Source organism: Corvus cornix, chromosome 11 (genome assembly GCF_000738735.6).
Source record: "Corvus cornix cornix isolate S_Up_H32 chromosome 11, ASM73873v5, whole genome shotgun sequence".
NCBI lineage: Eukaryota > Metazoa > Chordata > Aves > Passeriformes > Corvidae > Corvus > Corvus cornix.
In genome coordinates, this window is record NC_046341.1 from 6,325,100 (window position 1) to 6,593,217 (window position 268,118).

General features: G+C 53.3%; 21 protein-coding genes across 51 annotated transcripts; 11 read left to right on the forward strand and 10 right to left on the reverse strand.

The window, feature by feature from the left end:
- Positions 1 to 1,534: 1,534 nt before the first annotated feature.
- Positions 1,535 to 26,286, forward strand: CSNK2A2 (casein kinase 2 alpha 2). The gene is made up of 11 exons (XM_039558203.1): positions 1,535 to 1,705; positions 1,912 to 2,023; positions 12,819 to 12,920; positions 13,651 to 13,701; positions 19,894 to 19,953; positions 21,983 to 22,066; positions 22,954 to 23,064; positions 23,276 to 23,377; positions 23,694 to 23,794; positions 24,427 to 24,575; positions 24,770 to 26,286. The coding sequence occupies exons 1-11, from the start codon at positions 1,602 to 1,604 to the stop codon at positions 24,844 to 24,846; spliced, it is 1,053 nt and encodes a 350-aa protein (XP_039414137.1). The 5' UTR covers positions 1,535 to 1,601; the 3' UTR covers positions 24,847 to 26,286.
- A 6,121-nt stretch (positions 26,287 to 32,407) lies between these two features.
- Positions 32,408 to 38,893, forward strand: CFAP20 (cilia and flagella associated protein 20). Of its 2 annotated transcripts, XM_010403482.3 has the most exons (6): positions 32,409 to 32,571; positions 34,717 to 34,796; positions 35,851 to 35,962; positions 36,303 to 36,491; positions 37,594 to 37,704; positions 38,587 to 38,893. In XM_010403482.3, exons 1-6 carry the CDS (start codon positions 32,488 to 32,490, stop codon positions 38,590 to 38,592), a joined length of 582 nt encoding a protein of 193 aa, XP_010401784.1. In that variant the 5' UTR covers positions 32,409 to 32,487; the 3' UTR covers positions 38,593 to 38,893. The 2 variants fall into 2 exon arrangements, with proteins under 2 accessions (XP_010401783.1, XP_010401784.1); XM_010403481.2 differs by lacking the exon at positions 38,587 to 38,893 and having other exon boundaries at positions 32,408 to 32,571; positions 37,594 to 37,713.
- A 6,422-nt stretch (positions 38,894 to 45,315) lies between these two features.
- On the reverse strand, positions 45,316 to 50,651 carry MMP15 (matrix metallopeptidase 15). Its single transcript, XM_039558434.1, has 10 exons — positions 50,305 to 50,651; positions 49,077 to 49,225; positions 48,701 to 48,823; positions 48,284 to 48,591; positions 47,893 to 48,054; positions 47,548 to 47,771; positions 47,279 to 47,417; positions 46,885 to 47,035; positions 46,657 to 46,772; positions 45,316 to 46,406 (listed from the first exon to the last, which is right to left on the reverse strand). Exons 1-10 carry the CDS (start codon positions 50,410 to 50,412, stop codon positions 45,970 to 45,972), a joined length of 1,917 nt encoding a protein of 638 aa, XP_039414368.1. The 5' UTR covers positions 50,413 to 50,651; the 3' UTR covers positions 45,316 to 45,969.
- Positions 50,652 to 51,439: 788 nt separating this feature from the next.
- Positions 51,440 to 55,879, reverse strand: USB1 (U6 snRNA biogenesis phosphodiesterase 1). Its single transcript, XM_039558436.1, has 7 exons — positions 55,749 to 55,879; positions 55,502 to 55,653; positions 55,174 to 55,357; positions 54,608 to 54,661; positions 53,486 to 53,591; positions 52,758 to 52,841; positions 51,440 to 52,464 (listed from the first exon to the last, which is right to left on the reverse strand). Exons 1-7 carry the CDS (start codon positions 55,847 to 55,849, stop codon positions 52,360 to 52,362), a joined length of 786 nt encoding a protein of 261 aa, XP_039414370.1. The 5' UTR covers positions 55,850 to 55,879; the 3' UTR covers positions 51,440 to 52,359.
- A 112-nt stretch (positions 55,880 to 55,991) lies between these two features.
- Positions 55,992 to 65,680, forward strand: ZNF319 (zinc finger protein 319). 3 transcript variants are annotated; one of them, XM_039558435.1, is made up of 3 exons: positions 55,992 to 56,131; positions 56,636 to 56,777; positions 58,050 to 65,680. In XM_039558435.1, exon 3 carries the CDS (start codon positions 58,423 to 58,425, stop codon positions 60,082 to 60,084), a length of 1,662 nt encoding a protein of 553 aa, XP_039414369.1. In that variant the 5' UTR covers positions 55,992 to 56,131; positions 56,636 to 56,777; positions 58,050 to 58,422; the 3' UTR covers positions 60,085 to 65,680. The 3 variants fall into 3 exon arrangements, with proteins under 3 accessions (XP_039414369.1, XP_019143803.1, XP_019143804.1); XM_019288258.3 differs by lacking the exons at positions 55,992 to 56,131; positions 56,636 to 56,777 and adding an exon at positions 56,379 to 56,585; XM_019288259.3 differs by lacking the exons at positions 55,992 to 56,131; positions 56,636 to 56,777 and adding an exon at positions 56,379 to 56,575.
- Positions 65,681 to 66,849: 1,169 nt separating this feature from the next.
- CNGB1 (cyclic nucleotide gated channel subunit beta 1) lies at positions 66,850 to 96,214 on the forward strand. Its single transcript, XM_039558437.1, has 33 exons — positions 66,850 to 66,938; positions 68,966 to 69,208; positions 69,479 to 69,536; positions 69,668 to 69,725; positions 69,841 to 69,961; positions 70,194 to 70,233; positions 70,388 to 70,454; positions 70,537 to 70,618; positions 71,018 to 71,051; positions 71,376 to 71,517; positions 71,623 to 71,698; positions 72,243 to 72,279; positions 75,640 to 75,805; positions 76,513 to 77,148; positions 78,604 to 78,733; positions 79,085 to 79,127; positions 81,698 to 81,830; positions 84,416 to 84,511; positions 84,913 to 85,070; positions 85,228 to 85,401; positions 86,088 to 86,296; positions 87,144 to 87,194; positions 87,308 to 87,394; positions 87,751 to 87,815; positions 88,246 to 88,368; positions 89,432 to 89,573; positions 89,800 to 89,959; positions 90,571 to 90,668; positions 90,758 to 90,841; positions 91,208 to 91,326; positions 91,925 to 92,071; positions 92,488 to 92,683; positions 93,965 to 96,214. The coding sequence occupies exons 2-33, from the start codon at positions 69,119 to 69,121 to the stop codon at positions 94,175 to 94,177; spliced, it is 4,035 nt and encodes a 1,344-aa protein (XP_039414371.1). The 5' UTR covers positions 66,850 to 66,938; positions 68,966 to 69,118; the 3' UTR covers positions 94,178 to 96,214.
- Positions 96,215 to 99,832: 3,618 nt separating this feature from the next.
- KIFC3 (kinesin family member C3) lies at positions 99,833 to 123,094 on the forward strand. 8 transcript variants are annotated; one of them, XM_039558370.1, is made up of 22 exons: positions 99,833 to 100,597; positions 108,051 to 108,165; positions 109,781 to 109,926; positions 111,082 to 111,235; positions 113,309 to 113,505; positions 115,663 to 115,728; positions 116,203 to 116,346; positions 116,432 to 116,671; positions 116,881 to 117,054; positions 117,184 to 117,331; positions 117,418 to 117,548; positions 117,642 to 117,753; positions 117,888 to 118,069; positions 118,149 to 118,253; positions 118,468 to 118,598; positions 119,181 to 119,304; positions 119,749 to 119,878; positions 119,990 to 120,219; positions 120,889 to 121,023; positions 121,367 to 121,475; positions 121,722 to 121,750; positions 121,946 to 123,094. In XM_039558370.1, exons 1-21 carry the CDS (start codon positions 100,361 to 100,363, stop codon positions 121,724 to 121,726), a joined length of 3,015 nt encoding a protein of 1,004 aa, XP_039414304.1. In that variant the 5' UTR covers positions 99,833 to 100,360; the 3' UTR covers positions 121,727 to 121,750; positions 121,946 to 123,094. The 8 variants fall into 8 exon arrangements, with proteins under 8 accessions (XP_039414304.1, XP_039414303.1, XP_039414309.1 ...); XM_039558369.1 differs by lacking the exon at positions 121,722 to 121,750; XM_039558375.1 differs by lacking the exons at positions 99,833 to 100,597; positions 121,722 to 121,750 and adding an exon at positions 103,349 to 103,475.
- A 1,126-nt stretch (positions 123,095 to 124,220) lies between these two features.
- Positions 124,221 to 142,071, reverse strand: KATNB1 (katanin regulatory subunit B1). Of its 4 annotated transcripts, XM_039558479.1 has the most exons (20): positions 141,939 to 142,070; positions 141,718 to 141,868; positions 138,364 to 138,494; positions 136,182 to 136,299; positions 134,396 to 134,496; positions 133,833 to 133,874; positions 133,094 to 133,177; positions 132,024 to 132,139; positions 131,450 to 131,521; positions 131,046 to 131,196; positions 130,468 to 130,655; positions 130,211 to 130,344; positions 129,381 to 129,428; positions 129,133 to 129,209; positions 128,376 to 128,495; positions 127,445 to 127,594; positions 127,054 to 127,130; positions 126,592 to 126,666; positions 125,801 to 125,917; positions 124,221 to 125,221 (listed from the first exon to the last, which is right to left on the reverse strand). In XM_039558479.1, exons 2-20 carry the CDS (start codon positions 141,755 to 141,757, stop codon positions 125,089 to 125,091), a joined length of 1,974 nt encoding a protein of 657 aa, XP_039414413.1. In that variant the 5' UTR covers positions 141,758 to 141,868; positions 141,939 to 142,070; the 3' UTR covers positions 124,221 to 125,088. The 4 variants fall into 4 exon arrangements, with proteins under 4 accessions (XP_039414413.1, XP_039414414.1, XP_039414412.1 ...); XM_039558480.1 differs by having other exon boundaries at positions 130,211 to 130,341; positions 141,718 to 142,071; XM_039558478.1 differs by having other exon boundaries at positions 141,718 to 142,070.
- A 1,353-nt stretch (positions 142,072 to 143,424) lies between these two features.
- On the reverse strand, positions 143,425 to 156,609 carry DRC7 (dynein regulatory complex subunit 7). 4 transcript variants are annotated; one of them, XM_019288202.2, is made up of 16 exons: positions 156,535 to 156,609; positions 155,397 to 155,541; positions 154,749 to 154,923; positions 153,754 to 153,879; positions 152,418 to 152,612; positions 151,962 to 152,105; positions 151,421 to 151,639; positions 150,598 to 150,708; positions 149,726 to 149,801; positions 149,096 to 149,224; positions 148,699 to 148,827; positions 147,989 to 148,215; positions 146,888 to 147,103; positions 145,708 to 145,818; positions 144,504 to 144,605; positions 143,425 to 143,820 (listed from the first exon to the last, which is right to left on the reverse strand). In XM_019288202.2, exons 2-16 carry the CDS (start codon positions 155,528 to 155,530, stop codon positions 143,707 to 143,709), a joined length of 2,208 nt encoding a protein of 735 aa, XP_019143747.2. In that variant the 5' UTR covers positions 155,531 to 155,541; positions 156,535 to 156,609; the 3' UTR covers positions 143,425 to 143,706. The 4 variants fall into 4 exon arrangements, with proteins under 4 accessions (XP_019143747.2, XP_039414528.1, XP_010401777.2 ...); XM_039558594.1 differs by lacking the exon at positions 156,535 to 156,609 and adding an exon at positions 156,110 to 156,164; XM_010403475.3 differs by lacking the exon at positions 156,535 to 156,609 and having other exon boundaries at positions 149,726 to 149,798; positions 155,397 to 156,089.
- Positions 156,610 to 157,148: 539 nt separating this feature from the next.
- LOC104691888 (uromodulin-like) lies at positions 157,149 to 162,491 on the forward strand. The gene is made up of 9 exons (XM_019288200.2): positions 157,149 to 157,736; positions 158,604 to 158,670; positions 159,184 to 159,351; positions 159,931 to 160,136; positions 160,656 to 160,816; positions 161,017 to 161,262; positions 161,431 to 161,590; positions 161,884 to 162,028; positions 162,366 to 162,491. The coding sequence occupies exons 1-9, from the start codon at positions 157,734 to 157,736 to the stop codon at positions 162,464 to 162,466; spliced, it is 1,257 nt and encodes a 418-aa protein (XP_019143745.2). The 5' UTR covers positions 157,149 to 157,733; the 3' UTR covers positions 162,467 to 162,491.
- Positions 162,492 to 163,007: 516 nt separating this feature from the next.
- Positions 163,008 to 169,277, reverse strand: ADGRG3 (adhesion G protein-coupled receptor G3). 5 transcript variants are annotated; one of them, XM_019288340.2, is made up of 13 exons: positions 168,473 to 169,277; positions 167,994 to 168,023; positions 167,746 to 167,905; positions 167,555 to 167,666; positions 166,869 to 167,009; positions 166,658 to 166,780; positions 166,535 to 166,574; positions 166,356 to 166,456; positions 165,767 to 165,879; positions 165,333 to 165,616; positions 164,947 to 165,040; positions 164,225 to 164,511; positions 163,008 to 163,792 (listed from the first exon to the last, which is right to left on the reverse strand). In XM_019288340.2, exons 1-13 carry the CDS (start codon positions 168,648 to 168,650, stop codon positions 163,677 to 163,679), a joined length of 1,779 nt encoding a protein of 592 aa, XP_019143885.2. In that variant the 5' UTR covers positions 168,651 to 169,277; the 3' UTR covers positions 163,008 to 163,676. The 5 variants fall into 5 exon arrangements, with proteins under 5 accessions (XP_019143885.2, XP_019143883.2, XP_019143884.2 ...); XM_019288338.2 differs by having other exon boundaries at positions 164,225 to 165,040; XM_019288339.2 differs by having other exon boundaries at positions 166,356 to 166,574.
- Positions 169,278 to 169,377: 100 nt separating this feature from the next.
- On the reverse strand, positions 169,378 to 182,252 carry ADGRG1 (adhesion G protein-coupled receptor G1). The gene is made up of 14 exons (XM_039558421.1): positions 181,583 to 182,252; positions 176,208 to 176,295; positions 175,268 to 175,693; positions 174,676 to 174,799; positions 174,447 to 174,594; positions 174,243 to 174,371; positions 173,906 to 174,022; positions 173,298 to 173,343; positions 172,850 to 172,950; positions 172,658 to 172,773; positions 171,395 to 171,669; positions 170,661 to 170,772; positions 170,190 to 170,458; positions 169,378 to 170,023 (listed from the first exon to the last, which is right to left on the reverse strand). The coding sequence occupies exons 2-14, from the start codon at positions 176,245 to 176,247 to the stop codon at positions 169,920 to 169,922; spliced, it is 2,007 nt and encodes a 668-aa protein (XP_039414355.1). The 5' UTR covers positions 176,248 to 176,295; positions 181,583 to 182,252; the 3' UTR covers positions 169,378 to 169,919.
- A 6,697-nt stretch (positions 182,253 to 188,949) lies between these two features.
- CCDC102A (coiled-coil domain containing 102A) lies at positions 188,950 to 195,737 on the forward strand. Of its 3 annotated transcripts, none has more exons than XM_039558555.1 (9): positions 188,950 to 188,995; positions 190,743 to 191,309; positions 192,458 to 192,660; positions 192,776 to 192,884; positions 193,123 to 193,239; positions 193,323 to 193,532; positions 193,789 to 193,959; positions 194,081 to 194,184; positions 195,215 to 195,737. In XM_039558555.1, the coding sequence occupies exons 2-9, from the start codon at positions 190,791 to 190,793 to the stop codon at positions 195,339 to 195,341; spliced, it is 1,560 nt and encodes a 519-aa protein (XP_039414489.1). In that variant the 5' UTR covers positions 188,950 to 188,995; positions 190,743 to 190,790; the 3' UTR covers positions 195,342 to 195,737. The 3 variants fall into 3 exon arrangements, with proteins under 3 accessions (XP_039414489.1, XP_039414492.1, XP_039414490.1); XM_039558558.1 differs by lacking the exon at positions 188,950 to 188,995 and adding an exon at positions 189,182 to 189,273; XM_039558556.1 differs by lacking the exon at positions 188,950 to 188,995 and having other exon boundaries at positions 189,334 to 191,309.
- Positions 195,738 to 196,484: 747 nt separating this feature from the next.
- On the forward strand, positions 196,485 to 201,923 carry DOK4 (docking protein 4). Of its 2 annotated transcripts, XM_039558226.1 has the most exons (9): positions 196,485 to 196,566; positions 197,638 to 197,845; positions 198,723 to 198,830; positions 199,067 to 199,181; positions 199,278 to 199,397; positions 199,487 to 199,676; positions 199,986 to 200,124; positions 200,216 to 200,339; positions 200,433 to 201,923. In XM_039558226.1, exons 2-9 carry the CDS (start codon positions 197,780 to 197,782, stop codon positions 200,555 to 200,557), a joined length of 987 nt encoding a protein of 328 aa, XP_039414160.1. In that variant the 5' UTR covers positions 196,485 to 196,566; positions 197,638 to 197,779; the 3' UTR covers positions 200,558 to 201,923. The 2 variants fall into 2 exon arrangements, with proteins under 2 accessions (XP_039414160.1, XP_039414161.1); XM_039558227.1 differs by lacking the exon at positions 198,723 to 198,830.
- Positions 201,924 to 203,187: 1,264 nt separating this feature from the next.
- Positions 203,188 to 209,113, reverse strand: POLR2C (RNA polymerase II subunit C). The gene is made up of 9 exons (XM_010403469.2): positions 208,908 to 209,113; positions 208,634 to 208,683; positions 208,314 to 208,382; positions 208,096 to 208,148; positions 207,858 to 207,986; positions 207,108 to 207,159; positions 206,474 to 206,642; positions 204,356 to 204,430; positions 203,188 to 203,698 (listed from the first exon to the last, which is right to left on the reverse strand). The coding sequence occupies exons 1-9, from the start codon at positions 208,991 to 208,993 to the stop codon at positions 203,554 to 203,556; spliced, it is 828 nt and encodes a 275-aa protein (XP_010401771.1). The 5' UTR covers positions 208,994 to 209,113; the 3' UTR covers positions 203,188 to 203,553.
- A 30-nt stretch (positions 209,114 to 209,143) lies between these two features.
- Positions 209,144 to 216,153, reverse strand: COQ9 (coenzyme Q9). Of its 2 annotated transcripts, none has more exons than XM_039558228.1 (9): positions 215,658 to 215,736; positions 215,169 to 215,340; positions 214,453 to 214,588; positions 213,954 to 214,096; positions 213,608 to 213,692; positions 212,350 to 212,454; positions 211,032 to 211,187; positions 210,602 to 210,655; positions 209,144 to 209,267 (listed from the first exon to the last, which is right to left on the reverse strand). In XM_039558228.1, exons 1-9 carry the CDS (start codon positions 215,719 to 215,721, stop codon positions 209,232 to 209,234), a joined length of 951 nt encoding a protein of 316 aa, XP_039414162.1. In that variant the 5' UTR covers positions 215,722 to 215,736; the 3' UTR covers positions 209,144 to 209,231. The 2 variants fall into 2 exon arrangements, with proteins under 2 accessions (XP_039414162.1, XP_039414163.1); XM_039558229.1 differs by lacking the exon at positions 215,658 to 215,736 and adding an exon at positions 216,081 to 216,153 and having other exon boundaries at positions 209,145 to 209,267.
- A 2,057-nt stretch (positions 216,154 to 218,210) lies between these two features.
- On the forward strand, positions 218,211 to 223,255 carry CIAPIN1 (cytokine induced apoptosis inhibitor 1). The gene is made up of 8 exons (XM_010403468.3): positions 218,211 to 218,382; positions 218,677 to 218,829; positions 219,702 to 219,778; positions 220,024 to 220,192; positions 220,402 to 220,475; positions 220,804 to 220,919; positions 221,424 to 221,493; positions 222,020 to 223,255. The coding sequence occupies exons 1-8, from the start codon at positions 218,226 to 218,228 to the stop codon at positions 222,128 to 222,130; spliced, it is 927 nt and encodes a 308-aa protein (XP_010401770.1). The 5' UTR covers positions 218,211 to 218,225; the 3' UTR covers positions 222,131 to 223,255.
- Positions 223,256 to 225,927: 2,672 nt separating this feature from the next.
- LOC104691800 lies at positions 225,928 to 232,216 on the reverse strand. 3 transcript variants are annotated; one of them, XM_039558542.1, is made up of 7 exons: positions 232,120 to 232,216; positions 231,172 to 231,537; positions 228,506 to 228,769; positions 228,108 to 228,158; positions 227,612 to 227,716; positions 227,092 to 227,138; positions 225,928 to 226,794 (listed from the first exon to the last, which is right to left on the reverse strand). In XM_039558542.1, exons 2-7 carry the CDS (start codon positions 231,236 to 231,238, stop codon positions 226,606 to 226,608), a joined length of 723 nt encoding a protein of 240 aa, XP_039414476.1. In that variant the 5' UTR covers positions 231,239 to 231,537; positions 232,120 to 232,216; the 3' UTR covers positions 225,928 to 226,605. The 3 variants fall into 3 exon arrangements, with proteins under 3 accessions (XP_039414476.1, XP_010401768.3, XP_019143732.3); XM_010403466.4 differs by lacking the exon at positions 232,120 to 232,216 and having other exon boundaries at positions 227,101 to 227,138; positions 231,172 to 232,112; XM_019288187.3 differs by lacking the exon at positions 232,120 to 232,216 and having other exon boundaries at positions 230,000 to 232,112.
- Positions 232,217 to 232,340: 124 nt separating this feature from the next.
- Positions 232,341 to 244,763, forward strand: GFOD2 (glucose-fructose oxidoreductase domain containing 2). 2 transcript variants are annotated; one of them, XM_039558481.1, is made up of 3 exons: positions 232,341 to 232,435; positions 237,478 to 237,821; positions 242,495 to 244,763. In XM_039558481.1, exons 2-3 carry the CDS (start codon positions 237,563 to 237,565, stop codon positions 243,391 to 243,393), a joined length of 1,158 nt encoding a protein of 385 aa, XP_039414415.1. In that variant the 5' UTR covers positions 232,341 to 232,435; positions 237,478 to 237,562; the 3' UTR covers positions 243,394 to 244,763. The 2 variants fall into 2 exon arrangements, with proteins under 2 accessions (XP_039414415.1, XP_019143895.1); XM_019288350.3 differs by lacking the exon at positions 232,341 to 232,435 and adding an exon at positions 232,656 to 237,284.
- Positions 244,764 to 245,930: 1,167 nt separating this feature from the next.
- ENKD1 (enkurin domain containing 1) lies at positions 245,931 to 258,011 on the forward strand. Of its 4 annotated transcripts, none has more exons than XM_039558426.1 (9): positions 245,931 to 246,013; positions 248,661 to 248,772; positions 250,304 to 250,432; positions 250,707 to 250,937; positions 252,057 to 252,229; positions 254,320 to 254,481; positions 255,576 to 255,745; positions 256,636 to 256,772; positions 257,262 to 258,011. In XM_039558426.1, the coding sequence occupies exons 3-9, from the start codon at positions 250,348 to 250,350 to the stop codon at positions 257,420 to 257,422; spliced, it is 1,119 nt and encodes a 372-aa protein (XP_039414360.1). In that variant the 5' UTR covers positions 245,931 to 246,013; positions 248,661 to 248,772; positions 250,304 to 250,347; the 3' UTR covers positions 257,423 to 258,011. The 4 variants fall into 4 exon arrangements, with proteins under 4 accessions (XP_039414360.1, XP_039414362.1, XP_039414358.1 ...); XM_039558428.1 differs by having other exon boundaries at positions 250,326 to 250,432; XM_039558424.1 differs by lacking the exon at positions 248,661 to 248,772 and having other exon boundaries at positions 245,937 to 246,013.
- Positions 258,012 to 259,783: 1,772 nt separating this feature from the next.
- Positions 259,784 to 265,022, reverse strand: PARD6A (par-6 family cell polarity regulator alpha). The gene is given in 4 exon segments (XM_039558429.1): positions 259,784 to 259,952; positions 259,954 to 260,672; positions 263,410 to 263,632; positions 264,925 to 265,022. Coding segments are annotated over 4 exon segments (1,074 nt in total). The 5' UTR covers positions 264,988 to 265,022; the 3' UTR covers positions 259,784 to 259,883.
- Positions 265,023 to 268,118: the final 3,096 nt, after the last annotated feature.

Sequence of the window (268,118 nt, forward strand, 5' to 3'; positions counted from 1 at the left end):
TGGAGTCAAGGCTGATGTCCACCTGAGCCTAAGCTGATGTTTTGAGGCCAACCATGAGCAGCCCCAGAGTACAACTAAGCAACCCATGTCCTGAGCTGTGCTCTGTCACCTCAGGCTGGTGGCTGGTGCTGAGTTCTGGCTGCACCCAGCCCACAAGGGCTTGAGGAAAAGCTGGGGTTGGCAGCTCCCCTGGGACTCAGGGAGGTGATGTGGATTGAAAACTGGCCTAGAATGTGGTGATTAGCAGCACAAACTCTAGCTGGAGGCCAGTGACTAGCAGGGTATCCCCGAGGTCAAAACCACATCCATTTCTATTGGGAAGCAGCTTTTCTGAAAAGGATCTGGGGGTCTTGGTGTGCGCCAAACTGAACATAAGCCACAGAGAAGACTAATGGTGTCCTGGGTTGCTTTAGTCAAGACATTGCCAGGAGGAGGAGAGAGGAGATACTTCCCCCGTGCTTAGCCATGGTGGGTCACCCCTAGAGCCTTGTGTCCAGTGCTGGGCTTCTCAGTGCCAGGGAAATAGGGACATGATGGGGAGAGGCCAGTGAAGGGACACGAAGGTGAATGAGGCACTGGAGAGAGGGTGCAAAGCAGAGGGAGCCGAGCTCTTCCCAGTAGTGCCCAGTGTCAGCACCTGAGGCCACAGGCACACACTGGAACACAGGAGGGCCCCTCTGAACTTCAGGGAACACTTTTTCATTGTGAGTATGACCAAGCACTGGCACAGCTGGCCAGGGAGGTTGTGGAGGCTCCGTTCTCAGAGGTGTCCAGCAGCTATCTGAACATGGTCCTGGACAGCTGGCCCTGGGTGACCCTGCTGGAGCAGGGCTTGGACTAGGTGACCTCCGGAGGTGCCTCACCTCAGCCAGCCATGGCTCTGAGTCCCTCCAGAGGAACATGGAGCCTTTTGTTCACCCCAGCTCCCACCTTGCGGCTGGCAAGAGGTGGTGGGGTGACAGGAATAACGAAGGAGTGTGACTGGAGGTGACAATGGGGTGACAGTGTAACTAGGGTGTGACCAGGCTAAGGTGGGGTCGTGAGGGTGGCAGAGGTGACAGTGTCTGCAGCAGCGTGAGGGGGTGGCGAGGGTGTCAGGGTGTGGCGGCAGTGTGACAGGCCACGATGGTGCAGGCAGGAGGAAGCTGGGCGGGTGGCACGGCTGAAGAGGGGTGTCAGGGTGTGGCGGGGCGGTGACACGGGACAGGTAACAGGGCACGGGGAGGTCGGCGTGGCGGGACCCGGCGCCTGAAGGGAGGGCGCGATGGCGGGAGCAGCCGAGGGGCCGGACCTCCGCGCCGCCTGGGGGCGCTGCTCGGCGCCGGGCGGGCGCGGCGGCGGCGGCGCCGTTTCCGGGTTGGCTGCGCGGTGCTCGGGGCGGCCCCGCCTGCAGCCGCCGGCACCGGGCCCGGGCCTCGGCAGCTCCGCGGGCCCCGCGCCCGCCGCCCCCGGGCCGGCCCCGCCCCGCCCCGGTCCCGCTCCGGCCTGGCCCTGCCGCCCGCCGCCGCCGCCCTCCTGCGCGCCGCGCCCCGCCTCGCCGGCCTCCGCGCCGGCCCCGCGCCCTCCTCCTCCTCCTCCTGCAGCCGCCGCCCGGCGCCGCCATGCCCGGCCCGGCCGCCGGCAGCCGGGCGCGGGTGTACGCGGAGGTGAACAGCCTGAGGAGCCGCGAGTACTGGGACTACGAGTCGCACGTCCCGAGCTGGGGGTAAAGCGCCGTGCGGGGACCCGCCCTCCGTCCCGCGGGAGGGCCGCAGCCCTGGGGAGGGGTTCCTGATCCCCCGCTCTCGTGCTGGGGTGTCCCCGGGGGCTGCGGAGAGGGAGAGGCTGGGAGAGGACCCCCCTCCCCGGCCTGCTGCCCTATTCGTTATCCACTCTTCCCCACCACCGCCTCTCTCCTCTTGGTGCCCGCAGCAATCAGGACGACTACCAGCTGGTTCGAAAGCTCGGCCGAGGGAAGTACAGCGAGGTCTTTGAGGCCATCAACATCACCAACAACGAGAGGGTCGTCGTGAAGATCCTCAAGGTGAGTATCCCGTTGATGATGTAGAGGCTTGTGATGTCTGGAAGCGAGAGGGAGAGGAGATGGATTGGCGGGGCCAAAGACTATTGGATCTCCTTCATCCCAAAACTCCTGTTTTCTCGTTAAGGACATTGGGATGGTGTGTTTGGAAATGGATTTGGTGTCTTGCATGCTCTAGTGATGTTTTGATGTCTCCACCCCTCCTTGTCCAGCATAGCTCAGGGCTGAGTTCCTCTGGAGGGGGAGAGCTGTGAGTCCTGACATTTGAACAGCGTTGCGTGTTCTGCGTGTGTTTGGCAAATCGTATCTGGCAATGCCTGTGTAAAACAGTCCAGGGACTGCCATGTCAACAGGAATGTGAAGCCTGGAGGGGGGAATCTTTCTGTTAACCTCTAGACAGCCGGCACGTGGCCTTTTCAGAGCCAGGCTGCAAGGATGCTCAGCGGTCAAAAAAGCACCAACATTTTATATTCAGTCCTTTAGAGGATCAGATGTAGAAAAGAATTTCATCACAGTCAGACTATAAACACTATGGAAACTTGAGGGGACTCAAGGAGGCCTTCCAAAGTTTGGCAGTGTTGGTGACCTGTGTGCTGGTGTGTTGACCCTGGTGGGGTCGGGCTGTGGGGACCTTTGAGCAGCACTGGGAGGTTGTAGTTCGGGATGGTTGTGCAGGGCATGTCTTACCATATTTAACACCAAAGCAACAGCTCACAGCGAGCTGTGGTAACTGTCGTAGCAGCATTCTGTGTTGGTGATCTGGGGGTAGGCAGGGGAGTTAAGACTGAAATGAAAGATTAGAGTTGCAGTATGTTTGGTTCTGGCTTGGCTGACACTTGTGGCTGTCACTTGTTGGACCAGCAACACTTGTCACTTGTACCCCAAGAGCACGTGGGAGCCAGTGTCTGACCATGGGTGTCCTAAGAATTTGGGCACACATTCATCTGCAGTGTGCAGGGGGGTCTGGGCTTAACGTTCCCTTGCAGCCACTGAGAAGAGCAGCTTTCCAGGACATGCATCTCTGCAGGGCTGTAGCCTTAAGGTATTCGCTAGATCCACTCGCATAGCGGGTCTGGCTGTCTTTGCTGACGTTCCCATTCACCCACCGTGCCTGCTTCCTTGGGAGCTGCCTTAGCTTCCCAAAGAACTTGTCACGGTTTGTCCAGCCAGCACTCCTGGGAAAGGTATGATCTTCCATCTGCCTCTAGGAGGATGCACACAAACCCCAGCTTTGGCTGTGGGCAAGGAGGTGGCCAGGTGAGCTGTTTGGGAGAGCCTCTGTGGCTGAGCCTGACGTCAGGGCAGAGTGCTGAGGCTCACGTGTCCTTGCCAAGCCAGGTTCCTCTGGCATGGTGTTTGAACCTCCCGCTCCTTTGGACACTTTTTATGGTTTGGGGTTTTGTCTTTTTTAAAGTAGGTGCAGGCAGGGGTTTTTGCTGTGAGACAGTAGTCACAAGTGGCAAGTGCAGAGCTGGATTTTACGACAAGATGCCTTGTGGCTGGCCTGGGGAAACTGCACTTGTGCATGCTTCTCTGGAGCCCTTAATGGCCTCTTCAGGACTGCTGTGGTTTATTGAGATTCTAGGTCTTGTCCCACATAGAAAGGCACCACAAGGCTGAGAGGAGGCTGCAGGGAAAGTTGTCAGAAATCTTGCTCCTTGCCTCTTCCCAGCCCAAAGAGCCTCCCCTGGAGTGATGCTCTTCTCCCTGTGGCAGCTGAACTCTGTCACATCTAGGGAGCCTGTCAGCATTGGACAGTGAGTCAGCTGGCAAGAGTCATCTGAGGGCAGCTGGGTGCTCTTTCTCCTTGGGGCCTGAATGTGTTGCCTTAATGCCCTGCAAGCAGGAGACTGGATTGTCCCAGATTTGAAGCGGATGGTGTTGCCACTGGTTCCCCTGGCTCTACCCACTTGCATTAACATGCAGACAGCATTCCTATGAGTGAGCAAGGAAAAGCAGAAGGTCCAGATAAATAAAGATGAACTTTCTCCTCAGTGGAAAGTGGGTCAGTGAAAAGGGAGTTTCAGAGCACCACGTTGTGTACACTATGAAAACCTGTGAAGTGTGGCAATAACATCACTCTGATCTGTGGAAAGTGCCTCTGGTTTCCTGTAACTAGACTCAAAACTTAATTGCAAGTGTAATTGCATGTATCTACAGTGGAGCCTTAGCAAAAGGTCTGGGTGTCTCTGTTCCTCATAACTGGGGAGGAATTTGGATCCTGTGAGGTGAGAAATGGAACCAAAAGTCTTCAGGTTTTTGTGTGGTGCAGGGATGGGACAAAAGGAAATACTGCGGCTGGGCAATGGATGCAGCTGTTGAGCACAGTTGCTCCTTTCTCATTAACGTTTTCTGAGGGGACAGTTTATGTTAGGTGTTAGAGTGAGTTTTAGCAGGAATCACTTTTTTAATATCTCAGCTTCATGGGAAGTCACTGGTGTGTCTTCTTAGCCTTTGCTCTTTGAAGCAGCTTGTCCTTACTGAGCTCAAGCTAGCACAAAGCAAGTACTTCCCCTGCTTTGGTGTGGTGCTACCTGAACATCTTGTACCCTCCTCCACAGAGGTCAGGAAATTTTATCACCCTTTGTCTGATGCAGAACTGAGCCACAGAGATTTCCTGTGTGCCTTTGGGCAAGTCCCTTAGCCTCAACAAAGCTGAGACTAGAGCATAGGTCCTGGTTTAGTGCTGCATGAGGGAGATAACTGCTGTTCCTCTATGGGCAGCCACTCGCCTGGCTTGTTTGTAAGTGCCCCATGAAGACTTTAGCATTGGACAATGCCAGGGAGCACATGGCTCCAGTTGGTACCACAGTGCCCCAGGCCTTTTGCACTTCCATAAAACAAGGTGTCCTGTTTCCCTGGCCAGTACTCAGCATTTCCTTTCAGTTCTGCTACCCCAAGTGCAGGACCAGGCATAATCCTGCAGGAAAATGGAATGCTGCTAGTTGTGGTCATAATGTGTATTAGCAAAGAGAATTAAGATCATGCAAATGACTATGACATTACCATTTCCTGTATCAAGTGCCTTACAAATATGATGCTCTTAATGTCACTTTTCCTGGGAAAATTCTGCAGCTCTTTTTTAAAAAGGCAAATGAAGCGAATAGGCTGCACTCACTCCACTGCAGCAGGACATCAGGATGCACTGCATAGGATGGTGTATGCAAAGCAGTGGGGCAGGAGCCTGGTTTGCCACACTGGCATCCCATGCCAGACATCCTCCAGAAGCTTTTATCTTGAGCAATGAGGCAGAGGAAAACTCCCCACCTTTTCAATCTATTCAGGGAGCAAAGGGTGAGAAGGATCTGAAGCGTGGAGACACTGCGCTGTACCGACCTTCCCACCCCTCATGTTAGTAGGGCATGGAGTTAGCCAGCAGCTGTGCTCCCACAGTCCCTTGCTGGTGTTGGAGGCTCTTGTGGGCTTTTTGATCTGGCTGGCCTGGGTACAGCTGTGGCCCTGCTTCCTGCCTGCCTTGGGGCAGCCCACTCCAGGAGGGGGGTGTGTGAACATGTTCTGTATGTGCTTTCGTGTCTTGCTTAAATCTGATGCTAAGGTTTGACTCCCAGGATGAGGTCTGACATTCCTCAGCATGTACAAAGGAAGTTTAAGACATCCTTGTTTCCAGTGAGTCGTGTGTTGTCTACATCCAATGCAGGTATCTGAAGCACAGCTCTGCTCTTCCGTATCTTACCACATAGAGGTTTTTGATGGAGCACTGAGGTCAGTCTGTGCTGTCTTTTGATGAACTTCTCCTCTTGTTTTTCTGCTAATGCAGCTCCAAAATGTCTCCCAGCATGCCTTTAAAGTGAATCCTCTGTTCTGGAGTAACAGTGTTCCTGGAGGATGTGAACAGTGTTGCAAGTTGTCACTCTAAAAGCTGAAGGCTAACTTTCCACATTGCTTGTAACTGCTACAGGTGATGCTTCACCTCCCAGTCTCCTGTACTGCCTCCATCCCAGTGTGCACTCTGGGTGGAGATTAACAGCATCCATGTTGGCAGGTCTCTACAGAAATCAGGAGTTGTCCTGCTTTCCTGATGCACCTGTGTGTTCATGTGTGCTCTACTTGCCTGTGAAGCATTAAACCCATCAAAAAGAGGCTCTTTTGTCTCCTTGTGTGGTTACTCTGCATAGGCACAACATGGGTGGAGGTAGGGGAAGAATGCAGATAGAAGGAGAGGGACCAGTGAAATGGAGGTCCTGCAGCAGTGATGAAATAGCCCTTTTCTCATTTGGTGGCTTTTGTCCCTCTGTGCTGAGTCCATGCACTGGAAATTTCAACCATGTACGTGGTTTCACAAGTGCATTCTTGTTTGTTTGTCTTTGATTTTCCCCTGTTCCCCCATTTGGGCTGTGTGAACCCTCCAGAGCTGCTGTTCATACCAGGCACTCCTGGAAGGTCCTGCCAGTGTTGAACTCAAGTTATCACTGTAGTAACTAGAGAATGGAGTTGGGATGGTGGCTCTGGTAAGTTTTCTTCTGTCTCTAAAAGCTTTAGAGCCCACATACATCAGCGTGTTCTAGATGGGGGCTGAAATGACTCCCATGCTGGCAGCAGAAGGATTGCACAGGGAAATAGGATTGGATGCTATTGGTCCCTCAGGCTGGAGCTTTTGACTGCATCAGTGACCTTCCACCAAAGCCATTCAATGCCTGCTCCTGGTAGCTCTCTGTCTCTTGCTCCTCCTGTGTTTGCATGCACTGAATCAGCTCCCCTTGGTCCACTTCCTCCTCTGGCAGTCTTGAAATGAGCCCTTTTGCAAGAGAGCCGGGTACACAGCTCTTCTCTTTTGAACACCACTTGCCCACAATGAGCTTGGCAGAGCTGGCTGCTGGAGTCCAGCCTTGTGTGAGCTGAGACCAACCGGGACAGTACTGGGTGTCTCACAGGGGCCTGGAGATGCAGCTGGTGACTCTCGTGGTGGTGGTGGTGTAGCACCAAGGAGCTGATGAGCTGCAAAGCTGCAGTTTGTGCATGGAGAAGGGTGAGATACAGCACTGTGTCTGTTCGCAGGGGCCTGAAGGAATGATTCCCATCTCATGGAATGGTGGTGGAGGAGATCAGGACTTGGTCCTCATGCATCTCCCTTTTAGTTGGCTGCAGAATTCTTGATGTATCATGGGCAGTTCTGAAGCCCTTGGAGGGCTGTTGCAGGGTGTGCCATGTTGGAAGGAAAAGGATTCTGAAGGAAAGAATGAAACTGCCTTCAGAACACATGCTGGGATATTCTACCAAACTTAAGCATATTTTATTTAACTAAAAAAGCAATAGTACTTTAGTATTTTCAAGGTATGTTTTTCCCCCCTCTCTTCTAAAGTTCAAGAGCTTCTCACAAAAGTTTGAATTCACACAATGGAAGTGGTAAAATGCAAACAACCAGCAGAATGTTAACACAAGTGGGCTCCTTGATTTTGTAGCTCTTTGGAATACGATTATTTGGTTTCCCAGCTGATGTCTGGCAAAATAAGCAGAGCTGCTCTGAAGCCAATTTTCCTATTGAGCAATTGGCGTCGGGCTTTATAGGCCGATTATTGTGATCCTTTCGATAATACTTGAGAGAGACAAATGAGCTTCTAGTGCCAGCTTTTAAATGTTTAAAGCCTGTGATAGGGATGCTGCTCGAGCCTTTTGCTAGTCCTGCACGCTGTGTGTTCAGATCTCCCTGCTTGTTCACTGGAAGCATCGTTGTATTTCCAGGCTATTCAGGCTTGGTGAGCAAAGAATTGATTGTTTTTATGGGATGGTGGAATACATTACTTTAGTTTCTCATGGATTTGTATCTTTTGACTGCTAAACCTTCTTCCCTGCTGTGCTAGCCCCGGTTTTGTTTCAGAGCACCTGCTGGGCAAAACCCAGGACCTTCTGGGATTCCTTCAGAGCAGCACGTGTGCTCCTCAGCTGGCAGTGTGTGTGTGCTGCTGGGCTGCCTGCTCTGGGCTAATGTAAAATGATTTTTATGCTTTGGACTTAACTCGTATTTCACATGCCTTCCTGGTCACTGCTTTTCTTTCACAGTGTGAAAATGCATAGAGAACTCTGGATAACAAATCTAATTTCTCTCTTTGCTTGAACTCAAGCAATGGGCCTCCAGGTTGTTGGGGAAGGCTGCAACTGGAGCATCTGACAGACAAGTATACTCCCTTTGCTTTAGAAACCAAGCAAAAAATATGTTTAAACAGGCAGCCATTTATTCGTTCAAGACAGGAAGTGATGGTTGCAGTCTTTTATTTAAAGGTTTATTTTAGCAAACAATGTTAATTCTCCCAGCTGGTGTTTGCTGCAGCTGGACTCCTTCCTTGCTTACAAGTTCACATGATCTTGTGGAAAATGACCCAGGATCTGTTCTCTTGGTCACAAAGAGGTGTTTCCTTCTGGATCTACCTGACTGCAAAGCTTATCCTGTGCCATTTGTCACCTCTGCAGAGGGATAGCATTGCATGATGCTCCCCAGTCTTTGGGCAAAGAGAGCTGGGATAGCACTAGCCACTTTCACTGCCTCTTCTGCCTGACTTTCAAGTGGATTGAAACACTCTTATCCATTTGGCTGGTAGGGTGGGAAACCTGCAGCAAAGGATAGGTGGCTGGGGACAGTCAAGTGAGAGCTGCTGGGTCCAGCAGAGACCATCCTCCTGTGGCTGGAGGTCACCTTGTCCCTCTGCTCTGGGCCCTCAGCATAGTGGACAGCTGTGAGCTGCATGTTTTGTCTCCACAATCTGCAGCCACCTCACTTCCAGTTTGCCTGAGGAAGGAAGCAATTTTCTGGGAAACTGGAAAACTGGCTTGTGCTAGCCAGTAATGTTGTTCTAAGGGTACTGCTGCAGTTGAAGTAATTAAACCCCTCCCAGTGTAGACACGGTTAAACTGAGACATGTCTTTTAGCCTGGTTTCCTATGGAAACGAGTCTTATGCAATCCTGCTGTCTGTCAGCCTTTCTCCCCCTCCTCCCCCCCAGTAGATTTTGCACTGGTTGGCCAATTTCAACCAAATGCGACAGAAGTCTCCAAGCTGTCAAGTTTGTACAGATTTCATGGGAGGAGGTGTTTGCATAGAGCAGAGGGAGTGTGTTGGAGCCCCTTTCAGAGGAAAAGGCTTTGACCCATACTGGTCACTGGAGAATCCCAACATGGAGGAAAGCTTTGAAATGCCTCTGGCATTGGGAACAGATGGAGTTGGAGGCTGTACCTGTGTAAAATGTTGCCTTGCAAACACAGGCAGATCAAACTCAGGAGCAGTTAATTTTGTCGAGGTGCCTGCTCCTTTCCTCTGCTGGAAACCTCCCTCCCAGCGCATGAGGACTGGCCTGTATAGGAAGCACAACCTGAAATGCTGCTGTTCATAGCCTGGTTTAATAAAATAGCTTTAAATGAGTATTGTTAAAAATACTCTGGCTGCAAGGGCTGGTGCTTTAGAAGCTATCCCTGCTGGGAGAAGCAGATGGTTGGAGGCCATAATAGCTTCAGTTCACATTTAATCCATGTGTGTTTGGAGTCAACATCCTTGGAGAGACAGATCGGGTGACTCTGAGAGACAGTTGTATCAACCCAGACTTAATCCCGGTGTGTGGCTGATGTGCTGCTGCTGGCCTGTGGTTTCAGCAGTACTGGGCTCTGGGACATGAGGGAAGTTGGCAGAGTTTCTCTGGTTTGAACAGTTACCCCCAATGCAGTGCTGGTCGTGTGCTGGAGTGGTTTGCACCAAGGTGTTCGACTTGCCAGATGCAAGAGCTTGGGCTTGGAACCGGTTACTGGGCAAAAACTGAGCCCCAGTGATGTGCTCTTGGATAGTGCATGGTGTTTGCAGCTGTGGCTGGAGCAGTGCTGTGGGACACGTGAGTAGGAGGTGGTGTGAGGCTGGGTAGGTGAAAGCTGTGCGGGATGGGGTGCAGGCCAGCAGTCACCCCTGTTTTCTTCTGCAAATCTGAAATGGGGAAACTGTTTCCCCACATTGCTCTCTCTGAGGACACTCCTCGGCAATAGCTTTTCCTCTACAATGACTTCAGCCCGTGGCATTTCTTTTGCCTCATCCTTGTTTACCTAGTGGTGGAAAACCCCACTCTGAGCGCTGGCTGCATGCAGGGAGAGCGTCTGAGGATCCACTGCTTACAGCCCTGCACTGAGCAGGGCTTCCGATCCCTAGCCCTGCCTGGACTGGAGGCCTGGGGGCCCTCGTCCCAGCTCACAGCTGATGTGGACATGGTGTGGACAGCCTGGCCAGAGCTCTGCAGTCCTGCAGGTTAGCAGGAAAAAGTGCAAACAGCAAGTGACTTTTAACTCTCCTTCTTGCTGGAACAGTATTCACCAGAGTGTCTTCATTGGTGATGTCAGGCATGCTGCTGGTGGTGATTACCTGCAGGCATTTCAGTGAAAAAAGACCAACTTTCTTCTCTCCTTTTTTCTAAAAGCCACTGAATTTGTCTGCTCTAGTGTTTTAGTAAGTGTGTGGTGGGTAAGGATAGATTTCTGATGGAGATAACATAGAGCATCATTTTCCCATCCTGATGAAGGTGAAAGAAACATGTGGAAGTGACTGGAAGACAACAACTTCTGCTCCAGTGAGAGCAGTGGTTGCTATGACAGGAGAAAAGGAACTCTCAGAGGGATATCCTCCCCTACCTAGCTGATGCAAAAGGCCCCTGAAATAACTACATTACGAAGGAAAAGGTGTTTCAAAGTGGGCTTTGGGTCCTCTTGGCTGTGTTCAGGCGCTTTCAGCTCCCAATCAGGTGCAAGTGTTGCAGCAGAGAGGCTGTAAGGCATGTCTGTTGTAGCCAGGCAGTTCAGGGAGCACCTTCAGGATGTCAGTTCCTCAATTCCTCTTTGAAGTTCCTTGGAAAACAACTTGTGTGTGCATCTGCCTCATTGGACAAGCAGAGTAACCAAATTACATCCTCTAATTCCATCTTGGCCTTCTGGTAAGATCTGTGCATGTGGGTGACACAAGGGCGGTGTCCGTCTCCATGCTGACATAAATTAAATTAGTCCCTAATGAAGCATCCTACTCTCAGGTTCAAAAACGTAGCCCTCACTTCTCCAGGTTTACATGCCCCAGCTCTGGCTGGTTCTCCCTTTCTGTCCAAGCTCCCAGGAGCTCCAGCGTTGTCTGGGTACTGCCCTGGGGCTGTTGGTCACCCACTCCCCAGCAAGCCCTGCCCCACATCGCTCCAGTTCTGACAGCTGCGGTGGCCTTGCTGCCGTTTTCCACTGTGGCTTTATGAGGGGCTGACGCTCCCTGTGCTGGCATTGGTGTTATTTTTGGCACTTTGCTTCAGGCTGAGATTCTCATCTTTTGGCTTTAAAGTCTAGCTCATGCCTTTTAACTTGCAAGAGGAGAAGAGCAGGATTTGAATCTGAAGGTTTCAGCCACCTGAAGAGCCTTGAAAGACAGCATATTTTATCACTTACATAAATGCCATATTTTCCCATTATATAAAACCTTCTGTTCCTTCTCCTGTCTGCTCGTACATTTCTGCCAGGGGTCTGAAAACAGGGATTGCCTTGGATTTGCCTGTAAGGGGAGTATGAGTTGTCCCATCAGCACTCTGTGGCCATCATAGAAGTGGGAGGCTGTGGCAGAGTTGAGGTGGTGAGCATGAGCTGTTGAGCTCCTGTGGCTCCTTGTCCTTCACACAGACATCTGCTAATGTGTCTTACTTTGGGAAGGTGCCTCATACCTTTGCCATTCCTCATCACACCCCTCCACACACACCAGACTCAGTGACAGATGATGAATGCTTTAGAAAGCTAAAAGTCTAGAGAGGAGTGTTTTCACCAGCAGCCTCAGAGATGGGGCAAGGGCTTTACCAGTTCCTGCAAGATGTCTCTGCAGTTCTTTTTAGTGGTACTGATGGGTCAAGAGGGGATATTCCAGCTATGGAATGAAAGACTGCTAGACTTGGTGACTTGCAGCTGGTGCTGCCCACACTCGTCACTAGCCAAGGCTCATTAAAACAGTCTCACCTCTTATCTGCTCTGAACTGCCTTTCCTTTCCAGCAGGCACAGAGGTAGGGTTATCCTGGGAGTGGATGAGTTACAGAAACGATCATTTACATTGAAGTGAACCACTGGATCAGCAGAGTGTAAAAGCCAATCCAGGCTCTGAGCCTCTGCCTTGGAAGCAGCTGTTCTTTGTCACTCTCTGCAGGGTGATGTCCAGAGAAAAGCTTACTTTGCAAAGAGGGCTTCTGAGACTGAGCAGATTAGAGGAGGAGTCAAAACTGTTTAAAATGTCTGTAGGCTTTAAAAATAATCATGGTTATGGATGCAGTGACATTCAGTGCAATTGGCTCTGTGCATTTGAGGTGGTTGCAGACAAGGCACAGCAGTGTCTGAGCTTAAAAGCGATCTAGGTGTTGGAGACTCTCAGGTTATCATTTCATGGGATTAAAGTACTCGTTGGGAAACAGGTTGAAAAGTGAAAAACTGGTTAGTGCTGGTAAACAAAAGCAGAGATAGGTCCACCATGCTTGTCCTGTCCATTCATGCACAACATGAATCAGTGTGCTGAGGTTACCACAGAGCAGTCCAAGGCACTTTTAACCACAGGTACTGGAGTCACAGTTATGTTTGTCTGGAGTGGTTTGATTGTTCCCCTGATGCATGGAAAGGTTTCATGGATGAGAGGGAAATCCTAGTTCATGCAAGGTGTCTGTCTCCTCTTTGGTACTAAAAATGTTCCCATATGAGGGTGGGAGCAGAGAGAGGAGGGGAGGTGATGTGTTCCTGTCAAAATCAGTGGCAGAAATCAGTGTTAATTTCTGAAAGGACTCTCACTTCTGATTTCTTTTGTCTATTTAAGCCAGTGAAGAAAAAGAAGATAAAACGCGAGGTTAAGATTCTGGAGAATCTACGTGGTGGCACCAACATCATTAATCTGATTGACACTGTCAAGGATCCGGTGGTAGGTGCCTGTGTCGGGGGGGTGTGCTGGGATTGCCTTCCCGCTGGCTGCAGGCACAGGCTGGTTGGTTTGGAAGGGCTCCTCTTCCTTTCCATGTTCCCCAGACTCTTCAGCATCCCTTCTATGTTTTCCGTGTGTTGCCACGGCTGATGGGGGAAAAGTTTTGAAGTCCTACAAATTTTTCATAAGAAAGTAGAGCCTGTAGCCTTCTAGTTTGTCTGGCATCTGGAACCTAAGTACCAGCCAGGGCAACTGGATATTAAGCACTTTAATCCTTCTGGTTGCTGTCCTTCCTACCCAGTGACCAGCAGTCATGTCATGGTCAGCACTGCCACGATTACCCCGTTCTCAGGCAGTTTTCTCTGACGGGCAGCCTGAGGGCTGTGACTCCCAGCCTGCTGGCAGCCCTGGAGACAAAATGCTGCTGCAGTGGTGGCAGTCCTGGCTGACCTTCCTCCTTTAAGGGAGGCTGGGAGGCCTTAGCTCCTAGTGACACATATTGCCTATCCCAGTGCTCTCTCTGTTCCATGGCATGGGGGAGCAGTGCTGGCCAAAATGCCGAATTGGTGCTCAGTGTGTAGGGTGTGAGCAGGGCTGCACTTCCCATGTCCTGCTCCCATCCTGCTCTCTCTTGTGAAGGCTGGGCAGGAAGCAAAGGCTTTCTCAGGTCTCTTGGAGCCAAAGAAAGGTCAAGTGGGTGTTTTAAACCATTACTTTCTCTCTCTTGCAGTCAAAGACCCCTGCTCTGGTGTTTGAGTACATCAATAACACAGATTTTAAGGTGAGTTTGCCTGAGTGTGGAGGAGGGAGGCTTCCCATTTCTGTAAAGTGCTGTGATTTTCAGATAATCATCAAGAGCTATGGGGGGAATTTAGAGTTTTCACAATTGTCAGCTTCACTTGGCTTTTTCCATGTAAATCAGAAACCTGTTAATGGGCTTTAGATAAAAAGGAATAAAAGGTTTGTGTGTTGAATGTCCCAACTCTAAGGAGCAAGGTCAACAAGTTAGATATTCTTACTCTCCTCTCAATTTAGTAATCACTGCTGTGCTATATATTCAGCCCAAGTTAATCCCTGAGTGGTGGTGCTCTGTTTACAGCAGTGCAGTTGATGGAGCTGGTGACACTGATTTACTCTGGAATCCTTCAGACCTGGGGTGGCAGGTGGGGGGTGTCAGAGGGGTGGAGAGCTCATCTCCCACTGCCAGTGGGCCTGGTAGAGGGGGATTGAACATTCTTGAGTACATCTTAAGAGCTCTTTTTTTTCTTGTCTGAGGCTGCAGCATATTTCCTGGCTCTTCTGATGTCTGGGGAGCTCCAAGGGGTATTACCTGTTCCCAAAATGAGGGTACTTCTGTCTGAATGCAGCTACAACTGCCTTTGCTTCCAAAATGCTGCTAGACAAAAGGGATCTACAATTAGCAGCCACCCCTATTTTAATGGTATCTTTGCTTCCCCCATGTGAGTCTTTACCCTAAGTCACTCAGTCAGTGGTGGAGAATTAATTGAGCAGTTGCCATTAGAAAGCCAGCAGTCATCCCTCCTGCACCATTCAGGGATCTCTTTCATTCCATGTTATGGAAGGGTGTTTTCTTCTTCCTCTCTATGCTGGATCATTATGTAGGTACAGGTTTTGTAGGAAGCAGATGTACCAAACAGCCAGAGAAGAATCCTGGGGGGTGTTTGTTATAAAGGAGGCAGCTGGCTCACAGACCAGCTCTTGCAGCCCTGCATGCTGAGGGGCAGCACCCGTAGTTTCTGTCCCTCTGGGGTGGGCCTGACGAGCTGGATGCTGCCAGGTGGCATGTGTGTGTGTAGCCAGAGCTGCAGCCATGCTGCAGTGGAGGCCTGAGTGCTATTTAATCTCATGTAGAGATACACTGCAGGAGCCACAGTAACAGCAACTTGAAGCAGCATCTGCCCTGACAGCTCTGGGCAGGGAGAGGAATGTTGCCTCCATCAAGTAAACAGCCATGAGAGGAGTGCTCTGTGGTGACCTTTCAGGGCTAATTAAAGCAGGTTTGGTTTGCCTGGGCTTCATTGACATCAGCTGGGCTGTTCCAGTGCCTTGTGTGTTGGGAATGTGCCTCTGTGCTTCTCCTGTTGACCCACAACCTCCTTGTAAGGCTGGTCCTAGAAGTTTTTAACTTTCTATTTAGAGACTTCTTAATTATTTCATTGATTTTTATTTTAATACATGGCTTGAGATAAGGTACATTGCTCAGGCAGTGGTACACCTTGCTGAGGATTGCTTTGTGTGTCTCCAAGTCAAAATATGATTACACCACTCTGTTGTGTCCCTAGAGGAAAAATTATCATCAATGTGATTATACTGAAACTGAAATGTGTCCATGAAGTGGAGTGTTCAGCAGTACCTTGAGGCTGGTGGCCAGTAGGGACTCTCAACTGAAAGATGCTGGGCTTGGAGTCCATGGTCCACTGGCCATCCTGGCCACATGGAGAGCCAGGGCAGGCACTGCTGCAGCCAGTGACAAGCATTGGACTGGCCACTGCAGAAGTGACAATGCTTAGCTGTGGCTGTTGCATTAGAAACAACTACATGAGCTTGCAGCAGACTTTTCTAGGCTTCTGGGAGAAAGCCTGGCTCCTTGGGGAAGTCCAAATTCACAGCTGCACAAGTCCAAGACAGAAGGTATCGATGCTGATTGGTACAAGGCAGGAATAACTTGTCTTGGGAATGCAAGTGTGTCCCCAGGGCATGCAGTGTGGCTTCTTGTGTTCAGAGCTTATTTGTAACCTGAATTTCCCTAGCTGTGTATGGGGTGTGTGGGTTGTTTGATGCTCCACTCCCAAGAGCTGTCTGCCTGTTTGAGTAGGTTCTTGGGGCTGCAACTAATTGCAGATTATAGAGCTGCTTCTACTGAGGGTGCCTGTGGGCATCTTCTTCTATATAGAAACTCCCAAGATGTCTCTTCCCTTGCTCTGAAGTGCCAAGCAGAGAGTACAGAGTATGTGAGACCACTTGTGTTGGAGGTCTCAGCTTGCTCTGTATCTCGACACATGAAGCAGCTGGAGAGCACCCAGTCATTGTCCCCTCTGCTCTATAGTCCTTATCTCCCTGGGCAGCCAAGTTCTGCTGGAGGTCAGTGCCACATGAGCTCATCCAGGTGACAGGGACCTGTTCTCTTTGTTTGGACATGGCTGCTGCTGGTGTGCCTATCTCTGTGTTGACATCTGGCTTCAGCAGTACTGCTGAGAACCAGCATCTCGCTGGCAAATCACCTTCAGGATGTGTGAGGGGTTCCCAGGGCAGTTTGTGTGGCTGAGGGCTGTGACTCCCAAGCTGCTGGCAGCCCTGGAGAGAAAATGCTGCTGCAGTGTTGGCAGTCCTGGCTGACCTTCCTCCAGTGAGGAAGGCTGGGAGGCCTTTGCTCCTGATGACACATTTTGCGGGCAGCAGGTGGTTGCTGACCACAGGATTTCATTTTTCTGTGTCCTTTTGGCACTAGTTGCTCACAAGCTTGGATGTCTGCTCAGTTGTCTCCTTTCTGGAAGTTCCTTTTCTTCAACATGGTTATTTTTTGCTTGATGTTAATACTTTGACCCCTTTGCCTGTTCAAATGGCAGAGCACTGTTCATGTCAGTGCACCCATGGAAGTGGCTGCTGGGTTTCCTCAGCTCTCTGTGCCTGGGCAGAAGCTGCAGTTCTGTGGGGTCTAAGCCTTGGCTGTGAACGATCCCAGTTCAGAAGCACAAGCTTTTATTTCACTGTTCTTAAATGATGGTATAAACAGGAGACTTAGGTGATACCTCCCCGGAGCTGATTACATTCTCTTAAATTACCTGTCTGGGTCCCTTCTGGAAGTGACAGCACTGTACTTGCCGGGAGGATGAGCTGGAGCCAGACTGGATGTGTATTCTGCTGTGAGGACAGCAGCTTGTGTACAGTAGGGTTACTGTTTCTCTCCAGAACTGCTGCATTACTTGTCATCTGAGCGTATTCAAGCTCCCCACAGTAATTTGCCTTAAATGAAAGCTGCACTGCAGAGCCACATGCAACTGAGTAACCATCAGTGAAATTAAATGTCTTTTGCTAATTGGTTTCAAACTAGAAATGAGACGCCTGTACTTCAGCCACTGTCAGCTGTCACGTATTTTGTAAGCATACCTGGTACTGTGCCTTTCATTGCCCCAAAGAGGCAAATCCCTTAGGAAAGAAGGGGGCAGAGACAGGTCTCAAGGAGCAGTTCTGGGTTGGGTTTGCTATTTCATTCTTAAAACACAGTAGCAGGTTTGGTGCTGAAGATGAGATGGGCAAGAAAGGTGAGCAATGGAAGGTTGCTTCAGGATGTTCAGCCTGGGTACAGTGGGCTTTTGAGTCAAGTCTTCCACTTCACCTGCACTTTGGTGAATTTTCAGGCCAAACTGCTGTGAGGGAAATGTGTGCATGGGTTTTATCCTTGTACATCCAAGGTTTGTTTAAAAAATGGTTGTTGCCCTGCATAAGCAATGCAGAAGTATAAAAGATTCGTCTCCCTTGTGTGGCTGCCAAGACTGGGATGCTTTGGGAACTGTTTTCCTTTTTTTTTTGCTGCTGCTGCTGCTGCCCTGCACCCCAAAGCAGTGTCTCTCCTCACAGCCACCCTGTTGCTCTGCAGATGCTGCTTCCTGCACGTAGCCAGCTGTGTTGCTCACTCAAGGGAGAGGAATAAGCGTTTAACTCCTGTCAGCCCCATGGTGAGGGCAGCATGTCTCTGTCTCCTCAGGCACTAACAGGATTCATTTATGATTGGTTATGTGATGTGTGCCAAAATATCACCGAAAGCTGGAGAGGGGTAGTGGCTGCCTGTGGGTGGGTTTGGCCTTTCCAGTGCTCTGTATGGAGAAAGGAGACCAGCCCAGGTCTCGGAGGCCTTGTGGGATCCTGAGTGCTGAGCAGATGTTTGAGCTGGATCTGAGTGATCCCCACAGTGATGTTTCTGATAATCCTACTCCACAGAGACAGCTGTAAGAACAGAGCATGGGGTATGTTTGCAAAGCAGGTGCCCCTGCTAGGCTGGGCAAAGGGGATTTGGAGCCCACTGTCAAAGCCTGCTTGAGGCAGCTGCTGTGCAGGACCCACTTGCAGTGGAAACATTGGCTCTGTCCTTCAATGCTGTCTGCCTTCACTGGCTGCCTGCAGGGCTGAGCAGGCTCCTGCAGGGACTGTTCCCTGTGTGAGCAGAACTGGGCACTGCTGGCCACACTGCTGGCCTTGGCACTGACAGAGGTCACAGGGGCTGGGTTTCACAGGCAGCTCTTGGTAGGGAAATCTGTCGAATGCTGTTTGCCCAACAGTGTTTGACCATACCATGGCCCAGTGCTGAAGGCCATGAGCCAGAGAAGCAACAGCATTGTGGGTCTGAGAAGGACGTCTTTGGTGACGTCCCTTTCATCCCCTTCCCACTTACAGGCAGCAAGAGGCAGAGAGCCAGGGAATAGGGAAAATGAGGTCTAGTCTTGTACTGCCTCTTCCTTTCCTGCCCTCCTTCCCCAGGTGCATTGATGTTGCCAGGTGAAGTTGAACAGGGCAGTGAATGCCAGAAAGACATGTTTTACACATTTCTTACAGTGTTTGTTTCCTAGCAAGCCATTTAAACAGACTTCTGGAAGGACTCAGCTGTTCTCTGCTGGCCCTGCGTCCTGCATCAGTTGTGCACAAGTCAGGAAATCCATCCCTGCTATGGCTCTGTAGCTTGTGGCTATGTCTTTTTTGCTCCCTGCTCACTTGTCTGCTTCAGTGGGTTGCTCCAAAGCGTTAGGATCATCCCAGCTCACGAGAATACAATGCAGTTGTGTCCTGGAGGCTGCTAAAGCTCTGTGTGTGTAAGTGACACTTGTATGTTGTCAAATTATTTCTGAGAGTGGTATTGGGGCTGGGGGGGCTGTTTGGGGATAGCCCTAAGTAAGGCAGGAACCTGAGGATCTCAGCATGGGCCTGGAGGGGATCCAGGGCCAGAGCTGCTTTTTTGGAGTGTGAATTTCAATCCTTTGCTCTGGGATTTTTCCTGAAGCTGCCAAGTGGTGTCTATGATGGACAGCGGGCTCCAGTGCTGATGCAATTGGTGATTTGTCTGAGCTATGAGATGATCCGTGTTTGTAAGAAAGGGCAGAGAGGTCTGGTCTCACTGCTGCCCTGTGAATGTCCTTCCTTCCCCTGCCCTGGCATCTTGCCTTGCTTTCCCTGGAAGAGAACAGTTCAACAAGGTTGGGCTGACACCACAGCCAGTGACAGATACAGAGCAGAAGGCAAATTTGGGGGCAGCTGTGACCTGGTGTGGGAGCAGCAGGATGAGGAGTTTTCCTGTGATGGTGCTGGTGGCACAGGGTAGGTTCAAGTGCCCCCTGGAGCTTTGTCACTTCCACATGAGCAGCCACAGAAGGACACAGGAGAAGAGATGGTGGCAATGAGCACTTCCCCACGATGCTTGAGTGTTCTTGAGCTGCATTAGCCTTTTTCCTGGGATAGAGGGGAGCCTCTGTGGCTCTAAGGCTGGGCCTTCTCTTTGTGCTTCCCAGCCCCAGGCTCCTTTAGATTGATATTTTCCTCTCCCTGCAACACCCTGAACACCTGGACACCTTCCCATGTGTTCCCAGCCCACCTGCTCTGAATGCTCTTGTCAGTGCTGGCATGCAAAGTCATCACAGGGACTTGACAACAGAAAGTCACAATTGTCTGTGCCTCCTCCAGAGCTTTTGCTTTTTTGGACAGACAGCCTGCCCACCTCCTGGTGGAAAGTTGTGACAAGTCTGAATGATCCCAGTAGCATTTAGCAGGAGCTCTTGCATCCTTTCTAGATTTCCTGGCAGGTCTGAGACCAGGAAAGCCCTTGGGAATGGTAGCATTCATATGGAATCTGGAACGGGGTCAATGATTGGAGGCAGGTGGGGTGCAGGAAATGAAACTGATCCAAATCTGGAGTATTTATTTTTTGTCTCTTTCTTTTTTCCCTCCCTACCCAAATCTGTTTCAGCAACTGTACCAGATCCTGACAGACTTTGATATTCGGTTTTATATGTATGAGCTGCTTAAGGTGAGTGGCATTGCACATGACAGTCTGGATGGGGAGACCAGGAATGAGAGTGGCAGTAGTGGGGCTCATGGGCACTGTTGCTAAGAGGTTACTTACTTCTTTCGTGTTCAGTGCAGAATCCAAGTCTCTTATCCTGGGAAGGTTTGGGAAGAGATCAGGTTACCTGGTTTGTTGCTGTGAGATATTGCAGCCAAACTGGGGGCCTTTGGTCACCTCCAAAGAGTCTGTGATTCTCTGGGGTCTGAAGTGTTTGTGATTGTTACTCACCAGGTAGAGCCATGCTTGGTCTCCCTATGTCTCTTGCACCATAGGGCTGCTGTGAGGAAAATCAACTCCCAGAAAAACAGCCAGACCCAGGACAAGGTCCTTGAGGCAGGGCTGGGGAACTATGATGCTAGGGAGAATGGAAGAGAGGGATTGCCAGCTCCAGGCTTTTCTCTGCTGCAGTATTCAAATGCAGCCCCAGAAGGTGAATTCTGCCCACTAGTTATGCCAGCTGTTACATGTAACATCAGTATTTTCCTTTGACATCTCCCAGCCAAAGCTTTCCTTGCCCCTCTGATGAAAGGTGAGGAGTGCCCTAAATACCTCCTCTTAACTAGCCTAGCTTGCCCTTCCCCATGGAAATTCCCTCAAGGAGCCATAGCAGGTCTGTGGGATGTGCTGCACTGGCTCTTGGGGGTCTCCAGCTGCAGGACAGGGGAGGCAGCAGGGCACGAGGGAGAGCTGACAGGTTTGGCCGATCCCAGGGCTGTTCTGTGCTGACCTGCTGGAGCAGCAGCTTGGCTGTGTCAGGTTCTAGCAGGGCCTTGGCACTTCTGGGCTGGCACTTTGCAGTTCCCATGCTTCTGGAAATGAGCGGGACAGGCTAGGAGAGCCCTTTGTGCTCCGGGACATGATGACTGCAACAGATCTAGTGAGCTTAAGGGAGGCTTTCTTCTCTGCACTCCCAAGCTTGCCCACCTGTCTGCAAGGGAAGGACCTTCCTACTGGATGTTGGAGTGAGCCTGAGGCAGCCTGGGATTAGGATAGGAGGGGTGATGAAGTGTAGGTGATCCTTGAGCCTGGGCAACACAAGACACTAGAAGAGCTTCATCCCTGGAAGCAGTTTTATGTAACCTGTTACAGATCTCCTGGACCAGAGATCCAGGACCAGCGTTTGCTGTGAGTCCTGTGGGCTGTGAGGCCACATGTCACTGCAGGGGTGTTCTCTGAGGCCTTGTTGTGATGGAAGCTGTTGCCTCCTTTCTTCCCACTGTGGCACGGGCCCAAGGACAGCGTTGCTTCCCTGGCACTGATGTCTTGGATATTGAATGACTACAGGCTGTACCCTCTTCCCATGCTGCTGGAGATCTCATAGCATTTGATAGATGTTGATGGATGGATCTCCCTCCCCTTGGAGATGAGAACACAACATTCTCACCCCCTTGCTCAAGGGAACAGCTGCGTTGGGGGGGCAAGTGGTGCAAGGTCATGGAGTTGGGGAGCTTATGTGTGCTCCTGCCTACAAGCTTGAAGCAGCTTCGCTCTCCCTTGTGTGCTATCACCTGCCTTCTTTAAGTGCAATTTGGCTTAAATCAGCAGGGCAGAGATGACTTTCTAGCTTGAGTGTGTTTTCGGACACAAGTGGAAAGTCACATTGGAAGGCCATAAAACTGCATGCATGTAGGAATCATTCCCTTTCTAGGGGAGAGAGTGTGACCAAGGAAGCACAGGGCTACCCAGGTTGGAGCACTGGGCTTGTCACCAGGTGGGACACCTCTCTGCATTGTGTTCTTCAACAATAGTGCAGGGAACACAGTTCCAGGACCTGTGAGTGGAGTAGGGCACAAGGTCCATACAGTCTTGTTGCCAGCTTGTCACTTCATTGCATGCAGCGTAAAAGCTGAAACTGCCAGTTTCACGTGCCAGGGTTATGGCACTTCTTGTGAACTCTTGCCTCTGGCTGAGAACTGTCTGTTATATTGGTAATGCTGTGCCTGTGGTTACAGTCATGTCTAATGTGTGTGTGTGTGTGTGTGTCTGCCAGGCCCTGGATTACTGTCACAGCATGGGAATCATGCACAGGGATGTCAAACCCCACAACGTCATGATAGACCACCAACAGAAAAAGGTACTGTGACACCAGGGCTTACAAGCAGGGTTTTTCCAGGGAAACTTGAAATTCTGCTGCCTCTGTACCCATAGCCCTGGCAGCTGCATATACCCCTCTAACCTTTCTTTACTGGCTCCCCTCCACCTGTGCCAGAACCAGGAGATGGTCAAAGTCCCACAGGGGAGCACAGCAGTGGGAGTCCATGGCTTCCTCACTGCTGGGGTATGCTGGTTAGACCACAGGAAATGTTTGTTCCCAGCTCACTGCCATGGAAATGGGCAGCTCAGGGACCTACCCCACCCCATCATGGTACTTGTATCCTATCAGGTGCTGTGTGTGCCTGTCCCAGGGACCTGGAATTTGTGTCAAGGAAGTAGTTGCTGGTCCACAGGTTCCTCTCTGTCAATCAGCAGTGTCTGTACAGGCAAGGCAAGGTGTATAAGGAAGGAAATCTCTTACTGGTGTCCTTCCCTAGTAAGCAGGTTGTCCATCCCTGTACCTGTGGAGATGGTCTGCCTTGCAGGATGTGCTGAGCTCCTCCTACCCCATTTTCTGCTCTCAGTCCCCAGGTAAAATCAACACTGCCTTCAGCCCAGCCCTTCTAAACAGTGGGATAAGATTTTTGCCTGTTCCCTAGTACTCAAGGAGCTGGTGGTGCTGGTAAGGAGCCAGCAGTAACTGTGCTTGGACTCAGAAGGCAGAGGAGCTCTCTAAGCTGGGCTTTGCCCCACCAGCTGGTGTTAGGGGAAAGGAAAGAACCTGATCAGAGAACTGCTGAGAGCATGTCCTGTCCACAGAGGGCCTCCCTCTACCCTGGGCTCCACACTTGCATCAAGGGATTGAGGTTTGGCCAATGTGATTTCACCTACCTGGCTGATGACTCTGTGTCTCTATTGCATGTTCAGCTGCGGCTCATAGACTGGGGTCTGGCCGAATTCTACCATCCAGCTCAGGAATACAATGTCCGTGTGGCCTCTAGGTACTTCAAAGGACCAGAGCTCCTTGTGGACTACCAAGTAAGAGTCTGTCTCCTCCTTGCTGTCCAGTGATAACACTTTGTGGCTGCACTTTAGCCACCTTTGGGTTGTCTGGTTTTGCCTGTCAGGGCATTGCCTGGGTTGGAGAGAGGCTGGCTGTGAAGTGCAAAGGCTGAGGCTGCCTGTGCTGGTGGGGAACCAGGCTGTGGTGAGTGTGTCTTTTCTGACAGCTTCTCCTTTTCTCCCTCAGATGTATGACTACAGCTTAGACATGTGGAGTTTAGGCTGTATGCTGGCAAGCATGATCTTCCGAAAGGAGCCCTTCTTCCACGGCCAGGACAATTATGACCAAGTAAAGACATTGCTACCTGGCTTATTTTGTGAAAAGTTTGTCCCCAGTTCATCTCTGTGTGTGTAGTGGGGAGACTCTGGGGATGGGACTGCCAGGCTGGGAGGATGCTGCTACATGGTTGGTTAAGCCATCAGTGATTTTGCTGCCTTGTGTAGGAAACTTGTTTTCTGCACATGTTGCAAAGGCGAGTTTCAAGGGAGATACTCCTTCTGTCTGGGATGTTTCCAGAAGAATTGCTCTTAGATTTGGGCAGCTCTGTCTCTGCAAAAGAGTGGTAGGCTGCCCTTCCGCTCTCTGAACATGCCTTTTGTTCCAGCTGGTTCGCATTGCAAAGGTCCTGGGCACAGATGAGCTGTATGGGTATCTCAAGAAGTACCACATAGAACTGGACCCGCACTTCAACGACATCCTGGGCCAGTAAGTGGAGAAGTGAAATGCTGCCTTTTTTTCACTTGTAAGCACAGAGAGGGAGATAAACTGATATCTACAGCCTTGAGGCACTCTCAGCAAAGGCCTGCTTGATCTTCTGGATAACAATGCTGCTTGCAGGCTTCATATCTAGCTGCTCATGTCATCTCAGGAAGTCACTGAAATGCAGGCTCTTTCCTTTTGTCTCTCCCATGATCCATGAGCCATCCCCTATTTCTTCTTTCTCCTGCTTGTTCACGTCCTTAAAGTGGAGGTGTAGACACTGCAGTTAAGTGTGGGCTGAGTGCTCAGAGTTTTCCAGTTGAGATTTTTGAAAAGGACAAGAGGAATGGATGGAATAGTGAGGACAGCTTCTGTGAGGTTGGCTGGCAAGCCAGAGCAGTTCTGGCCCCAAGGGTGTCACCGTGCCTGCCACATGCTGTTGTCTAGTCCCTGTAGACAGCAGGGAATGTGCAATATTGTACCTTTCCTGGCACAGGAGATCCATACCATTGTGTACATAAAGAAGAGGATTTTCCAACTTTGGCAGGTGTTTGCTGAGCAGTAGAAGTGGCGGGCAGCAGGTGATTCCCATGGGACATCGTGGTACTGCTGTGCAGTGACAGCTGGTCCCTTTGCAGGCATTCCCGGAAGCGCTGGGAGAACTTCATCCACAGTGAGAACAGACACCTGGTCAGTCCTGAAGTCCTTGACCTCCTGGACAAGCTGCTGCGATATGACCATCAACAGAGGCTGACTGCCAAGGAGGCGATGGATCACCCCTATTTCTGTGAGTCTGTGGAGTAGCTGGGGCCAGCAGGGATAGAGCTGTGGGTTGTGGGGGCAAATTTTGGCTCCCCACTCTGCAGAAGCCTTAGCAGCTCTGTGCGTTTTGAGGGCAGTTTCTCTGGAAGGATTTGCCTGGGTGGAGCTTCCGCTTTATTAAATACTGTTTCCTCTTCCTGCCTGGTCTGTCTCCTGCAGATCCAGTGGTGAAGGAGCAGTCCCAGCCCAGCTCAGAAAACGCTGTGCTCTCCAGTGGCATGACAACAGCACGATGAGGACTGGAAAACGACGGGTAATTCAAGATGTTTACAAATAAAAGCAAAACCTTCGGTCACACAGTGAAGGGAAAAGAACCAAGGACCCCCCCTCTTTCCCCTCCCCTTTATACTCGGCAGAAATCTAACCTTGGGGGGGGGTCTTAAACCTCAGTTCCTCTCTGGTGGTTGTGGTTAATGTAACTCTAACCCTGTGGTACCAAAGCCCTGGGCAAATGGTCTTGCAAGAGCTAAATATGTAGTGATATCCCCAGGGCTCCACACAACTGATTCTGGTTCACATCTTTATGGATCCTTCTCTTCCTTCTCAGTCCAGCCTTCCCCACCACACTGGTGGGGACAAATTGGTCGTTCCACCATCAGTCCTTAGCATGCCTCTTTCTGAACTTGCCTTTCTGACTTGTAGACTCTGAATGAACCAAATTCAGGCTGGGGGTCAGCAGGTGCAACTCTGTTTTGAGGTTCAAGTCTTTACTGCTCACTCTGGGCTTGAATTTGGCCCTTGAATTCCAGTTTCAATTGTGAATGCCGGGGTGATTGGGAGGGAGGGAGGGGGAGTTCGACAAAAAACAACCCACAAACCCAGCAGCATCTCGGGATTGGTTTGGAGCATTAAAACGAAGGCACTGATCCGAGTTGCTGGGGAGAGGAGATCCCCCCCTCCAGTGTGTTTGACAAAGGCTCGTTCTGAGAAGAAACTCAATAGACCTGCTTTGGAAACTTGTGAATGTGAGGGCTGCTCTTGTGGCAGGAGAGGGGAGGGACTATCCAGACTTTCCCACTGAGCTCAGGAAAGTCAGTGTTGCAAGATTTCTTGTGATAGGTGTGCAACCACGTACCTCATGACGTGGCTCCTATGAGAATTCGTGCCAGACGCAGACTTGTGCCAGAGCACAGCTCTGGAGCGGTTCAATCCAGCACCGCAGGATGGAGGAGTGAAGAGGAGGCCAGGGAGGAGAGCACAGGGAGGGGGGAGGATCAACGAACAGCGGCGTCGGGGCGGGGGCTGTGCAGCTACTGATCCAGGCCTTGGGATCCCACGCAGTGTTTTAACAAAGTCAGCCATTTGTTGAATTCTGGGGTGCCGATCCTGTTGGGGGGTGGGGGGTTCGTCTTGTGGGTTCTTTCATCAGATCCCTCGATGGCTTTATAGCCCCACAATTCACAGTTGCCTCCTCTACTTGTTCTGTGTGTAACTTCATCAAGTGGTTCTGGTGACACTCAAACCTAGACGCTGGAGATAGTGTTTTCCCACCAGCACCTAAACACAGAATTTCCTTCTGCGGCATTGTTGAAATAGTTAATTTTTTATAAGGTTGCAATGTTTCTATTTGAAACATCTGTTTACATTCCATATTCCAATAAAGTTCTATTGGCATCGACAGCAGGTCAATCCATTTGTATAATTCACTGAAACCAATAAATATCTATACGTCTGAATGTCTGCCGTCTCAAATCTATGGGATAGCCAGAAGGCCTGAGAGCTGGAGGCCTTGTCTCCTCCAGAAGGGCAGGTTGGCTCTTCCAGCCCTTCTTGTCTGTGTTTTTTTGGGACCTCTCACTCAGTCTTTGGTTGCAGTTCTTCCTGCTGCCAGCCCTGAGAGTTTCGCTGTGGCAGATTGTCTCTGCTGCCACAGGGCCGCAGAGGAGGTGCAAGGGTTTGGGCACAGTGTGGGAGTCAGCTCTTGTGCTCCACTGGCCTCAAACAGGCACTGCCTGAGGGACAGACCTCGCTCTGCTGTTACCTGGTGGGTCAGACCAGGTCACCAATGCACAGCTGGAAATGGGGATTCTCCATGTGTGTACACCCATGCTTGTCAGCTCTCAGCTTGGGTGGATGGCTTTGTCTAAAGATATGCTGAGCAGGGGGTAGCTCTTTCCTCGCACCCAGGGACATGGGGGCAGTTCTGGGTGTCCAGGGTGAGGAGCAGCCTGTGGTTGCTGCCATCTTGCACGGCCTCGCTAACATTTGCTCTCCTGCAGAGGCTGCTGAAGGCACTGGTGAGTGTTCCCAGCCCTCTCTTCTTCCATCTGCCCGCCCTCCTGGCTGCCTGGCCTGAGGGGCAGGGGAGTCTCACGTGCTCTTAAGCTGTGCCAATACCAGCAGGGTTGGTTTGGGGTTTTATCAAGTTTTGAACTGGTTTTAAATATCTATTGAATTGCTCCATTGAGAAGTGGATGTTTCTCATGGTGTGTCCAAGTTGCTATGGGAGAAACTTGTCTGTTTTCCAGCTCTTGTGTGTTGGCATTCCCAGCTTCTGGAGGGGCAAGGCAGGAGAGGTGGGGAGAAGAAAAATGGGTTGAATGGGGGAACTTTGATAGGTGAACACTGTTGATCACCATATATGAGTGTGCTGCATGAGTGCTTGGCAGTGTCCGATGGTGGAATTTCAAGGTGGTGTGTGGTATCTGTTCTGTAAGCCTGAGTCAGGAATTCTTCCCTGGTACCCTCAAGCAGAGGAAGAGAGTTGCTCTTCCAGTGACTGAAGTGGCTTTCCATGGTTGCAGTAAGCAGAGAAGCTGGAACAACCTGCCTCTTATTTCCCCACATCCCTACCCCAGCTGTAGGGTAGGATGAGCAGTGACAGATTCATCCTGGAGGGAAACAGCAGCTGAGCAAGGGTAGTTTGGGACAGAGGAGGGTGTGGAGTCTCCTGATCCCAGGGCAGTGGGGATGTTTGACTGCAGCTTGCGCCAGTTTATCTCTGCTGGCTCTTCCAGAACTCCGATCAGGAAACCCTTCTTTCCTCTGGACCTTAGCAAAGCATTCTCCTGCCTGCAGAGACAGCCAGGAGCTGGAGAAGAGTCCCTAGGAAGTTAAGAGGACTGGGGAACATGCATCTTCATCTGCTTTCTCCTGGAGAAATTTAGGAGAGTCCTAGTGCATGTTCCTGGCCTTTCAGCTGCCCTGGCTCCAGATTTCTAGCAGAGCATGGGTTTAGCTGAATGCCTTCTAAGAGGAAAGGCTCAAAACTTTCCAGCCCCATCAGCCACTGAGGGATGCAGTAGGAAATGGATGCAGTAAGCAGCTTTGCCAGTTTGTCTGTGGCTGTTGCAAGTGTTCTGGGCATGATGGGAGCTTTTAGTGGAATTATGGGAGGTGTTTGTGGTAGTGGAGGGAAACTCAAAACAGTCGGTCATGGAAAAAAATGTCCAAACTTGTGTTTGGCTGTCCGTGAAAGTTCTGCTTTGCTGGACTGCATCTCTCCCTTGCCTTGCTCGGCCCTGCCTTCCTTTCTTGCGCCTTCCAAAGCAGGCTGAGGTTCCCCTGCTGTCCCTACATCCAGAGGGCCATGGAGGGTGCGCCTGGGCCTGGCTGGGGGTGGGGTGGCAGACGGGTGCCAGCCCATCGCCTCATCATGGCGCTGGAGGAGCTCTGTGTTAAGATGGCAGTGCCCCGCGACGCTCACTTCCCTCCTCCCGTCTCTCCTCAGGTCCGATGCTGTTGCTCCCAATTTTCCATAAGCAGAATGAGAACCAAATCAAACGTCCTATCGGCACGGTAGAGCGACGGCGGGCGGACTGCGCAGCGCGGGCAGGGCTCAGAGCGGGGCACGCGCCTGGCTGGACAGCACTCGCCTCGCTATGACCGCAGCCCTTCCCTCCGAGTGTTAAAGGTTCTCCTGCCTCCGTTTCCTTGTTGAGCTCTTCCTGACCCAGAAAGCGTGGAAATGTGAAGGGTGTGCAAAGCAGTTGTTGGTTAGTCGTTCCTTCCTCTGTTCCGGCTGTTCCCCCCCAACCTCTGATGGACCATGGTTAGCCAGCTTGTGCCTGTCTCTTCCAGGACATGAGGGTTGCAGGGGATGTGGTATCATGATGGACAGTTCTATACTATAATTAAAAGAATTCTATATTGTTGAATAAAAGTTTTAAAAGAAGCATGCAAGGAGGAGTATTCAGTGGGGAGAGAGCTGTAGAGTGCTGGCAGAGTGAGCTGTTCCCTGTGCCCTGCTAGGACAGGCTGGGTGAGGAGAGCAGGAGGAAATCGTACAAAATCAGTGTGGGCAGAGGCAAAGGAGCCACTTGCCACCTTTGAGGGTGTTTCTCCTTTCCCTCCTTAGGCCCCCACACTCTTCTGAAGGTGCCTGCATGGGTGGTGGCCTGAGTGCTAATGCTGGTACCTGCTTTTCCCAGCCTGGGGGGGGCTTGGGCTTGGCTCTGTTTCTGTACACTGGAGCTCCCATATCTTCCTCTTTTTGGGTTCAGGCTCCTCCTCCCCAGCACCATGACTGCAAAGCTCTGAGCTTGGAACTCCTGCCCAAGGGCCGCTGCACAGCAGGAGTTCCTCTCAGACATGGTCCTGCACTGGCAGTGCTCAGGAGAGTCTGGCTGCTGTGATGGTTGTTGGCCAAGCTGGGCTCTGGTCTTAGGTGTTAATGAACCACTTGAAATTCTGTCTAAAAGCCCCCATCTGGACTCTGTATGACTGTACATGGTCATGTCTCTTGTGTTGTCCCATTCCTTCATTGCCCATATGTTTTTCCCTATACAGTTTTCCCTTACACTGAAGCTGCCCAGGGGAAAGGGTACCTCTGAGACAAGGCTCTTGCCTGGGAAAGAGAGACCTGTTGCTGGTTCCCAGGGAGGGGAGCTCAGCCATAGGCTCCTGCCAGCACAGAACCACTCAGCGCTGCTCTCACCCAGCCCTGGGCACTGGCCAAAGTGGAATTGCAGGAGTGAGTCCTCACACAAAGCCTGTAATGGGTACAGGTGGAAGCCAACACTATCCTGCACATGGAGATTTGCTGATGTGGGCCCAGATGTGGACGTGGGCATCAGGTAAGTTTAACCTACTGGTGCTGTAAGGCAGGGCTTGGTGCATTGCCAAGGAACAGTTTAATGACAGCTCTGTTTTATCCAGGGCTGTGCTGATCTCTGGCATCTACATTCATCAAGACTTTTTTTGGCAGGTGTAGCTCTGGCCAGCGGTGAGAGCAGGGAAGAGCCCATGGCAGAGCCCACCCGAGGCCCACGCTGGGCAGAAGCAGTGCTGTGAGCATGTGCTGAGCTGAGGTCCCTGCAGCACGGTGGCACATCCAAGCACTGTTGTTGTTTGGATCCATCCATCTCCTGATGTGGTTGGATCATGTTCCCCATTGCCACCTGCTGCCTGCTGCAGCCCATGTCCTCTCCAAGTCCACAGCTTGTCTCCAGAGAATGCTCTCAGTGGCTCTTTAAACTGTTGTTTATCAGAAATAAACTCTTCTTTGCCTACCCTTTTTTGTCTCCAGTTTGTCTGGAGTCAAAAAGGTTTTGCTCATTCTGGCCCCTTGCTTCATCCATTGCACAGGTGTCCCACCAAGGCAGTGTGTCCTCCTTCCGTGATTTTCTCTGCCAACTTGCTCCAGGACATGCTGGCACTGCCTCCTTCTGCACCCACTGATGTTTACACCTTTGTTCTCTTCTGATCCCTTCCTCAGCAGCAGCCCAGCTTCCTCCTCTTCTTCTTCCTCCTTCTGCACTGCTCAGAGTTCAGCCAGCGTGAGGTCCAAAGCCTTTGGGTTGCCTCAGCACCCAAAGCCACTTTTGAGCCTTGCCTCCCCCTGCATGTGGTGGATATGGATCTCCTGCCCAATTTTCTTTTTGGTTTTCCCATTACAGCTATCCTTCATCCAGTACTGCTCCTGTAGGAAAATCCAGGCTGGAAGAGTTGGCTGGAGTCATCAGGACAAATCCCAGGATCTCACACTCCTTGTGGGAGTCATTACTTTGTTCTTGGTTTTGCCATGTAGTGAAGGCTTTTGGCTCACAGAAGAACTGACTGAATCTGGTGCTGGCTTTATTGGTCCAAGTGCTGTCCTTGGAGCTGGTCCAGCCCTGGGCATCTGCTCTCCAGCCTCAGTCAAGAGGGCAATGGCCTGGGTTAGGATTTCCCAGGCCATGAACCTGGACCATGTGCTCCAAGGCAAGCACAGACTTGGTGATACTGGAGCAACCTGCTACATTTTGGTCTCATAATTGCACCCAGCAATGTGACACTACAGAGGAGTAACGTTTCAGAAGCTTCCTGAAAATCTCATTCCTCTGAAGGCATTGGATTGCTGAGAATTCTGAAGGGAAGGAAATGCTTTAGTGGACAGTTATTTCTGGAGCAAGCAACCTTTGCTCACTTCTTGGGCCAGGTTATTTTCTTAGCATGGGCCTTTTCCTCCATCTGCTCCCCCAAATTCAATCCCTCTACACCCTGGGAATTGGAAGCAGGGGTGAGGTAACATGCCAACATCTTCCTAGCAATCTTCCAGGTGGATAACATCAGTCTGTGAGTCTCTAAAATACATCTGAGACCTCTTCCCAAATGCCTGCCTCGATTATTAATATGGGTTAATGATTTACAGGGCTCTCTGTGTCTGCCCTCTCCTCTAGCCCACACATGCCGGGGGAAGGAGGAGGGGCAACTACATTTTGTTAAAATTAATTGAGAAATAGGGACAATTTGAAACCACAGCCTATTTCAGTGTGCAGCAAAACATGGTATTAAAGTGGTAAGTGGAGAGTGTGTGAATGAGCCGGCTGTTCAGGAATGGCAGCTGGATATTTGTCCCAGTTGTCTCCTACCATCTGATTAAGGGAACAAGTTATTTCATCGTGCCATATAAAGTGTACTCTAACCCACTGACTAAATATAGCTGATCATTTCTAACTAATGCCTTGCTTTTTGTGTGCTCTACTTGTTTGTGCAAGGAATTGTGAAGGAAAGAGAAAGTGCTGCTAACCCAGGTGCTGTGAGGGAGCGTTTGTAGCCCGTGGGAGAGACAAGCACACCTAGCAGGCAACATTGTTGGGATTTGGATGGGGCATTAGTTAGCAACAGATGCCTGGAGTTAACCTGAAGAACCATAAAGCTGGTGCAGAATGGTAATTTTTATGCTGTTTAGTGTCTGTACATTGAAAATAGATGATGTAAACAGGTGTTATTACAGCCAGAAGGAATGTAATATATGTCAGTTTAGAAATGTAATTTCTAGCCCAAGCTGTTCCTGTTAAGCCTCTTCAGCTGTGCCAAGGCCTTGTCTGTACTCAAAGACATTCTCACACCCGTAAAGCCGTACTTCAATCCCCCCAATATTACCAGGGTTCTGTATCTTATCCCTGCCTGGCTTAGAGCAGCAAGAAGACACAGGAGGTTCCTGGGGCACCCAGGAATGACTGGGGCTAAAGGAAGCAATGAAGTGGAACAAACAACACTCAAATGCTCCAGTCTTGTAAAACCAGCACAGGGAGCCCCTCGGAGGGAAGAGCAGACCCCAAAAGCATCCTCGGACAAAAAGCATCCTCGGGAAAAGTGAACCACGGCGTCCCCGTTGGACCGAGGCTCGTGAATTGCCGGGGGAGAACGGAGATGTTTTTAGAGGTGTCCCCACCTACAGCCCAGGCGTTCGGGGAATGGGATACCAACCACAGGGGACCGGGCACGGTTTGGAGTGGGCTCGGCTCCAGCAGCTCGGCTAAGCGAGGGCAGGAAGAGGCCGGAGCCGGCGCCGCGGTTGCCACGGCAGCGCTCCCACAGCGCCGTCGCCCGGGAAGTGGATCCGGGGCCGCCCAAAGTAGTTCCTCGGTGACGGCGGCGGCGCGGCGCGGAGGGATCCGCCGTGTCCTGGCAGAGCGGCGGCCGCGGCCCGGCCCGGCCCGCCCGGCCCCGGCATGTTCAAGAACACCTTCCAGAGCGGCTTCCTCTCGGTGCTCTACAGCATCGGCAGCAAACCGCTCCAGATCTGGGACAAGAAGGTGAGGCGGCGGGCCTGGGCGGCGGCGCGGTCCGGGAAGCGGCGTGGCCGCTCGGCTCGGCCTCCCGGGGCAGGCCCGAGGCCGCCGGGAACCCCGGGGCACTGCGGACACCTGTGGGGCAGCTCTGGGCCGCCCGCCGGGGCCGGAGCTGCAGCGGTCGGGATACCGGGACCCCCGGCAACGGGATAGCCGGATCTCTCGGGAACTGGTTACCGGCACCCCCCGGGGTGTTTCTGAGGGGAATGTGTTATTATGAGATTTTCTGCCTTTGCTGGGCAGAAGAGCCCGCCCGGCATCAGGAGCTGCAGCACTGTGGGAAAGCTGCAAAAGTGTCCAGCACTGGCCGTAGGCAACGGGATGCCCAAGGCCCCGTGGCCATTGCTGGGGCTGAGGTGGGGGTCTCCTCTGGTGCGTGACCCACCTTTCAAACAGCCTTGCCAAAGGCATGCAAAGGAGGGCTGTGTGGCGGCTTGTAAGGTGTAGGAGAATCGTGAATATGTCATCACTTTGTTTCTCCGTCCTGTCAGTTTTCAGAGTGGTTCTGCTCAGGGCCCCGTGCCTTCTCCCGGGTATCTTGCATCAAGGAGCCCTCCTCAGGATGTTTAGAGATGTTGAGCTGTGCTGCTTCCCCGCGTCACAGACTACCCGTGGTTTAGTGATTCTGCAAAGTGCTTGTTATAACCTCTGAGACCAAGGCTACGACCTGTGTTTGGTTGCTTGTGCATGAGTCTTAGCTGAATTTCTTGTGGTTTCAGCAGGAACAAAAGCCTTCAGGGCAGTTCAGACAGCAGAGATGTTTGACATGAGTGGGCATTTACAAGTTGTGAGATGGGGGACAGGAAGCAGAGACCCATTCTGTTTCCCATCAGTGGGGTACCCATGTAGCTCTGTGAAGAACTGGGATGTCTCACGCTGCCCGCGTGTGTGTCTGCGTTTTGCACAAATATTCATGACTTTAAAAAAGGATCAACAGCTTATTTGGAGGACAGGACGCATTAAAGACTCTTAGACAAAGGGATGTAGCGTGCTGCCAGACTGCATAAGCCATGAGCAGGCTGGATGGACCGTGCTTGGAGGTGAAGGTTGGACTGGAGACCTCTTGAGGCACCTTCCCACATGAATTGTCCTGTTCAGGGTGATGCTGTTATGATTGTGTGGCCCATGAATGGCCAGCAGGAGCTCTGCTTGCAGGGTGGATGTCAGCAGTGGTCCTTTCAACTGCAATAGTCTTGCAATAGTTGCTCTTCCTGTCCTGAAGAAGCACGGCCAGCCTGGGTGTGCTTGTTGTGAGGATTGCCCTGCTGTCTTCAGCGGAGCATGAAATGTCCCTGTCATTTTGGTGAGAATTGGAAATAGTATTTAACATTCTCCCATGTCCTAGGTGCATGCCCTAGATTACTGGGTTCATAACTGTCCTAATGTAGACTTTCATGTCTTTGCAAAAAGAACCAGCAGGCTGTGATTTCTGCTTTTTTGTAGGTCTTAAGGAATATCTCAAGCTTTTGTGACATGGTGAAAACCATATATTTTTCAGCCTTTGTAGGATGTGTACTGCTTGTGCTGGTGGAGAGAGTGTGTGTGAGTGTGTAAGGATGTGCAAGAGTGTGTGTGTGTAGGGGTGTGCAAGTTTGTGTGTGAGAGAGTGTGTCAGAGTGTGTGCAAGGGTGTTCATGAGTGTGTCTGTGTCTGAGTGTGTGTGTGAGAGTCCAGCCCTTCCCTAGAGGCAGTCAGCCATGCCCAGCAGTATAGATCAAGTTCCCTTGGTGACCAGTGGCTGGCTGGTGGCTCCTTTGTATTGCTTGTCCTTGTTTTTACCCCTTAGTCCACTCAAGTTTGATCCTTGCTCTTTTATGTTTGTTTATTTGGGCCTTGGACATGAAGCTTGAGTCCCTTGTGTTCACTGTAGCGTATTTTGATAGATGGAAGTCTTGCACTCAGTGTATGTGCAGCATGCTGGGCCATAAACTCTTGCTGGCACTCTAGGGCAGTGATCAAAGCCTTGGAAACAGCGAGGTCCAGGAGAGTAGGAGCCAAGTGAATGTAGATGGGTCCTCCTGGGGTCTTTTTCCTTCTCCTAACGGAGCGCATGTGCCTCTTTTTTCTCTCTCAGTAAAGTCTGTGCTGTCTGCCCCACTTTTGTTCCAGGTGCGCAATGGCCACATCAAGCGAATCACAGACAATGACATTCAGTCACTGGTGCTGGAGATTGAAGGAACAAATGTCAGGTAGGAGAAGGGCTCTTCTGCTGCTCTGGGGGGACAGGACTCTGCCCTGGAGCAGAGTGAAATATCAGTGCCCAGGAGACATCATCTTCAAACTCTACTGCAGTGTGATGGCAATGTCTTTGTCAATAAATTGAAGAATCTGGGGTCAGATCACTGATACTGCTCTGTGGCAGTGTACTGGGCCTTTCCCTGGATGTGTTTGTAGAGCGCTCTCTCTCTTCCTCAATGAGGCTAAGGGATAAAAATAAATTCCCATTATTTTTGCATCACTTGAAGGGAAGAAAAGCAATATTTAATACCCAGCACTGCCAGTCACTGAAAAAGCAACACTGTCTGCTGCTTATTCTATTGTCTTGGGCCTGTTCTCCTCACGTGACAGCTGCTCTCCCTACAGCAGGAAGATCAAAGGGAGATTTATGAGGGGAGTTGCTTATGGAGCTTCTCTTAGCAACCTTGTCTCCATCGCCCCAGGAGACAGACGCCAGCTCCGTGAGCGGGCTCAGAGTCTCCAAGGCTTCTCCAGGGGTGATTCAGAGCAGGGCGCTCCTTATAAGGGCAGCGGAGAGTCCTCTCCTGCAGACAGAGCCAATGCTTCTCTTCCTCCAAGAAGTGTTGATACAGAACTTGCCAGGCGTGACGTGTACTTCTAGGGCTCATGACCTCTGTTTTCCCAGCCATATAGAGCACACAGGGTCTCTGCTGTGCTCTGGAGGGCTCTACCTGTTCAGTCAAGGGTAGGAGGAGGTTGTGTTGAGAAACAGCACTGACATGGCCTTGAAATTGGGGAGGTGAAACTGTCAGGAAGGTGTTTCATGCCATGGGTGAGAAAAGTGGGATTTGAGAAGCATTCTTTGTGCCTTTTATCTTTTTCTGCCTGCAGCTACCTCTGAAACTCTCCCTGCTGTTACAGGAAGCCCTGGTTGTTGCTGATCACACTTATCCATTTCTGCCTGTCCTCCAAGCCTGTACTGGGCCAAGGGAGAGACTTGGGTTGCCTCGGGCTGTGCACTTTCTGCTGTGTGAGATCCTAAAATGTTTTTCTCTCACCTCTCAGTACCACGTACATCACGTGCCCTGCTGACCCAAAGAAGACCCTGGGCATCAAACTACCTTTCCTAGTGATGATCATCAAGAACCTGAAAAAATACTTCACTTTTGAAGTGCAGGTGAGGAGTGTGCAGTGGGGAGGCCCCTCCAGGGACCACTGAGGAAGGCGCCAGAGAGCCTGCAGTCTTGTGTTGGAACTTGTCCCAGGCAGTGAGTGATCCCCAAAACAGTTTTGCTTTCTTGGCCATGTGGTGTGTCAGGTCTTCTGGTATGGGGGCATCAGTCAGCTCACAAATACATCATTGCTATTACTGAAAATGGGTCTGTTGCCTGTGTTAAAATTACTTCTGCTGTGGAACGGAGGGCTGGGAGTAGAGAGCCCTCTTGGAGATGGGTAGCACTGTCCTGGGGAGTTGGGGGCCCTGGCGCCTCGGTGAGTAGCCTGCCTTCCTTGCCCAGGTGCTGGATGATAAGAACGTCCGTCGGCGTTTCCGGGCCAGCAACTACCAGAGCACGACTCGGGTGAAGCCCTTCATCTGCACCATGCCCATGCGGCTGGACGACGGCTGGAACCAGATCCAGTTCAACCTGTCCGACTTCACGCGCCGCGCGTACGGCACCAACTACATCGAGACCCTGAGAGTGCAGGTGAGAGGCAGGCATGACCTGCCCTGGGAAACCAGCAGCTGGTGATGTTCTTGCTCATTGGGACAGCAGCATGGGAATCTGGGTTTATCCCTGCGTGGATTCTTTGCCAGCCCTGCTCTTTGCAGAGCACTGTGGAAGGAGAGCAAAGGCCCGACTGAGGCCTCACTTTACTTGACTAGACTGGGATGAAGGAGCCCATTTCCATCTTGTTTCTCTGGCTGGCTGTTGGTTAGGGTGAGAGTTGCAGTTCCCTGTGGCATGCCGTGAAGGTGGAGCTCTGCTGGGAATTAGGTGTGTGCTGCCTTACTGTCCAGATAGGCCGGACAGTGGTTGGCTGAATGGGAGCCTGGATGGGAAAGACTCAAGGTGTACAGACCATTCGTATCCCTGGTCAAGCTTGTTTCCTAGTGGTAGTGGAGTGACCCTGCCCTCACTGAGTCCCTTGTAAGAGAGCTGATGCAGTGTTTGTTCTTGCTGAGGACATGGAATTTGTTTCATATGCTAGGGAGTCATGTTCACAGTGTCCAGTGGTGTGTGTTATTTTGAGGAATGCCTGTGCATGGAGCGTGCCTGTTCTTAGTGTGAGGGGAGTGCTGCAGTTCCTTGCAGGACTGCCCTGAGTCAGTCAGCTGAGAGTTGTGTCTCACATACCCTTGAGGGGGACCAGAGCAACTCCTTTTCTGCCAGCTGATAGTGGAGGCAGCACAGACTGGACAGGCTCATTCCTGACCTCAGGGAGGCCCTGAAGTGGGCGTGTTAAAAATGCAGCAGGCTGAGGCTGTGGGTGTTCTGGCAAATGCTGATACCAGCAAAGCGGAGGTGGGTTCACAGTAGAGAATCCCCTTAGCAACTGAGACAGATCTCAGTTGGCAGAGGTGCCAGAGCTTGGCAAATCTTTTGAGTGAGTATTCATCACTGAGAGAGCATCTTACACAAAGCAGAGGGCACAGACCAACATTTCTCTGCTGGCCTGTCAGAAAAGCAAGACAGTGAGGTAGATCTCCAGCTGCTGAGCCAAAGAATCCATGTTGCAGCATGACACCAAAGCTGCATGTGGAAAGAGCATATGGAAAACGGACTGACTCTTTGTTTTGACTCTCAGATCCATGCCAATTGTCGCATCCGACGGGTGTATTTCTCTGACCGGCTGTACTCAGAGGATGAGCTCCCAGCCGAGTTCAAGCTGTACCTGCCTGTCCAGAACAAGGCCAAGGTGAGCTAGATGTGGGAAGGAGGGTGGGAGAACAGTGAGCCAGGCTAGCATTCCTCTTCCTCCTCCTGCTGCCTTCACGACCTGGAGTTTCTTCTGGTAGCAGAGCTCTTGCCAGCTTTGGCTGCCAGCCAGGGAGCACCCTCTCTGTTGCCAGGGTGAGCAGTCTGTCTGGGGTGCTTTGTTGAGTAGCTTTCCTGCCAAAACACATGGAAATTGTCATTCCCATCTAGGAGCAGGGTGAGCTGTTCAGCTGCTCCCCGTGTCCTCCCTGTTTGTGTTGAAGGACTCTGGGCAGTTGCAGCCTCCCGGCATCTCTCCAGAGCTTTCATCCATGACTCAGCTCAGCAACTTTGCTCTTCAGAGCAGCTGCAGCTCCACATTAGTCTTCCAGGAGAGATGCTGTTTGTGTCTCTCTAGCCCAAATGAGTCCCCTGTGATCTTTTCCCCACCCGTGGTGGTGCCATGAGGGGGCAAGGAGACACCATGGCTGCCCAAAGGAGGAGATGCCAAGCTCTGCTCCTGCAGTGATGGGAGAGGAGTGAACATGCTGGCACATTGAGAAATCTTGAGCAACATGCAGCAATTTTGAGGCTTGTGAGGAAGCACCTTCTTTGTCAGGGCCAGCCTGTCCCAATGCAGACACTTCTTTCAGCAGAGACGATTTCTGGGCAAAATTTCAAGCTGCAGAGGGAGGATGTTGGGGACTGATCATAGTGGGTGGTAGAAGGCAGTGTTAACTGTAGGTAACACCTCTGGGGAACCTGTCACTGCCTTCTGGGCTGTAGCAGAGGTATCTGGGGAGTGCTTGGAGCCCTCCCAGTACCGTTGTCTTGTGCTGCCAAGTCTTGTAAGTGTCTCCTTTCTTCTCCCTGCTCTGTCCAGCAATAACACCACGTTGGGAAGAGATGTTGTTGGCGTGCAAATTGTACAGAGTCGGAATTTTCCTGGCTGCTCCTAATGTGTTGAGCCTAAACACTGCAGGTGGCCTGGTACCCAGTCTTGTCTTGCTCAAAGTGGCCATTGTGCCTCCAAAGAAGGGATTCAGCCGGAATTGTGGAGTTAAGTGTATCCTCTTGAAATTAACAATTTTATTTTTTATTTCCTTGTTTTCCATCTCTTATATATGCTCTAAATATGGATGTAATACTTGTTCTTGAAAAGTTATTAAACATTTGGCTCTGTAAATCTGCTTCTGTCTTCTTCCTCCTTTGATGGATACTTAACTTGCACATTTTAGTGCTTCAGAAAGTGCCAGAGAATTTCTTTGAGAACCCAGATGTTAGAATTTGCCTCTGAACTTGACTTTGATCAGCACCCACACTGTTTAAAGGAGAGCACAGATGTGAACAGCAGCAATCTCGTGAGAGGAAAATTAGTGAGGTTTCCACAGAGAAGACAGAATCTGTCTCCAATCCGTGAAGCTTGTGGTACTATGACAAAAACTCATGCTGTTCATGGAAATGGGTTTTTCATTCTCTTTTTCCTTGAAGCCATTTTCCCCAGCGGTGACAAATTAGGTTTCCCTGCCTGTTAGGGCACAGTTTTGTTGGCTGTGTAGTTACCAACTCTCTCCAGCTCCCAGCCAAGCCTTTAGCAGCTGCTTACAGCACAAGGCACACAATAGCCTTCCAGCTGCCAAATTGTCCCTTTCCCCAAGGATCAAAGGGGAGGTTTAGCAAAGCAACGTAACAGGAGCGGAAGTCTTTTCCTGTGCTGAAGCTGCCCTTCCCTGCCTCAAGCCAATCTGCCTTTGTTGTAGAAAGGCTTGCAAAGGGGAGGCCAGAGACTCCATCAGTAACGGGGTGAGTCTGGGAGTAGCTGTTGCCTTTCCTCCCCGGGGCCAAGCCCCCCACGGATACTCTGGAGGGCAGGTACCAAAGGCTGGGACTGATCCTTCCCTGGGCTGTGCAGTGAGTGGGGAAGACTTCACTTCTGTTACTGCTCTGTAGAATAAAGCTGGTCCCTCCCAGGAGGAGGAGAGCCTGCTGAGAGACATCTGCCTTAAATTCTGGGTTTAATCCTGTCCACGGAGTCCCCACCTGGTTTAAAGATTTGGCATGCCTGTGCACCCTCTCTCTGCACCTCTGTGGCAAAGCTCTCAGGACACCTGTAATGGAGCTGCCTCACCTGCACCTTTAGAGCTGCTGGGCTTTGAACTGGAGGTGCTGCTACGTGGGGCTGGATTGCACCTGCAGAAGGCTTTCTGGAGAAGACCTTTGCAATTCTTCTAGCAGCTGAACAGTGTGGTAGCTCTAAGGAGACCAGCCAAGGAAGCACACATGAGAAAGCACCGTTCATCTTGCATTGACATATGTCAAGGCTTGGCTGGACTTGATTTGTTAAGTGGAATCGCACTGGATCGTGTGCCAAGGGTTGGCCTTAATGAAGTCCACGGTGAGGCTTTCTCCATCTTTGCAAAGCTTGCCAGAGCTGGAGGAGCTGCTGAGCGGATCCATCAGACCCCAGCAGGGTAAAATGTGCATCCTTTCCCGCAAGCCCTTGCTCAACACCATGTGTTTTGGGCAGTCTTTGGCAGCTGAACACTCAGCAGGAGCTGCTGCTGCCTTTCCCTGCCCTGCTGAAGCCTGTGCTGGAGTTGCCCCTGGTCCTTGAGGAGTTGAGCTCACTCTGAGTGACTGGTCTTAATGCATTAAGAGGGGCTGGGCTCCCCTGGGCCCCAAGCTGGCTACCTCTGCAGAGATCAGATGGGCCCTGCTGCCAATTCCTGCTCGACCTCTAGGAGCTGTGCCAGCGGATTTGCTGGAATAAACTCCCAGCCACAAACCCTTACATCCATATGGACCTTCTGTGTACTTTTTAATACGAAACAAAATACTGAATCTTCCTGTTTACTTGCTGCACAAAGTGGAGCATCATCAGATACTGGCTCTTTCCTTTATGGCCAGATGCTTGGTGATCTACGCAGTGTTCTTCCAAAACCTTTCTCTTTAATCCCTCTCTCCCATCAGAACTTTAACCATGTCACTAAAGGTGGGTGAAGTTGGATGCTCTCCCTGTGGGAGAAGAGGATGCTGCTGGCAAATGGGCGAGAATGTCAGAGGCATCCTGACAGCAGCCATTTCCTAAATGTCTACAACCAAAACTCCTGTGGTGGAGCACCCAGCTTCTTACTGCTTTGGTTATGGCTTTTAATCTGGCTGGGATGCAACATCATCCTACGTGGAAAGAGTGGAGGAATGCAGGAAGGAGGTGGGGGCAGAGATGGGAGTCAAGGATGGCTACTGCCTACCTGCTGCCAGGGCAGCCCCAGCTGGGTCTGAGGGGTGGGCACAGGGGAGTCCCAGTTCAGTGCAGGCAGCCTGTGGAGAAAAGATCTTAAGTATCTCCTCGTTCCCCTTTGTGTGGGTGGCCTGCACCTTCCTTCCTGCATAATTCCTTGTTGCAGTTCATGTCTAGTGGGAGAGAAAAGAATCTTTGTGGGGAGCCCTGGTTTCAAACCGAGGCAGTTTTCCTTCCCTGCACCAGCTTTTCACCTTTGTGTTCCATTGGCTGGGGCAAGGTCCTGCACTTGGGCACTTTGATCAGGACCTCAGTGCTGGGAGCTGCTTTCTACATGAAAGGCAAAGCTTCCCTTTGAAAGCGTGGGTGCTGAAGTACGGTGAGTGCACAGGCTGCAGCTCCTCGGAGCAAGGGACACTCCCTGGGCTGGGCCAGGCGGCAGCAGGCTGGGGCTGGAGCAGCTGGCAGTCACTGTGGTGCGAGCCAAGGCTGGGACATCCCGTGGCTCCGGTGGCTCTGCCTGGGCAGGTGGCAGCTGCTGGCAAGGCAAGCAGGCAATAGGACTTTCCAGAAAGCTTTCTCCGTTTGCTCTGCTGCCGGGGCAGAAGAATCCTGTGTGAGTGTCCAGCCCAGCAGAGTGGCAGGACACTGGTACAGGCTTCTGTCCCAGCCTGTGCTTGTCCCCTTGCACTTTGTCACCCTCCTGTCAAGTGGGTCCTGACACAGAAGCACAGAGCTGTGATCACGGAGGTGATAAGCAGGAATAAAAAAAAACTGGGCCAAACTCTGCTTCTTGTCCATTCTGCATCTCCCTGGATGTCTTGGGCCAAATGTTGTCATCTTTATAGAGGGATTACACCTCCAGGGCGACGTTAATCCTCTGCAGCTGTTGTCTCATGTGGGGCAGGCAGTGCTGGAGGCAAGGGAAATATTTATTTTGAGTTTTACCACTGGCCACCGCCCAGGAAAACCGAGTGACGGTACTGGGGACTTTGGCCACTTTGCATGCAGAGAGAGCTGATGTTCCTGCCCTGCTGGTGCCTGCAGGAGAGGGGTGAGAGCTTCCCCTGGCAGGCTGCAAAATGGGACCACCCAAGCACAATTTTATTTGGATATGGGAGTAATTGTGCACCCTGAGAGCTTCCCTGGGATGCAGTGGGAAAAGCCTCAGAGGCGCTAGAGGTGAGAAGATGATGGATGCCAAGTAGTGCTGAAGCATGACCTGCAGCCCATCTGCTTCACCATCACTTCATGTGTTGCCCTTGCAGCCCCAGAAATGACTTTCTGTGAGATGAGGCGTCCCAGCACCCCACAGAGCAGGCTGGGGGCTGCCCGGTGGCTGTGAGGGGAGGCGAGGGGCATGAGCCCCACACACATGTGCCGAGCTCAGTGTGGTTGGTGGGTGCATCCCACCCTCAGTGGGGCTGTGCTGGTACCGACCCCTCCCCATGCAGCACCCAGAGCCTCTGCCCTGCCTGCAGCATATCCAGCAGCAGGTTCAACCCCTCCCGGGGCCCCGCAGCCCTTCCCTCCATCCCCAGCATTGCTTCCTCCGACCTTGAGCTGGCCGGTGGCCACTTGCTGTATCCCAGCCCGTTCTTCCTCTGCACTGAGCCCGGCTTCCTCTGTGTTTTCCGGGTCCTTTCCTCAGCGCTGCGCAGGGGATCGTGCCCAGGCTTGCAGAGGAAGAGGAGGATTCTCCTGAGATGGTGCCAATCAGGCAGAGAGCCCCTGCCAGCCCTGGTCACTCCCTCACTCACACCCCAGCACAGCAGGGCCTGGAGGACACTGAGCTCCCAGGGTCTTTTCCAGGTCAGGCTTCTCCAACCTATTTTTGGGAAGCAGGGAGCTGCCTGGTGGGAGTGGATCCTGCCAGGGCTGTTCGGTGCCTGCCAGGGCCAGGTTCAGCTGGACTCACATTCCCCCGTGCTCCCAACAGCCCTGGCCCTTATAGCAGGTGCCTGCCTGCCCTCCCTGTGGCCAGAGGTGAGCTGACCCCACTGTGGGTGTGCAGGGCAGCACGGGAGCCTCTGACAGAGCCTGGGTGCTGTTGAAATGCTGAGCTTTGTCTCCAGCGGGGTGCCTTACTGCTGTCCATGAGCGTTTCCAGATGGCCCGGGGCTCCTGGCACCAGCCCTGCTGCAGCATCCGGGGAAAAGCAGGAGGGGGTGGGAAGTGCTGTCCCAGCTCACTAAGCGTGGCGGCCTGGGCCTCTGCTCCCAGCATCCCTAATTCCCGCTGGAGAATTGCTCCCAGCCCCTGTCCCACCCTGAATCAGCAAGGAGGGCCCTCCCCTGCCATGGCGGGGATACCATGAGCTGCTGGCCCTGGGCATCTTTGTCCAGCTCTAGCTTTCCCTGCAAGCCAGGCGGCCTTCCAGGTACCAGGCTCTGGGGTCCCAGCCCTGCACCCCATCGAGCCCTCTGTACCCCCAAGAGAGAAGGGAAACACTGCTGCCGTGGGAAATACATCTGTTGTCGGAAGTGCATCTGCCCCGGGAAGTGCATCCAGTGTGGGAAATGCATCTGCCGTGGGAAATGCATCTGCGCTGGCCTCTGGAGCAGTCTCTGCGGGGGTGGAAAGAGTGAATCCCAGCCGTGCTTTCCTCCTGCCTCGCCTTTTGGCCAGGTTCATGGCTTTTGGCAGCTCCTCGTGCCAGTCTGGCCCCAGTTCAGGGCAGGCTGGAGTGTCGAGCTGCCCCATGGCCGGGCTCCTAGCTCAACAGAATTGTGGGTCCTCCCTCAGCTCTGGGGAAGACCCACAAAAGCACAAATCTGGGCAAAATGGTCAAAACCGAACTGAAAATTAAAAGCCAAGGAATGTGACCCAGTAAGGCCTGGCTGATGGAATACAACAGCCCTGAGCCACTTGGAGACCTTTTTCCACCCACTCCCCCCAATTCCTCAGGGGTTTTCTGTTCCTGATTTTGACTTCTCGCTTGGCTGCAGCGATGTGCTGAGTCTGAGCCAAGCGTGTTTTCCAGGGAATCGGCTCATGGCTGGAAATCGCTGCCCAGTGTGGGCAGGGATGGAGGCTGGGGCAGGGGATGGGTGACTCAGGCCACAGGGTTCCCCCCCAGCACCAGGAAAGCGGGTGAGAGCCACCATTAGTCCTTCCCTTTTACAGTAATTAGTGCCTGATGAGTGGCTGGGCAGCTCAGGGTAATTCAGTGCTGGGAAGTGGTTGTAGCAGTTGGGAACTGAGCCAGCAGCTCTGGGCCCTGGGGAGGGGGAAGGATGGGGGAAGCACAAAGGCTTCATATCCTCATCCATGAAGTAGAGAAACCCTCCCACCACGGCTGGCAGGAGGGGATGAGGGCAAAGGAGCAGCTGGAGCACCAGGGCAAGGGGAGCAGGTCAGGGGTGCACCAAGACAGAGGTGCCTGGGGGAATGAGGCAGGGCACAGGTGCTGGCACAGTGCTGGCCCTGGTCCTGCTGCAGGAGAGGCTGGAGGAAGCAAGGATGATGGCTGGAGTCAATTCCCACATGGGGACACTCCCCAGTTCCATAGGATTGTCCGCACAGGGATGGGTCAGGCTCACACAACCCCCTTGCCCAGCACAGCACAACCAGCCTCCCCACCAGGGCAGCAACTGTGCCAGCCTCTGCTGCCCACCCCAAGGCTGCACCTGCAGCTGCAGAGCAAACCTGGCTCTGGCTGCCACCCCTGTGATCATCACATCACCAGCAGAGGCAGGGACACCAGGTTACCTCCATCGCTGCCTCTGTGGTTTGGTTTTTCTTCCCATTAACAGCTGAGCAACATTTTTCCCCAGATAAAGCCAGTTTCCTACCCCTGAAGTCTAATCTTTCCCACTCCCATGATTATTTCCCTGATCTCTGCAGCAGTTGTGACTCCTCCCGCCTTCCTCTACCGAGACAGCAGTGCTGAGACAGGATATGGCCACCCCTTCCCCCCAGGAAGCTCACCAGGGCCGTGTGGGGACAGGGAGCTGAAGCACCCTATGAAGAGGCTCCAGGAGGGTCCCCCAGCTGCTGGCAGTCCCTGCCCGGGGAAGGGAGGTGGCCGCCCAGGGCTGAAGCGCGGTGCTGGCTGGGGGAGAACAAGGCACCCTGTGTTCCCAGCGAGGCCCTTGTCACTGCCATGGGAGCTGCTGAAAGGCTGCTCTGTCCACTGGTGGGGGTGGGGGGGTTGCTTTAGCTGACCCCCCCAAAGTGGCAGCCCCAGGGCAGGGACTGCTGCAGGGACATCACTGGCCATGCTGGCCCCTTCCCTACATCCCCTAACATGGCACCCGGTCCCCTGGGGGTGCCAAGCAGGGCGACCCCCCAGACAAGCCCCGGTACCAGGAAATCTGCCCAGTCTCTCCCAGGACACCCCCGCGGCAGGAAGGATGACGGCACCACAGCTCTCCACACACCCGACCCGTTTAATGGACATACAAGGCGGCAGTGCCCACTGCCCTGCCCACAGGGCCACGTGCCCCAGGGCTCCGTCCCACCGTGGCAACAGCAGGGCCCGGACTGAGCTGAGCACCAGCAGGGTGGAAAGGTGGCACCTCACAACTCACGCTTTAGGCACCACATTCCTGTATCCCCGTGGTTCAACAGGAAACACAGCCACGAGCTCAGCCCTCCCTTCCCCACCACTGCAGGTGCCAGCGGCTGAGACCCGCCAGCCCGCAGCACTTGTGAGCAGCCCCCAGCCCGCTCACTGCCCCAGCTGCAGCAGGCTTGCACAGGAGGAAGGGACCCTGCAGGGACCCCATGGCAGAGGCAGGCACATGATGGGTGGCAGCCTGAGGGTCACAGCTGGGGGGACGCACAGGCACTGGGGACAAGGCAGGGCCTGGATGCCCTCCAGCCCCCCCATGACCATCCCCGGTCCCAGCCCGGCTGCTCTGGAGGGGCTGGGGGGGTTGGGCATCCCCCCTTTTCTGAGGCTGGAGCCATCAAGCAACAATGGGGTAGAGGGACCAAGGCCGCGGTGAGGGACAAGGGGAGGGGGTGTCAGGTCCATCTTAGCACCATGGTGGTGGGGGCAGTTGGGGGAGGGAGCCAGGGTCAGACCCACTCCTGCAAGGAGCGCTTGCAGTACAAGAGCATTCGGGGTGCGCCCTTCCTCTGCATCTGGACGATGACGTAGATGAGACCCAGGATGCAGAGCAGCAGCACCAGCAGCACCAGCACCATGACCACGCTCATGGTGCGCGTGTACTCATCGATCTGCACCACCACGTCCACGTCCCTGCCTGGCTGGCCATCTCCCTCGCTGTAATCCTCATCTTCCTCCTCCTCCTCCTCACCTTCAGTCCCCCCATCCCCATCAGGGTTGAAGGGGGGTCGGTCCACATCAGGCCAGCGGGGATTGGGGTCTGGGACCAGCTCTGTGTGACAGCCCATGAAGTCCCGTAGGATGGATTTGGGATAGCCTGGCTCTGTCTTGAGACGCTCATTGTCAAATTTCCAGTACTTTGTGCCTCTGTAGAAGTAGGTGGAGGCTGGGGGAGAGAAGATGGAAACAAGGGGTAAGTAGGTGGGCACAGGACACTGCAGAACCTGGGCACCCCTGCAGATGCCCAAGACAGCAGGTTTTGCTCAAGGACTGGTGAAACCCTTCAGAAAGGGATTCACCGCTGACTCCCAGACACTCTCCCCAAGTGCATCCCATGTGTCCAGGCCATCAGAGAGGGATAATCCCATCCCCGAGACCCCCACCACCACCACCACCTACCCCTCTCCTCTACTTACAGGCATCCGGGCTGAGGAAGGCTCCCTTGGGTGAGGGAGGGATGCCCACCCAGACAGAGATGGGCTTTGGGTACCCGGGGTCCACCGAGCGCGTGTCCTCGTTGAAGCGCCAGTATCTGGGGAGCAAGGTGGGGAATAGGTGAGGAGCACAGGGGTCCCCACTGCCCAAAATTCTCCCCCTGACAGAGGCCAGGAGGCAGTAGAGCAGGGAGAACTACAGACACTCACCTGTCGCCACGGAAGAAGAAGGTGTGTCCTGTAGGTTCCCACCAGACGGCCGTGTCTATGCTGTCGTAGGGGATGCCCTGCCCATAGGTGACCAGGGGCTGTGGGTACCCAGGCTCCAGGTTGGCTTCTCGGAAGAGCCAGTACCGGTCACCTAGAGGGGAAAGAGTTGGAGAATGAGGATGAGAAGGTCCTGCCCAGCTACTGTGGCAGGTGCACCGATGGATAGGGATAGTGGCAGATGCCTGTGGCCACCCCAACCCCTTGGGATCACGCAGCAGCTCTGGCTGGGGAGGTGTGTCAGGATGGGATGAAGCCAAACAGCTCTCAGCAGCTTTGTGGGGGGCACTGGGGTCTTGCTTCCACCTCAGCCCTCCCATCCAGCTTCCCTGCTCACCTTTAAAGAAGACGAACCTCCCATCATGCCTCTCGTAGGCAGCATCAATGTCCCCAGGGAGGCCCCGCCAGAAGTGTCCGATGGGCATGGGGTAGTTGTCCAGCACCCGGTTGTGCCGGACCCTCCAGAACCACCGGCCCTGGAGAGAAACAGGGTGTTGGCAGAGGATGGGGAGGACACAGGGATACAGTCACCTTGCTGAGGGGTCCTCCCACCCATGGACCCACTACATCCCCAAGGAAGGGGCAGGAGGGAGTCCTGGCAGGTACCTTGAACACAAACATCTCCCCACGCAGCACCGCCACCGTGTCAAAGTCCCCATCGCAGATGTCAGGGCCATACTGGTCAGGTCGGTCTGGGCTGCCAGGTTTGGGTGGTTGCTCTGGTTTTCCCGGAGAGGGAGGTTTAGGGGGTCTCTGGTCTGGCCTGCCAGGTCTCCGGGGTGTCACAGTGGGCAAAGGCTTGGTGGGCTGAGGGTGCCCATCTGCGGTACCTGGATTGGGCAGGTGAGAGAAGGGATGTGGTGATGCAGAACAGCAGCACCTGTACTTCAGTTTCCCCACACACATGTCCAGAATCCCACCTCTGAGCTGATTCCCCAACCAGCTCCTCACCGTAGAGCTGCTGGATGCCCTTGAGGTCATCCTCGGGCAGCTGGAAGTTCTCCGTGTCCATCCACTGGTAGAAGGGGGCCATGATAGCGCTGGGGTTGCTGGAGTGCTCCAAGCCCAGCGAGTGCCCCAGCTCGTGCACGGCCACCAGGAAAAGGTTGTTCCCTGCATGGAAAGGCACCATCAGCAAGAAGGGGTGGAGGACATAACACATAAGGTGGACCCCCGGACCCAGCACCCTGCAACACGGGTGCTCCAGTGGGATCTGCCTGCATCACCCATGGTGGACCTGCTTTCCCTGCCACACCAGCACAGGCCCTCCCTGCCCCTTCCAGCCCAGAAGGCCACCAGGCTCCTCTGGTCACCTTTACCACCTCCTTGGTCCTCAACTCACCAGACACATCTGCATTCTCCAGCGTCCAGGGCTCATCCAAGTCGAAATGCGTGTCCCCCCCCATGCCAGGGCCGGGAAAATAGGCGTGAGCCAAAAATCCCCCAAGGCCATCAAAGGGAGAGCTGTCTCCATGGAATCCAGAGGCAAAGAGCACCATGATGTCAGCCTCCTTCTTCCTCTTCTGCCGGATGTCCTCATAGGCCACCTCCCGGAAAACCAGCGGCGTGGCTTGCTCCCACACCCGGAAAGCTCGTCGGACAGCCTCGTACGAGTGGTACCGACCCAGCTTCTCCGTGTAGTTTTGGATGCTGGGGATACAGAACTCACTAGGGAAGGCCTGGAGCAGCACTCACTCCCTGAGGGGATTCATGGCTCTCCATAGGCTGGGGGAAGGGAATCCATGGCAGTGTTGGGTACCTGAAGGTGAGGTGGCTCTGGCTCCAGCGCCGCCCTGTCAGCGCGTACCGCTTCCGACGCATGTTGGACTTCATCCGTGCTCCAAACTGATCTGGGACCCCACAGCGGGGACGTTTCATCCACCTGCCAGGAGGACACCGAGCCAGGGCTCAGCCCCCCACAGCCAAGGTCCCTGAGGTGTTACAGCACCCACAGACAGCAGGGACAGTGTTCTGGCTGCAGAGGTGCAGCCCCCAAAAGGGGAGAAGCAGCTCCCAGGGGGGACAGCACCCACTTTTCCAGGTGCAGGCAGAGCCCTGGGGCTGTCAGAGAAAACCACAGAGCCCAGGAGTGGAGCTGCCATCTGCTCGAGCAAGGGAACAATGGAGAAACTCACGCCTTGGTCTCCTCGTCCAGGACACCGGTGACGGTGATGCCATAGAACTTCTGCATCTCGGCAAGCGCCGCGGAGAAGGTCTCGGCCGAGCGCATGGTGGACATCCGGCGGCTGGGCTGCGGCAGGTATCCGTAGAGCCGCAGCCATGCCTGTGCCGGAGAGCCGAGCGTCACCCCGGCACGGAACAGCCCCACGGCGGCACCTGGCGCTCCCCAGCACCCAAGGGGGAAGGATCCGTCCCCCTGCCCGACTGTACCCCAGCCCTGTGTCCCGTCACAGGGGTCACTGCCAGCTGCCAGTGGCAAATGCCACCCCCGAGCAGGCAGCGGCAGGGCAGCAGGGCACAGGGTCCCTGCCCTGCCCTGAACGGGGAGGGGGGGATCCGGTGATCTTGGGGGGCTGCTGCCGGATGCCCTGACTCCAGGGACAAGGCAGCTGGCAGGCGGCCAGGCTGCCTGCAGGCTGCCCGTCCCTGTCCTCCTCCGGAGGCGTCCCCTGGGAGCTGCTGACGGATGTGAAGCCTGGGACCCCCACCCCGGCCTGCACCCACAAAGGGGCTTCTGTCCTGCAGGGCTGCAGCCCCAGGGTGGGGGGCAGGAGGGTGTTGGGGCGCGCCAGGGCTCTTCCTTCCTGCCCCAGCCTCCGCCTCCTCTTGTCTGCTTTAATTGCATTTTATTTTTATCTTTATTATTACTCTTTTGTAACTTTCTTTTTTCCTTTTATTCTTTATTTTTATCTTCCAAATTAGGGGGGTTTTCCTTTTAATCTTTAAAACTTTTTTCTGAATTCCTTCCAATTCTTTTTCCTTTTCCAAGTCTTATTCCTCTTCCAAGTCTTTTTCCTTTTCCAATTTTTCTTCTCCAGCTTCTCCAATCATTTTCCTATCCCAATTCTTTTCCTACCCCTTTTTATCTCAAAAACGGCTTAACAATTTAATTTCTAAAAACATTAAATCTATTAATTTCTTTTACCCCCACTCCCTTTCCCCCAGCAGGGTGGTGGAGCAGACCCTTTATCAAAAGCCCTTTCACCCCCTCCCCCGCCGGGCACAAAGCGCTTCCTCCTCCAGCCCCGCGTCCGCTGCCCGCCACCCCCGGGGGCGACCCGGAGCGCGCCCCCCCCCCCCCCGTTCCCCGCCCCGCCTGCACCTGCCCCGGCCGGCGGTGCGGCGAGCCCGCAGGTGCCGGTGCGGCGGTCGGGAGTGCCGGGCCCCCGGGCCATCGCTCACCTCGGCGTTGATGTCCTCGCCCGCCGCCCCCGCCAGCAGCGCCAGCAGCACCACGAGCGGCGGGAGCCGCCCGCCCGCCCGCCAGGGGGCGCCGCGCCCTGCTGCCATTCCGCGCCGCCGCCGGTTCGCGGCTGCCCCCGGCCGCGCCGGGCCGGGCCGGGCCGGGCCGAGCGCGGCGGTGTCGGAGCTACGCCGCCCTCATGGCCCGGGGCCGAGCCGCCGCGGGGGGCTGCGCACGGTGCATGGGCGGCGCTGCCAGGCGCGGCCCGTCGCCTCTCGGCCCGCCTTTTGTGCGTGAGGTCAGGACGGCGGCGCACGGCACATGGGCGGCCGGCGCGGCGCGGCGGGGCCCGGCTCCGCTCGGCTGCGCTACCGCGCTCTGCCCGCCGCCGGGAGCACCGGAGCGGGCGGCGAAAGGCGGGCGCGGCGGCCGAGACGGGGCGCGGCGCGGTGGGAGCGGGCGGGGCGGGGCCGGGCAGGGGCGGGGCCGGGACCGGGGCGGGGCCGGGCAGGGGCGGGGCCGCCCCCCGCACGTGGGGAGCCGCGGCCGAGCCCCCGCGGGCCCCGCACCGGCCCTGCCGCCACCCCCGCCCCGGCGGGCCCCGCCGGCAGCCGCCACAGCCCCCCGCTTTGCCCCCACAGCCCTTGTCCCCTGTCCCGGGGGTCTCTGACACTCGGTGTTACACAACCGGGTGCTGTGCCAGGCCCGGCTGGGGCCGGTGGTTGAGCATTAACCTGAGAGAAACCGGTTTCACCGAAGTCCCCAGGGGCTAAATATATCTCTACCTTTGTTTGTTTTTCCTTCCCCCAAAAGAAACTTATCTTGCAGATCCCCAACCCGGAAACTAACTGGCTAAAGACTCAACAGATTTTTGTTAAGGACTTCAACAAAAGGCTGCTGGCAGCAGCAACTGGCTGCGATGCTCCCACGGACAACAAATCCCGACTGTATGGAGATGCTCCCACAGACAAAAATTGCGACCATGAGGAGATGCTCCCACCGACAAAGCCACTCTCGTGTGCCAGGACAGGCAGCACAGAGCTCACAGGAGCAGTTACAGACATGGCCTCATGTGAAGCCTGCAGGAGTTGTGTGTGTAAAAAGGAAACGGCTGAAATACACCACAGACACAAGTTTATGACACGAGGAGACAAATTTTTACTGCTCAGAAGTCCCAGACAGACATGGAATAAAAGATTCAGGGCACTACATCGGCATCCTGCTCCAAATACCTGAGAGGTTGCAGCTGACCAACCCGCAGGAACAAAAGGATTAAAAAGGAGCTTCTCCCACAGGACAGTGTCCAGCCTGTGATCCCCTGGGTCATCATCCATCTGGGGTGCTGATCACACAGGGAAAAAGTGTAGAGCCTGAGCAGGAGCTGCCACCCCTTGATTCACCAGTGGGCACTGCCCTCCCAGCTCAGGCAAACACTGACACTGTCCGTTCCAGGGCTCACCCACACCTGGCAGCAAGCTCTTATTGTTTGGCAAAAGGATCAGACGCTGAAATGTCTCTACAGAGGCAGCAGCGGTGTGAGAGGGACACAACATGACTCAGGAGCTTGTCCGAGCTGGCTTATAGTAGGAAAACGCTTTGGCAAGAGGATCCAGCTCCATGTCCTTGCCTCTTGCTACTCAAAACATGCCCAGAGCCTCCCAACAACAATCTGGCAGTGCTACTTCCCACTGTGTGAGACAGTCTCCCTTTAGTAGCAGCTTCCCACGCTACCTTCTTCCTCCTTCCCATAAGGCATCTATGGCTTTTGTAGATTTGTTTTTGTTTGTAAAAAATCAGCAGAATTAGCGACCGTGGGATGTCTGGAACCACCGGTGCTGACGGCAGCACATCCAGCAGTGAGGATGAAATCTGCTACAAACACACTTTTCTTCAGCCAGCAGCTCAAACTGGAAGTGGCCCGACTTGAGGCCACAAACACCACAGAGACACTGAGCAGGCAAGAAGTGCGTGACAGCCCACAGCACACAGAGCTGCATTGCACAATGGTCCTTAGTCAAGCATCAGCCTCTTTGGGTCTCCAAAAAGCACAGCCCCTACCTCAAGGGGAAGGAGAAGTACTTGTTCCCTGACTTGCAGCGGATTTGCTCCCATTGGATACGCAGCAGGAATGCTGAGTCCTCAAACCCATCCACAATGTCCTGGAAAATAGAGGCAGGAGTCAGTACCAGGAGGGCAGATCTGGCAGAGGATGGAGTCGGCAGCTCCTTCCTTGAAGCAAGTCACAGATGAGGCCACTTGCAGCTGGGAGCCTCTGACTTCCCTCGGGAAGTTGATTTAATTCATGCTCCCCCCAAAAGCTTCTCATCTTTCAAACCAGTGAAGTTTGTCTTGCTTGGTGAAGAAAATTTCCCACTCTCCACTCTTGGCAAGGAGATGTGGCTGGACTCCAGCTCTGCCCTCCCCCTGCTCTCCACACCACGTGGGGACACACCTGGAGCTCCCGCAGACACTGCCCTTCCAGCCTGCCAGACAGGTCCCCGACGCACCAGGCCAAGCTGATGTGGAACGACGGGTCCTGAAGTCAAAATAGGGATAAAGAATGTGAGGGCTAAAGGAGGCTTTGCTCGATGCACAGAGCCACAGTGGGAGATCTGGCACGATGCTACCCTGTCTGGGATCACAGAGGCTGGAGGATCCCAAAGCTAGGAGTTCCCTCTGCCAACTCAACAGCTGCAGAGCTGATATGGACAGTGCTCGAGGCAAGAGGAGTCCTGGGCTTCCCACCCCAGCCCTTTTGACACCAGTGGGCAAGGCTGCCTGGTTCCCAGTCTCCCTGTGCTCAACTCTGCAGCTGTGGGAGAACCTCTCCGAGCTGGTCCTGGGGCAGGTACATGGGTCACTTCTGAATAACCCACATGAGCTCCCTGCTCAGCTCTGGAGACAGACAAACTAGGGTGTGGCCCTTCACAATCCCAAACCTGTTCCCAAAGCTAGTACTAAGCAAAAGGCTGGACTAATGCCCAAGAAAGCTGCCCAAGGCAAAGACACAAGGATTGTCCTCAGTCCCACAGTGCCCATTCTATCCTAGGACAACCCTGCTTCCATGCACAGCGGGGCAGTGACTGCAACTGGCTCCTGTTTATTTAAGTGAACATCTCGCAGAGAACCAGCCAGCCAGCATGTCCAGACTGGCAGGGGACTAAGGAGGAAACGCCTCACCTTGTAGAATGTGGGAAGGTCAAATTCCTCTAGAATGCCGTCCACCTCCGAGACCAGCTCCAGCAGCTGGAAATGCCCAGCAGAGACTTCCAAGCCAATAAATGTCCTAAAGAAAGGCAACAACAGACAGCAAGCACCCTTTCATGCTGCAGAAAGCACAGCCATAAGAATATTTAGCCCTGCATTCCTACTGGGCAAGTTCCCTATTCCCTAACAAAAGAAAATCTTTGGAATGCCAGGTTTAAGCATCCAGGGATGCTGATCGTATTCTGAAGAAAAACAGAAGTAAAGATGTGGTAGCAGGGAGAAGCAGGACTGAATGATAAACCATGTAGATTTACTAGATTAACCCAGTACCTTTTGGGACACAAACATTAATTTTCCAGGCAAAGGATGCACTGGATGGGAACTTCAGCAGAGTGCCGTGCCAATGCAGGAGCCACATTAAAAAAGTGGAAGTTGCTGAAGAGGTTTTACAGTGTGAGAGGAAGCAGGGAATAGGAAGTACCAAGCTGGAGAGATGTGACAAAGAGGTCAGTGCCTCCTCAAGGACTGTTGGGATGACACTTTCTAGAGTCATTTAGAGTCATCATTTCTTCCCCTCCAGGAGGGAAGCAGAAGACTCAAGTGTCACCCAGGTTCCACATCCACTTTTTCCTACCCACGACTATCTTGGGCTGCCTTTCCCGCCAGATTCAGCAACTTTTCACAATTTTAATCACCTTTGCTTTGACATTCAAAAAAGCTTAATGGCATTCTGTTGGAATCAGGCTTCTGAGTTGATGCCCAGGAGAATTAGCACCATCTCAGCTATTTCTCTCCAGCTCTTGTAAGACCTGCACTACAATTTCACGACTGGCACTGCTGCCAAAAGAGGTGGTCCCACTCTGCTCACCCCAGACTGTGCATGCCGGCTAATGAGACCAAAGGCTTGCAAAGAATCAGTGCCAAAGCTAAAAATTTGTACAGATGGCTGGGGAAAGGTGTGAAATGTCTGGACGCGATCACATACTGTGTTGTCACATGGCCCAACCGTGGGACAGGCAGGGTGACACCTCCCATCCACCACCACCTTGCTCAGACTTCTCCCAGGGCAGGCAGGCTGCTCCACTGTGCCCTCACCTGGTTTTGTTCTGGTTGGTGTAAACCTTCACTTGGTCAGCCACACAGAAGAACCTGAAAAAAGATAGATCCTATTTCAGCTGTGGGGGAAAAAAAAAAAAAGGAAAAGAAAAAGAAAAAAAGGAGAAGATGAGGAGGGGCCAGGATTGCTACGAAGCTCTGGAAAGATACAGGCAAATGTATGCTGCAATTGGACGGAATTGGTGCAACCAGAACCTTTCTGGGCTCAAATTAATTCATTCCCCTCCTGTTTCTAACCCTCTGAAGCCTGGACAGTGACAGAAGCCCTGAAGCAGCTGATGCTCAGCGGGCGCCTAAGCCAGATGTAAGCAAAGAAACCATCCACGGTTTAGGGGATGGCACAGCTCTAGCCCGATCCTGGAAAGCCAAAACCTGATGTGTATGGTGCCAGATCCTGAGGCAGTGAGGAAGAATCCCCAGGGCTTTAATGTTCTGCCAGCACCAGCTGCCAGGGACATCTTAGGGCGTGGATGCTGGCGAAACACGGATCCCGAGGGCAGAGGAAGGATGTGAGGAGCGCTCTCCCGGGGCTCTGCCAAACCCACCTGTGGAAGGCGGCCAGCCGCTCCCTGAGGGAGCGGACAAAGGGCTCTATCCAGTGGTAGCGCAGCACCACGCACTGCGAGAGGCTCAGGTGGAACTCCTCCATGGCAGCCAGCGACGGGACGTAGGTGCGAGCGCGGGACACCAGCAGCTCCAGCAGCTCCAGGAATTCCTCCTGGGCAATGTCTGCGGGGCAGCGCCGTCAGAGGAGCGCCGGCCGCGGATCCCCGCCGGGACCGGGCGGGACCCCGAGGCGCAGGGGCTGAGTCGCGTCCCGCCACGGCCCCGGTCCCATCCCGGTCCCATCCCGATCGCGCTGCCGGTACCTACAGGGCAGGTAGACGTGCGTGGCCCAGTTGCCCCGCTCGTGGGGGAAGCCGCGCACGCGGCCGCCGTGCCGGGAGCTGTCATCGCTCACGGCCTCCTCCGGCTCCGGGTCTCCCAGCAGGCCGGCGGGCGCGGGCAGGCGGGGACGGCCGGCGCTGCGGGACCGGAGAGGGGTGAGAACGAGGAAGAGGAGGAAGAGCAGGAGGAAGGCCGCGCGCTCCTGCCACCACCACCCCCACACCGCACCTACCTGGCCCCAGGGGGTCCCTGCGCGCCGCCGCCCCGGCTCCCCCCTTCCTCCTCCTCCTCCTCCTCCTCGGAGCTGCTGTACCCCACCAGCGCGGCGCTCATGGCGCGGCACCCGCCGGGACCCCCCGCTCCCCGGTGGCGGCGGCGGCGGCGCAGTTGCCGGCGCGGCCCGGCAGGGGGCAGCACGCGCCGCGCCCGCCCCGCCTCCTCCGCCGCCGCCGCGGCCGCCCCGGCCCGGCCCGCTCCGCTCCCTCCGCTCCCGCCCGCCGCTCCCTTCCCTCTCTCCCTTCCTCCCACCCGGCTCCCGCCTCCACGCCAGCGCGGGGCTCAGGCGCAGCGCGCAGGCCGCGGCCCTGCCGCCGGCGAGGCCTCCTCCCGCCGCAGGTGAGCGGCGCGGCCGCCGCCGCCGCCCTTTGTGTGCGCCTCGCCGGGGCGGGGGCGGCCCCGGGCGGGCAGCGATCCCCCTACACCCGACCCCACCGCGGGGCCTCCCGGCGCGGCGAAGGCCTCGGGGCGCCGTCCCCGCGCTGCCAGCGGGGCCGCCCGATGGGGAGCGGCGAGCGGCGGGCCGGGCCTGGCCGCGGGCTGCGGCGGCGGCGGCTGCTGGTGGCCTGCGAGCTCCCCGGCCGCCCCCGCGCCCCGCGCCCCTGAGGCGGCCCGGGCCCGGCGGGAGCGGGCCGGGCCATGCCGAGCAGGCCGCCTCGCCAGTTTGAAAGTACCTCTGCGCTCCCAACCGCGCTCCCTAAATGGTTGTCGCTTCCCACCTCCCACGGAGGGATGAGTTAGGCTGGAAGTGGCGCCGACGCGGGTCCCCGCGCAGAGCCCTCGGTAAGCCAAGGTTGGTATCGCCCTTCCCTGCGACGGGGCACAATCTTCCCTCCCCTTTAGGCCGAGATGCGTCGCCGGTGGGTTCATCCTGCCACGGTTCGCGGTGTGTGCAGGGGAAGGTGGCGCCTGGGCTGGGCTGAAGTTTGGTGTCCCGCCGAGCTCGGGTGCAGGTACCGTCACTGTGAGCCCTCGCTTCGTCAAGGTGAGCTCTGTAGGAGGAGGACGGCATCCTGCGTGCCGGCGGGGCTGCGGTGGGGCCTTTGGGGGCTTTACTGTCCGAAACTGTGCTGGAGCACCGAATAATGAAGTGTCCCCCACAGGCAGAGGTGGGTCCAGCACTACCTGAGCTGTGGGGCACAATCCAGTCTCAGCTGAGTGCCGGTGGAGGTGGGGATGTTGGGAAGTGGGATCCTCTGGTGCTCTTTATTGCTTATTTTTAGACATAAAAAATATTCTCGTGGTAGATCAAGGATTCCTTACCCTGGGGGCAGGTGGTTTGACACAGACATGGGATTGCTCTTGTGGGGCTGGGGGCTCGAGGCCTGGGAGTGTTGGTGGCTGCTGCTCACCAGGGCTTGCACCTTTCTTCTCCCTTGAGGTGTGTTGACACTGCTGCTCACTGGTGGGTCTTATTCTTCTCTAAATTAGCACCAGGTTTTACTGGACATCTCTAGAAAGACTGGAACTTTTCAGTGAGCACAAGCCTGGTGATGCTCTGTAGCAAGGCCAGGCAGCAGCTGTGGCATAGGTTGTTTCAATTCCATGTACTTTTATTCCAAGGTTTGGTAGGACGTTCAGCTGAGCCACTGCTTTAACTCTTCTTTTATCTTCACAGAGTGATCCCTGTGGGTTCTGTGTTCTGTCTGAGGATAGGAAAACATTGAGGGCAAATCTTCTCCTGAGCTCTCTGGCTCTTCCAGTCTGCAAGCACTGTCCAGAGAGGGGGAAATGCATTGTATACATCGCTTGGGTAACAGGCTAGATATCGAGGCTGAGAGAGGAGCAGAACTGTTTCACAGAGCTGTTTCAGCTGGGGTGGGATCATGTTAGGATCTGCTCTGACACCTGTAAAATCTAACCCAGTAGCTTCTTGATTGCACGGTGTTTGGTGCATGGCCTGTGCAGAGACCGATGTTCTCAGACAGTGCCCCAGTGGTGCTGGAGATCCAGTGACCCACTCAAGGCTGAGCTGAATGGGCCCTGGGCAGTTGTGCTGCCTCTCATGAGAGAAGAACACCCAAACATGTGCCTGGCTGTGTCCAGGCAGAGCCCATCCCTTTCCAGGCTGAGAACTCCTTGTCCCAGGCCCTTTGCACAGCAGCAAGTGGGGCTTCAGTTCTGGTTAGCTCCCCCACACTGGCTTCCTGGTAGGAGGGATGCAGGAGAGTTTTCAAAGAGAGCCATGGGTCATGGCTGATAGAGAATTGCCTGTGTTTCTTCTAAGACCTGACATGAGCTGTTTTCTTTCTTGCAGAGAGAGCTGCTCCCTGGGTTGCTTCCTGCACCCTTCCCAAGTGTGAGCACCTCGCAGCCAGCACGGAGAAGGGCCTCCTCTTGTCTTCAAGGCACTTGCCTCTGCCTCCTGTTCTTTTGTCCAAAAGAAGGAAAAGCCAGACCAAATCAGTCCATAAAGAACTTGTGCTGATCTAAGGAGGAGGCTCTGGAGTCTCTGTCACCTCTTTTCTTCCCAGGATCCTGGCTGTGGGCTGGATTTTCTGTCCTCAGCTTCAGGGGATCAGTTACAGGGAATCAGGATCTCAGAATCTTTTGGTTTTGCTTTTACTTGAACCCTTTCAACCGGGAAGCTGAAGCTATCACTGCTAAAATCCCATTTTTTTTTCCCAAGCATGTCAGAAAGCTGGCAGCAGCAACAGCAGCAACCACAGCAGCCGCCGCCACCGCAGCAGCACCACGCTGGGGCAGCCGCCCTCCCAGAGCACTCCATCCCTCCCAGCACTGCTGACAACCCCTTGGGCTGTGCCGTCTACGGCATCCTGCTCCAGCCGGACCCCGGACTGCAGCACCACCAGCACACCCCCATCCAGGCTGGAGAGCCATCCCACAAATGTGGGGTGTGTGGCCATGACCTCGCTCACCTCTCCAACCCCCATGAGCACCAGTGCTTGCCAGGCCATGACCGCTCTTTCCAGTGTACCCAGTGCCTGAAGATCTTCCACCAGGCCACTGACCTTCTTGAACATCAGTGTATCCAGGTGGAGCAGAAGCCCTTTGTGTGTGGGGTTTGCAAGATGGGCTTCTCCCTCCTGACCTCACTGGCACAGCATCACAATGTCCACAACGGCAATGCCATGAAGTGCTCTATCTGTGAGAAGACCTACAAGCCTCCCGAGGTAGAGCATTCACAGGCTCTCGACCCCTCAGAGAAGCCCTACAGCTGCTCCATCTGTCAGAAAACCTTCAAGCACCTCTCGGAGCTGTCCCGGCATGAGCGCATCCACACAGGTGAGAAGCCGTACAAGTGCACGCTGTGTGACAAGAGCTTCAGCCAGTCCTCCCACCTGGTGCACCACAAACGGACGCACAGCTCGGAGCGGCCCTACAAGTGCACGGTGTGCGAGAAGACCTTCAAGCACCGCTCCCACCTGGTGCGCCACATGTACGCGCACTCCGGGGAGCACCTCTTCAAGTGCAACGTCTGCGAGCTGCACTTCAAGGAGTCCTCGGAGCTGCTGCAGCACCCCTGCACGCCCAGCGGGGAGCGGCCCTTCCGCTGTGGGGAGTGCCAGAAGGCCTTCAAGCGTCCCTCGGACCTGCGGCAGCACGAGCGCACGCACAGCGAGGAGCGGCCCTTCAAGTGCGACCTCTGCCAGATGAGCTTCAAGCAGCAGTACGCGCTCATGCGCCACCGCCGCACGCACAAGGCCGAGGAGCGCTTCAAGTGCAACCTGTGTGAGAAGGGCTTTGTGCAGCCCTCGCACTTGGTGTACCACCAGCACGTGCACGGCATAGAGAACCTCTTCAAGTGCAACGTGTGCCAGAAAGGCTTCAGCCAGTCCTCAGAACTGCTGCGGCACAAGTGCGTGCAGAACGCGGAGCGGCCCTTCAAGTGCGCGGTGTGCAACAAGTCCTACAAGCGGGCCTCGGCTCTGCAGAAGCACCAGCTGGCCCACTGCGCTGAGAAGCCACTCAAGTGCACGCTCTGCGAGAGACGTTTCTTCTCCTCCTCGGAGTTCGTGCAGCACCGCTGCGACCCGGCCCGCGAGAAGCCCCTCAAGTGCCCCGACTGTGAAAAGCGGTTCAAGTACGCCTCGGACCTGCAGCGCCACCGGCGCGTGCACACGGGCGAGAAGCCCTACAAGTGCTCCTCCTGCGAGAAGGCCTTCAAGCAGCGTGAGCACCTCAACAAGCACCACAGCGTGCATGCCCGGGAGCAGCAGTATAAGTGCATGTGGTGCGGGGAACGGTTCCTGGACTTGGGCCTGCTGCAGGAGCACAGCGTCCAGCACACGGCCGAGGGTGCCTACCAGGTGGCTGCCTGCTTGCCATGAGCCTCCCGCCCCATGGTGGTTTTCAGCTTGCATGGGACGCTCCTGAGCCTTGGCCTCCCCTTCCCTCTCCTCGGTTGTAGGCAACCTCCAGGGAGTGTGGGGGAAAGGGGAGGTACGGTGTATGGGCAGGTAAACTTTCCTCTGGCCTCAGTGGTTGATATGCCACCTGTATCAAAGTAGCAACAGACGACATGAACATCTCAAAGGGGTGGAAAGGAAAGGAGGGAGGTGGAGAGAGGAAACTATGGCTGTAGATGCCTGGTGTTCCCTGGACTGTAGTTCATGCTGTACCTGCAGTTCCAGTCCTGGGAGCTCAGCTGCCCGTTGCAGGCACCAGCTCTTTGTGTCCAGCCGTTTTCCCCTGCCCTGCCTGGCAGGGTTGGTGGGGAGGGCTGGGTGACTCTCCTCCTGGAGAGGGCTTAGGAGCAAGGCAGAGCCAGCCCTCCCTTCTCCCAGGGTGTGCTGCTTGGCATGGAGGTTTCTGCTGCTGGGGTCTACCAACTTGGTCCAAGCTCAGTTGAGGGCACCATTTCAGATCATTAGTGTTGATTAACTGCCCCAACCTCCCCTGCTCTCCCTTCTTCTAGAGTGTTGAAAGGGAAAAGCCATGGGGCTGCACAGCTCCAAAAAGCACTTTGGCATTGCTGCTTTTGCAGTCGCTGGCTGTCACACTCTGCAAGGATTTTGAGTGAGCCTGCCCGCCCACTGTCCCTGCCAGCTGCATAGGGAACTGTAGGAAGCACTGTGCTGCTACCAGAAAGCATGGCAAGAAGCACTGGGACAGTCTGCCCAGGAGGAGGTCGTGGATTCTCCCTCTCTGGAGACATTCAAGACCCACCTGGACATACTTCTGTGTAGCCTGCTTTAGGTGAATCTGACTTAGCAGGGAGGTTGGACTAGATGATCTCCAAAGGTCCTTCCAACCCTAACAATTCCATAATTCTGTGACAGCATTCATACCCTGCTCCTGGCCAAGAGCTTGGCATTCAAGAGCTGCTTCCCAAGGGACCTAGCCCTCCTGCTGAGCCTTGCCTCCAGTCCCCAACCCCTCGAGTACCCCTTGGGCTGTTAGTAGTACCTCCAGCAGGGTCAGGCAAAGGGCTGCCACAGCTCCAACACTAACAGGTGAGATGAACACTACAATAACCTACAACAGCAGAGGTGTTGCCATGGCCAGCAGTAATCCATGGCACATGCCAGGGGCTTGGTGTCTGATTTGCTGGACGAACCAGAGCAAGCCAGGAGAATCCTTTCTGGACTGCAGGCTCGGCTCCATGGGGAGGGCAAGGTTAGCAGTGGCTAAAGGAGAAGTCTATTTTTCCCCCTCTTGCAGGAGTCCTGTTTTACCCCTTTGCCCTTTCTTTACCTCGTCTGTATTTTTCAGGTTTTGCACACTTCTTGTAAACATCACTTAAAAATAAATCTCCCCTAGCAAGGTTGATGCAGCCTCAGGTGTTTTCCTCTGCAGGAATTTGCTGGCTTCTCATGTCCAAGAGATCCATTACATGTCAGTTAGATGCCTTGAAGGTTGAAGATGTGCTTACTAGGTTTCTCCCCAGCCTTCCCCTCTCCATCTTTGGAGATAATAAGATGTTAAGTATCCATCTGTGGAGATGTTCAATCCCTGATTGGATGTGGTCGTGGACAACCTGGTGTAGCTGACCCTGTGCAAGCAAGAAGTTGGACCTGATGGTCTTCAGAGGTCCCTGCCAGCCTCAGCTCTTCTGTGGTGTTGGCTGGTGGTCTTGTGAGGTTGTAGTGAGCCTCAAGTAGTGAACAGCAGCCAGTAAGTTGCCCATGTGCTGCACAAGTGATTAGGGACAAGGTTAATAACTGTTGTCCATGGCAAGTGTAGACAGATTAACCTTGCAGACGGTTGGACTGGGCCTGCATCTCTGGTGGGGAGCACCTGTTGGAAAGGTGGAGAAAGGCTTTAGTTTTCCATTTCCAGCATGGTGAGGGGGAACAGAGCGTATTTTCAGGGGCTGGGACGGTGCAGTGGCAGGTTAGACCCTGGGGCTGAGTCTTCTTCATGTGCAACTTTAAGGAGATTAAAATAGACTGTGCTCTCTGCTGCCCAAGGAAGAGGGACCCATGATGGTTATCTTACTTTGTGCTGCCTCAAAGATGTAGAACTTCCTACCAAGTTTTCCATCTGTGTTTCTTTTTCCTCTTTTTTTGTTTTACCTTTTTTTTAAAAGCAGTTTGTTAAAATTCATTAAAAATGCTGTATAGTTTAACTTGATGTCATACTGGATCTTTAAAAAAAAAAAAAGATGTGGTAACTTGGATTTTTAAAGAGCTCTTTAGTTCTAGGTAGCTGGTTTTTGCTGTTTAGTATGTAGTAAGTTCAGTGTATGCTTTACTGTAGGAGTAAAAGAGAGTCCAAACCAAGGAAGGCTAATCCTGTCTTTACAGAAGGGCTTGGTGATGATGGAGGCTGAGAGTGTGAGACCAGATGAGGACTGTGGCACCCACCTGAATCCTTGCTTTGCTCCTGCCTTGGGCCATGGTTCACTCTGCTCTTGCCCAGCACAGCTGCCAGAGGTTCAGTGGTTGCCCTGAGCACTTGAGCACAGTGCTGGAAGCCAGGATCAGTGCCCAGGGCTTGGAGCTTGCAGAGAGGCTCATCTTCAGTAGGAGGAAGGTGTGAGATGGAGGTGGCTGCAGCCTCCATGGGTTTTTGTGGCTCTGCTGTTTCTTTCTGGGGCAGCTGCTGGCTAGAGGAGGGTTTGGAGAAATCATTAACTGGCTGTGCCCTGCTCTCTTCCCTCCCCAGGAGCCCGGTGGGCTGCTCGGGTGACCGCCTGGTGCTTGGGGCAGAGAGCCAGTATGCGGTGGCCACGGAGCTGCCAGATTCTGTCCCCTTGGTATAGCTGGACATAAGGACTGTTGGGGGGTGTTTCTCTTGTGCTGAGCAGCTGGGCAAGCCCTGGATATCCCAGTGAGGAGCTGTGGCTCTGCCTAGGGTGTGGCAACAGCCAAACAGTGCCCGGGGCAGAGAGTCTCGTCAGGGCTGTGTGCATGGGGCCCCATGCCAGGGAGAGAGGGGATGCTGTGTAGAGCTGGGGGTGGATGAGCCCAGGTCCAGGTCAGCTGGTGCCTGTGAATAGGTGCCTCCAGGTTCAAAAGCATCATGCTGCAGGATTAGAGCATCATTATTAGGATTGGCCATGAGTCCATGATGACTCAGTCTCTTGTTTCATTTGCTGCCCTGCAACCGCCCAAATCCTGTAGAAGCCCAATGGAGAACATGCAGCTGGAGCTTGGGGATGGAGGACCTGTGCAGGGTGGGCCACTGAGAGCGTTTGGTATATTTTTATAGGAGCATTTTCTAGTTGGAAGCAGCAGTGTTGCCTACAGGGGGTAGGGGAAGCAGGTCCATCTCTGTTGCTGTGCCTTTGGGTCGTGTTTTTTCCAGTGAGGTGGGAGGTGGTGGAAGTAGCAGTAAGCATGTGTCAGGAGTGCTGTGCTCTGTGGGGAGACAGGGGCTGGCCTGGGACTGATGTCCCTGGAGCATCACACTGCAGGGCTCTCTGCTGACTGCTGGTGTTTCCTTTTCAAACCAAAGAGCAGTTGGGGCCAAAGGCCTTTGGGGAGTAAACCATGTTTCTACTCTGTACCTGTTGCACTTCGCTTCTGGTGTTTATTTCAAGCGACTTTCATGCTCCTGCCTCTGCTTGGCCTCTTGCATCCCTCACTGCCCTGCAGCACCTAAGAGAGTTGCTGTGCTGGAGCTGGTGTGCCATCAGCCCCGTAGCAAGTGCTCGTGCCAGTTCAAGACCTAGTTGCCAGACCACCTGGGGATGCTGTGTGGGGCTGGGTAGTGGGTGGTCCCTCCCGAGGGGTGGTTCTCTTTGACAGGCAGTCTGAGCATAGGGTGCTACTGGGGAGGCAGCAGGGAGAGTTGGGTTGGGCAGAGGTTGTGTGGGTGTTGTCCAGGACGTAAATCCTGCTCTCTAGGGCTCTTCCTCTGGCTTCCTGGGTCCAGGAAAGGGTAGTCTGTAACCTGGGCTTTTACTGACCTTCACTTCCCCTTAGCCTACCTACAGGATGCCTTTAGCTGTCTCAGCCCCTTCCCTTCCACAGCTTATACTTTTAAAAGACATTCTCAGCTTCTTTTCTCTTTGTTCAGTTCTTTATTTGTAAGCAGTGCTTTGTTTTTCATTACATTTTCATCCCCTTTTCCATACTGACTGTGAAGTCTCTTCCTTCGTTCCCGCCTCCCTACGCTCCCCCAGCCCCAAATTCCTTTCCCAGGCTGAGGTAGGATCCAGGTGATACCAAACCACTGATGGTGAGATCAGGTGTTTAGGACCTGAATCTTGCTGGAATCCAGTGGGTGCTTCTGGTCCTTCCCCACAAGAGGCCATCCACTTCACTGGGCATGGGTGATGCCTGTGGCCTGGCAGCTTGGCTCGGCCAGATCCTGCCCATGCTCTGGCAAGCGAGTCCAAGCCAGGACCAAGGGCCAGAACAGAGCTGTAGGAAATGGGGACTGGGGTGGGAGCAGCCATTTGCATGGTGGGTCCCTTTGTCACGTCTCCAAGGCTGGGGATTAAGTCAATGAAGGACTGTCAGACATTCCTGGGGAGATGTCGTGGCTCTGGGGTGGGCTCAGACGGCGCAGTTAGTTCCCCTGGGAGTGCCTGTCGAGCAGCTGTGTACATCAAGCAGGTGACTGAGCTGAGTTAGCTGTGGCAGGGACACCCCTGGGACCATGGGTATGCCCAGGTGGCCCAGCCAGCTCTCCAGTGAGCAGATGCCATCTCTGCAATCTGGGTGGGAAGATGTGCATGCTCTGGTCTTGGGGCTCATGTGCTGGACTGGGTGACAAAGGGGAAAGCATCCTCTGACAGAGTTTTGGGACCATCTCTGGGTGCTCAAGCCTGCCCTTGCAGGGAGGAGAGGAGGGAGTAGAACACTTTCTGCACTTCCTTGGGTATTTACCATCAAGTCCAGGCTGCAGCTGAAGCCTGGCCATTAAAAAATAGACAAAACCCTCTTGTTGCACTTCAGAGTTTGACTCTTTCTCCATTGGGTGGCAAGTTCACCTGTGGGAAGGTTCCTGTGCATGCAGGTGAAATGCTGAGGTTCAATAAGGGCAGGCCAGTGAGGGTTGGGGCTGGCAGCTCCTCCTGGGCCCAGTGAGCACCCATCTTCTCCCCAGCTGCCCGGCTTCCTCCGCAGCATCTCCTGGCAGCTGCCTCTGACACGTCCTGGGTGTGAAGATGCTGCTCTCACAGAGTGCCTGGGATGCTCAGTGGGGAGAGCAGGACCCCAGGTGGGAGCTGGACCATGGGCTTGTCTCTGAGTGCCTCCAAGCCGTGGATCTGAGGGACTTCATGGTCAGTGAGGTTCTTGGGCTCCTCCCCAACCCGTGGTCATGACTCCGGTAGAGTTCCCAGGGCTGTTGGAAGTTGCAGCCAAGGTTGCTGAGGTTTGTGTGGCTTGCAGTGCCTTTAACACTGCTCTCCGTGTGTTTCTAAGATGATACTCCATGTATGTGTGTATATATATTGTAATAACACATCCCGCTCTTCTGTGTGAGTGTCAAATGGTTTTGCTTTACTAATAAATTTATAGTTATTTATACCTTCCTGTGGGTGTGTAAGATTTCTGGAGCGGAGGCCATGTGCCAAGCGCTGCCTCCTCATATGTCTTTGTGCTCTGTCTGGCTCTGCTTGGGGGTTTTTTTCATGTTTTCTTTCTTTCTTTCCCCTGAACTTTCTTGAAGTAGAATTAATGGTTCACCTTCCTCGTAACCAGAAGATGCAGGGTATCAGCAGGCTCCCAGGGGCCAAAAGCAAACACAAGCAGAGTCTGCAGCATGGTTTTTGCCCCTTGCTACGGTTGGAATGATCCCTCCCCAGGGCAAAGCTCTTCCCTGGGAGCTTCAGGACAGGAGCAGGCAGGAGTCTCTTCCTGCCAGAAAGGAGCAGCTGTTCAGGGGGGCAGAAGCTGATGTATGTTGTGCTCTGGGGATCCCAGCCCCACATACAACTGTTCAGGCTTTTCCAGAGGGTTTGTGTTCCATCCCCCCACCTGTGATGGCAAGAGAGGAGTGTGTTAGAGAGGTGCTGGGACCGGGCAGGATGGGTACTTGTTGCCCACCAGGATGGAGACACTCATGGAGCCAGGGAAGGAGGAACTGGGTCAGGGAGCTCCAGCACTGCTCCAGGGAGCTCTGGACTTACGGAAACAGGCTGGACACGGAGCAGAGAAGCCATGCTGGTACCAGGGTTCCAGGATGTCACTGCAGCCAAGATTAGGGGCAGTGGGAAAGGCTGGCAGTCGTGCAGGGCTGGAGGTAAACGGATTGCAAAGCAGCAATTGGCAGGCTCAGCAAGGGGAGGCTTAGCTCAACCCAGCACAGATTTGCTCTCGTTGCTCTGAAGCTGGGGCAGAGCTGTGGGTGGAGCACCCTTGGCACATCACCCTCAGCACGTCACCTTGTGTCACCCCACGGGGTTTGAGCAGCTCCACTGCTGCTGCTCTGCACATCCCTGCACCCACCGGCATATGGGTGAGACGACTGCCTTCCCCACAGCACTGCCGGTGAGTGCCTGGGGTAGCTTTGGTGGCTCCACGGATTTTGAGGGTGCTCAAGCTTGCTTGATTGCGGGATTTTCTTTGCAGCACCCTGCACCGAAACCAGGCTGGCTGCTGGGAGCCTGGGTACTCGGGACAGCTGAGTGCCAGTAATCCCATTTGCAGGCAGCGCAGGGCTAATCCTCGCAGAGCCCTGAGCGGATTGAGGTGGGTTTGGGGGAGTCAGTGACGAGCTGCAGTGGCCAAGGGAGCCCACGCATCCAAGGGGTGGCTTCCCAGGGAGGCAGTGGTGAGCCTAGGGGGTAAGTGGCAGCACTGGAGGTGAGGGACGTGGCTGGGATTTAGCAGGGCCACCTCTGCACATCACAGGGGGGTTTGGTGCTCGGAAACAGAGCCGGAGGATGAGCTGTACCGGTCCGTGGGGAGCAGTGCTGTGAGGGCTGGGTAACGTGGAGGGTTTGATCAGCTGCTGAGGGGGAAAGAAAGACCATGGTGCTCCCTGCTCCAAATGAGGCTGTGGGTCTGTGCCCTTCTTGCTCTTAGAAATGAGACTAAGGCCCTTTGCTGGCTGGCAAAAGGAACTGCCACAACAGGTGGTGGCACTGCTGGATGCCTGCAATGCAGCAGGATGCATGAGACTGCCAACTCTTTCATGCCTTAGCAGGCAAATCCTGGCTACTTACTCCTATTTCTTTCAGCAGCTAATTTTGTGGGGACCCACAAATGTTTCTGCCCAGTTCTTGTTCAGATTTGGCAGGGGAATGGCTTCTGCCCTCCACTTTCCTTCCCAGATCGAGGACAGGCGTATGCTCCAGCCTTTTACAGCTGCACAAGCTCATGTCGAGGGAGGAGGAGCCCTTGACTGACAAGGGGGGCTCGCTGCAGCCCCACGGGGCTTTCTCTGGGGTTGTTTGGGCTCAGTTGTCTGTGAACCCTCGGCTTCTTCGGGACCTGTGAAGTGCCAAAGCATGGGTGGAAATGCCTCTGCTGCACAGTACTGCCAGCTTTTCCTTGCTGTTCCCAGGGCGTTCACAGCTCCTTAATCCCTTACATCCAGTGAGACACAAAAGGTAATTTAATCGGTTTCTGGTTTTCAGGCTTCTTGGGAGGTGTTTTACAGCCACACCATCCAGCTTTGGGGTGTGAGGGTCTCTGGGAGAGCTGACCCTGCCCGTGGGTGTGCTGGGGGCTGAAAGTGCTGCATGGAGCAATGCTTTGGCTGCATCCAAACCTGGCTCCTGGCCTTGCCAAGGTGCAGGCAAGCAAAGGGCTGAGGACACTCATCACCTTTCCTGCAAACCCCAGCCTGTTTAGATTTAAGGAGCCAGGCTTTGGAGAGCCCCCAGTGAGCCATCTCAAGGGAACTGAAAATGTCCTGCATCCCTGAAAGCTGCATGAGGGGTTAGTTCAAAGAGTCCAGTGCTGAGCAGCTTCCAGCCTCTACCTGCTGCATGTGGGACTGGGATCATGTGTGTAACTGGGACTAAACTCCTGTGCAGTCTCCTGGCCGGGCTGGAAGGAGCTCAGGGATTTGCTTTCTTTTGCCCTTCGCAGGTGTCACCTGGGGGCTGTCTGAGGTGCTCCTGAGCCCTTCATTGAGCAGAGTGGGGTATCTTTAGAGGGGCGTTTTGGGCAGAGCGCAGCTCTTTGGAGGGGCAACAGCAGGAGACACCCCCAGTTTGAGCTGGATGAGAGCCCCCAGACTTTTGTCTGGTACCTAAGAATGGGAATGTGCAGCATCATTTGGCTCACTGCTGGTGTGTCCCAGCCTGGAGATGCTTCACGAAGGGAAGGAAAGGACCCAAAAAGACCAAGCAGCCAGAGCTTTGGACAGCTGAATCCCTGCCCTGCAACATCTTACTTTCACCTACCCTATCAACATCACAGCAGCTGGTGCTGGCTGCCTTTGCTGCCCTTGCTAGAGCCCCCAGCAGGTACCTGCCCCAGCAGCCACCACCTGGGGTGTGGCTGAAAAGCAGTGGAACAGAGTTGTTTCATAGGGGTAGAAAGAGGGGATATGTGTGTTGGGACATGAACTTCCTCATAAAAAAATCTGTTCAAATTACTGTTCAATTTCCCTCAAATGAAAAATGATGGGGAGAGTAGAGGACTCTGAGCAGACCATCACGACTTCTGTGATCTGTCTGCAATGGCTTCCTAGTCTGGACAGGTTGTGAAAATAAAACACCTAAATGAGGAGCTACCCTTAGGAAAAGCAAGTTTAACTGTACGCTTCAAATAGAGAGTGCTTGCTCACAATAGCAGTGAGGGATGAGGAGTTGAGCTGGGTTTGGTCTGGCTGTGCTGCAGTGCCATGTTTCCCAAGCAGGACGTGGAAACGGAGGGACACCAAGGACCTTTTTGGGCTGCTCTGGAGACAGCGTGAGCAGCTGGTGCAGCCAGTGTTCCCTGGGCAGTGTGCACCCCTGCTGCTGGCCTCTTGCCAGCTGGAGACCCCTCGGCACTGCCCGCAGCCAGCGGGATGATGGGCTGGATCGACCGGGTGGTTCCCCAGCCCCCGGCGCCCCATGTGACAGAGGAGACCCCTGTGCAGGAGCCAGAGCCAGTTAAGGTGAGCAGGGATCCACTTTGGGGGGTAATGGGGACACCATGAGCATGATGAGAGATGCCTGGTGCCTCTGCATCCATCCCCAGCACTGCAGCACCCAGGGGTGCTCCACAGCATCCCCAGGAGGGATGGGGGCCAGGATGTATTCCTACTCGGAGCTGCTGGCAAGCAGCAGGAAAGGATGGGGAGTCCCTGGAGTTTGCAACTAGCTTCTAACAGGGACAGTGTCCTCTGTGCCTCGCTCTCTGACACCTTTTGCCTTTTGCCCTGAAGGCACCAACAGGAAAGGCCAGCGGCCCCACGGATGCTGCTGACCAGGCACGCACTGAGGGTAAGCCCCACACTGGCTCAGGCTGCACATCAGTGCTCCTTTACCCGCCTGTCCCACTCCTGCCTGGCGTCCTGGGGGCTGCCAGAGTGGTGATAGGAGCTTGCCTTTTTTCTTCCCTGCTGCCATTGAAGAAACGGAAAAGAAGGTGGCGTTTGTGGTCTCTGAGGACTCAAGTTCTGTGTTTGAGAGGTATGGCTCCTGCACCCTTCAGCGTGCAACATGATTTGCTTGGGATTTTGCTTTTTGTTGGGGGCTGGATGCCTTGGATGGCATTCCCAGCCTGACTCACACCCTTCCCTGGCAGTGTGGGGAGTAGTGTGCTCTCCTGGCTCTCCTATGGGCTGGAGAAGGTGATTCCCCAGCCAGCTCCAGGGCTGCAGGCACTTGGGAAGAGCTTCGAGACAAGCATCGACATTGCTGATGAGGTAGGAGACAGATCTGGGCGATGGTTTGGTATTTGAGCTTCTATCTCTTTTTACCTTTTCTTCTTTTTTCCTTCTTATCACTCTCCCAGTGCTAACTGGGAGCACTAAACCTTCCCTGCATGGGTTTCTGTCTTCATCCATCCCTGGGGAAAGAGCAGGTTTCCCTCCCCACTCAGTGGGATGATCCCCCTCTTGGCTGTCGGATTTTCAGACAGTTTGTTTGGCTTTACAGACAGAGGTCCAGGTCCTTGGGGATGAGGACAACAGTCTGGGTAAGGAGAGCTGGGAGTTTGTAGTTCGCAGCATCCTGGGACTCCCACATCCCACCTCCCTGATGGGTGATGCCGGCACTCTTGTCCCCTTGTGCTGGCCTGAAGCTCCCAGCAGTGCAGATTCCCCGTGGCCACAGCAGTGCTCTCCTTGCAGAGATAACCCCCTTCGATCCCGAGGAGGACGTGTCTGAGGACGAAGCGGAGGCCGACGCGGAGGAGTGGTGGGTGCCCAGAGAGGCTGGGGGATGCGGGAGGGCAGGAAAGCGCAGGATGAGCTTCCCGAGCGCGGCGCTCTCCCCGCAGGACAGGAAAGCGGGTGCTCAACTGGCTGTCACAGGGCTTCGAGAGGATTGTGCCGCAGCCTGAGGGGATGAAAAAGCCGGAGGTGAGCACTGCCCAGCTCGGGAAGACTGGGGGGCTACCGGGTAGAGAGGAGAGTGGAGCCATCTCCTTGCCTTCATCCTCCCGCACACCCGAGCTGGGACCGTGGGGAGGAAAAGGGAATTCAGCAGAGCAAACAGAGGTCTCTGGGTGCCGTCCCGGTGTTCCTCAACCGGGCTGCATGCAGGGAGGACCCTTCATTTGGGACAAACCCACTGGTGTCAGCAACGCTGGGGTCTGGGTTTAGTGGTTGTTGTCAGGGAAATGGGGCTGAGACCACAGCGGGGGATGTGTGGGGCTGAGCATGTGGGTCCTCTTGCGCTGGGGGACACGTCCACCCGGGGTGTCCTGAGGCCGCAGGCAGTGCTTTGCCACGTCCACCCGTCCCTCTGTCCCTCTGCAGACCGAGCCGAAGAAGAGCGAAGGCGCGGTGGAAGGTGAGCGATCCGATCCCCCTCCCTGGGTGCCTCCGAGAGCCCGGCTGCGGGCAGGCACCGCTGCTGGCACTGCCCCTCGTCTCCATGCCCGGGGCTCCCACTGTGCTGGCAGGGGTGGGAACACGGGTCCCGCCATCACGGCACCGCCCCTACACCACTTCTGTCCCCAAACTGCCCACGTCCTCGTCCCCGCCTGGGTCCCCAGGGAAGAGGCTGCCAGGGAAGCCCCCAAGGCCTGTCCCCTTCCTGGCTTACTCCTCTTCCCAACAACTTATGTCTGCTGCATTGCCTATCCTCCTTCTTCTTTCGAATAAACCTGAGCAGGCACAAAAGAGACTAAAACCCAGGCAAAGTCAAAATCCAGCACTTCAGCCGGACAGAGCACCCCAGCGGCAGCAGCAGCCAAGGGGCAGCCGGGGCCAGTGACCGCCCTCAGCCCTCAGTCCGTGGCTGTGGACAGCGGCAGGTAACCACAGTGGCACCTTCTGCCGGGCTCCGGTGGCCAGAGGGACGGCTGATGTGGGAGCAAACGCTCTGGCTGCCAGGTCTAACAGCGGTGTCTTGCCTCCAGGATGTTCACCTGGTTTGTTCAGGGGCTGGAGAAGGTGATGCCACAGCCGGTGACCAGGGAGGCGCGGGACACACAGGTATGCTGTCTGATCGATAGGGAAAGAGCACGGAAACACCACATCCCTGGTAAGCAGGGCGTCCCCTGCCGTGCAGCTGACCCTAGACCAGTGCTGGGACCTGCTGTGGTTTGGGCTGTCACCAAGTTCCATAGAGAGAACAATTCCCCATGACCTGCTTAGCTGATGAAAGCCAGTATTTGGCTTCTAAGCAGCAAGAGATCCCATAGCATGTGCTTTTTTTACTGTTTCCTTTCCTCTCTGTGCAGCACTGGGTGCTGTCCATGCCCTGGCATCTCACCCAGAGGTGGTCCCAGCTCTAAGGAGAAGCTTTACAAAGCTCTCCTTTCCTTCCCTGGCCCCCAGGCAAACTCACTTATGTGCTCCTGCCCTGTACCATTGAGTGTGGGGATGCTTGTGCCCATGGCCAAGCCATCCACCTTGCCACAAGAATGGGGTTTTTAGGGTAAAAGGGCCACCTTTACTGAAAATGGGGCATTGAGGGTAAAAATTAAGGTTTACTGAAAATAGGTGATGTCTCATGGTTCCCTTCTCCTCTTGACAGGGAGTGGCCACAGCAACCTCAAGTCCTGTGGAACAAAGTAAGTGATGGCTCCATCTTGTCATGATGGTTTGACTGCCAAGCCTGTCAGGAAGGTTATTGGGAAGAGGGGTCACTGGCAACTTTTATCCCCTGGTCTGCCCTGGGTGCCAGCTAGGGAGCCCCTGGAATCCCCCAGGGAAGCTATGGGAAGTTGTTGACACTTGAGAAGAGGCAGCTGTCGTGGAGTTGTGGTGTGGGCTTGGTAGAACTCAGGCTGAGGGAGTCTGCAAGTGCAGCATCTCACATCCTCAGGCCCCAGGTTTTGAAGTTAATGCTGATATCAAGGTCTGTCCAGAGCTGTGCTGGAACTGGAGGGATTTGGTCAAAGAATTACAAGGGAATTCAAACCTGCTGCTTTCTTTCCCTCCTTGGCTGTTAGCCAAGCCTAGCATGAGATGTCTAGGAAGGTACTCCAGGAAAACAAAATGCTGGGATTAGATGTCTTAGAATGGAGTCTGCATGGCTGTGGGGAAACCTGCAGGGTTCACACTGCTGCTTGCCTGTGGAGGGGATCAAGCACCAGCTCTGCAGGCAGAGGGGCTTGGCTCCCCACACCAACCACTTTGAGGGATGCTGGACAGAGCTGCCTCTGTAGATGGTCTGGGCAAGGTTACACTGTGCAAGTGCTGTCCCTTGAAAGGAGTGGCTCGTTGGGCTGTGGGAGCTACTGACGGGAGCAGGGACCTGCTGAGGCACACGGAAAATGCACACCCCCAGGGATATGCTGGGAAGTTGCTCCCGCCAGGCCAGCAGCCCCTTGGCAGAACCTCAGAGAGGGAAATCCTGAGGGAAGGCTTTTCTCCACGTGTTTGTACAAACTGGAGGTGTGTGTGCTGCCGTGGACCTCAGAAAGAGGCAAAGCCAGGGATGCCACTGCGTGTGCTGGGTGGGCACAGCCTTGGTGCCCAGATGGCTTTGGTGCCTCGAGGCATCTCCAGGTCACTTAACCTGCCCAAAGAAGTCGAGCAAGAGATCTGCCCTGGCACCAAACTGCCAGCACGCTCATTAATGTTTTCCTTCTCCTTTTGTTTCAGGGGGCAAAGGGGCTTAGCGCCTCTGAAACAAATGGAAAACGAAGACCGTGGCAAACCAGCCCTTCCCACACCCAAATGAGACCAACCTGAGGAGAAAGCGCAGCTGGGGAGGAAAAGCAAAGGGGAACCTGCAAATGGTCTCTAGCTCCTTCCCAGCTGGGGCAGTGGGGACCCAAGGCTGGCACAGGGACCCAGTCCCAGGGCTGTCCCACTTGGCTCCCTCTTTGCTCTGGGAATTGGAGCTACTGGTTTTGCAGGATGATATCTATGAGATGGGAGCTATAATTTATAGCATGGTGGAAAAGCATCACTCAGGACACCTCAGTGGCAGAAAGCCTCTTGCTACAGTCTCCCAGCACTCCTGGCCCCCCACAACATCTAAATATTCATCCCAAGACCCCCAGCTGAAATCTCCAGGCTTCTTTGAATCAACTTCTGCCTCTGAGGTTTAATGTTATAAACCTCTTGTCAGCTCCTTGTTGCTTTTCTTCCATAACTGAGTGTTTCCTCCCAGCACGTGGAAAGGGCTCTGATTTGCAGCAGCAAATCAGGTGGGTGAGGTTAATCTCTAGGTGAATAGGTAGGACTTACTGGTTAAAAATATTTGCCCGGGCTCTTCTCAGAGAACTTACCCAAACTTTCCTTACCCCCAACTACAGCTGCTCCCTTCTAAAGCTCATATCTCCATGGTTGCAGCACTAACTGCAGCAGCAGGAATGTCCCAGCAGGGAAGGGATTCCAGGGGCTGTCTCCAGCCCAGAGGTGTGCAGGCAGCTGTGGCCAGTGCAGACACACTGGACTCAGGGGGGTGAGAGCCCCTACACCCCAGGTTTTGGGTACAGACCTTGGAATAGTAGACTGGTTTGGGTTGTGAGGGACCTTTGAAGATGATCTGGTCCAACCTCTCTGCCATGGGCAGGGACACCTTCCATCAGACGAGGTTTCTCCAGGCCCCATCCAGCCTGGCCTTGAACACTTCCAGGGATGGGGCAGCCACAGTACACTATTTCTTCCTTGTGTCCAAAATGAATGTCCCCTCTTTCAGTTTACAACTGTTGCCTCTTGTCCTTACAGACTTTGGTAAAAAGTCTTTTTCCATATTTTCTATAAGCCCTTTATGTATTGCCAGGCCAGGTTAAGATCTCCCACTGTCACATCTCTTTAGGACCATCCAGGCATCTGTAACAATGAGTTGTGAGCCAAAAGACCTCCCTGAGATCCATCCCCTGTGTTTATAATGAATCTTGCTTGTACCAGGACATGGTTTTAGTATTCACCTCATTTTCATATCATGTATCAAAAAGTCATGGTGTGTTTTAAAAGCCGTCTCCCTGATTGCTGTCCCATGTTTTAATTAATGGAGATCCAGAGGGAATGGGCTAAAGGCATTGTGGACACCATGGGGTGGGTAAATAAGCCACAGATATGACACTGCATGGGTTTCCTGCCTTTCTGTAGTTCAGTTTGCACGTTTCCTATTAGCTTTGCTGTGGACATGTAAGTTTTGCTGTCAGGCAGACCTCAAAATAAACTGGTTTTACAGTAAGCGGATGTGCTTCCTCCTCCTATTTCTCTGGCATGAGCCTGACGTGGTAGAATGGGTACCCCTGGGACATGGAGAGGGCTCATCATGGGTCAGACTCCTCACTCTGCAGCTGGCCTACAGCCCCCCAGTGATGCTGGGAAGTGACAAGGGTGTGGGATGTTCCTTGCCTGGGAGAGTGCTCGGAGTGGACAGGACAATAGTGCTTGAGCGTTGTGATGTGGGCTCTGGGCTGGGCCTTGCAGACCCAAGGCCCTTGGGCTGTGCTAGGACAGCAATTCACTGCGGGTTCACAAGGGGAAAGGCTTTGGGCTCTTCCAAATTGCAAGGAGAGACAAAACGTGGCCTGGAGGTGGGCCAGGTCACTGCTGGTGGAGGTGGCTACACGTGCAGGGAAGCCAGCAGTCCATCTGTGTGCAGAGGGTTACAGGTTTCATAGAATCCCAGAATGGTTTGGGTTGGAAGGGACCTTAAAGCTCAACCAGTTCCAACCCCCCTGCTATGGGCAGGGACACTTCCCACCACACCAGCTTGCTCAAGGGTTTCACGGGGTTTTGGCTGCACTTGGGACAAAATGATGAATTTTCTTTTTCCTTCTGGCAAAGGGGCCCAAGGTATCTGTCCAGCACAACTCAGGGGCAGCAGGGCTGGCCAGCTCTGCACAGGCTGAGAGCTGCTTCAGCACTGCCCCATCGAGCAGAGGAAACCTGGGATCTGCCCTGGCCTCTTGAGAATGTGCTACTGTCACTTCACCACCTCCCTTTCCCCCTTCCTGTTTCAGTTCATGCAGCCCCTGGGGAGCAGGAGCAGACCCATCTCGTTCTGCAAGAGATCGATGATGACCAGATTAACGAAGGGGTGACGGCCTGGGCTCACAAGGCTGAGCTGGAGGCAGCTGCTCCTTCCCTTCCCACCATACAGGAGGAACCTCAGGAGGAAGAAGACAGGTAGGGGAAATGAGATGCTGTTGATAGGCAGGTCTCTGTGTTCTCCAGTCACAGTGTGGTGGCCATGGGAGGGGATGAGCCTGTCCCTGGGCATCCATCCTTGAAAGTGCTGGCAGTGGAGCTGGTGCCCAAAAGGGGGGCATTGCCCACTAGGACCCAAAAGGCGTTTGAGCAAATGTCTTCTGATTTTGGTTAGGGCAGGTGGTAGCAGAGCCATGATCACAGTGCCCTGCAAAGGACAGGTGAGGGAGGCTCTCCTTAGGCTCCTGTAAGTAGATTTTGGGCCCAAGGCAGGAGGCCTTGGACCTTGCTCCCATTACAGTCCCAGCTCTAATGGCATTCAGAAATGGAAGTTGTCTCTGTATAATCCATCCTTGCTTCTCCCAAAAGAAAGCCCTGCTGAGCTCTCCTGAGGGCTGGGCAGTGTGTTCAGAGCCAGGAGCGAGCTGTGTTGCAGCAGGGGGGTGAGAGGTGTCCATGCACCCTCACAAGGGGTTTCTGAGCCCCCCAAAATGCCCCCTGAGCCCGGCACACCTGGGTGAGCACAGAGGTTCCCACCTCCCACAAGGGCAGTACTCAGCTTCACTAAGCACAAGTGATGCCCTGAGCCACGCTGGCTCAGCCAGAAAACACTGAACACGCAGGGCTCCTCGTGTGAGGCTTACACACACTCTGTGCATTTTACCTCATGAGTTTCTCCTTTCCAGACTGTCTTTGTGCTCCCCAAACACTACAAAGGGGGAAGAGGAAAAGGAGGAAGAGGATAAGAAGGAGGAGGAAGAGAGGAAGAAAGAGGAGGAAGAGGAGAGGAAGAAAGAGGAGGAAGAGGAGAGGAAAAAAGAGGACGATGAGATGAAGCAAGAGGAGGAAGAGGAGAGGAAAAAAGAGGAAGATGAGACGAAGCAAGAGGAGGAGGACAAGAAAAAGGAGGAAGAGGAGAGGAAGAAAGAGGAGGAGGAGGAGGAGGACAGGAAAAAAGAGGAAGAGGAGAGGAAGCAAGAGGAGGAGGAGGACAGGAAAAAAGAGGAAGAGGAGAGGAAGCAAGAGGAGGAAGAGGAGAGGAGGAAAGAGGAGGAAGAGGACAGTGAAAATGAGGAAGAGCAGAGGAAGGAAGAGGAGGAAGAGGAGAGGAAGAAAGAGGAGGAGGACAGGAAGGAGGAGGAGGACAGGAAGAAAGAGGAAGAGGAGAGGGAGGAGGAGGAGGACAGGAAGAAAGAGGAAGAGGAGAAGAAGGAGGAGGTGAGGAAGAAAGAGCAGGCGAAGAAAAGAGATAAAGAGAAGAAGAAAGAGGAAAAGAGGAAAGAGGAAGATAAGAAAGAGGAGGAGCAGAACGAGAGTGCAGAGTGAGTGGCTCCCGTTGCCTTTATGGCTTTGTTGGAAATTAGCGTGATTGCAGCTTTTGTTTCAACCGTGTTCACCAGCTGGAGAGGCTGAAACACCCATGGCAGAGCAGAGCTCCCAGCCTGGCAGGCGGCTGGCGTGTGCTGGGGAGGAATGGGTGTTGCTGGGGAGGCATGGGATGCGGGAGCGATGCTTTGGCAAACCGGCTGGCCCCAGGGCTCGCTGCTGACGCGGCACCGGGTGACAGGCGAGTGTCTCCTGGTGACGGGCGAGTTGTCTCCTGGTGACACGGGCTCCTTCTCCATCGCGGCCGCCCGTAGCAACCGCAGCCCCTCTCCCGCCTCTTGCGGGAGCACCCAGCTTCGGGAGATGGTCCCTGCTATTTAAACCATATCCATTAATTCAGGGCACTCGGGATTATTTCGGGTGTTACAGAGCTGAATGTAAAGACAGGATTATGTGTTGTGTCTGCAAGTGCTGCTTCATACAAGTAGGTACAATTTTACATTTTTTCCTGTTATAGAAAATAGCCTAGTTCTTGTCAGCTGTGGTGACTTTGGTCTAGGTGGTATTGAGAGGCATCTTTCTGCTTCGGTTTAGTAGTTTGCTCTGATTTCACATGAGATAAACATTTAGGGATTTATTACCTAGTACTATAATATTATTTTCTGTTAATTCCCCTAAAGTAGGTAGATTTTGAGGAAGAAGCTGAAAACACATGATTACTCAGTGTCAAACCCATATGTTTGTGTTTCATCAAAATCTATTCCTGGAGCCTCACTATAGAAACTTGAGCTTCAGTTGTGGGGTGAATGAGATGCTGCTCCATCCTTCAATATGTTTGTTTATTGGGAAACGAGAGAGAGACCAACAGGTTTTCTAGTTCAGGATGGAAAGATTTATGATTGCATTTGAAGGAAGCATAATTTTTTTAAAAATTAAGGGGGAAAATTATTAAAAATAATAAACCAAATACCTTCATGCATTTAGCTGTCTTAAAATTATTCTCATTATCCCAAATCCCTGCTTTGCATTTCTTACCAGGAAAGAGCAAATCAAGGTAAGTGCACAGAGCAACATGTGAGGTACTTTTATTTCAGTTATGAAGTTATATTAGAACAATAAAATCAATCTTGAGAGCCCCTTTGTCAGAATGGTGGAGCTGAAGTCTGTGCCTGCTGCTGAAGGAAAATGAGAATTATGTGTCCTGGTGGTGTCTTGCACAGGCAAACGTGGGATTTGAATAGTGCTTGTGGGAAAGCCTTGCCTGGAAATTAGGCTTTGGCTTTTTATTTGGCCCATTTTAATTATATGAGAAATGATTATGCACAGGAGGAGAAACATTCTGCCTGGATCTTTCTGCCTCTGCAATTTTTGCTTATGCACATGCAGTGCCCTCTTTTATTTATACACATCTCACCTGGTCTCCCAGGCAGCATTTTTTCTCTCCCCTCCAGACCCCTGCTGCAGCCACCTTGTCTCCCTGATGATGAGGGTGTGGATGAAGCCTGCCTTGCCGAGGAGACCCTCAGGATTGAGCAGCTGGAAGAAGCTGAGATAAGTAATCTCGAAGGCGCTCTTGTCCAGGTATGGCACTGCTCCCTGCTTGGGCTTGGGTCTGCAATGGGCTCTTGCTGCTCAGCAGGTGCTGGGGGCTCAGAGCTTCTCTGAGGGGATGCAGTGCCCTGGGAGGAGCAGGGACTGCACTCAGCACTGGACATGTTTCCCACCAAGATGTCCCCACGCTGGAAGCTGGGGCAGCAGCAGTAGCCGTGGATGGAGGGAGGGCTCCTTTCACCCTAAAAGTGGGCACTGAGCAACGAGCTGAGAGTCTGGTGGGTCGGGAGGATATGGGGCAGCCAGTCAAGCTGCAAAGTCTGCTCTTTCACTGGCAGAGTGGGGCTTTTTCTCCTTAAAATGGCTTTTTTCATTTTGAAGGTGGAAGAGGAGACAGCTGAAGCTGCTGAAACCGATGCTGAAGGTATAACCTGTAGCAGTATGATGCCAAACGGGGATGAAGTGAAGCAGGGTGTGCAGTGCCTGGTAGGGGGAGAATCCAGCTTCTCCTTTCCTGCTGTCAGGGAGCACGCAGCTGAGTTCTCTGCAGTGTGGGCCTGCATGGGCAGTCAGGGCTTTTCACTGGGGTAAAGCGTTCTGTGGGCACAGCACGATGGCAATATTGGCGTTGTCTGGAGCTGGCTCTGAATGTGTAATGCTGAGTCCTGTTGATTAAGCAATCCCTGATGTGAAATAAGAGTTGCTCCTTTGGCTGGAGAATGTACAGGGATAAAAAGTATTTTCTCTCCCACTTTTCTCTATTTGGGAAATAACCAGTGACATAAAGCACGTTTTAATATAACATTTTAGGAAGCAATGGTTGGTAATGAAAATTAGGTGATGAGTTCCCATTGCAGCCTGACTGAGCAAAGGCACATCCTGGCATAACTCCATTGACATGGGAGAGTTGCACAGGGAATGGCTTGCCCTGACCCCTGGGATTCTCTCATGCAGCCCTTGCAGAAGGCAATGATGCTAGAAAATGCTAATTTGTCAGTAACTGTAGTGATAGGACAAGGATTAATGGGTACAAATTGAAAGAGGGGGAATTTAGGTTAGAATATTAGGAAGAAATTCTTCACAGTGAGGGGTGGTGAGATACTGGAACAGATTGCCCAGGGAGGCTGTGGATGCCCCAACCCTGGCAGTGCTCAAGGCCAGGCTGGATAAGGCCTTGAGCAACCTGGTCTATTGGGAGATGTCCCTGCCCATGGGACATGATCTTTAAGGTCCCTTCCAACCCTTAACCTTCCATGATTCCGTGAAAAACACATGGTAGGGTGCCCACCACTGCAGCCGTGTGCTACCAACACCTGTGAGCAGCAGGCAGCCCCAAAACCCCATCAGCCCCACATTTCCACCGTGACACAACCATCCCCTCTCAAACCACTCTGTGTTTTGTTGCAGCTTCAGATGCCTTGTCCTTTGCTTGAAGCACCTAGCAGGCTCCTAGCAGCATGGCCAGGCGGGCCCGGGACGTCGAGCTAGACCGGCTGGTGCATGACAAGCCGCTGGCTGGCGGGGACCCCTCCCCTCCCGGCCACGGGGCTCTAGAGCAGCTCCCCAATGTCCCCAGCTACCGAGCCACCGCTGCCGCCTGCACCCCCATCCTTGTCGCCAGCAAGCCAAAGGCTGGACTTGTCAACCCCAATTTTTGCACTGAGGAGCAATCCCCACTAGGTATTAGAAGTGTTGGCTTGGACGATGGCCTTGCGTAATTAGAGGGGTGCAGGGGAGGATTCCTGGAGTTGCTTTTTTTGTTGCTTTCTGGGGGGAAAGAATTTAAAAAATAAAAGCACGCTTCATGTTGCAGCACAGAGGCTGGGGAACAAAATTCACGTGTTTTTCTGCTTCTGCCTCATCACTATGTGCCTTTTTAGCTAAGCCTAGAGGGTGTTTGCAAATGCTGTGTGTTTAGAGCTGCTCAGAAAAGCTCTCCTGAAGGACCTGCAGGCAGGGGGTGCAATATCACTGCACACAGTTTTCTCTCCAGCATTTGTGCAACCTGCTCATACTAAGAGGAGAGAAAGGTGGAGGTTTGCTGTTCACGGCTTTCTGCCTTTTCTGCAGCTTTGCTTCGCTTTGTTTTTAACCAGCAAGCCAAATTCTGCTGCTTTTCCTTACATGCAACAGGATTTTAACTTTGCAACCCAAACAGGCCTTTTCCGAGGGATTTAATCAAGTCACACTCTGATCCACTAGTTCCACATCAGTGTGAAGCAGGAGGGTGTGCATGGGGACTTTCAGATGTGTGAAGACCTCCCACGGAAGAAATCCTGCAGGAATTAATTGTATTTTGTTAAATAACTAGGAAAAGAGATCACACTTCACAGCTGAGCAACTGTGGGGTCTGGCCAAGGTAACCCCCAGTGCTATTTCTGCTTTGGACAACTGGCATCTTTCTTTGCCCACTATAAACATCCAACCTTCCTGCTTCTAACCTCGCTTGTGGCAGGAAGCAGTTATTACCTCTGCAAAAGAAAGAAGCCATAAATGCTTATTTAAATAGTGCCTTATTCTGCATGAAAAGCAAACACTGTGTGATTCAGAGCTGTCACGATCCATATGTTTACAGTCAGAAGAACCAGGAGAATTTCTACACCCTAGGACCAGGTTTGCTCCTGGAAATCCTGGATTCCTGCATAGCACCTGCAGCTGGGAATCCTAATCTCCACTGTTTTCCAAACCACGGGAACCCAACACTCAGATGGAGTAGCTGCAATCACTGCAAGCTGGGCAAGCAGAAGGGGAGCAGATGGCAGTTCTTAGAGTGTTAAAAACTGGGCAAAAAAAAAGATAAAGAAGTGCTCCAAATGCTTAGGAGAAAGGAGTGCTAGGCAAGAAGGGAACAGAGGGAGAAGGAGAGGCCACCCAACATGCTGCAGGGCCTGGGGGCAGCTCTGTGGCAGTGATGGGGTCTGGGGAGCCATCCTGGCTGCAGGCAGGGCCCTGCACCCCCCTCACCTGCCATTATTGTCCTTCCCCACGGAGCAGGTAATTACCCCACCCTGGAGATCAAGGATGTGGACAGCCCAGGCCATGCTGTGGAGATCCATGCTACCTCTTTACCAGTGCCCACCGCCAGTGCTCCCAACCTGCTGGCGGTGCCCGGCGCAGCATCCCCCAGGTATGGCTCTGCCCAGGTGCGGTCCCTGGCTCCCCCAAGGGTGCCAGGACAGGAAAACTGATACAACCATGTGGAGATACCCATTTCCAGCAGATTTGGACAGTGATGTGTGTGCAGCGGGTGTCACCCTGGTGCACAGCAGAGGAGATGGTGAAAGCTTTGCCTCTTGTTTGCATTTTTTATTTAAATGGTTACATTTTGTTTAAAGCTTTTGTGGGCTGTCCCTAGCCCTGTCTGCGTGTCCTCCTGGAGAGGGCTCAATCCCCAGGCCATGGTCAAAACCCATTTGTCTCTTGTCCACGTGTCTGTGTTCCCAAATCCACAGCACAGGGGGTCCATGTGCTGGATATGAGCCTTCGTCATCATAATAAACAATTTTCTTCTTGTATTTTTGCTGCAAGGGTTTGTAGCATGTCCCCCCCGAGTTTGCGCTTTCAGAGGAGTGGTAGAAGCCCCATCCCTCAAAGTGTTCAAGGCCAGGTTGGATGAGGCTTGGAGCTACCTGGTCTAGTTGGAAGGTGTCCCTGCCCATACCAGGGAGCTGGACTAAATGGTCTTTTAAGGTCCCTTCCAACCCAGATCATTCAGTGATTCCATGCTTAGAGAGAGGGAGGATTAAAACTGAGCTTTAAAATTTAGGCCAGAGAAAGCTGATGGATCTTTTTCTGTTGTGGCATTAGGATTTTTTGAGGCTCACTCTTGCAGAGGGTTAAAAATGAAAACTGAAGTGGAGGTTTTTTCTGTGCTGTAAACCAGGTGCTGTAGTCATTCTCACTTAATAGTTTGGATCTTTTAGTAAACAAGCTCCTGGAGGAGCAAATAAAATGGCAAAAATGTCCACAATCCAGTCTGTTGAACAGCTGTTTAAACTGGGACAGCAGAGCCCAAGGCTTCATGTGAAATACCTGCAGGGAAAATACTGACAGCATTAAACATATTTCAGCTACACGTGTGAGCATATAAACCTTTCTGCTGGGTCTCCAGGGAGTGTCTCAAAGCAACACTGGAGGTCCTTTGGTAGAGCTGGGTATTTTTAAAAGCAAGGAACTCCTATTCTCCTACATAAAGAGCTAAAACTTAATTATTGTGAACCAGAAGGAAAATGCTCATCTCCTGCTGGTGTTTCCAGGGGAAGAGGACATAACTCTGCATTGAGCAGTCACTCAGTTATCCCTAAATCCCTTCTGCTGGCCACAGTCTTGAGTTATTTCTTACGTGAGTCTGTGAAGGATTTAAGTTAAAACGGTTTAGACAGAGTCATAAAAGACTCATCACAAATGAGCCACACATCTAATTGGAGCCTGGAAACAAGCTCCTGCAGATAAATACCAGGATACTCTGGCTGATGCCATATGGGCAGGGACCCTATGCATCCCACAAGTCCTAGTGCCTGTGGCCTCTGGCTGCAGCATTCCAAGGGCACCAAAACCAGAGCAATGTTTAGGCTGTGACGGGGCCTTTCATCCCAGCTGGCTGCTCAGGGGAGGGTGTGTGTGGGCTGCTGCTGCACAGTCCCCTTTACAGAGAAAGGTGCTGTCAGTGCAGGCTTCTGGGCTTGCTCAGGGATGAGGACAGGCCAGCAGGGCAGTGTGGTGCCCTGAGGGGACAGAGGCAGGGGAAGGGCAGCTGGAACTGGTGAGAGGCAATGGATGTTGTCCTAACAACAATATGGACCTTGGCATGACTATTTCTCCAAACTGATGGTTTGGGGAACCCCTCCATCCACATTTGAGAGCACTTTAAAAGGAGGTTTGTGGTTTTCCTCCACCCCTTCACTGGGCACTTGGGAAGTGAAGGTTCATCAGTCTTGTTCACCTGCTCCACCTCCCAGCAGGACACACCTGAGAGCCAGCAAGGTTGAAGGTGGTGGGTTCACAGCATGCGGCTTTCTTTGGGAGATTTGTGATGGCAGGATGACCTTCCTCAGCATCCTGCTTTGCTCCTGCTCCACACACAGCACTAAGACATTTTGTGCCATGGCCAGGGGAATCAGCGGCTGTGGTGGCAGGAGATCATTCCTTCATTACAATTAAAATTCTGGGCTTGGCTGCAGGTTTGCAAACCAGTCCAGATTTTTGCTGGGACTGCTATCTGCATATTCAGTTTCCCTTCTGACACCTTGCTTGCTCACATGAAAGGAAGTCATCTGAGAAACCCATCTGTGCCCAGCTGTGTTAGGACACAACTTCTAGGTATCGCTGGCACTGCACTTTCCTTGCCTGCCTCTTGAAGTGCAGTGATGTGATCCTATGGCACTGGGGGCAAGCACAGGGTGACGCCTGCCCTCTGTGCATTTTGCCAGGTATCCAAATTGGGTTGCAAAATGAGCCAGGTGGCTTCATGTCCATGGAGCCAAGGGCTTGTTGGTGCTCAGGGAGAAACACGGCTTTAGCAGGAAAGTAGCAGCAGAGGTTCACTCCCATTTACTCCAGGCAACGTCAAAAATTAGGGGAAACTGACCCTACTAGGAGAAGGGGGAATGGAAAACAGATGACACCTGGGAGGAGGAGGAGGAAGAGGAGGGAGAGGAACCAGCTGAGAGTGGGAGAGAAGCCCATCCTCTGTTGCTGTGTTTGTGTCTGCAGGAGGAAGCGACTGCTCCCAGAGGATGGTCTGGACGAGGGGCTGGGGAGCCAGTCCCCCACCCGAGTGCTGGGCTGGGATGAGGAGCAGAGGAAAAGGTGTGTAATGGGACCCAGGGGCTCTGGGTCAGCCAGGGGTTCACATCCCAGGGCTTGGGTGGAAATAGCAAAGATCCTACAGTGCTGGGAAACCAAAGGGAGAGAGAGCCGTGCTCTTTGTGTTCTTCTCACTACACAATACCCAAATAAATACAGGTAAATCCTAATTCAGGTGTTGTAGGTTAAAGAATGGATCATGACTGGGTCATGGTTCAAGGCCAGGTTGGATGGGGCTTGGAGCAACCTGGTCTAAAGGAAGGTGTCCCTGCCTGTGGCAAGGGGTTGGAATGAGATCAGCTTTAAGGTCCCTTCTAACCCAAACCATTCCAGGATTCTCTGATCCCATGGACCTGCCCTGGGGCTTTCCTACCTTCATGAAATGCCCGCTGGTCTCCCCACAGCCTGCCCGAGCACATCGGCTCGGCCACGAGCCTGAGCAGTGCCATCATCAACACTCGGCTCCAGGAGCTGGTGAGGCTCTTCAAAGAGAGGACCGAGAAGGTGAAGGAGAAGCTGATCGACCCCGATGTCAGCTCGGACGATGAGAGCCCTGTGGCATGTGAGTTCAGGTGGGGCTGGGAGTGTTCCCCTGGTGGGTCCCCACGCAGGCTGTGTTTTCTGGGAGGTAGCTGCTTTATTAACGGCTTAAAGACCTTAAAACAAACTGCAGTAAGAAGATTTTCTGCCCTTTGAAATAACCCTATGTCCTTTCTCAGCTCCCACCAAGCCAGCACCTGCAGCAGCGGTGCCTGCCCCAGGAGGGGAGCCAGAGGACAAGCCTTTGGGGGATGACCACTACTGCGAGATGCTGTGCTGCACATTCAAGTCCCGGCCCTGGCTGGACCGCCTGAAAAGCTACCAGTTCCCCAGCAGCATCGACCCGCTCACCAGTGAGTGATGGAGCACGGCCTCGTGCCTGGGCTGGGGGTGAGCTGGTGGGACTGGGGGAGAGACAGGGAGGAGGGGAGAAGGTATAAAGAGGGGAGGAGAACTAAGCAAGGCACAACTTAGTTTTCACTAAAGCCCAGAATTTTAAATTCCTCCATAAGGCACAGGCTTTCCTAAATACTTCCATCTGTGGGTGTCAGGAGCATGACCAGGCATTCTGCTTTCCCTGTGGTGTGGATACCCCCCCAAAAAAGTTAAAACCACAAAAGAAAAATCCACTGCCTTGTGGCCACCCCGCAGAAGCCCAGCTCTCTCCTTAGTCTTTCATATTCCTCAGTCCTTTGGAAGCCCCTGGGCTCAGGCAGCCAGCCACCAGTTCAGCACAGCTGGAGGGGAGAAAGCAAAACAGGGAAGTTGGTGTTGTGGGAGCAAAGCAAAAGCAAGTATAGCTGAATGAGCAAAGTTAGAAGAAGCTTTTTGATAAGGCATGGTGTACTCTGTGACCAGGGGTGTTCATCCTGTGCTAGAGCCCAGATCATCTGCAATTTAACACTGTCACCAAGAGACTTCCTGCAGGTTTTCCTGTTGTGCTGAGGGCAGATCAGGGGATGAAAACCCCTTTGTGTAAAGGATTCACACAGGGGAGGGATGCCTGCCCAGCTGATCTGGTGCTGTTCCCTGTGTGCAGATTTGATGTACGTGCTGTGGCTGTTCTTTGTTGTCATGGCCTGGAACTGGAACTGCTGGTTGATCCCTGTCCGCTGGGCTTTCCCCTACCAGACTCCAGCAAACATCCACTACTGGCTGCTGGTGGACTACCTCTGTGACCTCATTTATCTGCTGGACATCCTCGTCTTTCAGACCCGGCTGCAGTTCGTTCAGGGGGGAGACATCATCGTGAGTGGCAGGGCACTGCATGCCACCAGCGGGGGCCAGCTCTGGGGGCCTCCCACCCTCATCACCCCAAGTGACATGGGTGGTGCTGGTGTCTGAATCGAGCTCTCCAAGCCCTCCCACCATGGCCATAGCCATCAGGGCTCTCCACTCTCAGAAACCACAAGCATCTCTCCTGACATGGAGTGGATAAGCTGGCAGTCTTCTTGTCTGCCAAACGCACCATTTTTTCCTATGAAATCAATACCATCCTATCTAGAAACTGTGTGGTCTGTGGTAGCCCTGTTCCTGGGTAGGGATGCCTGCAGGGTGCTGCTCCATGGGGTGGTTCTGCCCGTGGTGAGGTGCTCATTGCCTGGCCCTGGCACAGCCATGAGCTGCCAACCTGGGGCATGGGCGTAACTCCGGGGTTAATTTTCAGGAGCATGCCAGGCAGGATGCATTAGCAATTGCAATCTGCACACATAGATCACATGCCTGAGATAAGGGAAGCCCTTGATTTCATTTCCATATTCAATTAAACTGTGAAAAATCACACCTTGAGGGTACAGCCTTCCCATGGCCATGGAGATGCTCAGACAGGGAGTTTCCCCTGCAAATGCTGATTTTTGTGGTGCTGGCACTGTGATGTGCTTTTTCTGGGATGCAAAATCAACACGGGATGTCCCAAGGTAGGATGGGAAGATGGCATACAGCCAGGTCTTCTCCACTTGCTCTGCTCCCCTTTCCAGGCACAAAGGGAGCATCTTCCCTGTTGTGGTGCAGAAACATGACCACGTTGGCCCTAGCTTTCCTTTCTCTAAGCAATAATCAATATTCCTCTCTCTCTCTCCTTCCTGTTCCCAACCAGACTGACAAAGAGGCCATGAAAAAAAACTACCTGCACTCACAACGCTTCAAGGTCTGTCATAATTTTCTTTATTCATCTGAATCTTTAATCTGCCCTGTGGGTTGCAGCCCCACCCCAGTGCTGCTGCAGGTCCCCACAGCGGTTTCTCCCTGTGTGGATCTCAGATGGATGTGCTGTGCCTCCTGCCGCTGGATTTCTTCTACTTCAAAGTCGGTGTCAACCCCCTCCTGCGCTTTCCTCGCTGTCTGAAGGTGAGTCAGAGCTTACAAAGCCAGGCAGAACAGCAGCTGCAGCGGACGTGGAGGAGTCCTGTGCTGGCTGGGGTGAGCCATGGCTGGTTAGACTCATTGATGATGACAAGAGGATTATAAAATGGAGGGAAGTTTTGTCCCAAAGGCTTTGCAAGGCTGTTGGTCAAACACTTCATTTCAATCCGGAACCACTCACGTTTGACTAGAAGGGCACTTATAGATGGAGACAAATCTGTCTGTGGCAGTCCATGCTGCAGGCAGGCTGCAGGAGGGAAATGGAGGGGCAGAGGGTTTTTATGGGGAGGTGACTCTCCCAATGGGGAACCGGGAACATGCAATTCTCCTTCTCCTCCCAGTACATGGCCTTCTTTGAGTTCAACAACCGTCTGGAGGCCATCCTGACCAAGGCATACATCTACAGGTGAGGGGCATGGCAGGAAAGAGGGAGCATGGAATTGCTGTTTGCCACTGGGGAGGAAGGTTCACTTCGTTCTGCACTTGTTCAGGGTCCCTGATTTATTTCCCTGCTGTGCCTGGGCTGGGTGACATGGACATTGGCTGATGCAGTGGGACATGGGGTCCAAAAGCCTGTATGGGTAGGATCACCTCTCTCCAACCCACGGGGACAGGGGTGCTGGCAGTGAAGAGGAGCCCATCAGCAGATAAACCACTTTTTCTGGCACTTCTGGGGCTGCAGGAGGCAGCAGCAGGGTTGGGGTGCTCTGTGATTCCTGCATTGGCAGAACCTGTATGGTCATCACTCCAAGGCTCCTGCTGATACCAGGGGGGACCTGGCATCCTTCTCCAGCACACATCATCTCCCTTCCTGCTCTCTCCTGGTTTTCCCGCAGAGTGATTCGGACCACTGCCTACTTACTGTACAGCCTGCACGTCAACTCCTGCCTCTACTACTGGGCCTCAGCCTACGAAGGACTGGGCTCCACCACCTGGGTCTATGATGGGGAAGGAAACAGGTACAAGCCAGGGCTGGGGGTCTCACATAGCACAGCCTGCTGCAATGAGCTGGAGCAGTAAGGGAGGTATTGGGATGCAGCTGGATTCATAAAACCCCTGATGCAAAGGGTTGGGAATGCCAGGAGAAGGGAGAATGGCAAGGACGGGAGGGATGGGATGTGCTGTAATACACAGTGCTGCAAGATGAAGAGGTTGCAGCTGGGCACAAGTGGAAAGCAGTGGCAGGTTGAAGGAGCTGAAGAGGTGAGGTCCTGGTGCTGGGAAGCAAAGGAATGCTCCCTGGCCAAGCAGGATTGAAGTATGAACCCTGCTTCTGTCTGTGTTGAGCTGCTGCCAGGTTGGGATGGAGGAGTGATGCTGTGTGTCCTTGTACCCTGTGTCAGGCCCCTCTGACCAGCCCAGTGCCCTCATTCCCAGGCTGTGGGATGGGGACAGTGGCCAGCCCTTGCCCTCAGCATGGCAATATACGTGTTAAATGTCCACTGTGCTGTCAGTGATGGATGCCACAGGCAGAGTGCTTCGCTCACAAGATGAATGCCCACACCTCTGTCAGTGTTGCTACTTCTTCTTTATTCTGTATGATATACAAATCTGTGTCTGTCTCCAGGTGTAAAGAAAACACCCAAGGGAATGCCCAGGACCAGGGAATCAGGAATTCACTTGGCATCTCCTAAATCCCATGCCAACAATTTGCTTACAAACACGTTTTTTTCCCCTGATGATTTCTAAAAGTGTAAATGTTGCTGAAAATGTGTTGCTGGTTTATGGCAGTGGAGCTGTAAGAAGCAGAAAACAGGAGTAACCAGAGCAGCTGAGCCTCCCATGTGGAGGTTCCTGGAGGGACCATAGGTCCCCCTGCTCCTGTAGCATCTCCAGAAGCACCTGCAGGTGTGGTGGGGAGTCTGAAGCCCTTCAGTTTTTCCCTTTGTCACCCATAATTACTCTCAGCAGGCTCTGGTTTGCCACAGCCAGAGGCCATGAGCTCAGTGCTGAGGGGTGAAACAGAAATGCCTTCAGAGCTGCCTCCCCTTCTCCGCTTCTCTTCTCCTCTTCTCCTCCCAGCTACATCCGCTGTTACTACTGGGCAGTCAAAACCCTCATCACCATCGGGGGCCTGCCAGACCCCAAGACACTGTTTGAGATCGTCTTCCAGCTGCTGAACTACTTCACAGGCGTCTTTGCTTTCTCTGTCATGATAGGGCAGGTGAGTGGGCATCGTGGGGGGTTCCCAGCCTCGAGTGGGGATGGTTCTGGTGGGGCTGATCCACAGGTTTGCATCTCCACGTTTGTTTTCCCCATGGGAGGACTGCCCAGCATTGGTGCAAGACAAAAAGGATTTGGCAGATGCTGTTAGGGCTTGGCTTACATGCTTAACCTGCTGATGGATAAGTGAGAGCAACTAAAAGTTCTCTTCCACCTCTTCCATTCAGATGAGAGACGTGGTCGGCGCCGCTACTGCAGGGCAGACTTACTATCGGAGCTGCATGGACAGCACCATTAAATACATGAACTTCTACAAGATCCCCAAAAGTGTTCAGAACCGGGTGAAGACGTGGTATGAGTACACGTGGCACTCTCAAGGCATGCTAGGTGAGATCCAGCCACTCCGAGGGTCAGTGATGTATCTCGCGTTTTACTGTGGTTGCTTTGCAGAGCTGAAATGTTTCTAGCTACAGTTTGGGGATGGAGGGTGGCTTATTTTACTCTTCAGCATAGGGGCTTGTTTGCCCACCTATAGGGTTCACAGGCTGCCACTGGGTCACAGCACTTTGGTGATTTGGCATCACTCACAGCACACTGAGTCCAGTGTCCCACATGCCCTGGAGAGAGGACAGTGACTGTCAGTCACTGGCCAGAGTGTGTCCAGCAGCAAAGCCACCAGCTCACCTTACCACTAAGTTATCAGGCGGGACCAGAACCTCTGTGCCCACCCTCCTGGACAAGAAGAATGCTGACCTGGGCTCAGTGGTCTGTTTCTGAGTGCCATCAGGGCAGGGATAATGCAAAGGGTGGTTTTCCATCACACTTCAGACATTTAGACCTGCAGGCTGCTGGGTGGGCAGAGGCTGGAGGAGACCCTTCTGTGCAAGCTGGCTCCTGCCCTCTGCCACCAGAACGTGGGCTGCTTTCCCACTGCCACATGGATCCCACACTCTTGGATCAAGTGTTGGAAGCAGCCACTTTTCTGCTTTGTCTCACAGATGAGTCAGAGCTGCTGGTGCAGCTGCCAGACAAGATGAGGCTGGACATCGCCATCGACGTGAACTACAACATCGTGAGCAAAGTGGCCCTTTTCCAGGTACCCTCTGGAGCACAGGCCCTGGCTGACACAGCCTGCCACACCAGCACAGACTAATGCTGGCATGTTTTGGCTCTGTTTGGGCTCAGGGTTGTGACAGACAGATGATCTTTGACATGCTGAAGCGGCTCAGATCAGTGGTCTACCTGCCCAACGACTACGTGTGCAAGAAGGTAACAAGATGCCTGGAGTCCCGGCCAGGCTGTGCAGGGCACTAGGAAAGCCAGGCCTGGCCCATCACCCTGGTGAGCCACTTCACAGGGAAGGAATTTGGATCAAAAACATCCTCAGTTGCAGCTGGTCTTGTACAAAGACTGACCTCTTCTGCTGCAGCTCTGAACAGCAGGAGAGCAGGGGAAAACTTGCTGGAGTCTTTGGGATGCTTGGATGAGAATGCTCAGGAGTGAGCACCATCCAGACATTTTGGGAGCTCGGAGAGGGCAGTAGGATCACAGGGGTTTCCAGCAAGATGCTGCATAGGGCATGCCTAAGGCCTCCCTGTTTCTGGGCATCCCACCCAGCTTCCCTCTTCACTGCAGGGAGAAATAGGCCGCGAGATGTACATTATCCAGGCGGGACAAGTGCAGGTGCTGGGGGGACCCGATGGCAAATCCGTGCTGGTGACTCTGAAAGCTGGATCTGTCTTTGGAGAAATCAGGTGAGTGAAGCATTTTCAGGGAGCCACAGAAATGCAGCTCGTGGGCTCTGGGTGAGGAGGGTGGCAAGTGGAAGGATCAGCAGCACCCCAATTAATCTTCGTGACTGAGAGCCATGAACACTGGGCAGCAGCTGGTACACAAATTACAGCTTTCCTGCTGTTCTTGTCATCATGTTGTCTTCTTCCTGGGGAGCTGGTGATGGTAAACAAAGAAATAGGGATGGAGGAATGGGAAAATTGGTAAGAAAAGGTGCTCCACAAATACAGTCTCCCAGTCATTAATCCACCCATTTCATGGGCATGGAAAGCCCTGAACCAGTTGGCAACACAGCAATACTGCAGCCTCCTCACAGCCCAGAAGACATCAGACTGGTGTAAAACACAATATTTAACCCTTCAAACTTGCAAATAATTTTTTATATAGTGCTCCACGAAAAGTTTCCCTTTATCATTCTTTAAAAACTGTGCACGGTAAATTCCATCGGGAGTGAAAATTAAACTCTGAGTCCCCTGAAAAGAGAGACGGAGACATATAAAGGAGATTTGACCTTCTGAGCCTGTGAACAGAGGTGTTGATGTCTTGCATTGTCTCTCCCAGCTTGCTGGCAGCAGGAGGGGGAAATCGCCGGACAGCGAACGTCGTGGCCCACGGCTTCGCCAACCTTTTTATTTTGGAGAAGAAGGACTTGAACGAGATTTTGGTGCATTACCCGGAGTCTCAGAAGCTGCTGCGTAAGAAGGCCAAGTGCGTGCTGGGCTGCTGCTTTCTAAGCTGTGGGGGTTTAAAAACAGCAGAGCCTGGGCTTCGCAGTCTCAGCGGAGTTTTTTGTGTGCGGGAAGCCCTGGGAAAGCTCCGGGCTGGAGCCGCTGTCCCTCGGCAGAGGGCACCCGGCCCTCGCCGCTGGGCTGGGCAGGCTCCGGCTGCGAACCTTCGCCTCTAAGAGTGGGTGGGGCTGGGGAAGGAGCGTGGCCAAAGTGCCTGCGTTTAAAATTCCATGAAAAGATTCGGTTTAGTTTTTAGCATTGCTTAGATTTGTTGTTCTGTCCTCTCTGAGACATAAAAAGATCCTTGTCCTTTTACCGCTTGGTTTCTCTGCATTATAAAATCCAGCTAATAGAATGCACCCGGACTGACATCACCTGTCCCTTTCCGTGCTGTAGGAAAATGCTGAAAAACAACAACAAACCCAAAGATGAGAAGGGAGACCCCGGAGATCCACTGATCATCCTCCCAAAAGCTGACACCCCAAAGCTCTTCAAGGCTGCCCTGGCTGCCACGGGGAGGATGAGGGGCAAAGGGCCCCTGGAGCGGCTCCAGTGGAGGCTGAAGGAGCTGAAGGCGATGCAGGAGGCACAGGTCAGCATGGGGAGCGTGGCAATTTGGCTTTGCTTCCTTCGATGCCAAGTCTGCTGTCCCCCACCAGCTCTGGAGTGGTTAAGGTGCCTTAAAAGGGTGAGCTCAGGACATTGGGGTCTGTCAAAGCGTGGGCAGACAGGAAGGGGTGAGCCAACACCTTGTACAGGCCCTTGGAGGAATGCCAGTGTCCCACAGGAGTTTGTTTTGCTATACAAAAGGGAAATACATTCTATTTTTGCCTACCTGTGCTAAACCTGAGTCTAATTTGTAGCTGGGCTATAGCCACAGACGAATTAATGTCTCTTCCATCCTGCAGAGCCCCTCATAATTAATCGTTGTACTGGCAGGACGAGGGCAATGCTGGCACCTGCAGCCCAGTCAATATTTCAAAGCTTTCCCCATGTGGTTGGGGCAGAGGTCTCCACAGCAGGCAACACCATCCTATTAGCTCTGCATGAACCCCCTTGCTTTTTGTCACAAACAGCTGAAAAAAACGGCCCTGTGTGGTTTTTTCCCATTTTTTTCCCAACTGTCTCCACTAAACTTGTAAAGAAAATTCTGTCTCAGTGCAGACCTTGTTGTTACTCTTCTCAGCATGGAACCATGCACACTTATCACATCTGGATGTGTGGAGGGAGGGAAAAGAGGAGCTCGTAGGGAGTGTGGTGGCCTTGGGGCTGGGTAAACACCAGGCTGATGCCAAGCATAGCTGCATTTCTGCAGTCCTTCAGAGGCATGAGAGGCTTCAAATGGTGTTTAACATTAATTCATAACCAGTTAGCAGCAGTGAACAGTGGCACTGAGGGCTCTGAATGAGTGAAAACAAGCCTACTTGCTGAAGGGTGCATGTATTGGGAACTAATCCCTCTAATGGGTGAGCAGGACCCTGCTAACATCCCTCTCCATGGCACATCCGTGGGGCAGGCTTCTAAGGCTCCTGGCTAAAGGAGGACAGGGCAGTCTGGGACTGCTCTCTCACAACAGCACTTCTGCCATGTTTGGCCAAGATCAGCCCCTCCAGAAGCTTCAGGAGCAAAATGAGAGTCAGTGCAGGAGGAGTGAGAAAGCTCTGCTGTGCTCCTCTCTCTGTGTTTCTCAAGACATGCAGGATATAATCCAGCTGCCCCTCTTGCAGGGAGCATTTCTGGCAGCAAGCTGACATCCCAATGCAGAGATCCTGTGGTGGAAGCACAGAACACCTGCCTGGCTTTGCCATGTTAGGGGTAGTAGGCAAGGATCTGCTAAAGTTGCTTTTGTCTCTTTTTTTACTTTTTACTGCAGGGTTCCAGCGTCACCCCAACCCCACCAAAATCACCTGTGCACCAGAGATCGCCTGTCACATCCCACAAAGCACAAACCCGCCTGGGAGAAGAAATATCTTCAGAATCTCCTGATCATTCAGTCACCATTCGGGTGATTTCCACGGCAGAAGAAGATGAGGAAATCCTTGCTGCTGAGATTTCAGAGAAAGATGAAAAAAAAGAAGAGAAATGAAACAGCAGCAGGTCCCAGGGCAGGCATGGGAGTCAGGCAAACGCCTGGGGTAGCAGATTTTTGTTGTTAATGATTTCCATGCAGTGTCTGTAGGCTTTGCTATGTGCTGTGGGTAGGATCTGCTTCTCTTTTCTGCCCAGACCCTCAATCACTGCTGATAAAACCCTCTGCCATGTGACCCAGAACCATATAGGGTTCCTATGCCCTGCAGAGCTATTGAGCACCTTTATGAATTTCCCACTAAATCTCAGGCCATCCCTCTTGCTCTGAAATCCAGCCTTGTGGAGGGAGAGCTATGGAAAAATTGCTTTTTATGGCTCTGGATGGTTAATGAGTGTTCAGACAAAGCAAGAAGAGTTATTCACCTCTGACAGCTGAGTCACCGCTTGGCTAGAAACAACCAAGGGAGAAAAAACAACAAGGTTTCTCTGTTGGGCTCAAGGTTGACAGCAGCAGTGGGGAGTGATTCATCCGAAAAGGATGTGGACTATGCTCACAGGCCAAGCATGGAGCAAATCAAGCTGTCATGAGAAGGCCAAGCTCTGTCCCTGAGTACACAGGCTGCAAGATGCTTGAGGGTTCCTGGGTGGTGCCAAGGCCACCTTGGCTTTGCCACTGGGAGGAATTCTTGCCAGCTGTCCACCCTGGGAAGGTGGTGGACACTCCATTACTGGGGGCCGTTATGGAGAGGTTTGATGAGCATCTTTCAAGGATAGAGAAGCACAATCCTGGATGAGATGTTCCTGGAGCTCCTTTCCAGCCTTGGGATTTTTCTGTGCCGCCACTGCTGGGAGGGATAAACAGAGAGCAGGAAGGGAGAAGCTGAGTTGGTTCCCAGCTGGGAGGGGAAAGAGAAGTGCAGTAAGTGCTCTCCTCTCCCAGAAAGTGTTTCAGAGTCAGCTCAGAGCCTGTAACGTGCCAACAAGTGTGCACAAGCATGCAGGTGCTCCCCTGCACTCATTGCTGGACCTCAGTGACATCCACATTTCCAGCAGCAAATTTCCAGCCCTTCAGTCACTTGACAGGCTCTTGGCCACACTTCCCATGCAGAGAGAAGTCACTCTGGTGTTGCTCATCACTGAAGTCATGAAGTCACTCTCGCAGCCGTGCTTGGGACTGGGTGCTGGAGGGAAAGGCAAACGTCTGGTCAGCAGCCAGCACCCAGCTGATGGCTCAAGGTGTCCCATCTTCTTCCAGCACCACCAGGTCCTTCCTCATCTTCCTCAAACCCAGCACCAAGCAGAGCTAGCTGCTGGTGAGCTGAGAGGTGGTGAGAACCAGTGGGTGAGGCACTTTGTGGCTGTCCAAGGCACCACAGCACCACTGGCTCCATCAAGAGGAGTCACTTTCTGTCCTGTGGAGGAAAAGTTGGGGCAGGTTTTGCTGCAGGGAGCAGCCCTGTCACCACGGCCAGAGGACTTCCCCAGTGTTCAGCAAACGCTGTGAGCAGTGCTGCAGGTTCCACAGGTCTGGCTGTGACACAGCCAGGCTCTTCGTGAATGGTGGCAGCGCTGGCGTCACCCCCTGGGTGATCCCTCTCTCATCAGCAGCCCGGGGCTGACCTTCACCTCCTTTGGGATCTTCTTTTGTTGCTTTTTCCCCCCTCTCTCTCTCAAAATAGACGAGTTTCTGTGGCAGAAAAAGACATAATAGGTGTTAGCATTAATTAACAACGTCTTGCTTTCTTTTAAACAAATTAAATGAACTCCACTATACTGCAGGAGGGTCTGAAGGCAACACATTGCAGGGGAGAGCCTGCACTCACCCAAACCTCCCTGAATATTTCTCATCCTCAGTCATTTGCAAGTGGTTTTCCTGCTGGGTAGAAGATTTTAGTGGGGAGTGCAAAGTATTTTTTTTTTTTACTCTTTAAATATTTATATAATCAAACCAGGAAACGTGCAAAAATCAAACCGGGGCTCTGATTAGCTGCTATGATTTAATATTGTTTAGAAAAAGTGTTTAAATAAATAGTAGGCTGTAATTGCTTTCATAATTCACTGTATCTACAGTAAACACCATGTAGATTACCATTCATTTGCTGTGGATTTATTTCAAAATTCCAGCTGTTCTTCAACTTTTTCCTCACTCATGCACTGACATGAAGATCTTCACATGCAGTTCACAGATTTCCCAATAAATAATTGAGAGGCTCAGAGGTCACATAATACAGGTAGTAGAATTGTAATTTGCTTTTAATCACCAATAGGAGGGGAAAAAACTTTCTTAAATAGCAAAATTGCTTGAAGATCTTAGTTTTCAACATGCAGCATGAGATGGTGATGGATACACAACTGGTAATTCTGGAACCAGGGGGAGATCTGAAATTACCCTTCTCTGTGATCTGTTTATGGCTTTAGTTCTTTGGAGAGATTATTCTCCAGGTAATAATTAAGGTCAAGGTAGGGCTAGGCTTACAGGCTGAGCTGGGGAGTTGAGCTCAGGTCTGTTTGCTCTGCAGGACTATTTAGAGATGACAGAAGACAGAGACTTTAGTGCCTCTTGTTTTGGGGGTTGCCATAGGTTGGCTTTCTTCTGTTGAACTTTTAAATTCCACTCATTTTCCAGTTTTGCTGTATTTGCAATGGGCCTCCTTCACGCTGGTTGCAATAAATACCTTGCAGAGGGCACTCATCACTTAGTGTTTCTTCCACTGCCCTTGGAACATTCCTGAGGGATTTGGTAACACTCCATGTACCTTTACTGAATTTCTTATTAGCTTTCGCTCGTTCCACTTGATGTCCTTAAGTCTTGGGTCTATCTGATATGAGATCCTCTCATAACATTACTGGAGTACTTGGGGGATCTTGATGGGCAGCTGCTTATTGCCATAGAAACCAGGTCTTCCTGCAGTGATATTTCAGCAGTTGCTGCTTTTTAGTGAAAGAAGTGGAACAGAGAAGTGCTGGAGGAAGAAGCAGAGCTTGTTGTTGGAGCTGTAGGAATGTGGTAGGTTTTGCCTCACTGTCACCAGTAGCATCTTTACTGGAGGCTTTATATATACTGTTTATATTTATATTTTTTTATATATAACTTTTTTTTATGGTGGGGGTGTATTCATATTCCCTGTGGCCTGTGTCTTTCAGATAACTGATACTGATTCAATGATCTTTATGAAGTTAGAGAAGACAAATGTCTCCCATTAGAAAAATCAGTGGACAGAAGGAATAGGATAACCCGCCAGAGACATCTGACAGTGAAGGAAGTTGTTTTCCTCTGGACAGAAACAGGGCAGATAGCTTCTCTGTATTTATAGCCAGAGAAATCTTTTTAAAAGATTACTTGCAGTTGCAGGTTAATCACTGATAAGGTTGTAACGAAAGTAAAAGCAAATAAGCAGGTTTGGGGATTAGACTCAGGTCCAGAAAGAAATTGCAGCATAAATGGAAAGCCCAGTTAAATGGTGTTTAATTGGAAAGCTTGAAATAAAATTAAGCACTTCAGCCTTGAAACCTGCAGACCTTAACCAGCAGGACACGCTCCTAGTTCTGGGAAGAGTCTGTAACCCACTTTTTCTGTCTATATATATTTTTTCTTTCGTGTAGCTCTGCTTTGAGTGACACTTGCATATAAATCTCTCTGAATCCCTTTTGCCTTCTGCTAAAATTGAGCTAATACAAGTCTGGTTTTCTCTGTTCTGAGCACACAGCTCATTTTAAGTGCAGTAATGGTTCCACTGGAGTTAACACCCTGAAAAAATGCCAGACCACCGTTTGGGAAGGGGCCGTACAGAGGTTCACAAACCTATGGATGCCCACAACTGTGCTTATTAGCAGCAGCTTAGGCTGAGCTCAGACTCCATGATGATTTCCTTTCTCATTCTTTCCTCATTTACCTGTTCTGGTTTTGGGATGAAACTTGCCCTCTTTGGTTCATGCCCTGGGGTGAATGTCTAAGGGAGATCTGTGCAATACCAGCGAGCTGGGTTTGAGTCATCTGAAGAATTGAAGCCTAGGAACCTATGTTCTTTCATGCAGTTTCCCCCGCTTTTAGAAGTCACTTGATGCACGAGAAGAGCTGTAAGTCGAACCCTTAAAGCCTCAAAACTGTTTTCTTGGGTAAATTGGAAGGAATTTGAGAAGAAATGTAAACAAGAGGAGAAGTGAGATAAATCAGGTTGTGGGGGTGCCAGGGGGCACCCCTGCCAGCTCTGGGCTGTGACATCCTGGGGACAACCAGCATGGCCCAAATTGCTTCACACTTTTGTTTTGTTTGCTTCACACATCATGTTTGCAGATGCTCATTTTGCAAACCTGAGCTCACTGGGATGGCCACTGCTCCATTCCCAAGTTTCTCTGCCAGAAGTGGTGGGGAGGGCTGGCTCTGCCTCCCACAGTGGGACCGCTGCTGTGGGGCTGTGTGAGCATCCAGGGTGTCCTGGAGCCTCCCATGTGTCTCCCCATGGATGATCCCAGCGTGAGCATCACGTGGATGGTCCGAAATTGCTCCATGGGGAGCATCACATGAGCTGCCCCATGATGCTCTGCCTCAGCAATACCCAGAGGAATGAAGACCAGCCAGACCAGTTACTCACTCTAGATAAGAGGCTCTTTTGTGCTGCAGAAATACCAATATCACGTGCAAATCCCTCCGCTGCCAAGGTTACTGGCCACCGCCAGAGCCGGCGAGGCGAGAGGGGGCTGTGGCATTGACAGGGCTTCTGCTCTTCCCTTCACAGGGGGAAACTCCATAAAACCTGCCCTCTGCCCCAAAAAGGAGGGGAGGTGGCTGCAGGGAGCCCTATCCACACCTGGCATCGCCATGCTCAGAGCTTGTTGCCGACAGGGGCCCTGCTCTGCCACTGGGCATTGGGCTCTGGGTTTTATAAATTCCTCACTAATAGCCCGAGATATTACTAAAAAAAAAAGAGAAAATGGTGCTGCGGCTTGGGTGGGCAGAGATCAGCTATGCCCCATTTCCTGTTTTTCTGGCATTAGGAACAGCTTGACCTCTTGGCACTCTTGCTTTTTGCACTAATGCTCTTCTCATTAAAGTGCTTTCCTGAACACTAATTAGGGCGGTTTTCCTTTTGTAAATTAGCCTGATACGATCTGTGTGTCTTGGCAGACACCCTTAGAGCAGGAACCCAGGGCTTTGCGTTTGATCGCTGTTTATTTTGCAAATCTCCCCAGTTTCAATGTTCTTAACTGCCTTCTAGAAAATGCTGGCAGGTGGAGATTAATGGGAGGGAAATGGAGCTTTCCAGCTGGCCTGCCTTGAGAAACAGGAGAGTTTTTGGTGCTACAGGGGCCTTCCAGTTGCTGTGGGTTAATGGGGTGCTGTGGGCACCCCATTAACAGAAACTCCTTCCCATCCCATCTCAGCATCCTTGCGTGGTGTGCAATGGAGGAGCAGAGCTGCAAGGAGAGGCACTGCCTGAACCAACCTTTTAACAGATGATAGAAAAAAGAAAATCAAATGAACACATTAATTTTCTGCAATTAAAGCACTTCTTGTGACCATAGGAAATGCTCAGACCCAAGCAACCCCAAACCCATCTAAAACTGGATGTCTGTGGGCAGAGGGAAGTCCACCTGTCTGCCACTGCCCCTAAATCAGCAGTGTCAGCAATCTGCTGGGGACCAATGGTGCTCAGGACAGGACGGGCTTTAATCAGCTCTCACTTTCTTAATGCACTGGCAGATGGGAGTGGAGGGGACAGTGCTGTCTCCATCTCTGGCCAGGGATGGGACAGAGCCACAAGAGGTTTGCATAGGCTGAGAAATACGGTGGTGAAGGCAGCGCTGGTGCAGGCAGCCATCCTCTGCCTTGGCTTGCTGGGGAGGCTGGCAGCGAGTGGAGCATCCCTGGGGAGTCCTACCACCCTGTCTCTGCACCAGCACTGGGACCCTTCTGGGACCAGGCACCGTCAGGGACCGTCTTTACAGCATTTACTGGTCCATGATAAGGGAAGAAGAGAACTGCAGGGGGGCTTCACTCAGGGACCCCTGAGGCTGGGACAGAGTCGACAAAGCCCTTGGAAAAAAGGCAACGATTTTTCAGTGCTGGCGTGCCAGCCCTGGGGCACCACGTGTGGAAAAGCAGGGTGAAGGATCCCACCCCAGAGAGCTGCTGCCAGCATCGGCCAGCCTGCCTCACCCCCGGTGTCCGAGAGAGGCTTGAGGAGGGGTTCCCATGGACCATATCCAGAGCTCAGCGCCCCTTCCTGGGCTGTGTTGAGCCATGCACACTCTGTGGGTGCTGGCAGGATTGTTGGTGCAGGGCTGGAGCAAGGGGAGCAGCAGGAGGAGTGGGATGCAGGCTGCAGAGAGCATCCCTGCCCACCATGAGGAGTGTGAGCACCGCAGCCTCAAGGGCTGCTTCTGCAGACCCGTGGGCACCGTGAGGAGACTCGCCTGTGGAGGAGGATGCTTCCAGAAAAAGTGCCCAGGACCAGGGTTGGCCTGGATGGGTCCACAGGTGAGAGCAGTGGCAGGGGCTGGGGGCAAGCAGGGCATAGTCTGTGTCGAGCTCGAAGGTCGAGGATTAAAACCAGCAGAATGCCTTTGGATTGGAGTTGTTTTCATGAGACATTCCCGGATGTTTGCACACAGGCTCTGTGTTTATTTTGCTATTGTTTCCTTGGGGGTTAATTCAGCAGCACATTTTGTCTGATGGGCTGAAGGTGAAGATAACTGAATAGAGGTGCCTGAGCCCTGGAGTGCCCTGGCCATGCCTTGGCCCCACCTCGTATCATTTCCTTCTCCATCTCATCCTTATGGTTTCACCTGACACCTCTCTTGGATCTGCAAATAGATGTGAAAGCCCAGGAAGGTTTACATGAAGTTCCCAGCAAGCTGGCAGTTATTCCATGTCAGTCTGCTTAAACCCTGCCTGCGCTGCCAGCTTTTCCTTAATGTCTCCTTGTTTTTCCAGTTGTGAGTGATTGCTGAAGGGATCTCCTGGCAGAGAAGACTTGGGTTCACCCTTCACATCCCGTTGACCTCTAAGGCACATGCATGAAAATCTGGGTGTGGGTCTGCTCCTCTCCATAAAGAGAAATTAAGTCTGCTCACGCGGCGCCGGGCGCAGGCGGCAGAGCTGAAGTGTGTGGCTGTTTAATATTCATTGGGCGTAGATGTAAAACTTTTCTGTTCTAAAATAGTCTTGCACAGCACTGCGCTGCTCCTTTTTCCCTAAACCTTAGCAGGAGGCTGGAATTCAATGTTTCTTTTGCTTGTCTCCCCAACTTCCCCTGGCTCAGCCAGGAAGCAGAAGACCCTTACTGGGTGTAAAGCCTGCTTTGAGGACAGATCCTGGCACTGTGTTTGCAGTTTGTAATTCTATAGTCTGCTGCAAGAGAATCTTTGAAGCATCAGCACAGGAACAAGAAATTTTGCTTTTGTTTTGAAACAGGATGAGTTTCTGTGGTAGTTGTGCATCTATTTTTGTGTTAACAGGAAAACGCAGTTTTTCCTGTAAAATTTTGGCAGGTAGATTCATGGATCTCTTTGGTGACTCACTCTTAACTGAGTGCAGTTTTCTTCACAATCTCAATTGCACCTTAGAATTAAAAAAAAAAAAGATAATTTGGTCCCAGTTGGGTCCATAATGATGAAATCACCATGAAATATGCTCCAGTATGTTAAACTAGAAAGACCTCAGCCTTTTTTCTTGGTGAGTGGGAAGCTGTGATAATATGGGGCGGGCTGGAATGCTCCAGCTCAGTGCAGATAGCAGTGGGGAAGAGATCACCCAGCAGTGCGTGGAGGCAGTGGGAGCATCCCCACAGTGCCAGGGAAATGGGGATTGGATGCAAATGGGCACCTGGGCACGGCTGGGCACAGGCTGTGGTGAAGGATCTCTGCTGATGCCCCGCCGCTGTGGGGCTCTGAGCGGGGCGGTGTGAGCACTGGGATATCCATTACACACGGCGGGTGTCAGTGATCCACGGCAGGATAACGTTTCCATCCCCCTGGTGTCAAAGCTGCAGAGCAGCATTGGTCCAGCATCCCACACACACCAGCCCTGAGGCGTGGGGGGACAGGTGGAGCAGCTGGACCGTGCCTGCTGAGCATTCCTAGGGCACGTAGAGGTGACACGGAGTGAGCCAAGGGCCTGAGGGGCCAGCGTGCTGTACCCGTGCCAGGATGGACTCTCAGTGGGATTTTGCAGACAGCTGGATATCAAGCAGCCAAAGCCAGTTAGCAGGAAAGCTGCTTAATTCCATCGGTGAATATCCCACCTCATTTGCATATCCATCCCTTTGTTGGGTGCAGCTCTCGCAATGCAGCCAGGATGCAGCTGAGCCCATCACTCATCACGGTGTTTTCCTTCGCATGGGTGCATTTGCTTTATGACCACAGGGATATTTCCCTCTTCCCTGCAGAGGCTCTCACTGATTTACCTCTGCCCATGGCTAAATCAGCTGGATGCTATTAGTGAGCCCTGTATTCCTCCAGCCCCTGCCCCAGCATAGCACAGACACTTACCACAGCCCCAAAACTCTATTGCCTAAATTATTCAGAATTACTGCTTTTGCTTCGTTTCCTCTCCAAAGTCGAGCACACTTTGGAGGGCACTAAAAATAAATGGGTTTGCTGAGAACTGAATCTATTTCTTAAAGAGATGGCTCCCCTCCTTTCTGCCTGTGCAGAGGGAAGCCTGTCTTTGCACACCCTGTCACCAGTGTCATCCAGCCAGGGTAACAGGCTCAGTGGCACTGTGGGGGTTGGCTTCAAGGAGAAAATGAGCACCAGAAGTAGTAAAATTCTGAAAAGATCCCAATTGCCCACCTGCAGCTTCAATCTTCAGACACTTCTTTAGTTAAAAAGAACTGCAGAAAGCACCCAAGGTCCCAAGCAGAGGGTCCCAAGGATGCCCTGTAAGTATTAGCTGGGAGAGTGCTGGTGGGCTCCTTCCAGGCTAGGAGGTCCAGGATCTCCTCCTGGGATGCAGCCATCTTTCCGGTACAGCCAGAATTTTTATTTGCTGGACGAAAAGGCCTGGATGGAATTCACTTGGTGTCAAGCTGCCCCCTCTCTGGGTCCGCTCCAACCAGCACGGGCATCCCCCAGTCAGCAGGGAGGGTTTAGCCTCAGCCAGGACACCTCGTGCTTATTCTTAGCCTTGTTTCTAAGAAGTGCTTTATAAGCAGAAGCCTGTGTTGATTAATGCCATGAAACATTAATGACTTGGGAGGTGAGCTGCAGTCCTCCCACAGAGCAGCTCCCCAGTCCCCAGCAGCCAGAGAGGCACAAGATGAGCCCGGCGCTGTTTTGCTTAGGGGAGGCAGAGGCATTAAAGCCAAACCAGAGTTGTACCTGAAGCCAGCTGAAAAATATGACAAAGATAAAAGGTAGGTAAAAGGGAGAAGGAGGCTGAGGTTTGCTTAGATGGTGTGCACTGAAGTCTGAAATAAGAAATTTGGAAGGGTGGAAGAGACCCACTCAATGGCTGCTACATCTCACATGGGACTGCCCTGGCTGCCTGCACAGCAGAGGTTTTGTCTACCTGAATGCAGCAGGTTGAAAAAGGTGTTGTTTTTGCCATTTGCTTGATATAGAGGAGATTTGCACGGGGGACACAGGCAGAGCTGAGCCAGGCATGCAGCAGCTCCCAGCCAGAGCAGCCAGAACCTCGGCTGTGGACTGGCTCTGGGCTGCCCTGGGCTGCCCAAACCCAGCCTAACTGTTTCGAGGGGCTTGGCCAAGGTGCTGAGCTGCAGAAACACCACCAGCAGCTGAAGCAGCATCCCCGTGTGTTGGATTTTGGCAGGCGTCCTTGAAACACCCCTGCCCAGCTCCTGCTCTCCACCCAGTTCCACACAACTCTATCTCAAGGATCAGAGCCTCAGGGTTGAATTAATGCAGCTAGGGAACTTTAAAATGAGTATTAAATTTCTCAGGAGCATGTTAAGACTTAATTAAAACTCCTGTCGTATGAAATGGCAATGTAGGAATGTAGGAATGTAGGAATGCAGGGGGCTCGTTCCTGCTTTGCAAAAGTATTTCATGTAGGCTTGGCAAACCATGCCTCAGCAAAGCTGAGAAATCCCCTCACCTCCTCAAGGAGGAGCAAAATTAGAATAATGAGCTGGTTTATAATTAATTGTGCTCTGGGGACACGTTCTCACGCTGTCTGGTACTTCTGGTGGGAATTTTCTACAGGGAGCATCCCAACATACAATAGGTTTCCGGTATCAGGTGTGCTCCCGCCTGCATTCCTAGACCAGGTTATCAGGTTGCTCGAAGGGAGAGTAGGAGGAGTTACATTTTTTCTGGCATTTGGGGAATTTTTTAGCTGTCTTACAGATGTAGGTTAAATATTTGCTTAGGGCAGAACAAACACCCAATACAAAGGGCCCCACTCGGTGATGTGTTTCGATCACTGGAGCTTCCCTTCATCCAAGTAAAAGGCGAATTAACCTGCCTGACTTCACAGCACTACAGCAGCGATGCTTTTCAGCTACGGCACAGGCTAAAAGCAGAGCTAAACCCGTGCCAGGGTCACTGTCTCCTGGCAGTGTGCCCCGTGGCGGGCTGGTGCTGTCCACGCGGGGCAGATGTTTTAGCACTGATGGTCATCGACGTATCGAGCCTTCCCGCTACCTGCTGGGCGCTGGCAGGAGGTGCTGCTGGCGGCGAGCCCCGCTCCTCGCTGCTGTTCCTCTGCCTGCCTGCAAAGCGGCATTTCTAAAAATACCTCCAGCAATGTCGTCAGCCGATGCTCGCTCAGGTCACGGAGACATGACAGACAAGAAAAGGAGGATGGGAGCATCGCTGGGGGACCAGGCTGGGATTATCCCAGCCAGCGGAGGTGAATCCCTGCAGAGAGGGGGTACGAGCAGGGTACCTGCTGCCTGCACAGGCTGCCATGTGTCCCCACTGCCCGCAGGCCCCCCAGACTGTCCCGCAGCAAGTAGGCATCCCCTGGGATCCACAGTGCTCCCTTGAGCCAAACAGCATTGCAGTGCAGGGAAAGGGAGCTGGCACCTGGCCAGCTGCGTGCATCCAGGGTAATCCCACTTCTGGAACCCTGGAGAGCCTGTTCCTGGTGTGCTGGGGCTGCCAGAGAGCCACGCTGTCCTTGCCAAAAACAGGCCAGCAGCTGGGAGGGGTGGGTTTTGTAATGCTCACAGGTGACTATTTGAATAGGGCTGTTGGCACAGAATCCTTCCTGCTTCTCAGATTTTGATCCATGCTTATTCATTGAGTTATTCTTCTAAATTGGAGAATTCACGCATGTGCCTGCTTAATGTGGACTTACTTGATGTAATTGATACAACTTATGTGCTTTGCATAATTGCAATACCATTAAAAACCTGAAGCATTCAAAAGCCAGGAAATTACTTACCAGTTAAAGTAATTTACATAAACATTTATTTTACTCTTTACAGCTCATAAATGAAGTCAGCGATGATATGGCTTTACAGTTGCTATCGGAAAGGGGAAAGTAACTTTATGTATGTCAATATTATCCCCAAGCCAGCCTCAGGAGCTGCACAGATAATGGGGTACTGATGCAAATTAGACACTGCTTAGGGCCTCTGTGGGTAAATGTATGTACATATGGATGTCTGTCTATAGGCACACACGCCTATATCTATCCATGCCAGGATCCATGCTGGGAATGCCAATAAACCTCCGATGAAGGGAAGGGGAGGCTGGGAGGGTTTCACTGGCTGCAGCGGAATGGCAGATGCAGTGCAGGGCTGGAGAGTGCTGCCAGGCCAGGATGGCATTGGCTTCTCAGGGGCAAGTTTCTGTGCCATGGGGACATGGAGGTGACCCTTCACAGACCCCTTGCTGTGGGGTGGCTAGAGCAGCTTGTCCTCCCACATCAGTGACTCTCTATTACCCCTCACCCATGTGGCTGGCTCATGACAGAGGATGGAGTAGTGTTTCCTGGGGAGTCTCTGAGAATGTCCAAGAGGGACATGCCAGGATGAAAGGACAAGGCTGAATCCTGCTCCTAACCTGGCCAGGAGTGAGCAAAAGGCTGGGACTGAGTGCAGCAAAATCAGAGGTGGTCTGAGGTCTGAGGGGAGCACATTGCAGGGCTGGCATCAAACCCTTCTTTCCAAAGGGACAGCCACTCCTGCATCCCCAAACCCACGTGGGACACAGGTCAGCCTGCCATCAGGCATGCGGATGTGAGCCATCAGCACAGGGCACCCGCTGCCACCACCAAGGATGCCAAGTTCAGCTTTGTTATGGGAAATATCCGGTACTGCCAGTTCATTACCATGAACAAGTCATGAGTGACTTGTGTCACCCAAACCAGCCATTACCGTGAGGGTTGTGTGTGCAATACAGGGAGGCAGATACAAATCACACCCTAAAAAGATGTATATATTATATCTAAAGCAGGATTTTCTGTTGCCTTTCTGACAGCAGGGCCTTTGTAGTGGTCTTGGCATATCAGGCTGTTTTCTCCACACCTCTGGGTTAGAAACAGGTTGTTTTCCATGTGAAATCTGTGTCCCTGGGCCCGGTGAGCCCGGGGTGCCAATTGGCATTGCTGCCAGCAGATGCACCAGTGTTTGGGAGCAGCGGGGATGTGGCAGAGTGTGAGGAGGGCATAGTTTGGGTAGACAGGTCCTCGGTGTGTGGGTCATCAGCACCACTGTCCCCGTGGTCCCCCAGGGTCACCATGATGAGTGATGCCAGGAGGGGTGCACATGTGGGATGGTTACACTGGAACTCCCTGAAGAGCACCGGGGTTGGGGTGGGAATGACAGAGACACACCGGGAGTACCCGGGACACACCGGGAGCCCCCAGGGCTATGCCAAGTGAGGGTCAGGAGAGCGCGGTGGGGGCGGCCCGCCCTGGGAAGGGCACGGGCAACACCGGGGCACCCCTGTGCTCCCAGGGCTCTGGCCAGAGGGGCCAGGGGTGTCCCGGGGACGCCCCGGGAGCTTTCCACAGTCGGCCCGGTGCCGCCCCTCCGGAGCCCCGTGCCCCTGGAGCCGCCGCCGCTGCCCGGTGCGGGAAGGGGGGCCCCTCCTCCGCCGCCCGTCGGGGGTTTCACGGGTTTCCGTGGCAACGAGCGCGGGGTGGAGCTCGGCGCTTCCGTTACCGAAGTGCCCGGGAGGGCGGGGACGGGCCGGGGCCGGTGCCGGGTGCCCCGCTGCTGCCGCCGCCCCGCGCCCGGTAAGTGGCCCCGCGGGGCGGCACCGGCGGCGCGGGGGAGCCGGGCAGGACCGGGGCTCCCTTTGTCTACGGGCTGGGAGCGCTGTCACGGAGCGCCCGGGGCGCGGCGAGAGCGCGGCTCCCCGTTAGCCTGCGGCGGGCGGTGCCAGCGGCACCGGGACCAGCACCGGGGGTGCGCGGAGCGGGGGCTGCGCCTCCTGCTCGCTGGGACCGGCACCGGCACCGCCCCGCTGAGGGTCCCGCCCGCCCGGAGCCGCTGGCTGGGAGAACGAGGGACCCTAGGGCGGGCAGGAGGGCGGCTCCGCGCCCCTTCCCCGCCGAAGCGGCCCCGGTGAGGTGCGGCGAGTGCGGTGCGGTGTGTGCGGAGCGGAGCGGGCGGTGCCGAGCGGAGCGGAGCGCTGTGTGCGGAGCGGTGCAGTGCAGGGCATTGTGTGCGGTGAGATGCGGTGGGTGCGGTGCCGCCCGGGTGCAGGGCTGCCCGTGGTCCCGGAGTTCCTAACTCCCTAAGTCAGCCCCAGCCCGAGGTTAGGAGGGGCCTGGAGAGGCTTCAGGAATGAGTAAATTAATTGCAGACACGGTTTATGTCACATCCGCCGGGAGCACGGAGGGAGCCCGAGGCTGTCGCCTTTTCGGGAGCATTAAACGGGATTGATGCAACTTCCTGCGGGTTTCGGGAGTCGGAGCCGGTGTTACCGTCGTGGTTTGCCCCAGAACGTCCCGCCGGGATTTACAGCTGGACAATGAGACCGGCTGAGATGTCTGTTGCGCTTCTCTGCAGAGGTGCTGCTGTACTCGGGACCCCCGTGCCATGATCACATCCCGCACCGCCTGGGATCTGGGATCCGGGCCCTCCGCCGGAGCCGCCTGGAAGACGAAGGACCTTGCCCCGGCCGGTGAGTACAGCACGATGGCTTGTCCTTGCCCCTTGGGGCTCAGCCTGCCGCGCTCACGCCCTGCTCACTGGGGAAGGAGAGGCTGGGAACAGGCCAGCCTGCATTTTTCACATTTCTTTCCGGATGAAGGTCAAGATTTGAGAAACGGGGACGCAGAAGCAGGCACAAAGCTCTGGGTAGCCAGCTGGTGAGAAGAGAAGGCTGCCTCCATCTCCCTCCTGGCCCTTCCGAGGGGGAAACTTAGGGAGATAGGTTAAAATTTAACATGTGAGAAAGAAAACAGAACGATCTGCATAGCAGGGCAAATGCAGGGCCTTTGCCTCTTCCCAGCCTTTGGAAGGGCTCCCTGGTGCAGGGACCCCATGGGTGAGTTTAGTCGGAGTTTTCCTCTATGGAGGCTGAGCTGCTCTGCAGGCAGGCGGGGAGCTGCTTGCCCCAACCTGCAGCCGCTTCTTGGGAAACAGCCCTTCCCACCTCCCTCACCAATGGTGCCGGATGGGTTTTGACAAAGGGGGAGGCTGAACCCCCCTATTTGGACGTTTTTTTCTCTTGGTTTCAGCATTTGCCATCCCTCTGAGCTGGCAGCCGCTTCTCTGGGCATGGCTTCTTCTCTGGCGCTCTAGCCAGTCCAGCCAAATGCTGGTTGGCATTAAAGCCTCCAAAACCAAGTTTTTTCAGCGCTTCCTCTCCCCAGCAGCTGCCACGGCCTGTGCTGGGATGGGGAACTCATCTGTTATCCAGGCATTTGCCAGAGCTTTGGAAATGCTCAATTTTCACGGTGTGCGCAAAATGTTATGGATAATTAGAGGCTGGGAAGAAGTCCAGAGTGGTGGACTAACTTCATCAGGACACATCTCCCTCCAAACATTGCTTCCACCTCTGGTTCAACTTCCTCTGGATGGTTTTAGGGGAAAAAGGCTGCATTATTGAGGTTTGATTTGTGAGTGATTGACTTTTTCCCTGCCAGCTGGAGAAGAGATTTGGCCACCTGTGATGGTGGCAGTGCTTGTGGCAGACAGGTGGGGGTGGGCACAGGGTCCCCGAGCAGTGGGATGTAGCCCTCGCCAGCTGCTTTTCCTGTAACAGAGGAGGACACAGCCATGAGAGAAGGCTCTTTGAGTTGCTGTTTTCCTTCTGTGCGGCTCAGCAGGACAGGGAAGTGCTGCCCTGGCTGCTTTCAGGTTTGGCTGCCTGACAAATGAAGGAAATATTTGGGGGCAGCGGAGGGAGGTGACGCTGTCAGGGTCCGTCCGTCTGGTTTCGGTGATGCAAGCTGGCTTTGGCAGCTCTTCTGAGATAGGATCGCAGGAAGTGGAGCAGCTTGGCAAGGGGTAGAGCTGGGATATCCCTGGTGGGGGGACAGATCTGGTCCTGCAGAGGCCAGATGGATGCTACACCCTGAATTCTCATTACTAGTCATTGTCAACCGCCCCCTGGAGGACTAATTTTTCTAATTAACATAATTAACATTTTTAATACAAGTCATGCACTGTCTCTGCCACACCGGTGCAGTGGCGGCAGCAGGGAGGAGGAGGTGGGTTTGCTGAGCTAGCCAAAGGCTGTGTCCGTCCTGGGCTCCCAGGTGGATCCAGGGATGCTCTTTGCTCCATCTCAGGCCGTGGGCAGGACAGGCTCGGCACTGCGAGCGGAGCAGGCACTTCTCCCCAGGTTCCTCTGCTGCCGGCACTGCTTCACCATAAAATCCTCAGCGTGAGCTGGCTGGACACTGCAAACCCCCGTGGGCTCTGCCGGGCTCTCCAGGTGAGGAGCGTCGAGCCAGCCATGGCTTGTGTAGGGAGGGCAGTTTTGGGGTGGTGGGGAGAATGCCCCACACCTATCTGGGCCATCCAGGTGGGAGCCAACTGGTTCCCTCCATCACCACAACCAGTTTCTGCCTGGACCCCAGCAGTGCCTGCCTTGAGCAGAGCTGCCACCTGGGAGGGGAGGGAAAAGCATCTCTGGGGAGTCAAAGGCATCAAAAAAGGGGAACAGTGTTCATAACAGGATAGCATTTTCTGGGTCACTTATGGGTCATGTTGGCAGGAGAACTCAAGGCAGAAGTGTGATAAGAAAATGCAGTGCCATGAGGTGGTGTTTGCCTGTGGGATGGAGGAGAAGGAGGTGGAAGGGTGCCATGGCCAGGGACAGTGTCGGGACACCATGTACTGCTGTGGCTGCCACTAGTTCATTCCAGGCTTCAGGCAAATCATTCAAATTCCCCTTCTTTGAAAAGAAGGAAAACACCTTCTTATCACACACCAGCCTCGATGAATTCCCTTCGGCAAAACCCTCCTGGAGTCTCAGATGTAGAGGCACCGCAGACACGCGGCTTCTCCAGGAGGATGCTGCCGCCTCCTTCCAAATTACTCTCAAATTACTGGCGTGTACCAAGTATTTGCCCCTCTGCTGGGGTGAGGTTTCCTCAGCATCACTGGCCCGTGGGGTGATGCCACAGGCTCTGAGATAAGCTTTAAGAAAGAAAAGGCATTCTTGAGCAGAATGAGCTTGGCCAATCATCACGTTTTATAGCAGCCTTATGAAAGCTCCTTTGAGATTTCTTTTGATTTTTTTGGAGCTGGGTTCCATCCCAGAGGGCATGAGCCATGCCTGCAAGTCAGAGTCTCTTTCTTTTTAAGGCCATAGAGAGAAAAATAGGAAATATTCAGTATAACTGCATGGCCAAACTGAGGGAAATTGTTTATGGGGAGAACTGAAAACATAAGTTCATTGTGGCAGCTTCCCAACACAGAACACCCTTGGTGGGGGCGTTTCCCCAGGCTCCACTGTTCTGTCTTCTGCACTTCCCGCCCTGCTCACTCCTCCTGGCCAGCCCGGTGAAGTGCCAGCTGCTGGCACCGTGTCCAGCACAGTGTGGGCAGTCACTGTCTCAGCTCTCTGACCTGTTTCTCCTCACAGACACAGGCCCTGCGGGACAGGACGTGCAAGCGGCGGGAGGAGACCCAGCACCGTGCCCCGACACCGGCCACGGAGGAGCCTCCTGCATCCCCCCGTGAGCCAGCGGCTGCCACAGCGGTGCAGGCAGCCTCCACCATGAACCTGGAGAAAGCAGGTAAGGAGAGAGCAGGGATGCAGTGTTGAGCGCTCAGGAGGAGGGATGGGATGCAACGAGGGCTTGGTACCTGCCAGTGGGTATCGAGGAAACCTCTCCTCTATTGGGGTGCAGATAGATGTGTGGCTGTGCTCACTGCGGGGAGCAGGTCACAGAAGAAATCCAACACCAGCCAGCTGCTGGCTGGTGACAGGGACCGATGAATTATTGAGCTGGATGAACAGAGCAGGTGAGCTCCGGTGAACCCACTGCTGTTTCCTCCTTCTTAAGGAAAATGTAACGTGTGTGGAAACGCTTGCAGCATGCGTGGCTGTGCCAGGGTGGAGAAATCCCATGGTTTCCTGTCTTTCTCCGTCAGGATTGAATTGTGTGAGCTTGTCAGGGCACATCTCGGGAGCTGCTCCTGGCGTGGTCCCCAGCTGCATCCCAGAGCAGCTCCCAGTGCAGAGTGGTGGCTGGGAAGGGGCAGGGATGCAGGAGAGGGGGGGTCTGCATGGCAATGGTAACAGGGCAGAGCCGAGGAGCAGGTATCTTTCCAGATGGCTTTCAGAGCATTTTGGAAAGCAGGAGGGTCACTGTGCCCTGCCTGCCACACTCAGACCATGCACCACCACCAGCACATCTGCCCAGGGGGAGATGTAACACAGGGCATCTCCTCTCCCATGGATGCTGCTGCAGGAGGAAGGTGCTGGAGTGTGGAGGAAGGCATGATCTGTGGGGGATTTTCCTGCCTGGCAGTTTGACCTGCAGCTGAGTGTTGCGGCTCTGAACCTGGCTCTGCCTTGGATCCCAGTCCAGGATTAGTGTGAATGTGTGCAGACATGTAGTGTGTCCACAGGAGCCTGGTGCTTCCTGTAATTTTGTCTTATCCCTGCACACGCCCCAAGGGGCGAAAGCTGGAATTCCTGTCAACTTTGGACATTTCAGGGTGGATTTTTTGTGTGTTGATTTTAAAGAGAAGACCACAGTCCCCTGCCTGAGCAGCCAGCACCTGACAGTGCTCTTTTTGGGGTATCCAGCCCATGTCAGGAAGACAAAACCTGATGATCACTTCCGCAACCACTGCTGGCTAAGTCCCATGGCGTGCTATCAGCAGCAGAGCTGTGGTTTGGTCCCAGCATTTCACCTTTGCACGTTCTGCTGCCTCCTTAACTCCATTTAAAGGTATAAAATCTGATTCACAGACAAAAAAGTCTCTCTTTTTGCATTCAGGACGTTTCCCATGAAGCAGGTGGCATCTTCCTGCAGGCAGCATGGTGATTCCCAGCACCAGCTCCTGCCTGTGAAACCTCAGGTTTCTGGTGGCAGCAGATGAAATCCACAGCAGGCAGGGAAGGGCGCCGGGCAGCCGGGATCCTGACCGTCAGTTCTCCCGCTGCAGTGCCTCATCCCCACATTGGGAATGAGTCACACCAGCTCATTGCTTCTTGGGAACTACCAGGTCATTTGGTAGGCTCTGATGTACGGCCAGGTTGGCTTCTGTCAGCACTGGTGGCTCTATTAACATGCAGAAAGTGATGTTTAAAATAATACTAGGAAGGTTAGAAAGCTGAACACACAAGGATTAGGCAATATGGCCATTCATGGGCTGTATAATTTTAATTTTGCTTCCATTATGTTTGTGTGTAGTGACGCAGACTTTAATGACATGATCACACACTGCTTTTCCACCGGCTCATTCAGAAGAAAGGATGCCGGTGTGAATCAGCGCCGTGCTCAGGGCGGTTGTTATCTGAGTGAGGCAGCAGCATCTCGGCGTGTGGTGGGGCTGGGTCACAGTGCAGCGGTGTGGGCAGGTGCTGGGTGTTGTGGCCTGGGATGCTCTGCTGGCATCAGCAGATCCCTTTGGCTCCCACCCAGCTGGACCCCCACCGTTAGCTGGGCCTGCTCTGGTCAGCACCTTGGCACTTGGGACGCACCTCTGACACGTCACTGCACTCTCTGGGACTTGTGCAAGTCCAGTTTCCTGCGTTCCCATCTCCAGCTCAGCCCCTGGGGCTACCCATGGCTGGCATTCTGCTCCCCAGCAAGGTGGCCGTGTCCTGACCAGCTCCATCTTTGCTCGTGCTGCAGGAGGGAGGCTCTGCGGTGGGAAACGCGCCAGCCTGCCCACGGCCCGGCCCTTCCCCATGATCCAGGAGGTGATGGCCTCCATGGCACATCTGCAGAAGGAGAAGCTGCGGCTGCAGGAGGAGCTGCTGGAGCTGCAGGAGAAGCTCACTGCCCAGGAGAACAACGAGCTCTCCCTCTCTCTCCAGCTGCAAGGCCAGGTATGATGGGGACAGGGTGACACAAGGGGGTCTGTCAGGCTCTTCAGCCTCAGGCTGTGGCTTGGCTGGAGCACTGTGGCACGCAGTTAGTGATGGCTGCACTTGTAAGGAGTGTAGGATCTCCATCGCAGAGCATCTTCTTCGCTGGCTGTTCTTTGGCTTTGGCTGTGCCTCCCTTGGGATGCTTGTGGTCCCGAGTGACACCACAATAGTGCTGACAAGGGTGTGTGGCTCTGTGGACATGACATGGCCAGGAGGGCTTTGGGCATCAGGATGCAGCCCTGCACCAGTCATCCATCCACCCAGCACAGGACAGCTGCTGCAGGATCAGCTTGTTAGACCGACCTACCAGTTTAATTCTAGTGACTTTCAGCAGGTGGAAAGTGAATGTCAAGGCACAGAATTGTCTGATGAAGGGACAGGATTTGGCCACTGTGACACTCCTCCCCAAAACCATCTCCTGCACTGATGCAGGCACATCCTCAGCACGAGTACTTGGGTCGTCCCAGGGACATGGAAATTTTGGCTGCTTGTAAAGGGATTTGCATGTGGCTGTTGTGGAAGCTGTTACAGTCAGGTTCTGCTTGTTCCACGGGTGTCAAAAAGGAGGAGGTAGTTGTCCTCATTTGGTTGGCATGCTCTGCATGACACAAGTGTGAGTGCAGCAGGATCTGGCCCCACGCTGGCCAGTTCGGCAGCAAGCGCAGCCAACACCGGCTGGAGTGAAGAGCTGGCCCAAACTTCCAAAGCTTTGGGATGGCCGGGCCATGGCTCGAGCCAGATCCGGCTGCCAAGGAGTTCCTGTCACGTCCAGAGAACAGGATGCAGCTGGAGATGCCCAAGCAGGTAGGCGATGGAGGAACATTGATGTTTTTGGGCGCCACGGCAGAGGGAATGGTGGGCAGGCTCCAGCGTGTGCGCTGATTGATTGGGCTGGCGGCTTTCCTGGAACAAGCCATGACTCTTTTCTTCTTAGTACCTCCCCTCCCTTAAAAATACTTATAAAAATAGCTTAATAATCTCCCTCAGTGGATATGGAAATGGGGTTTTCCCACTCAAGCACTCGGTGCTCGCTCGGCCCCCAGCCAGAGCGGGGGAGACTGCTGTGGAAGGAGGGAGATCCCAATCCCGGCTGGGAGCAGCCACCTTCCCCCACCTGCAGCTGCGGAGCTCCAGCCGTGCTCCAGCTCCCGGCCGTGCCAAGCACAGGGCACACAGAGGGGCTGCCCGCCCTGCTGCCATCTCTGCAAGGGTGTGGCTGAATAATTTACCAGATTAATTACAGCCTCATGTCAGCACATCTGCATTGGTTATTAATCAGCAGTTCCTAAATTATGGTCCACAGAGGGCCGTGCTTGCTGGTTATTGAGATGGGGCAATATCCAGGCGTGTCCCAGAGAGGGGTTTGGTGGCTTTCTGGAGCGGGGAAACTGGGAGCTGGGCTGGGATCTGGGGGTGGTCAAGCATGGTGGTCAAGCAAGGGACAGAGCAGGTGGGCAAACCCCACTAAAACACAGCCCGCGAGACTGCTGGCTGCACCAAGCACTCACTGCTGCTGTTTATTCCAATAACTGCAGATTTTGGGAGAGCCTTACTGGTCTCTGCACAAAAAAAGGTTGAGGATTTCTGAAATCCACCTGGTTTTGCAGGGAGGGCAGCCTGGTCCCTTGGGCTGGGCAGATGCCCAGGTGGAGGTTGATGGAGAGCATCCTCCTGTGGGACTCAGACGCGTGGTCTTCTTGAAGAGCTCTTGCTTCCTCTTTGTACCAAGATAACTTTCCTAGAAAGAAAAATAAAGAAGGTAGAGCAAAGCTGTGTTGTGAGGACAGAACAAGGCACTTCTGGCTCTTCAAACACAGTTATGGATAGGTTTGTTTTTTCCCTTCTCCAAAGATGATGCTATTTTTTTTTTAATAATGGTTTCTGCTAGTGCTCAACATGGACAAATTATACCCATGGTTGAACAAGGTCAAAGCAAAGCTTTCATTAACTCTCATTTTAATCAACTCGTGTGAATCAGGCGCTCAGAGCCAGGTGGAAAATTAAAGCATAACAAAAGTGTGAGCCAGACTGGACGTTGGTGGCTGGGGCGGCACCGCGGGGTCTCCTCCGAGAGCTGCTGAGGTGCCTCCTGGTTAACCCAGTCTCTGTTGACAGGTGGAAACTCTGAAGGAAAAGCTCCTGGAGCAGGCACAGGAGATCAGCCGGCTGCGCTCGGAGCTGGTGAGCTGCCACTGGGATGGGACTGAGCCGCCCTGCCCCTGAGGGACGCTGGAGCTCTGGGTCCCTGAGGAGGAAGAGGGAACACGGGATGGGCGGAGATGGATTAAACCTCCCCGGGGTCACAGTTTGGACCGCGCAAGCCAAGCGACACTGAGGGACAAAAGTGTGGGATTTTCTGTCCAATGCAATGTCGCACTGATGACCTGGGGGCTGTCACCCTGCGGTGGGAAGTGAAAGCCCCTCTGTGGGTTGGGGCTCCGTGGGGGCAGCAGGAGGCTCCTCAGTGCAGCAGGCTGAGTGATTCCCAGTGGAGCAGGCAGATTGATGGGCACCTGGAGCTTTGAATGAAATTACAGAGAATAGCACACGGAGGGCTCCTCCATACCGCGGGCTGGGGGATCCATGAGGGCAGCAAGCCGGGGCTCCCCGAGTGCATGGAGATTCCATGTCCTCTCCCATTCGCTCCCGGCGCAGGGTGGCACGGATGCGGAGAAGCACCGGGACCTGCTGGCGGCTGAGAACGAGCGCCTGCGGCAGGAGATGAAGGCATGCGAGGGGGAGCTGCGGGAGCTGCGGCGGCAGCAGCAGGCACCGTGCCGCGACTGCCCCCACCTGCAGGTGAGTCGCCGGTGGTGGCGGTGGTGCTGGCAGGGTGATGGGCACCTGTGGGTGACATGGCCGTGTCTGTCCTGTCCTTTGCCAGGAGAACGCCGGGCTGCAGGAGCAGCTGTCCCAGCTGCAGCGGGAGGCAGAGGAGACGCGGGCCAAGTTGGTGGAGCTGGACCTGGAGGTGCAGCAGAAGACGAACCGCTTGGCCGAAGTGGAGCTGCGGCTCAAGGACTCCCTGGCTGAGAGAGCCGAGGAGGAGGAGCGGCTCAGCCGGCGGCTGCGGGACAGCCAGGAGACCATCGCCAGCCTCAAGTCCCAGCCTCAGCAGATAAAGGTGGGCACCACAGGACTCTCCATTTTTCCTGGTTGGGCTGGGTGCCTTACAGTGCCCTGCAAGTGCAACCTGTCTCTCTGCCCTGAGCACATCAGCACAGCACCATGATTTCCTAAATTATCCTCCCTTGGGCCAGCATCAGCTCCATCCCAGGCCCCTCAGGTGCTGTTTCCCCAGTACACCCGATCTGTGGGTGCTTTCCCCTGCAGTACATCATCAAGACGGTGGAGGTGGAGTCAACCAAGGCAAAACAAGCTCTGTGCGAGACCCAGTCCCGAAACCAGTACCTGCAGGAGCAGGTGGGGATGCAGAAGCAGGTGCTGAAGGAGATGGAACAGCAGCTGCAGAGCTCCCAGAAGACAGAGGCTCAGCTCCGAGCTCAGGTCTGAGTGCGACAGGTGTAAATCAGAATTCACCCTACATTCTCTGCCTGCCTGGTGCTTGCCAGGTGCCACAGTGTGGCAGCAGGTGGGCACTGACTCAGAGTCACCCCCCACTTGCTCCTCTCCCAGATCATGATGTACGAGGCTGAGCTGGAGCGAGCCCATGGGCAGATGCTGGAGGAGATGCAGGCGATGGAGGAGGAGAAGAACCGCGCCATTGAAGAGGCATTTTCCCGCGCCCAGGTGGAGATGAAGGCTGTGCACGAGAACCTGGCAGGTGAGGAGGGTTCAGGGGACTCTCAGGGTTGCCTGACTGATGTTAGGGTGTCATCATCTGCCCCCCACCCTGCCTTGTGACTGCAGGCGTCCGGACCAACCTGCTGACGCTGCAGCCGGCACTGCGCACCCTCACCCACGACTACAACAGCCTGAAGCGTCAGGTGCGCGACTTCCCCCTGCTTCTCCAGGAGACCCTGCGCAGCGCCAGGGCTGAGGTGAGCCCTCCCAGGACCACCACCCAGCACCCCTCCATGCAGGGTGGAGGTGCTACAGAGGGTCACTGAGCCACTGGTCTCCACTGCCCCCAGATCAGCCAGGCCATCGAGGAGGTGCACAGCACCAACCGGGAGCTGCTGCGCAAGTACCGGCGGGAGCTGCAGCTCCGCAAGAAGTGTCACAATGAGCTGGTCCGGCTGAAAGGTGTGCGGGGTGTGGTGTCCCTGAGGTGGGACAGGAGGGACAGGGGAGCATCCCCATAACGTGGTTGGGTTGGCTGCGGGATGCTTCAGCCCACCTCGTGTTTGATGGCTGAGTCTCTGCTTCTCCCCTCCAAGGAAACATCCGTGTTTTTGGGCGAGTCCGCCCCATCACAAAAGAGGACGGTGAGGGCCCCGAGGCAGCCAATGCTGTGACCTTCGATGCTGACGATGATGCTGTCCTGCACCTCCTGCACAAAGGGAAGCAGGTGTCCTTTGAGCTGGATAAGGTCTTCCCCCCACAAGCGTCCCAGGAGGAGGTGGGTGCTGCCATTCACACTGCTGGTATGAGGGGGGGAGGCAGCCACCTTCTCCTCACTCTCTCCTGTCCTCCCCCAGGTGTTTCAGGAGGTTCAAGCCCTGGTCACCTCCTGCATTGATGGCTACAATGTCTGCATCTTTGCCTATGGGCAGACAGGGGCAGGAAAAACCTACACGATGGAAGTGAGTTTGCTTGGCTTTTCTTCTCAGCTTCCCACCCTGCAGTGCCCAGTCTTGGCACTCAGGCTGGTGACCAGCTCAGACCCAGTGTGCTGAGCCGGTGTGATGGTCACTGCTGCTCCACAACAGCACCCTGGGCTTTGCTTCTGCTCAGAAAAAATACAGAATAAAATGCAAGAGGGTGTTTTTTATCCCATTTCTCACCCCAATCCATCAGGGGACGGCTGCAAACCCAGGGATCAACCAGCGGGCCCTGCAGCTCCTCTTCTCCGAGGTGCGGAGCAAAGCAGCTGACTGGGACTATGCCATCACTGTCAGCGCTGCCGAGATCTACAACGAGGCGCTCAGGTACGGGGAGGGGGAAGAAACTTTTCTGGACATCACCCTGTGCTGCTCTCCCCCACATCCCTCCACCCCTGCCTAGGCCTCACAACTTGTCCCAGGGCCCTGAGCGCTGCATTTGGCCCTGCAAGGATTTATTTTTAATTTATTTTGGTGCACACTGCCCTTCCCATGAGCTGCATCATTTACACAGGCTCCCAGCTGCACCATCACTCCCACTCCCTGGCCCTGATGCAGTGGTGGGGGCGTCCCCCTCTCCCCCCTTCCCCTGCCCACGGACACTATATTTAGGAAGTTGTAACTGGGAGCTGAAAGCATGAGAAATATTTTCCTCCCTAGTCCAGCCACAGGAGGGGAGGGGCCTGGGAGCACATCCATGAGAATAACTGGGAACAGGGATGGGAGCGTGGTCTGAGTTGGGTGAGAGGAGGCACATGAGAGCCAAGAGAGTTAAGGTCTATAAATAAGATGTGCAGCTCCCCGGGAAGAGACGGCTGCTCTGGCAGTGTTGGCACATAGCCCTGACACGCGGAATGGATGCCAGCACGCCCCTGGGATGGGAATGATAACGGGTGCCCCTTTGCCCAGGGACTTGCTGGGGAAGGAGCCACAGGAGAAGCTGGAGATCAAGCTGTGCCCTGATGGCAGCGGGCAGCTCTACGTGCCCGGGCTCACTGAGTTCAGAGTGCAGAGCGTGGAGGACATCAACAAGGTCTGGGGAGATGGGGGGTGGCAGGCACAGGAGGGTAGCAGGCACAGGAGGGTGGCAGCAGGGTTGCAGTGAACTGAGGAGGGGTCTTTGGTGTGTGACTCCTGGATTTGGGAGCATTTCTGAAGCACTGGCAAGCAACAGGGACCAAAATAGATCCCTGGGTGTGATGTGACAGTCACTGTCCCATGGAGTGAGCCACAGGGGGTTAAAAATAAAAGCGTGGGGCCCAGACAGTTCCTGAGGGATTAGTGGGATGCGGCTGTCACCGCAGTGCCCTGCCTGTCACCCCTGCCTCTGGTGCATCACCCAGGCTGAGACCTGACAGCGGTCATCACCCTGATGGGCCAGGCAGCCCATGCTCAGGTTCATCCCTGGATCACAGGGGATTTGTGGTGGGACTGGGGCAGGTTGGCCTCACCCCCCCAACTCCCTGGACTCCCCCAGGTCTTCGAGTTTGGCCATGTCAAACGAGTGACAGAGTGCACCAACCTGAATGAGCACAGCTCTCGCTCCCACGCCCTCCTCATCGTCACCGTCCGTGGCCTCGACCGCAGCACGGGGCTCCGCACCACAGGTGGGTGTCACACGGCAAACCCCTCACCGGGGCACCTGGGCTGCGGCATCCCAGGGGTGTGTGAGGCTGGGTGCTGATGCCAGCGGTGGGGTTTTGGCTGTGTGTCCTCAGGGAAGCTGAACCTGGTGGACCTGGCGGGGTCGGAGCGGGTCGGGCGGTCGGGCGCGGAGGGCAGCCGGCTCCGCGAGGCGCAGCACATCAACAAGTCCCTGTCGGCGCTGGGCGATGTCATTTACGCCCTGCGCTCCCGGCAGGGCCACGTGCCCTTCCGCAACTCCAAGCTGACCTACCTGCTGCAGGACTCACTCAGCGGCGACAGCAAGACCCTCATGATGGTGCAGGTAGGGGCTGGGCACCCAGTGCCTGTCAGTATCCCCACAGCCAGGCAATGTGGTTTCTGGGTCCCTTCTTGCCCCAGTGCTGGGGCAGGTGGGAGGGATGCTGGAGGCAGGAGCTGGGCTGGAGTTGAGGGACGGGGCTTGCCCATGGGGCATCATCCAGTCTGCAATTGTGGTGCCACAGGCAGCTCTCTCTCTGTCTCTGCACCCCAGACGAGGCCAAGGGATGGGGAATTGACTCGGAGGTCCATGATCCTGCCCTCCCTGCCTGCACATGGATGCTGTCCCTATGGGCACAATCTCTTCGTATATTGTCATCTCCCCATCCCCTCTTTTTCTGGGAGGATTTTAAGCTCTGGCAGCTTCTCCACCCCTGCCTTGTGATCCCCCACTCCCAGCTGCTGGCACCCACACCGAGCCCCCGTGGGGGCTGCCTGAGCCCCTGCACCTGCCACAGCTATTCCAGGCTGCTCCTCGCACTGGGGCAGTTGGTGACAGGGAATCCAGCTGGCTCAGACACTGGCCCAGGCGTGGATGGATGGGGCTAGCCTGGGAGGGGCAGGTTAATAATAGCATCTCACCGGCCAGCAGCAGCAGGTTGCCTGGGGGGAGCCCTTGGGGTGCACAGGCAGCTGCCAGGGTGACTTTGTGCCTGCTCCTCCCTGACCACAGGTCTCCCCTGCTGAGAAGAACACCAGTGAGACGCTGTGCTCCCTGAAGTTTGCCGAGAGGGTTCGCTCTGTGGAGCTGGGTCCTGTCTCCCGCAAGGCTGAGCTGGGCTCATGGCCCAGCCAGGAGCACCTGGAGGTACCCAAGTGGCTGCTAGTGCCCTTCCTCTCCACCCTCACCCCAGGGATCACCCCTGTTTTGCCCCCACACGTGGTCCCCAGAGCTGTTGGATGTTCCCCTAGAGCCACCTCCATTGGGCACCATCACCTGGTGGGATGCAGGTTGTTTCCAAACTGCAGTGTCCAGCCAATGCTGCCACCTTGGCTGTTCCAAGCCATTTTGCAGCAGTCCCATGGTAGCCCCTGAGAAATTTGGACACCACTACTCAGGCATGCACTGTCTGCCTGTGCATCCATCCCCATTTCTTCCCTCTGGGCCCTGGCATGGGCTGATCCTGGGGCTGTGTCCCCTCTCCTCCCAGGGTGACTCGCCGGGTTCTGCAGCACCACCTGGCCGGGGGCCACGCATCCCCAGCCCGGGGCAGCTCTCCAGTCGCTCTGCCTCCATCCGCAGGAAGCTCCACACCTCAGGTGGGTGGTGGGACACCTTGAGAGCCCAGACAGGGTCCTTCCATCCCAGGAGGCTCCAGCCACCAGCCCGTGGCAAAGCCTGCAGGGGAGAGTGAGCAGATTTGTAGTCAGCTCATTAACTAATGGCTAATTAGCCATGGCTAGCACTTCCCCAAGAGTGCCCTGGTTCGAAGGCACTGCTGATGGCTCAGGGGGCAAGGGGAGGGCAATGTCACCAGGCTGAACCTCTCTCCCCTTCGATTTCAGCCTGACTTAGGGGCAGCCGTGGCTGCCAGGTGAGTGCCTGTGGCTGGCGCTGGTGGAGGGCTCTGCTTCGCCCTGCTTCCCAGGCAGGGCAGGGCTGCTGGGCTGTGCAGGGACGCTGCTGGGGATGCTTGTGGTACCAGCTCCTGCTACACTGCCACCAGACGGGGCTGGGGCACTGGTGGCTGTGCCCCTGCCTGCTGTAATCCATGCATGTCTCCCCCCAGGGAAGCTGAGGCCAGTGCCCCTGTGACGAGTGCCAGCCACTGCATCAAACCCACTGCAGGACCCAGCCCCTCACAGTGACACTGAGACGGCTGCTGGAAGACAGGAAGGCTTTGGTGCTGTTCCCTTGGCCACCAGGACCCGTGACCAGAGGGTGATGGCACCTCTCACCATGAGCAGCATGGGGTCAGGGTCTCCCAGCAGCCAGCCCTGCCTCTCAGGGTGGGGGACAGTGGTGCTGGGCAGAGCTCTGCCCCCTCAGATGCTCAGCTCTGTGAGTTTATTTTTGCTGGACAGATGTTTTTAGCCACAGCAAGGAGCTGCTGGTTGCTCCCTCCATCTCTCCAGCTTTGCTTTTACAATGAGATCTGGCTGGAAGGGGTGTGCAGAGCCAGACCAGCCCCTGGCCCTGCCTCTGCTACTGCCACAGGGCCAGCCTGGCCACAGCTCCTGCAAGACTCTGTCTGGGCAGCTGCCCGATGTCGTTCAGAGCAGCGCTTCCTCCACGTTAAGCCACAAAAACTCCCAGCAGCTCTTTTCCCTGTCAGTTTCTCAAGCCCTGTTGTTGCATGAAGGCCCCCGGTGCTGTGCATGAGCCGAGCTGCCATTCCTCGTGGTGCCAGTGCTGCCAGGGCCCCATGCTGTCTGCCTGTGGTACACAGCACCAGGGGGGATGGAGCAGTCTTGAATGAAGCTACTGTAAAGTTATTTACCAGTTGTCTTGTCAAGAGAGATCACAGTGTGGTCGAGATGAAAGTGTTTCAAATATTTATACCTGTTTACATGGTCTTGGAATGGAAAACTAGTGGAAAACAAAAAGACCCCTAAACCTCCAGCCCAAAAGCCTCTTGGCTTATGTATGGGGATGGTGGTTGGCAGGGGCATGGGAGGAGATGGGACTGCCCTTGGACCTATCAACACCCACCTGTGGGTACATTTCCTCCTGCTCGAAATCCCTGCTGGAGGCACTGATGGCTCTTTCCACCACAGCCCTCTCCTCTCGCACTTCCATGGCGGATTCTATTTAAAAACAAAAAAGGGAAAAATAAATTCAGCCTTTTGTAAGATTAGATGTTTCTATGTATTTTAATAATTAAAAAATATCCTGTTTTGTAACAAAACTTATTTTAAATAAACTGTTAAAGCCAGTCCTCCTGCGCTGCTGTTCTTGAACCCTGCTTGAGGTGGGGTGGGTGCTTCTTCCATCCTCCCAGCATCTCCCATAGGGCTGGAAAAGCCCATAATACCCTTGCAGCTGTCCCCGGGGCCAGCCTAGCAGCACGGTCCCCACCCCATTTTGCAGCTATCAGGCTTCTGCAATTGGCGGGAGAGCAGTGGTTAAACCCAAAGTGAGTCCCAATGCTCCCATGTCCTGCTCCACCTTGTCCTGCTCCACCTCCCATTCCAACAATAGGCTGGTGCCTGGCAGAGCCTTTTCACACCTCATGGGGGGCCAGGCATGGGATTATCACCAGATGAGGCAGGAAGCAGCTGCAGAGCAGGAGGACACACACCCTGTGAGTCTCCTGGTGCTCGAAGCAGGCAGCACTCACTGTCAGTCCTGCCTGTGGCTCAGTGCCAGGGCCTCTTGCTGCACAAGCCACCTTCGGAGCCACCTCCTCCAGAGCCGCGGAGCTGGGAAGGCACTCCCCTTTGTTCCCAAAACTTGACTGGTTGAAGCATCAGCAATGTGGGGACTGGCTTTAGCTTTCCTGATAGCCCCACTTCACCTCCCCAGAACAGCCTTCCAAACGCATTCCCTGGCTTAGGAGCTCAGAGGCAGCAGGTAGGCAGCACTGCCACTCCAGCCGGATCCGCTCAAGAGCTGTGGGAGGGAGATCTGTGTGCAGCCAGGGACCAGGATGAGCCCTAAATGATGACGCTGCTCCTTGGGCTGGGAACGACCCAGCAGAGTGAAACCGCCCCCGGGATTTCCACGAGCCACTTGGCAAGTGCTGGCTCTCCTGTTGCTCACCACAGCCTCCCAGCAGGATGGGTGAGAATGGTCAGCTTCCCCTGGGACAGGCAGGGAATAGAGCCCTGCTTTTCCTGGGCACTCCCAGCCAGGAGCCACACCAAGGTGAAGAGGACTTCCAAGAGATTCAGGCATTTAACACAACTTTAAAAAAAATTACAAATATTTTAATAAAATTCATTATAAGTTACAGATTCCTGGAGAACAGGCTCCAGTGTATAAAATGGGAGACAGGCTGGGAAGAGCAGGGAAAGCACCAACAGGAACCTCTTTCCCCAGAGGAAAGAAGAAAGAGGGACAGAAAGGTTCTGACAGACATTTATTGGGGGAAAAAAACCAAAACCAAACCTCTAAGAATGGTCCAGTGGATGTAGAAAGACATAAATCAGTCCATGTCCCTCTGTTCCTCCACCCTTCCAAATCCTCACCCCCAAAGGCAAACACATACGACGAGTCCTGTTTAAGTCACATATTTTAACAGGTCCAGGTAGACCTCAGATCCAAGCACAGTCTGAAGATACTGATCTTCTGCAGTCCTGGGTGCCAGCAGGGATGTCTGAGAGGCCAAGAGAAAGTCTCTTGGTTCAGGTCCTTGAGATGCACCGGCACAGTGGCACAGTGTCCTTGCCCATGTCAGATGAAGCCAAAGGGGCTGGTCCCCCATGGCAGTTGAAGTCCCTTCTGCATGGAAAGGGCATCCACCCCACAGCAGGCGTTTGTGGGGCGGTGGCTGCAGTCCTCAGCAGCTGCACAGCGAGAGCACGGCCCTGGCCCACAGGGCCAAGCAACAAGAACCGACAGCACAAGCGGGAAGGAGGGGTGACAGCAGGCTCAGAGCCCTCCTGCAGGGACAGGCCAGCACACAGAGCAGCCCAGAGCTTGATGCTGAGATGAAGAGCTGAAATGAAGCAGCTTCCCTACAGCGCTTTGTGGGGTCCTCCACCCGCCAGGGCCCCTCACACAGCACACACGTCTCTCCACTCGGGTCCTCCATCCAGCCCGTAAGGCACGAGGGCTGGCTGGGCGACCAGCCAGGCAGATTCCATTTCCCTACCATGCTGGAGAGGGGCAGGGGGAAAAGACGGACACACGGAGAGATCTGAAATCCAGCCAGACCACGAGCAGGGGAAGCTTGGCCACCTGTATTTGTACATGAGGAGGTGGTGGCTGTTAGTCCAGGACAGCCATGAGGAGAAGCAGTTCCCGAAAGGCACTACCATGGCGGCCGCTGAGCCCAGACTTGTTCTTAACAACATTGCTGATGTTTTTCAGCTGCTTGTAGCACAACTTGCATTTGTGAAGCCTGGAAAAAAATGACAGCAGACACAGCATGAATCCTTAGTTGCCTGAGGTGTGGCTGTTCCTGCAGTGCCAGAGAGGCAACTCAGCAGGAGAGAAAAGTCCTGAAAATGGCCTGGAAGAGGCTGAAATATGAGCACAGCTCTGCAAAAACACCAGGCATTCAGCCCATGTCCTGATGAGACAGGAGAATGGCATCCACATAAGGGCTCTTTCACCCCTCTTCCCCCTTTGGCAGTACAGTCCAGGGAGGAAGGAGGTGCTGTTTTCCAAAGGCCAACTCTCAGAGAAGAGCTATTCAAACTCAAAATCCAGGGCCTGGCTACCAACTCATGTGTCTTGTGAGGCAGAGGGGGAAGCCACAGGGTGGTTTTACTCCCAATACTTTGTTTAGGTATGACTCAAGATACAGAGACAAAGGGAAAAGCAGTCCTTGGCCTTTTCCTCTGAGCAGGAAAGTTTGGTGTTTGCAGACAAAGGGAAGGCATGTCCAGTCTGGTATCAGAGCCTTGATGGCAAGGACATAGCTCTCTCAAGAGAAAGGCTGGTCCCAGGTGGGAGCAAGTGGAAGCGTGTGCCTCACCTTTCCTCTCTGCTGATGTCCACTCCAACAGAAGGTGGTGCAGCAAGGATGTCTGTGATGAGTGGCAGGAATCTCTGGAGAATGAGCTTCAGGGATGTGCAGCCAGTCTGCACGTAACTGAAAAACAGAATCGGGTCCCACCTGAATTTCATTCCTGTCCCCCCAGCACGCAGCCCTCAAACAACCCCACTCCACCACCTGTAACCAGGGAAGGAGAGCAACAGCCAAGTACCAACAATACATCTTAGTTAAAGCTTTCACAAAGCAAGCCTGTTCCAAAGGTCCTGGCACATACCCCACCAAGTGGGACCTCTCTGCTCAAGGGTAGAGATGTCTTGCCAAGGGAACCTGGCAGGAACCTCTCTCCCAGAAGAAAGGAAGAGCAGAAACTCCCTCTTAAGGGAGAGGCTGCAATGTTTTCCCCCTAAAGATGAGTCCCCAGGGCTGTTGCAGGACTTCATTCCCCTTGTCCCAAGCTGACAGCTTCACTCCCAGCAGTGTGCAAAGCCCATTTGTTTTACATGGCCCCTCCTGGCTGCCAGAGCTGTCTTCCATCCAACACATCTACCACAAATCCCACTATCCTGCTCCTCCTGCCCATGCATACTTTCCGTGTCTTTTCCCACACACACCTGGCAACTCCATCATTCTTTTTCAGGTGTCATATCAGCATGATACTGTATCTGCAGTGGTATCTCAGGATTTTCTTTCAGGTACAAAATGCCCAGCAGAGCTCCCCTATCACTACCTACACCCTGTCCCACAAACACACCATGCTCTTAGGGCCTCACCTTTCGTATTTGCTTTGGAGCAGTTTTTCTATCTGCGGCAGGACTATAGTACACAAATCCAGCTTCCAGAGAGACCTGAAAAGAACATATCCTGAGACTGGAGACTGAGGCTCTACAAAGCTGAGCCAACACAAATAACACTTCCTAGCAAATGCCCAGACAGACACACTCAAGTTCACTGAGCAAGTTCACTGACTCCCCCTCGTGAGAGAAAGTGGCAGGTTCTGACATATTTCTTTGACTTTCAGCAGAATTACTTTATGAAGCCCAAGACTTTGATTTTCCTTGGCCCCAAACAACTCCAGCAGTTACTGTCACTGCAGGCGTGAAGATGCGACTACAAGCACATGAACTTCATGCCTCCATGGCCCACTGGACATGGGGCAGGTAAAAGGCAGAGCTCCCAACTCCCAGCCAGGCGGCTCTTGAGCATCCCAGGGGCTGACCCCACCCAGGACTCACGCTTTTTGGTTGACAATATTCAAGAGATCCACGACAACAGACAGATCATTGATTGCCACTGCAGAGTCCAGAGAGTTCTGAGAGAGAAGGGGAAGAAAAAGTCACCTATTGCAAAGCTCAGACTGGTTGGGCTAATGCAAATTTGTATCTAGTGCTGCTTTTCCAAAACAAGGTAGAGGAAACGTGAAGATGGCTAGGGAACTCTCTCATGGGAAAGTTTTTTTGGTGACCATTCAGCTGCAGGTGGGACACAGTAGCACTCTGTGGTGCACCCCTGGGAACAAAAGCTGTGAGACCCCATGTTTTGTATGAGGCAGAATCAGCCCCAGACACGCAAACAGGGCTGCTCAGCTGCTCCCCTCATGAGCCCTAGGTATCTCCTCATGCTTGCCTTGATGTCACTGGTGCTCCATACAGCCCGCACGGTGTCCAGGTTCTTGTGGCGGCTGGTGAGCACCACACACATGGTCTCGTGGCCTTTCCTGATCTGGGACATGGCTTCCTCATCCACCAGCTCCGTCTGGCTTTGGTTTTTCACAGCCTGGAAGTACAGACACCAATAACAGAGCAGGATGGCACGGAAAGGTGGGAGCTTTCTCTGGCCTAGGTGAGAGCCCATTTTGGCAGACAGGATGTCAGTGAATACTGATTTCTTTGCAGATGGTTGTAAAAACCTTTTGAAATGGAAATGCTCAATTTGTTCTGGTTTCAGTTACTGATTTTCTGCTTTTTCTACTATGTCAATCACGAACATGTTTAAAGCTTTGGGAAAACTCTCAAAAAAGATGAATTTAAAGTAAGTTTTCAAAACCAGTATGTTTTAATAAAGAAATGTTTTCACAAAAACCCTATTTTTTTATGTGAAACACTTGTTTGGAAACAGCAAATTTTATTAGAAAGCATAGATACAAAATTTATTAGACTCTCAATTTGCTTCCTGCCCAGGCCATGCTAGAACAACTACTTCCTTTGTTCACATTTAGACCTTGGGATCATCAGGATGCTCTGGTCTTTCCCCCTTTTTAAGACAAGAGAATACCCTCCCCAGGAGAGACCAAGAAGCCTCCAAGATGCAAGAGGCAGAGATTCCTGTGAAATTATTATGTACATGTAATGGCAGACGCCAGTTTTTTAAATGAACCACTATCTGGTACATGGAATAGTTCAGTGACTGTCTCACCCCTTGCTCTCTGCTTTGGTAACAGCTTTTTCATGAGCAGGGCTCAACTCTGCTGTATTTACACCAACCACAATGGGGGACCCCCTTTCAGATGCCACCCAACATAGACATTGGCTGGAAAACATTATCCAGAGACACTTACTGGGAGAAAGTCAGAGGCCTTCAGGCCAATGGGCTCATTCCTGGCTGCCGGAATCACTGATGGCTCTGTTCTGCTCAAAGAAGTTGAGGAGGCAATCGCTGGCCTCTGGACTGGATCAGGCTGCAGAAGAAATTGGGATAAAAGCTCTAGCAGGAACAGTCTGGCCCTAGTCTGGTGACCTTTATTTCTGACCTGCTTTCTTCTCACAGCAGGGTCCTAACGCAGCAGCAGTCTCCAGTTTGCTAGCATAGTTTAAGAGGCAATAAAGTACCTCTCAGGTACACACCGCTATGTAATTAAGGTTTGTAAAGAACATGGAGATACCCCAGCAGAAGTGCTGAGTGCTGTTACTGCTATGAAATTAGGGCAATGGGCTGTGGCCAGCCTGAAGGCTAAGAGAGAATTCTAAAGAAGCCAGTATAATGAATCCTGGCACATCAGCTGCTTGCAGTTTTGGCAACAAAACAGCCTCTGTTCAAGCATTTGTAGAAACCTGGCACTTGGTTCTCTTGAGTGCCCCAATTCTGAGATGCAAGGAGAAGCACCACTGCAAGCACAAGCAGCAAACTAAAACAATAGAGCCGGTCGGAGGCTTGGCCTTGGTTCTACTGCTAAGGTAGCAGCACAAAGCCTAGAGCTGCACTTTTACTGCCCTTCAGTAAACAATCAGCCCAAGTAGAAATCACAAATTCCCCAGCTCTGCACATTGTTCACAGAGGGGGCAGGAACAGCAATTCATAGATCACACAGTACGTACGAGCTCTTGCTTTGGCAACGAGGTCTGGACATCCGCAGCTTGGCTGGGCTTCACTGCTTCCTTTGCAGTTCCAGGCTCTACCAAGAGGGAGAGAAGTGGGAAAGCAGAAACTGATGGTCACTTTCAAGAGTTGAGAGCAAAGGTTCTGTTTAGCTACACTGCAAGGAGCCATTTCTGCCTTCAGGCAGCTCTCCCTCTTTTGAGGGCCATTAACCCTATCCCCACCAAGGGGTCATTTCCATACTCACCATCCTCAGGAGGGGCTGGAAAGGGCTCATTTCGAGGAGGAGTTCGGCCTACAGAATAAGATTAAAAACATAAACAAATGAAGGAGCATCCAAGGCTACTGATAAGTGGTAAGTCAACCTTGGAGCAGAGAAATCTCCAACAACTCCACACATGAGGGTAATCAGTGATACAACAAGCAGAGTTATCTCCTTTAGGCCCTGACACTATTGTTGAGTTTAGCTTTCAGCCTTCATGGATAGGAGGGACAAAACCGACCCGTCGTTCACTGCTGCCGTAGAGGTGTGAAGCCTGAGACAAGGCACTGTCACAACAAATGATACTAGAAAAAATCCACCTCCTGTTATTGATTTATATAAGCAAATAAAAATAATTGCTATGAATTCCTCAGAAAGAGTATCTCATTTTATCATTTACATAAAAATGAGATACAGACACTGCACAATGCCTCCTAAACAACAATCTTTGCTTTAACAAAACATTTTGCCTTTCCTTCTTTAACGAAGGCTGCTGATCTCATACATATCAAAATTCTAAGCTAATAAAATTTCCTTAACACTCTAATCAGGATAGGAAGGCAGCACATTTACAATAAAGCTCTGGATTCTGAGGCTTCAAACAGACATCACTGTACCCTAGTAAAGGTGCCACCTTTCAGCTGTTCACCAACATGATCTGTGCTTCAGAATATTAAAGAAAAGCTTTCTGAACTCTCCAGTCACAGGTGAAGTCTCTGTTACAGTAAGCCAAAGGTCAGTTCTACTGAATCAGTTTAGTGTCCTCATCTCAAACCCAAACCCTACTCAAAAGCACAAAAACCCCTGGTACTGACAGATCGCATTCTTGGGCTGGAAGATCTCTTTGTAATCCTCCTGGTTCTGGATCTCAGCCTTTGATTCCTTCTCATCCCGGTCATCTTCACTGCTAGGACTGTGCCTCTCACTCTCCGAATTGTGCTTCACTCTGCTGTGGAAAAAGAGTTGTTGTCAGGGGAAGCCGTATTGTCAGAGAGAGAGAGAGAGCGAGCACTGAGTGCCTGGTGCATTTCCTTAAAATCTTGAAATTCAACAAGCCAGCAGACTCCCTCACCTCTGTGGCTTGCTGCAGCTCGTTGAGGGCCTGTCATAGATGCGGCGAAGGGAGGACCCTGTGGGGGTAGGTGGCACAAGAGGCTGGTCGTCCCTGATCAACCCATGAGGAATAGAATCTGACTTTGGGACTCTGCTGAGATCCACAACGAAGGAAGAGACTGTGCTTTGTGCAAAGGAAACTCCTATCTGCAGAGGCAAAAGATCAAGGTAATTCACCAAGGAGTGGAGTGCACACCAGCCCTTTTGAGAACAGGAGTGATGGAGTGACCCTGAGCAACTGCGCTTGAGGACTGCTCAGTTCAGTGCTGAGGATTTTTCAACCTGAAGTTGCCAGCAATTTATGAAAAGCTTGGATAAAACTTTTGCCAAGCATAGCTTCTAAATACTGGTCAAACTAAGCCCGAGTTCTTTCCTCCAGAAGCCAAAGAGACACGAAGTGGAGCACAAGGCACACAGCCTTTGGGCATGCTGCAAGCCCTGACACAATCTTACAGGTCTGAAGGCCTGCAAGGAGGCAGCAGGATTTTATCTTGTGTTTCACAGCTGCCTCCCCCCGCCTCAGGAGCAGTGCCTTACCAGCTGGTTGTTGCTGATAGACAAGTCAGCTACTTTTCCCCAGTTCACCAAGACCACATCAAAACAGCGCTCTGGCTCCCAGCCGTACACACGCAGCGAATCCTGGAAGCCGCTGTACAAGCAGCAGCCATCTGGGTTGAAGAGCACACACCTGGGAGGAAGGCAGAAGAGAATCAGGCACAGCATTCCCACCTTGCTCAGTCCTTGTGGGTCTCTGACTACACTGAACACCTTCAGTTCTGTTTCTAACAATGAACCTTCCAATCTGGTGTGCAACCTGGTGGGCCTGTGCAACATCTCCAGCAGCCCAGACTTCTCCCCAGTAACGTCTCTCTCTGAGGAAACCCTCCCTTCACCCCACCTTTAGTCTCTGCCTAGTACATTTCAGTAGGAATTTAATGTACCTGACAGGAGTAGCTTCCTCTTCAATACAGCTCACAACTTGAAACTTCTCCAAGTCCCAGAACCGAACAGTCCTGTACACACAACACAACAAAATTCATTGCTCTAGAAATCACAGTAGGATCCAGATTTTTAACAAAACAGTTAGAATGACTTTTGCTGTTGTGCACATACAGTGACCCTAGACAGAAGGCTGGTCTAGCTAAGATCCATGAATCCAGACAGGGATACTCAGAGGCTCTAGACACAGACAGGCATTTAGAGCTGACCCAGAGCTAAGAGAACACCCTGCCAGCTGAGCAGGGCTGCCTGCTGTTCACACAGGATGTCAGCTGGATTAGAGAGATGCTTGGGGCTACACATTGGTTTCTAGTGTGGCAGAAGGTGCCATCAATTTTGGATGAGAAGGGAAGATCTCCATGTTCTGCCCATCACAGATGATGTCCAGATGTCTGGCTCTTGCAATAGCAGGTTTGAGTTGTGTGACATTCCTCTTTGTCATGTTTCTACAAGGAAGAGCATCAGGAAATAGAACAGACATACACATTTCTCTTCTTTCTCCCTCCCCTTATGTACCTGTCAGAGCTGCCAGAAGCCAAAAGGTATTCATTGGGATGGAATTCAACAACGTTTACTGGGCCGGTATGTCCTGTAAACTCAAACATTAACTTCCCAGCAGTCAGATCCCACAGCTGAAAGGAGGAAAGAACAGAGACTCTTGAAGAGATTTAATGTTAGAGATTTCCAATACACTTGGGATTTCCTTGTACTGGCAACCTTCTAACACTTCCCCCCTCCAAGAACAGGATCAAGTCTGTCAAAGAAAGCAATAATCAAGGAAAAAGTACCATCCCAGTCATTTAAGGTTTTGTTTTGGTTTTGGGTTTGGGTTTTTTTGCATTATCTTTTATTTTCCATGTAATTTGTCCCTGAGAAGTTTCTATTTTATATTTAGAGACTGAGACAAAATATAGCAGTTCCATCTGTCCCCACAGACTGTATCTCAAAAGTGAACAAACAAAATTCCAAAAGCTCTGAATCCCTTTGGAATTCCCTCTTCCTGTGCTCTAGTCTCCACTTGAAAATGCAGGGAAATAACTGATCAGTTAATCATGTGAAACTGAAAATAAGATCAGTCCTTCATCCCCATTCCTCATACTCCATGTGAAACAACTGAAGTCACTACCTCAGTCAATACTTTTCTGAACTCCTTCTCTTACTCTGTTCAGTCCTGACACCAATTTTCAGACTGATAATCACATGTAATGTATATAATACAAGCAGAGCCAGAAATTAGTCTGGTGAAGCAATGTGCTGTGGACAACTCATTCTACAAGGTTTACTGAGGCCAACGTTCAGGTACCACAACTCTACTACCATCAAAACATTAATTTTTCTGTGCATAGTCTTTCTCAATATGTCTGCTGGATAAGGGCATTTCAACACATGCAGCTCTTCTATGGGTGTTGAGGGCCATCAGACACGATCCCCATAAGAAAACTGGTCTCTGCAAAGCCATGGGGCTCAGTCAGCTGCCTAATGAATGATGGGTGTTTATGAGTGAGTGCTGGCAATGCCTGGTAAAAAGACAATCCCAGCATTCCCATGTGCTGCAAGCACATAAGGATGGTGTCACAATAAATTACCTTTACAGTGTGATCATCAGCAGCAGAGGCCACCCATTTCCCATCAGGGCTAAAGCGGAGACACCGAACTGCTTCTGTGTGACCCTGAAATGAGGAAAAACAGTGTTCTGGCTTTTGTCTTTCAATCCTATACAATATAATAAACCAAAATCAATTAAGTGTTTTACAGAGTTCACAGCTTGCAGAACACAACACTGTACTCAAGACACTACACCCAGCCACACTAAATGTGTGTCATCTCTCTCATCTAGACATTAATGCCATCAGTTTGAGTATGGTAAATACAGATCTGGCTTCACTAATACGATTAGTTCTAAATTACAGATTTACATATGGTCAGATAGAAGTGTTGTGACACTTAGTCTCCAGTTTCTACACAAAATTAATATACAGCAAGTTCTTTAGGTAGAAGAAGGTCCCAAGAACAGAACCATCTCAGTGCAGAGGTAATATCATTAACAATATAAAGAAACCCTTAGGATGCTCTCAATCCCCCACTGAAGCCATCCTCACTATAGCACATTATATCCATTGATATCCCATAATATCCATTTCATATTCCCATACAGCTTGCGGAGGCCTGCTGAGGTTTGCCAGGCCACTTCACAAATCGTGCAGATCTTATTCTCATGCTGGAAAACCAGGAAGTTAATTGTACATAGTCACATTTAGGTTTGCTCACAAGTCCTCAAAAGAATATTTCTCCCCTCTTTGCCTGAAACCTAATGAAACATCATACCTTGAATGTGAAGATACAGCCTTTTCTTCTTACATCCCAGAGCTACAAGGAAGAAAAGCAAACAAATGATATGTTTAGAGCAGTGTGTGGGGAGCCCAAGGGTCCTGCCAGAACAAGGGGTCTCTGTGTCACCAAGCTAACAGACACTGCAGAATGAAGGGGCTGCTGAATCCCTGTTGGCCTCAGGGGCATTTTCTAACTCCCCAAGCGAGAATCAATCCTGGAAGGTCTCTCTTACTACAGCAGCTCAGTTCTGACAGTCAAACACCAGCCTGAGGAAGCAGATACAATCCACAACAAGCAGGACATCTGTGCTTGCTGACACCAGGTCTTGGCTGGCACCTTACTCAGAGCCACATTCCACACCAGAGGAGTCACATTCATGAGCTGGCTGTGAAAATACAGGCACGGATTTCACAAGCACTCACAAATACACCTGCCCACACATGGAAATGATGATGTGCAGCATCTACCAACAGCTCAACACAAAACACGTTCTGGCACTCTTCAAAACAAAGACACTGCAGGTAAAGAGGGAAATCTCTAGTGGAAGCTGGTATTACCTTAATGTTGGTGTCCAAGGAGCCAGATGCCACAAAGCTTCCAAAAGGATGGAAATGAAGGCTGCAGATATTCGCTTTGTGACCTGGTAAGGTACGAAGAACTGGGAAAAGGAAAGGCAGAGCAGAAAGAAGGAATAGGGGGAAAAATATTTAATAGTTCACTTCCACACGGAAGTGTAGCCATACTATCCCCACTGTTATTTTATGGAAATATATATTATTTTGTGGAAACACCTCTGACTTTACCCTGGCAATGCAAAGAAACAACAATAGAAAGGCCATGATCAATGAACCTAATGGAAGCCCTGTCCTTAGGTATGGAAGCTATGGATAGAATTCCAAAGGTCTCCATTCTGAAAATGAGGCAGCTGGCAGGCAGTGCATCTTCCCACTTGTTACACAGACAGCAAAATGGGCCAGAGGAGGAACAGTTTGAGCCAGGAAGTGAAACGGTCTTGACTGCCTGCAGCATTCACCTTGCAGTTATTAGACAGACCCTTTCCCAGGACTCTGCATCCCCATCCAGGCACCACCTCTTAGGTTTCAATATTCACCCCAGACTCCTTCAATTGTCCCTTGCAAGAATCACTATAAAGACAGAAAATGGATGCTTAGGAAGCAGGAGACCAAGAAACGATCAGAGTGTTTCAGCAAGTCATCAAGTAACACCCCCTGTAATTCTGGAAACCAGAAAGGACCAGTAGAACTGGTACATCCTATCTCAGCAAGCAGTGACAAATGCAGAACTCAACTCTAAGAAAAATTGCTCAGATAATAATAAGGGAAATCCCTCTCCCTCATCCGTCATCTGGAACAAGCTGATGATTCCCCTGGCAGAAATCAGCTCTTGAGCCAGAGCTGGGGTGATCATTTGCACAGACACTGGCTCATAGGTCTTCTAATAAATGCACCCAGACCAGCTACTCCCCACAGGCCGAGCCAAAGTATTCCATAACTGAACTGATTCTAACTGTCTGAATGACAAAAGTGCTTTTCATTATTGATGCTGCCTGTGGTTTGCCTGCTTAGCTCAGCCAGTGTAAGTCTATTTTCATTACACATTCCTTCTATGAACAAGCAGCAACCTATAAGAAATACTCAGTCATTTTCTGGTATTCCTGCTGGAATGCACTCAAGTGATTTAAGATACCTTTGAAAACTCATGCTAGGATTTGAGCAAAATGCAATAAATAAAGCATGATTCAACAGTGGCCTTTAAAGGATCAGAGCTTGATGAGTTCATAGCTTTTACAGTTTATTAAAAATTAGGTCTTTGTCTATTTATGTGGCCATGCAAGAGCAGGAGAGCAGAAAAATTGCTTGAGGAAAAAAGAAAAGTTAGAACCTAAGAACTAGAAGTCAACAAGCAGGGGATTCCTGCATTTTTGCAGAACCTAATAAACTTAAAACTTCCAAGCTGATTTGGGATCCTTTTATTAAGGTTGGAAACTTCAAGCTGAGACTGAATACAAATTCTATATGCCTAGTTATCTACACATGCATGGAAACTGATCTGGAATGTAGATTTTGACACACTCAGGTCAAAACCATAGAAACTAGTTCCTCAGATCAGTGTCCCCAGTACATGTCCAAATTTCTGCTCAAGCATGAATACACCTCTACAGCCTCAGCAGAAGGACAAAAAAGAGTTGCAGATGAAGATGAAAGCAATGCCAGTCTCCTGCTCCTTCTTAAATCAGGAACCTTCTGGGTCAGCACAGATATTAAGCGTAAGGATTCTCCAAAAAGTGTGCATGAACAGAAGCAGAAACTCATGGACACATACCTTTGGCAGCTTCCAGGTCCCAAACTCGAATGGATCCTGACCGGGACCCTGCAACTATGAGCTTCTCATTTGGGTTGACCTGTAGGCTCTCGATGGGGGTTGTGTGGCCAGTCAAGCTCTGCAAAGAAAACCATCAGTCACAGTCAACAGCTGCTGGCACAGCCCTGTATGAACCACAGCATCGATCATACCTGAGGGGTGACTCTTTAGCCATGAGTTGGGACCACCTGGCTGTTCCACCAGTCCTTTTTTCTCAGCAGCCACCAGTATGGCAGAGCACACTAAAGCCCATCACTGCACCCAGCACAGCACACCTGTCTTCCCACATTATCCCACTTTCTGGGGCACACTGACTAAGTTTTAAAGGATCCATCAACAGAGACACAGGTAGTTAAACATTAGGTGTGGATGCTCAGACAAGGCTGACACATTCTTACATCATAAAAATTATGCTGCGGTAGCACAATGGCACTGTGTTTGCTCTAAATGGGTCATGTAAGTGTCATGAACCAGTTACAAAATCAAAGCAAGAGCAAATGCAGGGCTACTTTGAGATCTTCACACAAGCACCAAGCCATAGGTTGCTGTCAGCAATGGATGTCACAGTGACAGCATGGTGCTAATACTGAAGTACTGACTTGAGGCTTAAAGCAGTAATTCACATGTATCAAGTTCCTTTCATCCTTGAGCACCTGAAAGCTTACAAATTACATCAGCATTTTGAAAAGGCCGACATTTTAGTAGAACACAAGAATATTTAAAACTAGCTCTAGAAAACAAATTCCACCACTGCAGACTTTCTGCTTGCCAAATAAGCAGTATTCTCTGCTTTACTCCATCCTCAAATATGTCTTTTTAAATAGCTACACTGGCTCTGTGCCTCCCACACACATACAGAGGCTGGGAATGCCAGTTGGAAGCTGACTGTTCTGATGGCACTTTCTTAGGAATCCATGTGCAATTGAAATCCTCTACAAACTCCACAGCTGCAACTGCCATTGCTAGTGAGAACTAGAGCTCACACTTAAACCAGGTCACAAGGTTACTTGAAAAGTTCCTCTTCTCCCTCTTTCCCAACATCTAAACATCCATAACCCTTATAATATAAACACTAAAAACTAATTTCAGAGGACAACCCCAAAAATCAAGATTCCTTTGACATACAAGAATGGCACAGGCAGCTTCAGTCAGCCCCTGCCTCTCAGAAACAGCAGCTCCCAAAGCCTGTGGTTCCCAGGAAGCACAAGAGAGGTGCAGCTCTGATCCCACAGAAAGGGTACAGAGTCAGTTCTTCAACCTTCTTCTTGAGTAAGGCAATAGTCCAGTTTCAAACTACAGTCATGCTACCACCAAGGGCCTGGAAAGACACTGCTTGACTACACTGTGCAAGAAGCACAGCCCTGCCAAAGGTGACCCTTCATACACTGAATGAACAGAAAAATAAAGCACACACGTTCTCCTTTTAGCCTTTTTGACTTGACTTTCCTGATTTCTTCCTCACAAGGCTCACACTGGCTAGAGTAATGCCTTCAATACCACAACATTATTGTGTTGTTAATTAAACAAATGACAAGAGACGTGCTAAAGCTGGTTTTATACAACACCCACTCAAAGTGATGCAGGATAGATATCTGTTAAATATATATTTATGGTGCACTTTAGTGATCACTGCTGGGGTAACCCTACCCTTGCTAACACGCTGCCAACAGAGTTACTCCTCCCCAGCCTACAGCAAACTATTGTGGCAACCTTTGTGCTGACAGTTAGGGATGGTGGCACAGGTGGGAATGCATCCTGCTGGGGATAGCTCCTGCTGTGACTGCGAACCCCAGGGTATAAAACTGGCCCCTGTAGCCTGCACTATAAAACTAGCTGTTCTTGCACAAAACTCTTCCTTTAATTATTTGTAGACTGGTAATATATAAAGCACAATATTCTTTATCTGAGTAAGCACTGGCCCAGCTCAAGCATTCCCACTATACCTCTAGAGCAGTGGACCCACCAGGCACCCAATCCTGTCCCTACCTTTAGCTAGAATCTGGTTACACAGCTTTGTGTTGGCAAACTCTATTCACAAGTCCCACAGGCTCCACCCCAACAATCTCTCCCCTCATTCCCTACCCTCCAAACCCCAGAATTAATATTCCCATCCCACAAAAGCTGAAAACAGGCCTGTTCTTACCATGATGCAGTTGGGCTTGCTAACTGACCATATGTTGACCCGACAGTCATCACCTCCAGTGGCCAGCATCCGGCCTGAACCTTTTCCCAGGACTACTGAGGATACATTGCTGCTGTGGGCCATGATTTCTTCTGCACAAAACAAAGCAAACACTTATTACAGATTAGTATAAAAATTTTCATCCCATCCCTCCAAAAGGTCTAAAAAAAATATTCTTCCTCCAGAAACTCTTTCCAGTTTCCACTGGACAAGCTGCAGCAGCCCACTGTTCAGATAAGAAGTCACACTATTATCTTGCTTTGAACAGTCCCTCTTGGCTCTGCCTGCTGCACTTAAAACATTTGCTGACCAAAGCTTCACAACTCCAGTGCTCACATGGCTTACTAAAAGCATCTTCTCCCACTTGCAGCAGCTCAGGAGCTTTTGAAGATTTGCTCAAATGCAGCAACCTGATCACAGAAGGTGCTTTACCTGCAATAATGCACAGCAGCCAGAGTCATGTAGTGAAAGGCCCTCTAATCCTGTTCTAGACAGCAGCAGCAGACAGTCCAACCTGAGAGGAACTGGCAGAGAAGCAGCAGTACTGTTCGCTGCCTTACCCAGAAGAAAAGTCAGACTCAGCAGCGGGGAGAGGTGGAGCTCCCTCCCCTGAGTTTTGGCAGAGGCTTTGCTACATCCCCACTAGGTAACACAGGCAAAACTGAGCACTGCAGAGCATGCAACTATGACAAAGGAGAGTGAATATCTATCCAAAAGGGCAGAAAATAACAAATCTGATTGATGCTAAATGACTGTTAAAAAGCCAGGAGCTGAGAGGAAGTTCTGACACTGCAACAACAGAACTCTATGGCAATCTCATCAGAAAGAAACCAATTTGGGACAAAAAAGAAGCCAAATGAGCATCTTTGCTTAGACATCTCACAGCGGAATTTTCAGTTCACTCAACATTTTGGCAAGGCCTTTTGGCAGATGCATTTACCAATATCTTCACCTGACTGTTCTCTTCTTTGAAAGGTCACAGGCTTTGACCGAATAGTTATGAAACTGTAAAAATGGTTATGAGTCTGTAAAAAGGCTAGGTAGCATCAATGCAGCTTTCGTTCAGATTGTTTGGCTGGGAGGAGCAATTTGATCATTTTACATGCAACACTAATCCAAAAGGATATTAGATGGCTGCAATAATAATTACAGGTACTTTGATCTCGAACTCTCAAGACTTTTTTTGAAAGCAAAACTGCGCAACTTTCACTTGGGCTGGAGAAATACCTTTCAAATTACAAAGGTAACTGGGCCATAAATTACGTGTGAAGGGCAAATCTGAAAATATACCTGCATTGTGTTGAAAGACCAAACTTCCACATAAAAATGCTAAAACAAAGCCCGTATGGATACACAGACTAGAAGGTAACCAAAAGTACAATTAGCATTAATAGACCAACTCACTAGTTAAAATTGAAAGGACAGATGCTGAGCACTGCTGCTGGAACAAGTGTGTCAGCAGCTCCACTTTTTCCCTCTTGATTTCCTTCTTAATAATATATTGTAAGTTTAAAAGTCACTGTGGAAACATCCAAGCCTCTCTTCATAAAAGCCAGGTGATAACCTGACATCTGCCTTCGTTCGCTCCCCCATGAATGCCTTACACACACAAATTTTTTGTTTCATGAAGTTCTTGTCACCAGCTATCACCCACCAGCCCAGCACCACTAAACTCCTAATTAGCATTGCTGAAACATCCCTAACACTCAGAATGCTCTAAAGAGGATGCTAAGATGGGGCAGAGCCTAGTAAAAATGAAGATCGAGAACTTCTGCCCACCTAAGGAGAATGGAGATGCATAGACTACCAGCTTTTCCTGCAACTGGAGTTTCAGGGATGGGAAGATAACATAGCAAACTGGCTTTCTGCTCAAAAAGATACAAAATTCCTCAGTCAGTTATCTCAGATGACTTCATGTGTTACCAGTCAAGAACACTATTTCTGCCAGCCAGTTTCCAAACCCCACTCATTGACTAAAGCAAGTGATCACATCCTACTGCTTCTAAGCATTCCCCAACAGCCCCTATGAAATAACTCACCAGTGACCAGCTAGAAATTGGTAGTCAGCAACAGTCTACTGCTCCTTCAGAGGAAGAATAATGGACATGAAACCAGCAGATTCTTACTGTCTCTTTCAAACCAATTTCAAGAGAGTGGGACACACAGGCCCTGCAAAGATTACCCCAGTCCTCCTGCAGCAGAGAGCTCAGTAAACCTTCTGTAACAAGTGAGCACCAATGAAGGACAACCCAACAGAGGCTAAGTTTGGGACCTTCTCCCTCATACTGAGGCAATTCCCCACCACAATCTGGCAGTCTCCATTGAATGACAGAATATTCTAAGTTGAAAGGGACCCACAAGGATCATCAAATCCTATTCCTGCTTGTCCTGCACAGGACAAACCCCGCTTAGCCTGAGAGCGTTGTCCAAACGCAGGGTTGGTGCTGTGACCACCTCCCTGGGGAGCGTGTTCCTGTGTGTAACCACCCTCTGGGTGAAGAACCTTTTCCTAATATTCAGCCTAAACTTCCCCTGGCACAGCTCCAGACACTCCCTCAGGTCCTGTCATTGATCACAGACAGCAGAGATCGGAGCTGTCCCTCCAGCACATTCATGAGGAAGCTGCAGCGCAAAATAAGCTCTGCCCTCAGTCTCCTCTTCTCCAGGCTGAACAAGCCAAGAGACCTCAATCACTCCTTTGCATGGCTTCTCTAGACCCTTCACCATACTCATAATCCTTCTTTGGATGTTCTGTTACAGCTTTAGATCCTTCTTGAACTGTGGTGCCCCCAGACTCGAGGTGAGGCTGCACCAGCACAAAGCAGAGCAGGACCATCACCTTCCTCGATGCACCCCAGGACACAGATGGCCCTTTGGGCTACCAGGGCACACTGGTGACTCATTTTCAACTTGCGATCGACCAGGAACCCCACATCCCTTTCTGTGGGGCTGTTCTCCAGCCTCTCATTCCCCAGCCTCTCCCTACATCCAGGGTTGCCCCTTGACAGGTGCCCCATCCCTCATTGCCTCGGTTGTTCTTGTACTACAGTAGAACCATGTGGGGTTAGACAGGCTCTTAGCCTCGTGCTGCATCAACTAGTCAGAAAAAAATAAAGGCCGTGACCCTTTGGAAATAGCACTGATAAGGCCACGCTATTCACTGTGCCGCTACGTTTTCCAACAGGACTTCCAGGAGTTAAATATTCCAGCCAGCAGTGTAAAAAGAGGGCCGGGGCACCACATCCAGGGCAGGGATGAGGTGGCTCCCATCCCTCCCCGCTCCCAGCCGGGGCGGCTCCCCCGCCCGGCACTCACGCAGCTTCCATGCCGTCTTCGTGGTGACGGCCACGGCCATGGCTCAGCGCGGCGCCTCTCGGGCGGGCAGCGCCTTTCTCCTCCCGGCGAGGCTCCGCTCTGCTAGCGCGTCCTACGGCCAGGCCGTGCACCCGGGGCTGCCCCGGCCGTCCTGCGGGCACACAAACACGGTCACGGCGAGACCCTCCTGAGAGGCGGCACGGCGGGGGACGAGGCCTCACCGCTGATGAACATCACGGGACGGGAGCGCTGGTCGGGCCGAGGGCGATCGCCTGGACGCTGGTGGCAGCGAGGCCCGGCGGTACCGGACCGGGACCCCCTGCCCGCCACCGCCCCTGCAACCGGCCCCTCACAACAACCCCGCGCCGCGCCGGGCGGTTGCCCGGGCTCCGCGCACCGCTCGGCCAATGGCAAGCGAGGGCGGGGTGGTTGCCATAGCGACGGCAGCGCGGCCGCCACTCACAGCGCGGCTTATTGGCGGAGCCCCACAGGCGCGGCCAATGAGGAGGCGGCGCTCTGGATGGGGGCCGCCATTTTGCGGGGCCGCCCTGAGGGGCGGGGGCCGGACAGCTCCCGCTCTGCGGCCGGTTCGGAGCGCGCAGCTGCCCCGGAGCTCCCGTGAGGGCGGCCGGGGTCGTTCCCGGACCTCGTAGCTCACGGTCTGCCGGCGGTTGAGGCCGTCGTGTCCCAGCAGGCGGTTCCCGGGTGTCACGGGCATGGTGGGAGCGGGACTCCTGCGAGGCTTCTGTGCCTCTCGCCGCCCGGCTGAGGTGCGGTCGCGCCGCTTGTGCGTGTTTCTCGCCGTCTCTGAAGCCGATTACTCCACCAACAGAGAAAAATCAAATTAATTTGACGCTACTCCTTGATAATGACCCAAGAATGCAGGCTGAATTTCAAAGATCATATTCTTAAAGCGCAGGAGCGATGGATCCCGGCAAGAGGAAATCGGGCAAAAATGCCAGGAGGCCCTCCGTGGATGGATAAGGAGCTGCTGAGCAGTAGGGGGGGGGGGGGGCGGGTGGGGAAAGACCGTAGAAAAGACGACTTTTTTCTCAGAAAGGAAAAATAAACTTTCAGGAAGTGGAAACCAGGACAGGTGGCTTTGGAGGAATACAGGGAAATCCCATGGCCGGGGGGTTGGGACTAGATGATCTTTAAGGGCCATTCCAACTCCGTAATGTTCTATGATTCTGTAATATGCATTTGCTGATGGTTTGGCAGCTGCTGTGTCCCTAATGCCTGTAAAAGGATTTTTAAATTAATTTATTCTGGTGTCTCCTCTGGTATTGAATTAACATTGATGAGTTCATAACTACAGCATTATACAGGGCAAAGTTTTGTCATTATAGGGCTCTAAATGAGGTCAAAGAAATGTTATATTTATGAACTCACCAGTTCAAAACCTTTGCTTACGCAAAACTGAATTATAAATTCGTTAAAATATTATGTTGGGAAAGAATCAGTATTACTAAATAATCCTGCTCCTGATACCAAGCAGCTATGGAGCAGATTTGGAAAAGAAGAGCCCTGAAAGACTGTGTATGGTTTGTCTCCCCTTCTGAAGCAGACCTTAGAGCCAAGGTCCAATTCAGACTCAGTCTCAAAAATGATGGGGTTTCAAGAGGACACAACTGATGTAATTGCAGATGGGCCATAGAAAAAAATAGGGGAAAGGAAATGGCGCAAATTCATTAAAATCTCCACAAATGTGATGATAGTGAAAGATTTATTGCAGGCAGCTCCAGAAAAGGAATGAAGAAATCAGTAACACCTGAGGTGCCCAGCCAGGAGAGGATTCTTGAGCACCATCTCTTTAAGTTTCTATTGTGCCAACTGCTTTTCTGTAGAAGAAGAAGGGGGATATCAGAGGAAAACTGCAGTGGGACATGGACTAGAATATTTTACAGAGTAGCTTCAGTTTCATGTTCTGGGGGGCTGACTGATAAACCTCCCCTGCTAAGGCAGTCATTCCCAGTCCCTGCTGAGTCTCTAGAACGAGGAGTTGGTTGCAGTGTGATGGGTGAGGGATTCATCCTCCCCTCTGATGAGCTGATTCTTGTTCTCCAAGGAACTCTGGGAGCTCTTCTGCTCCTCTTTCAGCACCTGTGAGGGAACAAGCAACCAGAAGTCAGGGAAGTAGAGAGGAAAGTGAGGAACAAAGGCACACAAAAGCACAACTCAGAATTCAGGGAGCTGAGATGAAGGAAACCACAAATTGGAGCAGATTTATTTTTGAGGGGGCAAAAAGTTTGAGATGAGGTCTTATGAGAAGAAGAAAACAAGGGGAATCAAAATGTGGAGCAGGAAGAGGCAGCAAATCCAAATGTGTTGCCTCACTAGAGTAAAGAAGCCCTGAAGAACCAAAGCATCTGTGATTGAGATAAGGACTAAATTTCACCCTGGAGCTATTTTGTTCTTTGATCTCACATGCTAATTACAAATAAATATATATCTATATATACAGGCATATTTATCGCTCTCTTAAAATACTCCCCCCATAATCCCTATTATCAACTAAACATTCTTAATTATTTTCTTTATTAACTAAACACAGTAACACAGTAATATTTCTTGGAGATGCAAGTTTTTCCAGAAAGTAGAAGGTGACCATAGCGTGACCATGTTATGTTTCCCTGGGAGGGCAATTGAAACTGTGCTGTGATTTGTCCCAAAATATTTTAATGATATTAAAAGCTCTTCAGAGATAATTCCTGAGAGAGAAAAAGCTGACTCTGGATTTCTTTGACCACATGTATTGAATGCTGACATTAATGAAGTTTACCTACCGTGGCTTCATGCTGTTTTCCTCTCCTTGCAGTGTTATACATTGAAACTGACAATTTAATATTGGCTTCCTCATGCTCACGTTCCGTCAAAATATTTAACATCTTCCAAGAAATCAGAAGAAAGACCCCTCAGCATCCCCACAAAATGACTGTACCCTTACATGCTTGACCTGCTAACAGAGCAGATGCTGCATACAAGAATTGTAGAATAAGGTTAAATATAGATCTGTACAAATATGTCCGTGTCCTGCTGATAGATCAAGCTGATAGTAGTCTTAATTTTAGATTGTTATTCTGTATGAAATTCTTGAATCCAGTTATTGATATTAACCATTAAGAAAGCTTTTCTGGCATCACAGTTTTGGCACTACTTTAAAAATTGCACAGATAGCTTTGGCTTATTCTTTGTCTTATACAGGATATGCAGCACAAGCAATGGGAATATTTTGTCTGTTGATACATCAACACTGAGAAATTTGGCAAGGTGGTTCATGGGGTCACACTGAACTAGCCTCAAATTTCTGAGGAAAAAATGCAATTTTTGCAAAGTTGTTCTTAATTATTACTTATATTCTGGGCTAATATAGTTAAGCATTCCCTCTGCAGCTCCTTCAGGGGTTTCTCTTCCTCAAAAAACATTAAAGAAATCCAATAGCTGTGCCTCCATCTGCTAGAATGGTTATATTTATCATGAAGTTATCACAAAGAACATGGAGGTGTTATACCAGTCAGTGTGATTAGCAGTACAAGCAAAGTATTTTATGAAGTATTTCCCTACAGTTTCTCACACAACAAGTCACTTCAGTATTTTGGATAGGATTTCCTGGCAATGCCTAGTACCTAGATACAGCACGACGTACAGTATCCTTTCCTTTTGGCCTCATTCCTGGGCAAATGGCAGATAGGCTTCCAGATGCCCCAGTTCATATATTGTCATTTGCTCTCTGAAACTCTTCTTCAAAGGGGAGGAAGAGTAAGAGCAGGAGCAGGAAAGTGTGTGACTCTCCATAAATACACTACAGCTACATCTTCACTGAACAATGCCTGGGTAGCAAGCATGATAATTCAGCATGGAGACCAGCTTTCTCTTTTATCACAGTTTATGCTGAGGAGGCTTTGGCCTCCAGTCAGCTGGAGGCAACCAGTCAGCTGAGACTGTTTCCACGCCTGATCAGCCCTGACACTGTGGACACCTCCCTGTTACCTCTGCTTCAGAATCCCGGACTTGTTGCTTCAGCAGCTTCTGTTCTGCTCTCAGCTCCCACAGCAAGTTGTACAGATGGAGCATGTTCCTGTGTTTCTCCGGGGCCCACGGCTGGAAGCAGATAAGTCAGTGAAAAACAGCAGCACTCTCTGGGTACACAGGATCGGGTACTCTGCTGACAGAAACTGGCACAATCCTGCTATAGCCAATAAAGCAACCCTAATTTCCGTCATTGAAACATCGAACCCATGGTCAGCATGGGTTTCTCAGACTTCATTTTGATTTGGAATCCATCAGTAATGTGAGCCAGATGGTATGTCTTGCACTTTGCTGATGCTGCTGTTTTATAGTTGGAATGAAATTAGATTAATAGGAATGTATAGAAACAGAGATGAAAAAAATGGGACTCCTGCAATGGTGTTCTGTGTATTCTCCCCAGTGGGAAACAGAAATTAAAAAAACCCCATAACATTAAAAAAATTCCCTATTTTTAATCTCTGTTTGGCTTTTTAAGGGTAATTGTGCAGCATCTCTGCAGAATTTACTGGCAGACTTCTGCGTCTGGTTACAGACTCGCATTGATGATGTTAGTGGGGTGACCCCTCACCCCTGATGAGATCATTTGGCTTAATGGCCGCACTCCACTTTTTTTGGGAATACCTTTAATTTAAGGCTATCTATCTATCTATCTGCAATGTATTAAGCCTCAGCATCTTGCTCTGCATCTGCAGGGTAAACACTGGGAGATTTAAGGAATGACAGGACTCAAGAAGCCCGTGGCAGAAACAGAACCACAATACACAGTGTCTGCCTTTGCTGCTCTGTTCTCTCTCTTCTTGAAGAGGGAACAGCAGAGGAAATTTCAGCTTCCCTGCCATGTATCTGCAGAACTGAGCCCAACAGCTGCTGAACCTGCATTTTGCAGGGTACCAGGGAATGTGGGATCTGCCTGATGACCAAATCTGGGAAGATGACTTCAAGCATGGCTAGAGCAGGCCTGTCATGCCACATTATGTCCTGCACTCCCAGTCACTCCCAGCATGGCAGCACATCTGCCAGGCAGTTGGTGTCGTCAGCCTAGAGGTGTGCAGGTGGAGTAGAGGGGCAGCATGGAACATGTCATGCTTGTAGTTCTTCCACTGACATTTCACCTTCCCTTTGTGTCTTGCCATCTTCATACCTGGTATGTGACAGAGTTTTCTCGGCTCAGGAAGATTTCGTCTTCTCTCTTCTCCCTCCCTATTACTCTGCAGAAAACCACCTTTGAGGCAATGGTGTCATGAACCTCGAGGTGATATGTCAGCTGGATGATATCATCTATGACCATAAAGATACGTTCCTCTATATCTTCGTCAGCAGGCTTTTCTGGATTTCTGTGGAAATACTCCTTGATTTGCTAATGGAGAGTGAAAAAAAGATATGGAAGCAAGTTAGAAACACAAAACTGGCAAGATTTACAGATTTGAGTAAAAACCCATGGTAAAAACTGTGCTTTTCTGCCTGGACTTGCATCTCTTGGCCAATGGTCCTACTGTTCTTGCATATGTCTTAAAAAAACCCCACCATAAAGCTGTTTAAAGCAATACAGAAGTCTCCTATTTGTGGAGTTGAGTATGCTTTCTGAGCTCCAAGTTAGCTTGGGATGCATCCCTGCCTGAGGGTTCTTCAGGAAGCAAGGTATTTTGGAGAAAAGCAAACTTTCCCACATTTCCCAATATAGGGAAGGAAAAGGTAGCATGTTGGGTGCTAGTTCAAAGACAGGCCACTGCATGGCTCTGTCTTGGCAGGTGATGTGTCTGAGCCATACACACTGCCAGATGTCAGATTTCCTCCTCCTGTTCTGCAAACCAGATCTGATAAGAGGAAGAGGTAGATTACCTGCCTGTAACAAATCAGAGTGATGGGACAATTCATCAGGAACCTAAAATTATATTAGTTTGGGCTCAGCACACAAAATCATTTTCCTAGTTTTGAATCTTGTGAAAATTTTGTTCCAAAGTCATGGTCAGGTTTTTTTCTTTCCTCTGACACACAATTTCCAAGCCTTAGTTTCCCAGTTTAATTCTAGGTGCTCAATGCCATTTCTGACAACTGGTCACACTGTAGCTGTCTGTCAGGCAAGCAACTGTGAGACACAGCAGCTGAACAATGCTTGGATGTCTCATCTGGAGTTTTACCTCAGCCATGCCCACTGAAAATGAACTCAAGCCCCAGGCAGTATGTTTTACATACTATAAATATCAGAGGGACACATATTTTTCTGTTCCTGCCTTGGCCATACCACTATAGGCCGGGGGTTAGCATCAGTTCTGATGCCAGCCGTTTGCATTTTCTTGTCTCTTTCGCCAAGCTCTATGTGCCGCATGTGCAGGAAGTCCTCCCGCCCCACGAAGTGCTCTGTTATCTCAGTAGCATTTTCAAAACGTTTCCAGAGGCCATCAACTCGTGCTGTATGGTAATACTCCACTGTGTGTCCAGTCTCAGGTTCCAGCGACGTGTAGGAGTGAGCTAAGGATAGATCACACACGTTTTCAGAGTTAGCAGCCATAATACACTGAACACAAGCGTGTCCAGGGGACATCTCATTTTCTTCAACTTTAGCAACAGATCTGATGCAGGACTTACCCCCAGCTGCACTGAACAAACATAATCTCTCACTGAACACTGAGAGAACAAACATAATCCTAAAGAGAAAGTTTCAGCTTCTATCAATTCTACTGATAAAGGTAGAAATGTATTACCCTGATATACATGATAACTATGTATTTTTCTAATACACAGAACACTACATAGCTGGGTAAGCACTGCCCAGGACTGCAAGCCACCAATCCAACTCTCTACTCTTCACTGGAGACCATTTTATTTATCTAGGCAATTTATCCCACAAGTATCCTGTCCCCCCACCTTTCAGCTTTGGGCTTTTGCCATTGCTAGAAAGGCATCCTGTGGAATCCCGTCAGCTGCAGGGGCTGCCCAAATGAGCTGGAATACCTTTAAGAAGGAGGGGGTGTCCTGGCCTGAAATAGTCTGTGATCAGCTGTGTTTGTTTATTCACTTCTCTCATATACAACAGGTCTTCTCGATGTTTGAACCACTCCTTCACCTCCACTTCTTCAGTACCTGGCAGGAGACAAGTCATTTTGCAACCTTAGGTCACCCTGTTGGAGGTGGCAAAATTTTGATGAGCTCTAGCAATGCTGGAAAGTTTAGGGGCTCGACAGACAGTGAGCGTGATGAAAAGGTTGAGGATATGGTAGATAATTCCCCCACAAAGGTGAAAGGAGAATGAGAAGAGAGACTCTGTCAGAAAGCAGACCACCTCCCCCTCTCCATCAGCGTGCCCCAGGCTGTTTGCTCAGTGTGTGGAGTGTTCATTTGTCCCCCTTACAGTCTGAGTCTGTGTAGACAGTGACACGTTCCACCAGCCCATCTCCATTCGCATACGCCGCCCATTTCTCCAGTTTTGCTTTATTGTACAGGATCACCTTCTTCCCCTGGGAAAAGGGATTCTCATATTCTGCAGTGGGCAAGAGAGATGTCAGACAAATTGACTCCCCTGTATTCAGCCCAAAAAAAAAAGAATTAAGAGGGAGAAAACCACGGTCTAAGGGACACTATGCATTTATTTATTGCATTCTGCTGCCAATAAAGCTGTTCAAACCCTGCCTATTGTCCTTTAATGTTATAATGGTATAATAACTTTTTTCTCTCCCAAAACAGGTATTTGATAATGCAGGGGCAGTTCCTTGTGGGTAGCAGTAACAGAAAGACCATTCCAGGAAAAATTCCCAGCTGGCAGGAAAACACAGCGTGGGTGTGGGTGTGTGTCTGTGGAGGATGAGACAGTGCAGCACTGAGGGCAGCCACTTGAACCAATAGCTGTTGTGGCCTTCATCTATTGTGCTTCACTGTTACTGTTTGACCACCCTGAAGGGAGAACCCAGTGAGATAAACGAATGTCCCAAATCCACTGAAAGGTCAGCTGGGGGCAAGCAAAAGGCAAAGGAAGAATACATACCTCTGTAAGATACCTTAATTGGGGCTACCCACGATAGGGGCATCTCAAAGCTCATGTCTATTTCCTCCTTTTCCTGCTGAAACAGAAGAAGAGATTTGTGGTTTTGGCAGTGTCTCTTACTGTGCCAGGAGGCATTTCGGTTCTGGTGAATCACAGTGATCAGAGCTCAGCTCGTGCGAGGCTGTGCTGGTCCTGAGGAACACCATGGCACAGTTACGACAGCACATCCCTACGTGAGCCTGATGAAATGATCTTCTCCTGGCCACTGCTTGTGCTGGGCAGGGAATGAAGGTGGCAATCACCAAAATGACCAGATTATTTGATGTAGACCCTGGAGGGCTCTTTGCTCCCCAGTTATGGGCACAGGCTGTGAAGAGTAGAGAGCAAGAGGGAATTGTTATTGGCATTCCTCCGTCCTGCTGTGCATGGCTGTTTTATCATGGTGTCTTCTCCCAACAGGACAACATTTTTGGCTTCTAGTACACAGCACTTTTTGTATATTGACATACATTATTTCTGCATTTTGTTGGCAGCTCCACCTTGCAGCCAGAAGGGGAAAGTGACCAGCACAGAAAGAATGTCCAGAAAAATCTCGTTCTGGATTTTATTTTTTAAAATTATTTCACCTCAAATGTCAATGCACTGGAGGTTTACAGAGATCCCTAGCCACTTATGACACCTGAAGTACCACTTGGGGTCCTGCTTCAGAAAGCATCAGAACTCTTCAAGATTGAGAAGGAATCTCAACTTGGCCAGAGTAGAAGGGATCTGACCTGGAGAGGGCAGCAGGCAGGCAGACATACACGGGCCTACGGGCACACTGGTTCCAAACAGCGTCCCCAGTGCACAAGAGCATCGCTTGGGTCACTCACCATGTCATCTGTGTCTTTCTTGGGTGACTCTGTGGGCAACTGAGAGGGCTCGTTGCTCTCTGAAAACATAATTTCCCAGTAGATAGAATCACTCAAGTCAAAGCTGAGATCCTAGGGCATACAGGAAAAACACTTCTAACTACAGGGCATTGTCAAGGGCCTGACACTAAACTTGACCACTGCCTCAATATGTCTGTGGTGCTCTGGACCTGCCTGGGTGTCAGAGACTTTAAGGACTCTAGAGATCTGGACCTCAGTGAGGTGAGCTCCTCAGACCCTTGGCTGGCTGGTGGGACCCCAAAGACTGTCCCTGTGCCTAGAGGTTGCAGAACCCATTCCTCATGGTGTGTCTTCCACAGATGAGAGGAAGTGGCTGGGAATACTTCTGCCTCCTTCCTCAGGGCAAGCATGGGCCCAAGGGCAAGCTGATCTAACTCAGACCCTCACCTTCCAGACTGTGTGTCTGCTGGGGAGTAGCTGAGGTGTGGGAAGAGCCTAATTGAGATCTTACCTGCCTTGAACCACGCCTGACGGACCCAAAACATCCTCTGCCTCAAAAGCTGTTGTTTGAGAGAATGACTGCCTAGCCTAAAAGCTGAAACTCTAGCACTGTAGGGATTTAATAGATGTGATCTGTATTTGCTAACTCAGAGTCTGGGATGTCCTGGAGTAGTTCCATAGTCTATGTAATCAGAGCAACATGACCAAAACCAACACAAGGAATGGTTAAGTGGAAACTGGACCACTACAGGTCTTGGACTTCCCCAGGACTCAGGTTAACCCAGCTGTCCCTCACACGCCCAGGGTACTAAGGGCTCCCTACCTTGCAGCCTTGCCGGCAGTCCTGCATGTTCACCCAGTAGTTCCTGTGGTTCCAGATGCTCTCAATCCCAAGGAAGCACTCATCCGTGGTGCTGTGGTGGTTTCCTGTGAACGGGTTGATGAAGAAGGTCTCGGGAACCTTCCTCTTCCCAGACAGAAGCAGAACCCATGCGTGCACCCATAAGCCGTGCAAAGGGTCTCGCTTGGGCTTTTCCACCTCCTGTAGCACAGAGGATACAGCAATAGTTATTGCCATTTTATTGCCGCTCTAATCCAACCCAAGGGCAATCTCATCCTTTCCTCTGCCCACTTCTAAAGAACTCCAGGCTCTTAATGCTCTTTAAAAGTGAGGTAGTACATACCCAGCACATGTTCCTGTGCCAGCACACACTGTGCTCCTGGAGGCCAAGTGCTCATGGTCATGATCAAGGTCGTGTCATACTTCACAGAGGAGGGTGTGAGCTCCTCTTTTTGGCCAGCCATTACCTGTGTCTCAGCTCTTCTTCCTGGAGCTCACAGGAAGATGGACCTCGCTAACTCACCATGACAACCTCCTCTTCTCTTTCCTCCTCTTGTCCAGGTTCAGTTTCTTCCTCCTTCTTGTCCTTCTGCTGAAGCTCAAATTTGCTCTGTGGCTCTAAAGGGTACTTAATTCTGTACTTGTTGGGGTCCTCCTCTTTTGATTCCTGCAAAAGCAGGGTATTACTATGAAACCCAGCAGAGATCAAGAGAAGGAAGTAAATGTATGGCTTACAGGTACCTCCCAGTTCCCAGCACTTGGCAGTTTGCAATATTGCACCTGGTGAGCAGAAATTCAGTGAAGCCAAAGAGGCCTTGTAAGGAACTGTAGAAAATCACTCAAAAGATTCCTTTGGTGAGGTCCCTGGTACAGACTGAAACCCAGTGTGCACCCCTAGCTCAGCTCTGGAACTCACTGGACATGAACAGGCTGAGCATGCGTGCTGGGTTCCTCCCTGCCTGCTCACTGCAGGTCTCACCTCCAGTGGCTTCCTGAGCAGTGGGCACACCTCCTGAGTCTGGTCCAGGGAGCACATTTCACGGGTGGCATATCCATGTACACAGTAGGCATCGTAGCCAGCCCCGATCAGCAGGGAGCACAGCAGCACAGTGAAGTCAAAGCAGTTCCCTCGCTGGTATTTCAGGATGGTGGTTGGGGAATAGAGTGAACTGGGCTTGAAAGAGAGAGATGCAAGTTCATAGTGCTTGTCATATGGAGCTGAAACATGCACCAGGCAGAGAGCGGGGGAGAGAGGCATTGCCCACATCCCTGGGCTCTGCACACATTGGGAATCTGTTATATAACATTCATTTAAAAGCCACAGACTCTAAAAGTCCCCTCCAAAGTGATCTGGGGAAACTCTGACCCCAAATCCGGTGACAAATTTACCCACAGGAAGAGAAGGGCATGCCAAACTCATTAAACTGCTGAAAACCTAATGCTAATCACAATCCTGGAATGGGATTTCCCTCTATCTCCTGCTGTTCTGGCTGCAGTATTTCCAAGGAAAACACCCATAAGCTAAATTATAGTTCACAGGAGGAAATATATTTCCTTCTGGCCCTCACTGGAGAGCAAAAAAAGATCAGTACATACATACTGCATACAGAGAGGTTCTACTCCCACTCAGATCTCAGACATCACCTAAGGTGATCAAGGCAGTCTCCATCTGCTAAATAGAGATACCTTCTCTATGGTCACAAAGTGCCAGAGCTCATCTTGAGACCCTGGGACTCTTGGGACAGCCTGCAGCTGGTGTAGATTGTTTGGGTCACTCTGCAGTCCTTGCTAGCAAGGAGTGTGTTCTCTTAGCTGACTCTCATCAAGAACTTGCTGCAACTCTGGCATTATCCCTTTTTGCTAACCTAGAAATCTCCCTTCAACCATCCCAAAATATCCCCAGATATGACAATAGAAATGCCTAAAAGTCCCTAAGAATGGGTCATTGAGGTCAAGTATCATCCCCTAGGGTTTATGTGCTCCTCTGTTCCAAGGTGTCTTGGTTTTTGGAGGGAAAGCTTGTCAGCCATTGCCTCCCACAGTACACCAGGTGCTCATCTGGGCTGGCTGAAAGCAGGGTCTGGTCTTGAAGAAATGGTGTTTAATTACTTAGAAGGTACCACACTGAACATGCACCGGGACTGTGGGTCCAACAGAGTGCACAGGGGCTGGGAAAATCAGGGGGTTGCCTAAATAGTGAGGGGATGGTGGAAGTGTCAAAGACCTCTGTAAGCCCAGCCACTGGGACCTCCCCACTGAGAAGTCCTTCTGTCACCTCTGTTATGTCTCTGATGGGACTGCAGCCCCTTTCTTACCAGTGTGATTGGGCACTTGAGGGGCTCCATGATGAGGTAATCACAGACAAAGCTGGCACAGCCTGACCAGTAGTACAGCTCTGGGAAAGGCAGCAGGGTTGGCCTCAATGTCGTGCTCACAAACTTCTGCAAGGCAACAAGAGGATTTTTGGTTATCCAACAGGGCCTTGGCAGAGTCTCCTGCCCAAAGCCATCCTCAGACCACCCCTGGATGTTGCAGCTCATATCAGGACCTCCCTAGAGCATATCAACAGCATCAGTATCCCTCCTCTCCAGTTCCACGATGGAAATTTCATGGAGTTGGGAGGTCATCTGCTTGCCTGTGGCTGAAACTTCAAGCTCATCTCAGACACATTCCCGATGTGAGCCAGTTCTTCTCTTCATTTTCAAGCAAGTCAAATAACTACTGCCCTTTCTGGCTTTTACATCCTCCAGCATTTTTTTTTCTTTTTGCCTTGCATGTTAATGATACAACAAATTTTGGGGAAAGCTAGTACACAGTAGCAATTCCAGGTGCCCAGGGGGAACATCAGGTACAGAACTCAACAACAGTTGTACAGCTTGGGCCCAGCAAAAACAAAACCAGACCACAAACTTCCACATTTACTTCCTTCCCTGTGACTTCTGTGAAGTTCAGAGTAAGATCTAACTCTGCATCCATACTCCCTATCTGTGGCTGAGCCTGAGCCTTATCTATTTCATGTTTCTTTTACTTCTCTTTATGTTTCTGTGGTCTCTCCTGTTTCCTAAGCATCACTCTGCAGCCCACATGGCAACACCACCACTTATATGGCACAATGTGCTCATGGATTTGGACAGCCAGGGTGTTCCCAGGGTTCTGTGTGCCTGCTCAGGGGCTGTGGGTTCAGCCAGCAGGTTCCCATTCCCTTTAGCCAGGAAGGAGGGCAGGAGGGGCTGCTGTTCTTTCACAGCATTTGGCACTATGGAAGCCAAGTGCTCCGTGTGCTGTGGGCCAGCCCCACAGCACCCCATACCTGCACACCACACTCGTTGACTGGGTGGACGAAGAGCGGCTTGCGGTCAGGGCACAGGTGAGTGTACTGCTCGAGGAAATGGTCAGCAAGCTGCAGCAGTTCCTTTTCCTGCCGGGAATTTGTCTTGTACGAAGATGGTAAGTGGGATGTGTCAATGGAGCTCCAGTCAAAACCACTTATGTGGCAGGGGGAGGCAGAGAGACACAAGTAATAAGCCAGGAACAATACAGGCAAGGTGACCTGCTATCAAAACATGGCAGGGCTTCCCTGTTTTACAGGTAAAAAATGGGGACCATATCCAAGGATATGATTTTGACACAGCCGAACATCTCTGGAGCAATGGCAAGCTGACATATACCCAGAGTCTCAGGGGATCTTTATACAGTGGTGAATGGATGTACAATCAACCAAGTTACCTTGTCTTACTTGCACATGCATGCTCTTGGACAAACTCATCAGGCACATGAAACTTGCTCAGTCCCATCCCTGTGCAGGGGGACCACACGTGCCATCCACACCTGTGCATCCATCCACACCTGTGCATCCATCCACACGTGCCATCCACACCTGTGCATCCATCCATACCCTGTGGGCCCCAAAGGGAACGTCTCTGCTCATCCCAGCCATGGGCAGACACACGTGACTTACGGGACATCACTTGGGACAGAGGCTTCCTCCACAGTTATATCTGCCTCCAAGTCATCGAGGAAATCACTGCTATTTAAAGAGTTCGCGTCTTCTGGTGTTTGCCCCACTTCCTCCGTCTCCTCCAGGGCCTCCATTCTGCCTGGCACTACAGGAACGCACACACCAGGTGAATTCAGGGGTGGGACCCAGCTACACAGGAACAGAGAAACACATCGCGGCCACAGTGGTTTGGTACATGAGCATGGCTGAGCCAGCCAGAACCATGAGAGTAAAGGGAGAGCACGGAGTTTGGGCTGGGTTTGGTAAATAAGCGGCTCTGTGTTCCTGGACACCCTAAGCGTGGCAGAGCAGGCAGAGCCTGGCTCGGTAGGGCAGAGCACGTCCCCATGTTCAGAATGTGTACCCCGTGTCGCCCCTCCTGCCGGGGGTGCTGCTGGCAGGGCAGGAGCTCCATCAATCCGCTGGGCACCGGCCGTGCCCCAGCCCGCAGCCGCGCAGGGGCCTTGGAGGGAGCGGGGACGCTCTGCGGAGCCGGCAGCCCCCAAGGGCAGCGGGGGCCCTGTATCACCCGCCGGCGCGGGGGGTGTTCGTGTGCCGTCCCTGCGGTCAGGATGACCCCGAGCGGGGCACACGGCGGGGACAGGGAGGCACAGACCTTGCCCGGAGGGCCCCGCAGCGCTCCCGGCCCTGCCCCGCGCGGCCGCCCCCCTCACCCGCGGCTCCAAGGGCAGCGCGGCCGCTCCCGGGCCCGGCGCGGCTCCGCAGCGCTCACCGTGGCAACGCCACGGCCGCGGCACCGGGCACAGGGACCTGCGGCTCCCCCGCGCCGCCAGCCCGGCCGGGACACCCCCAGGGTCCCCCCAGACCTCCCGCCACAGTCCCCGGGCCCCGAGGCTCCTCGGGACCCCCGCGCACCCCCGGCGCTGCCCCAGCCCCCGCCCGGCCCCCAGCACCGCTCCCCGGGGCCGCTGGGAGAAGGGGACAACGAGGAGCAAAAGGAGGGGACATGGCCAGCGCCTGCCCGCCACCGCGGCTGAGCCATCGCACTCCGAGACCTGCTCCGAAACTCACGAGTTCGGCTCTCCTAAAATGAAAGCCACCCCCAGCCATCCTTCTCCTTTGTTGCAGAGGCACTTACCCAAAAGCTGGCACCAGACAACTTGTTCTCTTTTTCTTTCTCTTTCTCTTTTTTTTCTTCTTCTTTACCGTTTCCTTTTTCTTTCTCTTTTTCCTTTTTCTATTTTCGTTTTACTTTTTAAAAATTTTTTTCCTATTTGATTTTTAATTGGCAGTTCACTAGGCTGTACACAGGGTCAGGTGCTAAACGCTTTTTTTTCTGGTTTGTTGTTGTGGTTAAGAAAAAATATGGATTGATGGACGGATGTTCACACTAGGTGCTCTGTTAAGGTCACTGTAGCAATTAAAGCTCTGAGAATGCACAGACTGCAGTCAAAATATATCAAGAAACATCATTTTGAGTGATTAAGGCAGTTTGCAGATGGTTACTGTTGCCCAAATGGCATGAAGCTGTGTTGAGGGCAGGAGGCAGGGGTTTAGGTTGGATATTAGGAACAGGTTCTTCCCCCAAAGGTTGTTTGGGCACTGGAAAAGGCTCCCCAGGGAAATGGTCACAGCACCAAGCCTGCCAGAGTTCAAGGAACATTTGGACAATGCTCTGAGAGGCACGGGGTGGGACTTCTGGGGGTGATCCTGTGCAAGGGCCAGGAGTTGGACTCAATCCTTGTGGGTGCATTTCAACTCAGGATATTCTATGAAACAAAGTGGGGTAGGACCCTCCATCTCTCGCCAGTTACTTCTCAGCAGTTCTTAGATGCCAGAAGTCAATAAAAAACCGGATAAGGCAAATATATGTTGTGGTTCCAAAACTGTGTGTACTGGGCACCCAAAGTTATCTGGCCTTCGCATGTGCCACTGTGGTATCTGTTGTTATTGCTGCATCAAAAACAGGTACCACAAAACCAGCTGGATGCACAGACCCCAGATTCCTGAGGGTTTTGCTGTTACTCCCTGTTTGGGATCCTATCAGGGCCATGAATTGGGTCGGCATTCACGAGCTGTCGGCTCATTGGAAGCGCCGTCTGTGCCCGGAGGATGGACTTTCACAGAGTCCTTTCCTCCCCAGCCGCCGAGGGATGCTAAACTGGCTCTTGTGCAATCCCAGAGGCAGCCAGTTTGCGTGGGGGAGAGGGATGAGCTGCCGGAAGGCAATATAAGGCACACAGCAGGAGGCACAGAGCAACCCCGAGTGTGACGACCCACCCTTAATGCGAAGGAACCAGGGCAGTGGTGGATGGAGGAGCAGAGAGCAGCCTGGCAATGGTAAGTGGGATGAGTACAAGGTGGTGGGATCTCTCAGGCTTGCTGCAGCAAGCAAGGAGCAGAGCAGGGAATGAACCCTCCTTGCCCAGCAGTCTCGCAGTCTCAGCTGCACAGGGTCGGTGGAGGCAGGTACGGGTGTGCTGTGTGAGGGGGGCTTTTGGTGTTGGCTTTGCCCTGCTCTCAGAGCGCTGACAGAGCATTGCCCAGCCACCAGTCCTGGCTGACTCACATCCACATCTCTGATAAGGAGTATCTGGTGTCCAGGACTAATCCAGCACGGTGCCAATAATTTCCCCAAAGAAATCCATTATCTGTACCAACAGAAGATATTGACTTAATCTGAGTCCTTTTAACACTAATTTTAGTCATGTTCAAGGCTTGGGTTTGGTTTTTTACCCCATTGTCTCCTTGTTATGGATATGGTTTACTGGAACAGTGAGGATCCTTTTACAAATCCTAACTCTTCAAAAGAGTTGTAGTGGCAAGAGGGTAACTCCTTTCCTCTTTGGGGACCCCAGACTGATGCCTCAGCTGTGCAGTTTTACTTAAATTGCCTGTTCTTACTTAAATGTGGCTTTATCACTGTCAGCACATCCCTGGGGGTCTAAGGGCTTGTTTCTCCCGCCTCCTCTTTCTGGAATAGCTACCTAAATTCAGGATAGTGTTTGACCCTTGTGTTAACCTGATGGGGGAAGGCTGATCAGGCCCTTTGGGTTGGGTAATGACTTTGTGCCACGGAACCTAGGAAATACAGTACAGAAATTATTGCACCCATGCTTGAGGGTTCACTCTTTCTGAATGACTGCAAACATCTCCAGTGAACATAGTAACAAATCCGAGTTATCCAGAGCCTGCTTGTTTTTCCAGGAAAGGACTGTGAGATGTTTGCTGCTGCTCTCTGTGCTCTGCCTGGCTGGCTGTGAAGGCAACAAGAGTGAGTCTCCCTGTGCTCTGCCCCTGCTGGGTCATGGATGGGTAGTATGGAAAGGAGAGGTCAAACCCTCACCTGATCCATGCTCAAGTTCCTCATTCAGGGCACTGCTGAAAGCTGTTAAGGCAGAACAACAGAGTAGGGCTCAGTGAGGCAGGAACTGGGGTGCAGGAGTCAGCAAAATAGGCAGAAACTGCAGGCTCTCCACCCCAGCCACAGAGGGTGTGTAAACCATGGAAATGGGCACAGGTGCTGCAATGTGCCACCATGCTCCTTAGTGACAGTGACAGGCCCTGTGGCTCTGATCCAGATTACAGCTGTGCTGAGGAGGTCTCACAGCTTCCCAGCAAGCTGAGGCAGCAGGTTCTTCCTCGGATGTGTCTGCTCTGGCTCTAGGCAAAGATCTCAGGCCTTGAGAGCTGTGCAGAGCTTCCTGCAGTGGGGTGAGTTCTCAAATCTCTCATCAGGGAGATATTCTTGCTGCATTTCAGCTTCCTTGCCTTTCCTTTGCTGCAGGTGAGCTGGCAAGCACCCATGGCCTGGGGCCAGGGGTTGCCCTCCGTGTCAAGAGGAGCCCAGACGCCTGTCTGCCAAACCTGTGCCAGCACCAGGGGCAGTGCCAGGTGACAGAGGACAGACCAGTTTGCAGCTGCAAGCCAGGCTTCACAGGGGAGTTCTGCCAAGGTAGGGCTGGTGAGCCCTCCCCAGTCTGTCCATGGGCACTGGAGGGAAGGGTGATGGGCGCAGTACGCTGGTGTTACCATTGCTCTCCACTCCTGGAGCACATCCCAGCTCCTGGTTTAGGTGCATTCCCCACCAATATAACCATATTCTGGCTACATGCTGGTACAAGATGCAGCCACAGGCCATTTTCTTCTTCCCCAAAAGCCTTCATTCCTTGGCTGTGCCATGGTGTAGCAGGGCATGCTGCAGGGCACAGCTGCCTCACAGTCTCAGAACAAGCACATGCACCCTGGCACAGATATAGTGAAGCCCCTTCCAGACACTGACCAAAAACTGTGTCTTCCTCTGAAGGAAAGGGTCACTGTCCCTGTCCGGTGCCCTTGACAGACTGGGGGGGTTCAGCCCTCGAAAGGGACCAGACTGCCCTTTGCCCAGTGTCTCTGAAGAGCCCTAGAGCAGCCTGCACCAAGGATGGGACAAGGGGCTGCTGAGCTCAGTGGGACTGTGCCATCCCCCAGCTGACCTAGGGCTCCTTCAGGCCTCTCCCTTATTGCTATTGCAGATGGCTTTTTCCCCCAGATGTGGTACTGAAGTTGGCCTGCGAGGAAGAGCACATGAAGATGATGGTGAGGAAGGAGGTGTTTGAGCTCTTGAAAATCCCACTGGAGCTTGTCCACTTGAAGAACCAGGCATGCAAGGTTTCAGAGAAGGAAGAAGAGGGTGAGCTGTTCTTTGCAGCCACTCTCACAGGTGAAAACCACACTGCCTGTGGATCAGTAATCCAGGTGAGGATCCATAGATCCGAAGCTGTGAGAGGAGCAGATATGCTGAGGGGGTACAGCGAAGGGCAGCCCCAAAGGCTTTTCCTTCTGGGTGCTGTAAAGTTTTCATTCCCCTTGAAAGTCTTTCCTGCAGATGTCAGAAAGCTCTTCCGTCTCTGCCAAACCCCTGCTGGCAGCACATTTTGTCTTATTTAGGAGAGCTTGGAAGTCTCACTGTGCACTGATAACAGCCCTCAGCTTTCTGGAAACATTCTCTGAACTCTGCAGCCATGGCCCCTTGATCCCTCACTTGCTTCATGGAGCAGGAAGGGTGCAGAGGAAATGGTGCTCCAGCTCTGCATTGCGCAGAAGAGCCCTGTGCTCACTACAGTGACTCCTGTGCCAGCAGCCCCCAGACACAAGCTAGAACCCCAGCAGAAATCCAGGCCTGGAGCAGCTATAGCTGAATTGCACCCTCTGAACTTGCAGCTCTGTGTATGGCTTTAATCATGGTCTGGAGACTTAATTTCTGTGTCGTTCCAGCAAAACAGCTCCCACATCTCGTACTCCAACGTCATTGAGTCAGCGCAGGAAGCCCACAGGGCCATGATCTCCCGGAGTTTTCAGCTTGAGGTGCACTTCTCCTGCATCTACGCCTACGAGCAGGTTGTGAGACTGCCCTTTGCTCTCACTGCTGTTGACAAGTAAGTGTCCCATTTTACCTTGCTACTGGCATGGTGTCTTTGAGTTTGGAGAAAAATAGATTCAGTGAGATAATTTGCAAAGGCCCTAGGAAGCCCCTAGAGAGCTCTGAGAGCAATACCAGGCACTCTGGTGGCCTCACTTGTACTATGTCCTTCCCACCTTCTTGTTCTGCTCGTCAGCCCTCATCCTCTGCTCTCAGGCTGGTACAGTTCGTGGTCAGAGAAGGACACTTCAACGTCAGCATGAGACTGTACAAGTCTCCCTCCTACCTCCAGCCTTATCACCTGCCAAGTGTGGCTGTCCCCCTTACGGACACACTCTATGTCCTGCTGAAGATGGAAGGGCAGCACCAGGTCAAGTACTTCCTGCTGAGTGTTTTGGACTGCTGGGCCACACCGAGCGTGGATCCACACCAGGACATGCAGCACAAGCTCATTGAGCAGGGGTGAGTGCAGTGCCCCCAGCACATCCAGTCTCCCTGCACCACAGTGTGTCAAGGACTGAGATAGAAATAGGCCTGTTCAGTTAAGCCTGTGTCCCTGTGGGATGTGGTGTCCCAGGCTGGGATGCTCCACCTCATTTGCCACGCACTGATCCAGCCCTCATGTCCCAGGTGTCCCCATGATGAGACGGTGACCTATCTGAATGCCATTGGGGAGAGCACTTCTGCCAAGTTCAGCTTCCAGATGTTTCAGTTTGTTGGTTACCCCGAGGTGTTCCTGCACTGCCGTGTCCAGCTCTGTCTTCCTGACAGCCCAGAGCCCTGTGCCAAGGTGAGCTCCCTCGCTGGTCTGCACTGTGCCCTGGCTGGGTGTGGGACCTCCCTTCCCTCGGCCTGCTGCTTGGAGAAGGGGCTCTGTTCTGGTTTTGGGTGCCTCACAAAATAAACACCGCCCAGAATCAGGAGCTCAGCCCAGTGCCCTGAACCAAAGGTACGAGGGCCTGAACCCACCAGAGAGCTCCTTTCCCTCTTCACTGGGAAAGGAAGGGAGGTCAACAGGCTGACCCGAGTGCAGGGTGCTTCTCCCCTGCCCTCCCATCACCCTTCCCTTGGCTTTGTTGACAGCAATGCCCCGGGCACTGGAGGAACAGGCGGGCGCTGGCAGATGACTACAATAGGATTGTCTCCTATGGGCCCATCCACCTGCTGGCTGCTCCTTCCTCAGGAGCAGAGACCCATCATTCCAGCACTGACCAGAAGGACCCAGCAGGTATGTATGTCCTCCTGAGCACCGAGGTCAGTCCAGGAGATCCAAGCAGCAGTCCAGGAGCAGGGCTGGGGGCAAGCCCACCTACAGCATGGCTCAGACCAGGCATGCATGCTGAGCTGTGTGGAACTCCTGGGCAGCAGCGGTGGGTGGAGGCCATTTGAGGTGACTGAGTCCTGTTAGTGCCCTCAGAATCCCAAAGTACCCCCAGCTCCAGTGGCTCCTGCCCTTCACAGGAGATGACCTCCCTGAATCTATCCCCAGTCAGACATGCCACACCAGGGCTCAGAGCTGGCTCAGGGGACCCAGATACATAACCAATCTCTCTCCTCTTTGGCAGGACCCAGCCCGTGGCTCTCTGGGGCCCTCGTTCCGCTGTGTGTGCTCGCTGTGCTCACCGTGGCTGCTGCCGCCGTCAGCGTGGGGCGGCGAATGGTTTAGGAAACAGCTGTTTCCCAATAAACGAATGTTTCTCAATAAATGAAGTAGCAGAGAGGCTCTTGCTGTGTCTTTATGGGTGTGTTAGGGAAGGGGGTAATGGTTGGATGCAAACAGTGCTTGAAGGGTGAGGTGCTTCAGAGTTTCTGTTTCCTGTAGCGTCTCTTGGACCTTAGCCCCTCCAGGCCCACGGTTTCTAAACTCAAAGTATGTACCTAGGGATGGGAGGATCCTTCCTCCTGCTTCCCAGAGAGTCACCCTAGCATGTGGGAAGATGGAAGTACCCCACTCTAGATACCTGCCCTCCCAAAGCTGGTCTTTACATAGTTCTGTGCAACACCAAAGTAGCATTAGCAGAGAAGGGGCTGCTTTGTGCATGCACGTGTGTGTGTGCACTCATCCTTAGTGATTTCTGCCTTAATTCATGACACTTCTCTTTTCATTCATGACAAATTACCAGCAAAACTTGTGTCCAGTGATACATCCCTAATATAAAGCAAATAACAAACAATACTGTAGGTATTAAAGACTAAATTCACAGTGCTCAGACAGCTGGCAGGGATTTAATATTAAAATACAGATCAGGACAAGACAGTAGTTGCCCTGCAAGGCAGCTGTGTGTGCATTTTGGCTGAAGCACAGTGTCCATGAGGGAATTGTCACTGGCTCCAGAAGGTGTTTTGCAGGAAGGATATCCAGCATATCTCTGCCAGAGAGCAGGGAGATGTACTGCAAAGAAGCTCATGGGTTGCCTCTTCTTTTTGCCGACTCCCAGACACAAACCTCCCACATCTGGGCTGGAGCAAGTCAATCCTCTCCCTCCACTGTCAGGAAACTCACTGCTGGGCTGGTTCAGCACCAAAGACCACTTTTGACAAAGAGGGTGATGGCTCTTTCATGGCTGAAGGCAGGTGCTTTGTGGGCTTCCTCCTTGTCCCCTGGGGAATGAGATCAGGAGCCCCTCAAGACCGTGGAAGTGCAGCCTGGAGAGACTTTGCAGAAGCATCATCTCTGGAGCTCCTTGCCCAGGGCCACCCACCAGGAATGAAAGGGATGAAGCAAAGAGCCCTGCTGAGGTGGATCATGCCCACTGAGGGGTAAACTGAGGTGTGGTAAACTGATCCCTCCCTCTGTGAGGAAGCTGCATCTGCCAGGATCAAAGATTGCTCTCAGTGGATGCAGGTGCAGGCAGGAAGAGAGGTCCAGCCAGGAGCTAGTCCTGGGAGGCTGTGGTGGTTTTGTCATGTCTGGTGATGTAGGAGAGGGAACCAGTGGTCTCCTTTGTCTTCGGGTAGTAGAGGACGACCAACCAGATGAATATGAAGATTCCTGCAGGGAAAGGAAGACAAACACTCAGCAGCAGCAGGAGACTGGGAAGTATCTTGCCTTTACCTTGCCAGGATGCTCATGACACTTCCAGGGGGTTCCCTCATCTCACTCCTGTCCCCCCCTCCTTAAGGTGAACCATTTGGCTGGGACACGCCATAAGTGGATAATGTCCCTAGTCCTCTGCTAAGGAATGTCTTCCTTGCAGGAAAACCACCACCACAGGTGGGGTGGATGTAGTTGGAAGCCATGAGCAGCTCCATGCTGGTGGCTGAGACCTACTGCTTGACATGCCCTGACAAAAGGAAGGGTATGACAGTGCTGGGAAGATGGTGGTACCTTGGGATCCCTGGTCAACCCACAGCCAGGCTGGCTCCTGCCTCCTCCATCTTCCCCACCCAAGCCCAGGGAAGTCAGTTCAGAGTGAGTGCTGACCTTGGAGAGAGTTGAGGATGGTGAAGATGTACAGCACAGCCGCGGAAGAGATGCCGTAGGTGAGGAATGCCAGGGCCCAGGTGGCTCCCAGCAGGCAGAAGAGCCCTGCTGCCACCAGAGCCACCTTCCAGGGCTTACGGTGTCCCTGCACTGCCCCAGTGTTCTGCAAGCTGCAGCTCTTCTGGGTCACCACCCCGAAGACAGCCATGTTGAAGAGGAAGATGAGGCCAAAGTAGCCACAGTTGGTGATGTAGTGGACCAGAAGATGTTCGGAAGTGATCCAGCACCTGAAAAGAGACAACCGTGGTGCCTCCAGCAGCCCTGCAAACCCCAGCAGCACCCATGGGAGCCTTCCCTGTGGGTCTTTTTGGGGATGGAGGGACACCCTTGTGCTGGGGGATTTTCCAAGGCCAGGTGAAGCAGAGGGACAGTGGTGCATATCACTGCCCTCGTGTTGCTCAGCTGGGAGGGAGCCTGGGGAAGCTCCAGGTGGACCTTGGACGTCCCTCCATGACCCGGGAGGGCTGCAGGTATCACTGAGAAGGCTCAGCATGAGAGGTGGGGGTGGCTGATGTGTTGCAATCACAATTAAGGAAGCAGAAGCATGGCGTAAAGCCAAGCCAGATGGGTGCAATCCCTGACCGGTGCGCTCCTGGCAGGACTGAGCTACCCCTCCCCGTGCCAAAGAGCCACCTGAGCCCTGGGGGCAGTGGCACACGCACAGGTGGGCTATGACCTGGTGCTCCATGTTCTGGATGCTGTATTCTCCATAGCTGCCAATAACTCCTGCCACTCCCACCACGAGAATGGGGAAGCCTGGAAGAAGGGAGACACAATCACGGAATTGTTTAGGTTGGAAAAAACCTCTAAGATCATCAAGTCCAGCCATTAACTCAGCACTGCCACGTTCACCACTAGACCATATCCCCAGGTGCCACAGCCACACATCTTTTGAACGCTTCCAGGGATGGTAATTCCACCACTGCCCAGGGCACCCTGTTCCAGTGCTTGAACACCCTTTCAGTGAAGAATTTTTCCCAAATATCCAATCCAAACCTCCCACTGCCCCTCTCACCCCCCATCTCTCGTCCAGGCTGGTGGTGCTCACCCCAGCCAATCAGGCACAGCTTTGCCAGGTAGTGGTGGATGTAGATGCCCAGGACCTTGACAAAGAGGAGGTAGAGTTGACAGCCCTCCAGCGCCGTCCAGGTGAAGCAGCAGAGCAGGCAATAGTGGGTGAGCCCCCCCAGGACTCTACAGGTCCTTGGGTGGCTCCTGCCAGAGAGCCCACTGTTGAGCAGGAAGACCAGGTTAAGGAGGAACAGGCTGCCCACGAGGTTGACGTGCAGCCCCAGGTTGATGTGGACGGTCTCTTCAAACCTGAACCTGCACCTGAGTGTCCCCAGAGGGACCAGGAAAGGCAGGGGTCACAGCTGAGCAGGGCCCTGTGCTGTACCACAGCAGGTCCACGCACAGGCACCGAAATTGCCTCACATCTCTCCCAGGCTGACAAGCCCCCACGGAGCTGCTGGCACACCCCACCTTATGAAGATGCAGAAGGCGATGGTGAAGATGGCGAAAGCCATGGCTACCCCGCAGCCAGCAGTGGCAACAGCTATCAAGGCTTTTGCTGTGGAGCTGTCCAGAGCTGGGTTCTGCCAAACATGCAGATGTTGAGTTAGACAGGCCCTGGACCAGCCTAGAAAACCTGACTGCAGCTACCAGAGCCATGGGGCTGATAGCCCCAGTGGGCTGCTGCAGAGACCCCGTACCAGCCCCCAGTCTGGCCCCCAGAAGATCTTCAGGGGAAGCAGAGCAGTGGTGGCTCAGATGAGATGCTCTGAGGTGGGGTGAGGGGTGGGTGAAGTGGACCACCATGCACACCCTCCTGGGAGTCTCCCCCAGGATATGGGACCTCGAGCCTTGCTGTGTCAGAGCCTGCACAAGGCTGAGGCCTTTTCCAGCCTGTCCTGCTCAGCTGACCTGCTGCTGCCCTCCTGAGCTGGGGCCTGGGCTTGCCTGGGAACAGCTATAACTGTCTCTGTGTGGCTACTCATGACACCCGAGGGGCCACCAAAGTGAGAAGGCAGCACCGCCAGGGCACAGGAGCTGCAGGAAGTGGGATCATCACCAGGAGGAGGGTGAAGAAGGTGAGATGGTCGCAGGAGCAGACTGTCCCCTTCTCCCCGGGCTGCGTTTCACATCCACTGCTGCTCCAGCCTCCTGCCTGCCCTGCAACAGGCACGTGGGGATGGCTGTGAGTGCTGGGCACAGCACCTGTGCCCTGCCCCGCACCCGACGAGGATGTACCTTTGCTGGGATCCCAGAAAACGCATTGCAGGGTGACGCCCTGCAGTGGGGAAGAGCAGCATCAGCCGGCGCCACGGGGAGGGGCACTGGAGGGGAGATGGAGGGCAGGCAGGGCTGACTTACGTGGGGCAGCTGCCTGTGGGCGAAGGTGAGCTTCACAGGGTCCTGCAGCCCCGAGATGCTGCTCTCTCCCACTGTGATGCCCACCACGGTGTTGTCCAAGACCTGTGCTGTCTGGTTGACTTCCTGTGGAGGGGAAACGCTGCCAGAGCTGAGCTGGTGGTTAGCAAGTGCTGGTGGCAGCATGAAGGATGCTGGCAATGCCAGCTCATACCTTGAACATGCCAAGCCGCTGGATATCGAGGACTGTCACCACCACACTCACTGTTTGGCTACTCAGGGACCGGAATATCTCCCTGGGGAGGTGGATTTTACCTGTCTCTCCTTTCTCTGTGGTGTTCAGCCTGCTGGGGCCCTGTGGCAGAGAGCAGTGAGAGGCTGTTGCTGGCAGGTCACCTCTCTGTTCAGGACCCACCAATCTTGCTCCAGGCACAAATTCAGCCCTGCACAGGTGGGTTTGCAGGAGCCCTGAGGGCAGAAGGGGAGAACCTCATCCCCAGCACCCAGCATCCATGGGGGCAGAGCTGGCAGTGGGACCTCACAAATTCTCTACCCACCATCACCCACACACATGGTCCCCTGGGACATTCAGAGCCTGGGAGAGCCTGTGGGTGGGCAGGAGGCACAAAGTCACACATGTTCCTCCTCCTTTCCTACCTCACCCTCCCTCTGACCACCTCAGTCTGCTGAGATGGCTCCTTGGGGAGGGCTCTTTCCTCCCAAGCACCACTTCATGTGACTCCTTGCCAAGGGATGTTGAAGTTGACATGGGCCTGTGATGCAACCCCACAGGGAGGAGGAAGAGCACAGCGGGGCACACCAAGCCCTGGGGCAGGGGCTGAGGGATGCTTGGAAGGTGTGGGTCCTTCCAAGCAAGGGAGAGGGAGGGGCACATCTCACCGCCGTGGGGGAGAAGGTGATGAGGACGTCTCGGGTGACGTCCTCCCTGCTGACACTCAGGAGCAGCGTCTTGAGCCCTTCCAGCAAACTGTGCTGCCCCGACTGCAGCAGCCTGCGGGACAGGGGGCTGTGGGACAGGTGGACACGGGGACTGAGCCCACAAACCCTGCCATGGCCACCCCTGCCACTACCTGAACAAGCGCTCCCGCAGGCAGGCACAGGCGCGGCTCTCAGAGTGCCACAGCTCCAGGCAGTGCCGGGACAAGTGCAGGAGGTGGGTGATGTTGCCTGGGTCCTGCTGCTTCACCATCACGTTGCAGCACTCATGGTGCTCATCACCCCGAAAAAGGGCTGGGAGGATGGGAGCAGGTGACCACTGGGCACCACAGCAGTGGGTGGGCACTGGGAGCAAGGGTGGGAAGGGGAGGGGACCACTCACCAGAACAGCTGTCCCGTCCTTTGGCAACATCTGGAAGAGGAGTACATGGAGAAACAAGGGGGGGAAACACCAAAATCCAGGGCCAGCCCTCCCCCTGTCCGGAGGGAAAGGGGAAGGGAAGGCAGGAGAGTCTGGCGGCTGCCAGGTTTTAAAGGAACAGTCCTGCAGTTACGTGGGCTTCAAAACACCTGGACAGCGATCAGAGCTGGTGAGGGCAAAACTGCTGTGCCCAGCCTGCCAGAGGGGCTCACAAAGGAGACCCCAGACTGCTGGTCCCAGGTTTTAACAAAGCGCCCAGCAACAACCCCCCCCAGTCTCTGTACATCCCAGTGGGGATGCCCCCCTCTGGCCTGTCCACATTTCAGGATGAAATCCCCACATGGTCTTTTGGTGAACACTTTCCCATGAGAAAACCTTCCCAGAAAGCCCATGCATCCCCTGGGTTAGGGATGCCTGTCCCCACTTCACCTGCCACTCACCAGTCAGCAGCAGAAGCAGCAGGACAGTGCCCAGGAACAGGTTCATGCCGCTTTGTGGGGTCTCCTGGCTGCCCCTGGCCATCCCACCACACTCTGCTCCCCTTGTCCCGGCAGCTTTGCTCCTCCCCAGGCTCCCCCGGGGCTTGTGGCCACTTCCGAGGCAACAGCCGTTCCTCATTTCCCTTCTGGGAACCCCTCACGCCTTCCTGTGGCTGGCAAGTGACCTGTCCCAGCTCACAGCAACGGCAACAACCGCCAGAGCTGCCGAGTTTCCCCCGTGGCTCCTTCCCATGACCGCCCCAGGGCTTTTTGCTTTCCCTTTCTCCCCACAGTCCTGCCCTCTCCCCACAGTTGATGGCCCTCACCAGCCCGGCAAATGCTGGAGCATCCTCCTCCTAAATGGGGCATCACCACAACCCTCTAGGATAAACCATCCCGTGCCTGGCAAGGCACCCCTGCCCCAGCTGGGTGCTGGAAGGTGGGTGGAGGGGAATGATCCAAAACCACCTGGAAGGGGAATGGTGGGATGGGAGATGTGGTGCTGTGCTTGCAAGAGGCACAGCCAGGACAGCCAGACTCTGCCTGGCCCCACAGCCACTGGGGGGATGATCCCCATCCTGTGATGTCTCCCTCTTCAGATCCCTGTCCTCCACCTGCCTCCCTTTCTGCTGGGTAGTGATGGTCCCAAGAGACTTCCCAAGCCGTGGTATCTCCCTCCGTCACCCCAACCCCAACGGCACCAGGCAGCCAGTGCTCTGCCAGGAGCACCATTATCGGTCCCAGCTCAGCAGGATCCTACAGGGTAAAATGCTGGGTCCTGGCCCAGAAATGGGGTAACCCAGAGGAGAGGTGGATCCCATCAGAGAGCCCACCAACACACCAAGCAGAGACCCCAGCGAGACACATTCCAAGAGGAACAACTTTAATGGGCACAACTCTGGTGTGCAGGCACGCTCACTGAACTCCTACATCACCCAAAAATAGACATTCAACAAAATAACAAAAATAGATTATTCCAGCTGCCTGAGGGTGTAGTGGGGGCAGAGTCCTTCTATCTTCCCTGGGCAAGAACCCTCATGGTGACCACCAGCAGGGGCTGAAAACTGGGCCTTTCCCACTCATCATCCCTGGCCTCAGGACATGGGGGGGGACATCCAAAGGCACTGGGGACCCTCTCCCTTCCACTTTTTACAGCCCCCACTGCCTGGGTAAGCATCCCTCCCTCCCTCCCTCCCTCCTGCCCCAAGGATGCCAAGCCTGTCAGAATGGAGTGGGTGGGGAAATTGGGGAGAGGGCCAGCAGCGGTGAGGGGTGGCCAGCCCCACTGTGGGTCCCTGGGCTCCTTGCAGCCCTACGGGGCAAGAGCAGTAGCAAAGCAGATGGTGTGGTCCTTCTTGTGGCCGTCCTTGGCGTGGGGAGCTCTGGCACGGCACAGCCACCATGGGGCTCAGCTGCTGCTGGGCTGCAGCTTGGCACTGTCAGAGCTGCTCTGCTCTGCAGACTTCCTCGCCTGCAGCACCATGGTCCAGTACCAGAGGAAGATAAGGAAACCTGGGAGAGGGGAGAGGAAGCATTGGTGAACCTCCTTGAAGGACAAACAGCAGTTGAGAGCGAGCCACCCAGCCTGACAGAGTTCCTCCTGCACCCCATCACCACCCCACCAACACCCCGTGAAAATCCTGGTGCCCTTCAGAGGAGCCCAGAGTCACAGGCTCACCTTGGAGGGAGTTGATGATGGTGAAGATGTAGAGGGAGACAAGGCAGAACACACCAGAGGTGAAGGAGAAGAAGATCAGTGCCCAGGGGATGCCCAGCAGGATGCTCAGCCCAAAGAGGGCCAGGACGTGCTTGAGCTTGTGACCTTTTTTGTTTTGCCGGAGGATCTCCCGGACCATGGCCCCCAGCATGACCGAGTTAAAGAGGAACACCAGGCTGAAGAAACCCAGGTTCACGATGTTATGGATCAGGGGGCTCGTGATCCAGCATCTGGAGGGAGGAGAAAGGGCAGAGCATTACGCTGTGTCATCCCACAGGGACACAAGTTGGGAAGCGTGGTACCAGCCCAAAACCCAGGAAGGGGTGATGCCCCTGGCACAAAACCCCAGAAAAGCCCCAGGCCATGGTGAAGGTTTAGCCAGCTGACTTTACCTGTGAGCAGAGACCAGGTAACCCATCTCCCATGACTTACATGGTTGCGTTGATGGATCTGCCATCAATGGATTCATAGATGGGAATGGAGAAGGAGCCGTAGTTCGTCCAGCTAGCCAGGAAGATCAACATCACACAGCAGATGGGGAATCCTGGGTGCAAAGAGCAAAGTGAAGTGGCTTCCCTACTCCCTGGCCTTTGGACCTTCTGGAAGGACCTGTTGCCCCTTTCTCTCTGCATAGAGCACAAGCCAACATCCTCCCTCCCACCAGGAAACCAAGGATGGAGCACATGACAAGGGCACCTGGCATAAGCCCCAGCCTGGGAGGGAGCAGTGCTGTGCTGATCCCAGCTGGGGACCTCCCAGGGATGTGGAGCTTTAGGCCATGAAAGATCCTAAGATCTTCCTGCCATTACCTCTAGCCCAAAGCATGGCAGAGAAGCATGGGCACTTCCCTCATCCAGCCCATCTCTCCGGGCTGTCCTGGATGTTTCTTTCAGAAAGAGATGATCCCATTACTATTTAAAGATCCCAAGTGGTGGCTCTCACATGTCTCCGTTGCTGGGTGACCCCCAGGGTGACCCACCCTTGCTCTAGCACCAGCTTCTGCTTCAGCCTTCAAGTCTCCTTCTCCACCAAGGCTCTTGACAGATGCCTGCTCCCCCACAGCTGTGTCTCCATCCCCATCTAGGCATCGTGTCTGGTGGGAAAGACCTACCCAAGTGCCCCTCCACCCTGTGCCCTCAGGATGTCTCTGCCTCCCCCATGCTCACCCCAGCCCACCAGGCAGAGCTTGCGGAGGAAGTGGTCATGGTAGGCGTTGAAGACTTCAATCACAAGCCGGTAGAGGTTGTAGCCCTCAATGCCCATCCAGGTGAGGCAGCTCAGGAGTGCGAAGTGCAGAAGCAGCCCCCCGACTCTGCAGACGGCCTCGCTGCCGCTGCCAGCCAAGTGCTCGGAGATGAGGAAGGTGACGTCCAGGACGAAGATTGCGACCAGCAGGTTCATGTGGATGTACATGCTCGTGATCTGGTCTCGTTGCTTGCTTCTGGAGAATCAAAAGCAGCAGACCTCACCACCATGCCTGGCCAGCACCAATGGTGCCCACAACACCCCACAGCCCTTCACGGGGCAACTCGCCCCAGCAGAAGAGCAAGGAGACTCTCTGGTAATGAGAGGGACTGAGAGACCAACCCCACAGGTGGGAACACCCATCCCCCATGCAAATCCAGCCCCCTGCAGCTGACCCTGAATTGAAGATGCTCAAAGGGCTGAAGCACTTCTCCTGTGGAGACACGTTGAGTGAGTTGAGGTTGTGTGGCCTGGAGAAAGCTCCAGGGAGACCTTAAAGCACCCCCCTGTGCCTAAAGAGAGCTGGAGAGGGACTTTGAACAAGGGCATGGAGTGACAGGACAAGGGGGAATGGCTTCAAACTGAGGGCAAGTTTAGATTAGATATTTGGAAGAAATTCTTCCCTGTGAGTGTGGTGAGGCCCTGGCACAAGTTGCCCAGAGAAGTTGTGGCTGCCCCATCCCTGGAAGTGTTCAAGGCCAGGTTGGATGGAGTTCTGAGCAACCTGGTCTAGTGGAAGGTGTTCCTGCCCATGGCGGGGGGGTTGGAAATGAATGATCTTTCAGTCCCTTCCAACCCAAACCATTCTATGTTTTTATGATTCTATGATTTCAGGTCTGAATCATCTGCTTAGGATCAGTGGCATGACTCAGGAGAAGACACCCACGTTCTTCTCCAGGTCCTTGAAAAGATCTTTGCAGACTTCTGCTTGCTGCATCCATAACAATAACCAAGGAGATTTTCCAAAATCATTGAAAAGAGCTGGTGTTCCTGAGCACCCTGCAGGAGACCTGACCAAGAGGGTGGATCCTGTACAGGAAAACTCTGCTTTCTTCAAGCAAGGCTCCTTCATGATGCTTCTAGCCAGGCCACCAACTGCCCATGGACAGCTTGTGCCCACCCAGGTGCTGATGGCCAGGGACAGGACACAGAGGGGGGGCGTGGGGTGAGCCATCAGACTGTACCTGAAGTAGAGGAAGAAAATGGTGCAAATGGATGCCAAAGCCGAGATCAGGCAGCCAACGTAGGTTATGATACTCAGGTAATTCCTGTGCACGGGGGTGATGTCTGGAGAGGATACCTGAGGAGGAGGAGAGGTGGTGAGGAAGAACAGCCAGTGGGAATGATGTAGGGATGTAAGGGAAGGTGCTACCCACCAAGAGCACAGCAAAGTAGGTGAGGTGGTTGCACTTGCACTCTGTCTGGCTGCTCCCTGCCACTGTTGTACACCCATAGCTGTCCCAGCTCCCAGAACTGGCTGTGCAAGAGAAAGGGAGAGCATCTGGTGAGCAGCAGGAACATCTGCCTTGGGCTAAAGGATCTTCAGGGCAAGGTGTCCATGGAAAGAGGGAGAACAAGAGTGGCGAGTCCCAGCTTGTCCCAGGCCAAGCACACATATTCAAATAGCTCCCTCAGCATGAGAACCCATCCCTAGGGAAGGGGAAAGCTCTTAGGTTAGCTATGGAGGGAAAACCTGACATCTGCCCTGTGGGAACGGCTTATGGAGTGAGGAAGGGAAGTGCAGAGCAACCTTCGCCCTGCTGGCGGGGCTGTGGTACCTTGGAAAAAGGGCCTGACTTCACACCCAAGGGCAGGGGCACTCACCAGAGGCGTCCTCCTGCCAGAAGACGCACAGTGGGGTGACGTTCGTCTGCAATGACAAAACCACAGGCCCTGGTCAGGATGTAGTTGTGGGTTTGTTGCCTGCCCAGAACTTTTGTTAGGGGACAACATGAGGCAGGAGGCAAGATGGACTCAGGAGACAAGCTATGACTTTGATAAACCAGACTCCCCCTACAATGGGAGTGGGCTCCTGGCAGTGACCACTCTGTTAACCATCTGATGGAGCAGATACCTCCTCCCAGGTCCTCTTTTCCAAACAAGGGGTTCAGCTTTGAGCAGGCACCTGGCAGAGCCATGAATGAGCCAAGGGGCTATTCACTCAGAGTGTCCCCAGCCCTGGGGACTGTTCTGGATGTGACACATCTGCCATAAGGCATCTCCTGGAGAGGGGAAGGCAGTGCCACCACTAGTGCACACAGTGAAGCCATGATTGCGATACAGCCCCAGAAGACACAGCAGACCCTGCACAGGTAGGCCAAGGGCATGGAAGTGCTGGATTGTGACCACACCCTAAGCTGGCGGGGCCTGAGCCCTCCTTCCCCCTCCATTCCTGGTGGGATCAGGTTCTATGAGGCTGTTTCCCCACCTACCGGCAGCTCGTCATGGAAGAAAGTGAGGACCACCGGGTCAGAGAGGTTGGCCACAACTGTGTCCACCAGGGAGATGCTGACTACCTTGTTACCCAGGACATGGCTGCTGTTTTCATCCTGTTAGAGAAGAGGAGAAGGTGGCAGTGTGGGAAAGGAGAGCTGCCAGGTGTGAAGCAGAGGAGAGTTCCCAAGAAGGAGATCCCAGGACTTTCCCTGTCAAGCTTTTAGCTCATCTTTGAAGCATCTTCTCCCCGTGAGCACCAGCAGCCTGGTCTGGTGGCATCCCTGCAGCCCTGTACCACGGGACACCCCACCATGCCATTCACGTGGGCATTACCTGGAACATGGTCTGCCTGTTAATGTCCATGAGGAGCACTCTGTGCTCCACCACCTCCTCCCTCTCCTTCACCATCATGAACAGGCTGCTTGGCAGGTCCACTGTGAATCCCTGGACTTCTCCACCCTCCTGCAAGGAAAGACTCGTCAGGAGAGAGGTCGGGAGAGAGCACAAGAGCATTAAGGCAGACTTTCCAGGACCCACCTCTCTCTGGGAAGCAAAGGTCAGGTGCTGAGGAGCCCAACTGGGCTGGACCCTCAGGACAGTTGCGTGCACAGTGGCGTTCCCAAAGGTCTGGTTCTGCCCTTCGAGCTCCACCTTGGCCAGCATCTTCTCCAGCTTCCCAAGTTTGCTGTTGGGGAAGGGGCACAGTAAGCTGGATGCAGCAGGCACACATCGGCAGCGGCAGGAATGGGGCGAGCTGGGAACTCACCGCCGGAGCCTCTGCTGCTCCGTGGCTCCCATGGCTGGTGCTGGGGGCTGGGCAAGGAGGCTGTTGAAGGAGGTGAGCTGCTCCTCCACATCCTGCTCCCAGACAGGCATGCTCTCTGAAAAAGCTGATGGAAAGGAAATGCCGTGAAATGCAGGGGTAGATCTGGCTTTTTCATGCCCTGAACTACCTGGCACAGCCCTGGTGGGAGCAGAAAGCAGAGAGCTTCAAGGTGACTCCAAGCCAGGGAAGCTGATAGTGACCCCAACCCACAGGGCTTTTCTGCCACATGGAGCTCAGCTCCCACTGAGGCCATGGGGACCTCATGGTGGAGACTGGACCCTAAGAAACCACTGCAAAGACCTCAATTTTCCAGGATTTCAAGTGGCATTTTTGAAAATCTCCACCTTTAGGGATGCTGTCTTTGGGCTGCTTCAAGAAAACCTGCATCCCCTTCCATCACCCTTCAGCTATCTTCATATCACCAGGCTAAACCATATACTGGGAAACAACCAGTGCTCTGATGATGCTAGAGAACAGACTTGGGATAAAACAATTCTTTAATTTCCCTAAAATAACATTAAACTGCATTTACCAAGGAAGGCGTATTCAACTTTAGCATCCATGGAGGTGTTCTTCCCACCCTTTTCGATGTAGGACACATTGAAGATGTACGCGCTGGTTCTTTCAGTCTTCTGACTCTCCTGTCCCCCGGGGATGCTCCTGGATGGGTCCCCGCCCAGGAGGATGCTTTGCTTCCCATATGCCAGCCACAGGGTCCTGTTGGACTCGAACCAGTAGATGCAGAAGCGGTACCTGCCCAAGGGGGGGGGCAGGCTGTACTTGTAGGAAGATTTTCTCCTGTTTGGTGAAAAGGGCGCTTTTATTATCAGTGCCTGGGCCGTGTTCTTGATGATGATGGAGTCACGGTCATGCTCGTAGATGACAGAGCTCTCCTGGGTCTGGTTTCGGTCACCGCAGAAGCGGAAATCCTCTTCCCTGTGGCCATTGGCTCCCACCCCTGCATTGTACAAGCACACAGAGACAGCAGATCAGCTGGAGGGACAGCCAGCCCTGGCAAACATTGCAGCCCTGCAGCAGCTGTCACACGGCACGCCAGGCTCTCCACCCCAGTTACCCCAACCCTGTCCTATGGGCTGCAGGACACCAGCCACCTCCCCAATGTCACAGCCACGCTGCAAGGATCTGCCAGGGCCCCTCGGGCAACAGGACCTCCTGTCTTTCAGGGACACCCTCTCCCATGTGCTACCACCCACATCAGCAGAGACTGAAAGAGGACTTCTCCATTCCCAGAAGGGATGGATGGAGACCATCTCCTTTCCCTGGAAAGGACACATTCTGCCCAAAAGACCCACCAGAGGCACACTGGCCCATGAGATGTTTGACTTTTGTGGAAGCCTTGGTTGCATACACCTCATGGTGGCCCCCAGCCAAAGTTTTGGGGCTGCCAGTTACTCCCAGCAGCCCAAACCCAGCTCACCATCCCAAGGCAGGGCACAACTGGGATAGTCTACCTTGGAGAGGGGAGAGAAGGAGCAGGAAGAGAACCTTCATCCTGGGCAGCTCTCTACTTTGGCTTGGCCTTCGAGGAGACAGCAGAGCCTGGAAAAGGGAAAGGAAAAGGGGCCACATGAGCATTTGAGTATCCCCCATGCCATGGGGGCAGGGATGGAGAGCAAAGGCTGTGCAGGTGGGACACCAGCCAGTGTGTCTGCTCTGGCTCCCTGCTGCCTCTGTCTCCATGAGGAGCCAGGATCACTGGGCATCCAACCTGGCTGTGGGCTGGAAGGATGGCAGAGGCTGGAAGCCCCTGAGCTCTCAGCACAGAGAGGGTGCCCCAGCACTCCAGCACAGGCTCCAATCACCTACGAATCCACATAGGAGGGGTCCCCTCTTCCGCTCTCTGCTCCATATCTCACTTAACGCCTTGCCTTGTTATCATAAATGATAGGAACAGAAGGAAACTGTGGTTTCCTAACTTGCCAGCCCTAAAATTATTTTCTTGGGTGCTTTCAGCTCCTGCAGATTAGCTGAGGAGCTGGGTATGTTGCAAACCGCTCCATCATTTCATCCTGCAGAAGCAGGCTCTCCCAGGCACATCCTGGCAAGGCCAGCACAGCAACCATGGCTGCCCAAATCTGCTGCCCCCAACCAGCTGGGCCACATCCTGCACAGCCCCTTTGCCCATCCCTTCATCTGGCATTCTGCTCCACCACCCTTTTCTTTGTCTTTGCACAAGAGCAGGGCTTCTGTGACCTCCACCCAGGCCAGCACTGAGCACCCTTGGGTGCTGCCACACCCCTGAGCTCACCCAGCTACGCCTTCACACACACAGCCTTTTTCATCCTGCCTTCTGCCTGCCCCAGGCCACAAACTGCATCTCCAGCTCTGCTGGGATGCACCAAGTGTCATCACCTCCTCACCCTGCTGTCACCTCAACCATGGGACACACCCTGCCAGGGTCTGGCAGCCAGCAGAAGCCCCTCCAGGTCTGACACAGTATTGGTGGGAGCTGCTGGAGCAGCTGGCCCAGCAGAACACTCGTCAATGCCCAAAGTGAAGCCAGCACCCTGTTTGCCACTGCTGCACCCCCATTCTGTACCGCTCTCAAACATCCCCTCAAAGCCCACCAGCTGTCAAGTCCTGTTCTGTTTGCTGTGAGTGGCTGCTGGGGCACCAACCAGCATCACCTGCAAAGGCTTGTGAGTGCTCCCAGGTGCTCAGGGGTCTTGGGATGGGAAGGCTGGGGAAAAATCACTTGCCTGAGAACTCATTAGCAGATTTCTCCCACCAGTACAGGCTTTGTCTGGAAGTTTCTGTAGCCAGCACGCATCCTGCATGGGTGTACAGCCCACTCCCTGTCCCTCCCTGTCTATTTCTTGTGGCAATTTATCATCAGAAGACAGCGGCTTCGGGTTGTTAATTAACCACTGCCGTGGCTGTAACTAAGTGACACTAACGAGGTCTCCCAGTGTGAGGTGGGAGGGTATGGCACAGGCATGACTTGGCAGCAGTAAATGGATTTGGATGGGGCTGGCATCCCGGTGCCTTGCCACGTACTTGGGGCTGATGCATAAATATCCAAAAAACATAGACCTGGGGTGGCAAAATGCTGTTGGAGATGGGAAACACCTGGATCACTTAAAAGCAATGGAGCTGCACATGAATTCCAACCGTGTTGAGGCAGCACAGAGCTGGCACACCAATAAAGCATCACCGCTGGATGGGGAATGCTGAATCCTAACGAGGCTTCAGCCCATCCCACTATGCTGACATCTTTAAGATTTTATTGGGATGGTTGGAGGAGAGGATCAGCCCTTTTCAGCTGTTACTCAACTGGGACCAGAAATCCCTACGGGAAAGTGGGTGGGGGGGCCGGTATTTCCCCTCCGAGCCCTGTACGGTCCCGCTCGCCCTGACTCCGATTGTCGTTTCCTGAGCTGAACAATAGCAAGAGAAAATCCCCTGAAAATGGTTTCACAGTGAGAAACCACGGCTTCCATCCACGCTGGCAATAAGAATAGGAAAGGTAGCCGGATGTGCTGAGTTCTCATCAGAGCTGAATCCTGCCTCGTCATCTTCCCATACCCGGATGGCAGTGGGGAAAAATTGCTGGTTTGGCCTCAAAATCAAGCAGATTATGTACAAAGAGGTGGCAGACACTCTGCCAGGGCTGCACAGCTTGGAGCAGGCTCCCTTATCAGCAGAGAGGGAGGCTCAGGCCCAGACACCAGTTCGTATCCTTCCATCACCATTAACATACTGGTCTTGGAAAGAAAAGCCAAAGCATTATATTGAGGTCTCTAAACCTTAGGTGAATGGGGGAGGAAAAAAGACTAAAAAAAACCACGAATAAAAAGCCCAGTGTTTACTACCACCTTACTGCTTTCTGGGTAACTTGGCAGCAGGTATTTAAGCTTTTGGAGGTGGCACGTGGCTTTTGGATATGACGTTTTTTCCAAGGAGAAGGGAAGATGCTCTGATGACTCAAACAAACACCGGAAACAGGGAGATCCAGGGGCTTTTATCTCTTTTCCTTTCAGGTCCGTTAGGAAAGTGACGCTCTGTTCCTCGAGATGTTAATGAGTCTGAAGCTCGTCACCACAGTGGGTTATTCAGGCAGGGACTCAGCAACATGATGAGGAAACTGTGGCACGGAGAGGCAAGCCAGGACGGGCTCCCAGAGATACAAAACAGCTTTGCATAAAGAGCTTCCTATAGCAGGGGCCACAGAAAATGTGCCCTAGGTCTGGAGCTGTCCAAGGATGTGAGGACCCCATCGTGGTCCCTCTGCAAAGGCATGCCCCAGTGTCGGTATCTGAGTGCTTCACAAAGTGCCCTTGTCCTTGGCCAGTGGCGTGTGTCCGGCAGGGGCCAGCCACACGTTATTCATGCCATCGGCATGTGATTCCCGGCACCGGTGGGCGGCCGGGGCCGACCGGGCGCGTTTGTTAATGCCCTAAGAGTCGAGGGGCAGCTGCACTGCGCCGGCAGCCCGGCAGGGACAAGCTGTGCCACGGGGAGAGGTGCAGTGCTTCAGCTTTTCCCAGGCCACGGTGCTGCACAGAAGGCCCAGCACCTTCAAGATGAGTCTTGCCAGCAGGATGAAACCAGATCTGATAGTGATTCCCACGGGAGCAGCACAGCTCCCTGCCAGATCTGTTCTTTGCCAGCCACTGGCAGCCGTCCCTTCCTACACAGGCGTGGGGAGAACCAAGGGGAGGCTGGCACAGGTGCCTGACAGTGCCTGGGGCTCCTGAGACAGAGAATTTGCTTAGAGCTAGGTCTTGACATTCAAAACCTTTTTAAAATTTTCCATTTCCTAAAAAACACCACAAACAGAAATATCACAGTGAACTAACCCAGCACTTCCTTCAGTGCCAGGGCAACACGGCACCCGGCTCGGTGGCACACAAAGACTGCGGCTTCGGCAGCAGCCACACACGCTCTGCCAGGTACACCTACACTGGGCTGAGGCTGATGTGACACAGCAACAAAGTGGTGCAAGCGCATCTCTGGCCACAGGGGCTACAGACAATTGTCCTTGCCACGTACTCCCACCACACAGACTTCTTTGAGAGTGACCCCATGTCTCCTCCTGCATATCAGCCCTATCTTCCCTCCATCCCCCTTCCAAACCACTCCCTTGGGTTTCAAATGGCTCCCAAAACACCCTGTCCCCTCCCAGGTGTTACTCGCCTTCACGTGAGCTGGGTCCCCACTGCTTGCCTGTGCTTCAGGTGCCAGGGAAGGGAGGTGCAGGGCAGTGCAAAGTAGCTCAGGACCACCCCAAATCAGGCTCCCAGGCACTTGGCACAGAAAACAAGGTGCTGGAGCCTGGTGAGGGCAAAGCCTGCAGCACCCAAGGAGCCAGGTAAGAGACTGTGGGCCCCCCGGATTCCTGCCAGACCCCAGCTGTCGGGTGAGCTGATGGGAAAGGAGTTGGTGAGTCCAAGCGCTCCTGAAAAACAGGCGCCGACAGGCTGTGCCCAGCTGGTCCCGTGCAGACATTGGCACGCTGGGAGCCACCCAGCCTGCTGTCTGCAAACCACACAGCTCTGCGCCTGCACCCACGGGTGCCACCACAAGGTGCAGGGATGGCCAATCCCAGGGATCCCCGTTCAGGCAACACACAGTTGTTTGCAAACCTGTTACTCTGCGAATAGCAGCCCCCAGGCCGTGGGATTAAGAGCTGGACTGCAACCAAGTATGCAGCATTTCAGTCCTTGGCTTAATTCACATGGGAGCTGCGAACCCAGCAAGGGACATGGCAAACCCCCCTATGGCTGCAGTCCCGGGCTCAAAGGATTTGCCCCCCCTCCTCCCCATTTCTGAAACACTCCTGGCTCCCCGCTGGCGGTGGAGCTTGGGGAGGGGTTACTGCAGCCCTCAGACCATGAAATGAGCTTTGGCTGCCTTCCCTCCTCAACAGCCATTCGGACTTGCTGCCAGGAGGTTATTCCAGGAGACTTCATTTCAATTCTCCAGCTGGTCTCGCTGGGTTTTGCTGGTCTCTCTGGAGGGGCAGCACAGACAGTGGGCAGGGACCACCCCAAGCATCCTACATCCCATATCCCGCAGAGACATGCCGGGACCGGCAGCAGCAAACTGGGATGTTGCAGGAGGAATCCCCCCAAAAGGCATTTTAGGGAAGGGAGATCACCCTGTCGAGACATGCCAGCGATCCCACGGGAATGCTGCACCCTCCGCCGGGAGGGAGGAAGGGAAGGAATGGGGTGTGCTGGTGGTTCCCATAAAGTGGAAAGCAATGGCCACACACCGGGCCGACGGCCGGTGGAGATTCGTGGAGCTCAGCTCTGCCGCTGGCAGCAGCCCGGAACAGCCGGTCCCGGGCAGCTCAGGGGGCTTTGCGGCTTCATGGCCCAGGAATCCAGCCTGGCTCCCGGGCAGAGGAGTGCGAGCCCCATGGAGCAGGGATGAAGGTTGGTTTCACAGAAAACTGGCACCATGGCCACGAGCAGAGACCCCGGGCTCTGCCCAGCCGGAGGCATCACACCCACCGCTGAGCCCCCGCACCCACCGGAGCGGGGTGCAGCTCGGGCCCCCCCATAGAGACCCCTCCGCTCCATCCGTCCAGGCTGCTCACTTGCCCAAGCAAGCCGGGGCGCTGCCCGATGCCACCGCCCGCGCGGAGCCCCAGTGCCCCCCAGCCCTGCTGGGCTGCCCCAGCCCCGGCTGACGCCCACCCCGCTCACTCCCCACCCCGTGCTCCCGCCGCTCTGCCCGCGCCCGGAGCGCCGCAGCATCTTCTCGGCTCCCGATGCCGAGCAAACGCCCCTCAACGCGGCCTTTGGGACCCCCACGGCGGACACCGGGCGCCCCGATCCTCCCTCGTCCCCGGTTCAACCACTCCCCGTTGCTCCCATACCTGGACCCGGGGCGGGCTCGGCACGGCCCGGCACCGCCCGGCACCGCCCGGCTCCGCACGGGACGGCTCGGCTGGGCTGGCACGGCTCGGCACGGTTCGGTTCAGCACCACTCCACACCTCGCAGCCCGGCTCGCTCAGCGCCGTGCCCGGAGCAGCGCCCCGCCCCGTCCCGTACCCCCGGAGGCGGTGACTCAGCGGGGCGGTACCGGAGTGCCCCGCACCGACCCCTCCAAGACCCCCGCGATCTCTGCGGCAGCCGCGGGGTCACCGCCGTCGCTCACGGCACCTGCCCAGTTCGGCCCGGCCCGGCTCTGCCAGGTTCGGTTCAGCTCGGCACGTCACGGCTCGGCTCAGCACCTCGCAGCCCGGCTCGGCACCTCGCAGCCCGGCTCGGCTCAGAGCGGTATCCCGGGACCAGCGGGCCGCACCCCGTCCCCCAGCGAGACCCTCCGAGGTCGCTGCGGGGGCTGAGGGGCCGCTGCCCTCGGTCACGGCACCTGCCCGGTTCGGCTCGGCCCGGCTCAGCCTGCGAGCACCGCGCTGGGAGCACCGGGCTGCGTCCCCCCGGCCGGCACCGGCACCACGATGGGCTGGGGGAGCTCGGCTGGGGACAGCCGGGCGTGCCGGGTCCCGCCGCCCTTCAGCGGGCTGGCGGGCATCCAGCGGCGGCCCGGGGCCGGAGGAGCCGGAGCCAGGAGGCTGCACGCCTGACTGCCAACGGGATTAAAAAATAACAATTAATGGGAAAGCAGCCGGGACGGAGTGTCCCCGTGACCCCTGTCCCGCTCCCCGCAGGGTGTGAGGGAGGAAAGGAGCAGGGCAAGGAGCCCAGATCCCAGGAGAGGCATACACAGCACTCCCCCGGAGCAGGTGGGCTGGGATCTGGGGTGTAGAGCCTGCATACGACCCCAGGGCTCCCAGCACCCACCCCAAGGCTGGAGATGGGCACCCCTGGCCCTGAGTGGGAGCTGAGGCTGGAAGCGTAGAGGCAGCACTGTCGGAGTGGGTAAAGCTGCTGCCAAGCAGCGCCTGCATCCAGCCCTTTGTGTGCCCCGGGAAACAGCCGGGCTGGAGAAAGCCGAGACGCAGGGAGTGGAGGGAGCAGGGCGGGGGGAGGGCTCCGGGAAGTGCCCTGGGTAAATAGTTGCTCTTGCAGATATTTTCAATGGCTTGAATGAGACTTTTCTTTCTGCAGAGGGAAGGGTGGAAACAACGTCCCGTTCCAGCAGGCAAGGTGATGGACCTTGATCCACAAGGATTGTGCCACCACAGGTGCCACGGCTGCTTTGGGATCCCTGGAGCAGGAGACACCCCGCACGCTTGCATCGCCCCACTGCTTGGTTTAATTTCCATTCCAAGCCCCCAATTTTCCTGGCTGCCACGGGACAAGGCTCCCATGGGAAGCAGCTCACATGGCCGGACCGTGGCTAAAGCGGCCGGACCATGGCTAACAGAGCCGCCTTTGAAGTCCGGCGGTCCCCAAGCCTCGGGGAGCTGGGCCAGCTCTGAAACGCACGCTCATGGCAACCAGAGCCGCGGGAGCATCGCGGTGAGCCAAGCCTCCCACTGCGGGTCACCCCGACCGGCTCCTTCGGGAAACGCCATAAATCCACCTCCCGGGAATAACTCTGCTAAACCCAAGATTAGGCTCTCCTGGAGAGGGGAATTAGGTACAGACCCCTCGGACCAGCGAGGAAAGGACTTTTTGCTGCTGTTCGTGGAACAAAGAGCCTTTTGTCTGCATTTGACGTTATCAGGAGTTATTTTTAGGTCAACGACTGCACTTGCTGGTGTTGTCGGGATTATCTGTAAATCGACAGACCTTCAAAGACACTGCCCGAGCACGAAGAGGGAGGAAATCCTTGTGTTGTCTCTTGCAAGGGACATTTGCCCTTGGGCTCGGCCTGATAAGGGTTTATTGCTCAAGATGGGGAATTCCTATAAAAGCCCTACAACATCTTAAGAGTCCTAAGAGCTCCTAAACCCATTAAAGGTCCTAAATATGCTTAAAGTTCCTGAAAGTCCTAAAAGATGCTGAAAGCCCTAAAAGATCCTGAAAGCCCTGAAAGTTCCTAAAGCACTAAAACCTCCTAAATGCCCTAAAATCCCCTAAAGCCCTAAAAGTTCCTGAATAACCTTGAAGTTCGTAAAACCCCTAAAAATTACTAAAAGCCCTAAGAGTTTTTAAACCCCTTAGAAGTTCCTAAAAGTCCTAAAAGATACTAAAAGTCCCAAGAGCTTCTAAACCCCTCAAAAGTTCCTAAAAGCCTCAGATGTTCCAAAAAGGCTTAAAGTCCCTAAAACCCCTTCAACTACCTGAAAGCCCTTAAAGCTCCAAAAGAACCCAAAGACTTCCAAAATCCTCTAAAAGCCCTAAATCTTCCTAAAAGCTCCTTAAGGCTCCGGCGCCGGCAGCAGGCGGAAGGGAGCGTGCCAGCAGATCACGGCGGCGTGGCGATGGGATGGGCAGACTCCGGCAGGAGAGGGCACGTCGCACCAGGCTGCTGCCAAACAAGTGAGACAAGTGTGGGCAGGGGAGCCCTGGCACCGTCTGCAGCTGAGGGCTGTGCCAGCCCCACTGCCAAAGTGCTGCCAGCCCCACTGCCAAAGTGCTGCCAGCCCCACTGCCACGGTGCTCAGACACCCTAAAAGCCCCTTGGGTGCCCCCAGCAAAAATGCAACCATAAACAGGGCTCAGCCCAGCTCCGCTGGAGGGAGGTGGAAGAGGATGAGGAAACAGATGGGTGCTGGTGGGAGGGGATGCCCCCAGATCTCTCATCCAAATCTGGTGAGCAATGCCAGGGCAGCCTTGGGAATCTCAGAGGATGGTGACCCTAGGGGAGAGCCTCAGCTACCTTTGAGCGGCTGTGGGTGCTCATGCTCCCCCATTGCTGCTGCTCCACCTCCCTCAGCCTTCCTCCTGGAAAAACATCCGGTGGGGAGGTGGGTCCACCCCACCCCACGTCGGGATTTGTCCCTCAACAATACCAGCGGCTCAACAGGTGCCAGGGCTGTAAAACCTCAACCTGTAGGCACAGCAACAAACCCGGATTATTTGTTTAGGCTCAGCTTTGCAAATAAACCCCTGGTGATGTCAGGGAAGTCTGGGGGAAAATTGGTCCCTGGGGGTATCTCCACAAGTGCCAGGTGAGGATGCTCCCATGGGATCCGGTAATTAGGCTCATCAGCTCCCCAGCAGACAAGTCCCAAAGGCAGATCCCAAAATGAAGCCAAGGTCTTCTTCAAACCTTCCATTTCCCACATGGATTTAGTGTCTTTCCTGGCTGCTTGTTTCCCCAAAATCTGGAGCATCTGCTATAATTCCACAGCTTTGCCCCTGAAGCCAGGCACCGTGGTGCCACCAACCTGCCTCTCCTGGGGAGAAAAGGATGGCACAATCCCTCCAGCAGCCTGACCCTGGCCTCCTGCCAGGTAAGGTGCCTGGAAAGGTAAATGGCACCATTTCTCCTTGAGAAGATCATAGGGGCCGGGCCCCCTCCTGCCCGTGCTGCCAGGTGCTGGATTGAGCCGGCCCTGGCACCGTGGCACTGAGCAGGTGGGAGGCTTGATCCCAACCCGTGCTCCCCGGGGGCCTTGGGGAGTGCTTTGACCCTGCTCCTGGTGTGGCAGGGTGGGAAAAGGGTGACCCCTGGTCACCAGCAGTGGTCACCAGCAGCTACTCAAGAACCATCATGTCCCACCAGTCCCCAACAGGCTCAGCTCCCTGGAGACCACACAGGGATGCAGTGTTCCCGCTGCCAGGAGGCAACCACCGAGTGATTGTTTTCCAAGCGCGACCGGATACCGGAACAAGGTGGATGTATGCAGACATCGGCAGCCAGCGTGACTCACACCACAAACCCTGAAATCTCGAGATGGGGAGAAGGGGAACGTAAAGCGCTGGGATGTGACTCTCCCTCGCTGGGGCTCATGGGGGAAAGTCGGGCACTTGGCACCTCACCAAACCCGCAGGCCTCTCAGTGAATAGCTGAAGTCACCCGCCGGAGCGGTGAGCCATGCACAGCTCATCCCCGCGCGGCGAGATGTGAGCCGGGGCACGGCGGGGCCCTGCGGGCTGCGGGGAGGGGGCACAGAGCCCCGGCGGGACCGGCCTTTGTCCGGGATGCCGGCGGCACTGACGGGAACGCGGCGGCGCTGGTTGCCCTTTGTGCGCGGAACAAAGAACAACAGCCAGAGGCTTCCTTCGCTGTCCAGAAGCGGGAAGGAGCCAGAAAGGGAAACGTCACTCGGCAGAAATGGGCAGCGTATCCCGGTGGTGCTCGGTCCCCTGCCACCGGCCCAGAAACCGGCAGCACCAGCTAAGGGCACCTCCCTGGCGCACCCTGCAGGTACAAGCACGGGCGCGGTGGGGACCCTGATGTCACCACAGGCAGATTTGCCATGCCGTGATGCTGGTCTGCGTCCCAGCAGGCGGAGCGGGATGCTCACCTCCAAAATCTCAGGCGTTAGGAGAGGCAAACCCTGGCCACGCTTCCAGGTGAAGTCTGGTTTATAGGGATGCACCACGGGATCAGGGCTGACTCGCTGCCCCCAGCTGTTGGATTTAGCCCCTGCAATTTTCCTGGCTATTTATTTTCCACAGTCTGGATTGCTTCGACTCCAAAAGTCTTTGCTCACCTTGAGGAGCTCTGCTTGGTGTCTGGCTTCTTAAGTGAGAGCGGGAGGAAAGCCGAGTATCAGTTCACTTACTCACCTCTCATCCTCTCCTCCACCCAAACCACTCTGCCCGATGCCAAGACAAAGCCCTGCTCACCCGTTTTCCCGCCGCCCCAGGGCTGCAGATGGCCTCCATCCCTGAGCCGGATTTGGGGCGAGAGGGAGAGCTTTGGTGTGGTGCTGTCGTGGGTGAAAACCCAGGGTTGTGGTGGTTTTGAGGTGCCCCAGCCTTAAAAACACCCTTGCCAGCCTGCAGCCGTGCTGGCACCAAATGGATTTGGGGGATGCAGCCGGAGAGCCCCAGTTTTTGACTGTGCCTTGTGAGATGCGCAGTGGCAGCTCCTCAAGGGGGCTCAGAGGTCCCCTCCCATTTGTCAGGGGACACTTCGGCACCGCTCACCGGCACCGCCGCAGTCCCGCATCGCCACCGGCCGTCCCTGCGCGTGCTTAGTCCCGGTCCGGGACCATTCCTGCGATCCTTGTGCCATCTAGTGGGACCTGCACCAACCTCACGGCGGGGTGCCCGAGCGGCAGCGGACGGTGGCGGGTCCCCGGCCAGAGCCGCCCAGCTCCCCCGGCAGTGGAGGAGACGCACACGGGCAATCAAAAGGCGCTTCTAAAGAGAAGCAGCGGTCAGCGCTGGTCGCTAACAGAGACACCACGGGCAGGGGGGCAGCCGTGATCCCCAGGAGAGACAGCACCCAGAGGGGCCGAGCTGCAGCCCCCCAGCAGCAGCAGCTCCCACCGCCCAGAGATTCGGCTTTCAGCCCCAGTGCTGTGCCCAGAGTGCCAGGGTGCTCAAACTGTCCGGGATGCACGCTGTGCCCGAGGTTCATGCTGTGCCTGACACCTTTGCTGTGTGTGCAGCCTGCGCTGTGCCCAGTGTGCCTGGGATATACGGTGTGCCAGGGATTCCTGGGACGTACGGGGTGCTGATCTCCACTCTCTGGTGACCAGAGAAAGGATACAGGAGATGGAATGAAGTTGCTTCAGGGGAAGTATAGTTTGGACATTAGGAAAAGGCTCTTCAATGAGAAGATGGTAAGAGATAGGAACAGGCTTCCCAGAGAAGAGATCATGGCATCAAGCCTGCCAGAGTTAAGGAGTGTCTGGACGACATTCTTCATCATATGGTTTACTTTCAGGTTGTCCTGCAGGGAGTTGGACTCGATGTTTCTTCTGTGTCCCTTCGAACTCAGGACAATCTGGTTCTGAGATACCACAGTTTGATGCTATTGCCAGGATGGAGCCAGATTCCTCCATGACACCCCCAGTCACCACTGCACAGCTCTCCAGCAATGCCAGCTGGCCTAGCTAAGGGAACAAAGGTCTTTTTTTTTTACCCAAAATGGTTAGGTTTGCCCCAAGAGGCTTCATCTTGTGCTCCAGGGGCTGCTGGGTCCAACGGCAGGGCTGTGGCCATGTGCAGAGGGGCGGGGAGCAGGGATGGCTCAGCCACACCAGTGCTCATTGTGGGGCAGCGATGCCACCCTGCGCTTGCCCAGCGCCTGCAGCCACTTGTGCAACATTTCTAGGTCTCAGTTTATGACGTAGGGCAACCATCCGCTTCAATCTGACCTATCCCAAACGGGAGGTCCTTGGGAACAGATTTAAGGGGGCCTGCTGGCCATGGTCAGGCACCCTGCGTCAGGCTGGAAACCCAGAACTGGAGGAGAAGGGCGCCAGGACGATGATGCTTGGACCACAGAGATGGGTCACTGGCCACATCTTCAGGTGATGTGCTCCGGACCAAGGAGGTTTGATTTTTGCAAGGGTAAACCCCACAAATCCCAGGATGCTGCAATGCATCCTTGAGCCTGCTGGTGTCACCAAGACACGCACGTCCTAGCAAACAGTAAACCCATGCTTGGAAAAAACTTTGCTGGTTTTAGTGCCGAGAGCGGGTTAAAGCCGCAACCACGCACCCGCAGCTCTGGCCAAACCGCCTGCAAAATCGCTTCACCGGCTGCAAGAGACGGCGCCGGCTCCCCTGGCACAAGACACTGGGATAGGGGCGTAGGAGAGCAAAGCATCCCTCGCCTCCAGCTTTTTGGGGTTGTTTCCAGCAGAAAAATTCCGATCTTGGAAAGAACACGCACGAGCTTTGCAGATTTGCTTTAATTTGCTTTGGTTTTCCCTGCTGCGCTCGGTCTTGGGGGAGAAAAAGGTGTTGGTGTCCCATGGCATCGATTCCACGTTCCGCGGGACACGAATCCTCTCGGCCGCTAGTATTTCCACATTTTTTTGCCTGAAAGGCATCCAGCAAAAGGAAAGAGACGGGCAAAATGGTGGTTTGGGGTTTTGCCGCTTGGTCAGGAGGGAGCTAACACGCGTATCTGTGGGGATGCAGATGCTGCGTGGCCACCGCTCACCCGGGGGGCCCCGTGTCCCTCGCCCCGGCACCCACGCCCTGGGGCAGACACGAGTGTGCAGCCCAGCAACCCCCACGGGCAAACACCCGTCACACGCGTGTCCGGGCCCCCACGCGCGATCCGCGTGTGCAGGGCTGCGCGCAGCCCCCCGAGCACCGGAACCCCACGCGTGCGGCCCCCCCGCCCGTGCCACGGGGCAGGACACGCAGCGCGGCCCGGGACCGGCCCCCGGGCGCGGGCGGGGGGCGGGAGCGGCGGCGGGGAGAGGAGGAGGAGGGGGAGGAGGAGGAGGAGACTCGGCCGCAGCGCCCCGGCCCGCGCGGGCCGCCCGCACCACCGCCGCCACCGCGCCGGCACCGCCGGGTGAGGGACCGGACCGGACCGGGCCGGGCCGGGCTGGGCCGGGCGGGCGGGCGGCGGCACCGGCAGCACCGGGAAACTTGCGAGAAACTTTGGCGGGGGAGGGGCCGCGCCGGGCCGGGCCGGGCCGGGCCGGGCCGCGGAGGGGCGGGCGGGGCCGTGGCGAACCGGGCGGGGCCGGGCCGAGCGGTGCTGGGCGGTGCCGGCCGTCCCGGGCCGGACCCGGAGGAATTCCGGCGGAGCGGAGGAATGCGGGGCTCCCGCCGCCCGGGCCGCGGCGGGTGAGCGACAGCGCCCGCCGCCAACGGGGAGGCGCGGGGGGACCGGCGGGGCCGCCCCCGCCCGGAGCCCGCGGGGAGGGGGCGCGATCCGCGCGGGCCGGTGATCCACGCGTGCTTCCCGCGGGTGTTCCAGGGGTGTCCATGAGCCACGCGTGCTTCCCGCGGGCGTCCCATGGATGCTCGTGCTCCACGCGTGCTTCCTGCTGGTGTTCCAGGGGTGTCCGTGAGCCACGCATGCTTCCCGCCATGTCCCGTCTGCTCCACACGTGCTCCCCTGAGGGTGTTGCAGTGGTGTCTGTGATCCATGCGTGCTCCCCGTGGGTGTTCCAGGGGTGCCCTGGGTCCACGCGTGCTCCCCGTGGGCGCTGCATGGCTGCCGGTGCTCCGCATGTGCTCCCGTGGGGTTTGCGTGGGTGCCTGTGCACCATCTGTGCTCCCGTGGGCGCTGCTTGTGCCGGCTCCTGCCAGTGCCTGGGATTCCTCCAGGAGCAGCCCAGAGAGTACAGGCCTGGGCTTGCTGCTGAGTTTTAGCACAACTTCACCATTTCAGCAAATATCACCAGAAAAATTAGGTTTTTCCCCCATGCAAATCCCAGAACTGCCGTCGGCCTCTGCTCCCGCTGCTCCAGCACTGGCTCTCCCAGCCCAGCTGGATTTCGTAGCAGGTCTGGGCTGCACCGTCCCAAAAACCCGCCGGGGCTGCGGGCAGCCGCGGCTGGACCCTGTACTTATCCCATTAGGACACACAGCAGCCTCCCATTGAGGTTTCCTGGGGCGGTCTGCCTGCCTGGCCGCACCGGGATGTGAGATCCAGGACAGAATGTGAGGTCTGTGCCGAGATGTGAGGTCCATGCCCGGGGTGGAGACGCTCAGCACCGGCCCTTTGTTGCGGCATCACCGGAGAGCACATCCAGCTGCCGGGACACTGTCCTGCCAGCATGCCACACCAGTCCGGCAGCTCCGGCTCTCCTTCCGGAGCTGTTCCTGCTTTGCTGGCGCCGGATCCAGGCTGTAATCCTCGCTGGAGCTGCTGGGGTGCAGCTGAGTACCCCAACCCCAGCACCGGGGAGAGTCTTGGAGGCTCTCAGATTATGTCATCAGATGACCTCATGCAGATGACATCATGCGAATAACATGTAGATGTCTTTCCTTCATTGTGGTGCGCTGGCAGAGGTGCCTGCAGAGCCAAGCTGGGACAAGGTGCCGGTGGCTGAGCAGTGGGCTGTGGTCCTCATTGGGGACCTCACTGATGTCTTCATTGGGGATCTGGCTGGAGCCATCACTTGGCTGCTTACTGGGGACCTGGCTGGGGACATTGCCAGAGTGTTCCCTGAGGACCTGGCTAGGCTCCATTCCAGGGATCTTGTCACTCAGCGTGCTGCTCCCCTAAGCCAGGGACCGTGCCCCTGCCACCCCTTCCCTCCAGCCACCTACTGCAGTCCCCACCTGACCCCTCCTGTCTCCTGCAGGTCCCTGGCTGCAGGACGGTGATGGCCATGCCCTAGGGGAGCCCTGCCATGAGCCAAAGCGGGGCGTCTCGCCTGGCCGGCTCCCCGCCGCTGCCGGGGGGCTCGCTCCTGGCCCTGCTGGCCCCCGAGCCCTCCCCATCCCCTCCCAGCGGGACACCCTCGCCCGGGCCCCCGCCGGCGTTGCTGGAAGGGGACTGGGAAGGGCGGGAGGAGCTGCGGCTGCGGGAGCTGGAGGAGGCGCGGGCGCGGGCGGCCCAGATGGAGAAGACGATGCGCTGGTGGTCGGACTGTACGGCCAACTGGCGTGAGAAATGGAGCAAGGTGCGAGCCGAGCGCAACCGGGCGCGCGAGGAGGTGCGGCAGCTGCGGCACCGGCTGGAGGCCCTCACCAAGGAGCTCGCCAGCCTCCGCCGCGACCGTGACCGCGACCGGCCGGACGAGCGCCCGCCACGGCCACCGCCACAACCCAGCGCCGGCAGCTCACCCGCTGATGGAGCAGAGGGGGACGCTGGCCCTGAGCAAGAGCCTGTGCGGGATGTGGGGGCTGAGGTGCCCCAAAAAGCCAAGGTGAGAGTGCGGGGCTGCCCCGGGTGAGCAGGGCTGGCAGGGGAGCAGGGGAGCTCCTCATCCTTGTCAGCTACCCATGTGTACCCCCAAATCACCACTGCCTGTCCTGTAAAGATGGGCAGTGTGGGGGGACCGCTCTTGGGGCAAGATTGGGAGGGTAAGATCCCACTCAGAGCAGTACAGGGTGTTCAGACCCCGCCTTGGATTAGTATGGGGGGTGTCAGACCCCTCCAAGCAGGATTTTTGGCTCAGACCCCTTTCTGAGCAGCATAGGATGGGCAGACACCTCTTGGAGCAGTACAGAGCAGTCAGACCCCTCTTGGAACAGCATTGGGGGCATCAGACTCCTCAGAGCAGTGTCATGAGGAGGTCCAGAGCCCTCATAGCCCCATGCAGCGAGATCACCTTGGCACTGGCACCAGTCCCTTTCCTGGGGCTTTCCCTTTGGAGGCACTAGGCAAAAATCACTGTGCCAGTACAGGGGATGGTGGCATTGGCAGTGCTGGTGGCATCTCCCAGCCATGGCTCAAATGTTAGGGTGTCCATATGGGCTTCTGGCAGAGGTTTGTGCTGAAGGAAGGAGGAGGAGGAAGAAGGGGACACCAGAACCACCTCAGGGATGCTCCCAGCTGCTCCAGCCATCCCTCCTCTGCTGCTGTTGGCTCTGTCACAGCACAGAAGTCACTGCTTGGGGTGCAATGCCGTGACAGTTCAGTCCACCTGACAGCACAGCTGCCAAGCAACAAATCTGAAACTAATGTGAGCATCCCCCGCGGGCTCCACACTTGGTCCCCAGGGACACCCTGTCCCCCAGAAACCCCTGTGGCTCATTTACTGTGTGCTCAGAGCACCTGGTAGAAGGTCACCCACGTGGCAGTCCTGGATGAGATCAGTGTCATAAATTGGTTTTAAATGTTTGGATACCAAATTTCCAGCACAGCAGGGAGCCGGCAGCAGAGTGTGGTCATGTATGGTAGCTCCCCTCCATGAATGGGGCAAGTCCCTCTCCATCAGCCTGAGGGGATCCCTGGGGAATGGAGAGAGAGAAGCTCTTGGTTATGGGGTGAGGGCTAGGTGCTGTAGGGGCTGGGAAGCCAGGGCTGCCCCCTCACCCTGTCCCCTGTGCTGGGCCACCCACGGCGCCACAGGAGCTGGAGCTGATGGAAAACATCTTGACGAGCAAGCAGGACGAGAGCTGGGAGCAGCGGGGCCCCCGGGCCTCCTTCAGCCGCCAGGAACGAAGCCGCCTGCTCTGGGAGGACGTCAGTGTCGTGGAGGAGGATGCCACCAAAGTCACTGCCCTGAAGCTGAGGCTGGATGAGTCCCAAAAAGTGCTGCTCAAGGAGCGGGAGTGAGTGCTTGGGGCATCATCCTTGCAGGGTGCCAGCTGATACCAGCCCGGTCCCCACTGGGATGGGATGTCCCATGGGGTCCTGCAGGCTGTCACCAGCATTGCCTCTCCCCAGGGACAAGCTGGCGCTCAGCAAGAACATCGAGAAGCTGGAGGGCGAGCTCAGCCAGTGGAAGATCAAGTACGAGGAGCTCAACAAGAACAAGCAGGAGGTGATGAAGCAGGTGAGCGAGGTGCCTGGGGAGCAGAGGTGCCCCAGGGGGTGGCCTGTCCCTCAGAGGGTGGCACATCCTGATGGACGTGGTGGCCCTCAGCCACTTCCCCAACTCCAGGTTGCTTGTTAAGAGTCTTCATTAGTGCTATGGATCCAACATTCACAGAGGTTGGGTGGCTGAGTGTGGGCAGGGCTCAGATGGAAGGTGGGTGCTCACAGCCCCCTTTGGGTGCCATGTCCCCCCACAGCTCAACATCCTGAAGGAGATTCATCAGGACGAGCTGGGGCGCATCTCCGAGGACCTGGAGGATGAGCTGGGGGCTCGCTCCAGCATGGACAAGAAACTGGCTGAACTGCGTGCAGAGGTGAGGCCGAACCCCAGTGTGGGGGCAGAGGGAGCAGCGAGGGGGTCCTGCTGCCCCCCAGCCACCCCGTGCCCCTGTCCCAGATGGAGCGGCTGCAGGCAGAGAACGCGGCTGAGTGGGGCCGGCGGGAGCGGCTGGAGACGGAGAAGCTCAACCTGGAGCGGGAGAACAAGAAGCTGCGGGCGCAGATTGAGGACCTGGAGGAGGTGCTGGCTCGCAAGCGGCGCCAGACAGCCAGTGCTCTGGACACTGACCTCAAAACCATCCAGGCTGAGCTCTTTGAGAAGAACAAGGTGCCATAGGGGTGGTGCTGTCCCCCTCCACCGCATCCCTGGCTGACTCTGTCATGGGGCTCAGCATCCCCAAGGACTCCCTCCAGCCCAAATTTTGCCACCACACTTGAAGGGATGGTGGTGACCCCATCCTTGCTCCATCAGCTCCTGGGTCATGGGGTGGGGCAATGGGAGAGGTCCCTGGGGAGGGAGAAGGGGACACCCAGTGGTGGGGGTGGCTGTCCCACACTCAGCCTGTGCCCCATACCCCCCACAGGAGCTGGCCGACCTGAAGCACATCCACACCAAGCTGAAGAAGCAGTACCAGGAGAAGATGGCTGAGCTGGCCCATGCCAACCGCCGCGTGGAGCAGCATGAGGGAGAAGTGAAGAAGCTGCGCCTCAGGGTGGAGGAGCTGAAGAAGGAGCTGGCCCAAGCTGAGGATGAGGTGGGAAAGCTCATGCTGGTGGAGAGGGTCAGGGAGAGCTGTTCTGCTCCCTCCACAGCTGCCAACAGCACCATCCCATCCCATCCCATCCCATCCCATCCCATCCCATCCCATCCCACAGCTGGATGAGGCCCACAACCAGACGCGGAAGCTGCAGCGGTCGCTGGACGAGCAGACAGAGCAGAGCGAGAGCTTCCAGGTGCAGCTGGAGCATCTGCAGTCCCGGTGAGCAGGGGCTGGGTGAGCCACATAGGGACCAGCAAGGATGGCATGATGTTCTCCTTGCCACCATCCCTCAACCAGCATCCGCCTGGTTGAACTCTTGGCTAAGCATGGCCAAAGTGCCTCCCACACCTTCAGAAGGGGCACAGCCATCCTCTGAGCAGTCTTCACCCCACTGTGAGCTGGGTGGCATTCACCTCCCAGTTAAACCAGCATAAGACTGCCCAGAGACCAGCACAGCCCAGTTTTATGCTGCTTAGGGTTGCACCCACCAGTACCCAGGGCCAGGGCAGGCTCCTAGCATCCCCACATCAGTTTGGGGAGGTGGGAGCTGAGTTTTCTTGCCCTCAAAACTTTCCCCAGCGCTGCTTTGCCTCTCCAGCAGTAAAGAGCTGAAATGGCTGTGGGATCGATGCTGCGGCTCCAGGAGGCGCTGGGGGGGGTTTATAATCGTCCTTTATTTTATTGGGACATCTGCATTAAATCATGGAAGCATAATGGAGAATTCATCACCCCCCCCGCCCCCAGACTCCCTGTGCACTCAACCCTAAATAATTCATGCTTTCCAGTAAAGTGTAGTGGACTGGTCGGATCTCACTGGATCCTGGGCCTTTGGATTTCAAATTTGATTCATAAATTTTCCTTGATGAATTTTCACGCAAGAGCAAGTGGGGAGCTACAACCACCGCAGGCTCCTGGGAATGGGGACTCCTGGGGTTTTTGGGGGTTCCTCATTTTAGGGCGATGACACCTCCCTGCTCTGCACTCCTGTCTGGGTCTGTGCTGCCCAGCCCTGGAGGGGTTTAGCCTGTGCCCCACTTGTGCTGAGCACCATCCACAGCCCCCTGGCCCCATGCCAGAGTGTTGGGCCCAGGCTGGGGGGGCTCATCCTGCACCCAGAGCTTAGTGAGCACTGCAGGAAGGAGTCTCCCCAGGGTGCAGTCATGCTGTAGGGGTGCAGGGGGATGGGCTCAGCTTCAGGGCCCCCCCAGGGCCGTGCTGCTGCCCCCACCCCAGCAGCTGTTCCTCACAGGCTGCGGCGGCAGCAGAGCACTCCACTTTTCGGCAAGATGCGCAGCACCCGCTTCGGCCCTGACGACGCTGGGGACGGCACCAGTGACCCCGACGAGGACGAGGACCTGCAGATACAGGTGCCCTAGAGCCCAGGGCCAGTGCCACCACCGCAGGACGTCCCACATCAGTCCTCTGCATTCAAGTGCATGTTGCCACAGGGCCCAGCTGTGCAGTGATCCTTGTATAGATGGGGAAACTGAGGCATGGAGCAGTGGGGAGAAATTTGCCCAGGGGTGCTCCAAACTCACTGCCTCTTGGATGGTGTTGGATGCCCCTTCAGCCACTGGCATCTCCCAGAACACTGATGTGGCCGCCAAAGCCAGCATCGCTGAGGAGCCCAGGAGGAGGAGGCACAGGCAGAGAGAGGCACCAAGCCTGGCAGCCAAAAACTGCCCACTTCTTTTTATATATATTATATATATGTATGTATTTGTATATGATTTTTTATTATAAATACAGAGCCCAGATGGGCCCAGGCTCTGGTGGTGGTGTGAGCTGCTGGTCTGTCCCCACACAGGAGCGAGGGTGGGGAGGGAACGCTCGGGGAGAATCAGCATTTCTTCACCAGCCATGCACGGGTCTGAATGTCACCCACTGGCATCCCTATCCCCATGCCTGGTGTGGGGCTAAAGCCTGTCCCTGGGCCTGTGCAGTGAAAGGTGTTCCCCCAGAGCTGCTCACCCTGGGGAGGTGCTGAGCCAGGGCTGCAGAGGTGCTCACCTGTGGGTGCTGATCATCCCAGCACAGCCCCTTCAGCCCAGCCCCCCAGTGCAGGGCCTTGGGGGCTTTGGAGGCGCTCAGACACAACCTTATTAAAAATTAATATTTCAATGAGCTAATCCCCTCGCTCTGCCTTTTAATTGATTGGATAAAAGCGCAGCTCTTTACTGCTCATGGCGTTTTTTAATGCCCTTTTATTTCCAGCGATTATTCATATTTTTATGGCCCAACAAGTGAGGCTGCAGGGGTGGGGGTGCCTGGGGGCAGTTTTAGTGAGAGGCCTGGAAACCACTTTGGGGGGCATAGAGGGGGGAATGGAGACACACCTGAGCTGAGGGACAGACAAGAGGCTGCTGCCGCCGCCCGTCAGTCGCTGCGGGGTGTTCACTCTGAAGCCTAGTGATGGAAACCTCTTTCCAGGGCGGCCGGTTGTGCCTCTGGTTGGGCAGCCCGGGGGTGGAGGGGGGTACCGGGGCGGGGGCGGGCCCTGGAGAGGCGGGGCCGGGCGGGGCGGGGCCGGGCGGGGCCGAGCGGCTCCGGGGCTCGCAGGACGCGGAGGCTCCGGCGGGTCCGCTCGCACCGGGAGGCCGGGTAAGGCGGGGGGACCGGCGGGGGAACGGGGGCGGGCGGAGAGGGTGACACAGGACGGGGCTTGACCGAGGTTTGGGTTGACAAGTGTCGGGGGCAAGCGGGCGGGGGGTGACAGCGCCGGGAGGGATGTGCCGGTGGGAGCCCTGCGGGTGATGGGTGGTGAGGGGTTGGGGGCCGCCAGGTGTGGGAGTGCCGAGGTGACAGGTCGGGGGTAGGGGGCAGGAGGCGTCTCCCAGCATCTCTGAGTTCCCTTGGGGTGTTCATGTGCGTGGGGTGGGGTGATGGGGATGGGGAAATGGGGGGGGATATTCCCCTCAGAGGCGAGCGCTGCCCCCGGCCTCTGTCAGGATAGCGGGAGGTCCCCAAGGTGCTGTCCCAGTCCTCTGGGTGCTGGGCTTTGGGGAGTAGGGCGTCACTGGCATGGAGGAGCATCCCCGGGGATGGCCCTGTTCTGTTTCCTGGGTTACTGCCTTCTGCCTGGGACTTCTCCAGCTGGGAGAGGAACCTGGTCCCCACCTGGTCCCACCGGTTGGGGCTGGGGGAACCAGCAGGGACCAGGCTGAGCGAGGCCGAGCTCATGGTAGGACTGGAGAGAGGCTGGGTTACACCAGGGGGTGTAAGCTTGGAAGCCGGGGTCCCTCTGGCAGCTGGTGCTGGCCGAAACACCCCACACCAGAGCTGGCGTGGCCAACAGGAGGTCGTTACCGCTGGACCGTACTGGTGCCCGGCCACCGGGGCCATGTTGCTGCCCAAGCGAGCAGCCTGGGAGGAAGGAGGTGATGGAGGTGCGAGAGGTGATGGAGACCTGCGGGCGAGGTCTGGTGTGGGTGTCCCCTCGGACACATGTTGGAGATGGTGGCAGGGGACCGACCACTTGTCTGTGCCATCCTGGCTCCACTGTCCTGGCAGGGGTTAACACCGGACTGTTCCACTCGGATGGTTCAGGCAGCGAAAGGAGGAGGAAGAGGAGGAGGAGGAGGAGGAGGGGAAGGAGGAGGAGGAGGACGACGAGGAGGAGGGGGAGGAGGACGAGGAAGATGTCACCCGTCGGTCTGTCATTTTCTTTTTCAGCCAGCATGGGGGACACTGCTAGCACCAAGCTGGGCCGGTGGTGAGACAGGAGGGGTACGGAGGAAGAGGATGGAGGGGGGGGGGCGAAAGTGAAGGCAGCCCCCCCCTCCCAAAATATCCCCTACCCTATCGAGCCATCGCCATGGCGACGAATTTTAACGACATCATCAAGCAGGGCTATGTGAGGATGAAGAGCAAGAAGCTGGGGGTGAGTGGGGATCTTGGGGAATGGGGGAGTGTGGGGGAGAACACTCATGGATTTGGGGTGCTGGTTTCCCTGTGAGGTGACGTGGCCAGGTACCTCTTGCGGCATCCTGTGCCCCTGTTTTGGGGTTGAATAAGCAGCATTTTGGGGGCTGTGGTGGCAGAGGAGTGGGGGATGGCAGGGAGAGGCCACTTGTTGGTACCCAAATCACCCAGCAGCCCCAGGGGTCCAGCTCCTGCACCGGCCGGATCCTGCACCGAGTAACACCCGTTCACCTGTCCCAGGTCACCCAGGGTGTGGGGGATATTCCTGAGCCCTCCCTTACCCCCGTGCCTCAGTTTCCCTGCACACACAGTTTGGCGTCGGGGATGCTCCTCACCGGCAGAGGTTGGAGCTGCTGGGTGCAAATTAGGGTGGTGTGGGACTGCAGCACCCATAGGTGGGGGGTCAGGGGGTTTGGTCGCCCATCTCCATGGCTTGGAGCCGGCAGCAACAAGCATGCTGGGTAATTTCATGCTAATTAGGGAGAACAAAGAGGGAGCGGGCTCGAGTGGGGGGGACATGCCCGGGGACGGTGGCCCCACCACCCTCAGAAGCAGGGGCTGTAGGAGAGGGGACGGGGAAATGCCAGAACAGCGGTCCCCTTGAGAGCTTTGTCTGTGTTCATTAATTAAGCTCTGTAATTAGCACTGGCGGGGGGTGGGGGCAGATGATGGCAGCCTCGGCATATCCCTATCGCCAGCATCGCCTCCTGTCCCCAGGCCAGCAGGGTCAGCAGAACCAGGCACGGGTCCTGGGGATGGGGACAGGGGGACGTGGGGATGTGGTGGGGACAGGGACCCCCAGGGGCCCCGAGCAGCCGCCGCTGTCTGTCCGGCAGATCTACCGCCGGTGCTGGCTGGTCTTCCGCAAATCCTCCAGCAAAGGGCCCCAGCGCCTGGAGAAGTACCCGGATGAGAAGTCGGCGTGCCTGCGTGGGTGCCCCAAGGTGAGGGGCTGCGCTGGAGGGGTGCTGGGGTGCTGCCCGCTGCTCGCGGACCCGTGCCAGAGCAGGTCCTTCTTTGCCGAAACTTGCTGGGTGGCTGTCCCCATGCGCTCCGGAGGGGGATGCAGCTGGCTCTGGGTGCAGCAGGGAACAGGGGCTGGGTGCAGCGGGTGACAGGGTCTGGGAGCAGCAGCTGGGGTCTGGGTGCAGCCCTCGGTGACCCCTTAACTCCTCTGCAGGTCACCGAGATCAGCAATGTCAAGTGCATCACGCGGCTGCCCAAGGAGACCAAGAGACAGGCGGTGGCCATCGTTTTCACCGACGACTCCGCCCGGACCTTCACCTGCGACTCAGGTACGGGGCAGCGCCCAGGGAAGCTGGGCTGGGGGTGTTGGGTGGGGCACCCCGGCGTGGCCAGGGTCGCCCAGGGGCTGCCGTGGTGTCTTGCAGAGCTGGAGGCGGAGGAGTGGTACAAGACGCTGTCGGTGGAGTGCCTGGGCGCCCGCCTGAACGACATCAGCCTGGGGGAGCCCGACCTGCTGGCGCCCGGCGTGCAGTGCGAGCAGACGGGTGAGCGCGGCGGCGAGTGCTCGCCCGGGGCTCCGCCTCGCTGCACCCCCCGCAGATTATTTTATTTTCTATTTTTTTCCTGTCTCCAGACCGGTTCAACGTGTTCCTCCTCCCCTGCCCCAACCTGGACGTTTATGGCGAGTGCAAGCTGCAGATCACCCACGAAAACATCTACCTCTGGGACACACACAACCCCCGGGTGAAGCTGGTCTCCTGGCCCCTCTGCTCCCTGCGCCGCTACGGCCGCGATGCCACCCGCTTCACCTTCGAGGCTGGACGGTGAGAAGTCACCCTTGCTGGGACAGGGATCACCACTGTGTGCCTTCGTCCAGCTTGGTGCTCCAGACAGTGGCATTGCTGGCATCATCACAGGCTGGCCTGAGGCTGGGGTGGTGGCCTTGGCCTGTACAGTGTGCCCATGGCAGGGGGGGCCTGGAGCTGGTTCTGGTCCCAGCTCAACACCATGAAGGGGACATAGGAACAGCTCCAACAGCGTGGGAGCTGTACCAGCTGCCACCTGGGGTGGGGTTTTTTTTATCATCCCTTGGCTTGAAGACCCTGGTGACATCCTGTGCCACATCCCCGTAGGATGTGCGACGCAGGAGAAGGTCTCTACACCTTCCAGACGCAGGAGGGCGAGCAGATCTACCAGCGCGTGCACAGCGCCACTTTGGCCATCGCTGAGCAGCACAAGAGGGTCCTGCTGGAGATGGAGAAGAATGTCAGGGTGAGCTCCAGCCCACGCTAAGGGGGGGACACAGCTGGGGGAGACTCCAGGGGCCCTGTGTCACCCTCCTCCCCCCTCTCATCCACTGCAGCTGCTGAACAAGGGCACTGAGCACTTCTCCTACCCCTGCACCCCCACGACCATGCTGCCCCGCAGTGCCTACTGGCACCACATCACCGGCTCCCAGAACATGGCCGAGTCCTCCAGCTATGCTGGTGAGTGTCCCCACCCCACCCCGAGGAGCTGCTGCTCCCCCAGCCCCTGGAGCTTTCCCCACCAGGTGAACCCATCCTCTGCTTTGTCCCCAGGAGAGGCGTATGCAGGTGCCCAGGCCAGCTCGGACACCGACCTCCTCAACAGGTTCATCTTGCTGAAGCCAAAGTCCTCCAAAAGCGACAAGCCTGAAGGCAGGGAGCCCACATCATCCCCGTGAGCTGGTGTAGGGGGACTGTGGCAGCGGTCCCCTTTTTCTTCTCCAAGGGGTGGCAAGGATGAAGGCAGCCACCCCTCAGAATCCCCCAGGAGACCGAGCTGGGGCACCTCCGTGCCAAGACCTTGGGAAGCAGGCACTGGCTCACGCCCTGGTCTGGCGTTAGTGGAGGCGATGGCTGGCTCAGCCTCAACTGACTTCAAATATATATTGAATATCCATATTGTAAGAGATATTTCCTTCTCACATGAATGCAAATGTGGTGGCTGCTGAAGAGCCCTTGGGCAGATGTCCAGAGGTTTTTGACTCTCGGGGATCCAGCTGGGAGGTGAAGAGAGTTGGGGGGGTCAAGAAATTCAGAGTCTTCTGCATGGCAGGAAGGCTGGAGCATCATTCTGCCATGGCCATGGAGCAGCATTGGAGGATGCAGCTGTGCCAGGCTGATGGTGCAGGGTCCCACCCCCCTATGAAGAGTGGGGTGCTCCTGAGGACACCCTGCCACCCCTGAGCTGATTTTTGCACTTCAAGCTATTTAAACACTCGCTGTAGAATTGAGATGTCTCAGGAGAAACTGGTTTTCCTTCCAGGGGGGTTGGCTGGGGTGAGTGGCCGGGCAGAGCTGAGCTCCCCGGCTTCTCCCACCCAAACACTCCTCACTCCTCCCACAGCTGTGTCCCCCTGCCGTGCCCCCAGTTTATCTGCTGGTGGGCAACCATGGGACTGGTTTTGGCCAGTAGCATCTGTCTCTCAAGGGGCAGCTTTGTGGATACGAGAAGCCCCAGGGCAGAGAAACCCATGCTGATGAGGAGAGAGCCACATTCCTCTGTGCATTCCCATAGCCCTCACTCCCTCCTCACCCACTGGGGTTGGAACTGGGCTTCATGTGCTGAACTTAAAAGCAATTGATTTTTTTCTAGTTCTCCTATTTATTGACCTCCTTTAGAAGGGCTATCTTTTTATTGCCGTGCAAACCTTGGTGTTTCTTTGGAGTCCTCTTCCGTCTGGGTTGGATGCTTGGTGGTTTTATTTCTGCCCTTTAAAGCTCCAGGTCCATGTGTTGGGCACAGGGAGTGTCGTGATGTGGGAATCTGTGGTCTGTAAATACTGTGTTTCAGGGTGGTGTAGCTTGTGGCTGAGGGGACATGGGGACAGAGAAAGGCTGCTCCTTGCAGCATGGCTGGGCACAGAGGGGCTCTGGGACCCCAGCACTGCCCAGCAGTGTGTCCCCCCTGGGGTGAGAGGTGGAACTTGCTCTTTTTCTGGCTACGCACCTCATCTGGAAAAGATTTAACATTTGTTACCAAAAATGTTTGGGTTTTCTGTTTTTTAAGGAGTTGCTCAATGAATAAACAACCCTTATCCACATCCACCCTTCCTGTTTGTCTGTTCCATCCAAGCGCGCTCGGGAAGCGCAAGTGGGAGTAGTGCCTGCCAGAGAGAAAAATGCTGATGGGGGGAGATTTCCTGAGGTTCCTGGCAGCAGGCTTGGCTCAGGGCTTTGTTCTGCCTCCAGCCATGGCCAGGACATTTCAAGTGAAGCCCTAAAACCACTGGGAGAGGAAGAAGGGTGGAGCGAGTTGCCACTCTTCATCAAACAACCCGGAGTGGAACAGCATGCCAGCAGCCCACTGTCACCCTTGCCTCCAGCTCCCCGGAGCTCCAGGGATGTGCCAGGGCGGTGGTGGCTCCAAGTCCCCACGTGAAGGTGTTTCAAGGCACACCATCTCCCAGCTCTCCCAGAGCTGTGCCAGGTAAGTTATCCATGCCATGACTGCCTGGCAGCACTGGCCTCAAGGTAAGACAGCCACGCCAGCCAGCGCAGTGACCCCTCCAGGGACGGGGACACGGGGACCCATGCTGCAGCCAGCTCTGCCATGGGAAGGAAATGGAAGCAGCAGCCTGGAGAGGAAGGCAATGCTGACATGGGCTGCTCTCCCCAGCTCAGCATGACCCTGTCACTACTCCCTGAACTATCCCCATCCACAGCGGGATGAGCACAGGGGCACACAGGCCTTCCCCTCCCTCCCAGCCTCCACGGTACAGGAGCTGCGGGTCTCTCCAGGAAAGTGCCACCAATAAGCTCATCCCAAGCCATGCTGGGCACTGATGGAGGGGAGGAGGAGGGGTGACAAAGGCCATTGCTGGAGCCTTTCAGCCACTGCCAGGGGGGTCAGGGCATGGGATCTGCACCAAGCTCTAGCCCAGCATACACTGGGGGCTGTGGGCACAAAGAAGGGTATCAGCCAGAGGCCATTACTGACAGACCCCGTGCCACCCAGCTCCTCAGAGAAAGGTTATACAGCACGGGTGGGGCCTGTTCCTGAGGAGTCTGTAAGTACAGCTTCACCTGCCTGGCCCAGCTGAGCTCCCCTACAGTGCTGCCTTCTGCAGCAACTCACCCACCCCAGCCTCAAACATCTGCTTTAAAAGCAAGCCCGGATCAATGAACGACGGGCTGCCTGCAGGAGGGGTGCTGCTCTCCTCAGGAGATAATGTCACAAGCAGCAATCAGCATCAGTGAGCAATGCTCCCTCCAAAGCAGATCTCATTAAGTTAATGTCTATTGGAGAGAAGTAAATGATGTGACATCTCCTCCAGCAGCCTCGGATGAGCTTTCAGGGATGACAGAAAAATGTGGGGGTAAGGCTTTATTCAGCACAGTAAAAAATGGACATGTAAATAAAGCAGGGTTGTGTAACAAAGGTACACGCTTCCCGATCCCAAACACCACATGGCCAAAATCCAGCACCAGAACCAAAACTCTGGGATCACTTAGAAACAAAGCCTGCCCCAGCTAAGATGCTCACTGACTGGTTCCCTTCCTGTTTTACCCTACACATCACAATGGCTTTCCCTGGGAAGGAAGGCCAGGGAAGAGGCGTCACCAACCAGGTGCTGGGCCAGGAAAGGCAGAGGGAGATGGTGGGGAGGTAAAAGCCTCTCCCTAGATCTCAGCCAGGCATCACTCACAGCTCAGCACTCTCTTGCAAGGAGCCACCTCAGTTGATAGTGAGGACGTCACTCTGGATCTCGTGGCTCAGCTGTGTCTGGAGATCGCTCAGTTTCTTCTTGAGGCCGGACAGTGCAGACAGGACGATGGTCTCGGGGCGCAGAGAACCGCAGGACTCCACGTTGTAATAAAACCTGAGGTTACAATGCAAGGGGTTAAGTCACCATCTGCTCTGCAAGGAGGTGCACATTATTTCAGCCATCCATGCCCACAGCAGGGAGATCTGCCTGGAATCCCAACCATCATCATCATCATCATCATCATCATCATCATTCACCTCCCAAGCAGGGTACAGCCAGTGCTGCCCCTCTACAACCATCACACCAACACTCACAACTTCATGGGCTGTAAGAGCACTTCTGATATTGATTTCTGTTCAGCACTGTGACCTGCAAGCCACCACAGAGCCCCAGGCCAGGGACTAGGGCTGGCTGAGGCACTTTTGCAGTGTAAGTAACACCAGCAATCAAAGCGTGAGACACACACAGGTGAATGAATACCTTAAGCCAGGGTATTTCCCCCACAGGCCTCACACTCCACCGAGTGTGCACCACCCTACCTGGCAACACAAACTCAGGAGTACTGTCTAGTATCTCCCAGAGGGGAAAACCTGCCAGACCTGGGCATATCACCACTTAACACCAACTCCTGCCCTGCTTTTCAGGGAATGTCAGCTCCCTGGTCTGGCAATTTCAGCACAAAGTAGACACTCCTCTATTAATGAGAGCCCGTGAGATGCACCCAGCCAGTCACCCCATCTTCCAGCTGCAGCACTGCATTCAGCTCCCTACCTTTCTGGCTTCCCATTGGGGTCATAGGGAGCCTGAGCATCCTCGTCATCGATCTCCGAGTACTCACTCTTGGGCCTGGAATCAGAGAGCAGGAGAGGTTAGCACAGAGCCCCTGCTCCAGCCTGGTCCCACAGAGCCCAGGCACTCAGTTTGGCCCCAGAGAGCAAGCTCTGGGGCTCACATCCAGCACACAACAGGGTGGTTATCAAACAGCAAGTTACAGAAAAGAGCTGTCTCACATTGCTCTTTCTGGCTCCTCATTAATGCCACAGAGTAATCCAGCAGCACTGCAAGAAGAGGATCAGCCCTGCTATGCCCAAACTCATCAAGCCCTGTACTGTGGCTCATAAACCACCTACACTGGTACAAACAATCTGGCAGCTGCTCACAGTGAAGGGATATCAATTCCTGAAGGGACTGTGTTTATGGAGCCTAGATGCTTTTATGGAGTAATGGACCTTGGGTTATCTTTTCTTTCTACTTTCCACTGGGCCAGGAAAGCAATGGAATACTCCAGTACTCAAGTCTGTGAAGCCCAGTTGGCTTGAACCCAGCAGGAAAAAAACCTCAGACATCAGCTGCATCAGTGAGCTCCATCCTGATGTCCTGTGCCTCCACTCCTCTACCAAAATCACTGCAATACCTGTGTGTCACATCTTTCTACCTGCTGCATCCCTTGGTTTATAGAGCACCACACCAGAGAGACTGTGTGGAACCCCTTAATCCGTGTAAGAAAACCCAGAGCCTTGAGCTGTCTGAGAAGCCAGCACAGAAAATCCTGTACCTACCAAGGTCTCCCACTGGCCTTCCTCTGCCCTTCTGCAATGCCCAGAAACACTGATCCCAGCACCCTGTAATCAGCTGCCTGAAATAAAACTGTATTTTTCTAACAAACCCTCTGCCTTTACAAACCACTGAGAGAGATGAAGTGTTAATTAATGGAGTTGGGATTTCTTGTTACTTGCAGAACCACCCATGACCAAAACAGTGCAGAGGTTTCCACCACCCTGACAGCTGTTTGGAGAGTCTAGCTGTATGCCAGTGTTCTGCCAACAGCCTCAAAAAGCAACTACCATGAAAAACTAAACCAAAAATCATAGCTAGCCTTGGTCAGCAGAAGCCTTTGGCTCTGTATTGTCTTCATAGGGAGTCAGATGAACTTGGAAAGAGAGACATATCGTCAAGAACTGGCAGCTCCAATATCAATCCTCTTGTGGGATTTTTCCAACTTTTACATATATTTTGTCTAGAACTTCTCAAAAACTGTTTCCTGGTGTCCTGTTGTATGCCACACCAGGCTCCTGAGCCTGCAACCCATCAATGCTTACAGCAGCACATCCACTACCCTGCCCGGTCCCTGCTCTCAACCTGCCTTGCCTGAAGCACCTGGTTCCTCGCTATGCTCCTGGCTCCAGCGTGCTCAGTGGCAGGATGTCTGCTACGTGATCACTGGGATACAGAGCCAGGAGCAGCTCAGGTACCTGTTCATGAAAAGTGATGATGGATAAAGGCCTTGCCCATCGAAAGCAGGGCAGCAGCTTTCCAAATGTAAACTCACGTCACTTTTGGATGATAAGCAGCATGCAACTTGTGCAGAATGGTATTTCAGAGGAGAGGAAAGGGCCAGAGAGGGAAACCCTGCCAAAGCTCAGGCTCCAGGAGTGAGGAGATGTATGGGTTAAATCAGAGCCATACTGGGCTTCGTTAAGCCAGGCTGAAAAATCAGCCTTGCAACCCAACCTTCCACTCTTTGCTCTCATAGCAGCTTCTTTCTTCTCATATGGATCTGTTCCTTCCTCAGACCTTACGTGACCTACAAAACACTTGCACAGGGAAGATCAGCAACAAGTGGTGAAAAAGGGCATAAAAGCAAGGTAAACCAGCAGTGATGGTACGTGAGGGAGGACAAGAGATGACCACAAACCAGTCCACCTTGTGTGCAGCTGCAAACAAGCGACTGGCCTTGCTACCCAAACCCAGGAGCCGAGTCTGTGCAAGGGGATGTGGCAGGCACGCTCCCCATCACTTACTGACCCAAATTATCCCCAGGGCTGAAGAGTAAGTTGTTGGCTGCTGGAAAATCTTTCCCAGTCCCTGCAGACAGACACCAGGACATACCACTCCTCTGGTTTGGGGTACACCGTGTGCCTCAGAGCGTTGTCGGGGTCGTACTCGAAGGCCACGCCGGCCGTGGGGTTCCACTTGGCATGTTCCTTGCCAAAGCCCTTCTTGGCATAGGCTCGCAGCCGCAGCTCCTGCCCCTTGCGCAGCTTCACGATCAGGATGTCTGGAAAAGCACACACTGGTTTGAGAAGGCTGCAGAGGAGAAATGAGTGTGCAGGATCACACTGCAGCAAAGGCAGATTTTTGGTGTCCAGGAAGATGTCACCAGCATCCAGGGTTTGCTTGGATTTTTAGAGGGGCTCAGCTGTGTCCCCAGAGCAACTAAGTAAAAAGGAGCTGCACAGGCCCCCAGGGAACAGCCAACATCACATCATTTCACTTCTTTGCTGTCTGTAAGCTCTCACAAGGAGAGACAGAAGCACCCTCTGACTTTAGTTCTGGGACAATCTGTAAGTGGCATTAAGACAAAACACTACCCCACTGATGCAGTGACACCAGCAGCTCAGAAGTATCCGATTTATGGCTGCCTTATGGTTGCACAGCTAGTAAAGGAAGAATGAGTTCAAAGAACCTGAGAGAAAAGTTAATTTCCTCCTTCAGCTCTTATTCCCAGTGACCCACCACTCACCATCCTGCTCCACGTAGTCATTGGGGTCGTTGTCTCTGCTCCGAGATGTCACCTGCAGCAGCAGAACAAAAGCAAGCAAATTATGACAAGATCAGCTTGGATGAGTGCTCCAGCCCTGCACAGCACATCTGCTCGATTCCCAAAGTCACTCCCACAGCTGCCGTAGATGACACACAGCACTCAGAGCACCTCAGCCAAAGGCAAGTAACAGACAGCAGGCTCCAGATGGGCTTTACCCAGGCAGACACCGTCACCAGCAGGAGCAGCCTCAGGTTGTGGTGACATCTGGATCCACCTCAACAGTGTATTAGAACATTCTCTCTAAGTCCTTTTGCATCTGTCCCACTTTGGCACCACCAACCCTCCCCAAGATGACCGCACAGGAGCTGTTTGGCAGCACTGCCCTGGCCCAGGCTCCTCACACTCTGCCATGCTGAGAGCCAAGAACCAGCAAGCCAGAGGCCTGTCAAGGGGCAGCCAAGGATTTTGGGATGAGGGTTGCAGGATGAGGCCATACTGCTCTGCACCCCATCAGACAGCAAGTGAAAGACAACACAGCAGAGATGAGGAGGACACTGGCACACACGCTGCTTCTGCAGCTATTCCTGCTTTGCTCTCCCACTACAGTTTAAGTGGAGCTTTGGGCGATGTGAAACATGCTCAGAGGCCTTGCTGTGTCTACATTCCATGTGTTTGCTACCCTGCCTCAGCAGGAACGCAGAGCAGGACGCGCAGCGGGACGGCACCAACCGGAATGACGCGGGGGTTGTTGGAGATGAGGTCGCGGGATGTGACGTGCCGAGTCTGGTCCTCGTTGCAGCGGACGTCCAGCGTGAACTCCACGGAGCACTCCGGGCAGAACTCGTCACACGTGCAGTCCTGGGACACACACATGGGTTCTTCATGCAAGAAACTGCCAGAGCTTTCCATCAGATCAAACACGCACCACCCTCAAAAATGATTCCCCCCAGCATTTCGCCTGACTCACTCTGGAATATTGCATCTTATCCACAATGTCATCGCTGGTGAGTGGGATGAGACCTGTGGGAAGCAGGAAATCAGAGGAATGTCTGAGTGAGACCACAAGAGCCCCTAACTCTCCTGCCAAGACAGTGGAGGAACAGCACCTGACAAAGGTTCTTCAGCATCTCTGGACTGATTTTGCCCACAACCCGCCTTCATCTTCCTCCCCACCCCAGCACTCACCCAGTCTGTGTGCAATGAATTCATCGTGGAGCACGGAGGAGTTGGCATCTATCTGGACCCAGTCAATGGCTGCAGAGAAGAGAAAGTCACAAGCTGAGAAATACTCATGTGGGAAAAGCCAGCCTGTGAGGTCACAGAAAACATTACAGAGACTGCAGAGACACACCGAGGCAGCATCTGCAGGGCACAGTACTGCCCGAGCACGGGTAAGGAGAGCCAAAAGCAGCGGGGAGGTGTGGGAGAACACGGAGGGGAAGTGATGGGAGCCACAGCGAGGGCAGTCCAAGGGACTGCGACCACAGGCAAGCAAAAGGCCTCACCTATGATGGGGACTTCTGCGATGAACACTCTTCGAATGGAATTTGCCACCCTGACGGAGGGAAACACCCGTGTTTAGGCATGAGGGAGCGTGGGGCTGCGGGCCCGCACAGACGCCGGCCAGAGCTTCTGCGGGGCTTTGCCTCAAGAGACCCTCCCGGCCGCACCGGAGGCGCCCTCGGGGAGGCCGGGCCCGTGGGGCCGCTCCCGGGGCCTCCCGCGGCCGCTTCACCCCCGGGCCCGCCCGCCCCGGCCCGGCTCCGCGGCGGTGCTCACGCCAGGTCCGTGTTCTCGATGATGAACTTGACGTTCTCGTCCGTCAGCTCGGTGATGCGCACGGTGGGCTGGTTGGCGTACGGCATGGCTGCCCCGCCCCGATCCCGGCCCCGATCCCGGCCCCGATCCCGATCCCGATCCCGATCCCGGCCCCGATCCCGCCGCCCGGAGCGCCCGCCCGGTCCGTCCCCACCCCGCTCCCCCCGGCCCCGGTGCGCCCGCAAAAAGAGTCCGTGCCAGGCTGAGTACGACTTTATTGGTGCCGGGGAAGGGCCGGGCGCGGCTCCTCCGGTGCTCGCCACCGCCATCGCCACCGCCGCCGCCTCACCGGCGCTGGTTCAGCCCCGCCAGGTTCTTGATCTGTGGGCACAGGGAGAACGGGGTTTAGTGCCGCTGTCCCGGGGCGGCCGCCGGAGCAGGTGCCGAGGGGAGGCCCCTGTGCTGCGAGCAGTGATGCGGGGGGCGAGAGGCATCACTGTGGTCTGGGGACAGGCAAGGATCAAACTGGATCCACCTCCGGCCACCCCTCTGACCGGAACCTGCACTCCCGGTCAGTAGGTTTCAGCTTGGGTTTATTTCTGCGGCCATGCAGACCTCGGCAGTGAATTTACGCTCACTCATTCATTTTGCAGAGACCTGCAGAACTCAGCACGCCTGGACAGTGCTACCCTCGGGACACCCTGGACGTGGGAGGTTCGGGATGTGTTCCCCTAATAGTTATGTATTGGGATGATTCTGCCCTAAAGCCATCTGACTACAACCCAGCCCGCTTCAGAATCCATCCAGTTCCTCCCGTTTATCTGTGCAGTGGATCTGCTGCAGGGACAGACCAAACCTCGGCAATGGGAGATATCCCAGACCCGAGAGCATCGTGTGGATGTAAAACAGAGCCCGGGATTTCTCTAGTGGAGGATCCTTTTGGCATATGCAGGTATGAAAGAGGAGAGACACTAAATTTCACCATAACTGCAGGGGGAAGGAGGTGGGAGAAATTATTGAGAAGTGCTTCATCAGTAAAAATAATTTCTAATTTATGTTCCAGCCTGTTTGTCTTGTCCTGATACAAGGTAAATGTATTTCTGGTAACAAGGAAATCACTTTGTTGCTAAATGCGATGGGAGTTGTCCAAAAATAGAATCACAGCGAGGCCCTGAAGCCCGTCAAAAGTCACTCCTGGGTACACAAAGAGCTATTTCCCAGAGGAAGTGCAGTTCCCTCTGCATGGACAGAAAGCAGTCCAGGACACTACCAAGAAGTGAATGAATTCTTGGAAGGGCACTGGGGTCAAATGAAACAGCCTGAGGAAGTCACCCTGCTGGCTCAGGGACAGGTGCCACCTCCCAAGTATCCATGGGACCACTGACCCTCTGTCAAGATTTCCAGCACAGGGCCTGGCAGAGGGAGAGATCTTGTGACAAGCAAGGGAGGACAGTTGTATTTATTCTGGTCACCTCTCTCATCCCTAAAGCTCACCCTGCAGCTTCTGACGTATTTTCCTTATGCTCTATTACAAGTTATTTCACCACAAAACAGTGAACTAACGCCAAACTACCCAGGAAATCACCCTTAAATAAATCTAAGTTATGAAAGACGATTGTTTTTCCATGTTGTCCTCTAGATTTGGGAGGAAAACACATGATGACATTCAGAAGCAATTCTGCTCTCACAGCCCAGCTGGTTTCAGCATTACTTACAGTAACTGCAGCTCCCATCAGACCCTGGACAACGGCTTCTCCAGTGGATTGTACCTGGGAGACACAGGGAGAACACGACCTTTTGCTTCCTGCAGTTGCACTTGTGGCCCCCAAACACACAGATGGAACGGACAACAAACGTATTTGCTACAGAAAGGTGCTGACAGCACCACAGACAAGTGACAGCCGCAGATAGGACACATGGAAGGGGTTTCCTGGGATGTCTCCTAACCATTGGGACAGTCTGACAAAGAGGGCAGCTACATGTCATTTTACTAAAAAACACATAATAGTTTATTGATTGTGAACTGACAGCAACAAGGGTGTCTCTCAGCAGATGTGGGATCTGCAGGATGGAAAAGCCAGGTGTGCCCGCATATATCCTTGGGGAGAAGGGATTTGCTGCATGCACGCTTGTCCCTAAGGTTACCTGACTGGCAGTATTGCTCATGGTCATGGCATCAGCTACTCTGTTTTCCAGGAAGCGCCAAGTATCCTCGAAGTCAGGGGACGAGTCCTGCATCATCACCAGCTCAGTGGTGTTGTAGATGCCAGTGAGCACAGCCCGGCGAGTGTACCAGTTAAACTGCAGGGGCACAGGAGGACAGAGACAAAGCTGTGATCTGAATGCACATCAAGAGTGCAGCTATCAGAGAACAGCAAGGGAAAATCACACACCCACAGCACGTTCCTTCCCCATACAGGCGAAGTTGCCATATGCAGCTGGATCTCTCAGGGCCTGTGACAAAACTCTTTCTGTTCTCTTTGTGCTCCTAAAAACCCATGTGAAGGAGTCTCTGAGGCATGAGAATACTCTGCCTGGCTCCTGGTGTTGGGAAAAGGGACCTGCTGTGAGGACTTTAAATCCCTTTACTGGGAAAGAGGGAGCAGGCTCAGCATCACGGCTTGCCCGGAAAACTCATGTAACCAGTCAGAAGGTGCAAACAAAACACCAACATTAGAACCTCTTCTAATCCCTGCATCAGTGAGACTTTAGGAACAGCTCAGTGCAGACACTAGCTCCAACATGTTGATTTGACTTGCATAACACATAAGGGACTTTCAGTTCCTGAAGCAATTGTGTTCTTTCAGTTGTCTTCTAGTTTATTCCTTTAATTTTTCAGCCATCTTATTTATTTTTCACTGCAGTAGCTTCTCTTTTATACACAGATAAAAGAAGTTTATTAAAGTAGTTTGTTAAAATGGTTCATTTAGCTTTTTCCATCTCTCCCTACATCTATAAGAATTAAAGTAATTTATTAATTGCTATAATTAAGGTTATAATTTTCTTTTATTTCCTGCCAGAAAGATGAAAGCTTTAATAAGCTACTGGTATTTTTAGGTAGGTTCTTTAAAGGTTTTCAAGTCAAGTCTGTAAATGCTACTGCTGGTGGAAGAGAGCTGTTTGACAGACCCACTGCTCACTCACTGAAAACAGGATCAACTTCTTAGTCTCAAAATCTCAACAACTTTGTCTGTATCTTCAAAAACAAAAAAGAAGAGCACTTAAGAGCCTAGGAAAGTAGGTCCTTTTAATTTGCACTAATCCCATTGGCAGTAATTTGCATTTATTCTCAGTGGCTCTTAAGAAATTAGACTGTAGTTTATAAAGACCCTTGGGTCCCTCTGCAATGTCTTCTTCACTCAACAAAGGAGCCATTTGCAGAGGGACTCAACCCCACTCCTACTTGAACCCATGATTTTGCTGAGGGGTAGAACCAGCTTGTCCCCAAAGCACAAGGACTCACATCTGTGGACTGGTCCCCAGCATAGTGCCAGATATCATCGATCATGCAGGTGAGGAGGTTGAGGCTCGAAGGGATGTTACGTGGGAGTAACAGGACACTCAGGGCCTGCAAAGGAAACACACACAGAAATAGGAGCCCAAGAGAGAAGGATGCAATTTAAGCAGACCAACAGTGCTCTGCTCTGTTATGTTTTCCCTGTTGCTGCTGACTTGCCTCCAGATCCCAGTGACAAGTCCTCCCAGCTCTTTGCAGTCCTTACAAGCAACAGGATGTGCAGGGAACACACAGTGTGGCTGGCAAGTTCAGGCCTCACCCTGTACTGGAGCCGAAAGATCCCTGCTCAGTTCAGACATCCCTGTGCCTCTCTGGCATGGAAACATCTGAGGCTGAGCTGACTCATCCTGTGCTGTGCCCTTGTGGGTAGGGAGTCACATCTCTCATTTCTCTGAATTTGACTTTGAACTCAAGAGTGGCAACCAAGGGCAGAACAGCACCAGCCATAATGGCCCTGCTGGGATCCTGCAGCCTTTGAACATAATCACACAATGCCAGGAGAGACACAAACCACCCACATCCTTCACAAGGTAAATTATGCTAATCTGGAAGAACAACATGAAGCCTGTACTCTCTCTCTGTGCATGGGGTGCTGGATTCAGCTGCCCAGAGGCCAGCAGTGGTTCTGGACAGAGGCTGACCTCACAGCAATCTTTGCAGCCCAAGATTAGGAACTCTTTGCTTGTCACTGTGGCCACAATTCAATTCCTTTCCCACGCTGGGAAGAACGGCTTGAGAGTTAAATCTGTATTTTGAAGCATGGAGCCCTCTCAGTTCACAGCTCTACCCTCAGGCTGCCAGGGTTTTGTCAGTCAATGACAGTTTCCTGCAGCAAAGCAGTTCTGCATTTCCAGGTGTCAGGTGATCCCAGTGCAGCCACAGCAACGCTGCACAGAGCCTGACTTGCAGTGACACTGCAAATAGGACTGAGCAGAGACACAGGTTATACCCTGGGGATGCCAGATGGGTGGAGTGAACAACAGAGAGCTTTGCCTTTCCAGAACTGCGAGAAATAGTTGCTCTAAGGTCACCTTTAACTGCCTCCTTCCAAGGTTGCTCTCCTCTTGAAGGCTACTAATCATTTGAACCAGCCAGGGCTTCATTTACAACCTTGAACTAATCTGGTGGAGAGACTATGTTGAAAGTCACAGGGTGTTTAAAATACACACACGCAAAGGAGACAATGTTGGTATTACTTTTATACCTGGGGCCATTTCTCAATATATGGAATCAGCATCCTCAGTCTGGCTTCCACAGCATGCCTCAAGAATTCATCTATAGGCTTCTTCCTGGGTAAGGAAAAAAATAATTAGGAAGCACATCCAAGTTAAATTCAATTCTGATCTTGAAAGATCAATCTCCACCTGGCTTAGCATTAGATAAGCAAAGTGTTATATATCCTTCATGCCTTTGGTTCTAGTCTGTATCTGGGAAAATGGCTTTATTTGGGTAGACTACACTTTTAACTTATCTGTGTCCCAGGTGGCCTCTCTGTCTACGCAGTTCCCAAAATCTGCAAAGGAAGACATTTGTTCACACCTAGTACTCACTCTGCTTCACCCAGCTGCACTAGTTTCTGCTCTTTCTCCAGCAGCTTGGACAATTTGGTGTTGCACTCAGACACGAAGTGCAGGATCAGTTCACTGCCATCACTGTGAAACATCCCTGCTGCAGCAACAGAGAGGCCCAGGGTCTGTAGGGAAGAAGGGAGAAGCACAGACCAGGTCAGACACTGCCAAGAGGGATCCAGCTAGAAAAAGTTTCATTAATTTTGTGGAAGACATTATGTGAATTTAAACAAAACAACGCTGCATTAAAAAGCACTTCCTGTACATGTTTTCCTCTCTTTAGGATCACTACTCTACCTCATGCCTTAGTCTAACTCTGAGGGGGTTATCTGTAGCAGCTGGGTTTCATTCCGGCCCAGTAGCATTTGCTGACTTAGGTGCATCGCCCAAGAGTATGTGGGGGAAGCATGCAGGCCTGGCTGTCTCTGCACTTCAGCTCCATCCAGTTTTCAACTGGTTTGTTGCTTCTCTCCCCACATACCTTGGCTCCCTCTGCAATGGCCTCTGCAGTCCAGCCATGTTCAGGCACAAACTCCAGCGCCGCTGTGAGGATTCGATGCTGCAGCTGCTCCTCGCTCTCATAGTCCTCAGACTCCTGGCCGCCCTGGCCAGTGTAACTATGAGAAGGTATTGTTACAGTGAGGGGAATGTCACCACCAAACATCAGAACCCTGGACTCTGCCACTCACTCACTGACACCAGGCACATTTTGAGACATGCTTAGTATAAATCTGGCCTCCTCCAGTAAAATCCTTCCCTGTCCAGAAAAACGATTCTTAACGCACCTTTGCTGTGAGAGAAGAGAAAAATAAGGGAAGGAGGGCTCAATGCAGATGCCTACACAGAGACCAATCAGCCCCACATTCCCCCTCCTTTACAGAAAACTAAACTACAACCTTTTCTAACACGGGCATATGGACAACATATTGTCCCTATTTTTTTAGATTTACACAAAAATCCAGAAGCAAAGACATACCCTTTGCAGACAAGAAAGCTTCCCTCTTGAAAGCAAGTCCCATACTGTTTCCATGGTGGAATTTGCACTGTCACAGCAAACCAGCTCTCTAGCTGCTACAGTCTGGGGCTCCTTAACTCTGGATCTTGTTGTCTTCAAGTTTCAGATGCGAGTTTCAGGAAAGCAAAAGCCCTCCAATCCCTCTGCCCGTGGGACAGTGCCAGAAGGAGCTGGTGAGTTACCTGGGGCGAGGGCCCTGGGGTTCCTCTTCAGGCTGGTGCCCAGCTGGAGGCGAATCAAAGCGCTGCTGAGAGGAAGATGTCAATGGCTCCTTCCTGTGCTCGTCGGATGCTCTCCTCAGCGTAGCCGAGGCCTGGAGAGCACGGAGTGGTGGGTAGTGCTGGCACCTGACCACTGCAAGGGAAACCAAGAGTCAGCATCTCCTTCCCACACCAGGACACACAGAAAATTCAGGTGGAGAGTTGTGGTGAACACAGCTGAAAAGAACAGAAATTCGTAGAGCCTTTTTTTACGCTTCTGATTAGTGCCAGTCTCAGCTGAGCTCATGTCTACGTGAAAAAAAATAAAGCAAAAATGTTTTGTGAGGGAAAGAACAGTGAAAATGGCATGTATTGCAAATAGTTTCCCAATCTTGGACTGGAAACCAGGCACCCAAACATGCCCTGTCCCCTTTTTAGCCCTGATTAAGGGGTTAGGTGGAAGGCACTGACCTCCGAGCAGGGGCCAAGAGGCAAGTCCTACTCGGGAGCCGAACAGCCGTGACAGACACCACATCGTAATCACTGACCGATTACTCAACGACACTCTGGGGGGAACTTTTAATTTAGCCGCTGGTTTTTGGGTTCGTTGGTTTGTTTTTTTTTTTTTTTTTAACAAATTTCGTTTCACGGCCGACGCTTTTAAAGAAAAATACCACCCAGCAACCTCTCCTTCAAACCCACCCGCTCGGCGCCCGCCGCGGTTCCCTCACAGCCCTCGTGCCCTTCACCTCACCTTACCCCGCCCCGCCCCGCCCCGCCCCGATCATCGGGGCGCGCGCACGGGGGCGCGCGCGGGAGCGCGCGCGGGGGAGCGCGCCCCCCCCCCCCCTTCCCTCCCCGCCCCGCGCCCCCGGCGCGCCCCCCGCCCCTCACCCGCGCGGCCCCGCCACAGCCGCCAGCCCGCGCGCCGCAGCCCGCCCGCCGCCGCCATCTTGGAAGCGGGCAGAGCGCGATGACGTCGCGGTGACGGCGTCAGACCGGGACGGGCGAGCGGAGCCGAGCGGGCCGAGCGAGGGAGGTGAGCGGGGAGCGCGGCGGACGGGGACGGCGGTCCCCCTTTTTTCCCCTTAAAAATCTTTTCTCAGACCTCGCCTGAAGCGGTGTGGGGGGGCGGGGGACGGACTGTGTGTGTGTGTGTTTAATTCCTTCACGAAATTCCCCTACGTGTCCTGTCCTTGCTCCCTCCAAACCGTCCTTGCTCGGCGACCGAGAGGTTTAATTTCGCCTGTTCTCCATGTGCTTAAAATGCGCACCTGCTGTAGGGCCCACAGCCTTGCGCCGCGTCCCGGCCGCTGGAAGCCGGAGTATTCCCGGCCGCTGGAAGCCGGAGTATTCCCGGCCGCTGGAAGCTGGCTGTGCTGCGTCAGGAGACTGCAGTTTACAGCCCTGAGGTGCTGCAGAACCCTGGAATGGTTTGGGTTGGAAGGGCCCGTCACGATCATCCCGTTCCAACACAGCAGGTTTCTGATCCGCTGAAGCGGAACCTGCGGTATTGTTTAGTCCCTTTCCTTTCCCTGTTCCTCAGGGACTGTTAAATGTGTGCGACACGGAGATAAGGGCCCCTCCTCACACCACCCACCCGGCATCCTCGGCCTCCTCCCCGCATCTCAGGGCACTGAAGGTGGTGGTGCTGTTGGTGCAGGTTGGGCTCTGACTGATCTTGAAAGGTCACAGCCTGCTGTTCAGAGAGGAAGGTGTCACTTCGGGTTTATCTTTCCCACCTTAGCCTAACAGCTTAAGTATCTCTTGATATTTTCAGCTTTCTTCTTGGGAAAGGTGACTTTTTAATGGGATTAATATGTGTGTTCATGAGTGTTACTGTCTGCTGTAGCTGCTTAGCTTGTGTCACACATGCAAAACCAGCTGTGAGATGTTACAACCTGCGGTGTACATTCGAGGTGTACATTCCCCACCTGGTTGGCATTGTGGTTGTTTTAGTGTGAATTCCTACCTGAGTAGCTGAGAAAAGGCACAGAGTGCCCCATTCTGAATTTGTTTGCAGTTTCCAGGAGAGAGGGGGAGTCCACAGCACCCAGAGCCAGAGGAACTGTAGGTCAAAATCCACTCCCCACCTGACTGCAGTTAAATTTGCTACAGCATATCCACGAGCTGTGCTTCAGTGACAGCGTTGTGGCAATAAGGCATTACCCAGGATGTGTGATGTAGTGATTCCTGGTAAAGACCTTGCTTACAGCTGTCTCTCCTGAAGTAGGTGTGTGGTGTGCAGCTAATTGAAGACATGCTGGGCAACTGTTCTGGTCACCAGTGCTCTCTGTTCTCTGTGGTTGTGTTAAATTATGAAGAAAATAGGTTTATGTTGGATAGAGGAAAGAGGAGAGGTCATCGGGTTCAGTAGCTGGTGCTGCTGTGAGAACTGGTGATGATGGGATACTATTGCCATACAAAGAATACAATCTCATATAAAGTATCAGTGGAGACAGCTTTCTCAAAACTGTCACTGAAGGTTCTGTTCTGCTCCTCCCTCCCTGTAATTTGCTCACCCTGTGCAACCAATCATAACGGTGGGAAGAGCCTCAATCTGGAATGCTGGAATGCTGAAAGTTACTTTTTTCTTCTGTTGTACTGCGTAAGCAAACTCTGCTCGGTTGTGTTTGGAGTAGGAGAGACAAGGCAGTGTTTATATTCAAATAGCTGTCACTGCTCAGGAAATTCAGAAATGCTGTCTTATTCAGATTTTTAAGGAAAGCAGGTGAGTTTTTTGTTGTTTTTTGGTTTCTTTAAAGCACAGCATGCAGTCTTCCAGCAAAACTAGTGCCTGAACGGGAGAGAAACTGAGTTATGGCCTGAAGTGTAGCTCTTTCTTCATGTCCTTTTAACGCACAACTTGTGGGAACTTTGTGCTGCCTGCCTCCAGAAAATTATCCCCATTTATTAAAAAACACCTCAACCAATTACGTCACAGTGCACAGAGGTTTGTGCTGTGCTCAGCACTTATCCTTCCTCTCCCTCTCCCGCCCTGTTCCTCTCCCAGCCACTGCCAGGTTTGCTGCTGCTGAAATGGGGGAGTATGGAGTCACTCCAGGCCAGCGTGTGGCCGTCGTCTGGGACAGCTCCTCGCCGGTCGAAGGCCTCAAGGATTTGGTGGATAAAGTCCAGGCGCTGGTGGGAGCTGATAATCGTGTCTCTGTGGAAAACGTTAACCAGCTGCCTCAGTGTAAGAATGAGCTTAATTTTTCACTGTTTCCTTAACAGGGTAAGGGTTCTGCTGCTGTGTGAGCCAACACCTTCCTGCTTTGGGAGTCAGCACTCAGAACATCACCTGCTGCTGGCTCTTACCCTGGGCAATCCAGCAGGGGAAGTGATGCACCCTGGCCGTGCTTCTATGCTTGGTGTCTTTAGTCAGTTGTTGCTGTTGCACACAAGCATGAGGGCTGAGGGAGGTGGAACTGGTGTATTAAGCTGTATGTGTACATGTGTAAAATTGTACCATCTTCCTCTTTCTTCTCAGCGGCTCACAGGGAGTCCAGTTTTGATGTAATCCTCTCGGGCATGGTACCAGGCAGTACAGCACAGCACAGTGTGGAGCTCCTGGCAGAAGTAGCTCGGATACTTAAGCCAGGGGGCCGTGTCCTCCTGAAAGAACCAGTGGTTACAGAATCAGGTGAGAGAATCTTGCTTCCATGGCAACATAGCATTTCTCGTGAGGATTAGGCTGAAATAGAAAGGACAGGAACCCCAATTGATGTTCAGAGATTTTCATTCTCCTGATACACTAACCCAAATCACGAGGTTTTTATCCTGTGCTTAAGCTGGTATCCATCAGAGATGTTTGCAGTCACTCTGCTTCTATCAAAAATGCTGGATAGGCTTGTTCCTAAACTACACTGAAAAGCTTCAGTGATCACTGTTTTCTCCTCAGGGTGCAATGTTAAGTAGTTGTAGATGTTGTGTTTCTGAGGAGCTTCCAAAGTGGTTTTAAAAACAGGTAACAGGTGCTGAAGAGAGTGCCCCAGAAGCCAGTTGAGAAATAGTTATCCAGAAAAGGTTAAAAGTGGTTGGACTGGGGTTTAAGAGAAAAGCCAGAGCGCCTGCCATGGTACAGCTAGAGGAGCCATGAGAAGGTGAACACAAGATGATTTCTTAATGTAATGTGTTCATTTAGGAGTCCATGTTTTGAAAACTTTATGAGTAGTTTTCTTTAATAAGTAAAAATGTTTGGGAGTGAGTTTGTTTGGGGTTTGAGGCTGGGTTTTTTATCTTATTTCAATGGGTATTGATTGGGTTGAGAAAAGTTTTGGCATATATAGAACATACTTGGAGCTAGAATGGGTTTGTGACCCCACGCTGTTATTTTAATGAACAAGCTGCTGCTGCTTTTTCTGCTTTGTTCCTGCTGTCAAGCAGAAAGGGCCCAATTTTAGTGCAGAGGTTTGGCTCAAGAACTTCCCTCTAAAGTTCTTGCTCTTCCAGGTTTCTCAGTGAGCTGTATTCTTGTTCTTGCCTCCTCCTACCCTCTGCTTTTGTGTCTTGCAGGAAGCAATGGCAAAATCAAGACAGCAGCCAAGCTCCTCACAACTCTGACTCTCTCTGGGTTGGTGGAAGTGAAGGAGGTAGGCATGTGTTCACCATTTCCAGAAATGCCTTCGGGCAGTTGCTTGGGGATTTGCTGGGAGATGAAGTTTTTAGCTACCCTGGTTTGCTGTAAATGGCCACTGCCTGGCACAAACTTTAGTTATTGTCAGCGTGGTGTTTTTCTTCAGGATTGAAAGTACTGACTATCTGTTCACTGGAATGCTGGGCTTGGTGCTAAAAGAAGGGGTTCTGCATGAGGTTAACTTAAAATCTTACTTTGCAGCTGCAAAAGGAAGCGCTGAGCCCAGAGGAGGTCCAGTCTGTCGGAGAACATCTGGGTTACCAAGGCAATGACCTTCTCATTGTTCAGATAGAAGGCAGGAAGCCCAATTTCGAAGTGGGATCCTCCAGTCAGCTCAAACTGTCCTTTGCCAAGACACCTGGTCCTTCAGGTAAGGAGTGGAGCATGCTGAATATCTGGATTTCCTGGCTATCAGTGACAGGCATCACTTGGAACAGGGAGACAGTTCCCAAGCAGGGAGTGCTACAGTAAAAACCTATGAAGTCGGGCTTTCCAGAATTGCTTGAACTCTTTATTTGTTGGGAGTAGATGGGGTAAATGCTGCAATAACTGCTGTTTCTTCCTTTGTTTTGACTCCAGGAAAACCCTCTGTGGACCCAGCTGCTGCCAAGCTGTGGACACTGTCTGCCAATGATATGAATGATGAAGAGATGGTAAGTGGTTTTTTTTGTGAGGCTTTGCTATTCTTTCTCTCTCCCCATTCTTTCCTATTCTAAATACTTTCAGTCATGCCTGTTAGGAAGCTTTACAACTTCAGAGGTAGAAAAATCTCCCTAAGACAAAATAGCTCATCTCCTTCATGGGGTCTGGAGAGCTCAGTGGTGTGGTGAGGGCAGAGAGGAGGCAGGGATAAGAGGGCACAGCTGCAGCACTTTAATGCCTGTGTACAGATAGCACCATGTCTTCGAACGTAACTTAGCAGTGTCATTCCCTACTGAAAAGTCCATTTCCTGCATTTTGTTTCCCATGGTGTGTTTTCAGGATCTTTTGGACTCTGATGAGCTGTTGGATTCAGAAGATTTGAAAAAGCCAGATCCATCATCCCTCAGAGCTCCATCCTGCAAAGAAATGGGCAAAAAGAAAGCCTGCAAGAACTGGTCAGTATCGGTGAACCTTTCAACTGGAGCATTAAACTCTTAAGAGTTGGAGGGATTTAAAAATGATTGTAGGCAATTTGCTGTTCTTCAGAGCCTTATTGTCTTGGTTCATGTACTTTCTTATCTTAGTTATTGGAATGTAAACACAAATACAATGAAAATTGGCCTGTGACTGCTACAAATTATCACAATGGTGTGTATTATCAACAGCCATGCTGGAGGTGGCTGCATAGCTTGTGCAGCTTGCCTAAAACCCTGGTTTCTCACATTCCAAGGAGAAACAGCACAAGTAGCGAGTGCTGTAGTGTCATTTCCCACTCAGTTTTAACTTGAGGAGTGTTTCAACACTTGCTATACAAACGATGGTGCTGAAGAACAAAGTGAGGAGCGTGAGTCCCAGAGTCAGCTGTGAGGGCTGTTGCACATGAGTAGGGCTGGCACAAGTGTTGATGACTCATGACCTTTAAGCAGAAAGATGCAGGTGACTTCTTTGTTTTTCTCCAGCACATGTGGCCTGGCTGAAGAACTGGAACAGGAGAAGAAGAGCTCACAGCCCAAATCTGCCTGTGGAAATGTAATTAGTAATTTTTGTCTCTGTACTGTGGTTTGCAGTATATGATCTCTGTGTAAGAATTGCATTCCCTAGTAACTGCTGTCTGAGCTGGATCACTGCTTCCACACACTGCCTCTGCAGCTTCTGCAGAGCTCCAGCCTTTGCCCTGTGCTCACGTGCTCTGTACCAGCACATGCTGTCTTTTCTGTCTTCCTAGGGGAGTCAGAGTGAGCAGTGAGCCTTTTCCCCCTGCTCAGAAGCTAACCAGGGATCTGCTCAAGGAGGGCTGCCTTTGGGGAGCTCAGGGGACTCCCCCAGCCTGGGCACACCGGGTGGGGTGGAGACATTTCTGTGTGAGCCCAATGCCTGCACAGCTCTGCCATCCACACTAACCAGATGTGTTGAGAAGAGGGTAGAAGGGAAGCAGTTTCTGTGCTCTTACATGCTGAGGAGCATGAGACATCTCTTGAGCTGGAGAAACCATGTCACGGGAAGAAACCTGAAAGTGGCACCTGATAACAGACAGTGCTTCTCTTTCCCTTGCCAGTGCTACCTGGGGGATGCATTCCGCTGTGCCAGCTGCCCTTACCTGGGGATGCCTGCCTTCAAGCCTGGAGAGAAGATTCTCCTGCAAGAGAACCAGCTGCACGATGCCTAACAAAGACATGTCCTGCCAAGGACTCTGCTGCTTTTCCGTCACTCTGAGGTTCTTCCTGCAGTCCTCATCCTCTCAAACTCATGCTCTCCAGCTAATACTCCATGTGTGGAGGGACACTGCGGGCACTGACACTGCTGTGAGCTCACCGCTTGCCATCAGCCTTGGGCTACCTGATCCTCTGGTGACAAGTCATGTATTAGACTTCATGTTACACCTTGTTTTGGCTGACCTGACTTGATCCTGGACGCTGGATGTCACAGCGTGTCCCACCAGCAGAGGGAAGTACAGTCACGTGTCAGGTTGTCCTTGTGTGCCTGTGGCATTTCCCATGCCCCTGTCCTACAGCTCTAATTAGTCCTGATTTTCCCTGGTGAATCAGCAGCTCTGGCTCAGCCCCCGGCATGAGTGGGCTCCTGCTCTCTTTGAAATTTGAACCTGCAGCCCCTTATCATGTGGAGATGGCTCAGCAGCTCCTGTGGCAAGTCAGGAGCTTGAGCAGTATGTACACTTAGCAGTATGTACTCTTAGCAGTGTGCATGATCTTCTTAGGAAAGGCTGGCAGGCATGATCAATTTCCAGGTGTTTTGGGAGTCCCCTACCCCCAGCTGTTTCCAGCAAAATGACAAAGTTTCAGTCCCACCAAGAACTCCTGCCTTTAAGGCAGGGAGCTGATGAAACTAAACTGATAACACAAGGGCAATCTGAGACTGTCACCTCTCTTGGTGGTCACCCAAGTGAGTTACCTGCAGTGTCAAATACTTAAGAACATAGCAATAACTTAATCTCTAGATGATCTTTGGTCGCCATCTGCTCCCTCTCTGTGAGATACTATTTATTTGTGTAGTTACTGCTAGTGAAGCATCCTGCAGGTGTGGGATGAGGGTGCTGTTCACATTTTGTGCCGGGCTTGCTTCTCACCCAGGGAGGGGGAGGAGGAAAGCCCACATCCAGTGTCTCAGTGGGGATTGTTTTGTTTGGGGCTCTTGCGCTACAGGATGTGACTGCTTATTGTGTGCTACCTGAGTTACTAAACTCATGGAGGGTGCTGGGATGAAAGGCTGCTCTGTTCTTGAAATAAAAGTGACCAATAATAAAGCCTTTGTTTTAAGGCTGGTACGAGTGGTATTCTAAGTGTGTTTCTCCTTCTTCTTGGCCTCTCAGGGATTTCTCAAACTGTTCAAATATTAGGTTGCATCACCTATCTTTCACTCTTCCCCAGTCCTTGCGTCTGTCATAAGCAAGAACTGCTGCCAAGGAGACAGCAGTTGTGTGGTAAACCACCTGTCCAACCAACTTGCTGATCCTAGCTCATGATGTAAGGAAGTGGGCAAAAGCCTCTGCACACTTACGGCGTTTGAGAGTTTTATTGCCTTTTCTCAGCCTCACTGGTAGGAGAAAATCAGATCTCTATGATGTCCCTGATAAAAGGCATCCCTTACCCTGAACTCCACTTTCCTCTTGCCCAAACTGGGAGAAGCAGCAGTTTTACTTTTGTTTCTCTGCATGAGTCAGCCTTCCTTTGTATGGCCAGCAGAGCTTGAGGGGCAGCAAGGACACATTCCATGCTCCTGGCAGGAAAACCCATCAGGGATGTTTCACCCACCTGCCCTGGGTGCACACAAGGACAAGGGGCCCTCTCCACATGGAGGTGTTTGGGGCAAGGAGAGCATTACTGCGTTACTGCTTTATCTTCACACGTTTGCTTAGCTGCTTGTGATAGCATCTTTTTGAGAAGTGAAATTTGGAGGCTCAGCTCTGGCTGTAGTAGCTGCTTCACCTTTTTAAAAATAGCCAATGAGCAAAGATGCTGCCCCCACCCTTCCTGCTTGCGTGGGAGAGGTTACCTCAGCTACTTCCTCCAGCAGCCCTGGCTGCCTTTCCCCCCTTCTTGCTTACTCATGTTGCTGCTCCAAGGCTATTTCATATCTTCTTGCCTGGTTCCCTGTTAAAAAAGCTATCCCCGATCTGATTCCCCATTAACCTTGGGCACAAAGGAGGATGCAAATGCAGCACTATGAATGTCCCAGCTTCCTCCATTTCATTGATCAATAACTCTTCCCTGGTGAAGCAATGAGCCACATTTTCCCCTCCACTTCTTTTTAAGGCAGTTAAGCAAATGCAGAGCCTTTGGCAGCCCTTGTTAATCTTAAATTGATTTGTACCTCAGCTTTCCATTTTTGTCTCTTTGCAATTTAGTGAGCATGTCATTCTGCTCATATCCTTTGTGGTTTTCCTCATGGCCTTCTATTTTGACCAGTGGGATTCTGAAGAACTCTGCAGCTGTATTTGCCTCCTCTGAAACTTGCCCCCTTCCCTCAGCAAATAATAACTGGCTACCAACACTGTTAGTACAAGTCTCAGGTGTCTGGATCAGCTCTTCTTGAATTCATGAGCAGTCTGTCCCTCTTAGTTGAAGGTTTTTAATACCCTTTTCTCCTTAAAATAACAACATAAGTAATTTCATGCTATAGACACATGAGAAGGGTTGTGCTGGTCCAGCTAAAGGACCACCTAGCCTGACTATAGAGTATCATGGGATCCTTTTAGGTCAGAAAAAAGATGTTTGAGTCCAAGTTACCCCAGCACTGCCAAGCTGGTGCAGGTGTTTATGTCACTGGTGGCAGGAATATTGATGGGGCATTGAATGGAACTTGGTCATGCAAGTGCTGATGATGTCATGCCTGGCAGAGGAGCTGATGGGGTGAGTGTGAGAACCTGGCCCATGACAGATACACTTCACTTCTCACCTTACAGGATATTAGTACTAAACCAAAATCTATCTTGTCTGTCCTATTGACCAGCAGGCAACTACTTCACTCTATCAATATTGTTATCAGGAAAAGGCCAATTAGAGCTGTCCCTGAACTGCAGCTGGACTGCACACCAGTGACCCTCCTCTTGGGCTGGGAGCCCTCTCAAAATTAGAAATACCTTACCTGAGATGAAGAGAACCCTTCTTTATCCAAGGTGGAGAGATCCCTCACCTATGACAGATCCTCATTAAGTCACTGATAGCTTGCTGAACATATACTATGGAACATTACTAACCCATGTAGTTACTCCAAATTATAATAAACTTTGTATGGATAATTCATTAAGCATAAAGCATTGTCCAAGTCTGAGAATAAGACGACTGAGCTGCACTGTGGTGCCAGAAGAGGTTTGAAAAGCAGGAGGGTCCACTCAAACTTATAACCCAGTGGGAGGGTCCTCCTTATTCTTCCTGTCTACAATCCCCACATTGAATCATTCTAACTCAATGATCAATTTTCAAGGTTAGCCCCTCCATACATTCTCATTTGTTTAGCTAATTGAACTTAGAAATCCAGTGGGTGCTCTGTCAACCCTTACTGACAGTCCCCCACTTTACTCTGATCTGTTTTCATTCTACTCACTCCTAGGATTCTCAAAGTCCATCTCCACACCATCTCAAGGTGTTCCTCACTGCTTCCATACTATGATCCCATTCTGTGTCAGCCATTGGCCATGGTTTTCCCCCAGCTGCTTCTTCCCCTTCTTTGATTACACTCCTGGATTTTATACACTTGTGTAGGGCAAACACCACTTCAAATAATGGTTGGACATCTGCCCAAGTTGGATCATATGCTCTGAGAATAATCCAGAAGATCTGGACTACCTTTTTGGGGTCATCTCTGAACCTGAGCATCTGTTGTGGCTGTAACACTAAATCATCAGAGCTATGCGGTGGTTTCAAACCCAGCAGGAAAATTAACTCCACTCAAGCTGCCCCTCTTCCCCCATCCTCTTCCAACAGCAGAGGAAATACCAGCAGAGACTACAAGTGGGAATCACATTTTTACTGAAAAACTCACAATAAACACAACAGTATCAATAAAAGAGGGCACAAAAGAGAGTGCTCTACCCACGAGAAGGGTATTCACCACCAAACCAGCAAAAACACCTAACCACTCCCAGTACAAAGTAGATCCATGTGCATCACTGCAGCAGCACCTCTGTGAAACAAGAAATGCTTTTCCATCCTTGCCCCTTGTGTTTCAAGTGAGTGAAACAGAGCAAGGTCAACACACATCACAGCAGGTGCCTGCACCAGAGAAAATCCAGAAAATTCCTCCAGGATTTCTCACGGCCATGCGACCCAGCACATCCAGGACCAAGCTCTTCCTGAACACCATGTTGGCCACACAGTGCACAGTGTCATTCCTGAAACATGGAGCAAGTAGCTAGAGGAGCCTCTGTCAGTGACAGGAGACACTGAAAAGAGTTGCTGAGGCTTGGCAGTGCTTGGAACTGCAGAAGGCAAGGGGAAAATGGGCTCAAGAGCCCTGTCCTCACCGTGAGACATGGCTTCTTCCAGGGGAACATAAAGCAGGGTTGTGCAGCCACTTGGGGTAATAGGTGGCTTTGGTCACCAAGATTGCACTGCTGTATGAGCTAACACCTAGTTTTTGAGGAGGATGACCCCAACAGGTGGACAACAAGCTGCTCACCCTCCCTCATTCGCCCTCTTCCTTGGGGGAGACATCCACCTCTGTGCTGGCAGCACTGCCATCCCCACCACTCTGCTTCTGTTGTGATGGCTTGATCTCAGTGTAAATGATGTTGGAGGAAGCAGATCCTGTCCCCTTGTTTCTAAAATTCAGGTTGGCATAGGTCAGGTCTGCGGTCCCTGTCACTGGGGCCACCTGCAGGGAGAGAGCAATGAGTAGAGCCTTGGCTTTTCTTTCTGTGTCTTCCCTGCTAATATTTTTCCACTGGCACAACTCTTTGTGCTGCCCAAGCATTACCCAGCTTGCTCAGAAATGCCACCTACTCAAACACTCATAAGCCCTTATTTAATAGGAATTAATAAGTGTTTAGAACCATGTTTTCAGAAAGCAAAGCTGATTTTACTGTGAAATCCTTTAAGTGGGTATTCAACAGCCAATGCTTTTTTTGACAGGGAGGAGGAAGCAATAGGTGCAAAGCTGTCCCTGGCTTACCATACTGACCCGATTCCCCTTCACCACTTCCCCACTCATGAGCTCTCCTGAAAAAGGAAACCTAGTTTAAACACAGTAGTCAAAACAATGACAATGATCATTATTTTAAATTAAGAAAATAATGAAAGAACAAAGCCAACATCTGCATTGGTCCTGCTTTTGTTGCAGGAGAGGATGCGGCACTGTGGCTCTGTGGTTCTGAAGATAGCCAAAGGGCTGGAGGGATTGGAAAGGCCTTAAAAGCCCTTGGAGGGGCTGGATGAGAGCCCTGAGATGAACACTTCTGGATATGCAAGACCTGTTTCAATCACACAACAGGTTGTGCCATAACCAGACTCCCACCAGCAACTGGCCAGAAGGAAGGGAGAGGGGTGAACCTTCTCACCATGCTGGGACAGCTTGTTCAGGAGGACAGACTTATGAAGGGAACACAGAGTGAGCAGGAGCAGTAGGATGTCAAAGATGGACATCTCCCAAGCCTGGCTCTGTCCAGACCAACAGTTGAGGAAGAAATGCCAACCTGTTCTGTTCCTTCTGCACTGCCACAGCAGGAAGCCAATTACTGGCATGTAAAGGAGCGTCCCGACTGCAAAGCCAAAGAGGATGCACAGGAGGAGGTTGAGTCCTGCACACAAAACATCACAGAGGCACTTGTGAGCCACCATCCCCCCATGCAGGGATACATGCTGCCATTGCCTTCTTCATGGCAGGGTTAGATTCTTCCAAGACTTGGGCTTCCAGACCGTGAACCACCCACAGCATCAGGGTGCTGACAAAATCCTGTGGGGAACGGTCTCCAAACTCATCCCAACTCAACCAGGGGGTAGTTGGAACATCAGAGCCCCTTCCCAGCATCAGAGCCTCTGATCCACTGGTGCCTAGCCCAGTCTGGCAGTTGGTCCCACCCACTCATGGGAAAACATCTGGATGTTTTTCCCCTTACTGCTCCTCCCTCTTTTTCCCTGAAGACTCCTCCTGGCCCCCACTCTAGCAGTCAGGGGACTGTGGGGATGTACCTGTCCAGATCTTCTCTGTGACATCGGTCTGAGATTCTGCAGAGCCACAGCCTGAAAGGCAGAAACATGAGAGAGAGACTGTCCAGGGGCAGAGAACACCCTGCACCCTGCTCTGCTTTGGAGCAGGAGCCTTGAACCCACAGTCTGGGCTGTCCTGCTCCTGCCACCATAGCTCCAGCCATGGCAGCTGGAGTATACAGCAGGTCCTATTTCAAGGAACCAATGGCCCAGAAGCTCCATGGTGGGATCTGCCAAAAGGTGCCTTGCTGGGTTGGCTCCTCCAGTTCTTGGGATGGTTTCAGGGGAAACAACACATGGAGGAACCAGAAAAGCACTGGATATAGCATCCTTCTCTGCCCACTCATCTTCCCCATGGACACGGACCCACGGCCACTTACTGAGAACTGCTGCTTGTGTGCTGTTTCCAGTGTCTGTCGAGTTTGATCTTGTGATGAAGACCCTACACATACAGATCCCTGTGTGGGCTGTACTCATGTTTGAGCTGGTGAAATTCATACAGTTTTCTCCTGGAACCACAATGTTGGTTTGATTCTTCACTTCCAGACATTTAAGTTTGCACCTATGCACCTGCATTGTGAGATTCTCCAAACAAATCTCGCACTGCACAGTGGTGCCTGGCTCTTCCAGCTCACTGACTGTTCCTGGAAGAAACAAAACCAGAAGTGATAGCAGAAATATTTATGATCTTTCAGGGTCATGTCCCAAGTGTCACTCATGAAAGACAAGGTGAAATGACTGTCCTTTCCTGCACCAGCTGATGATCTCTTCCAAATCTGACTGCTAAGCATTCCTCAGCACTCAACACTGGAATGTTGCATGTTGACTAGTGCCACTGGACACTGTGCAGTGCACAAACTTTTCTGTGTCTCAGGAAGGACTGAAAACGTGAGGATCAGGGGGCAGGCACCTCCTCCTCCTGTGACACAGGCACCCAAACAGGAAGTGCCTCAGGCTCCACCATTTCATGGAGCATGAGGTGGGACTGAGGGATTGGCAGTGGAGAATGGTCAGGCCTAGAGAAGCAAAGAAAATATAGTAGGCAGATCCCTGCAGCCTCTCTGGCTTCATCCCACCCCCTAATGCTCACTCTGAAGTACTTCAGAATCACTGCTGAATCTCTGAGCTGAATTCATCTTCACATGTTCTCAGCTGAGTCCTCCCTCTCTCACCTCTCTTCAGTCCCTTCTTTCCACTCTAAGGGGTGTTAGAGGACTTCTGTCCCTTACCACCCTTGCTCAGTTCAGAACATCTGTTCTTGGATGTGTTGTGCTCTCCATCCTGCGTATGTACGTTCCTGCATGTGCTTTGTTCATGCTGGCAAAGATGAGCTGGGCCAGATGATTTTTCTTCTCCATATCATTCTGCTGTTTTCCATTGTTTCAGGTGACATTAAACCACTTCACCTCCCTGGCAGGGCTGCTCGAGCCTGCCTGGGGCAGACACTGCAAGATGAGATCTAACCCTACCAACACATCAACTGTGGCAGAAATCTGGTGAGCAAGTCCTGCTGGAAAAAAACCCCTATAAACAGTTGGTTTTGGGTTAAGGAATATCCACATCTGCCATGTGAAGCTGACCCCCTCTGCAATAATCAGGCTTATAAGCGTTCCTGTTTCCTTCCCCCCTGACTGTTTTCTCTCCCTGCTGCTGAAGGCGAAGCTGGTTTGAAGCCCCCCGAGCTCACAGCCTGTGTGTGCACAGTTGCAAGGGGGACCCCTCTGCAAGGCACATGGCAAGGTGCTGGCACAGAAGACGGGCTAAACGATGCAAGAGGAGAGGAAAAGGCAGCAGCAGGCACTTCTGACACCTTCTGCAGGCATAAGCAAAGAGGGAAGAGCTCAGAGCAGAGGCAAGGGCACTGGGGGACTCACCAACTGGCAGCCAGGTAAGGAGCAGCAGGGGCAGAAAGGTGTTGGTTAGCCAGAGCTCCATGCTTCCCAACAGCCTACTGGTGACCACGCTGGGTGCCTGGTGGGATCGGTCGGGAGCCTCCGTCCCTGCCTGCAGCGTGGGGGTCACTGCTCAGCCGAGGGGAGAGGAAGCCTTGCTGGGACCTCGCCCCTTCGCCACTGGGCCAGGCAGTTCCCTCTGTGCTCACAGGCTTCCCCTCTCTTCCCCTTCTCTTGCCTCAGCCCAATTCTTATCTCCTCTCTTCTCTGTTTCCTCCTCCAGTTTCATCCTGACCATACATTCTTGGCCCCGAGACCCAAGTAATGCATGCGGGAGCTGCTGATGGCCATTTCCCACTACTCTAGGGTCCAGTCCAGCAGCTCCCTGCCGCTTCCCCAGTTTCCTACAGCACCACCTCCCCACACCTCCCCAGTCTGTTTTGTTTTACACCGGGGAATGGACCCCTTGGAGGAAGCAGTGCTGCTGTCACGGCGGGGGTGGGGTGATGTCCACACCCACCTGGTGATCGGGTGTGCTCGCTGAGCTCAGGTGGGAACCCACACACCCTGCCAGCCCCCAGGGACCTGCGGTTTGACATGGGGATGGGCTTGATCTGAGTGTTCTGGTTGTGGGATGTACACGGCCCTGCAGAGCCCTGCCCCCTGCTCTGGCCACGAGTACCCAGATCCCAGCTCCAGCCCAGCCCCTGTATTCCCCTGCCACCTCAGGCATGAGGGACACTAGGACAGGAACATCCACCAGGCCAGACACAGCTTGTGTCACCCCTGCCACAAAAGGGACATGGGCAGCACTCAGCAGGTGCAGGTCGCTCTGTCTCCCCAGCTTCTGCGGGTGCAATCTCTGCTGCTCCCCACTGCCTGCCACTGCTTTTCCTCTTTGAGTTCAGAGCAAAACCTCCTCCCATCTGCCATTTCCTCCCCTTTAGCTTCTATCAGCATCCACAGTAACCACCCTCCACACCGTGCTGGGCACATACAGCCCAGCCACACGTGTCTCTAGAAGAAAGGGTGTTCACTGGAGCTCTTCTCCACCAGCCAGTGCAACCTCCTGGCTGAAGCTGAGGTCTCATCTGCAAACCAACCCACATGAGGAAACAGCAACACCAGCATAATATTTGCCGATAAGAGGGTACCAGATCCACAGGAATGACAAGTGAGAGGTTCTGTGTTCCTCTTGCTCTCCCCTCTGGACCTCTTCATCTCTTCCCATGCTCTTTCTGATGTTCACTTCCTCTCTGCATTCAAGTCATCTCCACTCATCTCACAATTGCATAATGATGTGTACTTGTTTGCTTCCTTCCCTTTGATTTCTATTCTGGTTCTCACGTTTCCTGGCACTGATGAAGCCAAGACCTTCTCCAGCAGGAAGTGCCTTCCCAGTCTTCCCAGCTGTGGTGCTGGGGGAACTAAAGGTTAATGTCTTGCCTTCTGCTGACTCCACAGAGCTCCTCTCCTATCAGAGTCTCTTCCAGCTCCACAGCAATATTCCATGGTGTTCTCTGCCAAGGAGAAAGGAGAGCAGGAAATGACAATGCTGCTGTTAATAGCACACAGGGTGCCCCATCAGGAGCAGCTATACCAGGCACTATACAGTGTCCACAGCAACAGCTGTCCATGGCTGCAGAGCTCCTCAGGAGCTCCCCACTCCCTTGAAGTGAACGAGGAAAATACAGAACGTGCCACCACGGTCTTCCTCTCCCAACTGCTGGGAGCCGGCCAGGAGCCTCCCGTGTGATGCTGGGGAGGATGAGGAGCAGTGTGAGAAGAGCTGTCCTCAGTCGGCCCGTGGTGGCTTTACAGAGGCTCCTCCTTGGGTGCTCTGCCCTCTGCAGGGTCGCCAAAAGCCATCCTGCCCTCCGCCTGAACCTCACAGCCCTGTGGGGCTGACGGGGCTCGCAAGCACATTGATCTGAGGTCCCTGAGCCCTCACGGAGCTAGGCATGGAAGGGTACGGTGACACCGAGCAGGATGTGTCTGCAGAGACTGGAGGTGTCCCGGGCTCCCTGGGGCAGAGCATCGTCAGGAGGCGGCCGCCCCGAGACCCCGATACGGGCACAGCCCGAGAGCCCGGAGCCCCTCACCGTAGCGCTGACCGCGGGGATGACGCGGCCCCGAGCTGATCTCTCATTGGCTGCTGTGTCTGTCCGTCACACCAAGTCCCGCCTCCCCGCCCATCTCCTGCCGTAGGATTGGGCGTCCCTCACGCGGCGCGTGAAGCCCCCTGGGCGCCGCCATGGCTGCGGCCGCTGCCCGGCGGAGGGGCGGTGCGGCGCTGGGCTTCCGCGCATGCGCGGGCCGGGCAGGGGCGCCGCCCCGGGAGCGCGCGGCCGCCTCGGGAGCGCGCCCGGCCCGAGGATGCACCAGGCGGGACAAGCCCGGCGGCCCGGCCGGGCACAGGTGAGGGTGGCTCGGACCTCCCGAGTCCCCTGGGCTCCTCTGCTGTTCCGGAGCCGCTGGGCGGCGATGGCGGCGCGGCCCTGCCAGAGGGCGCGGGGCCGGGAGCGGCTGGGAAGGGGCCGGGGGTACCAGCTCCGTGTGGGCCGGTGGGGTGGGGTGAGGTGAGGTGAGGTGGGGCCTTGTCCCATCCAGACCCCTGAAGGGGGTAGGTCAGGTGAGGTGAGGCGAGGTGACCCCTGCCCTGTTCCAGAGGTGAGGCGAGGTCAGATGAGCTCTGTCCCGTCCAGCCCTGTGAAGAACCCGCACACGACGAGCAGCTGCCCGAGCCCCGCACCTCCGGGCAGCACAGAGCATCGTGGGCCATGCCGGAGGCATCCCTGGGGCAGCCTTGGCCATGCCATGAGCTTTGCATGAAAGCCGGTTTGGTTTCCAGGATTTTCCAACTGCTCCTGTCTCCGGCACGGTCCTCATTGCCACCTTCGACCTCGGGTGGCACCTGTGGGAAGTGTGCCTGGAACGGGGCCTTTGCTGCTGTACATGCAGACCAGGAAGGACAGAATGCTGTGCTGGGCTTGTCTCGAGGTGTGGTGGGAGTTCCTTGAAGCTGTGGACTCGTGGGTTATCACACAACCCGCTGGCACTGAATCAAAAGCATGTTTAGTAAAGAAAGCACGTCAGTTTTGACATCAACATGTGAACCATTTCATACAGAGCCTCAGGTATATTCATGCCAGAGGGCAGAAGTGCTTGCTGGTGTGCTCCTCCACCATGTACCTCATCTTGGAACCCAGATGGAACTTTTTAGAATAAGTTGGAGAATGTGAAAAGCTTTCTCTTTATGCAGAGCCAATGCTACCCTGGCCAGTACCTTTCTGGACATAGGCTGTTACTCTTTCACTATCTTTGGCCATCTGTAATGGTCTACAGCAGTTTCTGGGCCCTGTGATCTTTGACTGTACTATTTAATTTTTGAGACTTCTGCCTTTGGAGCTCCCAGACTGCTTCAACATGGAAGTGAACGGGATCCTTTAGGAACCGTCAGGTTTTTCATTGCATTGGGTCACAAAACTTCTTGTTGCTATGTGTATCAAGAGTCAAAAAGCTCCTTTCAGTGACTGGGATGGGACTTCAAACTCACTGTGAAATTCAGCAAGAATTGAGGTGTTTTGTGGCCACCAAAAAAGGAATGGTAGAGCTCTTAAGTGGTTCTGCTGGAAAATTTTAGTCAGAATGATGTTGCAAAATTGATTATTTCATCTCTGTTAGATTGATTTTTATCTCCTGACATGCAAGGTATCTGTGGCAGTCTAGTTTCAGTTGCCCATAAAAGCTCTGCCTTTTGGGTGTTCCAGGGGAGGGTTCTCATTACAGTGTTCATTCCAGTGTTTGACCACTGGAGAGGTTGATGCACTAGGACTTTAATTGGCTTTTAAAAGGCTTTTCATGATTTTTGTAACTAATTTGCTGAGGCTTGTTTGAAGGTTTGAGGCTTGGTGGGTTCTAAAGTAAATATGTAGAAATTGAACCTAATTCTAAGCTGGTGCTGGTAGCAGTTTCTTTCTCAGAGCTGTTTCCGTGCTCTGCTGAATCCAATTGTGTGTAGGTTTCAGTTCAGTGCTAGATGTGACTTCTGTGCATTCAGTGAGCCTCAGTGGATAGACAAGAGTCTCTCTTCTCTCCTGTAAATGACAAATGTCTGCATTGTCTCATGGCAAGGGCACTTCACAACTTTAAAAAGTCTGCTGCAAGGAACCACCTCCTTCAGATTGTTTTGATCCTGCCTTCTCTGAGCTCCATTTGATGTGCCCTTGTGTGGTGAAGGACAGTGAAAATTTCGGTTTTCTCCATCCTAAGCCACACTTGACTTTATTACCTGTGATGTCTCTTCCAAATCGAGGAATCTTTCCCTGCTTAGGTCTTCCTTTTCAGAAGATTTTGATGCTTTTGATCACCTCTGCAACACTTGCAGTTCTGTTCCTTCCCCACTTAGAGGAGAAGTACCAGATGTGCACATAGCGCTCCAGACAATGGTGCTCTGGGGACTTACGTGGTGGCACAGTGCTGTTCTTTTGGGATGTCTGTTTGTTCTTCCTAAACTGTTAATTACAGCTGCCTCTCCTCAGCGGTGCCTTGTTCAGACACAGAGGGTTTAGGCTGTTTCCTCAGGGTGGCCTGGGCTGGAATCCCTCATCTGCCAGCACTGGAGTGTGTCTGCAGTGTGCGTGTGAAGGGTGGAGTACCCATGTGTACCCCTTTTTCGAAGCTCCCATTATGGGTTTTTCAGCATCTGCTCCAGTTCTGCTTGTGCCCCGTGTGCTCTGTGACTTGCCCTGTGTAATGATTGTCTTTTTGCTGCCCTTCAGCATCCACATCCATCCTGCTGCACCTGCCCTGCCAAACCAGGACTTCCCAGTTGGTGAAAGTCTGGTGGGGGAAGAGGAGGCTGCAGGTGGCTCTCAGGGGAGGGCAGAGAAGCATGTCTTCTGCTCAGGGCCACTCTGCAGAGCTTGGTGGCTGCAATATTTGGGGGTCTCCAGCCCTGTGGGGCCCTTTGAGCCATGTCTCCATACCCAGAGAACTGGGGCTGCCTTGCTGGAAGTCATTGCTGAAGCTGGGTTGGCCACTTCTTGATTTGTGGTGGTACTAGTGGTGAGCTGGTGACCTGAAGTTCTTGTAGCATCAGGAGCTGGTGCGTGGTAGTTAATCACTAGATTTTGTAGGTTTGTGCCATAGGTCTTAGTGATACCAAAGTAGAAGTATGCTATGTTTTAGGATAAGTGAGTTTAAAATTAATTCCACCTGACTGAGATTTTTTTAAAGATACAGTTGGATGGAAAACAGGAGAGAGTAACACTTAAAATGAGCAATTGTTAGCGAAATCAGCTTGTCTGAGTCTCCTGTTGCACATGCTGTGGTGTGCATTCTTAGAGCATTTTCAATGAATTCAGGCTTTTCTAAACTGTTGTGGTGTTGTGTAATTTGGACATTGTTGAGCACGTCTGTGTGATCTGGTGCAAGCAGGCACACACTCACCTGGTCTCTGTTCCACCTCACTTTGTGTCCCTTCAAATGAAGATGATGCTCTTTCTGCTGTAAGAATTTTTAATTCTTCCAGATCATAAACTGCCAAACAGATTTGTGGGGACTTCAAGAGTTATGCTTACTGTCCATCCAGTTGCAAGATTTTATTTTTGTTTGTGTGATTTATATAAAGCAAGCCTGGGTACAAGCCATCCTCCTTGCCAGTATCCCAGGATCCCACCCCTTTATGTAGACTAGTAAATATTTTCAAGATCCTTTTGATCTTTGTCACTGCTAAATGTTGGATAAAAAGGAGTTTATGCCAATGAACTTTGTTCATCCTTATAAAGAATGACAGTGACAGTATCACTGCAAATGCTGCATCACACAGAATAAGGAAAAACATACTGAATTATTTAAGTAAATAATTCATAAGCTGTTTAATAGCATCTGTAAGTATTTGTGCATTTTGGAAGATAAATATTCTCAAGCATTTCTGTTTTCTAGTTTAGTGTCTGTACTACAAAAATACCTGGGAATTCAGTCAGGGTTCAGTTTTATAACAGGTGCTGGGCAGTGTAGGCACCCCCAGATTAATGAGATGCTGATTACAAACAAGCACTTGCACTGGCAGTAGTTTCACTTCTGTGCTGGTACTGCCCAGAGCTGTGTCAGGATTTGCTTTCATGTGTTGTAACTTAATGTGAGTATCTTGGGATGGGGAGATGAGTAACACTCTCTTTCTGAAACAGGCCATGATTCTTGCTGGTCATAGATGTCTTTTCCAAAGGTGTTGATCTGGTGCAGGTACCAGTTCTCTTTTAAAATATGACCTTTGCTCTTTCATTGTAAGCTTCTAACAAAAACTGAACTCATCATGTTTTTCTCTCTAAAAAAATAATTCACACAAGGTCAAGTGGGCGTAGTAGATGACAACTCAGAAAGGCACAGAACAAAAGCTGGATCATAGGTTTCTGTGGTGTCAGAGGTTGAGGAGACTTCTGATTTCTCTCCTTGAAGTTGGTGCTAAAGCAAATGCTAATGGCAGTTTGGCCAGCTGTGAACAGCAGCTGTGCTAAGGCAGACTGGCAGGTAGGGATTGAAGGAATTGATTTACCAGGAAATACTTGAAAGAACAAAAGGAGTGTGCCTTGACCAAATGTTTGTGTGTAGGGATTATAATAATTCTGTGCAACCCCTGCATTCCTGGAGGTTAAGTGGCATAGGCAGAAGGAGATATTTTTGACTGTCCTGAGCTAAGTAAAGCTTTCTACTACCCACAGTGGACACAGAGGAGCGCCCTTTTCCTTTCGGAAAGCAGCTTTCTGCGTATTTAAACGCTGGCATTTTGTCTCCTTGTAGCCTTCTCCTCCCCAGGCAAAAAAAAGCTCACTGAATCCAGGCTTTCCCCCCAGGACATATTTTCTAAATGTTCTCTGGACTGACTTATCTATTTGCCATAAAATTATTAAGGTCCAAGTAGTTGTTTTCAGTTTGTATATTTAATTTGGAAGAAAGATTTATGTGCCCCAAAGCATGTCTATTATTTCCAGCTATTTCAATTGGTCTAATAAAAGATATTACCTCATCTCACAAACCTTTATCTCATTTGGGGACTTACATCATCACAAATAGAGCAGCACTGCTTTTACTCCCAGTGTGACAGACTCTGTGTCCTGTCCTCTTGGTGCTTCCTGTCACTCCCAGTTTGTGCCTCTCTCTGTCTGGTTTGTCCTGCATTCTTGTGTGTGTTTCTGTCCCCATGTGCTGAGCTTTGAAGCTGAGGAGATGACTGTCAAGCTGCTTTCTTACCATTCTTCTGCAACAGGTTTGTTAGACTTGTCCCTTAATATGGTATCTCTACAGATGGCAGCAGCTTTTGGGCGTTTTGGTTTTTGTCATTAGGATGTTTGAGAATGTTGAAAGCCATGAAAAGGACTGAAGGTGGCATTCAGGATAGATGTGTTTGATACCATAATGTGCCTTTTGTTGATAATGACTTACAACTTTTCACATTTTAGGAAGTGTGGATGGAACACCAAGCTGAGGAGCTGAACATTTTATTGAAGGCCTGTGTGTAGACCCTGATGCTTGAATGAATGAAGAATGAAAATGCTCCCTGGAGTGGGTGTGTTTGGAACTGGTAGTGCTGCCCGGGTCCTGGTACCCTTGCTGAGGGCAGAAGGCTTCTCCATTGAGGCTCTTTGGGGGAAGACTGAAGAGGAAGCCAAACAGCTGGCAGAGGAAATGAACATCTCCTTCTACACGAGTCGGACTGACGATGTCTTGCTGCATCAGGACGTAGATTTGGTTTGCATCAACATCCCTCCACCACTAACTCGGCAAATCGCTGTGAAGGCTCTAGGTACCTTTTTATCCTTGCAGTTGGACCAAAAATCCGTAGCTTGTTGGCAGACTGAAATTTGGAGCTGTTATCCCAGCACAATTCTGATTGCACCAAAGGGCAAATGCAGTGCTAGAAGTTTCATGTGGCATTGGTAGTGGCATTTGTGAGAAAAGTTACCTCGGGCTTTTTTTGTAAAAATACTGTTTATAATTGCTTATAGCTCTGCTTGGACCAATTGGGCTAAAATATCTCGTTCTATTCAGACTGAACTTATGGTAGGGAGTTTATAATAAAAATCAGCTGTATCAGAGTTAATAATGAGAGGGTAAAATGGAAATTAAAAATACCCAAAGCAACCAAAAAAAACCAACAACCCAACCCCAAACAAAACAACTTGAATTGTTTAATTAATTTCAAATTTTCTATACTAGAAAACAGATTTGCCTGGAAGGGGAGGGTTGTTCAGCTCTGATTTGTTTTCCCCACAAGTAAAATCAAACTTGGAACTTGAAAGCCTTTGAAAAAATATTTTTATGCACTCAGTAGAATCTTGTGTATTAGGATCTAAGAGATGCTGTTTTAGCTGTGACCCTGACCACTACCTGGACCACTCCTGGGACATCCATGGCCATAGCAGGCTGCTGTGATCCCAGGTGGAGGAATCCTACTACATGACACAGGAGGGCAGACGTTGGGGACAGCAGGAGGAATCCAGCTAGATGAGAAAGAAGGGATGACACCCCTTGGTGTCTGACTGGTTGGGCAGGGAGATGGGAGCCAACTGCCCGGGCATCCTGACATTTCTTCATTCCCCAGTGTGACTTTGTAGTGTTAATGTCCTCTCCTGTAGTGCAGCGTGGGTGTCGGTTTGCGTGTAATTCTGTAAATAACAAGGGTGATATTTTTACTGTGTTTACAGGAGATACACAAGTTAATTTTAGGACAGGTAATCTCAGACCATGTGAGCCAGGGTGGTTTGTTGTGCCTCTTTGCTCTACGGTAATTTCTTTTGGAAGTAAACAAGTCCCTGCACAAACATTTGCAATGCCACTTAGATATGCAGAGACAGATTTCAGACTTTTTTTTCCTTTTCTTTTTAGGTTGTTAGATTTGTTTGTTTACCTCATTAGAGTACTGTCCTTTGAATTTTAAGGTATTCTGATTTTTAAATATTTGAACTGTAAGGTAGAATTTATCTCTTCAAATATGCTAAAAGCTCTTTAGAGCACTTGTTAGGTAATATGCATTTCACTAGGTCTTGCAGCTCTTGATGATCAAGTGGGCTAAAAAAGAGAGGATTGAATCTTTGTTGGTGAATTATTAACTAAAAGGGTTTGGGATTCCTTCATGGAAGGCTGGGAACCCATAAGATGGCATTGTCCAGAGGAGGAAAAGGAGTAAAGCTGGTTCAGAAGTACAGAGGTTGTATGTATGCTTGAATGCAAATTTAGGAAGTGGAAGGCTGAAAAAGCCAGGGAAATGGATGGATGTAGCAGGAAAAGGTAACAATCACTTCCTCTGTCCTGAGATGTTTTGATCTGCAAACTGACGCAGACATCTCAGTGTGATGCTGACCTTGCCTTTCAGATTTCCAGGTTCATTGCAGTGGTATTTGTAAGTCTGCTGCTCAGTATGTTGTGACTTATTTAAAGCCATTGTTGGGTGGTTTCCTGTGCCTGAATGTTCAGAAGGAACACAGAACCAGGGTAGAGCCAACTTCTTTGGAAGTTGGGGTTGATACAGTGATGGTTATAATCAGAGAATTATTGGCTGCGAATTGTTTATAACAGATCGATGTTTACTCACCAAGAGACTGGGCTTTAGGAAATGTCAGATGTGGTGCAGTAATAATAGTCTTGTGTGTTGTGTTTTGTTGGGTTTGGTTTGTTTGTTTTAAAGTGCTGACACTTCTATTACTTATTTTTCTACATTTTTCTACTTTTTTTTAAATTGTGCTTTCATTTTTGTTCCTGGCAAAGAGGAGAAAGAGACCCAGTTTTTCTAGGTGGTGCAGTTTCTTTGCCTAAGTTTCTTACTGACAGACATCCACGAACAAGCCTGGGGACAAAGCAGTGACAAATGGTTTGAGTTCATGAACCAGACAGAACAGATCAAAGCCCAGGGGATAGTTCACATTAAAATGAGTGTAATCTTATGGTTTATCTCCACAACAGGCGAAGCAAGAAGCTCTCCTTAAATTTGTGCTTCTTTTGATCTCAGAGGAACTAAATAAATTTCACCCAATGTCTGTGTTGTGGTTGATGTCCCACAGTTAAATGCACCCATCCATGCGTTCATGTCTCCTGGCTGGTGAGGGCCTCAGCTGAAAATTTTGCAGCTGTGGTTTAGGAAAACAATATGGTACAAAGTTCAGGTTATTCATTACCAAAACAATAGTAGCAACCCCAGGGATGTAAGTTGCACTACCTTGGAAAACAAAAGGCATGGCCATTACTTTTGTAAGGGACCTTGTAGCCATCTCTGACTTGGCCCTTGTCCTTGCTTCATGGCCATCTCTGTGAGCTTGGGAACAGCTGGAGGGATGTTCCACTGATGGCAACAGCAGGATTATCCCAGAACTGTTATGGTGTTCCCAGGTCTCCATGCTGGCACTCCAGCAGTGCACAGTGGGCTGCTGAGCTGTCAGTGTGCTGCACTGGCTGCCACCCCAAAAAAAGGCATCAACCAGTTTTAGCTCCTCAAGAGGCCCAGCCTGGGCTGCCACAACAGGCACAGCACTGAGCAAGGGCGAGGCTGGGCAGCAGAGCAAGGACAGCCCGGTGTGAGGAGCCGCCTGGCGTGACACGGCTGTCCCCAGGCTTGGCCCTCTCTGCTCTCAGTCCCCCCTGCAGGGACCCAGGGCTGTGTGGGTGGGGGAGCAGCACCAGCAGAGCACTGGCTGCAGAGCTGTACCCTGGGTGTACATGGAGCCAGAGTCACTTCGGTTTTCTGCAAGCTTTGAGGCTGCGGATCTGCTCAGGATGCTGTGAGCATCCTTTTGCTTTTTCTGGTGGTGTTTTACTGTAACCTGGCTTGGAGACAAGTGCCATTTAAACAAGGCAGATAAACTGGGACTGAGGCAGCTCCAGATGCTTGTCCAGGTGCTTCAGCTAGCCCTGCAAAGTACTGAACCGAGTGCTGTGCCTCACCTTGGCAGCAGGACTGGGGACAGGGGAGTTAGAAATGGTCCCTGAAATGGGGGGTTACCAATGGACAGCAAGGGTGTCTACTGGGAGTTTGACCTTACCCTTTGTTCATTAAAGCTGCTGTAGACTCGTATCGATTTAGGGGATTTCTCACTTGTAGTCTTGTCATTTTCTGACCGGATTTCGCTTGTGTCTATTAGTAGAGGTCCTGGGTCTGCTGTAGGCGCCCTGTGGCTGAGCTGGGCACGGCGATGTGTCACGGGAGCGCGCTGGCCCCTGAAGGTTCCTGAAGGGCTGGCTGGGTGCAGCCGGGAGGGGGAGCACGGAGAGCGGGAGCTGCAGTGGGGAATCTGCCTTCCCTCGTGTGCCGGGGACAGACTCAGGGGCCTGAGTGCTGGTACCTTCTCACCAGGAGTCGATTAAAAGCTGTTCTGAGCAGGGAGCACAGTCTGCTCTGGCTAAGGAGGAGCTTTCAGACAGGTGCCTACCACCGTGTGCAGTGATTCCTGCAATTCTTGGGCAGAGACTGTGGTGTGCCATGACGGACCTTCAGGTCTGATATCACTAGTTAGTGTCTGTAACAACCATGTTAGGAATAACATGGTTATTACACTGAAAAATGTTTAGGTAAGTATTTGATCAGAACAGATGTGAAATAAGAAAAAAACAGGAAAACTAAAGCCTTGCCATGAGAAGGGGAATACTAGAAAAGCTCCAAATGTAAGAATTGGTTAAAACTTGTATTGTTGTGCTCTTTTGTATTACTTTATTTCTGCTTTAAAGTTAGGGGGGGAAAAAAGGATTATTGACTGCCCCGATTCATTTGGGCTGAGCAGGATGTAAAGTGCATCAGTAGCAATAAAAGTGCAGTGGGTCGGCTTGGGGGTGCAGCTCCTGTCACAAAGTAACTCAGTCACTTTTTGTCTGATTGTACAAGCAGGCTGTATGTGCAGATCAAAATTATTTGCTTTCTGATTAGAAATGGTTGTTTTAAAACAGTCCACTTGCCAAAACATTAGTTCTAATTGTTGTGTTCAGTGCTCAGAATCTGTATGTCTTTTATATGTAAGTAACTTGTATGTCCCATTTCTAGTAATTAATTAAAAATAATAAATTTATAGTGATGGTGAAATACAAAGTGAAAATCAAATCTCCCCTCACCACTTCCCTGCAGGGTACATGACTTTTTTTTTTCCTCCTCTGGCTATACAGGTATTTAAATAATTTTGTAACTATAGCACTCATATTGTGTCTTGTTTTGATGCCATGTGATGCCATTTGAACATTTCTCTTTCATGATGTAAAAATCCTCTCTTTATCTGGAGCCTCTCTGTGTGAGACTTTGTCAGCTCTGCAACTGGAGCATCTTGGAAACAGTGTTGAGTCTTGCTTGGCATTCCTATTTTAGTTCCCAGACCTTTACCTTAGAAATTGCAGCACAAAAGCCCAGCTCTTAAAAACACCACTTCTTGAGAGCCTTTGGGGCATCTGAGCACGTTTTGTTCATGTATGCTAAATACTGTATTTTTTTCATTTGTGCTGCAGGGATAGGGAAGAACGTGCTGTGTGAGAAAGCTGCTACCTCTGTGGATGCCTTCAGGATGGTCACAGCTGCCAGGTATTACCCCAAGCTGATGAGCATCGTTGGCAATGTTCTCCGCTTCCTGCCCGCCTTTGTGAAGATGAAGCAGCTGATAGAGGAGCACTACGTGGGCAACGTCATCATCTGCGACGTGCGAGTCTACGGGGGAAGCCTGCTCAGCCACCAGTACAACTGGATCTGTGACGAGCTCATGGGAGGGGGTGGGCTGCACACGATGGGCACCTACATCATCGACCTCCTGACTCACCTCACCAGCAGGAGGGCAGAGAAGGTGCACGGTTTGCTCAAGACTTTTGTGAAGCAGAACACGGCCATCAGCGGGATCCGCCACGTCACCAGCGATGACTTCTGCGTTTTCCAGATGCTCATGAGTGACGGTGTCTGTTGCACTGTGACTCTCAACTTCAACATGCCCGGATCGTTCATCCATGAGGTCATGATTGTGGGGTCTGCCGGTCGCCTCATAGCTCGTGGGACAGACTTGTACGGGCAGAAGAACACTGCGCTCCAGGAAGAACTACTGTTTACAGACTCTCTGCCTGTCAACAAGGGCCTTCTGGATAAGGGGTTTAAAGACATCCCTCTGCTTTACCTGAAAGGAATGGTGTACATGGTGCAAGCCCTGCGGCAGTCTTTCCAAGACCAGGAAGACCGTCGGACATGGGATCATAAACCTGTGTCTATGGCAGCCTCTTTTGAGGATGGTCTGTACATGCAGAGTGTGGTAGAGGCCATCAAGAAATCAAGTAGGTCAGGTGAGTGGGAGGCTGTGGAGGTGATGAATGAGGAACCAGATGCCAACCAGAACCTCTGTGAGGCACTTCAAAGAAATAACTTATGAACTTTCCTACCTTGGAAAATAGGACAATAAACACTTCTGGCTGTAATGTAAAAAAAAAAACCTGTTTTTAAGATATGTAGATTCTTATTTAATAGCCTGAGTTTCTTGGTTTTTTTAAACATGTAAAATATGTTCTGATAGGAACAGTTCTGGTTTAAATTGTTTAAAGAGTTTTAAATGTTTCTGTTTTTTGCAAACATTTAATTTTTATCTTGGAGACTGGTAGGAAAACTTGAATTGCCCTTTGCACTTGCAGTAGCTGAAGTGAATCGTGGGATCTCTGCCATTGTGTGGCTTGGAAATGGGACACAACTCCCGTTGCACAGGTTGCTGATTTAACCATGAGAGCATGTAGAGCAAGATCAGGGAGTATCTGTTGTTCAGATGCCTTTTTCTTCTCTCTTGGAGACTGATTTACGTTTTAATCCTCAGTTTTTAAAATTTTATGAAAGAGTTTAGTGATGTTAACAGGTCTCTAAACTCCTATAGGACAAAAAGTAGGAGGAATGGATTAAAGTTAGTAACATAAGGATCAGCCTTTTGGCTTCCTGTAAATGTCTTTCAAATTCATTCAAACTGGTGTTTTATTTAAATGATACTATAATTCTCTGTTGTTGGTGTCTTGGCAGGAAAATCTTCAGGAAGTCTGTGATGCATTGAGCTATTCTTCCATATCTGTAGACATTATTCCTTCTACTGAAGAGGCTGCCTGCATCCAGCAGCTGTTTTTCCATAAGCTCTGTGCCTGTCAGTTGTGTTTACTGCCTGGCAGCACCGGTGCCGTGCCTGTGGGGCCGCATTCTCATTTCTGTGACTGTTAATAAATAAATGCCTCCCAGGGTCACGGGATTGCCACAGTTTCGTGGGTAACAAAGTTGTACAGCAGTAACCTTTCAGGGACCTGAAAGTGGAAGGAAGGAGGTATTTCCTACCTCTTGCAGCTCTCTTAACCCGTTGGCTGGGTAACTGTCACACTACACGCATCCTGATAGTTGAGAGAACAGAGACTGAACTGCCATGGGTAAATGTGCTCCTGATCTCAAACACTGGCTATTAACCCTCTGGCCCAGCCCACCCTCACGCTCTCCTGTAGCTGGTGTCCAGTGGAGAGATTTGTTGGCAGATGATGGGGTGGAAGTTCATTCCTTTTGAGAAATGTTTCTCTCTGAGGCAGGTATGTGGAAAGGATAGTCTAATTTTACTACATTTGTTTTGTGTACTTGAAAGCTTTTTTTTAAATGTATTTCCCACTAAATTGTAACCCTGTGTATTTATGTATATTAACATGCACGCTGCTGTTTCATAAGCTGGACCTTCCTGAAAAGTATCATGTTTTCTACAGAAATAAAAAGTTGTGTTTGATGAGGGAATTCTCTCTGCAGCTGTGTGCTTGTGTTTGATTTAGTCAAGCTAAAACCATCCTAATAAAAGTGAACAGGAGACTCAGAGCTGGCACTCAGTATCTGGTGAGCCCTTCCCTACTCATTATAGAAGTTGCCAGAAGACACCAAGTAAGAAGCAAAATCCCTGCAGTACTGATGGGACTGCTTTCCTTGTTTGGTGTGTAAATTAGGTATTCACCTTTGGATATTTACTTTCCAGACTCTGTCAGAAACAAGTCTACTGCTGTGCTGTTTTAAAGGGTGGGGGCGTGGCTGCTTTTGTGCTCTGCGAAATCTCATCTCTACTGTGAGCTGTGTGAAGGAAGTGAAGGGAAAGGTTCTTCACCCAGAAGGTGGTTGGGCACTGGAATAGGCTCTCCAGGGAAGTGGTCGTGGCCCCAAGCTTGCCAGAGTTCAAGGAGAATTTGGACAATGCTCTGAGAGGCACAGGATGGGATTCTTGGGCTTGTCCTGTGCAGGGCCAGAAGTTGTACTCGATCCTGCCATAGGTGTGAGCATCTAATGTTATGTGGAGTGTGTGTGCTATGTAAAATGGATGAGATAATGTGTCCTGAGCTGACCTGGAAGTCACCACCTTCATTCAGATAGAAGAGCTCTGACTGTTTTCATGCCAGTTTGGGGCCTGTTTTGAAGCTGTCCTTCTGGAGCTGAGAACCTTCCTTTGTGCCTTTGTCACTAAGTTTGTATTGGGCAGAAAAAATCCAAAGTGCAGCTCCTGCTCTAGGAGAAGAAGGAAGCACAAAACATCTCTAGGTGATCCCAGTGAAGGAAGGAGGGTGCCGAGACTCCTGGGTGCGAAGGAGACATGCCCGCAGATTTGTGCGGAGATGTGAAAGGGGCCTCTCGTGGGCTGGCTACAGCCTGAAGCTGCCCTGCATAGGCACAGCGGGATGGTGACCACAGGAGCGCTCCTTTGGGCGAGGCAGATCCCAGCCGTGAAGCCTGGATTCTCCCGTGCAATCCCTGTGTGTTTAACGCAGATGTTGTGCAGTAGGGACCGGGGCCGGCCCGGGGGTCAGTGCCCCCCGCGTGCTGCGGCTGCCCCGGCACAACCGGCGGGGCCGAGGGAGCGGCGCCGGGGGCGCTCCGGGCCGGGCCCGCCCCTCCCGGCGGAAGCGGCGGTTGCCGGGGAGCGGCGGGGCCGGGCCGGGCCCTCGGCTGCCGGCGGGCGGGCCCAGCCCAGCCCGGCCGGGAGCGCTTCTCCGCGGCCTCCCTCGGTGAGTCCTCTCGGGGCAGCCACACGGGCCCTGCCCGGCCCGGGGCCGCCCGCCGGGGCTCGGGAGCGGCGCGGGCCGGGGACGGCGGGGAGCCGGGCCGAGAAGCGCCGGGCCCGGGGCAGAGGCAGCGCCCGCGGGGAAGGCTGTGGGTCCCTGGCACCCCGGGACTGCGCTGCTGGCAGCGCCTCCCGAACCTCTCTCCCCGGGCGAAGGGAGCCAGGAATGTCCCATCCTCCAGCGGTGTCCCATCCCCCGGCGGTGTCCGGTCCCCCGGCGGGTGTCCGGTCCTCCGGCGGTGTCCGGTCCTCCGGCGGTGTCCGCTGTCTCTCGCCGCGGTGCCGGGTCTCCGCACGTGTTCCCAGGCAGGGCTGGTGTTGATCTCCCGTGCCAGCCCGGCCGGAGGAGTCGCGGGTGCCACACAAGCTCCAGCCTCAGCACGGGGCTCGTCCTTGCGTCCGAGAGGAATCCCACGCGTTGAGCTGGGCCCTCCGTGTCGTCATTTGCCCTTGCCCTCCAGAGAGAGGACTGGGCTGCAGCTCTGTAATATCCACATCAGTGTCTGCCCATCTTCCCCGGCCCTCGTTCAGCTCCTGCTCCAGCTGCTGCAGGACATGCATCTGACTCCCTGGGCAGTCTGTCCAAGCTGGCTTTATTCCAAAAGGGCTGTTGGTAGACACCAGCTCCCAGAAATGCAAATGCCAGTATCACACCTGGCTGTACCTGCCCCTCTGTTTTCAGAGAGACAAAAGGAAAAATGAGTCTTTGAGACTGCCAGGTGGGGAAGAGCTGGTGAGACCTGGGGAAACCCACCTGTGGAATAGTATTAAAAGGAGAATATTAATCTCTCCCCTAGCAGTCAACAAGGAGAAAGCTTACACAGGGACAAAAACTACTGGGTAGTTTCACAGCACATTGACCTCTGGTTCTAACTCCCAGTTCTTCAGGAGGGATGGTCACAGATCCAGGAACCCCGCTGCTTCCGTGCAGCCCTCGGGCATGGAAGTTATCCTGATGTGACTTTCCATTTCACCTAAAACTGTTGAGGAAGGAATCAAACATGCAAGACCAGCTGCACAGAGATTAGCCCTTTGATTTGCTGCAGATGACTTGCTCTGCTTATCACAGCTTATCACAGCCGTGGGATGTTTTTTCCCATGCTTTTTGCAGAGATTGGCTCATGAAGGCAAGAAGCTGGGCTGGCATCAGCTCTGTGTGTGGTAGCAGCTTCCTGGCCAGGGACCCAGGCACAGTGAAAATGTCATCTGTGAAGAAAGGGAATGCTTCAAAGTCAGATGCAGTGGGTTCAAGGCTGTGAAATACACCTGCCTGAGGCTTGTCTGTTCCCATGTTTTGCAGTTACCTTAACTACAATGCCAAAAACAAGCCACAAAAGGAAGCTGTGGTTCTTACAGGCTCTGAAAGGGCTCAGTTTACCAGGGGAATAAGTAGCATTTTTACCACTTGGTCAGCTGCAGCAAAGGGCACAGAGTCGAGTTAATGGCCATTAAACTTGCAGACACTCTGGGAGAGAGAGGGCTGGAACCTGCATCGCTTGACTCCTAGGCCAGCATAAAGCCATGGTTCTAGAGGAGAAGGGAGCAGCACGCTGGAGTGAATGAGCAGTGTTGAAGTTGTTGGGTTACTCCAGCAACTGCTCTGTGCCTCCTGTAGCTGTGCGGGGTGGCTGGGAGCTGTGACTCTTCCCCAGGGAGTCTGCAGGCTGGCAGGGTGGAGGAAGAGAGAGGAGTTGCACAGATATATCTGTTTACCTGAACTTTTTCAGCCTGGTTTGCAGAGTGTGGCTGCGTCTCGCAGCCTGTGAATGCATAAATGGTGTGTGTCTGGTGGCAGCAGGTCGGGTACCGCGTTGTTGATGTTCAGCTTTCTGATGTGGTGGTAGAGAAGATGCTTTCCTGGGTGCAAGCAGTGATCAGGTCGCTGCCCAAGAGGGCTGACCCTGTTCCCTCATCCCTCTCCTCTGTGTTCATAAGTACATTCTCCTGCTGTGTTACCCCGGTGCTTGCTCCAGTGCTTCTCTGATCCCCCAGTGGAAGTAAAAGCCATGTCCCTTTTGGACAAAAGGTTACGTGGGCAGAAAACGAACCCAGTGAAAGAAGTGACTTGTTTGAGGCAGGGGTAGTGAGTGGCATTGACTCAGCAGCCGAGGACTGTTGGTGCTGCAAAGCTGTCCCAAGAAATGAAGCTGGTAGGAATGACAGCAGAGGAGGTCACACGTCCCCTCCTGGCAGGAGTGAGCCGTGAGGGTCTCTCACTCGTGTCCCCCAAATAGGCCCATGGTCAGCAGGAGCAGAGCAGCAGCTTGGGAGGTCTGTACCAGTGGTTGGTAACTGAGGCTTGGCAGCTGCTTCCTGGGGCTGGGACACCGGTGCTGGGGGCTTGTGTCCCTCATAGGTCCCTACACCGGCAAGGTGCTCTCTATTGTAATGAGGTTGTCTGATCTTATAAGATCCCAAGCCAGAGGTGATGTGACTTGCAAATCAGGGAGTGGGTGTCATTTGCAAATTCCCTGCAGCAGGGCAGGGTGCAGTTGGGATGTGAAGGTATAAAATGAGCCTTCCATCCCTGCCTCCCATCAACTTGCCTTTCCTCCTTCAATCCCCCGCAGTAATTGTCTGCTCTGTTACAGGTCTTGATTTCAGCCTGTCATTTTGCGTGTAAATCACTGGGTTGAGACTCGAGTTCAGATCAAGATCAGATGTGCATTTCAAAGCCAGTAGCTGCTCTGGAGTGATCTCATGGTGAATGCTTTCTTTTTTTTTTTTTTTTTTTTTTTTTTTGTCTAGAATAAGAGATCCTGTTCTGGCTTAGTTGGATCCATTATGAGGAGATTAAATAATACCAAGCCAGCATCCTTTTATCTCTGGCTGAGAGTCTGTGCCTGCTTTTCAGAAATAGCTTTTTCAAAGCAGCTGGGTGCAGGCTGCACATGCATGCTGGTGTGCAGCAGTCAGCACTGCTTACATTGCCTCTGCCACTGTGTCCAGGAGATGAATAACAGCGTTTTGCTAATGGGTCTCATGTCAACAGGGGTGATTTAGCAAGAAAAAGACTGCAGTGCATTAGTTGCTAAGACTCAGACTCACTCAGCCTTGCCCTGATCGTTTATTGGTTTATAAATTAAACTGCAGATGCTGCGTCCCGTCAGTGCTGGCATGCCGAGGATCCTGAAAGGGGTTCTTCCCATCGAGTTGTCTCAGAAATGTTTAAATTACTGCCTCAGGAGTCAGGGAGTGCAGGTTGTAGCCCCAGCTCTTACAGAAGTGACTCCAGCCAAGCTGCCCTGGCGCCTGTCAAAATCATGGTGTGACTCTGGTGAGGCTCTTGTGGCATCTGCTGAGAGCTCACCAGCAGTCTGTGCCTGCTGGTGTGGCATCCTGCATCCTCATGTTCTGAGCAGGTTTGTTGTAGGCATAAAAATGCTATCCAGGAGATCTTGGTGGACAGTGCAGGGAAATTGATGCTGGCTGCTCCTGTCCCTTCCTGGTGGAAAGGTCTGTGCTTCTGTCGTGGGGAGGAGAGAGGCAACAGGGACCTGTGTGGGCCAGGGCAGGAATTTGTGGATCTGTGCTGCTTTGAAAAGTACTTCAGAAACGAAAAACATGTTATTCTAAGCAAGTAACTCTGTTCTCCCCAAAATCTGAGAAACCATCTGGGCTCTTCCCCAGAAATCCAGTCTCTGCCCCTGCATGGTCCTGGAGTGAAATGTTTTGTCTTTTTGTAAAGTGTTTGTCCTTCTGAGGGTCAGCCCCACCCTGCTCAGGGGTGGTGCCAGCACAGGTGTGTTCTCAGGGAGGATATGGATGGCTGAGTGGTGCAGGGGCTTCAGCTTCTTCTGGACAGGTTGTGTTTGACCCACAGGAGACATTTAGAGGGAGCCCAAGGTGCAGGATAATTCAAATCTCAGGCTAAAACCTGTCAGATGATGGCCAGCCACCTTGTGTTTCCTGTTCACTCCTTCTGTGTCTGCATTAGATGTTTCCATATGGGAGGACAAAGCCAGGAAGGATTTTTTATACCAAAGGTACCAATATTACAGCAACTGTGGACATTTTCAGCACCAGTAAAAGCACTGATTAGACCCACAGTAGGGACAGGGCTGCTGGACCCCTTGTTTCACCTGCATGAAGTCCAATTTGGTTTCTATCTGCAGGACATCTCTGTAGCTGGGGGTGAGCTGTCAAATGAAAGTCAGAAATTCCCAGATATAGATATAGATATAAAATGTAGCTTTTCAGTGGCTCAGTGGGCCCTGTTCATTTCTGTTCTCAGTGGTGGTTGGTTTCTGTGGCAGAGGCAGAGCAACGTGTGGCAGGATGTGTGAAGGGCCATCCAGGATTTCTGGACCCATTCCTCCAGACCCAACACTCTTTCCAGAGTATTACAAACGTCCCTTCTCAGGTGAGTCCTTGATGCTTGTTACAGGTTTGGGGGTTTGTGCTTTGGCATGACACAGCTTGATGTCTTTATCCCTTGGAGTCCTCGACAGTCTCTATTCAGATTGATGAAGGTGTTTCTGATGGTGATCCTAAAGTGGTCTGTACAGCTGGTTGAAAGATGGGAAAGCGTAAGGCTGAGGTGGAGAGTGGATCTTCACATTGTTTGTAGGCTGTGGATGCAGAAAACTGAGGTAAGATCATTTCCTGGCAAGGTTCTCCTTTTTCTGTCTCTACAGCTCGAGGGAGGCTGGAAGGAAATGCTCAGAAGCTGTGTTTAACTTTAACCTCTGGCCCCCTGGACCCAGTTCCCAACCCATACCTCGCTTTGGGCAGTGCCCGCCAGGCCCAGCCAGCCCCCCGCATTCGCCCCAGCGGGAAGGACTTCCTGGAGAAGGGACAGAAAGGGACACTCAGCCTCTTACTGCAGCTTGAAGGGATCTCCCTTGACAGGGAGCTGCCAGTCAAGAGTAAGTACAGCCAAATCACTGCTGGCCTCAGCTGCCTTTGGGGCCAAGGATGAAGCTTTGGGGATTTGGGATGGATTCCCAGGATCTGCTGCCTGAGGACAGCTTGAGCTTCACAGGGCTCGTCACCCCATCTCCAGCTTTTGGCCTGGCACTGGAGTCACCTGTGCTAGAACCTGTAATGTTTTGGCCTCCCTGGCTCCAGTTTCAGGTTTAGAATGGGAAGAGGGACTTTAAAAAAGGTGCAAAAATTTGGACTTCTTTATAGTAAAACTTACATAGGAATCAAGTAAAACCTTGATGTATTGAGGATGTTTAACATGGCAAGTTCCTTGTTGGGGAAGCCAGGCGGGATTTGGGAAGAGTGTCTGTGTATGTAGATGTGAGAACATCCAAAAGATGTTCTTTTCTCCAGGAATGTCAGCCAGAATACATTCAGAGGTCCAGGAAGGAGATAAGGCTGAGCACTGTGTGTCATTTTAATTTACTTCATGTGCTGGCACTGCCCTGAGCCTGGTGCCAGTGTGGTGAATGCCACAACTGCTGTGCCCAAGCAGGGTGGGGAACAGGTCTGGTTATGTCATCTGAGATATTCCCTGTCTTGGGGAGCCCAAGGAAGGGTAATTTTTGATTCTAAAACGAAACAGAAAAAACCCCTAATCCATTGTCTTGATTGTGTCCCCTTGAATATGGGACAATGGCTGACCCTGAAACCAGGAGCAGTGCAAGCTCAAGGCTCTGCAGCTGCCATTAATCAGCCCTCTCCACTTCAGAAACACCATGGGAGCTGACATGGGAATTGACCTCACTCTTGAGAGGATGCTGGCATGGCTTGTCTGGCATAGTCCATACTGGAACAAGTGGAGAACAAGGGAGTCTGTGGACACAGCAGTGTGCAACAGACCTGTGCTGATGCTCCTCTGGCAGAAGAGTCGGTCTGGAAGTGTGCACCTAACAGGGGCAGGATGTAGAGATGGTCTAGTCTGCAGGAGAGGGGAGAGCTTGCTGGTTCTCTGGGCTGTTGGACCAGAAGGGATCTGTGGCTCTGGTGCCAGCACTCCGAGAGCCTGTGTCCTGTGGCAGTGTCTGGAAGGTGAAAGTGTGTCTCCCCTTGCTGAGCAGGGAAAGAGGCCAAGGACTACGAGAAGGAAAATGTGAGGCGGATAAAGGAGATTCAGAAGAAGTGCAAAGAGAAGGAGCGAGCCCAAGAGCACAGCCAGCCCAAGCCTGTGAAAGCTCTGTGGAAGTCCCAGAAATATGAAAATGTGGAGTCAAAGGTGAAGGCCAAACTGCAGGTTGGTATCTATGGAGGAGCTCTTGAACTCTCCAGGCTCGAGATGTGGCTCAGCCATGAGGGACGGTGGGATGATGGAGACAGGGGAGTCCTGGAGCCTGCAGGATCTGGGGGCATCTCAATGCTGAAGCACAATGGGCAGATGTGGCAGTGGGGCTGTGAGTGAGTGTGTGCTTTGGGTCCAGAGTGTGATTGCTGCAGTAATCCCTGTCCTGTTTCTCCCTTGTAGCCATATTTCCTGCTGAGGGATGCTCCCATCTGGCTTTTCAGCTTCCCCGTGTTTGGGGCAGCGCTTCTCTGCGGTTTGTGCCAGAAGGCTGTGGCACTTTGTCCCACGGATTGTGGTTCTCAGGGATAGGTCTGCAGGCTGCGTTGAGCCTCAGTCCAACTGTTCCCAGCCTGTGGATACACAGTGGGCAGTGTGTATCCACACATTCTTCCCTGAGTAATTGTCCTGGTGAACAACCACTGCTCAGTGGGGGCACACAGACATCTCCAGGCACTCAGGGTTGAGGCCTCATAGATCAGCACAGCCTGTGAGCATGCTGAATTGGATCCTTTAAGTTCCTCCTCATCTCTGCATTGCTTCCCTTTCATCTGTGGCCAGCTTTTGATGCTAAAGTGACGTGTATTGATAACAACTGCAAAAATTGGCAAGATGATTCCCAAGCCAGTGGTTCCAACTGCTGTGTCCCTTCTTCCTGGTGTGTCACCAACCTCTTTGGTGTCTGTGACCCTTCCACACATGGGAGCAAACCCACAAATGCTTCAAGAACACAAGCCTACGCTCTTGTTTGACAAGTCCTCTGGGTTAGAGGAAGATTGAGCTCATTTCTTCCTTTGTTTTGGGGAAAGGGGGTGGTCTCTGCGCAGGCAGTTTCTGCGTGGTGCATTACTTGTGCTCTGTGTATTCCTCCAGAGAGGCCCTGGCAGTGACTCATGATGCTTTAACTGTTGCTGTGGCTCTCCTGGAGCTCAGGTGTTCTCTGTGAAGGATCTTCATCTTCTGTGGAGCTGCTACTGCTGCTCAGAGTTCCAGTTGATTCTGCTGGATCTTGGTGACTAATGCAGAGTTTCTTCTCTGTCATCTGTCCCTGAGGCTGTTACCTGTTGCAGTTGCCTTGGAAAGGGCTCTGGCAGTCCCAGTGCTGCCATGGAGGGAGGTGGGGCAAGCTGTTCTCTGCACTCCTGAGGTCACAGACTCACTCAACTTTGAGCCAGCTGTGCTAGGTAAAGGCAATTCTCATTAACTTACCAGAGAGATCCAGATCTCCTGTTGAAACAAGACTGATCATCCTTAGAGCATGAACAGCCTGGGCAGTGCTGAGGGCACCCCATACCCTGCTCCTCACACCCAGCCCAGCAATGTGGCTGCCCAGTCCCACCATCAGTCTGCAGCTCTGCCCAGCTGAACGGGCCAGGCAGGAAGGAATCTCCAAGGAGCTGCAGCTCAGCTGAGACCTTGGATATTTGTAAAGATCTGGGGGTGGCCCTGTTCAGTTCCCATCACTTCCAAGGGCAGAGCAGTGTCCTTGCTGCATTTATTGTAAGGTCACCCCCTTGCCACAGTGTCAACTTTCAGTTTTCAGGGTTTGTTTGCAACAAGACTGTCTGACATAGTCCCAGACCACCTGCTAGACATCAAGTACTGTCACCTGGTGCCAGTGCTAACCACAGCCATTGAAGATGCCCCTCAGTGCTATTCCACCAGACTCCTTTACCCTCTGCTCCTTTTTCTTTCTAGAGTGATATAGCCACAGATCTGAGGTGCTGAGCAGAGCAGCACTTGAGAACAGCACCTCAGCAGGCAGCTTCATGCCTCCCTGTTTGATCCAAATGTGTTTCTGCAGATTCCCCCACCATTTCTTAGCAATTCTTTACAAAGTTCAGATCCCAGGTCCAGATCTGTGGCTGACTACAGATTGTCTTCCCCCAAGAACTTCTGCCAGGTCATGGCAGAAGGTGTGTGCTGTCGTGTGCCTGCTGGAAACCCGTGGCTGAGCTCGTGGTTGACCACCCAAACTTGGTTGGGAGGGTTTCTCTTTGCTCCAGCCTCCCTCCACTGGTGGATCTTTTCTTGCCTTTCCCCAGGAGACCTCCCCACCTCCAAATCCCGAGGCTGTGAATTTCCTGAGGGCATATTCTCGCTGTGGCTCTGGGATCAAGCCGTGCAGACCACTGTCCCCAAGGCCTGTCAGAGCAAAAGCAGGAGCAGGCACAGAGGCTCCAGAGGCACAGGGTGCTGAAACCAAGGTGAGTTACACACTACCTGCATCCATCCCAGGGACTTCTGGCACTCATCCATTGCTCCTGCTTTGAACCCTTCATGCCTTCTAAAGTGTTGGGTCAGGTGTGCTGCATGAGTAGGGAGATCTGTAAATACTGATCCTGGCTGAAGGGAAGGAACAGGGTCTTGGTCACTGGGGTGGTGAGATGGGTGTTCAGGGGTTGTTAATGCTACCTTCTGACTTCATCTTCACTCAAAGAGATCGTGAAGTTCCCTTTGAAAATTCCACCTCCTCATGCCAGCAATCTCAAATCTGCTCGTCCAAGGGCTTTGTGGGAGGTCTTGGAGATTTGAAGGCTGTTCCCACTGTAATCAAAGGATCTGTGGCTTCTGGATGTTAGATAAAAATTTGGGAAATGGGTGTGCTTTTTAGTAAGGAGAGTTAAATCAGCATGAGTAGTTAAACCTTTCAAGTAGTCTGTTTGGGAGGTCCTAAACAGCTCCATGACTCATGTCCTTTTCCCTTGGCAAGTGTGAGGTTGTCAGTTTGTTGGTTCCTAAATGCCATAAATGACTTAATTAAACAGGACATGATCTCCAAAGGAGGAAAACCAGGAAAACCTTAAATGCAAACACAGCCACCTTCTCCCCTGTTTTGTCCAGCAGAGGAGCTGTCGTGGAGGTGCTGTCTTTGGGGAGGTGGCCCAAGGATCAGCAAAGTTCCTGCTCTGCTAGGGGTTCTGGTGCATTTCCTGGCCTGGTGAGCGTCCAACCTGTTTTTCCTCTGCCCTCAAAATGCACCAGGAGGAGCCATGGGGATTATGTCAAGCCTGTTTATTTCTGTCCTTCTAGCTTTTAAGGCATGTGATCATCTTGGGGACCTTAAAGAGGTCAGGTTTAGGCTTGGCTTTTGGTGCCTGCCTTCCCAAACCACAGCCATAGCTCTTGCCTGTCTGTGGCTGCACACTGAGACAGGCCGTGCCAAGAGTCTGCCTGTCCTGCTGTCGTACAATTCAGTATCTTGTGTGGTGCCTCTTTCCTTTTTCCCTCGCGTGGGCAGTGGCAGCTGGCTGTGTGCATGCCCAGCCTGCCCCTGATGCCTCTCTCTCTCTTCTCCCAGATGCAGGTGGAGGGCAGGAGCGTTGACTTCATCAGGCACAACGCCTGCGCTGCCAAGCGGGCCCCGCTGCGCCGCTCCCAGTCCCTGCAGGCGCTGGCCGAGCTGCTGCAGCAGAAGCACCGGGAGCAGGAGGAATACAACGCCAAGCAAAAGGGCCACGTCCCCCAGTAGTATGTGTGCCCCTCTCTGCTCCACGGGACTGTGACAGCCTTGATTGAAACCCCCAGCTTCTGCCCAGAGAGATGGGCTGGGCACAGAGGCGCGCTCGCCGTGTGCAGCGGTGCCATTTTCTGTCACCTGGGGAGTAAACGCTGGCCCTCCTGCTTTCTTGTCTTAACCAGCATCCCATGCCCAGTGTGACAGGCTCAGAGAGAGTTTTGTGTCCTCCTCCCTTGCTTGCTGTTGTACAATGATGCTGATAGGGGGAAGCTCTGTGTACCTTGAGAAATGTGCTCCTGCCCCTTTGTAAGCTTTGTTCCACGTGATGTAGCTTTGGCATTGAAAGATCTGGTATTGGAGAGGCAGACATCTCTCAGCTCTGCCTCACAAGTGTTCATCCTGCCTTGGGCCTGGGTTCTGAGGAACATCCAGCTAGTGCCGTGCATTTTGGGGTTCTGCATGGAAAACATGGTTCCTGGTGACCCTATCCTAGGAATGACCATGGTGCCAGTCCTTTGGCTGTGCTGTCCTCTGCCAGCATCCCTGGCCATGAGCTGCTCTGTTCATTCTGCCACTGGCCCACAGAAAGTTTGGCGAGGACTCAGTGAGCCAGAAACGAGGAGCAGCAGCCCTTGTCTCCAAGGAGCACGTGTTGGCCTGAGTACATCTCTCCCAGCAGCCCTTTGGTGCATGTGGAGCACATTTGCTGGTCCACACATGTGGGTTAGACCCGGTGTGTCCCCCACCACAAGGGTGTGTGCCAGCACGTGGGGCCCTGTGGTCCTCAGCCAGCGACACAGAGCCTGGCAGGGTTTGAAGGGCACATTCCTGGCCTCTGCCTGCGCCCCTGGGCCACCCCTCCTGCCAGATGTGCTGACAGCTGCTCTCCTTTGCCTCACAGCCTGCTGGAGAGGAAGGAGCTGTGGCGCAAGCAGATGGAGGAGCGACTGCGAAACCTGCCAGACCCCGACACGCCGCCCGGTCACACCATGATGCCAGAGAGCCAGCGGCTGGAGACCCTCAGCAATCTGAAGCAGAGTAAGAGCAAAAGGAACTGGGATTCCAGCTCAGAAAAACAGGCAATCCTAGACAGGATAAGGGAGAAGAGACACAGGGACACAGATTCCTGCCACTTGGAGAGGTGCCTGGATTAAGGCATGTGTAGGCAGGGTGTGAGCTGTGTGCATGGAAAGAGCAATCAATCAATCAGTGTCCTGCAGGTTGCAGGACTGGCTCTCTGCAGCAGTCTTGTCCAGTGGACCTGATGTTAGGGTCGCTATTGCTCCTAAAACGTTCGAAGTATTTTGGTTGGAAGGGACCTTCAGAGGTCTCTAGTCCAATCCTTGGTTCTCAAAGCTGGAGCAAGTCCCTCAAGTCCTCCTCCAGCTGAGCTTTAAATAGAGGGATTCTAGGTCCTTGTTCTGCTCCTGCCATCATGTTCATGCATTAGAAAAACATTAGAACATTAGAAAAATGATGGATTTTTTTGCTCTCCAACTTACACAACTTTTTTTTTCTCTTTCACAGGCCAGGAGCAGCTGATAAAGGATCTGGTTCTGCTGCCAATGCGTGGAGACAGCCTCAAGATGCAGAAGAGGCGGGTAGAGCTCGAGAGGAAGCTCTCCCAGATAGAAGAGGCAATCAAAATTTTCTCAAGGCCCAAGGTTTTCATCAAGTTGGACTCCTGAGCTGGTGGGGCCAGGTGTGCTGTGCTGCTCTGCCTGAACATCCTTTATTGCTGGGCAAGAATGGACATCACTTTGGGAGGGAAGGAGAGGAAACCAAGTTCCATACCCTGGGCCCGTGCAGGTGCTGATACAGTGTCCAATATGCAGCTGGCATCTCTTGCTGACCTTTCAGTGCTGTGTCTTGACCACAGAAAAGGGAGGGAGATGCCTTAGTAAAGGCCCTGCTCAATGGTCTGGAGAACAGTTGTCTCTGCTGCTTGACTTCTCACAGATCAGCTCTCTACTCCAGATCCGTGGCATCACCTCTTACTTTCCCTTTTTTTCCTACTTCTAGAAATTGGTAGAAGGTTTCTTGTGCTGCTTCCTGTAGTGTTCCTTGTCACCCTCTTTCTCCTGAGCTGGACCATGGCCATGGCTCATCCTGAGCACCTCAGGGGACAGCTTGGGGACAAGGAAGAGGCACAGAGCTTCAGTGTTTTCTGCCCAGGGAAGGGCTGGGCTGTCAGGAGGATCTGGTGGGGTGTCTGGAGAAGCCTCTGTTGTCTGTGGGGCAGGAGATACTCCAATAAATCATCATTTCCATCCTGCAGTGTGTGTGCAGCTCCCAGGGGACCCAGCAGGGCCTGAGGAGTGGTGTGGGCAGCAGCAACCAGCAGCACTGGCACAGTGCAGGCAGGGGATGAGCCGTGGGTTTCAGAGGGCCGGGTGCTGGGACGTGGTGGTGGACACGGAGTGGAGACTGTGCAAAATCCTGACAGATCTCCATCCACAGGCTGGCAGCACAGAGCTGGGCAGGTGCCATCGTGGAGGTGAGCTCACTGCTGCCTTACCTGCAGATGCCATGCAGGAACCTGCACAGACCTTTGCAGGGATCCTGCTGCATGAAGCAAAGGAAAATTTAAGCTGTAAGGGATTGCTGGAGGGCTTGGTGCATCTCCTGCTCAGCAGAGGTGTGATGCCACAGCTTGGAGCCATATCCAGCTGGATTAAGAGAATTTCCAGGGATGAGGTTGCCCCCATCACCTTGCTGGGGCTCTGTCTCCAGACAGTGCCAGCCTCAGGGGGAACGCTTTTTCCCCTGAAATCCCATCAAGTTTTCCCGTGTTGCAGCCTGTGCTGTTGCTCTGTCTCCTTTTGCTACAGGGTGGGGATACTGTGCACAGATCCCTCAAGCAGCTGCCTTATTGCAGGGGTTGCTCCATCCTGGGCAGGATTTTGTGGGGTGGGGATATTGTGGAGTCTTCCAGCCCTGCCTGTGTCACCTGGCACACTGCAGTGCCCTGGGATGTCAGGGCTGATGCCACTGCCAAGGGCTGGGAAATACTTTGGCACTTGAGGGCTGGAGGAGGTGAGATGCCAACTGGAAAATCACCCCATGTGCCCCTGGGGCCACCTCAGGGCAAACCCCACAGCCAGGCTGAGCCGGCTGGATGAGAGGGACTGGGGGCCATGGGCACAGCCCCTGGGCACCTCCCAGCCCAAAACAAGCCTGGGCTAACCAGCCCTGCTGCCAGATCTGCTCTCTGGTCTGTCTGGGCCCTGGCTGTGTGCCCTGAGTGCCCTCAGCCCTTGCTGCATTCCCTGCCTGCCCTGGCCTGGCTGAGGCTGTGAATGGAGAGTTGGTGCTGACTTTTCAGACCCTGAGAGCTGCAGGTCTTCCTCCTTGCCAGTCCCACCACAAGCCCTTGGCAGCAGTGAGTGCCACCATCAGCTTGGCACTTTGGGAGAGGAACTGAGGGTGCTGGGAGCCCCAGCAGAGCAACGGGGCAGGTATGCACTGCCCCCTGCCCTGAGCTTGGGGCTGAAGAAGGAGGATGGGGCTGCACTATCCCCAGCAGCACTTGGAGGGCTGAGTGACAGCCAAGGTGCTGCTGCCAGACCAGTGGCCTCACCTGCATTAGTGAAGGCACTGCAGCAGGGACAAGGTGGGAATGGAGGGGCCAAGCAAGGCTCATTGCATCAGGCCAGATGGCTGCCCGAAGCAGCCTGGACATGTGCCATGGGACAGGCATGATGGGTCTCGATGGGTCACCCAGCAGAGCAGCAAAGCCACAAGCTGTGCCAAGGTCAAGGCCACCACTTCCAGGCACTGCCTTACGTGCACAGGGCTGGGGTACCCACCCGCTGTCCCCCTCCTCCCTGCAGTGACACGAACCAGGGACAAGCACGGTGCTTTCTAGAAAAAGTTTTACTGTCCATTGCAATATATTAATGATGCATATTTCAATAAAACAATTAAAAACTCCCTCTTGCTTGGAAGGGGAGGCAAGGGGGCTCAGAAGGGCAGTGCCCGGCTCGAGTGGGTGCCACAGTGGGGCTCCCGGGGACGCGGGGGGTGGGAGAGGGCAGTGGGCAGCGCCTCTCCACCCCTGCCCGCTGGCCGCATCATCACCCCGGTGTCCACATCCAGCCTGGATGAGCAGAAACCCGGCCGGCCACCGAGCGGCACAGGCCCCTGCAGCTATAGGGTGAGGAGGGTGCCATCCTCCCGTCCACTGCCCCTGCCAGGGCTGCCGTCGTGGCTGCCGAGGGGACTGCAGGGAGCCCCGCGAGCTGTGCGGGGACAGGCTCCGCTGGAGGGGTCCGTCCGCGGGGCCCCCGTTGGGGCAGCCCCCAGGGATGTAGTGGGACGCGCTGTCGCTCTCGATGACCAGGTCGCCCTCCTCGTCGCTCTCGGCCGTGCTGTAGTTGCTCAGGTACTGCGAGGCCGGGCTGGGGGTCTGCTGGCTGGGGGTGCTGTCCGTGGACATGCCGGAGCTGCCCGAGGCCTTGCTGCTGCGGATGACGTTGTTGCGCTGGTTGGCTGGCTTGACAGTGATGATGAGGTTGTGGCTGTTGGCCACCATCATGTCCGTCACTTGGTCCAGAGACTTGCCAGCCACATCGATGCCATTCACCTCCAGGATCTCGTCGCTCACTGCCAGCAGCCCCGTGCTCTCGGCCAGGCCACCCTTCACCAGGCGGGAGATGAAGATGCCGGGCACCTTCTCGACGCCCTGCGGGGCCACGCGCACACTGACGCCGTCGCGGATGTAGAAGCCCAGCGGTTTGTCGGAGCCGTGCTTGTGGAGCCGCACGCGCCGGTGGGTCTCGGGCAGGATGTCCACGTCGATGATGGAGGAGATCTGGCGGAAGTCCTGGGGCATCCCGATGAGGAGGTGAGGCTTGGCCCGGTAGTGTGCTGGGCGCAGCAGCCCCTTCTTCTTCCGCTGCAAGGAGTTGGAGGCGAAGACGCTGGCATCAGACTCTGCTGTAGGGAGCAAAGGAGGACACAGGTCAGGCACCGCAGCTGCCAGGGACACGAACGTGTGCCCTTGGCCCCAGGTGCTGGCGCAGCGGTCAGGAGAAGGGCCCAGCTCACAGGTCTCACTGGCTTTTCCTCCCCACATCATCAGCCTGGCTTTCCCTGCAGCCTGTCTCTGCTGGGGCCCGTCTCCTGGGATTACCCAGCGTACACAGGCCAGGATTAGTGGGATCGAGGCAGTGATTCAGCCTTAATCACACTTTAAGCCAAACTCTGCAGTTTAACACTAGAGCTGCCAGCCCTGATGGTGTGGGAGCTGCAGCCATGCCCCAGTTTGGGTTTGGGGAGAGAGGACCCCCCCCATGAGTGTGCTGTGGTGGCAGCCAACTCTCTTAGCGTGAGTCCAATCCCAGGAGACAGCACCAGAGTCCCCTGCCCCACTAGAGCAGGGCTATCACTGGCATGGGTTAGTGATAGCCACCGCTGTGTCCTGAAGAACTCTGCCACCCCCAGGAACAGAGACTCCCCACCTCCTGGAAATCCATCCCAGGGCTGCAGCATCCTCAGGGCCCTGAATATCCCAGACTGTGATTTGTGCCAGTGTCTCTCATTCCACTATCAGGTACCTTCACGAAGGGTTTGACTCTCTCCTTCTGAACCGTGCCCTGGGGCTGCTCTGTCAGGCCCAGCTCCAACCCATCATGTGTGGCCTCATCCACCAGGTGCTGCGGAGTATCCCCTGCTTCCTCTCTGGTTTCTCTCCATGTCTTTCCACTGGGGAGCCCAGATCTGGATGCTCCATGGTCAGCACATTCCCCACAGTGTCCCCCACCAGCATCTGGACCCTGCTCCAGCTGCAGGGCTGCTGGGGATCCCCCCAGGCCCAGGGGACATGGGATTTCTCCCTAGCCAAGCCAGCCTGACAGGGCTCCTGGCTTATAAATATCTCCCTGCACACACAGCCTTGGCATATTTTTAGCTTGGGGAAGGGCGGCGGAGGCTTTCCCACAGCTATTTCAGCACACAGCTCCTCTCCAAGGGGCGCAGAGTGGCTGGGCCAGGCAGGTGCAGCACACCAAGGATGAGCCCGACAGTAGTGCTGGCAATGTCCCACACTTTCCCCTGCCCCTCCCATGAGCCTTGGCCCAAGGAGGGGCAGTGCTGTTGTCCCAGCCAGGCTGCCCCACAGGGATGGCTTCACCCAACGGGGTGATGGCACAGAGGAGAGCCCAGCTGCAGCCTTTGCTTTTTGCCCCACTGTGGCAGGACTGGCTGGTGCGGAGCCCGCTGATGGGAGCACACCCGTGTGTGTGCACAGCTCCCTGCAGCCGGCGGTCTGAGAGGCTCTGCAGCCACATTCCTCAGCGACCCAGACCGGTTCAACGACAGCCCAGCCTTGGGATGACCTGGATCCATTTTAAATTAGCTGTGAATCACCCAGGACTTGCTCCTGGCCTCTCTGCACACCTCCCTGTGGTGCTGCCGGCCCCTCGGCCCCTCTCCTGCGGGCACAGCCAGGTGCTGGGGCTCCCTGGTGCTGCCTGCTCGCCTTCCTTATCAGGCTGCCCATGGAGCACGCAGAGCCTGCTCGCTCTCCACGTTGTGCTGTCTTGGCACAGTCAGCCGTGGGCCCTCACAGGCTTTTCCAGCAGCAGACAGGGTGGATCTTGGGAGCAGGAGCGGTGCTCCCACAGCAGCCCAGGCACACCCACCCCTGCACCAGCACTCCATGTCACAGCCTGGGTCCAAGGAACAGGGGATGGTTTGGTGCTGGCAGCAACAGCCCCTGAGCACACCACGGGCTCCAGCAGCCTGGATCACTGCTGCCAGCCCCCACACCACGTGGCCACAGAGGAAACACATGTCCAGGGCATCCCACACCACCCTGATGCAAAAGCCCAGGAAAACCGGCACAGCAGCCAGGGCTGGCCACCAGCATCACCCCTCACCCAGAGACTTCATACCACTAACATGAGCTGGAAACACAGACTTGCTCTGGATGCTGTGCTGGGAAAACTGTGGCTCTGGGTCAGACTCTGGCTCTGTGAACTGCTGACTGATGATGCTATGAAAGAGAAAATCTCGGTGCTACTAAACTGAGTGGAAGGGGATGGGCTTGTTTTCCCTGCAAACAGGAGAAATACTCTGAGTATTTGTCACTTGGAGGCTTTCATCCTCGCCGAGACGCTGCTCTCAGGATGTTATCAGGTGCAAGGAAGTGGTTCCCTGGGAATATGCCACTAAGGTCAGGGCAAGCCCCTGATCTGCCAGGGAGGCACCAAGCCTCTTCCCAATATCAAAAATCCAGCGGCACCCAGCACCCTGAGAGCTCTGCCAAAATGATGGCTGTTGCCTCCTCAGGGCAGGGAGCCGGATGAGGTTGCTGGCGCAGCGCTCACGGGAGTAACACGGGTGTTATCTGGGAGCCCACGCAAGCTTGGCTGGAAAACACAACTTCAAAGGGGTGAATTTCAAGGATCTGCCTTTGCTCACCAGGTCGCACGAGGCTGGGCTGGGGCAGGTGCCCTCGGCTGCCAGGGAGAGCCTGTGTGGGTGCCACAGCCCTGGCAGGGTTCTGGGAGCCTTCCAGTGCCACCATCTCCACATCCATCCACCAAAGCAGTGGCTGGAGGGTATGTGACCAGCCATGCCCCTGCTGGCACAGTCCAAAGGTGGAACCAGCAGTACTGCGGGATGTGGCTCATCTCTCTTGATAGGAGGACAGATTCGGTGCCCTGCTTACCCTTCTTCTGGATGATGACCCTGAGGAGGGGGTTGGCAGAGGACAGGGCTTTGTGGTAGTTGTCGTCATTGTTGATGGGCAGGAGGTCGCCGTGGATGTCCGTGTAGCCCAGGAGCACGTCCACCCGTGGGATCTGGTGCACTGTCTGCAGCAGCTGGTAGAAGTCCTGGAAGCTGCCGGCTCCGGAGCGCTTCATGGCAAAGCGGCGAAATTCAGCGTCGAACTGCAGAGGAGGACGAGGAAGAGGAGGAAGAGGGGGACTCTGGGCAGGGCTGGCTCCGGCCGGCAGGACCGATGCAGGCAGGGCACCACGGAGAGCTGCCCCAGGGCAGGCAGAGCCTTGATGCTGCCGGCTCCGGAGCCCGGCCGCACCAAGGCAGCAGTGCCAGTCAGGAAGAGCCCGTCCCAAAAACAAAGTAAAAGGAGCGAAGCCGTTTTCCTGCCCAAACATTGAAGTGATGGGGCAGAGAGATGGCCCCGCGGCAGAGGAAGGACCCTGTGGCCGTACCACCAGCCGTGGCAGACTCCGTGCTGCCGGGAGGCCCTTCCCTGCGACACGGGCGCTGCCGTAGCACCTGGTGAGCAACAGTGCTAATTAATGCCTCCTTCCGTCACGACGAAGGGGAAGCCAATTAAGAACAGGCTGAGGAACACTGCGAGGATCGGGCTGCCCGCGGGGGTCACACCCCAGCTGTCGGGGTAGGCGGTGGCCACCACGTCCTGGGAAAGGGGGCACCCTGCACCCTGCCGGGGGTCCCGAGCAGGCAATGGCACAGCTGGGCGAGTGCACATCTGCATAAGGGTGCAGAAAGGAAGTGCACACATCTGGGTGAGCACAGGGATGGCTGGGTAGGCACAGGTGGATAATGGTGCATAGCTGGGTGAGTGCACACATCTGGACAAGGGTGTGCCAGGTGAGCACATATCTGGGTAAGCAGACACGTCTGGGGGAGATCACAACTGGGCGAGCGCACAGTCATGCAGGTGTGCACATCTGGATGCACGACAGGGGCTCGTCCCTTGCTGGGGGTGCACATCTGGGTGATGGCATAGCCGGAGATGCGCATGCCTTGGCGAGCACGCACATCTGGATGAGTAGACATCTGGGCGAGGTGTGTCCCCGGGGTGACCGCACACCCAGCACACCCGCACCGGCGGGGCCACCCCGCACACCGGGGCTGCGGGAACGACGCACCGGCGCCCTGCGCATCTGGCGAGCGCTCCGCTGCGGCGTTCCCACGGCCGCGCCGAGCGAGCCCGCAGCCGGCAGAGCCCACGGTGGCGGGACGCCGCGGCCGCCGGGCCGGGCTGGGCTCGGGGAGGCTCCGGGCAGCGCCGCCGCAGCACAGGGGAGCGGAGAGCCCGCACGGCCTGGCTCCCGCGCCGCTCCCCGGTGCGCGGTGCCACCCCACGTGTGCTGCCCGACGCGGGGGCGACGCGCTCGGTCGTGACCCGGCGGAACCGGCACCGGCATCGGCATCAGCATCACCGGCCCTGTCCCCGGCGGGCGCTTACCTTGCTCTTGACCTCGATGACGGGCTCGGCGGAGCGCGCCGGCGTGCGGTGGTGCTTGGCCATGGTGCGGGCCGGGCCGGGCCGCGGGGCCGCGCCGCCACCGCCGCTCCCGCGGCCACGGGGGATTTTCACCGGCCATGACGTCACCGGCGGGCAGGCCGGGCGCCGCCGCGCCATTGGCCCAGGCGGGGCCGGGGGCGGGGCCGGGCGGCTGCTGACAACGTCGCCGTGGTAACGGGGTGGGGACGGGCGGGCGGCAGGACCCCCTCCTCATCCTCATCCTCATCCTCATCCTCATCCTCATCCTCATCCTCATCCTCATCCTCATCCTCATCCTCATCCTCATCCTCATCCTCATCCCTGTCCGCATCCCCGTCCCCATCTCAATCCCCTCCACGTCGGCCCCGTCGCTCCACCCGAGCACGGCTCCGCTCCCCGTTGGGCCGCCGCCGAGCCGGGACGGCACGGGGCACCGCGCCGGTAACCTCGGGCATCCCATCGCTGTCAGGAACCTCACTAGCGACGCATTAAACCCAACAGCGGCCCCTCTTTGGGGATACCGGGCTCCGGCACGCGGCCAGCATCCACACGGAATCCCCTCGAGTGTCACCGGTGGAAGCCTCGACCCCGTCCGGGAATATCCCGGCGTTTCCCCATGCTGGCGGGAGGCTTCCAATGCTACCGGTTTGGTGGCCTTTGGCAGAGGGTAGCAGGGAGCGTTTTCCAACTGTGCCCCTCGTTTCCCACCTCCTGGTTACACGTTCGTTCTGGTTTTTCTCCCTTGTCTGGCAGGGAAGTTCCGTGCTGCCCTGGAGCAGTGTGGGCCAGGGAAGGTTCACTGTTTCAGGGATGATTTGCTTTGCTGAGCAGTGGAACAGCTGAGGGAGTGGAGGGAAACTGCCCAAGTTCACCAGGTGTGCAGCAAAGCCTCTCCGTGCCCGTCCCAGTACCAGGCTGCCAGGACATGCAGCTAGAGCGCATCTCCTCGGTGCTGCTGGGCTGTGTCCACAGGTGATGCCCTTGGGATGTGTCTCTGGCAGAACTGGCTCGCTCGGGCACAGAAACACTCAGAGACAGCCAAAGAGCCCCTTCCCTGCAGACCCCGCTGCAGTGCAGCTCTGCCGGCAATGCCAGAGCACGCCGTGAGCTCCCTGCCTGCCGGCACCAGGGCCACCTGCCCCAGCACCTGAACGAGACCGAATTCTTGTTCATGGACTGCGAGGAATCTTGGAGCCAAAGGGGTCATGACAGCAGTACCATGAAACAGTTTTTAAAGCCAGACACCTAACGAATACAGTGCTTCCGACAGAATAAACATATCGAACCAAGCCCGGAGAATCAGCTTGGCTTGTCTGGATTCTTGCTGCCCTTTGATCCCTGCCCTATCCTGGCCCAGGGAGCAACCTCTGGACAGGACAGAATTGCATCACACCCCGGCATCCCCACAGCACCAGGCCTGCGTTAGCTGGACTGTGGCTCCTGGCAGGCTCATCCCCTGCGTCACCGTGCCTGGGTGAGCACAGGAGCGTGCCAGGCTGAGGGACTGTGGGGCATCTCCTCATGTCCTGGCAAATTCTCTGCCGGCTGTTCCTGCTGTGCTGAGTGATTGCCACGCCATGAAAACCAGCCTGACCACAAACAGAGCTGTAAACTCATCAGCAATACCCCGCTCAGCCCCCACCGTTTTTGTTTTTTTTTTTTTTTAAACAGAGTAATTGTGTTGAGGTCAGAGAGATAATCCTGATTTACACCGTGGTTAATATTTACGCAGGTGACAAAAGCAGCTTGCAGCCCTTCATCTCCAATTTTGGTAAATTGAAGTTAATTGTTCAGCAGGACAGTAGGGTGATGTGCTGGTCACACCTTCTGTATTACAGCTGGTGATGGGGTCAGTGGCTCTGACCCAGGAAGAGGTGACCGGTCCGGGGAGATGGTCCCAAAAGGAATCGCCTTCCCAAGGCCCAGTGTCTTCCCTCAGCTGCTGGCAGGAGGGCCCTTGCAGAGACTGTCAGCTCTTTAGTGATTATCAGCTCATGATTCCAGCTCAGCTCTGCAGGGCAGCCTCCAGGCCAAGCCAGACCAGAGAGAGACAAGAGGCTCGTGTGGCTGGTTCTGCACGGAAGGAGCTTTATTGTCAGTCCGTACTCCGGCGAAGGGGAAAGCCAGGGATGAGATCTCTCTCTGACCCACAGGGGCAGAGGCCTTTGCTTTTATAGGGATACAGGGGATGGGTAAAGGCCAATGGGTTACAAAGGATCTGCATAAAGTCTCCTAAAGGATTGTGGGTCTGTCTTTTCTCGCCGTGACCAAAGAAGTGGTTGCCTTTCCAGGGAGTCCTGCTGGGCAATTATGAAATCTCTTATCTCAGCAGAGATCCCTCCAGGGCAGGGGCTGGGCATACCCCACACTTCTGGTTTGTGCTGTGGCCCCTTATCTGCTGCCACAGAGTGAGCTAAGCTAAGCAGACAGTATCAGGGCAAGTGTTTGTTTTGCCTTAGTCCCAGGAGCTCTGAATGAACCTCTGGAAATGGAGCATGGGCTACCTGATGTTGAGATGTGTCCACTGACTCCAGATCCACCAGTTCTTGGCTGCTGTGGGTGAGGGCAGTGAGGGCCTGGCTCTCTGGGGGGTCCAGCACCCCCAGACATGGAGGGGGGCTGCTGAGGTTTAGCACTCAGGTGCCTCAGGAGGTCGTTCCTCCAGCCCCTGCTCCAAGCCAGGTCAGTGCTGGATTCAGGTAAGTTTGTCCAGTGAGCAGGCATTTTTCCCAGCAATGGCTCAGACAAAGAATGGGCAGAGAGCAGCTCAGCTGAGTCCTGCCCCTCTTGTCTGTGATGAAGGAGAAACACAGGAGCCTGAGCTCGAGGCAGGATCAGCATTGGGGCTACAGCTGCTCACCTGGTCCACGGGCCAGCAACAGCACAGGGAGTCCCAGATAAAACACACAGAGTCTGAGATCCTGGTTTCACTCCAACACCTGCACAGCCTTGCCCTGTCCCTGCCACCCACGGGAGCTCTCTTGGCTCTCTGACTTAACTCTGCAACCAATCGAGCAGCAAAGTCACCTTGACCCTAATGGAGGACAATGGCAAGGATGGCCCTGGACACTGCGTTTGTCTTTCCCCACTGCCATTAGGAGCTGAGGGACAGGGTCTGTCCTGATGGAGCAAGAGCAGCAAATAGCTCTGGCAGT

Coding starts and splice junctions, on each gene's coding strand:
- LOC104691888 (XM_019288200.2), top strand. Junction 160,137..160,655: donor CCTGTGGATCAGTAATCCAG/GTGAGGATCCAT, acceptor GTGTCGTTCCAG/CAAAACAGCTCCCACATCTC. Junction 160,817..161,016: donor GCTCTCACTGCTGTTGACAA/GTAAGTGTCCCA, acceptor CTCTGCTCTCAG/GCTGGTACAGTTCGTGGTCA.
- DOK4 (XM_039558226.1), top strand. CDS start 197,780: ATGGCGACGAATTTTAACGACATCATCAAGCAGGGCTATGTGAGGATG. Junction 197,846..198,722: donor TGAAGAGCAAGAAGCTGGGG/GTGAGTGGGGAT, acceptor TCTGTCCGGCAG/ATCTACCGCCGGTGCTGGCT. Junction 200,340..200,432: donor CGAGTCCTCCAGCTATGCTG/GTGAGTGTCCCC, acceptor CTTTGTCCCCAG/GAGAGGCGTATGCAGGTGCC.
- DRC7 (XM_019288202.2), bottom strand. CDS start 155,530: ATGGAGGCCCTGGAGGAGACGGAGGAAGTGGGGCAAACACCAGAAGAC. Junction 149,802..150,597: donor AGAAAGACACAGATGACATG/GTGAGTGACCCA, acceptor CTTCTGTTTCAG/CAGGAAAAGGAGGAAATAGA. Junction 148,828..149,095: donor TGTCTACACAGACTCAGACT/GTAAGGGGGACA, acceptor GTCTCCTGCCAG/GTACTGAAGAAGTGGAGGTG.
- ADGRG3 (XM_019288337.2), bottom strand. CDS start 168,650: ATGAGGAACGGCTGTTGCCTCGGAAGTGGCCACAAGCCCCGGGGGAGC. Junction 165,617..165,766: donor GCCTTCTGCATCTTCATAAG/GTGGGGTGTGCC, acceptor GGGGACACTCAG/GTGCAGGTTCAGGTTTGAAG. Junction 165,041..165,332: donor GCTGTGCCTGATTGGCTGGG/GTGAGCACCACC, acceptor CCCTTCTTCCAG/GCTTCCCCATTCTCGTGGTG.
- KIFC3 (XM_039558369.1), top strand. CDS start 100,361: ATGCACACTCTGTGGGTGCTGGCAGGATTGTTGGTGCAGGGCTGGAGC. Junction 109,927..111,081: donor GGCTCTGCCGGGCTCTCCAG/GTGAGGAGCGTC, acceptor TTCTCCTCACAG/ACACAGGCCCTGCGGGACAG. Junction 113,506..115,662: donor CTCTCCAGCTGCAAGGCCAG/GTATGATGGGGA, acceptor CTCTGTTGACAG/GTGGAAACTCTGAAGGAAAA.
- MMP15 (XM_039558434.1), bottom strand. CDS start 50,412: ATGGCAGCAGGGCGCGGCGCCCCCTGGCGGGCGGGCGGGCGGCTCCCG. Junction 48,592..48,700: donor CAGAGCCACCTCACCTTCAG/GTACCCAACACT, acceptor CTGTATCCCCAG/CATCCAAAACTACACGGAGA. Junction 47,772..47,892: donor GGGCATCCAGCAGCTCTACG/GTGAGGAGCTGG, acceptor TGCCCAATCCAG/GTACCGCAGATGGGCACCCT.
- CCDC102A (XM_039558555.1), top strand. CDS start 190,791: ATGAGCCAAAGCGGGGCGTCTCGCCTGGCCGGCTCCCCGCCGCTGCCG. Junction 191,310..192,457: donor AGGTGCCCCAAAAAGCCAAG/GTGAGAGTGCGG, acceptor ACGGCGCCACAG/GAGCTGGAGCTGATGGAAAA. Junction 192,885..193,122: donor AGCAGGAGGTGATGAAGCAG/GTGAGCGAGGTG, acceptor GTCCCCCCACAG/CTCAACATCCTGAAGGAGAT.
- GFOD2 (XM_039558481.1), top strand. CDS start 237,563: ATGAAAATGCTCCCTGGAGTGGGTGTGTTTGGAACTGGTAGTGCTGCC. Junction 237,822..242,494: donor AATCGCTGTGAAGGCTCTAG/GTACCTTTTTAT, acceptor TTTGTGCTGCAG/GGATAGGGAAGAACGTGCTG.
- CNGB1 (XM_039558437.1), top strand. CDS start 69,119: ATGATGGGCTGGATCGACCGGGTGGTTCCCCAGCCCCCGGCGCCCCAT. Junction 69,962..70,193: donor GCATCGACATTGCTGATGAG/GTAGGAGACAGA, acceptor TTGGCTTTACAG/ACAGAGGTCCAGGTCCTTGG. Junction 72,280..75,639: donor CTCAAGTCCTGTGGAACAAA/GTAAGTGATGGC, acceptor TTCCTGTTTCAG/TTCATGCAGCCCCTGGGGAG.
- CSNK2A2 (XM_039558203.1), top strand. CDS start 1,602: ATGCCCGGCCCGGCCGCCGGCAGCCGGGCGCGGGTGTACGCGGAGGTG. Junction 12,921..13,650: donor ACACTGTCAAGGATCCGGTG/GTAGGTGCCTGT, acceptor TCTCTCTTGCAG/TCAAAGACCCCTGCTCTGGT. Junction 19,954..21,982: donor ATATGTATGAGCTGCTTAAG/GTGAGTGGCATT, acceptor TGTGTCTGCCAG/GCCCTGGATTACTGTCACAG.
- USB1 (XM_039558436.1), bottom strand. CDS start 55,849: ATGAGCGCCGCGCTGGTGGGGTACAGCAGCTCCGAGGAGGAGGAGGAG. Junction 55,358..55,501: donor CACGCACGTCTACCTGCCCT/GTAGGTACCGGC, acceptor GCTGCCCCGCAG/ACATTGCCCAGGAGGAATTC. Junction 52,842..53,485: donor ACCTTCCCACATTCTACAAG/GTGAGGCGTTTC, acceptor TTTTGACTTCAG/GACCCGTCGTTCCACATCAG.
- COQ9 (XM_039558228.1), bottom strand. CDS start 215,721: ATGTGGTGTCTGTCACGGCTGTTCGGCTCCCGAGTAGGACTTGCCTCT. Junction 214,097..214,452: donor CCATTGCAGAGGGAGCCAAG/GTATGTGGGGAG, acceptor TCTTCCCTACAG/ACCCTGGGCCTCTCTGTTGC. Junction 211,188..212,349: donor CTGGGGACCAGTCCACAGAT/GTGAGTCCTTGT, acceptor GTGCCCCTGCAG/TTTAACTGGTACACTCGCCG.
- ZNF319 (XM_039558435.1), top strand. CDS start 58,423: ATGTCAGAAAGCTGGCAGCAGCAACAGCAGCAACCACAGCAGCCGCCG.
- ENKD1 (XM_039558426.1), top strand. CDS start 250,348: ATGTGTGAAGGGCCATCCAGGATTTCTGGACCCATTCCTCCAGACCCA. Junction 250,433..250,706: donor TTACAAACGTCCCTTCTCAG/GTGAGTCCTTGA, acceptor CTGTCTCTACAG/CTCGAGGGAGGCTGGAAGGA. Junction 255,746..256,635: donor AAGGGCCACGTCCCCCAGTA/GTATGTGTGCCC, acceptor TTTGCCTCACAG/CCTGCTGGAGAGGAAGGAGC.
- CFAP20 (XM_010403481.2), top strand. CDS start 32,488: ATGTTCAAGAACACCTTCCAGAGCGGCTTCCTCTCGGTGCTCTACAGC. Junction 32,572..34,716: donor TCCAGATCTGGGACAAGAAG/GTGAGGCGGCGG, acceptor CTTTTGTTCCAG/GTGCGCAATGGCCACATCAA. Junction 36,492..37,593: donor TCGAGACCCTGAGAGTGCAG/GTGAGAGGCAGG, acceptor TTTGACTCTCAG/ATCCATGCCAATTGTCGCAT.
- POLR2C (XM_010403469.2), bottom strand. CDS start 208,993: ATGCCGTACGCCAACCAGCCCACCGTGCGCATCACCGAGCTGACGGAC. Junction 208,684..208,907: donor ATCGAGAACACGGACCTGGC/GTGAGCACCGCC, acceptor TCCCTCCGTCAG/GGTGGCAAATTCCATTCGAA. Junction 208,149..208,313: donor ATTCATTGCACACAGACTGG/GTGAGTGCTGGG, acceptor TGCTTCCCACAG/GTCTCATCCCACTCACCAGC.
- ADGRG1 (XM_039558421.1), bottom strand. CDS start 176,247: ATGAAGGTTCTCTTCCTGCTCCTTCTCTCCCCTCTCCAAG. Junction 172,774..172,849: donor CCTACTTTGCTGTGCTCTTG/GTGGGTAGCACC, acceptor CCTCCTCCTCAG/GTATCCTCTCCAGACATCAC. Junction 170,024..170,189: donor CATCATCAACTCCCTCCAAG/GTGAGCCTGTGA, acceptor CCCCTCTCCCAG/GTTTCCTTATCTTCCTCTGG.
- LOC104691800 (XM_039558542.1), bottom strand. CDS start 231,238: ATGAAGAGGTCCAGAGGGGAGAGCAAGAGGAACACAGAACCTCTCACT. Junction 228,159..228,505: donor CACACAAGCAGCAGTTCTCA/GTAAGTGGCCGT, acceptor TCTGCCTTTCAG/GCTGTGGCTCTGCAGAATCT. Junction 227,139..227,611: donor GTGCAGAAGGAACAGAACAG/GTTGGCATTTCT, acceptor TTCCTTTTTCAG/GAGAGCTCATGAGTGGGGAA.
- CIAPIN1 (XM_010403468.3), top strand. CDS start 218,226: ATGGGGGAGTATGGAGTCACTCCAGGCCAGCGTGTGGCCGTCGTCTGG. Junction 218,830..219,701: donor ACCAGTGGTTACAGAATCAG/GTGAGAGAATCT, acceptor TGTGTCTTGCAG/GAAGCAATGGCAAAATCAAG. Junction 220,920..221,423: donor AAGAAAGCCTGCAAGAACTG/GTCAGTATCGGT, acceptor GTTTTTCTCCAG/CACATGTGGCCTGGCTGAAG.
- KATNB1 (XM_039558479.1), bottom strand. CDS start 141,757: ATGGCCGTGGCCGTCACCACGAAGACGGCATGGAAGCTGC. Junction 133,875..134,395: donor CCTTGGACACCAACATTAAG/GTAATACCAGCT, acceptor TCTTCCTTGTAG/CTCTGGGATGTAAGAAGAAA. Junction 131,522..132,023: donor GCTTCTGGCAGCTCTGACAG/GTACATAAGGGG, acceptor TTGTGTGTACAG/GACTGTTCGGTTCTGGGACT.